At 46.9% G+C, this 273,503-nt stretch overlaps 87 protein-coding genes across 87 annotated transcripts in view; 40 read left to right on the forward strand and 47 right to left on the reverse strand.

Annotated features, from left to right (window-relative positions):
* Window positions 1-7,478: 7,478 nt before the first annotated feature.
* On the forward strand, window positions 7,479-7,628 carry CORC01_03852 (transposase; the record flags this gene model as incomplete). The annotated part of the gene is made up of 1 exon (XM_022615501.1): window positions 7,479-7,628. A coding segment is annotated over one exon (150 nt), but the record flags the coding sequence as incomplete, so codon positions are not given.
* Window positions 7,629-14,349: 6,721 nt separating this feature from the next.
* CORC01_03853 (uncharacterized protein) lies at window positions 14,350-14,508 on the reverse strand (the record flags this gene model as incomplete). The annotated part of the gene is made up of 1 exon (XM_022615502.1): window positions 14,350-14,508. A coding segment is annotated over one exon (159 nt), but the record flags the coding sequence as incomplete, so codon positions are not given.
* Window positions 14,509-14,892: 384 nt separating this feature from the next.
* Window positions 14,893-15,024, reverse strand: CORC01_03854 (uncharacterized protein; the record flags this gene model as incomplete). Its single annotated transcript, XM_022615503.1, has 1 exon — window positions 14,893-15,024. One exon carries the CDS (start codon window positions 15,022-15,024, stop codon window positions 14,893-14,895), a length of 132 nt encoding a protein of 43 aa, XP_022477922.1.
* A 12,903-nt stretch (window positions 15,025-27,927) lies between these two features.
* On the reverse strand, window positions 27,928-28,152 carry CORC01_03855 (uncharacterized protein; the record flags this gene model as incomplete). The annotated part of the gene is made up of 1 exon (XM_022615504.1): window positions 27,928-28,152. A coding segment is annotated over one exon (225 nt), but the record flags the coding sequence as incomplete, so codon positions are not given.
* A 10,654-nt stretch (window positions 28,153-38,806) lies between these two features.
* On the reverse strand, window positions 38,807-39,142 carry CORC01_03856 (uncharacterized protein; the record flags this gene model as incomplete). Its single annotated transcript, XM_022615505.1, has 1 exon — window positions 38,807-39,142. The coding sequence occupies one exon, from the start codon at window positions 39,140-39,142 to the stop codon at window positions 38,807-38,809; it is 336 nt and encodes a 111-aa protein (XP_022477924.1).
* An 831-nt stretch (window positions 39,143-39,973) lies between these two features.
* CORC01_03857 (uncharacterized protein) lies at window positions 39,974-42,597 on the reverse strand (the record flags this gene model as incomplete). The annotated part of the gene is made up of 3 exons (XM_022615506.1): window positions 39,974-40,026; window positions 40,084-41,750; window positions 42,491-42,597. 3 exons carry the CDS (start codon window positions 42,595-42,597, stop codon window positions 39,974-39,976), a joined length of 1,827 nt encoding a protein of 608 aa, XP_022477925.1.
* Window positions 42,598-44,040: 1,443 nt separating this feature from the next.
* CORC01_03858 (salicylate hydroxylase) lies at window positions 44,041-45,686 on the reverse strand (the record flags this gene model as incomplete). Its single annotated transcript, XM_022615507.1, has 6 exons — window positions 44,041-44,167; window positions 44,222-44,300; window positions 44,364-44,559; window positions 44,620-44,680; window positions 44,742-45,208; window positions 45,267-45,686. 6 exons carry the CDS (start codon window positions 45,684-45,686, stop codon window positions 44,041-44,043), a joined length of 1,350 nt encoding a protein of 449 aa, XP_022477926.1.
* Window positions 45,687-47,337: 1,651 nt separating this feature from the next.
* CORC01_03859 (phosphate transporter) lies at window positions 47,338-49,291 on the reverse strand (the record flags this gene model as incomplete). Its single annotated transcript, XM_022615508.1, has 2 exons — window positions 47,338-47,591; window positions 47,650-49,291. Coding segments are annotated over 2 exons (1,896 nt in total), but the record flags the coding sequence as incomplete, so codon positions are not given.
* Window positions 49,292-51,639: 2,348 nt separating this feature from the next.
* On the reverse strand, window positions 51,640-51,987 carry CORC01_03860 (uncharacterized protein; the record flags this gene model as incomplete). The annotated part of the gene is made up of 1 exon (XM_022615509.1): window positions 51,640-51,987. The coding sequence occupies one exon, from the start codon at window positions 51,985-51,987 to the stop codon at window positions 51,640-51,642; it is 348 nt and encodes a 115-aa protein (XP_022477928.1).
* An 835-nt stretch (window positions 51,988-52,822) lies between these two features.
* Window positions 52,823-55,107, reverse strand: CORC01_03861 (high-affinity methionine permease; the record flags this gene model as incomplete). The annotated part of the gene is made up of 9 exons (XM_022615510.1): window positions 52,823-53,126; window positions 53,184-53,436; window positions 53,489-53,800; window positions 53,862-53,955; window positions 54,013-54,275; window positions 54,327-54,422; window positions 54,489-54,660; window positions 54,731-54,798; window positions 54,855-55,107. 9 exons carry the CDS (start codon window positions 55,105-55,107, stop codon window positions 52,823-52,825), a joined length of 1,815 nt encoding a protein of 604 aa, XP_022477929.1.
* A 2,984-nt stretch (window positions 55,108-58,091) lies between these two features.
* On the reverse strand, window positions 58,092-59,513 carry CORC01_03862 (histidine acid phosphatase; the record flags this gene model as incomplete). The annotated part of the gene is made up of 1 exon (XM_022615511.1): window positions 58,092-59,513. The coding sequence occupies one exon, from the start codon at window positions 59,511-59,513 to the stop codon at window positions 58,092-58,094; it is 1,422 nt and encodes a 473-aa protein (XP_022477930.1).
* A 2,230-nt stretch (window positions 59,514-61,743) lies between these two features.
* On the forward strand, window positions 61,744-62,358 carry CORC01_03863 (capsule polysaccharide biosynthesis protein; the record flags this gene model as incomplete). Its single annotated transcript, XM_022615512.1, has 1 exon — window positions 61,744-62,358. One exon carries the CDS (start codon window positions 61,744-61,746, stop codon window positions 62,356-62,358), a length of 615 nt encoding a protein of 204 aa, XP_022477931.1.
* Window positions 62,359-62,784: 426 nt separating this feature from the next.
* CORC01_03864 (short-chain dehydrogenase/reductase family oxidoreductase) lies at window positions 62,785-63,555 on the forward strand (the record flags this gene model as incomplete). Its single annotated transcript, XM_022615513.1, has 1 exon — window positions 62,785-63,555. The coding sequence occupies one exon, from the start codon at window positions 62,785-62,787 to the stop codon at window positions 63,553-63,555; it is 771 nt and encodes a 256-aa protein (XP_022477932.1).
* A 779-nt stretch (window positions 63,556-64,334) lies between these two features.
* CORC01_03865 (glycosyl hydrolase family 43) lies at window positions 64,335-66,317 on the reverse strand (the record flags this gene model as incomplete). Its single annotated transcript, XM_022615514.1, has 6 exons — window positions 64,335-64,367; window positions 64,424-65,425; window positions 65,495-65,773; window positions 65,842-66,004; window positions 66,074-66,215; window positions 66,266-66,317. 6 exons carry the CDS (start codon window positions 66,315-66,317, stop codon window positions 64,335-64,337), a joined length of 1,671 nt encoding a protein of 556 aa, XP_022477933.1.
* Window positions 66,318-68,173: 1,856 nt separating this feature from the next.
* CORC01_03866 (uncharacterized protein) lies at window positions 68,174-68,530 on the reverse strand (the record flags this gene model as incomplete). The annotated part of the gene is made up of 1 exon (XM_022615515.1): window positions 68,174-68,530. The coding sequence occupies one exon, from the start codon at window positions 68,528-68,530 to the stop codon at window positions 68,174-68,176; it is 357 nt and encodes a 118-aa protein (XP_022477934.1).
* A 1,069-nt stretch (window positions 68,531-69,599) lies between these two features.
* Window positions 69,600-70,713, reverse strand: CORC01_03867 (alcohol dehydrogenase; the record flags this gene model as incomplete). The annotated part of the gene is made up of 2 exons (XM_022615516.1): window positions 69,600-70,327; window positions 70,392-70,713. 2 exons carry the CDS (start codon window positions 70,711-70,713, stop codon window positions 69,600-69,602), a joined length of 1,050 nt encoding a protein of 349 aa, XP_022477935.1.
* Window positions 70,714-71,873: 1,160 nt separating this feature from the next.
* CORC01_03868 (uncharacterized protein) lies at window positions 71,874-73,648 on the forward strand (the record flags this gene model as incomplete). Its single annotated transcript, XM_022615517.1, has 5 exons — window positions 71,874-72,025; window positions 72,075-72,138; window positions 72,235-72,502; window positions 72,556-72,726; window positions 72,783-73,648. The coding sequence occupies 5 exons, from the start codon at window positions 71,874-71,876 to the stop codon at window positions 73,646-73,648; spliced, it is 1,521 nt and encodes a 506-aa protein (XP_022477936.1).
* Window positions 73,649-74,386: 738 nt separating this feature from the next.
* On the forward strand, window positions 74,387-75,218 carry CORC01_03869 (uncharacterized protein; the record flags this gene model as incomplete). The annotated part of the gene is made up of 2 exons (XM_022615518.1): window positions 74,387-74,423; window positions 74,494-75,218. 2 exons carry the CDS (start codon window positions 74,387-74,389, stop codon window positions 75,216-75,218), a joined length of 762 nt encoding a protein of 253 aa, XP_022477937.1.
* Window positions 75,219-75,475: 257 nt separating this feature from the next.
* CORC01_03870 (uncharacterized protein) lies at window positions 75,476-76,896 on the reverse strand (the record flags this gene model as incomplete). The annotated part of the gene is made up of 5 exons (XM_022615519.1): window positions 75,476-75,696; window positions 75,749-75,871; window positions 75,941-76,243; window positions 76,323-76,386; window positions 76,453-76,896. 5 exons carry the CDS (start codon window positions 76,894-76,896, stop codon window positions 75,476-75,478), a joined length of 1,155 nt encoding a protein of 384 aa, XP_022477938.1.
* Window positions 76,897-77,537: 641 nt separating this feature from the next.
* On the forward strand, window positions 77,538-79,552 carry CORC01_03871 (amino acid transporter; the record flags this gene model as incomplete). The annotated part of the gene is made up of 8 exons (XM_022615520.1): window positions 77,538-77,565; window positions 77,628-77,778; window positions 77,832-78,055; window positions 78,129-78,487; window positions 78,548-78,649; window positions 78,711-78,870; window positions 78,950-79,260; window positions 79,325-79,552. The coding sequence occupies 8 exons, from the start codon at window positions 77,538-77,540 to the stop codon at window positions 79,550-79,552; spliced, it is 1,563 nt and encodes a 520-aa protein (XP_022477939.1).
* Window positions 79,553-81,655: 2,103 nt separating this feature from the next.
* On the forward strand, window positions 81,656-82,080 carry CORC01_03872 (uncharacterized protein; the record flags this gene model as incomplete). The annotated part of the gene is made up of 2 exons (XM_022615521.1): window positions 81,656-81,747; window positions 81,867-82,080. The coding sequence occupies 2 exons, from the start codon at window positions 81,656-81,658 to the stop codon at window positions 82,078-82,080; spliced, it is 306 nt and encodes a 101-aa protein (XP_022477940.1).
* A 984-nt stretch (window positions 82,081-83,064) lies between these two features.
* On the forward strand, window positions 83,065-83,388 carry CORC01_03873 (uncharacterized protein; the record flags this gene model as incomplete). The annotated part of the gene is made up of 1 exon (XM_022615522.1): window positions 83,065-83,388. One exon carries the CDS (start codon window positions 83,065-83,067, stop codon window positions 83,386-83,388), a length of 324 nt encoding a protein of 107 aa, XP_022477941.1.
* A 1,820-nt stretch (window positions 83,389-85,208) lies between these two features.
* CORC01_03874 (uncharacterized protein) lies at window positions 85,209-87,005 on the forward strand (the record flags this gene model as incomplete). The annotated part of the gene is made up of 1 exon (XM_022615523.1): window positions 85,209-87,005. One exon carries the CDS (start codon window positions 85,209-85,211, stop codon window positions 87,003-87,005), a length of 1,797 nt encoding a protein of 598 aa, XP_022477942.1.
* A 244-nt stretch (window positions 87,006-87,249) lies between these two features.
* CORC01_03875 (uncharacterized protein) lies at window positions 87,250-89,458 on the reverse strand (the record flags this gene model as incomplete). The annotated part of the gene is made up of 8 exons (XM_022615524.1): window positions 87,250-87,417; window positions 87,502-87,638; window positions 87,691-88,662; window positions 88,722-88,749; window positions 88,813-88,887; window positions 88,946-89,059; window positions 89,121-89,192; window positions 89,252-89,458. 8 exons carry the CDS (start codon window positions 89,456-89,458, stop codon window positions 87,250-87,252), a joined length of 1,773 nt encoding a protein of 590 aa, XP_022477943.1.
* Window positions 89,459-90,841: 1,383 nt separating this feature from the next.
* CORC01_03876 (ENB1 protein) lies at window positions 90,842-92,984 on the forward strand (the record flags this gene model as incomplete). The annotated part of the gene is made up of 5 exons (XM_022615525.1): window positions 90,842-91,182; window positions 91,251-91,274; window positions 91,339-92,719; window positions 92,795-92,889; window positions 92,957-92,984. 5 exons carry the CDS (start codon window positions 90,842-90,844, stop codon window positions 92,982-92,984), a joined length of 1,869 nt encoding a protein of 622 aa, XP_022477944.1.
* Window positions 92,985-94,905: 1,921 nt separating this feature from the next.
* CORC01_03877 (uncharacterized protein) lies at window positions 94,906-95,589 on the forward strand (the record flags this gene model as incomplete). The annotated part of the gene is made up of 4 exons (XM_022615526.1): window positions 94,906-95,013; window positions 95,068-95,085; window positions 95,183-95,203; window positions 95,260-95,589. 4 exons carry the CDS (start codon window positions 94,906-94,908, stop codon window positions 95,587-95,589), a joined length of 477 nt encoding a protein of 158 aa, XP_022477945.1.
* Window positions 95,590-96,016: 427 nt separating this feature from the next.
* CORC01_03878 (asparagine synthase) lies at window positions 96,017-98,364 on the reverse strand (the record flags this gene model as incomplete). The annotated part of the gene is made up of 4 exons (XM_022615527.1): window positions 96,017-97,158; window positions 97,230-97,488; window positions 97,544-98,106; window positions 98,160-98,364. The coding sequence occupies 4 exons, from the start codon at window positions 98,362-98,364 to the stop codon at window positions 96,017-96,019; spliced, it is 2,169 nt and encodes a 722-aa protein (XP_022477946.1).
* A 1,642-nt stretch (window positions 98,365-100,006) lies between these two features.
* On the reverse strand, window positions 100,007-101,651 carry CORC01_03879 (N-alkane-inducible cytochrome P450; the record flags this gene model as incomplete). The annotated part of the gene is made up of 3 exons (XM_022615528.1): window positions 100,007-100,428; window positions 100,489-101,026; window positions 101,091-101,651. The coding sequence occupies 3 exons, from the start codon at window positions 101,649-101,651 to the stop codon at window positions 100,007-100,009; spliced, it is 1,521 nt and encodes a 506-aa protein (XP_022477947.1).
* Window positions 101,652-102,605: 954 nt separating this feature from the next.
* Window positions 102,606-103,579, forward strand: CORC01_03880 (uncharacterized protein; the record flags this gene model as incomplete). Its single annotated transcript, XM_022615529.1, has 2 exons — window positions 102,606-102,641; window positions 102,710-103,579. The coding sequence occupies 2 exons, from the start codon at window positions 102,606-102,608 to the stop codon at window positions 103,577-103,579; spliced, it is 906 nt and encodes a 301-aa protein (XP_022477948.1).
* Window positions 103,580-104,339: 760 nt separating this feature from the next.
* On the reverse strand, window positions 104,340-106,489 carry CORC01_03881 (uncharacterized protein; the record flags this gene model as incomplete). Its single annotated transcript, XM_022615530.1, has 2 exons — window positions 104,340-106,029; window positions 106,083-106,489. The coding sequence occupies 2 exons, from the start codon at window positions 106,487-106,489 to the stop codon at window positions 104,340-104,342; spliced, it is 2,097 nt and encodes a 698-aa protein (XP_022477949.1).
* A 1,115-nt stretch (window positions 106,490-107,604) lies between these two features.
* Window positions 107,605-110,102, reverse strand: CORC01_03882 (uncharacterized protein; the record flags this gene model as incomplete). The annotated part of the gene is made up of 3 exons (XM_022615531.1): window positions 107,605-109,154; window positions 109,520-109,660; window positions 109,847-110,102. 3 exons carry the CDS (start codon window positions 110,100-110,102, stop codon window positions 107,605-107,607), a joined length of 1,947 nt encoding a protein of 648 aa, XP_022477950.1.
* A 2,243-nt stretch (window positions 110,103-112,345) lies between these two features.
* On the forward strand, window positions 112,346-113,810 carry CORC01_03883 (uncharacterized protein; the record flags this gene model as incomplete). Its single annotated transcript, XM_022615532.1, has 3 exons — window positions 112,346-112,735; window positions 112,967-113,245; window positions 113,331-113,810. The coding sequence occupies 3 exons, from the start codon at window positions 112,346-112,348 to the stop codon at window positions 113,808-113,810; spliced, it is 1,149 nt and encodes a 382-aa protein (XP_022477951.1).
* Window positions 113,811-114,289: 479 nt separating this feature from the next.
* Window positions 114,290-116,137, reverse strand: CORC01_03884 (uncharacterized protein; the record flags this gene model as incomplete). Its single annotated transcript, XM_022615533.1, has 1 exon — window positions 114,290-116,137. One exon carries the CDS (start codon window positions 116,135-116,137, stop codon window positions 114,290-114,292), a length of 1,848 nt encoding a protein of 615 aa, XP_022477952.1.
* Window positions 116,138-116,707: 570 nt separating this feature from the next.
* On the forward strand, window positions 116,708-118,048 carry CORC01_03885 (uncharacterized protein; the record flags this gene model as incomplete). Its single annotated transcript, XM_022615534.1, has 1 exon — window positions 116,708-118,048. The coding sequence occupies one exon, from the start codon at window positions 116,708-116,710 to the stop codon at window positions 118,046-118,048; it is 1,341 nt and encodes a 446-aa protein (XP_022477953.1).
* Window positions 118,049-118,238: 190 nt separating this feature from the next.
* On the reverse strand, window positions 118,239-120,770 carry CORC01_03886 (uncharacterized protein; the record flags this gene model as incomplete). The annotated part of the gene is made up of 1 exon (XM_022615535.1): window positions 118,239-120,770. One exon carries the CDS (start codon window positions 120,768-120,770, stop codon window positions 118,239-118,241), a length of 2,532 nt encoding a protein of 843 aa, XP_022477954.1.
* A 1,474-nt stretch (window positions 120,771-122,244) lies between these two features.
* On the forward strand, window positions 122,245-125,257 carry CORC01_03887 (glycosyl hydrolase family 7; the record flags this gene model as incomplete). The annotated part of the gene is made up of 6 exons (XM_022615536.1): window positions 122,245-122,892; window positions 122,954-123,093; window positions 123,159-123,656; window positions 123,933-124,173; window positions 124,237-124,726; window positions 124,785-125,257. The coding sequence occupies 6 exons, from the start codon at window positions 122,245-122,247 to the stop codon at window positions 125,255-125,257; spliced, it is 2,490 nt and encodes an 829-aa protein (XP_022477955.1).
* A 2,505-nt stretch (window positions 125,258-127,762) lies between these two features.
* On the forward strand, window positions 127,763-128,749 carry CORC01_03888 (ubiquitin domain-containing protein; the record flags this gene model as incomplete). The annotated part of the gene is made up of 2 exons (XM_022615537.1): window positions 127,763-128,554; window positions 128,627-128,749. Coding segments are annotated over 2 exons (915 nt in total), but the record flags the coding sequence as incomplete, so codon positions are not given.
* A 1,137-nt stretch (window positions 128,750-129,886) lies between these two features.
* On the reverse strand, window positions 129,887-133,097 carry CORC01_03889 (uncharacterized protein; the record flags this gene model as incomplete). The annotated part of the gene is made up of 4 exons (XM_022615538.1): window positions 129,887-130,035; window positions 130,096-132,091; window positions 132,147-132,567; window positions 132,625-133,097. Coding segments are annotated over 4 exons (3,039 nt in total), but the record flags the coding sequence as incomplete, so codon positions are not given.
* A 384-nt stretch (window positions 133,098-133,481) lies between these two features.
* Window positions 133,482-134,400, forward strand: CORC01_03890 (mago nashi; the record flags this gene model as incomplete). Its single annotated transcript, XM_022615539.1, has 6 exons — window positions 133,482-133,690; window positions 133,745-133,782; window positions 133,848-133,943; window positions 133,998-134,061; window positions 134,116-134,203; window positions 134,260-134,400. 6 exons carry the CDS (start codon window positions 133,482-133,484, stop codon window positions 134,398-134,400), a joined length of 636 nt encoding a protein of 211 aa, XP_022477958.1.
* A 3,815-nt stretch (window positions 134,401-138,215) lies between these two features.
* CORC01_03891 (vacuolar import and degradation protein) lies at window positions 138,216-139,532 on the forward strand (the record flags this gene model as incomplete). Its single annotated transcript, XM_022615540.1, has 4 exons — window positions 138,216-138,776; window positions 138,832-138,982; window positions 139,044-139,401; window positions 139,466-139,532. The coding sequence occupies 4 exons, from the start codon at window positions 138,216-138,218 to the stop codon at window positions 139,530-139,532; spliced, it is 1,137 nt and encodes a 378-aa protein (XP_022477959.1).
* A 370-nt stretch (window positions 139,533-139,902) lies between these two features.
* On the reverse strand, window positions 139,903-141,790 carry CORC01_03892 (uncharacterized protein; the record flags this gene model as incomplete). Its single annotated transcript, XM_022615541.1, has 4 exons — window positions 139,903-140,063; window positions 140,181-140,386; window positions 140,514-141,385; window positions 141,677-141,790. 4 exons carry the CDS (start codon window positions 141,788-141,790, stop codon window positions 139,903-139,905), a joined length of 1,353 nt encoding a protein of 450 aa, XP_022477960.1.
* Window positions 141,791-142,444: 654 nt separating this feature from the next.
* Window positions 142,445-143,794, forward strand: CORC01_03893 (ribonuclease P 40kDa subunit; the record flags this gene model as incomplete). Its single annotated transcript, XM_022615542.1, has 5 exons — window positions 142,445-142,588; window positions 142,672-142,816; window positions 142,882-143,046; window positions 143,108-143,236; window positions 143,298-143,794. The coding sequence occupies 5 exons, from the start codon at window positions 142,445-142,447 to the stop codon at window positions 143,792-143,794; spliced, it is 1,080 nt and encodes a 359-aa protein (XP_022477961.1).
* Window positions 143,795-143,818: 24 nt separating this feature from the next.
* Window positions 143,819-144,508, reverse strand: CORC01_03894 (ankyrin repeat protein; the record flags this gene model as incomplete). Its single annotated transcript, XM_022615543.1, has 1 exon — window positions 143,819-144,508. The coding sequence occupies one exon, from the start codon at window positions 144,506-144,508 to the stop codon at window positions 143,819-143,821; it is 690 nt and encodes a 229-aa protein (XP_022477962.1).
* A 901-nt stretch (window positions 144,509-145,409) lies between these two features.
* CORC01_03895 (fungal tRNA ligase adenylyltransferase) lies at window positions 145,410-147,953 on the forward strand (the record flags this gene model as incomplete). The annotated part of the gene is made up of 2 exons (XM_022615544.1): window positions 145,410-147,635; window positions 147,702-147,953. The coding sequence occupies 2 exons, from the start codon at window positions 145,410-145,412 to the stop codon at window positions 147,951-147,953; spliced, it is 2,478 nt and encodes an 825-aa protein (XP_022477963.1).
* A 692-nt stretch (window positions 147,954-148,645) lies between these two features.
* Window positions 148,646-150,556, reverse strand: CORC01_03896 (uncharacterized protein; the record flags this gene model as incomplete). The annotated part of the gene is made up of 6 exons (XM_022615545.1): window positions 148,646-149,472; window positions 149,526-149,706; window positions 149,759-149,817; window positions 149,870-149,992; window positions 150,051-150,413; window positions 150,481-150,556. 6 exons carry the CDS (start codon window positions 150,554-150,556, stop codon window positions 148,646-148,648), a joined length of 1,629 nt encoding a protein of 542 aa, XP_022477964.1.
* Window positions 150,557-153,512: 2,956 nt separating this feature from the next.
* Window positions 153,513-153,868, reverse strand: CORC01_03897 (fungal hydrophobin; the record flags this gene model as incomplete). The annotated part of the gene is made up of 2 exons (XM_022615546.1): window positions 153,513-153,560; window positions 153,620-153,868. The coding sequence occupies 2 exons, from the start codon at window positions 153,866-153,868 to the stop codon at window positions 153,513-153,515; spliced, it is 297 nt and encodes a 98-aa protein (XP_022477965.1).
* Window positions 153,869-158,957: 5,089 nt separating this feature from the next.
* Window positions 158,958-160,508, reverse strand: CORC01_03898 (26S proteasome subunit P45 family protein; the record flags this gene model as incomplete). Its single annotated transcript, XM_022615547.1, has 4 exons — window positions 158,958-158,978; window positions 159,032-159,666; window positions 159,717-160,132; window positions 160,198-160,508. 4 exons carry the CDS (start codon window positions 160,506-160,508, stop codon window positions 158,958-158,960), a joined length of 1,383 nt encoding a protein of 460 aa, XP_022477966.1.
* A 631-nt stretch (window positions 160,509-161,139) lies between these two features.
* CORC01_03899 (uncharacterized protein) lies at window positions 161,140-161,903 on the reverse strand (the record flags this gene model as incomplete). Its single annotated transcript, XM_022615548.1, has 3 exons — window positions 161,140-161,194; window positions 161,256-161,420; window positions 161,566-161,903. The coding sequence occupies 3 exons, from the start codon at window positions 161,901-161,903 to the stop codon at window positions 161,140-161,142; spliced, it is 558 nt and encodes a 185-aa protein (XP_022477967.1).
* Window positions 161,904-162,771: 868 nt separating this feature from the next.
* CORC01_03900 (uncharacterized protein) lies at window positions 162,772-163,767 on the reverse strand (the record flags this gene model as incomplete). Its single annotated transcript, XM_022615549.1, has 1 exon — window positions 162,772-163,767. The coding sequence occupies one exon, from the start codon at window positions 163,765-163,767 to the stop codon at window positions 162,772-162,774; it is 996 nt and encodes a 331-aa protein (XP_022477968.1).
* A 457-nt stretch (window positions 163,768-164,224) lies between these two features.
* On the reverse strand, window positions 164,225-167,189 carry CORC01_03901 (MYND finger; the record flags this gene model as incomplete). Its single annotated transcript, XM_022615550.1, has 4 exons — window positions 164,225-165,119; window positions 165,190-165,442; window positions 165,550-166,669; window positions 166,740-167,189. The coding sequence occupies 4 exons, from the start codon at window positions 167,187-167,189 to the stop codon at window positions 164,225-164,227; spliced, it is 2,718 nt and encodes a 905-aa protein (XP_022477969.1).
* Window positions 167,190-167,882: 693 nt separating this feature from the next.
* Window positions 167,883-169,407, reverse strand: CORC01_03902 (uncharacterized protein; the record flags this gene model as incomplete). Its single annotated transcript, XM_022615551.1, has 2 exons — window positions 167,883-168,046; window positions 168,105-169,407. 2 exons carry the CDS (start codon window positions 169,405-169,407, stop codon window positions 167,883-167,885), a joined length of 1,467 nt encoding a protein of 488 aa, XP_022477970.1.
* Window positions 169,408-170,200: 793 nt separating this feature from the next.
* On the reverse strand, window positions 170,201-170,683 carry CORC01_03903 (uncharacterized protein; the record flags this gene model as incomplete). The annotated part of the gene is made up of 1 exon (XM_022615552.1): window positions 170,201-170,683. The coding sequence occupies one exon, from the start codon at window positions 170,681-170,683 to the stop codon at window positions 170,201-170,203; it is 483 nt and encodes a 160-aa protein (XP_022477971.1).
* A 1,859-nt stretch (window positions 170,684-172,542) lies between these two features.
* On the forward strand, window positions 172,543-173,192 carry CORC01_03904 (uncharacterized protein; the record flags this gene model as incomplete). Its single annotated transcript, XM_022615553.1, has 2 exons — window positions 172,543-172,916; window positions 173,039-173,192. Coding segments are annotated over 2 exons (528 nt in total), but the record flags the coding sequence as incomplete, so codon positions are not given.
* Window positions 173,193-173,853: 661 nt separating this feature from the next.
* On the forward strand, window positions 173,854-175,594 carry CORC01_03905 (uncharacterized protein; the record flags this gene model as incomplete). The annotated part of the gene is made up of 3 exons (XM_022615554.1): window positions 173,854-174,285; window positions 174,346-175,201; window positions 175,278-175,594. 3 exons carry the CDS (start codon window positions 173,854-173,856, stop codon window positions 175,592-175,594), a joined length of 1,605 nt encoding a protein of 534 aa, XP_022477973.1.
* A 161-nt stretch (window positions 175,595-175,755) lies between these two features.
* Window positions 175,756-176,249, reverse strand: CORC01_03906 (uncharacterized protein; the record flags this gene model as incomplete). Its single annotated transcript, XM_022615555.1, has 2 exons — window positions 175,756-176,082; window positions 176,139-176,249. Coding segments are annotated over 2 exons (438 nt in total), but the record flags the coding sequence as incomplete, so codon positions are not given.
* Window positions 176,250-177,530: 1,281 nt separating this feature from the next.
* On the forward strand, window positions 177,531-177,746 carry CORC01_03907 (histidine permease; the record flags this gene model as incomplete). The annotated part of the gene is made up of 1 exon (XM_022615556.1): window positions 177,531-177,746. A coding segment is annotated over one exon (216 nt), but the record flags the coding sequence as incomplete, so codon positions are not given.
* Window positions 177,747-178,630: 884 nt separating this feature from the next.
* Window positions 178,631-179,764, forward strand: CORC01_03908 (CVNH domain-containing protein; the record flags this gene model as incomplete). The annotated part of the gene is made up of 1 exon (XM_022615557.1): window positions 178,631-179,764. The coding sequence occupies one exon, from the start codon at window positions 178,631-178,633 to the stop codon at window positions 179,762-179,764; it is 1,134 nt and encodes a 377-aa protein (XP_022477976.1).
* Window positions 179,765-180,747: 983 nt separating this feature from the next.
* On the forward strand, window positions 180,748-181,567 carry CORC01_03909 (uncharacterized protein; the record flags this gene model as incomplete). The annotated part of the gene is made up of 2 exons (XM_022615558.1): window positions 180,748-181,067; window positions 181,135-181,567. Coding segments are annotated over 2 exons (753 nt in total), but the record flags the coding sequence as incomplete, so codon positions are not given.
* A 481-nt stretch (window positions 181,568-182,048) lies between these two features.
* CORC01_03910 (uncharacterized protein) lies at window positions 182,049-183,118 on the forward strand (the record flags this gene model as incomplete). The annotated part of the gene is made up of 3 exons (XM_022615559.1): window positions 182,049-182,257; window positions 182,637-182,675; window positions 182,827-183,118. 3 exons carry the CDS (start codon window positions 182,049-182,051, stop codon window positions 183,116-183,118), a joined length of 540 nt encoding a protein of 179 aa, XP_022477978.1.
* Window positions 183,119-184,174: 1,056 nt separating this feature from the next.
* Window positions 184,175-186,239, forward strand: CORC01_03911 (L-ornithine-N5-monooxygenase; the record flags this gene model as incomplete). Its single annotated transcript, XM_022615560.1, has 6 exons — window positions 184,175-184,601; window positions 184,671-185,254; window positions 185,338-185,465; window positions 185,527-185,828; window positions 185,881-185,982; window positions 186,043-186,239. The coding sequence occupies 6 exons, from the start codon at window positions 184,175-184,177 to the stop codon at window positions 186,237-186,239; spliced, it is 1,740 nt and encodes a 579-aa protein (XP_022477979.1).
* A 737-nt stretch (window positions 186,240-186,976) lies between these two features.
* CORC01_03912 (F-box domain-containing protein) lies at window positions 186,977-188,188 on the reverse strand (the record flags this gene model as incomplete). Its single annotated transcript, XM_022615561.1, has 1 exon — window positions 186,977-188,188. One exon carries the CDS (start codon window positions 188,186-188,188, stop codon window positions 186,977-186,979), a length of 1,212 nt encoding a protein of 403 aa, XP_022477980.1.
* Window positions 188,189-189,048: 860 nt separating this feature from the next.
* CORC01_03913 (uncharacterized protein) lies at window positions 189,049-190,851 on the reverse strand (the record flags this gene model as incomplete). Its single annotated transcript, XM_022615562.1, has 1 exon — window positions 189,049-190,851. The coding sequence occupies one exon, from the start codon at window positions 190,849-190,851 to the stop codon at window positions 189,049-189,051; it is 1,803 nt and encodes a 600-aa protein (XP_022477981.1).
* Window positions 190,852-196,329: 5,478 nt separating this feature from the next.
* Window positions 196,330-198,127, forward strand: CORC01_03914 (major facilitator superfamily transporter; the record flags this gene model as incomplete). The annotated part of the gene is made up of 2 exons (XM_022615563.1): window positions 196,330-196,596; window positions 196,649-198,127. 2 exons carry the CDS (start codon window positions 196,330-196,332, stop codon window positions 198,125-198,127), a joined length of 1,746 nt encoding a protein of 581 aa, XP_022477982.1.
* A 2,881-nt stretch (window positions 198,128-201,008) lies between these two features.
* On the reverse strand, window positions 201,009-202,997 carry CORC01_03915 (uncharacterized protein; the record flags this gene model as incomplete). Its single annotated transcript, XM_022615564.1, has 5 exons — window positions 201,009-201,134; window positions 201,247-201,457; window positions 201,520-202,233; window positions 202,294-202,719; window positions 202,789-202,997. 5 exons carry the CDS (start codon window positions 202,995-202,997, stop codon window positions 201,009-201,011), a joined length of 1,686 nt encoding a protein of 561 aa, XP_022477983.1.
* Window positions 202,998-203,975: 978 nt separating this feature from the next.
* CORC01_03916 (phospholipid-translocating P-type ATPase) lies at window positions 203,976-208,238 on the reverse strand (the record flags this gene model as incomplete). The annotated part of the gene is made up of 2 exons (XM_022615565.1): window positions 203,976-204,438; window positions 204,490-208,238. 2 exons carry the CDS (start codon window positions 208,236-208,238, stop codon window positions 203,976-203,978), a joined length of 4,212 nt encoding a protein of 1,403 aa, XP_022477984.1.
* A 2,057-nt stretch (window positions 208,239-210,295) lies between these two features.
* On the reverse strand, window positions 210,296-211,012 carry CORC01_03917 (cutinase; the record flags this gene model as incomplete). The annotated part of the gene is made up of 1 exon (XM_022615566.1): window positions 210,296-211,012. One exon carries the CDS (start codon window positions 211,010-211,012, stop codon window positions 210,296-210,298), a length of 717 nt encoding a protein of 238 aa, XP_022477985.1.
* Window positions 211,013-213,688: 2,676 nt separating this feature from the next.
* On the forward strand, window positions 213,689-216,366 carry CORC01_03918 (uncharacterized protein; the record flags this gene model as incomplete). The annotated part of the gene is made up of 4 exons (XM_022615567.1): window positions 213,689-215,270; window positions 215,328-215,405; window positions 215,459-215,631; window positions 215,683-216,366. Coding segments are annotated over 4 exons (2,517 nt in total), but the record flags the coding sequence as incomplete, so codon positions are not given.
* A 1,388-nt stretch (window positions 216,367-217,754) lies between these two features.
* CORC01_03919 (uncharacterized protein) lies at window positions 217,755-218,177 on the reverse strand (the record flags this gene model as incomplete). The annotated part of the gene is made up of 1 exon (XM_022615568.1): window positions 217,755-218,177. The coding sequence occupies one exon, from the start codon at window positions 218,175-218,177 to the stop codon at window positions 217,755-217,757; it is 423 nt and encodes a 140-aa protein (XP_022477987.1).
* A 796-nt stretch (window positions 218,178-218,973) lies between these two features.
* On the reverse strand, window positions 218,974-219,270 carry CORC01_03920 (uncharacterized protein; the record flags this gene model as incomplete). The annotated part of the gene is made up of 1 exon (XM_022615569.1): window positions 218,974-219,270. The coding sequence occupies one exon, from the start codon at window positions 219,268-219,270 to the stop codon at window positions 218,974-218,976; it is 297 nt and encodes a 98-aa protein (XP_022477988.1).
* Window positions 219,271-222,463: 3,193 nt separating this feature from the next.
* CORC01_03921 (uncharacterized protein) lies at window positions 222,464-224,287 on the forward strand (the record flags this gene model as incomplete). Its single annotated transcript, XM_022615570.1, has 1 exon — window positions 222,464-224,287. One exon carries the CDS (start codon window positions 222,464-222,466, stop codon window positions 224,285-224,287), a length of 1,824 nt encoding a protein of 607 aa, XP_022477989.1.
* Window positions 224,288-224,970: 683 nt separating this feature from the next.
* CORC01_03922 (cutinase) lies at window positions 224,971-226,122 on the reverse strand (the record flags this gene model as incomplete). Its single annotated transcript, XM_022615571.1, has 4 exons — window positions 224,971-225,276; window positions 225,351-225,430; window positions 225,485-225,602; window positions 225,787-226,122. The coding sequence occupies 4 exons, from the start codon at window positions 226,120-226,122 to the stop codon at window positions 224,971-224,973; spliced, it is 840 nt and encodes a 279-aa protein (XP_022477990.1).
* Window positions 226,123-230,214: 4,092 nt separating this feature from the next.
* On the reverse strand, window positions 230,215-231,420 carry CORC01_03923 (uncharacterized protein; the record flags this gene model as incomplete). Its single annotated transcript, XM_022615572.1, has 3 exons — window positions 230,215-231,101; window positions 231,158-231,310; window positions 231,363-231,420. The coding sequence occupies 3 exons, from the start codon at window positions 231,418-231,420 to the stop codon at window positions 230,215-230,217; spliced, it is 1,098 nt and encodes a 365-aa protein (XP_022477991.1).
* A 534-nt stretch (window positions 231,421-231,954) lies between these two features.
* CORC01_03924 (uncharacterized protein) lies at window positions 231,955-233,823 on the reverse strand (the record flags this gene model as incomplete). Its single annotated transcript, XM_022615573.1, has 1 exon — window positions 231,955-233,823. One exon carries the CDS (start codon window positions 233,821-233,823, stop codon window positions 231,955-231,957), a length of 1,869 nt encoding a protein of 622 aa, XP_022477992.1.
* A 663-nt stretch (window positions 233,824-234,486) lies between these two features.
* CORC01_03925 (zinc-binding dehydrogenase) lies at window positions 234,487-235,680 on the reverse strand (the record flags this gene model as incomplete). Its single annotated transcript, XM_022615574.1, has 2 exons — window positions 234,487-235,400; window positions 235,437-235,680. 2 exons carry the CDS (start codon window positions 235,678-235,680, stop codon window positions 234,487-234,489), a joined length of 1,158 nt encoding a protein of 385 aa, XP_022477993.1.
* A 3,060-nt stretch (window positions 235,681-238,740) lies between these two features.
* On the forward strand, window positions 238,741-239,463 carry CORC01_03926 (uncharacterized protein; the record flags this gene model as incomplete). Its single annotated transcript, XM_022615575.1, has 2 exons — window positions 238,741-238,989; window positions 239,071-239,463. The coding sequence occupies 2 exons, from the start codon at window positions 238,741-238,743 to the stop codon at window positions 239,461-239,463; spliced, it is 642 nt and encodes a 213-aa protein (XP_022477994.1).
* A 526-nt stretch (window positions 239,464-239,989) lies between these two features.
* On the forward strand, window positions 239,990-240,250 carry CORC01_03927 (uncharacterized protein; the record flags this gene model as incomplete). The annotated part of the gene is made up of 1 exon (XM_022615576.1): window positions 239,990-240,250. The coding sequence occupies one exon, from the start codon at window positions 239,990-239,992 to the stop codon at window positions 240,248-240,250; it is 261 nt and encodes an 86-aa protein (XP_022477995.1).
* Window positions 240,251-240,597: 347 nt separating this feature from the next.
* On the forward strand, window positions 240,598-242,590 carry CORC01_03928 (cytochrome P450; the record flags this gene model as incomplete). Its single annotated transcript, XM_022615577.1, has 8 exons — window positions 240,598-240,864; window positions 240,927-240,963; window positions 241,016-241,107; window positions 241,161-241,245; window positions 241,304-241,811; window positions 241,872-242,038; window positions 242,095-242,492; window positions 242,546-242,590. 8 exons carry the CDS (start codon window positions 240,598-240,600, stop codon window positions 242,588-242,590), a joined length of 1,599 nt encoding a protein of 532 aa, XP_022477996.1.
* A 501-nt stretch (window positions 242,591-243,091) lies between these two features.
* CORC01_03929 (uncharacterized protein) lies at window positions 243,092-244,118 on the reverse strand (the record flags this gene model as incomplete). The annotated part of the gene is made up of 2 exons (XM_022615578.1): window positions 243,092-243,879; window positions 243,935-244,118. The coding sequence occupies 2 exons, from the start codon at window positions 244,116-244,118 to the stop codon at window positions 243,092-243,094; spliced, it is 972 nt and encodes a 323-aa protein (XP_022477997.1).
* A 1,566-nt stretch (window positions 244,119-245,684) lies between these two features.
* CORC01_03930 (uncharacterized protein) lies at window positions 245,685-246,091 on the forward strand (the record flags this gene model as incomplete). Its single annotated transcript, XM_022615579.1, has 2 exons — window positions 245,685-245,873; window positions 245,921-246,091. Coding segments are annotated over 2 exons (360 nt in total), but the record flags the coding sequence as incomplete, so codon positions are not given.
* Window positions 246,092-250,151: 4,060 nt separating this feature from the next.
* CORC01_03931 (uncharacterized protein) lies at window positions 250,152-250,565 on the forward strand (the record flags this gene model as incomplete). Its single annotated transcript, XM_022615580.1, has 1 exon — window positions 250,152-250,565. One exon carries the CDS (start codon window positions 250,152-250,154, stop codon window positions 250,563-250,565), a length of 414 nt encoding a protein of 137 aa, XP_022477999.1.
* A 1,340-nt stretch (window positions 250,566-251,905) lies between these two features.
* On the reverse strand, window positions 251,906-254,352 carry CORC01_03932 (alpha-L-fucosidase; the record flags this gene model as incomplete). The annotated part of the gene is made up of 2 exons (XM_022615581.1): window positions 251,906-254,200; window positions 254,263-254,352. 2 exons carry the CDS (start codon window positions 254,350-254,352, stop codon window positions 251,906-251,908), a joined length of 2,385 nt encoding a protein of 794 aa, XP_022478000.1.
* Window positions 254,353-256,250: 1,898 nt separating this feature from the next.
* Window positions 256,251-258,261, reverse strand: CORC01_03933 (uncharacterized protein; the record flags this gene model as incomplete). The annotated part of the gene is made up of 4 exons (XM_022615582.1): window positions 256,251-257,224; window positions 257,297-257,380; window positions 257,446-258,037; window positions 258,157-258,261. The coding sequence occupies 4 exons, from the start codon at window positions 258,259-258,261 to the stop codon at window positions 256,251-256,253; spliced, it is 1,755 nt and encodes a 584-aa protein (XP_022478001.1).
* A 2,665-nt stretch (window positions 258,262-260,926) lies between these two features.
* Window positions 260,927-262,336, forward strand: CORC01_03934 (uncharacterized protein; the record flags this gene model as incomplete). Its single annotated transcript, XM_022615583.1, has 1 exon — window positions 260,927-262,336. One exon carries the CDS (start codon window positions 260,927-260,929, stop codon window positions 262,334-262,336), a length of 1,410 nt encoding a protein of 469 aa, XP_022478002.1.
* Window positions 262,337-266,444: 4,108 nt separating this feature from the next.
* Window positions 266,445-266,855, forward strand: CORC01_03935 (C6 zinc finger protein; the record flags this gene model as incomplete). Its single annotated transcript, XM_022615584.1, has 1 exon — window positions 266,445-266,855. One exon carries the CDS (start codon window positions 266,445-266,447, stop codon window positions 266,853-266,855), a length of 411 nt encoding a protein of 136 aa, XP_022478003.1.
* Window positions 266,856-268,176: 1,321 nt separating this feature from the next.
* Window positions 268,177-270,028, forward strand: CORC01_03936 (uncharacterized protein; the record flags this gene model as incomplete). Its single annotated transcript, XM_022615585.1, has 3 exons — window positions 268,177-268,307; window positions 268,371-268,885; window positions 268,938-270,028. 3 exons carry the CDS (start codon window positions 268,177-268,179, stop codon window positions 270,026-270,028), a joined length of 1,737 nt encoding a protein of 578 aa, XP_022478004.1.
* An 854-nt stretch (window positions 270,029-270,882) lies between these two features.
* On the forward strand, window positions 270,883-271,761 carry CORC01_03937 (uncharacterized protein; the record flags this gene model as incomplete). The annotated part of the gene is made up of 3 exons (XM_022615586.1): window positions 270,883-270,999; window positions 271,110-271,421; window positions 271,462-271,761. The coding sequence occupies 3 exons, from the start codon at window positions 270,883-270,885 to the stop codon at window positions 271,759-271,761; spliced, it is 729 nt and encodes a 242-aa protein (XP_022478005.1).
* A 948-nt stretch (window positions 271,762-272,709) lies between these two features.
* CORC01_03938 (uncharacterized protein) overlaps window positions 272,710-273,503 on the forward strand; it is a gene marked incomplete at both ends in the record, with an annotated part of 2,384 nt that continues 1,590 nt past the window's right edge. The window contains 2 exons of the mRNA XM_022615587.1: window positions 272,710-272,945; window positions 273,014-273,503. The exon at window positions 273,014-273,503 is cut by the window's right edge and continues 1,590 nt beyond it. Coding sequence (XP_022478006.1) covers window positions 272,710-272,945; window positions 273,014-273,503 — 726 coding nt within the window. The remainder of the gene's footprint in view (window positions 272,946-273,013) is intronic.

Here is a 273,503-nt window from a genome sequence, read left to right on the forward strand (position 1 = left end):
AACCGGTCTAAATAAAAACTAAAAAATTCTTAAACGTATTATTATTACTAAAGTTATAATAATTATTAATATTTATATCTAAACTATTAATAATAAAAAGTCGCGAGGTAAAAAAATATTTTTTATATTGCCGTTTTAAATTAGGCTTATTATTTAAACTTAAGCTTTTAGCTCGACGTAATAGGTTACGTTTTAATAAAGGAGGGGCGGACTTAAATATAAAGGATTTTAATATAAATAATATAATAATAAAGCTTTAATTAAATAAACGATATATCGCGATTATATATTAAAAAGATTCTTAAATATTTTAAATAAGACCGGTAGAATTAAGATAGGGTAATAGCTTTTTTAAGTTAATAATAGTAAGTATTTATTATACCTATATAAGAGTTATGCCTATATATTAATTGTTTATGCCCGTGTATTAATTCCCTATATAAAAACTTATTACGAACTTTTAATACTTTTAATAACTTTTCTATAATTACTAAAAAAGTTAATTTTAATTAATAAACTTAACTTTTAAAACTCTTTATTAAACCTATAATCGCTTAAAAAAAATCGCTAAAAACATTAATAATTTAAAAATCGCTTATAACTTATCTTTTATAAATATTTAATATTAAAAAAATATCTTTTTTTTTTAATTTTTATATCTTTTCAATAAAAGTCTCGATATAACACTCTTTTATTTTTATATAAATAGTACGAATTTAAATAAAACGACTAGCTACCTCGGTAATTTTAAATTAGATCCGAATTAGTTTTTCGTAGAGATTTAGTAAAATATTATTAATTTATTCCTCTTTCTCTTTTTATTTTTAATATTAATCGCTTAATCTTTTTATTACGATTAATTAGCTTTATAAATAATAATAAATAATAAAACATATACTCACAATTTAATAATATAATTAAATTATCGTAAATACGTTTTAAATTTTTATAACCTTAATAAGTCTTCGCACTTTTAACTATTTAATAAATACGTTTTATATAAAAATAACGAATATAAAATATAATATTATTAAAATTAAAATAAATAAAAACGCCGTTATAAATAATTCGAAATATTATTAATTTAAATTTATTTAAAATACGTTTTTTAATACGATTTAATATTATATTAATATATTATAATAAATATAATTAACTACTTTATAAACTTAAATAACGAACGTATATTTATAAGGGAATTAATATACGGGCATAAATAAGTAATATACGGGTATAACTCTTATACGGCTATAATAACTATACACTATTATTAGCTTAAAAAAATATATAAACTATAAATATTTCGTTCTAAAAGCGGTAAAGGCTCCCTTATTAATATTTTCTTATTTTAACGTATTTATTTAAATTATATTATATTAAATTATATTATATTTATTTTTAGCTTTTATATTTTTTATATCCCTTTATTATAATATATAATAAATAGCGAATTAATATTAAATTTTACTAAAGCCTTATTTAGATAATCGCGTCCTTTAAAGGACGGCCTTGTTATTATTATTAATTAATATTTTTTATTTATACTTTTTCTTTTAAATACTTACTTATAATACCCGTTTACTAGCTCGTACTTTTATAAATTTCCTTATATTAAATTTACTAAACTAACTTTTAATTTAAAGTTATAATAAGGTTATAAATTAATTACTTTTTTATTACTTTTTTTTTTATATAAATTTTACGATAATCGTTTTATTACGGCTTTTTAATAAACGGCCTTATATTACGGCTAGTTAGTTATAATAAGGTTTATATTAATAAAAATCGGGGCTACGATATTCGTAAATAATACTCGTCGTTAAAATAGCTTTAAAAAAGTTATTATTTATAAATCGTTAAATAAAAAAGTTTTAGTAATTAATCGTAGTCTTATTAATAAAGTTCTTAATAAAAATAGTTAAAAATAATTATTAAATCTAATATAAAAGTTAATTATTAAAAAAGCTATAGAAGTTTATTTTTAAACCTAGCTCGGGCTATCCTATATATAAATCTTAATTATAAATATATTTTTTATAATATTTAATTATTATTATTTAACGGTTTATTAAACGGTCGTCCGTCTTATATTTTTATAATCGTTTGTCCTATTTATTCATAAGCGTCCGTTTTTTATTTTATTATAAAATCGTAGTTACGTAATTTATTTATAATTCTTTTATTTTAAAGGGAGCTATTTAAATTTTTATTATTATATATATAATATAGTAGCCGCCGTAGGTCCTGTAGGGTAGGGCCTTAGTTTAGTAATGCGTGTTAGGTCGTAACACTTTATTAAGTTATTTTAAAAGCTATTAGTAGCGTTTTCTTACGCTAAGCCCTTAAATTACTATTTTCTTATATAATTAATCAATTAAAAATAAGCTATATTAAATTCCTTAGCCTATTACGAAAAGATATAATAATTTTAAAATTTAAAATCTAATAATATAAATTTTTTAAAAACGTTTCCCTTAGTTTTTAATAAAAATAAACGTCTTATTTCGTAGAAAATATCTTAACTATAAGCCTTACGTAAATTATATAATAATAAAAAATACTTAGTTATGTTAAAATAAAATAGTTATTTATATAATTTTTAATAAAAAAGCGCCGTAAATAATTACTAATTAATAATACTATTTTTATTATTTAATACTATTTTATAATTAATTTTAAATATTTTAAAAAAAGTATACCTCGGAGTTTACTTAAGTATTTTAAATTGGCTTTAACGTATTAATAAGTAATTAATACCTTATCTTTTATATAAAATTATATAAACCGTAACTTTTAGTTTTAAATTATATTTTATATAATATTAACGAGTCGGTATAAATAACTTAAATTATTAAAGAGATAGTTTTTAATACTATTATTATTAAACTCGGTTTTTAAAATAATATAAATACTAAAATTCTAATATTTTTAAATATAATAACGAGTTTATTAAGTTTTAATAAAAAAGTATATCTTATAAAAATAATATAATATTAATTTTTAATTATCGAACTCTTTATAAAAACTATTCTATATTTTTTTAAAAATAACCTCGGTTTTAATAAAAATAACGAGCTTTTATATTATAAAAACTCCGTAATATATATAAGGAATTAAATTATTAATAAATATATAAATATACGCTTAGTCCTTATCATTTAATTCCGTTATTAATATTTTTAAAAGCTTAATATTGTTTTTATAATCCGAGCTATTATTAATATTTTTAGCCGTTTTCTTTTTATTTATTTTTATTTAGTTTTAAGTATAATATTAAAGTTAATATAATAAATATAAAGCTATTACTATACGTTAGTAAATTTATAAGCTAAGGCGGCCTTTATTTACTTATTATAATCGGTAATAATAATATTTAATAAGTGAATCGAATATTAATTAATTAATTAATAAATATTTTTTATAAAGAACCGGAACTTTTTTAATTTCTCGTTATCGACGAAGCCGAATACTATATTAAAAATAAATTTAATATATATTTAATTAATAACTTCAAATAACGGAAGTTTAAAACGATTCGTATTATATATATTATTAAAACTAATTACTTTTAAAAAGCGCCTCTATATTAAAAAATAAAATACAAATATTTATACTAAACTAATAAGCCGGTTAAGCTCGTTATTAACTTACTTTATAATATAAAATAGTTTTCGCTCGTTAAAAAGCTTTATTAAAGCGGCTATTAACAAATAGCCGTCTAATTTTTTTTTATTTATAAAAGCATTAATATTATAAATATCCCGTTAAGTAAATACGGAATCTAAAAGTTATTTTTAAATAATAATATAAATATCGCGGGCCTTAATATTAACCCGGCGGCTAATAGCTTTAATAACGCTTTTAATTAATAATATAAACCTTTAATATAAAGGATATATTAAAAAACTAAAGCTTAACCTATAATTATATTAAATATACTTAGTTTTAATATACCGTTATAAAAGCTAAGCGCCCTTTTTTTTTATCTTAATAATAATTATTTATTTATAATTATACCTTTATAATTTTCGTTAATATAACCTTATATTTTTAATAAGCCGCGGTTTATTAAAACGATCGTATTAAAATATATATTTTATTTTTTTACTTTTATATATATATCTATATTAATAAATAATATTAAACCCGTTCTTTTTAATAAATATATTAACTTAATCGAATAGGGCGTCGATTATAAATTTTATATTATTAAAAATTTATAAATTTAAAATTAAGTTAAGTAAAATCGAAAACGAGCGTTAATTTAAAAAATAAAAACCCTATAATAATAAAATTATTAAATTTATTTAAAAATCGGTAACATAATACCTCGAATAATAAAGAGAGGAATATAAAAATAAAGGTAATAAAGTAAACGTATTAAATAAATATAATAAATAACCTTATTTCTATTATTATTATCGAACTTATTTAAAAAAATCAAAAAGTTTTTTAATTAATTATTACCCTTTTTTTATTACTTTTTAAACTAAGCGTAATATAGATTTAAATTTTTTTATAAAAGCAGTTTATATAAGTTAATACTCCTCGTTTTATAAAATAAATTTGAAAATAAAATACGATAAAAATAAACCGTATTCTAAATTAAATATTAATATAATAACTCGATAAGTTTAAATAGTTATTATCGGAAATATTTTATAAAAAAAGATTTCGTAATTATTTTATATTTTTATAAATACCGGGTCGTTCTTATATGAATTATAAAATTAAATAACTTAATAAAACCGATTAAAATAAAAAATAAAAATATTTTTAAACGTTTTATTATCACTAAGGCTATAATAATTATTAATATTTATATTTAAATTATTAATAATAAAAGGTTATAAAATAAAAAAATATTTATTACGTTACCGTTTTAAATTAAGCTCGTTATTTAAGCTCGAGCTCTTAACTTAACATAGCGGGTTATACTTTAATAACGGAAGGGCGGATTTAAATATAAAAGATTTTAATATAAATAATATAGCGATAAAGCCTCGATTAATTAATATAAACGACGCGTTACGATTATATATTAAAATTTTTTTAAATATTTTAAGTAGGACCGGTAGAATTAAGATAGGGTAATAGCTTTTTTAAGTTAATAATAGTATATAGCTATTATACTTATGTAAAAGTCATGCCCGTGTATTAATTATTTATGCCCGTATATTAATTCCTATTTATAGGTTTATAAGACTAGATTTTAAAAAAGAAAAAACTTAATATTACGATTTAATATATATAATAAGATTAAAAACTCGCTTTATAGGCCTACGGTAATTATTATACTATATATAATATAAAATATAAAAATATATATATTATTTTAATAAAACGAAAAAATTCTAAATAAGTTATATAATAATAAAATAAAATATTTTATATATTTAATGTATAAAGTCCGCTTTTTAATTAAACGGATCCCGTATTTTAAAAATATAAAACTTATTAAATAAATATATAAATAAAGAATATATTTACGATTAAGATTTATATATAAAATAGTTACAAATTAAGCTCGAGGATAAACTCTTATAATTTCATTAATAATTAACTTTATATTAAATCTTACGATCGCTTTTAATTATTTTTATTAAAAGTTAATTTAATAAAACTACGATTAATTACCAAAGCCTTATTTACTTTATAATTTATAAATTATAGCTTTTTTAAAGCTATTTTAACGATAATTATTATTTATAAATATCGCAGCCCCGATTTTTATTAATATAAACCTCACTACGACTAGCTAGCCGTAATAGCCGGTAATTAAGCTAATAAAAATAAAAAAGATATAAAAGGTTAATAGAAATCTTATGGTTATAAAAAAAACTATTTTTAATTTTTATTTATTTAAGTTTATTTATAAAATAAATATTAAGGCCTATTTATTAATTATAATCGTGATTATTAACAATCTCGTAAAATAAGTATTATTTAATATATTTATTTTATAATATATATAAGCTTATAGTAAGTTTTAATAAATAAATAGTTATTTTTAACTTAGCATATACTATTATTTTAAACGTATTTATTAAAAAACAATTCTTTATTATATATAAAGTTATTATAATAAATAATTATACGATTTTATTAAATAAATACAAAATTATATTTATTTATTTTATTAATTTATTTAAATATAAAAGTAGTAATAATAAGAATACAGAATATATTTTATATTTTATATATCTTACGGGATTAAAAGTTATTTATAACTATACTAGCTTATACGCTATTTTAATATTCATTTAAGTAAATAAACTAATTTTTATTAAATAAAGATTAAAACTCGGTTATTTTATTTTATAATAATAATAAACAAATAACGTAAATAATTAATAATATTTCTTTTATTCGTATATACTAAAAAGAAAACCGTATAAATTAATAAAAAAAGTATTTTTTTAATTATAAACAATATTAATCATAATATATTTAAATATTAAAAAAATATATTAGTATACAAAAATGTAAAATCAAAATTAATATTAATAATTAAAAATAAATACGGTGTCGAGGTATATAATTAAAGTTAATTTTGTATTAATAAACTTATTAAAATACTTAATAAGGTCGACTTTTATTATAATTATGAAACTTTTTTTATTATAAATAAAGATAAAATATATATTAACTTTTTAGATAAATAATAGAATTAAAAATAACCAGTCTAGAAGGTTTTATTAAATATTATGAATAAAATATTTATTAATTTTAAGCTTAAAAAACGAAACGTTTTAAATAAAATAAAATAAATAATAAGGCCGTAGTTATTATTTTCTTTTTATTATTTAAAAGTGCAATACGAATAGAAATAAAATTAAAAAACGTATAATAATTAATATAAAATTAATTAATAAATAGATAATATTTGACATTTATCTTTTATTAAATTAAAATAATATTATAAAATTATTATAATATACTTTACTAATTAGCCGCGTATATTAAGTAGCCATATACTTTTTTCATAACACGCTTTATTCTTAATTATTTAAACTTTTAACGTATAATAATTTAATAATTATAATATTAATTTATATTTAAAAAGATAAGATTATTTTTATTATTAAAATAATCCGAGCTATATACGCTATAAATTAAAAATTTAATATACAACGCCCTATAAAAATATATAATATTTTTAAAAGTTTTTGTATAATTAAATAAATAATCGATTACGCCGCGACTAGATTTAATTTTAATAATATAAATTCGATTTAATTAAAAAGAAAATATTTGTTTAATATATTATTAAATAGGATTTTAAAAAATTTCCTTTACGATTTATTAATATAGAGAATATAATTAATTTTTTATTTTCAATATAAAATAAAACACTTATTAAAAAGTATTAAGCTAAAAAGTTTATCAATTCGTAGCTAATTTTAAAAACTAAATTTAATTGTTTATATAGTTATTAAAAAGCTTTTTAAAAAGATTTAAAAGTTATTTTAAAATAGTTTACGTTATTAAATAATATAATAATTAAATACGGTATTAATAATAAGGATTTATATAATTTTAATAAGACTAGTTTTATAATAAGCGTTATTATTAAGTTAATAATCGTTACGTATATTAATAGATATAAGAAAATAAAATTCGTTTAGTTTAATAATTATAAATAAACTATAATTATTAAAGATATTAATTCAAAAGGGTAATATATTTTATTTTTTATAATCGTTTAAGGGTCTTATTATTTTATTAATTAATTAACGAAATCCGGTTTTTAAAGTAATTAAGTAATTAAGCCGATTATTAATAAATAGACCAACAATAAAACTAACCTAGACTAGATTAAGTATTTTAATAAGTATACTCGGGCTTATATAAAAAGTATTTATTAAATATTTATAATTAATAAATACGAAAACTATTTATTAACCGAATTTAACAAATATTATTAATAGAATAATATTATAATTATTAATATACATTTATATTTAATTTTTTTACTTTAATTATTAAATATTACATTTTATTCGCTTTTAAAACGCGTATATAAACATAAAATTAATTTATTTATTAAACTTTTTATTAATTATATTATAAAGTCCTAGTTTTTTATTATTTTTTATAAAACTTATAATAAGATCTTTTTAAACGAAAATATTAAATTCGTTTTTTACAGAATTAGAATTTTATTATAAGACTTAAATTATATAATTAAGAAGCTTAATATATATATATATAAACGTTTATACTTTTTATAACTAACTTTTTAATATTATTAATTTAATAATTATAAACGCTTTTTAACCGCTACGAAGCGTTTTTATAATTTAATTTTATAAAGATTTAAATCTTAATTTATTAAAAAAGCTTTTTAATATTAATAATTAAAATAGTTAACCGGTTAATAAAAAATATATAAATAATAACGTATTTAATTACGATTTTAATAAATTAAATGTATATTTTTTAAAATATTAATATAACGTTTATTAAACACTAAAAAATAAATAAAATACGTATTTAGTTTAGAAGAATATTTAATATAAAAAAATCTTAAGTTATATTAAAAAAATAAAAATAAAAAAAAAACGTTTAGCGCTTAAAAAAAATAAGAAAAAAGGGTTTATTAAAAAAAAGTCGGTCGGCTTAAAAGTAATATAATATATATAATAAAATAAATTATAATACGTAAACTTATTTTAAAAATATAAAATTGTTTTATAATTTAAATATTAATAAGAGTTAATTAATATTTTATATTATAATTATATAAATTTATAAAATATTTAAAAGGTTAGAAAAAGTATATAGTTAATTAATATACGTAGTTAATTAGTAAAGTATATTATGAAAAAAAGTAATATTTATATTTAACGTATTGAGGCCTTTTTATGAATTAAACGTATATTTAAAATATAATAATTATATAATTATAATTAACCCTTGTAAATTAAAATATTTTAATATATATTTAATAATTTAAAAGTTAATTATTTTTTAAATACCGGTATTTTATATAAATATATAATAATAATATTATAATTTTTAATGTTAATAAAATAAAAGATTTTGAATATTTTAAAACTTTTATTATTATTTTTAATAAAAGCCGTATTTATATTAATATAGTTAAGTCTTTTATTAAATTTCTTAAAATAATACTTTTTTAAAATATTATTAATAGAACGGGATTTATAAAATAAATAATTATATTTAATTATTTAAAACATTAATTTTTATTACATTTTAAAAACTTCCAAATATATTTTATTATAATAAAATAGTTATATATTTGGATCTTTTAATATAATATAATATTATGTTTTTTAAATAGATAAAAAATATATTTAAATATTAACTTTTATATAAAAGATTAATTAAAAAAAGATTTACGTTTACTATATAAAAACTATTAAAAAAACACTTTTAAATTTATATTAAAAATAAATTAAAATATAGAACTTTTTATAATATTGTTTTTATATTTAAATAAAAACAACTTATTATAATATATAAAAACCGTTATTTTTTAAATTTAATACGTATTTTTAAAATTTAATTTAATAATATTTTAATTATATATTAATTATAAAAAGAATCTTTTTATAAAGAATATATTTTAAAGTACGTTAAGCCGGCATTTCTTTTTTAATTTATAATTATAATTAAGAAATAATATAATATTATAAAAACTAAAATAGCTGTAATTATATATATTATAAAGAAGAATAGGAAACTTTTATAATTTAATTATTATAAAATAAATATTTCAATTAATTATATTATTATAAAAAAGGTCTTTATTTATATTTTATTATAAATTATAAATTTTAATAAAAGTTAACTTAGATTTTTAGATATAATAAACTATTTCTTTAATTTAAATTATTAATTATGTATAATTTAAAAAAGTTAAATATTATTTTAAATATATCTTTAAAATTATTTAATAAAAAACCTAATTTTATAAAGCTTTTTTTTTATAAAAACGAGTTAAGAAATATTAATTTTAAAATGTTTAAAACCGTTTTTTAAACCATAGTTTAAAATATAATAAATAAAAGTTATTTATTAAAAATAATAGTAATTATAATTATAACGTTATTATAAAATTTAACATAAAAAACTATTAACGGTTATTAATATTATAAATAGTTACGTTTTATAAAGGATTTTATATATATTATAAAAGATTTAGGTAAAGAATATTAACGTATTTTACTAAGGGAATTAATATAAAAATATATAAAATTAATATAAAAATATATAAAATTAATATAAAAATATATAAAATTAATATAAAAATATATAAAATTAATATAAAAATATATATCTTATAGCGGTATATATATTTACTATCATAATTAACTTAAAATTATAATTTATTCCCGTAAAAGCAATAAAAATATTTATAATAATATTTTAATAACTTAATAATTTTAAAACTTTTATTAAATAGTATATATTTTAAATTATTCCTTATCAGGTATTTATAAAGTCTTTAACCTTAACGAAAAAATAAATAAATAGTTATTTTTATTTTAATTATAACGTTAACTTATAATAAATTATTTAAATAATAAATAAATAATATAATTATAAATTCTTTTATTCGCCGTTATTTAATATCTTTTCTTATTCGCTTTACCGTTTTCGAATATTAAATCATAACGGCCTTTTATTTATATAACCTTTTATTATTTTTCTTTTATTAAAAAGATTGAATTAACTTTTTATTTATTATTAAGATTAGTTTAGGGCCTAATTAAAGATTAAATAGCCGGCCCTTTATAAGTTTTTAATTAACGATAATTTATTATGGTTTTTTAGCGGGCGGTTTCGTTTACTGCCGGTCGAGCTTTAATTATTTTATATTATAATAGTTTAGTATTAAAATTATTAGCCTTATTAAAATAACGTAAGCTTTATAAAAACTTAATATAGTATAGTTTTTAATTTATTATAAAAAGATATTATAATTTTTAAATTTAAAATCCGACGGTAAAGATTAAAAAAAGACGTTATTTAAAACCGTTATTATAAATAAACTTTTTATTTATTAAAAATCAATAATTCTATTATTTTTCAAAAAATCTTATAATAATACGAGATACTTAGCTTAATTATTATAAAATAATTATTATTATATTTTTTAATAAAGAGTAAAAACGGCCTTTTTTTAAAAATTATTATTTCATATAAAAGCCGGTATTATTTAATAATTAATCTAAAATATTTTAATAAAATTATAATCCGAAGTTTGTTAAAGTATTTTAAATAAGGGTGGAGATAATCTTAGCCGATAAGTATTTCGTTTTTTATATAGGCTTAGCGAAAATATACTTTTTAATTATTAATTACATTTTATATAATATTAATAAGTTAATATAAATAATTAAGACCGGTAAGAAAGTAGCTTTTAATATTATTATTATTTAATTTTAATATTAAAAATAATACGAATATTAAAGTTTTAATATTAATAAATAAAATAGCGAGCTTATTATATTTTTATAAATAAGTATATTAAATATAAGTATTATAAAATTAAATATTAATTATCGAACTTATTATAAAGCCTTTTTTATTATTTTTTAAAAATTTATTTTATTTTAATAAAAATAATAAGTTTTTATATAATAAATACCCTGCAGTAAGTATATAAGATAGTTTAATTTACTATTATATTAATATAGGCGCGGTTTCTTCTATTAAACTCCGTTATTACTTAAATTATTATTTAAAAATCCTTTATATTGAATTTATTATTATTATTATTATTACCGCCGGTTTTAATTTATTTCTATTTAATTTTAAATATAACGTTAAAATTAATATAGTAAATATAGAGCTATTATTAAGTATTTAAAAACTTTTTATTAAATATAGCTTTTATTTACTTATTATAGTTTATAATGATAATTATAGGGCAACGAATTAAATATTATTTAACTAATTATTTTATATTTTTAAAAAGAAATCGGAAGCCTTTTAACTTTTTATTATTAATAAAATTGAATATTATATTATAAATAGATTTAAGGCACGTTTACTTAGTTACTTAGAATAATAAAAGCTTAAAGCGATTAGTATTATAAGTATTATTAAAATTAATTATTTTTAAAAATCGCTTTTATATTTAAAAATAGTAAAGAAAAGTTTAAATAAGTTTAATAAAACGGTCCGGCTCGTTATTAATTTATTTAATAATATAGGGAATCTATCGCTTATTAAACAACTTAATTAATACGGCCGTTAGTTAATAACTATTTAGCTTTTTTTAATTTAAGCGTATTTTAATATTATAAATATTATATTAAATAAATACGGAATTTAAATTGTTCTTATATAATAATACGGACGTTACGTATTTAAATATTAATATAACGGCTTATATTTTGGATAAAATTTTTAATAAATTAAGTAAGCTTTTAATATAAAGGGTAAATAAATATTTTAAAACTTAATTAATAATTATATTAATTATAACGAGGGTTTAATAAATAATATAAAAGCTATTTTTTTTCTTTTTACGTTTTTATAATTATTCATTATTAATAATTATATTTTTAAAACCTTCGTTATTAAATATTTATATTTTTTAAAAAACTAAATTTATTAAATCGATTATATTAAAATAAGTATTATATAAGCCGACTTATTCGAAAATTATATTTATACCATTTAATAATATTAAATCAATTAACTTTTATAAATATATTAAATTAATTCAAAAAGGTCTTTATAATAAGTTTTAAACTATTTAAAATTAATAAGTTTAAAATAGCGTTCAAAAAAAGAAAAAAAGATTTTTTAAATTAAATATAATAAAAAGCTATAATTTAAAAAAATAATAAACTCAAAGCAGGGTTTTATTATAAAAGTAAATATAAAAATAATAAGTTTATTTAAAAACTTTATGTTTTTTATTAATAACGGTTTAGTTTATATTATTAAAAAAAAGCCGTTATTAATCTTCCATTAATATTAATAATTTATTAAATAAACTTAAAAATATTATTAAAATATTTTAAAATAAGCTATTAAAAGTTTTAATAGTTATTATTAAAAAACGATAAATTCGGCTTTAGCGAAATATAAAAAAAAGTAGTATATTAAATATTTTATATTTTTTTAAAAAACGGCGTATAAAATAAAATATAAATTTAAAATATTTAATATTAAAAAAGGGGGCGCTATAAGTAAATAAAATTTAATATAATATAATAAATTAAAAAAAAGTCGGTTTTATTTAAAAAACGGCGTTTAAAATAAAATCTTAATTCGATTCTAAAATAATAAGGCTAATAGTAAAATAATAGTCGTATTTCTTATAATAATTTAGTTGAAAAATCGCTAATTAAGTTATTATATATTTAAAAATTGCTAACTTTATAAAATTAACTAATATTAAAATAACTACTAATTAAAAAAAATAATAATATATTTATATGTTAGCGTTTGAAAAGATATATTACGTTACTAAAGCTATATTATATAACTTAGCGGCGTAAATTACGCCGAGGTTTAGTTATTAAAAGTAATATATATTAATTTTAAATATAAAAATTATAATAATAAAGAAAATTTAAAATAAGGAGAATATATAAAAATAGACCGGTAGAATTTAAATATATTAATAATAAAACTTTAAGCTAATTAGGATAGTAGATATGTATGCCGTTATAAGGTGCATATTTTTATATTAATTTTATATACTTTTATATTAATTCCCTTTATCAATTAGCTACGTATATTAATTAACTACGTACTTTTTTTAACTTTTTAAATATTTTATAAATTTATATAATTATAATATATAATATTAATTAACTCTTATTAATATTTAAATTACTAAACAATTCTATATTTTTAAAATACGTTTATATATTATAACTTATCTTATTATATATATTATAACGCTATTAAACCGACCGATTTCTTTTTAATAAACCTTTTTTTTTATTTTTTTTAAGCGTTAAACGTTTTTTTTTACCTATTTTTTTTAAATAAACTTAAGATTTTTTTATATTAAATATTTTTTTAAATTAAATATATATATTTTTCGTTTTTTAATATTTAATAAATATTATATTAATATTTTAAAATATACGTATTTAATTTATTAAAATTATAATGAAATACGCTATTATTTATATATTTTTTATTAATTGATTAACTATTTTAATTATTAATATTAAAAAGCTTTTTTAATAAGTTAAAATCCGAATTTTAATAAATTTAATTATAAAAGCGCTTCGTAACGGTTAAAAAGCGTTTATAATTACTAAATTAATAATATTAAAAAATAGATTATAAAAAATATAAGCGTTTATATATATATATCGAGCTTTTAATTATATAATTTAAATCCTATAATAAAATTCTAACTTTATAAAAAATAGATTTAATATTTTTATTTAAAAAGATTTTATTATAAGCCTTACGGAAAATTATAAAAAACTTAAATTTTATAATATAATTAACGGAGGATTTAATAAATAAATTAATTTTATTCTTATATATACGTTTTCAAAAAAAATAAAACGTAATAGTTAATAATTAAAATAGATAAAATAAATATAGGGGTATATTAACGGTTATAATATTATTTTATTTATAATATTTATTAAATTTGGCCGATAAATAGCTTTTATATTTATCGATTATAAATATTTAATAAATATTTTTTATATAGGCCTAAGTATATTTATTAAAATATTTAATTTAATTTAAATTAGTTTTATTATCGGTTTATTTATTAATAATTAGTTTAATTACTTTGTCGCTTAGGAAACCGGATTCCGTTAATTAATTAATAAAATAATAAAACCTTTAAACGATTATAAAAAACGGGATATATTACCTTTTTAAATTAATATATTTAATAATTATAATCTATTTACGGTTATTAAACTAAACAGATTTCGCTTTTTTATATTTATTAATATACGTAACGATTATTAATTTAATAATAACGCTTATTATAAAGCTAATTTCGTTAAAGTTATATAGATCTTTATTATTAATACCGTATTTAATTATCATATTATGTAATAATATAAACTATTTCGAAATAATTTTTAAATCTTTTTGAAAAACTTTTTAATAATTCTATAAATAAATAAATTTGATTTTTAAAATCGATTATAAGTTAATAAACTTTTTAGCTTAATACTTTTTAAGAAACGTCCTATTTCGCGTCCAACAAAAATTAATTATATTTTTTATATTAATAAATCGTAAAAGAATCTTTTAAACTCTTATTTAATAATATATTAAAAAAGTATTTTTCTTTTAATTAGATCGAGTTTATATTACTAAAATTAAATTTAATCGCGGCTTAATTAATTATTTATTTTATTATATAAAATAATTTTAAAGATATTATATATTTTTATAACGCGTTATATATTAAATTTTGAATTTATAATACGTATAGCTCGGATCGTTTTAATAATAAAAATATTTTTATTTTTTTAAATATAGATTAGTATTATAGTTATTGAATTATTATATTTTCAAAGTTTAAATAGTTAAGAATAAAGCGCGTTATAAAAAAAGTATACGGCTAGTTAATATACGCGGCTAATTAATAAAATACGTTATATATTATTATAAATTATTATTGTTAATAAAGTGATATAAAAAAAACGTTAAAGAGTATAATAATTTTTTACGTTTTAATATTTAAATAAGAAAAAGTTATTATATTATATTACGATTAATAATAACCGCCGGTTTTATATTCTTAAATTAATAATTTAATACGTTCTATATTAAAACCGAGCGATTATTAATAAAGTTTAAAAACTTTTATTTTTTTTAAAAAAAAATGTTAGTTATGGAATATATTAAATATTATTTAATTTTTTACGAAAATTAAATATACCGTACGTTATTTATAAAGAGTTTTTAATTTATCATATTTATTAATATATTATATTATATAGAGAATTAATACATAGGTATAAATAATTAATATACGGGCATAACTCTTACACGAGCATAATAAATACTTACTATTATTAGCTTAAAAAATATATAAATTATAAATACTTCGTTTTAAAAGCGGTAAAAGCTCCTTTATTAATATTTTCTTATTTTAATATATTTATTCAAATTATATTATATTAAATTACATTATATTTATTTTTAGCTTTTACACTTTTATATTTCTTTATTATAATATATAATAAATATTAAATTAATATTAAATTTTATTAAAGCCTTATTTAAATAACCGTGTCCATTAAAAAACGGCCTCGTTATTATTATTAAATAATAGTTTTTATTTATACGTTTCTTTTAAAATACTCGTTTTTAATACCCGTTTATTAGCTTATATTTTTATAAACTTTTTTTATATTAAATTTATTAAATTAATTTTTAATTTGAAATTATAATAAAGTTATAAATCAATTATTTTTTTATTATTTAAGCTTTACGATAATCGTTTTATTAGAGCTTTTTAATAAATAGCTTTATTAAGTTATTTTAAAAGTTATTAATAATATTTTCTTTATATTAAGCTTTTAAATTACTATCTTTTTATATAATTAATCAATTAAAAATAAATTATATTAAGTTTTTTAGCTTATTATAAAAAAATATAATAAATTTAAAATTTAAAATTTAATAATATAAGTCTTTTAAAAACGTTTTTTTTAATTTTAATAAAAATAAATATTTTATTTTTTAAAAAATATCTTAATTATAAGCTTTATATAGATTATATAATAATAAAAAATACTTAACTATATTAAAATAAAATAATCGTTGATATAATCTTTATTAAAAAACGGCCGTAAATAGTTATTGGTCGATAATATTATTTTATAATTAATTTTAAATATTTTAAAAAAAAGTATATTTCGGAGTTTACTTAAATATTTTAAATTAGTTTTAATATATTAATAAGTAGTTAATATTTTATTTTTATATAAGATTACATAAACCGTAACTTTTAATTTTAAATTATATTTTATATAATATTAATAAATTAATATAAATAACTTAAGCTATTAAAGAAATAGTTTTTAATATTATTATTATTAAACTCGGTTTTTAAAATAATATAAATATTAAAATTTTAATATTTTTAAATATAATAATAAGCTTATTAAGTTTTAATAAAAAAGTATATTTTATAAAAATAGCTTAATATTAATTATTAATTATTAAACTCTTTATAAAAATAATTTTATACTTTTTTAAAACTAACCTTAGTTTTAATAAAAATTACGAATTTCTATATTATAAAAATTTTATAATATATATAAAAAATTAAATTATTAATAAGTATATAAATATATATTTAGTTTTTATTATTTAATTCTATTATTAACATTCTTAAAAACTTAATATCGTTTTTATAATCCGAGCTATTATTAATACTTTTCAACTGTTTTTTTTTATTTACTTTTATTTAACTTTAAATATAATATTAAAATTAATATAATAAATATAAAACTATTATTATATATTAACGAATTTATAAGTTAAAACGGCTTTTATTTATTTATTATAATCGGTAATAATAATATTTAATAAATAAATTAAATATTAGTTAATTAATTAACGGATATTTTTTATAAAAAACTAAAACTTTTTTAATTTTTTATTATTGATAAGGCCGAACATTACGTTAAAAATAGATTTAATATATATTTAATTAATAGTTTAAAACAGCGGAAGTTTGAAACGATTTGTATTACATATATTATTAAAATTAATTACTTTTAAAATTGGCTTCTATATTAAAAAATAAAATAAGAATATTTATATTAACTTAATAAGCCGGTTAAGCTCGTTATTAACTTATTTTATAATATAAAATACTTTTTGCTTATCAAAAAACTTTATTAAAATAACTTTTAGCGAATAGCCGTTTAATTTCTTTTTATTTATAAAAGTTTTAATATTATAAATATCTTATTAAATAAATATAAAATTTAAGAGTTATTTTTAAATAATAATATAAATATGGTAAGTTTTAATATTAACCCGGCGGCTAATAACTTTAATAGCTTTTTTAATTAATAATATTAGCTTTTAATATAAAAAATAAGAATTAATATACCGGCGTTATAAATTAATATACCGGTATTATTTTTATACCGGCGTCGTTATTCGGCTTTTTAATTAATTTAAAAAAACAATACTTTTTTATAAAAACGGTAAAAATAACTATAATAATATAGTTATTTTTACTTTTTTTTTTAACTTAAGCTTTAATTTAAAATTTTTAAAAATACGTATTATAATTTATTTATATTATAGTTTTATAAATTTTAAATAAATACTATATAACCTTTAAAAAGGCTTATTATTTAATTACTTTTTATTATATAGTTATAAAAATTTATTATTATTATAAATTATTTTTTTATTAACTCTGTTGTTTTTAAATATTAAGTTATATTAGCCGTTTATTTATATAATTCTTTATTATTTCTTTTTTATTAAGAACGTTAAACTAGCTTTTTATTTATCGTTAAGATAAGGTTAATATTTAGCTTGAACTTAATTAACATATTTTTTATATAAGCTTAGTTAACGTCGATTTATTTTTATTTTTAAGTAAGTAACTTTATTATTTAGTATTTACGCCTTAGTTACTATAAATAATACGGGTTTAATTAATTAATTAACTGTTTTTTAATAAAGCTAATTATAATAAAATAAGCTATATTATATTTTTCAGCTTATTATAAAGGGATATAATAACCTTAAGGTTAAAAATCTATTGGTATAAATTTAAAAAAACCGTTTTTTAAAAATACTACCGAGGGTATACTTTTTATTTATTTAAAATAATTAAATTTATTATTTTAAAATAGATTTTATAATAGTATAGGATATTTAATTTGATTCAAATAATATAGTTTAAACTATAGTTTTTAAAAAAAGTTAGGAATAACCTCTTATTAAACAGTATTATTTTTTTATTAATCGGTATTATTTCTTAATTAATATAAAATATTTTAAAAAAAGTATTATTAAAAGTTTACTTAAGTATTTAAAGCGAGCATTTATATACTCCCGGCCCGTAAGTACTTTATTTTTAATATAAGCTTATTTAAAACGTATCTTTTAATTATTAATTATATCTTATATAATATTAATAAATCGATATAAGTAATTAAGACCGTTTAAAAGATAACTTTTAATATTATTATTACTTAATTTAATATTAAAAGTAATATAAATACTAAAGTTTTAGTATTTTTAAATAGAATAATAAGCCTATTATACTTTTAAAAGTAAATATATTATATAAAAATATTAAAAAATTAGGCGATAGTTATTAAATTCTTTTTAAAGTTTAGTTTAGGTTTTTTTAAAAGCCTATTTAATTTTAATAAAAATAATATCTTTTTTTTTATAAAGACCTTATAATATATATAAAAGGGGGGCTTATTAATAAGTATATTAATATAAACTTTATTTTTATTACTTAGCGTAGTTATTATTTATATTAATGACTAATATCCTTTATTATTAAACTTATTATTATTACTATTATTATAACTACGTTTTTTAACTTATTTTTATTTAACTCTAAGTATAACGTTTAAATTAATATAATAAATATAAAGTTATTACTAAACGTTTAGGAACTATTTATTTAATATAACTTTTATTTATTTATCGTAATTTATAATAATAATAACAAAATAACGGATTAAATATTAGTTTATAAATTAGCGAATACTTATTAAAAGAAATTAAAAACTTTTTAATTTCTTGTTATTAAAAAAGCTAAATATAGTATTATAAATGGATTTAAAATAGGTCTATTTAATAATTTAAAAAAGAGGGAGCTTAAAACGATTAGTATTATAAGTATTATTAAAATTGATTACTTTAAAGAATCGCTTTTATATTTAAAAATAATAAAAAAAGGTTTAAATAAAACTAAAAAAACGGTTTAGCTCGTCGTTTATTTATTTATTATATATAAAATATTTTACTTATTAAATAGTTTAATTAATATTATAATTAGCGAATATTAAATTAGTTTTTTTTAATTTATATAAGCTTTAATATTATAATTATTTTATTAAGTAAATAAAGATTTTAAAAACTATTTTTAAATAATAATATATATATCGTAAACTTAAATTTTAATTCGTCGGTTTATAATTTTAATAATATTTTTGATTATTTAAGTAAGCTTACGATATAAAAAGTATATAAAAGTTTTAAAATTAAAACTATAATTACATTAATTATATTAAAAGTTTAAATAATAATATAAAAGCTATTTACCTTTTTTTTAAGCCTCGGTAATAATTTACTATTTATAATTATATTTATAAGACTTATATTATTAAATATTAATATTTTATATAAACCTAGGCTTATTAAACTAATTGTATTAAAAAGTATATTAAATAATTCGGCTTTAAATTTTATACCTATTCCGTTTTATAATATTATATTTATTAACTTTTATAAAAATATTAACTTAATCGAAAAAGGTATCATAAATTTATTTTAGATTATTAAAAATCGATAAGTTTGAGATTTTAATTATAAAAAAAAAAGATTGGTTATTTAAAATATAATAAAAAGTTATAATTTAGAAAGACGTTTCGTTTTTTAAAAAAAAAGTATAAAAGTGAATAAAATAATAAATTAATTTAAGGACTTTATATTTTTATTATTAATAAATATATTTTTATTATCAAAAAAGTACCGTTATTAACTATTAATTAGTTTAAATAATTTATAATATAAGCTAAAAAGTATTATTAAATTATTTGATTATAAAATAAAACGTTTATTAAGACTATTTATTAAAAAAAAAGAGGGCTATATTTTAAAAAAAGTCGTAAAAGAATAGTCCGTTAAGTTTTTATTATTTTTTTTAAAAAGTAATAAGTAAAATATAATATGACTTTAATATTAAAATAATTATTTATTAAAGGTCGCGTATTTTATAATATATTAATTAAGAGTTTAATAATAAAATTACGCTATTTTTAAAAATTATTAATTTTATAAACTTAATTAACGCTCGGGCGGCTATTTTTAAAAAAAGAAAATAATAATGGTTAATTAAATAATAATAAGAGGCCGTAATTAATTAATAGTCGCTTTTATAAAAAGGGAAGTTTATTAATATAAATATTATTTTAAAATTAGTTTTATAAAATACTTTTAATTTTAATTAAAGAAGTTATTAAAAGTAAATAGTATAAGTTAGATTTAAAAGCTTAATAAAATAACTTTAAAATAAAGGGATTAATAAAAAAAAAGGGTTAAATTGTTTTGTAGGTATTTAGTAGAATTTAATTATATTAATAATATTTTTTTAAGTTAATTAGAAAGTTCAATAGCGACGCCGGTATAAGAGCGACGCTAGTGTATTAATTTACGACGCCGGTATATTAATTCCTTAAGGAATATATTAAAAAACTAAGGCTTAGCCTTTATTTATATTAAATATATTTAACTTTAATATACTATTATAAAAACTAAACGCTTTTTTTTTTATTTTAATAATAATCATCTTTTTATAACTATATTTTTATAATTTTCGTTAATATAATTTTATATTTTTAATAAGCCGCGGTTTATTAAAGCGATTTTATTAAAATATATATTTTATTTTTTTATTTTTATATATATAGTTATAATAACGAATAATATTAAATTTATTTTTTTAATAAATACGTTAATTTAATTAAATAAGGCGTCGATTATAAATTTTAAATTATTAAAAATTTATATTTTTAAAATTAAATTAAACAAAAATAAAAACGAATATTAATTTAAAAAACAAGAATTTTATAATAATAAAATTATTAAATTTATTTAAAAATTAATAAAAAGATATTTTAAATAATAAAAAAAAGAATATAAAAGTAAGAGTAATAAAATAAACGTATTAAATAAATATAATAAATAACTTTATTTTTATTATTATTATCGAACTTATTTAAAAATATTAAAGAGTCTTTTAATTAATTATTACCTTTTTTTTATTATTTTTTTAATTAAACGTAATATAAATTTAAACTTTTTTATAAAAGTAGTTTATATAAATCGATATTTTTTATTTTATAAAATAAATTTAAAAATAAAATATAATTAAAATAGACCGTATTCTGGGCTAAGTATTAATTTATTAATTTAATAAATTTAAATAATTATCGTCGGAAATATCTTATAAAAAGAAATTTTATAATTATTTTATATTTTAATAAATATTACGTCGTTTTTATATAAACCGTAAATTAAATAATTTAATAAAACCGATCTAAATAAAAACTAATAATATTTTTAAATATATTATTATTGTTAAGGTTATAATAGTTATTAATATTTATATCTAAATTATTAATAATAAAAAATCGCGAAATAAAAAATAATTTATTACGTCGCCGTTTTAAATTAAACTTATTAATTAAATTTAAGTTTTTAGTTTAACGTAATAAATTATATTTAAATAGCAGAAAAGCGGACTTATATATAAAAGATTTTAATATAAATAATATAATAATAGAGCTTTAATTAAATAAACGACGCGTCGCGATTATATATTTAAAGATTTCCTAAATATTTTAGGTAAGACCGGTAGAATTAAAATAGGGTAATAGCTTTTTTAAATTAATAATAGTAAATATTTATTAAGAATTAATATACGGGCATAAACAATTAATACATAGGCATAACTCTTACATAGGTATAATAAATACTTACTATTATTAACCTAAAAAAGCTATTACCTTATTTTAATTCTATTAATCTTATTTAAAATATTTAAGAATTTCTTTAATATATAATTACGACGCGTTGTTTATTTAATTATAGTTTTATTATTATATTATTTATATTAAAATCCTTTATATTTAAGTCTGCCCTTTTTTTATTAAAGTATAACCCGCTACGTTAACCTAAAAGCTTAAACTTAAATAACGAACCTAATTTAAAATAATAATATAAAAAATATTCTTTTATTTTATAACTTTTTACCATTAATAATTTAAATATAAATAGTAATAATTATTATAACCTTAATAACAATAATATATTTAAAAATATTTTTATTTTTTATTTAAACCGGTTTTATTAAATTATTTAACTTTATAACTTACATAAGAACGACGCGGTATTTATTAAAATATAAAATAATTATAAAATCTTTTCTTATAAAACATTTTTAATAATAACTATTTGAACTTATTAAATTACTATATTAATATTTAGTTTAAAATATAATCTATTTTTATTATATTTTATTTTTAAATTTATTTTATAAAATAAGGAATATCGACCTATATAAACTATTTTTATAAAAAGATTTAAATTTATATTACGCTTAGTTAAAAAAATAAAAAAAAAAAATAAAAATTAACTAAAAAACTTTTTAATTTTTTTAAATAAGTTTAATAATAATAATAAAAATAAGGATATTTATTATATTTATTTAATACGTTTATTTTATTACTTTTACCTTTATATTCCTTTCTTTACTATTTAAAATATCCTTTTATTAATTTTTAAATAAATTTAATAATTTATTATTAAAAGGTTCTTATTTTTTAAATTAACGCTCGTTTTTATTTTTATTTAATTTAATCCTAAACTTATAAATTCTTAATAACTTAAAGCTTATAATCGACGCCTTATTTAACTAAATTAACGTATTTATTAAAAAAAACGGGTTTAATATTATTTATTAATATAAATATATATATAAAAATAAGAAAATAAAATATATATCTTAATATAATCGTTTTAATAAACCGCGGCTTATTAAGGATATAAAATTACGTTAATAAAAATTATAAAAATATAATTATAAATAAATAATTATTACTAAAATAAAAAAAAAGGGCGTTTAATTTTTATAATGGTATATTAAAACTAAGTATATTTAATATAATTATGAACTAAGCTTTAATTCCTTAATATATCCTTTGTATTAAAAGCTTATATTACTAATTAAAAACGTTATTAAAACTACTAGCCGCCGAGTTAATATTAAAAGTTACGATATTTGTACTATTATTTAAAAATAATTTTTAATTTTCGTATTTATTTAATAAGATATTTATAATACTAAAGCCTTTATAAATAAAAAGAAATTAAATAGTTATTCGCTAATAGCCGCTTTAATAAAGCTTTTTAATAAGCAAAAAATACTTTATATTATAAAATAGGCTAATAACGAGCCTAACCGGCTTATTAGTTTAATATAGATATTCCTATTTTATTTCTTAATATAAAAGCGCTTCCCAGAGGTAATTAGCTTTAATAATATATATAATACGAATCGTTTTAAACTTTTATTATTTTAAATTATTAATTAAATATATATTATATCTATTTTTAATATAATATTCGGCCTTATCGATAATAAAAAATTAAAAAGGTTCCGGTTCTTTATAAAAAGTATTTATTAACTAGTTAATTAATATTCGATTTACTTATTAAATATTATTATTATTAACTATAATAAATAAAAAAAAACCGCCTTAGTTTACGAGTTTGTTAACGTATAATAATAGCTTTATATTTATTATATTAACTTTAATATTATATTTCAAATTAAATAAAAATAAGTAAAAAAAAACGGCTAAAAAATACCGGTAGTGGCTCGGATTATAAAAACGATATTAAGCCTTTAAAAATATTAATAATAAAATTAAGTAATAAGGACTAAATATATATTTACATACTTATTAATAATTTAATTTTTTATATATATTACGGAATTTTTATAATATAAAAACTCGTTATTTTTATTAAAATTAAAGTTACTTTTAAAAAAATATAAAAATTTCGATAATTAATAGTTAATATTATATTATTTTTATAAAATATAATTTCTTATTAAAAGTTAATAAGCTTATTATTATATTTAAAAATATTAAAATTTTAATATTTATATTACCTTAAGGACCGAGTTTAGTAATAATAATATTAAAAGTTATCTTTTTAATAACCTAAGTTATTTATACTAATTCGTTAATATTATATAAAATATAATTTAAAATTAAGAGTTATAGTTTATATAATCGTATATAAAAAATAAGGTATTAATTACTTATTAATATATTAAAACTAATTTAAAATATTTAAATAAACTCCGAGGTATATTTTTTTTAAAATATTTAAAATTAATTATAAAATAATACCGGATAATAAAAATAATATTACCGATTGGTAATTATTTATAGCCCCTTTTTATTAAAAATTATATAAATAATTATTTTATTTTAATTTAACTAAGTATTTTTTATTATTTTATAATTTATATAAAGCTTATAATTAAAATATTCTTTATAAAGAAAAACATTTATTTTTATTAAAAATTAAAAGAAACGTTTTTAAAAGACTTATATTATTAAATTCTAAATTTTAAAATTATTATATCCTTTTATAATAAGCCGAGGAATTTAATATAGTTTATTCTTAGTTGATTAGCTATATAAAAAAATAATAATCTAAGGGCTTAATATAAAAAAACGTTATTAATAGCTTTTAAAATAATTTAACAAAGCCGTCTATTAAAAAGCCGTAATAAAACGATTATTATAAAACTTATATAAAAAAAAAATAATAAAAGAAGATTAATCTACGGCCTTATTATAACTTTAAATTAAAAGTTAATTTTATAAACTTAATATAAAAGAATTTATAAAAATACGAATTAATAAATAAATATTATAAACAAGTATTTAAAAAAGGAAATACGAATAAAAGATATTAATTAATAATAATAATAAGGCCGTTTTTTAACGAACGCGATTATCTAAATAAGGTTTTAATAAGATTTAATATTAATTCGCTATTTATTATATATTATAATAAAAAAATATAAAAAGCGTAAAAATTAAAATTAAATATAATATAATTTAATATAAAATAATTTAAATAAATACGTTAGGATAAGAAAATATTAATAAGGGAGCCTTCACCGCTTTTAAAACAAAATATTTATAGTTTATACATTTTTTTAAACTAATGATAGTAAGTATTTATTATGCTTATATAAGAGTCATGCCCGTATATTAATTATTTATGCCCGTGTATCAATTCCTATATTTGTTATGCTTATATAAGAGTTATGCCCCTATATTAATTATTTATGCCCGTGTATTAATTCCTATTATATAATTATATTTAATTTTATTATAAGAATTAATATAAAAGTATATAAAATTAATATAAAAATATATACTTTATAACGGTATATATATTTACTATCTTAATTAGCTTAAAACTATAATATATTCCTATAAAAGTAATAAAAGTATTTATAATAATTTTTTGATAATTTAATAATTTTAAAACTTTTATTAAATAGTATATATTTTAAATTATTCTTTGTAAGGTATTTATAAAATCTTTAAAAGTAAACAAAAAAATAAATAAATAATTACTTTTGTTTTAATTATAGCGTTAATTTATGATAAATTATTTAAATAATAAATAAAATAATATAATTATTAATTCTTTTATTCGCCGTTATTTTATATTATTTATTATTTATTTTATTATTTTTAAATATTAAATTATAATAGTTTTTTATTTATACGACCCTTTATTATCTTTTGTTTATTAAAAATATTATGTTACGGCTAGCTAATCGTAATAAAGTTTATATCAATAAAAATCGGGGCTACGATATTTATAAATAATAATCATTATTAAAGAAGCTTTAAAAAGGTTATTATTTATAAGTCGTTAAATAGAAAAGCTTTAGTAATTAATCGTAATTTTATTAATAAAGTTTTTAATAAAAATAGCTAAAAGCGATCGTTAAATTCAATATAAAAATTAATTACTAAAGAAGTTATAAAAATTTATCTTTTAGCCTAGCTTAGGTTATCCTATATATAAATCCTAATTATAAATATATTTTTTATAATATTTTATTTACTATTATCTAAATATTTATTAAACGGTTGTTTATTTTATATTTTTATAATCGTTTATTTTATTTATTTATAAGCGTTCGTTTTTTATTTTATTATATAATTATAATTATATAACTTATTTATAATTCTTTTATTTTAAAAAGAGCCGTTTAAGTTTTTATTATTATATATATAATATAATAGCCGTTGTAAATTTTATAAAGTAAAACTTTAGTTTAGTAATACGTATTAAATTATAATATTAACTCCTCTGTTTAAAAGTCTAGCCCTTACGCTTATAAATAAATTATTTATTTTTAAATTAAAAGATTATTAAATATTTTTATTAAAATATATTAACATTATAGTAAATTAAATTAAAAAATCGAAAACGTAAATAATTACGTCTCATCGCCGTTTATTACGTATTATTCGTTTTTTTAATAAAAATATAAAAATAATACTATATTTAAATTATCGTTTTTAAAATATTCGTTATTTACTTTTTTTTAATTTTAATATTTATAAAATATGTTATTATTTAAATATTTTATATAATATTTTTATTAATATTATTTATATTTATAAATTCTTTATAAATAGTTTTTTATAAGTCCCGGCTAATAAATATAATAAGTTATTTAGTAATAAAGTCTAATTGTTTTAATTATAAAAAATAAATAAAAAAGTTATAATTTTAAAAAAAAGTTATAAAGCTATGAAAAAAAGTTAAGGCTTATTAAAAGGCTTAAACTAAATTAAATAAATCGTTATTTAAATTAAAATATTTTTGTTTTTAAAAATAAATAATATTTAAAAAAAAATCGTATTATATTAAAGGAATTTCTTAAGGATATTAAAAATGTTTTTTTAGTAGCCTAGGAGGCATAAGCTAATAATATCTTTAGCATTATTAATTAAAACGTTATAATAGCTAAGAGTTTTAGGTTTAAATTTAATTTTAATATTTTTTAAAAAGCTATTAAAAGTTCTAAAGGTTCGTAATAGGTTCCTATATATTATCCTCGTATTTATAATCTTTTTATTTAATAAAATATTCTTATTATTTATTTTAAATTCGGTAGTTAATAATTTGTTCGATTACGTATTTTAATTTATTAAATTCAATAATAATACCGTTTTTTATATATAAGTTTTTAAATACCGGTTTTAAAAATAAAATATAAAAAACTAAGTAATATCGTATTATATTTAAAAATTTCAATTTAAAATTAACTAATAAAACTTTTTTAATAATTTCGAAAGGTCTAAGTTTTTTATAATTTAATTTATTATTTGATTATTTCGTTTTAATATTATGACGAAAGAGATATATACTATCTCTCTTTAATAAAATTAATTTACTAATCTTTAATTTATTAACGTATTTTTTTATATATTACTATATAAACTTAAGGTCTAAAAAGGCTTTTTTTTAAATTTTCCTAAGTTTATTTACGTTTACTACGGCTTTTATAGCCTATAATTCTTTATATATTTTTTTATAAATAATTAATTAAAATCCGTAGTTAAAATAAAAAAAGGATTTTTTTATACTTTTATTAACTACGCTATTATATATAAACTAAGCTATTAATAATAATAATACTTAATTATCTTAATCATAATTTATATAGTAACGGAAGTATATTTTTAAAATTTAATTAATTTTTTTTATTTATCTATCGGTTTATAAATAGAAAAAATCGATAGTTTATAATTTATACCGAGCTACGAGATTAAAAATCTTTAAAGTTTAACGGTAAATAACTTATTTTTATTAAAAACTATTTTTTTAAATAAACCGTAGTTAATAATAACTATTTTAAAAAAGTATATATTAATTCCTTAATATTACTTTTTTTTTATATAATATAAAATAGGTAAATTTAATAAGTCGGTCGACGATAATTAAAATATTATCGTATTATATATTTATTAATAGCTCTTTAGATTTTAATAGTTTAACGATAAAATCCTAAGAGATTAAGTATTATATTTTTAGTAATATTAATAATAACTATAGTTTTTTATAAGGCTTATAAAGGCTAAATTTACTTTTTTTATAAATATTATAATTTTTAATAGCCTTAGCGATTTTTATTTTTATAACGGTTTTATTATAATATTAATAAATCCGTTTCTATATCTTTATAACATTTTAATAGTTATATATTTAAATATTATAAACTTTTATAATAAATTTAAAAGTTATTTTTCTAAATAGGCTAATATTAACTTTTTTAGTTATTATAAAAAGTTTTATAATAGGTATAAGATTACCGTTATCGTTATATTTAAAGATTATTTATATTTCCTTAAGGATTATAATTTTATAATTAAATCGTTTATTAAAAGTATTTAATTTACTATTTTTTAAACCTTTTTAATAAATAATTTAGAAATTAAATTTAAATAAAAATTTATTTTATTTAATTTATTATTTATTTAGATTTTTATTTATTATAAAATTCATAAGGTTTTTATAATTTATATAAAAATAACTTTATATTTAATTTTTAAAAGTTATAGTTTTTATTTTTTAAAAGTTTTAATTATAATTATTAATTTTTTATTATAAATTTATTAATTTAGTTCTATTTTATAAAACGTTTTAAAATAAAATATATAAAAATAAAATATTTTTTATTAATCTCGTTATTTTAAAATAGTTTTTATAATAAAATCTAAAACGTCGGTTTTAATTTTAAATAGTTTTTTTAAATCCGGAATTATAATTATTAATTCTAAAATAACTAAATCTTTAATTTTATTAAAAGCTTTTTTATATTTTTTATTTTAAATAAAAGTTATATTTTTCTTTATTAAGTTATTAAAAAGTCTAATAATATTAACGTAGTCTTTAAAAAATCGTTAATAAAAATTAACGAATTTTAAAAATAACTATACGTTTTTAATATTAATAAATATAAATTAATCCTTAATTATTATTATTTTAAATATTTATATATAAATTTATTTTAATATAATTATATAACTAAAAAAGTCCACTTTTTATATATAAAATTCGTATTTATTAAGTTTAATAAAAAGCTTTATATTTTAAAATTTTTAAAATATTATATAAACGTATTTTTTATACGTTTTAAAATTAAAAAAAAAGATAAGGATATTATTAAAATAAATAATTATAAAAATATCGACGTACTCCTTAAATACGTATTTAATTATTATTTAAAATATAATAAGTATATTAATAAATTCAAAAAATATAATTAAATATATAAAAAAATTTTACGTATTTAAAATACTATCTTTTATTTGTTTTTTTTTTAATTTTAATCTAATTAAATACTTTTTTAAAGTTTATTATAATAAACTATTAAGCCCTGTATAGTATTTCCTTAAGTTTTATAATAAAAAGTAATAAATAATAATTCTTTTTAATAATTTTATTAAATTTTTTATAATCAATTATAAATCTAAACTTTTTTTTATTTTTCTTAAATATAAAAAAAATTAATATTCCTATTAAAAAAGATAATAATTTAATATAAGCCTTTTTAAATTAATTATTGATATATTTGTTAAATTCGTCGTATTTAAATTAATAAATAAAATATAATAAATAAAACTTAGGTTATATTTCTTTTTTTAATTCAATTTTTATATCTTAATTATTATATTTTAATAATCCTATTTTTTTTTTAAAATAAATAGTTTTATATAAATCCGGTATTTTTTAAGTATAATTTAAAATAGGTCCGATTTTCGATCGTCTATACTAAATATAAATATTTTAATAAGTTCTACGATATATTTAATTTATTTTCGTTCGTTAGGTATTATATAAGACTTATTTAAACTTTTTTTTTTCAATTATTTAATAATTAAATTTATTTAATAAAATTAGCCGGTTTTTTATTCTATTTATAAATTATATTTTCGTACTTACGAAATTCCTAAAATAACGTTAATATTTCCGATCTCTATAATATCGTATTTTAATTATTTTAATTAATTATTAATATATATCGTAAGGTATATAATCTTTTAATTAATATATCCGTCGTTATATTTAACTTTTTTTTTTTTACTATTTATAAAATATATAATTTTATTTTCTATATTTATAATAAATTATATTTATTTACCGTTTTCAATAAAATAAAAATTCTTTAAGCGCTGCTATTAATAATAATATTTATATCGTATCTATTTATTTAAAATTTAAATTATAAATATTCTTTATTAAAGAATATTATAAAATATAAAAACTTATTTATTTTAATCGCTTTTTATTATTTTTTTATAATTAGCATACTTAGTTTTTTAATATTTTAAAAGCTAATACTCGTCTTTTTTTTATAAGCCGTTCGTAATTAATTATTAAATTAAGGCGTTTTTATCCCTTAATAAATAAATATAATATATCGATAATATTATAAATATTATTTATTTTTTTATTAATAAATACTCTCCCCTTAAAAAATAATTCGTAATTTCTAAATATTTTAATATTAGATTATATATTTAAAATATATCGGTTATATAGGTAGTTTTTTAAATCCTTAATAAGTTAATTTAGCTCTTTTTAAAAGCTTATAAATTCTTATTATTTTAATTATTTATCTAAATCGGCTTTTTTTCTAATAATAAAATCGTTAATATTAGGTAATATTTTATAATCGATTTTTAATTAAGTACGTCGTTAAGCAACGTCGCGAAATTCGTTTAAATTATAAAACGATTATTAGCTTATAAGCTATTCGTAATTTAAAATTTATATATTATTTAAAAAAGGGTTATAATTTAGTCTTTTAATATTAAATTTTATAAATATATCGTCGATAGTTTCTTTATTTAAATTATTTAATTTAATATTTTCTTTAAATATAAAAAAGTTTTATTTTAACTAAAATATATTATTTTTCGTTATCGCTTTAAATTATTTATTTATTTATTATTATAAAATAATAAAAACTATTTTTATAATTAAATATTAAAAAATATAAGTATTTATTATATAATAAGCCTCGTTTAGTCCTTTAATACGTTATTAATAACGTTCTTTTAATATTTAAAGTTTATAAATTAAATTTATTTCTTTATTAATCTCGTTTTTTAAACGAAAAAAGTCTTTTTTTATTTTAATTTTTAATCGTTTTTAAAATCGTTATTAAAATAAACCGAATATTACTTTTATATTTAATTATTTTTTTTTTAATAATCGGTTAATTTTATAATAACTAATTAAAATATGGATATAATTTTCGTTATAATCTTTTATTATTAAAAAACGCTATTTGTAATATTAAATTATTTTATTAAATACTCGTCGTATTATATAAATAGCTTTATTTAAAATCTATATTTTATAAGTTAAGATCTCGTTTTTTAATTAAAATAAATCGTTTTTATTTTTAATTATTATTTTTTTTTAATTTATTTTTTATTATTTTAAAAGTTTATACTTAATTAAAAAAGCTAATAAATTATATTTTAATTACTTCGTATACTATTAATAATATTTAGATATACTTTTTATTATAGTCTTTAATAATCTTAAAATAGTAAACTATTTCTTATTTATTTATCATAATAAGGGTCTTATTAAAGGGTTTTTTAAGGTATTATCTTAATTATTTTTCACTATCTTAATAAGTAAGGTAATTATCGTTGTAATATATAGTTTAAAAAAGTAATTTATAAAGTATTTTTTTGAAAATAATATTAATTTATTTTTTAAGAATAGGTCGTTATTAAATTCGTTTAAGCTATTTATAATTTTTAGTTATATATTTTAATTTATCGTAGTTATAATATTTAAATTTTTTTTTTTAATAAAATTAGTTTTATTTCGCTATACTAAAGTTTATAAATCCGCTATATTATTTATAAATAATAATTTATTAAGGATTATTATTCTTATTATAATAATGTTTTTAATTAAAGTTATGTTAAAATTACTATTAATACTTACGTCCTAAATTAAATTCTTATCGTCGGTCCTTTTCTTTTTTTTTTATTTATAAAGACGGTTATCGATTTTAATTATAAACTTAATATATTAAAAGAAATTATTTAATTTATCGAGCTTAACGAGTTTATTTTTAACCTCGTTTTTTAATCTTTAATAAAATATAAAAGTTTTAATATTATCAGTATAGTTAAATTAAACGCTAAGGCGTTTAAACTCAACTAAATAATCCTTTATTAACTTGATTTATTAAAATTATAATATATTACGTTCGACTTATCGTTTCTTATTTAAATTTTAAAAAAATAATTTAAATACTTTTTTAAATCCTTCGAAATTATAATAAATATCTCGTATTTTAAAAAAGTATTTATTAAAAGTTTCTTTATTAAAATATTTTTTTTAAAAAAATTTAAACTATTTAAAAACTCGTTTTTTAAAAAAATTAGCGGCGTATATAACCTTTTCGATTTCGTTATTAAAATCTTTTTAATAAAAATTTTAAAAGTTTTTAATTTAAATTAAAAATCTTTTTAAAATTTTAAAAGTCTTGTTAAAAATAATAAGTACGTTAAGTTTAAATTTTTATTATCCTTTACTAAGGGGGGTAATAACGATATTAATAATATCTTAAAATATATTTACTTAGTTAACGAAATCTAAAACCTTTTAATATTCGTTCTTAAGTTTTTTAAACGTAATATTAAATATTTTTTATATTTTAATAATATCGTAATCGTTTTTAACTTAAGCTTTTATTAATTAAATAATAATAATATTAAAAAGGTCCTTTAATTTTTTATTATATTAAATATTTTAATTAACGACGTAGCGTATTTAAATATATATTATTATATTAAAAACCGCGTTTTTATTAAAATTATATTTAATATTAAATATTTTTATATCTCTTTCGGCTTAGGCTAGCTTAGCGTTTAAAACCTAAGGCTTTTTATTTTTATTAAAAACAATTTAGTAAATATTATTTATATTATTTAATAAGTTTTTATAAAATCGACTTATTAAATAAAAAAAATTAATATACCGGCGTCGTAAATTAATACACCGGCGTCGCTCTTATACCGGCGTCGCTATTCGACTTTTTAATTAACTTAAAAAAAAAATACCTCTTTATAAAAACGATAAAAATAATTATATTAATATAACTATTCCTACCTTCTTTTTTAATTTAAACTCTTATTTAAGATTTCTAAAAGTACGTATTATAACTTACTTTTACTATAGTTTTATAAATTTTAAATAAGGACTATATAACTTTTAAAAAAGCTTAATATTTAATTACTTTTTATAACGTATTTATAAAGATTTATCGTTATTATAAATTATTTCTTACTAACTCCGTTTCTTTTAAATATTAAGCTATATTAGCCGTTTATTTATATAATTCTTTATTATCCTCCCCTTATTAAAAACGTTAAATTAGCTTTTTATTTATTATTAAAATAAGTTTAATATTTAGCTTTAACTTAGCTAACTTATCTTTTATATAAACTTAATTAATATCGATTTATTCTTATTTTTAAATAAGCGACCTCGCTATTTATTATTTACGCCTTAACTATTATAAATAATACGGGCTTAATTAGCTAACTAGCCCTTTTTAAATAAAATTAATTATAATAAAATAAGCTACGCTATATTTTTTAACCTATTACGGAAAGATATAATAATTTTAAAGTTAAGGATCTACCGGTATAAATCTAAAAAAGACGTTTTTTAAAAACGCTACCGAGGGTATACTTCTTACTTATTAAAAATAATTAAATCTATTATTTTAAAATAAATCTTATAATAGTATAGGATACTTAACTTAATTAAAATAATATAGTTTAAACTATAATTTTTAAAGGGGGCTAAAAATAGCCTCTTATTAAACAATATTACTTTTTTTACTAACCGGTATTATTTCTTAATTAATATAAAATATTTTAAAAAAAGTATCGTTAGAAGTTCGCTTAAGTACTTAAAATAAATACTTATATACTCCCGGCCTATAAGTATTTTATCTTTAATATAAACTTATTTAAAATATATCTTTTAATTATTAATTATATTTTATATAATATCGATAAGTCGATATAAATAATTAAGACCGTTTAAAAGATAACTCTTAATATTATTATTATTTAACTTAATATTAAAAATAATACGAATACTAAAATTCTAGTATTTTTAAATAGAGCAGTAAGCCTATTATATTTTTAAAAATAAATATATTATATAGAAGTATTAAAGGATTAAGTATTAATTATTAAACTTTTTATAAAGCTTAGTCTAGGCTTTTTTTAAAGCGTACTTAGTCTTAATAAAAATAATAAGTTTTTATATTATAAAGACCTTACGATATATATAAAGGGGGGGCTTATTAATAGGTATATTAATATAGGCCTTATCTTTATTACTTAATGTAGTTATTATTTATATTAATAGTTAATATCCCTCGTTATTAGACCCACTACTATTATTATTATAGCTACGTTCTTTAACCTATTTCTGCTTAGTTTTAAATATAACATTAGAATTAATATAGTAAATATAAAGTTATTACTAAATATCTAAAAACTATTTATTTAATATAGCCTTTATTTACTTATCGTAATTTATAATAATAATAATAGGGTAACGGACTAAATATTAGTTTATAAATTAGCGGATATTTATTAAGAAAAACTAAAAACCTTTTAATCTTTCGTTATTAATAAAACTAAACGTAGCGTTATAAATAGATTTAAAGTAGGTTTACTTAATAACTTAAAAAAAAAGGAGCTTAAAACGATTAATATTATAAATATTATTAAAGTTAATTACTTTAAAGAATCGCTTCTATATTTAAAAATAATAAAGAAAGGTTTAAATAAGGCTAATAAAGCGGTTTAGCTCGTCGTTTACCTATTTTACTATATATAAAATATTTCGTTTATTAAATAGCTTAATTAACGCTATAATTAACAAATATTTAGTTAATTTCTCTCGGTTTATATAAGCCCTAGCGTTATAAATATCTCGCTAAATAAATAAAAACTTTAAAAATTATTTTTAAATAATAATATATATATCGCGAGTTTAAATCTTAATTCGTCGGCTTATAATTTTAATAATATCCTAAACTACTTAAATAAATTTATAATATAAAAGGTATACAAAGGTTTTAAAACTAAAACTATAATTATATTAACTATATTAAAAGTCTAGATAATAACATAAAAACTACTTACCCTCCTCTTAAGCCTTAATAATAATTTATTATTTATAACCGTATTTATAAAACTTACGCTATTAAATATTAGCACTTTATATAAACCTAAGCTCGCTAAACCGATTATATTAAAAAATATATTAAATAATTCGGCCTTAAACTTTATATTTATTCCGTTTTATAATATTAAATCTATTAACTTTTATAAAAGTATTAACTTAATTAAAAAAAGTATTATAAGCTTATTTTAAATTGCTAAGAATCGATAGGTTTAGGATTTTAATTATAAAAAAAAAAAAAGATCGGTTATTTAAAATATAATAAAAAGCTATAGTTCAGAAAAACGCTTCGTTTTAAAAAAAAGATTAGTATAAAAGTAAATAAGGTAGTAAATTAACTTAAGGACCCTATATTTTTTACTATTAACGGATATATTCTTATTATTAAAAGAGTACCGTTATTAATTATTAATTAATTTTAATAACTTATAAAATAAACTAAAAAGTATTATTAAATTATTTTATTATAAAATAAGAAAGTTATTAAGACTATTTATTAAAAAAAAAAAGGCTATATTTTAAAGAAAGTCATAAAAAAATAGTCCGCTAAGTTTTCGTTATTCTTTTTAAAAAATAATAAATAAAATATAATATAAATTTTATATTAAAATAATCGTTTATAAAAGGTCGCGTATTTTATAATATATTAGCTAAGAACTTAATAATAAAATTACGCTACTTTTAAAAATTATTAATTTTATAAAATTAATTAACGCTCGGGCGGTTGCTTTTTAAAAAAAAAGATAATAGCGGTTAATTAAATAATAATAAAAAGCCGTAATTAATTAATAATCGCTTTTATAAAGGGGGTCGCTTTTATAAAAAAAAAGGTTTATTAATATAGGTATTATTTTAAAATTAGCCTTATAGAATATTTTTAACTTTAATTAAAGAAGCTATTATAAATAAATAATATAAATTAAATTTAAAGGCTTAATAATATAATTTTAGAGTAAAGGGATTAATAGAATAAAAAGGTTAAGATATTTTGTAGGTATATAGTAAAATTTAATTATATTAATAATATTTTTTTAAGCTAATTAGAAGGTTAAATAGCGACGCCGGTGTAAAAGCGACGCCGGTGTATTAATTTACGACGCCGGTATATTAATTCCCTAAATAAAAGTAATTAAAATATTATAGCTAATTAATCGTAATAAAGTTTATATTAATAAAAGTCGGGGCTATAATATTTATAAATAATAATCGTTATTAAAATAGTTTTAAAAAAGCTATTATTTATAAATCGTTAAATAAAAAGGCTTCGGTAATTAATTATAGTTTTATTAATAAAATTCTTAATGAAAATAATTAAAAACAATTATTAAATTTAATATAAGAATTAATTATTAAAAAAGCTATAAAAATCTATCCTTAAGCCTAGCTCGGGTTATCTTATATATAAATTTTAATTATAAATATATTTTTTATAATATTTTATTTATTATTATCTTACCGTTTATTAAATAGTCGTCCGTTTTATATTTTTATAATCGCTCGTTTTATTTATTTACGAGCGTTCGTTTTTTATCTTATTATATAATTATAATTATATAATTTATTTATAGTTTTTTTATTTTAAAAGGAGCCGTTTAAGTTTTTATTATTATATATATAGTATAATAGCCGCCGTAGGTCCTATGGGGCAGAGCCTTAGTTTAGTAATGCGTGTTGGGTCGTAATATATTAAACTAACTTTTTATTTATTATTAAAATTAATTTAAAATTTAATTAGAAATTAAATAGCCGGCTTTTTATAAGTTTTTAATTAATAATAATTTATTATAGTTTTTTAATAAGCGGCTTTATTTATAACTAATTAAGTTTTAATTATTTTATATTATAATAGTTTAATATTAAATTTATTAACTTTATTAAAATAATATAAACTTGATAAAAATTTATTATATTATATTTTTTAATCTATTATAAAAAATATTATAATTTTTAAATTTAAAATCTAACGATGAAAATTAAAAAAAAATATTATTTAAAACTATTATTATAGATAAATTTTTTATTTATTAAAAATCGACGATTTAATTATTTCTAAAAACTTTTTATAATAATATAAGATATTTAATTTAACTAATATAAAATAATTTTTATTATATTTTTTAATAAAAAATAAAAATAACCTCTTTTTAAAAAATATTATTTTATAAATAAACCGGTATTATTTAATAATTAATTAAAAATATTTTAACGAAATCATAATATAAAATTTATTAAAATATTTTAAACGAGGGCCGAAATAATTTTAATTAATAAGTTTTTTATTTTTTATATAAGCTTAATAAAAACGTAGCTTTTAATTATTAATTATATTTTATATAATATCAATAAGCCGATATAAATAATTAAGACCGTTAAAAAATAATTTTTAATATTATTATTATTTAATTTAATATTAAAAGTAATATAAATATTAAAGTTTTAATATTAATAGATAAAATAACGACCTTACTATACTTTTATAAATAAATATATTAAATATAAATATTATAAAATTAGAAGTTAATTATTAAATTTATTATAAAACTTTTTTTATATGTTTTTAAAAAATTATTTTATTTTAATAAAAATAATAAGTTTTTATATAATAAATATTTTATGATAAGTATATAACATAATTTAATTTATTATTATATTAATATAAGCGCGGTCTTTTTTATTAAACTTTATTATTATTTATATTATTAAATAAGGATCTTTTTTATTAAACTCATTATTATTATATGTACTCGACATCCGGTCTCTCCGCCTCCTCCTTGGCCAGCTCAGCGCCAGATCGCTCGGCATCACGCTGCTGCTCCTCGTACACGTGCACCGCCAGTTGACCCACGCCGTCTTCCCCAAGCACGTCACGCAAACCAGCCTGCATCTTGAGTAGCTCGTCGACAGGAAGCGAGGCCACATCTTCCTGAGTAGCATGTCGAAAGCGACTGTAATTCCAACCTGGTGGCCAGTAGGAGCTTGATGCGTCAGAGTATAGTTGTTGGCTGGCGGGTACGGTAGCCTGCGATGTATCTGGCTCTGGTGCTTCTTCGGCAATGCTGGGACGCGGCATTTTGTTGACTGATGATTTTTCTCAACCCTACGACGACTGTTAAAGAAGCCTGATGTGGTTACAAAGGTCGGATGCTCTCGGGGTCCGGATTAGAGGCAGTCGAACGATTTTGAGTGCGCTGTTGTTGGGGGCAGGCGGGAGGAAGGAACCCCCCCGATCTGATGACCTCCGCATCTTGCCTTCAGGTACTTACACCATTACATAAGGGCGAGTACGTACCCCGAGACATCAGCCCCTGATTGACTGAGTCTCACTTCACCGTCAACATCACACGAGACTGTGTCAACAAAATGCAGTCTCACTTTGCAGGCCTCCAAGATGGATCTCACTGTCAGTCTCACTTGTTCTAGGCCCGCTGTCGATCAGGCTCCAAATTGCACCGTGAAACACGCCCAACAAAGGCTTTAGAGAACACGTCTTTCCACCTTCTTTCCTTACTCGGAGAAGTGACATCAGCCACCGGCGTGACCGAATACAGGCGAGAGGTGATACGCCGTCACGCGGTATAGATAGCGGTCGATGAGTCGAGTAAAGCAGCTCCTAGCTATGGACCATGATCACGGGGGACTGAGATTGTTGCAGGTTGGCAGAATCCAAGAGCAAAATGAGCGGATGGCGAGACGTGCGTTGGGATATAAGTCTGAAGACGATCATTGAGTAGTACTGATCTTGATTCGACAAAGGAAAGATTTTATAATTAGATCTAGACACATTCTAAGGGTATTGTTCGTAATGAATCATGCTTGGAGACATCATAGAAAGACAAAACCATAATACGTAAAACGTTGATCGCAGAATCCCACCGACAGGCTTCATCTTCATGCATAACAACTACTCCTCATCACTCTCGGAGCTGGAATCGTCGTCGTCCTCATCATCATCATCTGCAGCGTATTAGCAACTACACCACTACATCAAACCGCGTTCATCAAAGTGCTTACCATCAGCAGGGGTCTTGTTCTCGGCAACACCATTGGCCCGGACGCGGACCTGCTTGTAGTGAACGGAATCGTTCTTCAGATCCTCGCCCTCAACAGCAGCGCCGCCGTCCTGCACGTACTCCTTCAGGTCCGCAAAAAGCTCCTCGCCAAACGCACCAGACTTCTTCGCCCGCGTGATCAACTGGCCCACAACGCTGGACGCCATCTTGGCAGGCGTGTTGAGGATCTTCTCAATCACCTCGCGGTGCCCGAAGCCGCACTTGGCGTGCGGGTCGTCGACGGGCGCACCCTCGGCCGAGCTGTCCCTGAAGCGCAGACCCGGGGTCTGGTAGCGGCGGATGCGAACCTCGCCGTACGCCCTGGCGAGATCGACGGCGCTGACCTTGATCTTGGCGGGCTCGGGCGGGGGCCACAGCTTGGACTTTGTCAGGCCCATGATGGCGGATCCGAGGAGGAGCTGCTCGCAGTCCTCGGCGGTGCCGTCCTCGGTGCCCGCGTGGCAGTAGCGGACTTCCTCGCCAGGGTAGCAGGAGGGGTTCAGGAGGCGGTGGACGGGGTTGCTGACGGCCTTGATGATCCTGTCGATAGCCTCGGCGCGGGTGACCGTCAGCATGCGGATGACCTCGTCCGAGATGGGCTGGTCCTTCCAGGGGCGTCCCTTGGAATCCTGAAGGGCGCCGTCGGGGCCGACGCGGGATTTGTACGCCGCCTTGGCCAGCACGCGGCTGAACCAGCGGGCTTCGCCAAAGACCCAGCTGAGGACGAGAGTCTTGTCCTCGTCGTTGCGGGCGCCGGCCATGAGGACGTGGCGGTTCAGGGCAATGACCCAGTCGTTCATAAAGGGGACGAGCAGGTGGGTGGCGGCGTACTTGTCCGAAGCCAGGGCCAGATCGTAGAGGTCGCCGACGTTGGGCATGGTGGGCAGCTCATGGAACTTGAAGTGGGCGATGGAGAAGAGGACGTCGAGGCCGCTGGCCGTGTCGGCGGAAGACTGGAGCTCAATCACGCTGGAGGTGTTGTTGGCGAGCAACTCCTTCCAGACGCGGGACGCAGATGCGAGAGCCGCGGAGCGGACAGAGTACACGACGAGGGAGCCATTGGACTCGCGAACCTTGATGTGGATGTCGGCGTCCTCGTGGTAAGAGATCCTCTTGTCGGCTTCGGGGGTGGCAGGGCGGGGAGGGAGGATGGCAACGCGAGTTGCGAGCTGGGCTCCCTGGGGCTCCTTTGCCTCGGTCTCATTCTTCTCCTCGTCTTCTTCTTCATCTTCGGAAGAGGACTCGTCGGCGTCGTTCTCGGCCGTCTTGGCAGTCCCGGCCACAGACACGGCTTTGGGCTTTGCGGACTCGGCATCTTTAGTGGCAGGGGCCGAGGGAGCGTTCTCCTCCTTTTCTTCGGGGACAGTCGCGGGCTTGACCTTCTCGTCAGGAATGGAGGGGACAGCCGGGACGACAGGCTCCTTGGTGCCGAGGAATGACTTTTCCCGGCCGGGCATGGCGGTCATGGGTCTCCGCACCTCAGCGTCACCGTTGTTTGACTGGACCAGAGAGGGAATGCTCTGGGAGGAATCGGAACGCTTCATGAAGTAGCCATCCTTGACAGGTCCGAAAGTCGGAGTGGAAGGGCTAGAGGTGGCATTTTCGTTGGTGGTCTTTGAAGTAGGGGCCCTGTTCGATTGTTAGTGTGAGGTTCCCTTCGAAGCCGGTGTAAGTCAACAACTTGTGGAGGTACAGACTCCTCGAAAAGGAGCTGATACAATACTGTAGTGGCATGGGATACGAATTTATGGCAAAAACAAAAAAAAAGACAAAGGAACGCTACCGAAGAGAGGACACTCGCAAAGGCACAGACGGCGTCCGCGGCGGCATCACTCTTTTAGGATGTCGCAAGATTGGGCTGGCAGAGCGGCGCCCTCCTTGAGGGTCTTCCGTCATTGCATCTTGCCCCGGCAAGTGACGATGTTGGGCAAAGGAGTCAGGCGCGTCACCCTCGGTTGGTGTTGGCGGACTACGAACACCCGTGTAAGAGAGGGACGCTGATTGGAGGCGGGTTGGGTTCGGTTGGGTGTCGACGCTGTTGTTTGGAGCCGCGACAGACACGTCAAACATGCAAGCCGACGAACTCGCCGGGCTTGAGTCGGTCGACCGTTGAACAACTGGAGGGGCATGCATCTTTGGTGGATATCTTCAAAGCCGCGGCGCCCACTGTTGCAGCCGGTCCGGTCGAAGCGGGACCCTTTAGGGTCCAGCATAAAAACAGGGGTGAGGCGAGCGATGCTGGCAGGGGATAGAGAATGGAGGAGACGAAGAGCGGTGAAGCAGGATATCGTATCCAGGACAACTGGAAAGAGAGAGGGAGATGGACAGAGAGAGAGATAACAACTGGAAATAAACAAAACAAAACGTACCTCTTGAAGCGGTTGTTGAGGAAAAGGAAACCACTCCCAGACTTGCGACGTTCGGGGTCTTGGCCAGAGGGAGTCCTCCGGTTCGTGTCAAAAAGTGCGGGAGACATTGTGAGGGGGGGTATCAACGGCCGTAATTTCGGAAAACAGGAACAAAAAGAAGACGGAAAACAAAAGCGAAAATCGTGACGCCAAATGAAAAGCAACCGCTAGACGGAGAAGCAGTTATGCAGGGTCTCAGATGTCGTGACCAAACAGAGATGAGGGAACAAGAAAGAAGAAGAATAGATGTGAACGCTGGACTTGATGCTCATCTATATGTACTCGTCGATTCAGCCCGAGATACTTACGAACTACGGATCCAGAGCACGAACACAATACTGGATAGTATCCACCAGAGAGTCGGTATGTATGCATGGCAAATCGCACAGCAACCAGTGTTGCCCGTCCACGGTCCATGAAGCCTCGATGGCCAACCTTCTGGAGTCGCCGAGGGTGGTGCGGCCCACCAAAGTGGCTGGTCAACTAAACCTGAAGCAAGATTGAACGAAATGGAAGGTCGAGAAAACATTGGGCACCAAAAAGAGCTCGCGAGTCGCATAAACAATCACCGCCCTCTTCACCGCTGGCATCGCGTCGCCTCGCCGCCGACCGCGTCCAGGGCTCCTGGAAAAGATTGGAAGATTTTCTCGACGACCCTTGCTGGATATGGCATTCTTCCCCCCCGGGAGCTCGGGACACCTGCAGAATTCTTTTCAAGGCCCACCCCGAGTGACATTTTAGCGCAGTTCGCGTTGGATATCCTTGGACATTCATGGATATCTCATCCGTCAGCAGGGGGGACGTAGTCACATTTGGCGATCGCCTCCACCGCCCTTTGCATGAGGGCCCTTGGCTGCATGAAACATTGACGGCGACCATTGCTACCGCTCTTTGCTTGTGAGGATGTTGATCGGAACGTTGCTCAACGCCGGGCGACGCTGTTTTTAGGTAGGTTGCCGTGAGCTTGGTGACCATCAACAGAGAGATGGGCGAGGATAGCCTGATGATGTGATTACCTTTATGATGGTCTGCAATCTGCGTATAAATGACAGTTGTGCATCTGTGGTTAGTCATAGGAACAAAAACAACGGTTTCCAATATCTGTCGTTCCAAACTTGAGCATGGAGGCTCTGCAAGAGAGGGTCGAGAAAAAGATCCCAACCTCCTGCAGTCACTTTGCAGTCACTTGTTCAAGGGATGATTGGATAGATCGGAGCGTGCATCTAGATTCGGTGGCAGATGCAGGATGCGCGTCGAATCGTCAGACGGTTTCTCGGCTTCTTCTTGACCCTGCATTTTTTTAGTTCAAATTTTTTTAGTTCACACTTATTTAGTTCACTTGGAGCATAAATCCTTCATAACATAGGCACGGCCCATCATAGTTTATACAATTCAAAATTAGGAATAATTTGTTATGAACACATCGCAATCCTCCCGACCCAAAACTCCAATTAATGCCCAAATGGTCCGATCCAAAAAGCAGCCTCAAGCTTTTTACAAATCCATGCTATTTACTGCCCAACGATGACGCCAGGAGACAGCTCCAATCCTATGGGCAGTCCCTTGATGAACTTCTGGGTGAACGGAGTCCCCGACCGTTTGGCAATGACCTCCTCAATGTCCTTGTACATGTCATATCTGTCATGTTGTTAGTCATGTGCAGGAGAAATTTTTGGAAGCTGTCAAACTCACGCGTTCATCTCCTCAATCGTAAGCTTGGCCCTTTCGTCTGCAACCTTGTACGTGCTGGTGCTGGTGTTGTTTGAGAAACCTAAAGTAAGTTGCGGTTAACTTGACGCATTCTTTCCAATTCTTGATAGTTTATGGAGCTTACCAATACGCTCGTTGATGTTGTATGCGGCCTTGGCAGCCGCTGACTGCACACGCGTGGCACGGGGCAGACGGACGGCATTGTAGACTTCCAAGGTGTCGGCGACGTCTCCGTTGAAGTATTTGGGGTGGAAAAGAATTCCAAGAGCACCGGCATCTTCGATGGCCATGCATGCGCCCTGACTTTGGTGAGGCATCATCTATAAGGCTTCAGTTAGAGCTGCTAATACACCAGATAAATGGATATCTCGTTGACTTACAGGATGTCCTGCATCACCCAGCAAGCAAACCATGTTCTTGTTGACGTAAGGGTAAGGGTCACTGCATCAAAGTAAGCAAACCCAACTTGAGAGACGATGATTGGGTAGCCGTGACAACTTACTGCACCCACAAGCGCCAGGGCTGGATATCCTTGCCAATAGCGAGATGCGCAAGGACCTGCTTGTCCAGCTCGGGGTACGGCGCAAGCAACTCCTCGACGGGGCGGTCCTCAACACCCCAGGCCTGGTTCACATAGTCGCCCTTTTCCCTGGGGAAGAAGCAGTAATACGACAGCAGCTTTCCGCCGTTGCACGGCGAGAGGACAATCTTGTCCCACTTGCCCTCCTGGCCGCCCCAGTACTCGAGCGCGGCGTCTTGCGAGTAGTCGACGAGGCCGGCCTTGACGGCGTCTTCCGTGAGGATATTGGCGTGCAGACAGCTCGATTCAGACGGGCGCTTCTCCGGCTTGACGCCGATCAGGCCCCGCACCACGCTGCCGATGCCGTCGGCGCCGACAATGAGGTCGTGCGTTGCGGTCAGGCCGGTCTCGAACTCCACCTTTCCGGCGCTCAGGTCGATGTTCTTGCACTGCGGGGAGACTTGAGTAGCTGCTCGGGAGAGTAAAAGTTTGTATGAAGAGTCTTACCTTTTGGTTGACCAACAGCTTGACCGGAATCCCCTCGCCCTCCTCCTGCAGCGCCGTGTCCTTGAGCATCGCGTGCATGTACTGGCGGTGAAACATGTTGTAGACGAAACCCCAGCGCTTCTCGTAGTCGTCGAGGCTGTACACACTGACAGGTTCGCCCGTCTTCCAGTCCCTGTTGATGAGGCTCTTCAGGACGACCGGGTCGCCCTTCTCGACGTCCACCCCCCACTCGTGCAGCCAGCGGGTGCCGTTAGCGGCGCATGAGACGGAGGCGCCGACCTCACCGGCAAAGTCATTGCGCTCGTAGATGGTGACCTTGTGTCCCGCCCGGCGCAGCGCGATGGCGACGCTCATGCCGCCGATGCCTCCGCCGACAACACCGACATCGAGTTGCCTCCAACCAGCTGGAATAGATCCCATGTTGTCTATTTCGTGATGACTGAGCTTGTCAAAGGGGTATCGTCAAGTTGCTTAGATCAAGAAGTAAAAGAGTGCTCAGTTCAAGGGTGTGTGGGTGATGAAATACACGAGGGAGACAATGATGAGATTGCCGCAATATGTATACTCATGGCCCAGCGTCATGATTGGGATGGTACCTATCAGATGAAGCATCACCACACCCTCCGATGAGTCCGATCCCGCCTGCACCCCATCCTATCCCGTGCGTGCGGCTTTCCGCGGTGTCGTCGATAACATACCACCACTCCACTCCCTCATGAACGTCTCGTCCGCGCCGCGGCTATAGGAATAGGTGCAACAACCGCCTCCGACGTCTTCCCTCGATAACCTATGAAAGATCATCAAATCGGACACTTTCAATGGGTGTTCCATGCAAGTCAGCCAATAACAAATAGGCTGGTTATCACCTAGTCCCAGCTGGTCGGGTCTCGGCAAGCATCCGAGATCCTATCTGCAAAGTGCGCGGCCCGCCCACCACTTGGTGCAATTACCGCAATCTTTTTTTTCTTTTTCCTTGCTTTGAGTTTCCGTCCTTCCGCATCACAGTGCAACCGAACAGTGCCATTGTCAAAACTTAGTCGGAAGCCGGGCAGTTGACCATTTGTCGCACGGCTCTTGGATTGACCAACCGGTCATCCGACCACGCAAAGCCGCCAGAAAGCGAGTGATGTCGGGATTGTCTTACCCCCAGACTTTCTGGCCAACGACATCGCCGGGCCATGCTTGACAAGGCGACGTTCATCTTGGCCAACCAGAGTTCGTGTCGGACACTATTATGGGCGGCATTGAACGCAACGGCTGTCTTGGTTTGATTCAATGTTTAGGAAGTTCCGAAGACAGGTTCATATATACATTTACTAAGCTGTACTTGAAACTTGCTATCATTATTTGGTAGATCATCCGACACAACACACGTCAATGCCCACCCGTCATTTGATTCATGAGCGCTAGTCTTCAGAATTGGACAACAAGAAAGCTTCTACGTTTCTAGGAAGTTACTTCAACAGTCCTCAGCAACTGAAATCAGTTTTTTCCCGCCTCGTACTGAGAACTGTGTCCTAAAGAAGACATCTCTCATCGGTACCAAGGCAGTCGTTGTGCTCAATTCATACATAAGAATTCTGGGTGAACCTTGACTTGACCATTACTGACACAAAGCGCGGTTGCAAGAACATCCATTTGATAGATATAACACATGCTGTGAGGCTCTTCCATTTGCCTAAATGTCTGATATGTTCTACAGCGCGTAGATGGAGCAGTTCAAGAAATCAGTAGTAGCACAATAAGCCTCCGCCTCCACTCAATATCAAAGACGGGCATTGTGGACGTTCAAGCAACTTAGACGCAATCATTATCTAATTGAAGGTAAAACATTCTTCTTCCTCAATCCCACCTAGATTGCATGATTGCTTCACAGGCCTGAAGCATTGGGGAGAGAGCAACATGTAAAATGAAAACTTTTGTCATAACCCAATTGCTAACCCAATTGCTATCCTGGACATGGTTCTGTCCTGCCTCTTACATGAAATGTATAGCCCTAGGAGCATCCTAATTTCAAGCCATCAACGCCGTTACTATGCTTCATATTCATACCATGTTTCATCAAAAAGTCTTAGTCCTGACCAAACTGAGGGGTGTTGAGCGACATCGCCATCAGCAAGCCACCAATGAGACCTGCGCAGGGCAATGTGACGAGCCAGCCGGAGAAGATGAAGGCGACTTGGCGCCAGTTCACAGCGCCAACGTCAAAGTTCATCAAGGCAACGCCAATGACGGCTCCAGTCAAGCACTGGGTGGTACTGACGGGAAGACCGAGACGACTAGCCAAAAGCACGGTGATGGCAGCCCCAAGTTCCATCGCAAACCCTGAGAGTAATGGTTAGTAACAGGAAATGACCGATCAACGAGCAGCTAGTTGACTTACCTCTTGTGGGTGAAAGCTGAGTCAGCTTGTTGCCCATGGCCTTGATGATGTGGTGACCCATGAACCAGAAGCCCGCGCCAAGCAAGAAGCCGGCGACCACCAGGATCCAGATTGGCGTCGATCCCTCCTCGCTGACTTCCCCCGTCATGTAAACCTGGTAGGCGGCAACCCAGGGGCCGACAGCGTTCGCGACATCGTTGGAACCGTGGGCGATGGACATCATCATGGCGCTGGCGACCTGGGCGTAGGTCCACAGGTGCTCGACGCGGTTGTCGTACTTCTTGGCCTTGCCGTGGATGGCGGCGAGCTGGGACGAGGCGTGGGTGACGCAGTCGCGCGTGACGCCCTGCAGGAAGAAGTATTTGATGAAGCTCCAGATGCGTCTGGGGTTGTGGATGGGGAGGTGGGCGGTGGGGGCAAGGAAGCGCTCTTCGGGCTCGGGCATACGCTTGTAAGGCTGGACGACGCCTCCACTCTCTGGTGCTTTCTTGCCGCGTTCAACGTCCTCGAGGGACATGGGGACGGGCGAGGGAGAGTCGGAGGTGCTGTCATTTCCGGCCAGCTTCTCGCCCCTGTCGCTGCCACCCTCGGTCTTGACTGCCTGCTTCTCGATATCGCCGTCGTTGGTGGCATTGGAATCATCGTGAGCGCTTGCGTAGTAGTCAATAACTACCTCGTTTCCCTTAGCGGGCAGGTAGATCGGCGGGTTCTCCATGTACAACAGAGGGCCGAGGAAGATGTGGCGGAGACGAATGCGGGCATCCTCCTTGACGAGTCTTCGGTGGACGTAGGGTATGAAGAAGACGTAAGAGAGCAGGAGGATGCCAAAGAAGACACCGAGTATGATACCGCATACTGCACCGGCGCCAAGCTCCTCAAGCGATGGTGCACCCGGGGCTTCGACGGTAATGAAAAGAGCGAGGATGGCAGCCGTGAACGCCAAGTAGAAAGGAATGGCCCTCATAGCCTTCTCAAAAGAGTTTTCACGTTCGAGGACCGTGAACTTGAGACTGCCAAACAGGATCGCGGCAAATGCAGCGGCAATACATGGGGCGATACCCCATGATGCGGCGATCTGGGAGACACTGCCGTCGCTCCAGGACCAGGAAACCTGGGCTTGGGCAGCAATACCAACACCAACGAGCGCTCCAACAATAGTCTGTGTCGTTGAGACGGGGTATCCAACTTTTGTAGCAGCAAGCAGCCAGAAGGCGCTCGCGAATTCGGCGCAGCCCATGGCGAGGATCAGGGTGGATGGAGTCGTGCGGAAGCGGTCGAGCTCGATGATGTTGTTCTTGATCGTGCCAGTGACCTTGGAGCCGAGGACGACGGCACCAAAGAACTCTGTGCACATGGAGAGGAAGCCGACCTGGGGCATGGTCAAGGTCCTGGCTGCCACGGAGGTGGCATAGGAGTTGGCGACATCGTTTGCACCGTTGCCGATGGAGCTACCGCAAAAGGCGATGGTGATCACGGCAATGATCCATTCATACTGCGCAAGGACAGCCATGGTGACGGTTGACTTGATTCTTCTGGGAGATCGAGTTAGAAGAAGGTGAAAGGAGAGGGGAGGAGTTTCACCGGTAGAGGTGAGGAAGCTCGAGGGCAGGCGAACTCGAAGTGGAAAGGCTTGTCGACATTCCTCTCAAGGTTGTTGAAAGCCCCGGAACGCCACGATCTTTATACAGAGCAGCTTTTCATCATTGTCAAGACGAATCTCTGTCTATCCCGTGGTCCTTCCCCTCCATCCCCACAACCTCGATGGCGAGCCCTTCAGGGTTCACGTTCCCGGAGTTCTTGGCCCTATTCGCCCCAGCTGGGGTTTAGTTACAAGAAAACGGGAGGGGGAAAACAATTCTCGGGTCGGTTTCAATGTTCCATCAGCTACAAAATGGCATCTCGCCCCGGCGAGCCAATGTCTCGAGTCCTCGACCCATTGTGGATATTCTTGACGGATGCCCAGTCTGCGCCGAGCTCTGCGCTCATCCACACCGTGAACTGAGATTGGTGAAGCGAGTGCTACTGAAGGACTTGACCCTCTTGGCTTTCAAGGTCCCAAAGACAGATCCTTCAGGGAGGTCCAGCCAGTCGTAGCCGTTTTTGAGAGCACGTTGTCGTTTCTACACGCTCTCGATGATCCGTCGAGGCCTGTTTCCGAGTACCTCTGCTGGGTCTTGCTCCAACTTCGTTGTGATGTCGCCAAGCCTAGGATCGGACGCTAGGCACTGCGACCAGAGAAAATATCCGCTGTCGCGTGCCCTCTTGCTTCTCTGAGAGCACGGTGGCAATCGACTGGGCAGGAGAGCACGCGGGCTTTTCCCTCTTTCGCACATTTCACCTATTTTCCTGGTGGATTCTCCTAGGTGTCAAAGTAGGATAGTGTTCGATACACCTCTTTGGCGACCGAGGTAACGCGGCCAAGCTTGCTCCGACTGGTTTGTGGTTTCGCTCCGTTGGTGTTACTTTCTGGCACTGGGCGACAGCGCCGCACGAGTCACGCAATGATGCTTGCTCTGCTAAAAGTTGTGCGCTCAGCCAAGACTGTGCTACGAGGGTTAGCGAGTCTATACAACACTGACTTGAAGATGCTGATCTCCCTCTCTTGGCGACGGAAAAAGAAGCGAGAGAGGTTGACTTGTCCCGGGGGTCGAAGATGCCTCAAGTGCCAACGCTGACTTGCTCCGGCTACCTCAGGCGCCTCAGTATATCTTAGCCTCTGAGAGGTCATTGCACTATAAATATGGCGTACGTTTTTAATCATCAAGACTGGATTTACGAGGGACTTTAGCTACGAGCCTTCAGCGGGTGGCGCTGTACTCAACGCAACGCAATATCTTCTGCACTCCTTCGATGCAAGCCCTGCAAGGATTCCCATGCTCATGAGGTATTCACGAATCTGGAGTCTGCTACATCGCGCGATGAGAATGATCAGGCATCTTTGCCAACACTGCAAAATGATACCACTCAAAAGCTTGTAGGTGCCTCAGAACTGTTTTCTCGACCACGACATAACACTGATTGACGACGTGGAGCTCTAGGCAGAGGGGAACTACTGTGATCAAGTCATCAACATCGGACCATTTATTTACCTTGCAACCTTACTCCTTTCAAGCTTACTATAAGGTAGGGAGCATTGTCATCCGTTTCCACCTAGAATTGGATGTTCCTGCTCGAAAAACAGGGACCCCATAGACGATGTAAGAGTGTATGAGACAGTATGTGACCTCGGTAGGTTCACTGCATGTAATTCAGAACAAATCTTTTATGATGAGTATCCGGTTCCCGATGGAGATGGAGGCAGAAGGTGTTCGACACTGATTTGCCATCTCGTCAATGCTCTGCCCGGATCAAGCTTCTTTCTCCTTTCATTCTACAAGCTGTTTTGCGCTGTCGCACGTGATACCTATGTTCATGATGCGCAGCGCAGATGCTTAATTGTCCGCTCATCTTGAAGCTGAGGTTTCAGAGAAGCTCCGAGTTAATGAGTACTCGAGGCGCTGTTTGGGAAATGGACCTCGGCAATGTTACTCTAAATTACATTACAGCACCAGGACTCCCAAGTCACACTGGGACAATATTGATAAACATCAATTTTTTATGTAGACTTTTATTTTAAAGAAAAAAAAGTGATCATCCAAAGGGAATCGAACAAGAAGTTAAGCGATGGTTGAGTACAGCTGCTCAAGGGCTACTGGATTTGTCTAAAGAGCCCCCTCCAGTACCCCTCCGCCATGTTCCCCAAACGCTTGGTAAGGAGGGAAGGTGAAGGGATACAAGTATCCTTCGTGCCATCCTTCTAGGTATACGCACAGGAAAGAAGGTGAGAGTATTCAGGTGCACCTCGTGCCTTCTGCCAGAACACGTGCGAACAACTTGTGCCAAAATACATGTACCTATTCGATAGAAGAAATAACCACGATACTGCAATGGATTCGAGAGATTCATGTCTCTTAGAAGAAGGCTCCTCCCAACAGACTCAGTTCAACGCCGTTATTTGCTGCCATCTCTATTCGACCAGAACTTCTTGTCGACTTTATCGTCCTCGGCAGTTGGTGCTGTGTCATGCTTCTTCTCAAAGTCCCTGTTGTGTTCATCCACCTCGCGTTGTTGCTCTTCTGTGAGTTTCTCCCCGTTGACGCTGGCGTTGGATATCTTTGGTTGCGGTGGGTTGGTCTTCTTGGCATCCGCAATGTCCCTGATGTCTGTGGATTCCAAGCCGGGCTTGTCACTGAGGAATCGGGCCCCAGGAGCGGTCGTCGTACGGGCAATGAGGGGCACTGGACGCGAACACGCCGCCAGGGAGGGCAGGGCCCGTCTTCGGATTGCATTGCCCAACATTGTGAAGATCTGAGGTGTTGATATATGAGTGCTGAATCCTGCGAAATTTGTGGGTGATTCCCGTGAATGGTTGTAAACTCCAAGTCTAGCGTTCTCCCTGGGGAAGCCTTGAAATGACAGCTTGTTTGTCGTTCGAAGTTTTGATAAAGGGAGAAAGACTGCATGATGTCATTCAGCCACACTGGCCGAGGCCGGGCGCATGCAGCAGTGATCGCCGCTTGTGTGATTGGCCTGGGGGCCAACAGGATCATGATGACATAGCAGCCTAACGCGTCGGATATGATTACTTGTGTGCTTGTCTCAATCGATAGCGGGGGGAGAGTATGAGGAAATTGCACATCGCCCGAGGCTAACCTCAGAGCTGACGCCAAGATGGGTGAGGTGTGGTAAGGACACATGTAGACTAGGAAAACTTATCAAACGCACCACAGCCTGTATATAGCAAGCAAACGAAACCAAGACTTTGTTACAGAATATACACAAGCGATAGAAAGAGGTCGCGAGTTTTCAAGCATGGGGAGAAACTAAGAAGGGATGCCGATTGCTGGCCTCGATTACGGATGGTCTATCCCTTGATGCAACAAAATGGAATCAATTGCTGTTCCTGCTCTTCATCTTAAATCGAAATGATCGACCATTGCAGTTCGAAAGGACCATGGAGTTAGCTACTTTGTTTTTCAATAGAACAAGAACGCGGTCTTATCAAGATGTTGAGTTGCTATATGTAATTACCCACTCAGGTAAAGCAAAGGGCTGTAGCTTGACTAAAGTACCTAGCTTATGCATGTGCGCTAACTATTCAATTTCTTTTTCCAATCAAGTCCTTGAAATGTACTCAGACATGTTGACTCTCTCTCACAGTAGACGGCACCTGTTTGCCAGCATCGGAATTGCTGCCCTCGGAAGAGATCCGCACTCCCTTCTCCTGCACAAGAACCTCATCGGCAGATGGGTCAATGACACGACCAGTTGCATCGTGAATGCGATCCCACTCATCAACCTCGGCGATGGGGACCTTTCGAAGTTGATTGCTTTGAACCCCATCCTCAAAGCTAACAAGCTCTTGTCTCAGTTCATAGCCTCTCCACTTGGGAAGGAGATAAGCCCAAAGCCAGTAGTAGGCCGCGCAGACAAGGAGACTACTCTAGGGTCAGCAATCGCTAATGAGAAGATCTTGGGACAAGGGTTGCACCCACATTCCGATGCCAACAACGGCGTACGTCGCGTACCAGAAGCTGACATCACCAGCGTACTGTCCACCTGCCGGGGGGTACCATGGCATGATGAGAAGGTAGAGTTGGATGCAGATGTTAAAAATGATAACCACATGCCAAGCTTTGAACTCCGGCTCAGGGAGATTTGCCTTTCGACGGCGCCAGCGAACGACGTAGATACCCACGGCCATGGCCAAGTTGAAGGCGGCCTGAGGGAGGGTGCCGAGATCATTCACTGTTCCGGGTCAGTGATTCACGTCATGAGCCACCCGAGGGATCAAACGTACCAAAAGTGAACGCATCTCCGGCAGGGATTGCCAGAATCATTAAAGCTGTGAGGAACCAGACGACGAAATAAGGGCCTAACGGGGTGCCGAAGGGCTTCGTGGAAACCCAGAATCTCGTGAAAGGCAGGACACCCTGTCGGCCGCACTCTCTGATACGTCGAGACAAGCCGATGACGACTGCAATCATGTTGCCGAAGGAAGCTAGTGCAATCAGAAAGTTAAGTCCGCGGACAGTGCCGCTGTTGCCAAAGACTTGGGTGAAGAACAAGCTGGCTACAGTGAGGCCAGACTTTTCCAGCAATTCTCTGGGCACTGCGATGATCAAAATCATTAGACATAAGTCCAGTATCTTTCAAGACAGGGGGAAACTTACCAGCAGCAAAAAATGCAACATTGGCAAACATGTACAATATGTACACGGTCGTCAAGGCCACTGTCGCATAAATCTTGAGTGATCGCACAGGGTTCTAGCAAAGTTTGGAATCAGTCAAACATCATCGCCTATCTTGAGTCGCGACACGTACCTTGACTTCATTGGCAACATTGAAGGCATTATTGTAGCCGCCGTAGGAAAAGATGATGCGGTACAGAGCAGTGGTCATGCCATAAGCGCTCGCGGTTTTGCTACCGGACCAAGCATCCTGGAAATTGGCTCTCGGGTTCTCAACCTTGGTGCCACCACCCAGTACGACGAAACCGGTGATGATTACGAAGAGCAAGGTGCAGATCTTCACGACTCCCACGCCGTTGGAGAACCAGTATGCATACTTTGTGTTGAATACCAGCGCTGCACATCGTTAATGAGTAACTCGGACCAGTTCAACGTATAGAAACTTACTTAACGTGGCCAGAGAGTAGCAAGCCAGGGCTGTGCCCTTGATCTGCCAATTGGTGCCTTCGTATCCCGAGATGGCAATTAGGTAATTGGCCATGACTGTTGTCTTGGGGTCAGTATTTTGACACTTCTTCCTAGTCGCAGCCATGGCAGAAGCCAACTCACCTGTGGCGTTGGCACTGCCGAAAGAGAGAATGACGCTCTGAGCGGCGAATGTAGTGGGAAACAACCACATTGGGCGAGGATACGCTTGTTCGAGGAAGACAACCTCAGATCCTGATCGACTGGGGTAATAGGCCGTGAATTCGAGATAGACCGCCCCAGATGCAAGGCACAACTAGTGGTGGAGTTACTCAGCATATCCTGTCCTGCCAGTGGTCATGATTTCACTGTGTTGATCAACCTACCAAGTAACCAAGGGTCCAATAGACGAAGCTGACACCAACGGAGCCGGTACCGTTCAGGATGGAAGCAGCTAGTCCAAGTCAGTAACCTTTGAATGAAACGTCAAATTGAATCATTGAATCCTACGCGTAGAATAGATACCCGCGCCAATCATCATCGTGATGTTCAACAGGGTGATCGTGACAGGGCCGACAGAGTATCCCAAAGGTGAGTTGTTCTCGACAGGCGCCCCAGAAGCATCTTGATAGGTAGGCGGCGCATCGTTGCCTCCCTTCTCGCCGATGTACTGGGTGCTGCCAGTTGAGATCTGCTCCCGTTGGCCTTCAACAACCGACCCTTGCGCGCTAGCGCGGTCGCCAAACGGGCGTCGCCAAGCCATTGAAACGACTACCAAGACGCAAAGACACGGGTAGGGCTGACTGTAGTGCCTCGAAGAAACAAAAAAAAAAAGTAATCTTCCAGTCACGTTGAGCCGACGGTGTCAGACGGGCATGCCTCGATCAAGGATGCTGGATGGTGTGCTTTCGAGAGGCATCGTGTTGGCTTACAACTACGTATTTAAACAAAGCCCTCTTCATCGACCTTGCAAGCTTTTCTCCCGACATATTTCCCCTGTTCCTATCCGAAGAGGCTTAGGCTGTTCGCGATTTTCAATCCATGCTGGATGCCGACGAGCTTGGGTGGCGATCTGGGAGGTGTTCGCTAACGGGCCGTTCCCGATTTCAACATCCGAGGGGGGGATGACACAACCAGGCCCCGATGTGGGGGACCAAGGGGATAAACAGGGTCCAGCGATGACAACAACTGTCACCAGCATGGCGAATCTTCCTGGTCAGCCAGCATCAAAAAAGGAGGAAACTGAAAAGAAGTACTTGAACAATGACTTGTGAATGGCTACTCAGTAGGTACCAGAAGTATTGTTTCGAAAAACTTCTTTATCAAAATGAAGCCGCTTCGACCATGCCGAAAGACATGTGAAATCCGGATCCTGCAATTGAAGATTCAGAAACGTGCTGCCGTCAACTGATACATGGATTTAAAGAAGTTTCTAACAAAGTTGCATTTCATCGTCGATCAATAGGCCGAGAATCGGCGGCTGGAACCAACGCCGTTTCCTTCTTTTCTTGCAAAAAAGGAAACATGGTACGTAACAACACATTAGTGGTGATGGCGCAATTCAACGTCGGACTCCAACACGGGCGTTCCGAGTAGGGGTCCAGGTTGCGTGCTGCAGCGCTTCACTTCTCTCCCGTCGCCAAGAAGGGGATAAACTCCGGCACAGCGGGAATCGCCATGCAGGTGAAGGGTAGATTATCCACTATCAAACCGAATTCCTCCATGAACGTAGCCGCATTGGTAAAGGATGAGATGGCGTGGGGTTGCAACGGGCCAACAGCCAACGCCGATTGCCCATGTAGCATCCAGCAAAGCTCGGATTGGACCGCCGAACTGCAAAAAGTTGATGTAGAATTTTTCAAGTTTTTTTTTTTGATATTAACTCCATTCTCATTACGTACTGCAAAGGAAAGAAGAGGCCTAGATCGTATCAATCGGGCTGTGGCTCACAGCACACCAGCTATGAGGTGCTTCCTGAACCCACTGAATAGAACTGCGCAAAAGTAAAAGGTGGGCAAAGCTGGGGACCTGGGAACTGGAACTCATCAAGGGTAGGAAGTGAGAGACCATGCCCGTGCCATTACACGTGGGTATGGTGAAGATTGGATTGGAGAGTTTGGTTGTGTTCCTTATCAAAGCAAGTCAATCTGGCCGCCTCGCATGTTGAATGGGGCTTAGAATTCTGCTAATACTAGTAGTTTCTAGCCATGTAACTTGGTCACACAAAATGGCAGTGCGTAACGTTCTCTTTTACAGCTTCCCATTTAATCAAAACTTCTTTTCATTCTGGCTTTCTACGAATGGAAACCAAGGACCTCTGAAAACTAGCAGATGAGTGCTCGAACGCAAAGACCCGTCATTCTGGCGAAGTTGCTGAGCCGCTTGGCGAAATGGGCAAGATTCATTATTGATAGAAATTTGTGGACTACCAAATCCGCCAATAAATTGGGCGCGATCTTGTTATTATGAAGTTCGATGATGGTGCCTTTGATATTTGCGACATCTTGACTGGCGCAAACAGCAACTAGTCGCGTACAAGTACAAACGGCTCTTCACCCTTCCAGCAAGCTAAGTTGCACGTGCCTACTACCACGAGATCAAATGTCTCCTAGGATGGGATCAAGTTGAGGAATTACCTTCCTTTAGGTCATTCTTGACTAGAGAGACATCCCCTTGTCGGTCTGCTGCCGGCTGCCACCCGGTCTCAGTTCACTCATATCTAGATTGCATGATGGCAGGACCTTGTATTTCCAACGTAATGGAGCAAAATTTTCTCACCCCTTTTGTTTGAGACACTAGACTGACGATTTATTTTGAGTTTATATGCTCGGTGACGTACCCGCTCGTCTTGAAAACCCAGACACGGGGAACGATGAAGACGTAGTATCATATCATGTATGCTCGGTGTTGGGTTCTATGTCAGCCGCATGACAGCCATACGCAGCTTCGAAGCTTTCTTGCTATGGCTTTGATTTCAATTACTTAATTATCTGATCTACGGCCGGGATGTCATTGAGATCTTTCGGGGTCAAGAGATGTACTCTGAGGCTCCACGAGTGTCGTCCTGTCCGTCGCTGAACTGGCGCAAATCAGTGGCTTCAGCTGGAAACAAACGGCTTGGAAACTCTCACGTATGAATTATAGGAGATTCCATGCATTCTATGTTTCCTCCGAGGTAGGTACTTCGAAAATCGGTGGTAATTCTTTGACGAACTCGGGGTGTGGAAAAGGCGGCCACCAAGCCATACTAGTCACAGCGGATGCTTTGCCATTACTATTCCGGCTGGCAAAGACGACATAAACGACGGAAGAATTGAAAAGAAACGGAAATCTCCAGGTTTGCGAGATTCACGAACGATCTGTCATTCCTCGAGCTTTTGAGAGGGTGTAGAGGAGTCAAGGCAATAGTCCATTGGTAATCGCTTTGCGAGGATGGAATGCGAGGAAGTGGTACATTGCTAACGTAAGAGCGTCTCAAGAAAGTTATCACATCTAAAATTACAGACAGAACCTTACTTTACATCCTGTCATACGCAGTGATAGCGCGGAGGTTTTAGCATTGGTTGCGTTCGTGGATGGGTCGCCTGGGATGCTCGTGTTGGTGGGCGGTAGCCAGACTTTGTGTGCAAGAAATTATTTAATTCACCGAAAGAAGAGCTTCAGATTATCCATGCTTTCATATAATGAGTTTGGAATGAAGTTTGAAACATTATTTACTACTAGGATTACAGGTTATGCTACAGAAGTTTACGCAAAAGGGGCATAACGCTTGCCCACGACGGTTCCGTTCCCAACCGAGGCATCTGTGTAAATCGACAGGGCATCAGTACTGTTTTTGTACTTGACGCCGCACTTCGTAGAGAAGCCGGAGAACTGGTCCACTCTATCTTTCAAATACTCGTTGAATCCCTTCCTGGAGCAAGCAGTGCCAGGGCCATCAGCACAGTCAGGCAACGGTTGGGGTGCGCTGTTCACCAGCACACGGTAGTAGTCACCGTCCTCGTATCCAAAGGCCCCTGTGCAGTTCAGACGCTCAACAGCAATGTTGCCAAGGAATGGCAAGATGCTGGAGGCCTTCCATGCACGACGGTAGTTGATGCGGTCAAGTGGCATAGTGTTATTGATTGAGGCGCCGCTACCGCCGAATTCGGAGTTGTTGAATAGGCCCATCGCCACGATAACCATGGGAGGCAACTCGCGATGGGTGAAGCTAACGTAGATGTCCTCCTCGCTCGAGTCACTGAGAAGCAGGTTTGCGGTGGCGTTGAACCAGGGCAGGCCGACATATCCAGAGGCCTCGGCTCCGTAGCCGACGTTGTAGTGGTAGCGAACATCTTCCGTGTACTCCCAGGCCAGCCAATCATCAGGAGTGAAAAGCTCGAGGTTGCAGAAGGGAGACTTTCCGCGGATGACGGTCTCGTAGCCGCAAAGCTGCTGCATGCCGAAGATGTCGTTGGTGGTGAAGTTGAACTCGGGGGCCAGGTTGTTAAAGCGGGCGATGATGGGTTTCGTAAACTTCTTCTGGTAGACGGCAGACTGGTCGCTACCCGCAGAAGAAGAGTAGGCCGGGCAGGCCTTGTACGGCGTCAAGCTGTCGGCGCCGGACTCGCCTGATTCGTAGATGCTGACGACATTCATGGTATTGTCGTCTCTCTCCAGCCCGCGCACGAGAGACTGAGCAGACTTTTCTGTCCTCTCTGCTGAAGAGGTCCAGACTCTCTTGGGGAGTCTGAGGTTGGGATATCTGAACTCGAGGTCGACGCCGAGTTGAGTTGCTTCAAGTCTCCCGACCCGAGTCAATATCTCGGCCTCGGCCTCAGAGATGGGCGCATTCCAGCCGGCCAAAAAATTTAGGTACGGGATTTTGCTCCATTCGATTCCCGTCTTGTTGCCCAGCTTTTCGAGAAAGGGCCCGATGTACTCTTCAAAGTCAAAATCGTTTGCGTAAATGGCTGCATGGCGCACAAGGTAGGCTGCACGCGCTGCTTTGCAGCCCTGAGGCGCGTCGGGCGATGACGGAGGATCTTGTGGCTCGAAGTAGGGTGCGATGCCTCCAAGGTGCGTCAATGGGTTGAAGCTGTAGGTAGAATACAGAGCCGATGCCGAAGTGTAGGCAACAAAAGGTAGGAATTGGACGAGCTTGGAGCTCAGGCTCTGTTGGCGAGCCATCTTGTCGCGCAAACGATTGTGATGTGATTAATTCCGCAAGTTAAGGTTGAAAATCAGCGTGGAACAAAACTAGAAATTGTCCAAATATTCTGAGTAGCCGCGCGGAGCTGATATAGCTTCCGCTGTATTGACGTTTTGGTCCAATTGGGGTGGCTTCTTGCTGCGTCCAGCCTGAGTGAGATCATTGAGGAGCCGGAAAAAGTGGTAAACTTCTGTTCCCACAAACTTCCCTGTTCTGTTGACGTCAAGAACAAATGTCTCGAACTAGTTGACTGGCTGGACAAAATGGGCAATGGAGATGGGACGGGGGATGGGGCTCTGGAGTTCTCCACGGACAACCGGGAAGCCGGCTCGAAGCCAAGACGGAGACCTTGCTTGGCCTGTGCCTGACCATTTCTACGTCATGGCGGGAGGGAATATCGCCTCCGTCGAGGCGCTGCGGCTCTACTGTTAGGTACCACACCGAATTTTACCCAGATAAGCTTGTTTGTTCCGCGGCCCGATGCGTTGTGCCGCTACATGATAGCGCTTGTCAGGGGCGTCCGTAGGCCGCATAGAGCGTCAGCAGAGCGTCAGCAGACGGGAAGTATTGACCTGGAGAAGACGTGTTGCAGACGGCTGGTCGCGATGTGCTCTGTACCTTGTGTTTTAACAAAATGCTCGTGGTACGAACACGCATCAAAATCACTGACGCGTGTATCGTGCTGTCATCCCAGCTAGCCGTCCGTGTGTTTTGGGAGCTGAACAGCTGGCCAAGTCCAGACCCCGCAAAAGGTACCTTGGAGTAAATAGTGTAAAGCTAACCCAGTCTGTGATGCGTCACAGCTGGATCTGCAGCATGGGTTCATGTTGTCTCCTCGGCTTATTAGTGCATATTGTTATGTATTTTGCAGGAAGCCACAAATGCGGCGAAAGGTGAACACGACGGAAACTCACACTCAACTCACGGCGTGTCGCTCCTCGAATGAGAACCGTTAGCTAGGGTTACATCTCGAAGCTAAAACTACTCCTCAAAGCTTCGTGAATGCGAATTGATCAGGCGAGAAAAGACCACATGTAGCAACATCGAAGACGGCTAAAACCAAGAGTAATATTCGTTCCAGTGGTACCCCGTTTCGGTGTCATCATGTTTTTGAAAACAGAAGAGTGTGTCGCATCACCGAAAGACACCAATTTGTTATTTCTCAGCGATTTCCGAAGTCAAATACATAATTGCAATCAGGCTTGATGGCTGTGGTGTCGATTTTTTTCTCTGATTCGCAGGGCAAGAAGCATTTCAGCATGCCTGACGGGTTCCTGAAAGTTTCGGCCGAGAAATTCCCACTCCGCCACCGGACCCGGAATGAAATTACGGCGCTGATCGGCCCCACAGCCCGCTGGCTGCTCGGATAGGTTTCGGCTGGAAGTATCCATATCTCCCTCCAAGTTAAGTTACTAAGAGGGACATATAGTCACGAAGTCTTCCCTCTACGATGCTACAGTCTCCTCACGAGGGTCTAGATCAACAAAAACCAGGTCGGTCTCTCTACACAAGGTCGTAAAAACGTCGGACGCACAATCTCAATTGCCCCGGTGAACCTCAATCTGTACGTTCAGCAATATTCGTCGTGGGGATAACTTACAAATAGGCTTTTTGAGCCCGCTACGAGACGGCTTGCTGCGAAATACGGCTATAATCTATGGGACTTTGTTTCCTGTCTAATGTTCAGCCTCCAAGTGCATTAATGGAGGCTGTAACTGACTCGTTACAACGTCGCTGCTAAGCGACTGACTCGTGTGGCCACGTCGAGGCTTGGAAGGCTGCGCTGTGGCCATCTAGCGCAGTCTCAACTTCGGTCTCTGCATGTCTCATCAACTACTCCACGATCTTCTGCAGATTACGTCAAAATGATAAACTCGACGCTACGCGGGACGATGACAGACGTATTGGGCGCTGCTAGGCCATGCTTTCGTCGGGTCCTAGCGCAGGTCTTGCAATCTATCACTTCGAACAAAATCCAGACTGTATGGGGAGTCGCGACAGCCGCACTGCTGTACCTGAACCTGAAAAGGATCCCATTTATGTGGCATGTCAGTAGCCGGTCTGGTCTCAATTACACTATTCTGAAGAAATCCTAACGCTTAGTGCTAGCTTCGTGTATTCAGCCACATTTGGTGGCCAAAGACTGGTCTTTTCGAACACAAACCTGGAGCAATTTTCCACCCGGTGGTTACACCCTCTCATGTTGCTATGTTGGAGACAGACTATAATCTACACAAGTCGAACAGCACCTACTTCTCCGACCTTGACGTCGCAAGGACCGACCTCCTTGCGGCCTTGAGAGCTCAGGCAATTCAAGGTGGATTGTATAAGGAATACAAGAAAGGCGTCATGGTTTTGCTTGCAGGCACCTCTTGCACCTTCAAGAAGGAAATGAAGCCAGGAGCCGCTTTCGACATGCAAAGCAGAATTCTCAGCTGGGATAAAAAGTGGCTCTATATTGTCACGCATTTCGTAGAGAAGCGGAATGGAGCTGAGCTACAAACCTACCAGCCGTGGAAGGAGGCAGACGACAGAAAAGATGCTTCGACACCTCCTCTTATCTATGCGACAGCAATCTCAAAATGTGTTGTCAAAGCCGGCCGTCTCACGGTGCCCCCAGAGAAGTTCTTCCGGGCGGCAGGTGTTCTTCCATCTGAGGATGATTCGGAGAGCCTTGTTGCGGAAGTCGCACTGGGGCCAGATGAGGCCGAGGGGTGGACTTGGGCAAAGGTAGAGGAGGAGCGGGTGCAAGCATTGCAAACTGCTGATGGGTTTGCCGGCGGTCTGGATGCGGCGCACGAGAAAGCCCATCTGTTGATGTGACCGGTGAATACTGATGACATTTCATGAGACGCCAAGCCGATAGAGAGACATGTTAGAGTACTAGAAGCTTGAGAAGGAGGCAAGGTGCTGCATAAGGTATGTAGCCATAACTAGAACATTACATTGAGCAGCAAATGCCTTTTGCTGACGTGAGATGCTTGTATGGTCGAAGGATTGGCCCTAAATTACCCACGTGTTTTTCTGACCCCCTTGCCCCCATCCTTCAACATTGTCACGCAGAGTGGAGGCCTCCATCAAGCTTGCTTCTTCTCTCTCGCCATTACTTTTACCACCACACATCATCACGTCACACTGACTATTTGTCAAATAAGGTACTGGGTTATTAAAGCCGTGGTCTATCATTAATCTCTGAGTTAGCCGCTAACTCTCTAGCCGTTACTTCCGAAGTAAACCTTCACCGTCAGCATGCAGAACACGATCTATGTTGTTACTGGAACCAACAAAGGCATTGGTCTTGGTCTGGTCAAGAACCTGTTGACGAGATCATTTACAACAGTTGTCGCGTCCGTCAGAAACGATGAAGCTGCTGCTTCACTAAAATCAAGCATTCAAGATGTCAACACGGGCGATGGTAGCAAACTTTTTGTCATGTTGCTCGACTTCAACAGCGCTCCTGATCCTACTGCGGTTCGAAAAGCCTTTGATGCAGCGACCGGTGGCGCCCTTGACCGGGTTGATGTTCTCATCAGCAACGCTGCCGCAGCCTTTGCAGCGTCGCCTTCGATTGTGACCAGCGCTGAGGATCTCAGGAGCGCGTTTGAGACCAACACCGTCGCACCTTTGATGGTATTCCAGGGTCTGTGGCCTTTGATGAATAGACCGCAAGGAGCAGACGGATCCTCTGCTAAATTCATCGGAATCACGTCATCGCTTGGATCCATTGAAGAATTGGAGCCCGTTCCTGCAGGTGCTTATGGTCCCAGCAAGGCTGCGCTTAACTGGTTGATCAAATCGTTGCATGTGCAGCATGAGAATTTGATCAGTGTGGCTGTTCACCCTGGATTTGTGCGGACATCCATGGGTGAAAATGCTGCGAGGCAGTGGAACTATGATCTGAATCGACTAGACACGATTGAGAGCTCCGTCACTGGAGTTCTCCAAGTCGTCGATGGAGCGAGTCGTGAGTCCACGTCCGGAAACTTTGTCACGCAGACAGGTCAGAAGATTGCGTGGTAGTAAGAGCACTTCACTTTTTGTATCTGAACAAATGGATATTCTTTCTTCCACCATGCATCAGGCCTTGCACTAGTATATTCATACCGGTGCTGCCGGTGTAATTTTCAAAACAATAGAACAGAGGACGGTTAATGATAGCATCTCAAACGATGACTTTGAACGATGACCTTGTTGGAGGCTTTGAGATGATACCCTGCACGAGCTTTCGACTACCAGTCCGTGTTGCAGAGGATAGAATGCTTCACTTTATTTCAGTGCACGGCTTATAGTTGGCACGTGAGTCTTGGAGACACTCAGTCACTCACTTCGGGGCAATCCATTTGCCCTACCAGTGACATGGGGCGCCGTTGGGAGACCCAGTAAGACCACATTATCCTCCAGGCCTCCACTCCACCAGGCATGGCATTGATTGCAGAGGCTCGTCAGCGAATTCGGGGCTTTGGTAGAATTTGTACAGTGAACTCGATAGCAAGCAGACAGGGTCCAACCAGACGGGCTTTTTAATTCGCAGTCATCAATCACCACCTTCACGAGGGCTCTGCTAAGGTTTGGCCAGCGCTTCCCTCGGAGCAACGTCAACAACCAACTCTTCAACCAAATCAGTCAACTTTCAAAATAACGCCAACCAATCAACCAACTATAATGTAAGGATGGTGCTTTCCTTATTTGATTTTCGCAGCCGAAAGAGACGTCTGATTTCCTGTACATTTATGCTGGGTTGACTACATGTACTAGTAGCAGCCTGTTCCAGTAGACCCTCTTCTGACTAAACATCTGCACTAGTTTAACTCCGTCTGGATGTACTCAAAGTCCTATAAAGATTGTCAGGAGCAGTGCACTGTGGGAGCAGTTGTGCATGAAGACGTACCGCGGAATTCAAAGTCGGAAGCCTGGTTCCAGTACTGTAGATCGCGAAATGGGTCCCGACAAAGTTCTGCCAGCCCTCGACGTATGACTGCAGCCAACGGTTCTCAACAGTGGCAAGCCACCTTGGTTCTTTGTTACCTGTTGCGTATCCCAGACGATATCCCACGTCCTTGGCCTCGATGAAGAGCTTGACTGGATCACCTTTGGCGACGTCTTCATCCTCGATGTAGGTGGTGTTGAGAGTTGCATCTGGGCCTGTTCTGGTATGCGTGACTATGCATCGCTTGCCAGTGTCGTTCGAGTTAGTAATAGCGACCTCGTTGTGATAGTGGATGCTGAGATAAACACTGGCACCAGCCTCTTGTCTCCACGAGGCCGGGCTGAATGAGCTAACTTCGGTGCTGAAGGTGGTATTGATGTCGACCTGCTTGCGGAGTAGTGCTGCCGGGGTTTCGCGATCGTTGAGGGTATAAACATTGCCTCTGATCTGAAGCTTCCCAGGACTGGACTCAAAATCTGTGAAGGTTTTGTATGGTGTCCGGAGGTAGTAGTAGGCTTCGTCCACGAGCCTTCCATCGAAATCGTCGCGCCAAACCTGTGGCCGCTCCAAGTCGTACAGAACGCCCGGCATATACTCTGTAATTGGCTTGTCATTGTTGAAAATGGGCCAGCCATCAGCATCCCATGTTACGGGGCACAGGAACGTCTCGCGACCAAGCTGAGGAAGTCCGGTGCTGTTTCTGGGGTTCTGGGGTCGAATCGCGAGGAACACCGCCCACCAGTTACCATCGGCATCATCAACGATATCGGCATGGCCGGTAGCTAGCACCGGCAAAGACATGTCTTTGCCATTCCACAGTACAGGGTTATGCGGGTTACCTTCCCATGGTCCATCCAAGGTCTGGGAGCGATAAACATTTGCTTTATGATTAGCCTCGGTTCCAGAATCCGCAGTAACCATGTAGTAAGTTCCATTGAGTTTGTACAAGTGGCTTCCCTCGGTCTTCAAATGTCGATTGATCATTGGTCAGAACGGTATTCAATGAGAAAAGCTGGGACATGGGAAACTTACAAGTGGGTAGCCAAGCTCTGGCGGCACCGTCGTGGTGTGAAGAACTCGAGATTCGCTCAAAGAGTCGCCAGTCTTGATATCAATCTCCGTAATCCAGTTGGCAAAGTTGCCATTCTCAACAAACTCCGAGAACGTGGAGGTCAAGTAGACTTTCCCGTCATCGTCGAAAAACAGATCCGGATCAAATCCCCACTGGTCGACGTACGTAGGTTCACTCCAGCTGGCCTGGTCGAAGATATTCGAGGTCGTAACGTAGAACGAGCGGGGAACGCGTGTGACCTGGGGTGAGAGCCATCGAGTAAGTACATTATGCAGCAGAAACCTCAAACCATTCGAAATGTGCTTACATTGTCCGGGGGGTTGATCAAATCAAAATCAGTATCGATCAGGTAAAAGGTGCCATCATGGTGTCTTAGCGTCGGCGCAAAAATGCCTCCACTCGGAGCGGTGCCGCGCATGTTCAACTGCGACGGCCGAGAGAGTGCATGGCCAATGTTTTCCCACTTGACGCTGTGCCAGTTGAGTTAAAACATCGTCGAACTACATGTACATATCAGCATCTTTTGGTTGAGTGCTCACAGATCGGTTGAGTGATATATAGGCACACCCGGGAAGAACTCGAAAGTGCTAGTTGCGAGGAAGAAGTCTTGGCCGACTCTGATGATTGTGGGGTCTGGATTGAAGCCTGGAATAATTGGATTAAGGAGTCCTCGAGCAAATGCTGTGCGAACAGTAAGCATCTAGTTGATCTCTTTGGACAGGTGCACTGACTAGGAAGCAGAGCCACGACTGATACCAGCCGCATGAAGATAGTGGACTTCATTGCAGGTACTTGATTTCGATGCGATGCAACTATGGCTAAAAACGTTGTGCAACCTGATCTTTCATATCGAGAATTAATTACTACTTTATAAGCATTTCATATTCATATACCATTGCACTAGATGACGTTTAGCCTGCATCCCCTCACGGATAAATGCCAGGCTGAATTTACCCCAGGCGAAATGCCGGACGGAGTGCAGGTTGCATTGCATCTAAGCTTAAAGTGGACACACTTGGCTCTTCAGTTAGATGGTCCCATTCGATCATCGCGATGATGCTTGCCGAGGTAATGGCAAAGTCACTATAGCCCTTCGAGGGCTTCCTACCCCCGCCAACTTCTCATGGCATACCTAGGCAAATTCAAGGCTGGAGGAGTTCATGGCTCAAGTACAACCAGATCTCGCCAATTGCCCAGGAAACTTTCATTAGCCTTGCATGGCGCCCATTAGTTTGGTTCCACTAACAAGCTTAGCCTATTTGCCCTGGATGAATACCAAGAAATCAAAGCTAAATTCAAGATGATGCGATCTGCTGATGATTTTTATGTAAGAGTATGAGTTCTCTACAGAATTTCAAGGTCTTGCTGGTAGATGAAGAACATCTCAATGGCACTTTAGGCTATTAATAACTAGGGAGCTTGTATCTCGTACAGATTTTAACCGCATTGAACTGAATCAAAATAATGCCCTTATTCCTGTTGGATGTTTCGATTTTTTTCAAAGACATACTCAATGCATAAGCCGTACTTGCGACTTGATCCTGAAATAGTGAGCTAGCTACTGATCCACAAATGTAGTTATATTTTAAAGCAATGAGCTATTGCCACTGTAATTACTCGTCTCCAAGTGTCTTGAGATGAGTTTAGTTCGTTGTTCAAAATTAGAGGGATTTTGGTAACGAGATTTTATTTCCTACAGAGTAAAAATGTACTGAATAAAAAGCCTGCAAACACAAGACAGTGCACAACCGAGCTCGTGCAGGTTCGCTGTATCGGCAGTTGAACAAAGGCCTTAGACGGTGGTGTTTTGCATGTTGCCATTGTTCATGGACCTCGGTTTTTACTTGATGGTTTCAGAGATCTCATTCAACTCTTTTAAATGATAAAAATTCCCCCAAAATCAAGGCTGCACTGGCACATTTGGTCCTTTACTTCACTTCTACAACGACAGCGTCAGGACTACCACTCAGAGTTTAGACACATCACTCTAGGCATCGCCAGCACATTTCAGACAGACCGTTGAGGGTTCTTCGCAGCCATCTTAACCCAAATAACCATCGAAAGAAACTTTGCTGAAAGTGTTGCGCCAACCTTTCACCATGTGCGACCAACCGTCTATCGCCTTTTGTTGCACCGATTGCGGCAAACCATATACCTCAGTTTTTATCCCTGGTAAGTTTGAACGCTGCCAGAACTCAAAGCCTTGTAAGAAGATCATCGAGCTTGATGGTGGAAGCGTTGCTCAGAGTGTTTGTGAAGATTGCCGCCGGTATCATCTTTTTTTTCGAGCTCTTGCTCTTGTAGAGTATGAGCGTCGGCAAATTGAACGTAAGTAAGAGAAGGGGAAATGGCATGACGATTTGAGATGTACATTTTCCAGAACATAAATCTTTCAATTTGTCAGATAAGTTACTTTGAGCATAGCTCTCCGATCTACGCATTTAGCTTCCCAAAAGTAATGTAGCTTATCTGAATCATTAGTTACAGTCTTGATTCGAGTTCGCTTGTGCTGTGGCTCTCAAGTGTCCAAGAGACTTCGGTCCGACGTTTAGTCACAAAAATGTAGTTAATTGATGAAACTACTCTGACTCTGTCCAAGTTTCCTTTGTTCTCATTCATCCGAAACCTGATTAGCGAGTCTAAACAGCACCTTCTCGTTTCTCAAGTGTATCCCAGACTCTATTCAGAATCCACCGTTGTCCTCCTCTAGGCCCGCCAAATATCTTCAAACTTTCCTCCCTGGTCATCGGCGTTCCGCGTGTGACCTGCGCTGCCCACAATCCTAACATCCGGTCCAATTCCTTGAAAGCGGCCTCTTCTGAGCCGCAAGGTCCAGTCATAGTCAGTGGTGGACCGAATGAAGTCCCAAAATCTCGTTTGACGACGTATGAGAAGTGGATATAGTCATCGGTTTCGCAGTCCAAGTCGTATTCGAAGTGGTCTCCCCAGATGATCTTGCAGTTCGCTTCGACACGCTGGAGTCTTGCGTTGGCCATTGCTGCTACCACTGACACACACTATTTCAGTCTAGATATCTTGACCTAAAAGTTAGCTAAGAAAGATTCAGTATCGAGACTCTGACAAGCCTCCTGAGGCACCGAGTGCAGGAGTAGTTGCTGAAAAGTTATCTTGACTAACCTTGGCTATGGGTTTGACACAGAGTTCAAGTGGAGTCAATAATTCTGCGGCTCTCAATGCTCGGTCCCGCAGATTGACACATGAAGCTGGGGAGAGAATGTTCCTATCCTGTGGTCAGATGGACCCCATTGGGGTCAGCATGTAGTTATAAGACAAGAGGCACTGAATGTAGCTCTCGCTTTGGCTTATCATTTTGGCTGAGACAGCTGCAGGAGGCCGGAAACTCACCTATGCAGTGACACGTGGTCAACCGAGCTTGACGAACTCCGCGAATCAAGGACCGTACCTGACGTCACAACGGCATGTGAACCCCTCGACTCGATGTTAGTGCTCAATATCAGCAAACTCTCCGAGGGGCAGACGTATAAATGACGTAAGTAGGGACAGGTATGCACGACAAATTGTTCATATGGTCAGGAAACCCGCCCTAAATATAGGCATGCTGATAGCAATCGGGCAAAAGCTTCAATAGGCAATTGTGATAAGGTACAACTGAGATTAGTATAACACGCGTTAAGGGTGTCGAAATTCATGATAGTTAGCTGTGGCTATCGCAGAAATTTGAGCAATCATATAGCTTGGCCACTCAATTTAATCAATCACTCAGTAGCATGATGGTGAGGAAGTACAAGGCTTCTCTTAAGCCATCAAATGTGTTGCCAAGGTAGCGGACCATTCTCCGTTGATACTGGGGGTTTTTAGAACTGCGAAATAATCCTGCATCTTCTTTTATCTACTGCCCGTGCACTCATAGCATCAGATAAAGCAACAACAATACTCAATCATCCTTGCTGCAGACTCTTTTTCAGGCTGCATTCTATTGGGCGCAGATTATGTGATTGAGCATTTACAACTGTGTCATAAAGCGGCATATGAATAAAGTCAAATGTCTCGTACTTGATTATCTCTATAGTCATAGACTCCGATCTACCCGAGGAGATGTTTGTTAACCGGTGTCAAGGGTTCTTTTCCGAGAAGTACCTCAATGACGTTTCGGATGGCCAAGTCCTCAAACCCACTTCTTGTCTCAACGGCCCCGCCAGCGGTATGACATGTAAGACTCACATTCCGCATAGAAATCAGACGGGTGTTGACGTGTGGCTCATTAGAGTGCACATCGAGACCAGCAGCGAATAGATGCCCTGAGTTCAGCGCATCAGCCAAAGCCTCCTCGTCCACCAAATTTCCACGCCCAACGTTGACGAGTCGAGATCCCGCCTTCATCTTCACTAGGCGCGGGGCGTCCATGAGTGCCTTGCCGCCTTCTGCACCTCCTGGGGCGGAGATGACCACGCAATCTGCTACGGCGAGCATCGAGTCCAGGTCTGGGTATCTCACAGCTTTGACCGTTGCTTCCTGCTCAGCTGACTTGGGAATAGGATCGACGTAGGCTATCTTCATGTCGAAAGCAGCATGAGCCTTTTGTGCTATTCGGTAGCCAATGTTACCGAGACCAATGATGCCGAGTGTATGGCCTGCAGGGTTGTGTGCTGTCTCGCTGTTGTGCCGATGTGCATCGAGAAATTGTTCTGCGTCACCACTGCGTGCTGCTGTGTTGGTCCATTGCATGTTACGGAAGACTGATATGATGTGGTAGAGCGCCATGTCTGCCACAGCCTCTGTCGATGCCGATGCACCATTGCAGTAGAAGATTCCTAATGTTCAAGTCATCAGAAAGTGTAGATATAGAATACGGTGATGCCAAAGGGGGCGATGTACCTTTTTGAGCCAGGATATCAACGTCTGCCCAATCATATCCGGCACCCGCTGAAGCAAAGACTTTGACGGACGGAGGTAGGAGCGAAACTAGGTCTTTGTCCCAACGACCCATCTCACCTCCAGAGTTCCAGAAGGGTCGCATGATTGCTGAGAAGTTGCCCCATCGCTGCTCCTTCAGGGCCTCCAAGAATGCTTTCCTCTGTCTTTCTTCGACGGGTGGCCTCACGACTGTGGCAATCTTTTCCAATTCTTTGTATCGTCCTGGATTGTACCTGATTTGATCTCCTAAATGGAGAACTATGGGTTTGATGGCGCTGGGCATTTTGTGAATGTTATTATTGATGCACAGAATGGTGGGCTGGTAGAGACTGGGGTTTATATCTTGTAAAGCACTGCAGAAAATAATACGATAGAACTACACCAGACCACAGTGAGATGGGAATTCATGGTTGTTATATTCATTCAAAAAACAGGATAATCGGGTCAAGTTCCCGCAGTACTCTGCGATATCGGGGACTTTTCCGAGCACATCATCCTAACCTCGTATCGAGTCTCTTGCCCCTCCATTACATTTCCATGCAGCCCAACTTCCATGTATCAAGTCCCAATGATGGAGTGGGGTGTTTTAGGAGATCTGATGTATTGTGACAATAGCCGACCGTCATGGAGTGCGACGCGAGTTCAAAATCCCAGAATATCCGATTCCCGAGCCGCTGTGCCACCCGAGGAAGTTGGGGGTTCGAAGTGACCAGCAGATCGTCATGTAAGATGACCCCACGATCCAGGTTCGACCCTAGCGGCTATACGTATCCGGAGTTGCGGGGGAAATGCCCGAATCTGGACGGGCACCCAGCTATTATGCCAAATGCAAAATATTACATGTATCTTCTGAGGCAGGTGGACTGAAGTAAGAAGCACATTCCTGAACATCTCTGGAAATAATTGAAGCTCCATAAACCATTATGTGCTTCTCTTGCAAGATCACAACGTGAAGCCCGATACGCAGGACTTGCAAGCCGTGCGAATCGTCTAGTTGCTTTCTTGTTACATATGTAGAAACAAGCTTCTTCTCTCTCCGCACTGATACCCTTGTCTCGAAACAGCCAACAAGATTGCTTTCCGATGATGCCCTGTCGATCGATCCGTTCACGGTAAGCCGGAAGAAATCATGCGAGAACCGATCGGCTCGTAAGACTGTACCGACCAACGATTGTCCGCGGCTGGCCTGGTCTCAGTACACATCTGGCTACTGACACCTTTCTCCACACTCGAGATCCACTGCTGTGAAAACAAGCCTCTGCCGACTTGCGGGGAAAGAACATAGATTTGCATAATGGGGATGTTGTATCCGTCGTGTGCGGATATCGACCAGTAGTCCGGTGGTCTTTCATCGGCTGGCTTTTACTATATAATCATGATCGAGACTCATTCATTAATGTGTAGGAGAGTCGAACTTACTCGCACCTTACAACATCTACGAAAATGGACTCTGATGAAGTTCGTAAAGATACCACTGAGGACATTCATATCGAAACGCTGGACCATGCAGTCAAACCTGACACGGCCCACGATGTACCTATTGAAGACCGGGACTTGAAAGAGCGACGACTGGTGCGGAGAATCGACATTCGAATGTGAGTAACTCAATGGAATAGGATACAAGTTTTCTGACGCATGTCCTAGGATGCCTCTAATGATGCTGCTCTATAAGTTTGTCCCAGATTTCTTCGATAAACCTGTTACTGACGTGAGCGTCGAGGAATACATGTGCTCAATTACCTGGACCGCAATAATGTAAAGAAACGAAACGTACAGTGAAGAAGAACATGCTAAATGCTATCAGATTGCGGCTGCTCGATTGGGAAACTTTGAGAAGGATATCGGTCTGGTTGGAACCCAGTACAATACCATCATCAGTGTCTTCTTTGTTGGATACATCCTCACTCAGGTTCCCACGAACATGATTCTCAACAAGATGAGGCCCAGCATTTTCCTTCCAGTTGTCATGTGCTGCTGGGCCGTTGTCAGTGCCTCCACTGGCGCAGTTCAGAACTACAAGGGTGCTATTATTCTTCGATTCTTACTGGGATTTGTCGAGGCGCCCTTTTTCCGTGAGTTGTCACTCCTCTACGTCGCGTGAATTTGGTTACTCAACAGGCTTCAGCTGGCGCCTTGTACCTTTTTAGCTCATGGTACACGAAGAAGGAACTGGCGGTTCGCATCTCAGTGTTGTATGCCGCGGGACAGATGGCAGGAGCCTTTGGTGGCCTTCTCGGCAGCGCAATCATGGGAGGAATGGATGGAAAGCTAAACCTCGCCAATTGGCGATGGCTTTGTGAGTCTGCGCCCTTTTCACAAATTTCTCGAAACGTGCCAACGGCGTCTCAACAGTCATCATTGAGGGAACGATTCCCATCCCAGTCGCTTTTGCTACCTACCTCGTACTTCCAGATTACCCAGCGACAACCAGATGGCTCACCGACGAGGAGAGAAAGCTGGCCATCCTCCGAATCACCGAAGAAGCAGTGGAAGAAGATAATCGAGAAGAGGCGTCCGCGTTGCAAAGCCTGAAAATGGCTTCCACGGACCCAGCGCTCTATATGATCTGGCTCATGCAGCTTGGACTCAACACTGCCGCGGCCTTTACCAACTTCTTTCCTACAATTGTGGCGACCCTCGGATATAGCCAACGAAACACCCTCCTTCTCTCCGCTCCGCCGTACGTCTTCGCAGCAATACTTGGCATCACAAATTCTTGGCATAGCGACAAGCACCGTGAGCGATGGCTCCATATCGTATGGCCCCAAATCTTCTGCAGTATCGGCTTCATCATCTCTGCGACTACTCTCAACGTAGCAGCCCGCTACACCGCGACATTCATGATGATGAGCGTATACGGCTCGTTTGGTTGCATCCTATCATGGATTTCGACAACACTCCCTCGGCCAGCAACGAAACGAGCGGTCTCGTACGCTGTCGTCAACGCTGGATCTAATTTGGCTTCCATCTATGCCAGCTACTTCTACCCGAAGTCGCATGGCCCACAGTACTGGCAGGCAAACATTATCAATGTGGCATTTTCTGGATTATGCATTCTTTTGGCTACCTTGTTGCACTTCTACCTTCGCTGGCGTAACCGTAGGCTTCGCGTAGCCGGAGACGAGGATCTCCAGAATGAAGGCACACGCTCGGGATCACGATCAACAATGTTAGGTGCGAGGTGGCAGTGTCATCCTGCCTATCAGTATACCCTGTAGGGGATAATCAGCACCCCGGCCTATGCCATACATTACATGTGTTGAACGGATGTTCTTGTAGGAAGCTGTACGTCGATTCAGACAGGGACATGGAACCAAGACTGTCTTGTTTTTATCACATTCACTTGAACCCAAGGTACGGCAAAGCACCTAGGATCACCTCCACCTTCAGACATATCCCAATAAGGCTTTTCTAAAAGTTCCTGCAAACCGATTCAACATGAGATTGTGACAAAGTGTATGGTAGCTCACCCAGGCTAGCTCGAGCTCGCCCTTAACTTAGCCGAAAATCTCAGATTATCGTTATTGAAAGGTCGATATAGGCCTGTGGTCCGGACCAGGCCCTGAATGTCGTACAATAGGACAGCAAAGATCTCATGAGATATTTTTGCTTTTGATAAGGACGGCTTCAGATAGCGAAATCCAGCCAGCGGTCTCTTGCTAGTCGACTATTCAACAGGCTTTCATGAGAATAGGTGTCCGCAGATATGGCAGGGTTTCACAAACGAACCGGAGGAAAGCCGGACATAACAGTGCGTCGTATTATCTCCGAGCCGCGCCGCACACCCGCATGAGTGCGTGTCGGTTGTTTCCAGGCCGGTGCCTGTCATTTATATGTCTCCTTCACGCCTATCGCATTGGTCTATTGCTTTGCATTCCTGAGAATTCGACTGATGCTACACATGAATGAACAACATCTTGGCATAAATCACCGTTTGGACTTTGACTTACCTCAACATGGCCTCGTCCCCTAAGAAGGTTGTTTTGATAACAGGTAAGCAACATGATTTCACGTCCCATTCGTGGAAACGTTTCGTTCTAGGTTTCGGTATTCACTGTGATAGGCGCCAATCAAGGTGTTGGATACGAGACAGCCAAGAACCTTCTCCGATCTTCCAGCGACTATCATATCATAATTGGAAGTCGCGATACCGCAAAAGGGGAAATTGCCGTCAACAAACTACAATCAACTACCATTGAAAATGGTTCAGTCACATTCACTCAGCTAGATGTAACCGACACCGAGTCGATCGATGCTGCAGCCCAGTATGTTGAGCGCGAGTGGGGAAGACTAGACATCCTCGTCAACAACGCAGGCATCGTCTCCATGAAAAGCCCGCCCTCAACGGCTGAGTTCCGACGCACCCTAGACACCAACGTAATCGGTGCTCTCAGTGTGACCGAGGCCTTTCTCCCACTTTTGAAGAAAGCCGCTCATACGCCACCGCGTCTGGTCTTTGTTAGCTCCAGCATGGGATCCATCGCTCACGCCGCCGATCCAAGTTCGCCTTACTACAGTCCCCATGTTACCGAGTACAGAGTCAGTAAGGCAGCGCTGAATATGCTGCTCACGGTTTATGCGGCGCGCTTGAAGCCTGATGGGTTCATGGTCCATGGGGCCGACCCGGGGCTATGCGCTACCAACTTTACCGGCGACCCAGGTTCTCTCAAGGATAGGGGTGCGGCGGAGCCGTCTGATGGTGGCGAGCGTGTTGCTACTGTTATCAGAGGGGAGCATGATGGAAATGCTGGTCGTGTGATTGGCGTTTATGGGGTTTGTCCCTGGTAGAAGTTGAGGCTTCATCATCATCACGTAGGCGGGCACTCGACACGAGAACCAATCCGACGCCACAACGGCGTTGGGAAGGTCATGAAATTGTGAAGCATCGTACCTAGCAATATCTCAATCCTGTCTCCAAATCAACAGAAGCAGGAAGTTAGTTTAGCCTATGGCGTAGTATGAACTAAGTGGTTGTCCCCCTGTCTAAAACGGGATGATCCGTCCGGCGACTGTTAGATCTTGCTCTGAAAAGAACGGAAAGTCTATTAATACGCTCCGATTGGGATTGAAGTGTCCCACATCGAGACCAATATCTGCCTGTCGCCCTCCCACGGCTCTCTCCCGTGAGATACTTGAAAATTGTCAACCAGCAAGAGATCTCCTTCCTCAAGATTTAAGCTGATCTCCTCCTTATCAATCACATCAATAAGCTTGTCGAGGAGTCTGCGCGGGATCTCGGTGTCGTCTCCATAGACACAAGGGAGATCTAGTAATAGGTTAATGAGATTATATAATATTATCCTTTTCCGAATACTTACAAGTCATTCCGTCGCGGCCAATGTGTGGAGGCTCGAGAGCACCAATATCGCGAGTGATACCATGGCGGCCAACAAGGCCATTGAACCACACAGGTCGACCGCTTGATGGCAACCTGCGGATTCCTGCGGTTGCGATTCATGTCAGGATTGAGTGGTAGTAAGTAGAGAAGGCTACGATGAGACAAGGCTTACCAGGGATATGCTGCGTCAGCTCGAGACTCCCGTCATCGTTCCACTTGAAGTCTGATGTCAACTTGCGCACTTGTTTTTCCACCTTTTGCTTTGTCGTCGCTTCGTCGTCTTCCGGCGTAAGTTCCTGTCCGAAGCTGTGCTCGCCGGCCCAATTGAACTGGTTGACCTTGGCTTCGTTTCCGGGGGCACGGAAGAGCATTTTCATGCCCAAGCCACGCTTTCCAATTTCCTCTACAAGCTCTGGGATTTCGGCATGGACCTTTTCAAACACGTTGGCGCTGTTTGCGATTGGTGTTGCGCCACCTGCATCCCCAGGTTAATCAATATCATCACGCATGTCTACAGCAGCCTAGGCTACCTCGCTGGCTTGAACTAGACTCACCTTTGGGGGCTTTCTTCGCACAGTAAAAGTGAATATTTGAAGGGAAGCGAGTGTATCTGGAATACTAACCACGGTTCATGAGTTTAATTATTCCCGTTGTTACCTAGAATCTGAGCCAGATTGCCCTCACCTCATTGTGTTGGTAGAATCGAGTGCTCGGAGACCCTTCGTTTGCCGTCCACACATTGTCCGCAAGCGGAGTTCTCTTGCCGGCCAGCCCAATTTGCACATGAGGGTACGAGCCGCGGCCTTTCTCGGCAGCGCCCACGAGTTTCGAGAAAGTCTCGGCGGAGGCGTTCCCAGCACCACGGATCAAGACGGCCCCATGCTTGTCCAACAATTCTTGGAGTTTTCCGGACTCTCCCAAAGCTCGCAGTGCTGCCGCAGACTCGGCGACGGGAGGCGCAACAGTGGATCCGTCCCTCGACTTGACCTGCAGTCCATAAGGCAGGGCGTTGCCAAAATAGCTCCTGGCACCGGGGACTTCAAAGGTCTCGATTTCGACAGTCATTTTTTCTAGTATTTGGCGCGGTCCGTCTGTAAAGATAGATATGTATTCACTTGAATTTACCATATGACTGAGATGCTCAACCAGCTTCCAACACATTTATGCTACTTCATAATCACATCAGATACCGGGTGCATTACGAGCTTCTCGGTCCGTTGTCGGATGCGGTCCGGGTCTACGTTCAGCCCAGACAACGTTGCATGTTGTTAGTGTCCAATGGTTTGTGTGAATTTGATGGCGAATCCCAGGAGCAAAGCACGACATGATCGGAAGATCCCCGACTCCAACAGCGCGCCCTTGTGCTTCGTGACAATATGCAGCTAAAAGTAGACAAGCGTTCCGTATTTCACCCCAAGCAATTAGTTAGGTACGCAAATGCAAAAATCCGCTGAAAGGTCAGTATCAGTAACTGGGCGAAGACTCCGGTTGTTGCTTTCTTTTTGCTGTATCTTCACGGTCCGGTATCTTCACACGACATCTTGGCTCCATAATGGCGTGCTTCGCTTCCTACAGACGCCGACGCGCCCCGTTAGCTTACCTTACATTTTCCAGAATAACGGATACCACCACAAAGGCTTGATTGAGCCTCAAAGTCCATAAGAGTGAAAGTTTTGCATTCTTCTGCTGAATCAAATATGGCTGTTGCGTGGGCCGAATAATCTTCTGGTTGATTCAACTCCAAACCTTCAATTGGCGTAACTGAGATCATGGCATCCAGACAAGACAGCATTCAAGGTCAGCAAAAAGTGAAAAACTGAGAGAGTTTTACAGAGGAGAGCTCTAACATGGTGTATCAGCTGTGCCTGCCACTCGCTCTCTTAGCGATGGCGGCGACGATTCTGACAAGGATGTCAAGCTCGGCGTTGTCGAGGTCAACGTCCTGCAAGAGCGGACTATTGGTCTCTTTGGCGCCGTCTCCTTGATCGTCAATAAGATTATTGGCGCAGGGTGCGTCTGAGAACGCCTTGCCGTCGCCTGCGTGCCTTCACTGACAAACGCAGCATCTTCTCGACTCCCAGTACTATTTTCAAGCTCTCAGGTAGTGTGGGTATGGCAATGATGTGTTGGGTCATTGGAGCAATCATCTCAACGTGCGGCATCTTCGTCATGCTCGAGTTTGGAAGTGCGATCCCCAGGTCAGGTGGTATCAAGAACTACCTAGAGCGTTCTTTCAGTCCCCGGATCATGCAGACTTGCATCTACGTCTTTTACTGCGTGTTCTTGCGTGAGTCTTTCTGGTCCTTCATTACCTGCATATCACTGCCAGGCCAAGGGCTCTATTGACACGCACACCGTAGAGGTTTCCGCTAGTAACGCTATCACATTCTCGTCTTATATCCTCGTTGCGTCGGATGCTGTCTCGACAACGTGGAAACTACGCGGAGTTGCCATTGCCGGCGCCGTGTTCTCTGTTGGAATCCACACGGTTGCGCCTCGAGCAGGAAGAGCAATCCAGGACCTTCTTTCCGCGGTGAAGCTGTTTACACTGCTATTTATTGTGTGTTGCGGCTTTGCTGCATTGTCGGGCCACCTGAGGGTCGAAAACCCGCATAATTTCCATAACGCATTCGAGGGCACTTCCAACAGCGGATACAACATCGGCACTGCCATTCTCAACGTCATTTTCTCCTTTCAGGGCTATGACAATGTCAATGCTGTAAGTGCCGTGTCAACAAGTTTTTGGTAGTTGTGTTTCGCTGACCTTTTGACTACCTAGGTCTTATCTGAAGTCCGCAACCCGCAAAAGACGTTGCGAATCGCCCTACCGCTCTCAATGAGCGTCATTGCAGTGCTGTATCTGCTAGCAAACGTTGCATACGTAAGTGCACTGGTGCTCATCGCCATGGTAACCTTTCTTTCCGCTAACACGAAGGGAAAAGTTTGCCGCCGTACCGAAAGAAGCTTTCATTGCGGCAAAGGTCACCGTAGCCGCAACTCTGTTCGAGAACGTCTTTGGACCTTCAGCAGGAGCCAAAGCTCTTCCAGCTCTAGTGGCTCTGTCAGCACTGGGACACCTTCTGGGTGTTGCGTTTACGATTCGTGAGTTGAATTCTTGATGGAATTTTGAATTCCCTTGACAATCGGCACCTGAAGCTGAATGTGCTGACTTCCTGATCAGCTCGTCTGCTACAAGAACTAGCAAAGGATGGTGTGCTGCCCTTTTCCAACCTCTTCATGGAGAACAGGCCTTTCCGCACTCCTATTTACGCCTTGATCCTTCATCTTGGAGTAACGATCCTCTTCATCTGCGCACCGCCGGCTGGAGATGCCTTCAACTTCGTCGTCAGCTTGTCTAGCTACCCGACGACCGTCTTATTGACAGCCATTACCATTGGCCTGGTCAAGTTACGCTTCACCGACCGAGAGAATTTCCAGTCGCCGTTCCGGGCCCCGTGGGTTTTGATTGTGACCTATCTTGCGGCAAACATTGTAAGTCCTCTTCATGTGTTGGGAGATCTGGTTGCAAGAAACGGTCGCTGACGCTTCGCAATAGTTCTTGATCGTGATGCCGTTTGTACGACTGCCGAATGGGAAAGGCAGTACTTCGCTGCCCTACTGGCTTTCCTCGGTCGTCGCACTGGGTATTCTTTCACTTGGCATCATCTACTATGCATTGCGATTTGTGCTCGTTCCAAGACTCTTTGGTTATAGACACCAAGAAATTCAGCAAGAGCTGAGTGACGGGTCAAAGATTACCAGGTTCCAAAGGATTAAAAGATGAGCAGAGAGGAAGGGAAGTTGTCAATTGTAGACAGTATTGATATCTGATCCACATTGAGCCTCATAACCTAATTCAAAATTTAGCTGTCATACAGATTGTGCTGTGTTGAGATGCGCTGCGCCAAAACAGAGCGGAAAGGCTGAAAAGTGGCATGGAGAGCCCCGGTCAGTTACGGATGGGGGTGCCAATCCACCATGTACACATGCATGCGCTCGTCATCACGGCAATGCAGTCAAGGGCGATGGCAAAGAGAATGCTTAACAAGTTTAAATCAAGCGATCTTGACCAACAAGGGGCTTAATTTGGAGTCATCGTCATGTTGTAGAATCGGCGACAATGGCCGTCAACGACGACCCGCCACTTTCCGCTGCAACATCATTTGATCGTGTGTTGTGACGACGTGAAACATAACCGCCGGGGTTCTCTTGGTGCGCAAGCCGCGTTGGCGGTGGTTTGTGGTGTGGAGACTCAGCTCGGAAAATGCGTTGAGTTTATTGATGGAATTTTGGTTGGATGACATGGTCGTACAAGGGTCTCGCTCTCCCTTACCTTGGCAACGGGGCATCCAGATTCTCACCGGAAGAAGGCGTCGGACTCGAGCTCCCCCCCAAAGGCGGTAGTGCGGATGGAGACGCAGTCGAGATCAGGCTAAGCGTCAGGTTGGTTGGTGCCAGGGTTGTTTGGCAGAGTACACTAGGGAATAGGAAAATTGAGATTAGAGGTGCAAATCCAGGGACCAGAGATGACATCAACGAGGGTTTTCGGCTATGTGACGAACTTTCGGGACAAAATTGGGTGGAGTCTGATGTTTTTTCGCGGGTGGAATCGGCATTTCCGTAGTCCACGATGGAGAACTAGCAGAGATACGGACTATGGATGGGCTTTGCGAATGGGGTCACGATAATAGGTTCGGGTTCCCATGTTGAGTAGAGACACAGAATGAAAAGTTGGGGACTGAAAATATCGACATGCTTGAGCACCGACAGTTTGATTTCGGTGCGAAGACACACCCCCGTAACATGTCATAATCTCACGGTTCTCAACAGCTGCCAGCACCGCCATGGTGTAGAGGACGGCCACGGAGGACTCCGCTGGCCGTTCTCCGTCTGGTCAATGCTGCGTCAATCGGTCGCGTGTGTGGCGAGAAGCCGACTCCAAGTGCCGCTGGGAAGAAAGCAAACCACACAGCACGGGGAACCCAGAAACTGCACAGGCTCTAGAAACGTCGAGCACGTGAGGAGGAGCTACCTACCACACCAGCCAAAAGCCAAAACAAGTCTGCGGGGGCTGTGTTTGGACGGCCAAGGATCATTAGATGGACGGAGGTGCACCAGAGATGCACAAACAAGGGGCTTCCTCAACATCCTCCAGCCTTTTCCAAAGCTCCAGCAAACCAGCGGTGATCCTCTGCTTCAAGTCTCCAAGTCTCATACAGGAACTCTCTTGGCCCTCAAGAAGGACAAGACTCTTTTCACCGAGAGGGCACAGACAGCACTGCAATAGTGACTACCCACTGCGCAGAGAGAGCAAAGGTCCAGTTTGTCTGTCCCGACTCCCCAGCGACATCACGTTACTGCACCCGGGCTGTGCCGATTGCACCCCGCATATAGGTCGACATCACCCCACAATCGACACTCTGGGACGATGGCGGCGCCATGCCCAATTGGGGCCGCTGCTGAGCGTGGTGCCATGTTGGTGTCACACTGATTCTGATTCTGGCCGCGAATCCCGTTTTGCCTCCCTCCCCTGCGGAGACGCCATGTACCGCTCAATGCTCATCTCAACCTGGCTGGGCGGTGCCATGCTTGGGACCCCCCCTAGGGCCCTAGGCCATGGGGAGGCGTGGGAGGGAACGGCTGGGGGCCCTGGGGGTGACGGGGTTCTCAGACACAAGATTGGCGCGGCGCGAGGCGGCGCGAGGGTCGAGACGGGGTGTTATATGAATACATTGCTTGCCGCTGCCACCTTTTCATGAAAGCTTGCCTTAAGCCCGAAAGACCTATCTAATCATCCCTTGCGATTTTAACCCACACGGAACCAAGATACAAATACCGATTACACCCCATCCCACACCACCACCCACTGAGATATCCCATCCATACGATGGTCAGACAAGCTTCAAGAAACTTCACCACCAACGCTCGCATGCCGCCGAGCTACTTTCTGCAAACTCCTCGTCGACTCGCCATGAGATGGTACGTCTTACTCTCCGATCCGATTGTGATTTCCCCTCTCCGTTCCGCCCCCTCCGAATCCTGGGGTAAACCAACGTGCGCTTCTCGAGAGTTTGGAACTGACGAATCCGGCTCAACAGGATCCCGCCCACAGTAGCAGTCGTCGCCGTTGGCTACGGCCTCAACGCCTACCGAGAAGGCATGGTCGAACGTCGTCTAGCCAAAAACGCCGCGGCGGAGAAACAGGCAATTGAAGACCGCAAGCGAGCGGCGCAACTCATGGATGCCTATGGCGATCGATCGAGTCTAGAGGAGCTCGAGAAGGCCATGGCAGTCTACGAATCCCAGAACTAGGTCTCCCTACCACGGGTCGACTTGGGCATTCCAGCAAAACCACGTCAACTCTCTTTTTGTTACCATCACATCACCATCGGAGAATGGATCAACCCCAGCATTGGCAATGGCGTTTTTTTACAGCGATTACGGATATCATTAGGCGGGATTACAAGGGAACGTTTTGAACACGTCAACGGGCGCTGAAGCTGCACAAGGTGACAGCTTGCATTTTCGAGGACAAGGACACGGCGTTAAAGGAGGCGAAAATCCATGGAATGCACCACCATGGACTGGTTCGTCGTGAACTGGTGTAAATACTAGCAGCCCGAGTACATAGTGAATACTCATAACAACATCTCTAAATGTTCCCAGAATCACTCATCTACTTACTACCACCAGTGCTCCAAGCTTGGTGCTATTCCCAGATGCACCTGACGACATAGCAGAGGGTCATACCCCAGTACCCCGCACGCGTCTCGTGATGGACGGGATCCTCGGTGGCGCTCACAACCTGGAGAACGGCCCCAGTCCGGGGATTTGATCCGCCACACCATCTGTTCATCTTGATTCGTTGGCGCAAGCCACGTCTGATGTTACGCCGCCCTGGCTTTCAGCTTGGCTGGTTGTTGCAGACGCGAAATACGATTCGAGGCACGCAATGTGGGACCGTCAGCTTCTGGACGATGAGCACAGTTGGAGACTGTCATTCTCCAATTTCTTACAGGAAGCCATGCTGCTTGGGGTACGATATCAACCTGGAAGCGATTATATTCGCATCCTTGGGGGCGCCCAACTCTCCTTCTGTGACAAACTCTGTCCCACGGCAGCTTCGCAAATCGGTGATTACGCCTACCTTTTGATGACCAATAGGACTGACGAGAGGTAGTCCGTCGCCGCCTCCGCGTGTCCCGAAGACGCTGCCGTCGGCCACAGTCTGGATCCAGCATATCCCTCGAATCATCTCTGAGACGACTCGTCAAGCGATGCTTGCCACCACAGCAGATGCGAAGTCGATGTTTGACTGGGAATGTTTCCAGCATTGGTCCCGACGAATTGGTATCGCTCATTGAGATACTCGACGTCTTGATTGAGAGAGCTCGAGATGCCGCCAACAGTCGCGATTATATCACTCTGTGTATCCGGGATGCTGTTCTGCACTTGCTGACCGACACTGGAACATCCCCGCAGAGACTGCTTGAACTTTGTCGTGCCATAACCCTTTCCTTAGCCACCGAGCCAACGACACAGGGAGAACAGAGGCAGGCTCTGCCTTTGGAGCAGACGGCGATGTGCCCGTTACGATTGGGCCGTCTGGAACGTGTCTGATCCACGAGTTACCTGAATGACAGATAACCATTCAGTGGGTTCTGTTTACTTGGAGAATAAAATCTCGCCAGCGATAGCCGCCAGATGAGTTTCATCCGAGTCTGGAACCAAGCTTGACTTTGAGAGGTGCATTCGAATGAGCCCTTGCTGACAATTCGCGAGATGTTGCTCTGTGAGGAAGAATCGGTCAAATTTCCTCTTTGCTGATATTCCTTCGATGGTGCATCGCAAGCCAGGGCAAGCCGTAGTGGTAGTCGAGGACGAGACTTTTGCTCAAAAGCCTGAAGAAGACGACGGTAAGTAAGCAGAAGTGGCGCGAACAGTGCGCGGATAAGCATTTGCTGTGCCTCAAATGCCCTGACAACAGCGGCGGTAAACAGTGAAACCGGCGTGGCTCTCATGTTGTTCGGGCGGAGACAATTCTGATGGTCAAGATGAAAGGGGCTCGACTTTTTTGAGGGAGGTCCTGTGCGAGAGTAATGAATGAGAATCGAATGTGCAATTTGGGAGCTCTTGGGTCATTCTTCTTCATCGGATCCGTTTCTCAACGCTCGGATCAACTGCAGATATGCGGTACTGTCAATATTTACCGAGTGCCGGATTGGCTCGGACCGGAGCGAACGGGGAGAAGTGGGGACAAAACCCGGTGGTGGGGCCGGGCGAAGCAGCGAATGCGTTGCAAAGGAGCGGACCGGTGGAAACCAAAAGCACCGGTCAGGTTCGGGGTGTATTATTCCTGATTTTTCCTCTTCCTACCTCTCCCTCTTGGATTGCAGATATTACCAAGCTAGATCATTGAGTCTCGTATTTGAGAACTTCAATATCGGTGCTGCATCCACCCTCATCCACACTCCACTTTCACAAGCATGGTGAGCAATGGTCGGTGGACCTGCACCATCTTGCATCCTGAAGGATGGCCATCCCTGACGCCGCCACATAGCCTCACGTCAACCTTCGATACCGTATCCGTAGCACCTGCGTAGCTAGCAAATTGTAGGGAGGTAGATTTTTCGAGTGGGACCTTCAACCGGACTACTTTGCGTTTACTATGCAAGATTTACGAAAACGAAAAGGTGTCGAAAGTGACAAACCGTACTTTGGTGGACGCCTGTTCAATCTTCACGTATTTATACTATGGCGTTAAATGGCCAAAGGAGGAGAGTCCCTAAGCCCTTGATGAGCACCTCGAATTCACACTCAAGCTTAAATCTTACTTGTCTTTTGACAGGCAGAAAATTCAGCCCCATTATGGATTATGGATCTGGATCTCAACCCCGGTAGCCCTGGCATGCACGGGTCAGAAAATTCCGCCGGTCCTCTGACGCTCTCTCTACTCTCAACAATCTACTATCTATTTAGAGGAAAAAAAAAGATAATCATCAATTTAAATACTTTATAACTAAACTTATAAAACAGAATTTTAATAAACCTTTTATATTCTAAAATTCATTTACTTAGCCGATATAGAAAGGACAGCTCCGTTGACGGTGCGCAGAGACCGGCGGAATCTTTTGCCTGCTGCCTGCGATGGAGTCAATTCCATGGCGATCAACGGGCTGATTTAATTGCTGACACGCCTGTAAGACTCGCATGCGGCACACTATTGACCGACCCGTTGTATTGGCCGGGACCCTCACACGTGTATCCTTTTCGCCCGGCACTTGAACCTACTCTCTGGTTCTTTGGGGTTACCTGTTTTTTTTCTTCCCCTTCTCGCAGTCTGGCATCTCTCACCTTGTACGCGCGGGCCCAAAGTCAAAGACAAATGACCACCTGAGTAATCACGCAGCCCAAGTACTCAAGTGAGCGAAACATTGGCAATGCTGCTGCGTCGCATCTCGCTCGCCTCGGCCGCCGTCGCCGTTGCGAACGCACAGATACAACTCCTCTGGTCAACCGAACTTGGAATCACCGACAACAAAACTTTTGGGCCCGATGGACCATGGCAGGCGCCGCTCCTGGAGCTGAACGGTACTCGGATGCCTCTTTGGCCAACCGGATCTGACGTTTCTGAGCTATTGACAACCAAAGTCGGCGGTGATTACACGCCGTCGACCGGCGCCGTCGAGACTGGGAGCATGAGGTCCTTCTCTGAGACCTGGTTCAGCAGCGTCTTCATGGGGGCGAGTTGGTCGGGGATGGAGTACTGGGACGGCATGGTGATCGACTCGAGGATGGACACCAGTCACGAGATCAAAGTCAACGCGACCATCGTCGCTGCTGCGGAATGGGTCGGCGCTACCGAGTCCAAACCGACCGCCTACATGCCGTCGGTCGGCACCCTGGGCCTCGGACCAACCGACAGAAGCGATGACAAGACCCCCCCGGGGATTCTCGAACAGCTCAAAGGCTCGGGCGATATCGACAGAACCGCTTTCAGCGTGCATATGGGGAGTGCCGTTCTCGACATTCCCGGATCGCTGGTCCTCGGTGGGTACGAGCAGAACAGGGCGCTCGGTCAGGTCGGCACGTTTGCCCTTCAGGATTCGGTGCCCATGATGTTTCTCCGGGACATCATCTTCGACTTCCAGGTACGGAACACGTCTTCCTATCCAAGCCAAACCAACGTGAGCTTTTGGAAGGATCCAACAGCCCTCGGCAAACAGTTCACTCAACATCTCGGCGGCGCTGCTGGGTCGGTGGTCGTGGTGCCGGATCCGGCCTCGCCGTATATGTATCTACCGCCGGGCATCTGTGAAGCCATAGCAGAGAATCTTCACATGACGTACCATAACGAGACGGGATTCTACCTATGGGCAACTGATTTATCTGCTCAACTATTCGTCAACCAGACCGCATACCTCGCCTTTGTCTTTTCCGACCAGAGCGCGACAAACCTGACCATCAAAGTTCCGTTCCAACTCCTCAACCTCACATTGGAGCCGCCCTTGGTTGCGCAGAACACCAGCTACTTCCCCTGTAAATCCATCAACCCGGCCTACGGCTTCTGGCAGCTGGGGCGCGCCTTTCTACAAGCCGCGTTCCTCGCCGTCGACTACGAATTGAACGTCACGTACATGGCACAAGCCCCGGGCCCACGCATAGAACAGAGCATCGTGAAGAAGTTTGACGGCTCCGTCATCAGCACGAACCCGGCCACGTCTTTCGTCACGACGTGGGGCGACGCCTGGGAAAACCAGCCAGTTTTGCAGGGTGTTGACATGGACGGCAAGGGGTTGTCGACGGGTGGCAAGGTGGGCATCGCGGTCGCGGCGGTGGTCGTGGTGGTCCTCGCGGCTCTGTGGTTCTTGCGCCGCCGCAGGAAGCAAAAACGGGGTCCCGACTCGCCGCCTGATGCGGTGGATAAGGCTGTCTTGTGGTTCAACGAGAAGAGAGGCAAAGGTGGGAGGACGCAGGTGGCGAGCCAGACGAGCTCGATGGCCGAGAACGGGGCAAACGGGGGGATCCATCTGGATTATCAGGCGGAGCCAAAGGTTCAGGGGGAAGGGAGCCTCGTCAACGAGTTGGATTCGCGGTCGCCTCCCAATGAGTTGGGAACGCCGTTGCCGCATGAGATTAGCTCTACGGATCATCATCCAGTCAGACATGAGGCGCCGGGCGATCATATGGTGTTTGAGTTGCCCGCTGACTCCGAACGACCAAACAAGACACAATGAGTGGCCGAGTTCGAATGAAAATCTCATGTAATATATAGTTCCCTAGATTGATTGTCTCGTCAAATACCCAAAGTCGAATTTCTCTTCTTGAATGGAAAACCTATGGAAGGAGTCTAGTGTGAGAACTTGACAAGACAGCAACAAGACAAAGAAAATGCAACACTAGAAACGAAAACGACATTCTACCTCTACGTCGACTACATACATCTAGTATATGGGTCAAATGCCCATGGCATGTTTGGAGTCACATAAACAGTGGAGGTTGGTAAAACTGGACTCCAGGTTTAGCTACGGGGCCAAACGGATGTGAGTCGCCCTCGCACTTTGCATCGGGCTCCGGCAGCGTTCCGTTTTGGAAATATGCCCTAATGTACCCCCTAGTACATTCCGAGGGGGCTGCGAGAGTTGTATGCTGCGAGAAGGAGATGTTAGTTCTCGAACCCCTGTGGAAATGGTCGTCCGTATAAAGCACGACTCTTGATGAAGGAGTACTCACGCCGTACGAGTTTTGGACCAGGACTGTTGATCCAGGAAACCCGGCAGAATTATTCCGAGCGCTGACTAGCGGAGTGATGTTGTCGGCTTGGTTGGCAATGAACAAGATAGGGTGGCTGGTCTTGCCTTCGAACGGTCCTGAACCGGGTTAGCAGGGACATGTCCACGGAGCTTCTTTGCCGATATTTACCACTGAAACGCCACCGAGGACGTGTAGTTCGCTGATTGCATGTCATTTGATACGGCACACTTGTAGCTCCAGTCGCCGGGCTAAGTTCGAGAATGCCATCTGTCTCCCGCTGAATCTCCTCGAGAGTCATGTCATTGACCGCGGGATGATCGGCACACATGATGACCGGGAACGCATCCCCGGTGGCTTCAATAATGCCTGGAAGCGGCTCAAACGGTGAGACTGGCTGTGATGCGCAGACCGGAGCCGGTGCCGGTTTGCTCGGGTTATATCGCTTGTAGTAAGGGCGCCCATCCTTCTTCTCGAGCGCGGCAATGATGTTGGCGAAATTCTCGAATTGCTCTAGCGGCTGATACAGTGTTGACGAAAGAAGACGCATCACCTTGGAGTAGGTGACCAGCATGGGCACTTCGGGACCATTCTCTGGGTCGGCCGGAACGATGACTGGATGCGTCTTGAGGGTGGAAAGCAGTTCAACAAAGCGTCCCATGATGGCTTCCGAAGTGGGACCGTGAAAGGCGCATTTTTCAGGCCCGGCCTGGAAGCAAAACTCATAAAAGGCGAACAGGACCTTGTCCGTGTCACGGATGAAGTTGACGTGTTCCGAGTTGAACCATTCCCGGTAGTCGACGTTGCCGTCGCTGACGAGGCGCTCGACCTTGTCCGGGTACATGGCTGCGAAGACGCCGCCGAGGATGGTGCCGTAGCTGAAGCCCCAGTACTTGATCTTGCTGTACCCGGTCTGGTACACGATCTCGAGCATGTCCCTGGCGGCCGGGGTTGTGCCAGAGTGTTGCAGGATGCCGGACGCTTTCATGGCGCTTTCGCATGCTTGCGAGTATGCCGTCGCTCTGACGAACAGCTCGCCGAGGATACCTTCGTGGGAGTCGAGAATCCCCGGGTCTTGTAGGCCCCAGTTCTGGCTCTGTTGTGGTGTTGACCAACACTGAATTCTGGGAACCGACGCGCCAACTGTCCAAGTTGCCTGTCAACAATTATCCGACTTCTGTGTGGTTAAAAGTCCGACTTACCACCTCTAGGATCAAAGCTGATGATATCCTGTATAATATCAGTCTTTTCCGATCTATAATCTTGATGATATAGGCTCGTAGTTAGACTTACGTGGTTTACACCCACAATCTCCTGCAACATCTTGCCATGGTCTTTCAGTGACCAGACGCCGGAACCACCGGGACCCTAGACATGGGTTTTAGCACCTCGACGCCCTTAGTGGGGACACCTCATTATTACTTACACCGGGGTTAAAGATGACCGGCCCTCTATAGTCAGACTTGTCTACGGCACGGATTCTGCTGATTGCGAGAACAACTCGACGGTCGTCCGATGGTTCTTGCCAGTCCATAGGGACCTGCGAGGTGTTCTGTTAAACGTGCTGCTGGTTTTGTGGAGATAGGCTTTCGGGCACTAACGTCTAGTCTGGCGCAGTCATACTCTCCGTTCTCGAAGCAGCTGTGCCACTCAAGGGTCCGACTGGGCTTGATCTGTGAAGCCTATCAGTTTCTCATTTCAGACATGTGGTGCCGCAGATGTCTCGACATACGCTTGACCAGGTCCATTCTGGAGCATAGATTTGTTCGAAAGTGTTTCCACGACCGGGCAGAGACCACGGAGCCGGCAAGAAGTTGCCTTTGATGAGCGCCGTCACCGCGAGGACTGATAGAGCAGCAGTGACCACCGTTCTGCACTGATACCTTGGCTTGATAGCCTCTTTGGGCCCCGGCAATCCTGACGAATTCTTGCAGTCCATGTCAATATAGCACGATGGTATGCTTGGTGATACATGTAGCTTCAGAAGGTCTTTTATCAGACAGCGAGGGAACGGTGGGCAGGAAATGTTGAGCAACTCGGACGGGCTGTATTTCACAGCAGCTGATCTTTGTGTGGGGGTCCCCCAAGCCCCGGATCACCGACTCAGCGGCCAAACACGACTCTTCGAAGCCGGCATGTTGCTGGCTTGTTTGGGATTAGCGCCAGTCTATGTGTGTGCCCTCCTGAGTCTTGGCTCCTACGAATCAAGGGTAGATAAGGGGAAAGTAGGGGCGCAGTGCTGTGCTGATCCCCGACGTTTGTGCATTATCTTTTTCATCTGATTATCAGGGCTGTCGGGCGAAGAGAGTTTGCAGGGCGCTGGCACGCTTGTGTCAGTTTCTGGGCATCTCATTTGGCCACGTTGACGCTAATCCCAAGCCCCCCTCAGAGTCTCGCGCCGTTCGAGATCAAGTGACACGGGGTTCCAGAACCAATCCCGCGAGATCTCTCGGTGACATTCTCCTGCTGTGGTAGTTTACCTTAACCATGAAAGGTTGACCGGCCGGGCGGGTCCAAAATGACGAACGGAGCGGGCGTCCCCATCAGGGGTCGGTCAAAACTCCGGGTCGCCGATGAGGTGTCGAGGGAATTCCCACTTGATCGCGGGCGGCTTCGGGGTTCAAGTGGAGCGTTTGTGGGAATGGCTTCAGGGTCCAACCCGACCGGTCGGCTCCTCTGTGCCGGCGCCTTATCTCGACTGCAACTATCAACATGAAGAATCCTGCCGTTCCGTTCGTGGCTACCTGTATGTATCAATGAGCCGACTTCCTTCAAACGTCTAGAAGCACCCGTGTCACAGCGCACATCGTTGCTGGAAGGGAACAGACATCAAGGCAGGGTGCCTGATCCTATCGATACATCGGACGACGTACAGATAGCTTCGGATGCCGAATCATTCCAACGCTATCACCGAACGCTATCACACGACACCTCGGAGGATGCACGAGGGATGACAATGTCCTCGACGTGATAGGCCCCTCCCCTCTCCACGCCAACCCCGCGCGAGCAGTTGGTCGGTGGGCAGAAGATAACGAGCGCGAGACTGAGGCAGCCTTTACGCGAAAGGTAAGCAAGCGAAGAATCCTCATTGTCAGGATGTTCATCGGTTCAAACCAAGCCGATGCCCCAATTGGCGGCCTGTTTGTTATCCATGCTTTTTACTCTCTACTCAATTCCTCCAGGCAAGGTTCGCGGGGGGCCGTCTCGACTGATACTATTGAATTTGGGCCAAGAAGTTTGCGTGGTTTCTGCAGTGCGAGCATGACTCAAAAATAGTTAAAAGCTCCTCGCATCTGCTTCTCAGTCTCGCGCCCGGCTCACCATGTGCCGACGAGCCGGCCGTACGTCTTCGTACGACAGTGACGAACGCACGTGTCTGCTCCCGAAGACTGAAGAACAGAGACAGACTATGGGCTTTGTCACGTCGCTGAGGGGGCACCTTCATGCGGAGGGGTCGTCGTCAGTAGACCCTGCCAATGCGGATATTGCCGCGTCTGAAGCACCCAGGGATGTTGAAATGGCCGGTAAGAAGGATGACACTCTCGAAGATCACGAACATGTCAAAAAGCTCGACACTTCCAAGCCGCTTGAGTCTGGCGTTGGCACCATCGAAGCTGCTCAGACGTTATGGGGGAAGAAGGGAAGATGGCTCGTTATTGTCGGGTAAGTCCATGTTGCCACCTCCCGTATAGCATTATTGATGGAGCCTTTTATGCTCACCTTTACACTAGCTTGGCCTTGGTGATGATTGTGTAGTAAGTGCACGCTCCTTACGCGTAATTATGTTCCTGCTCCTGAACTTAGCTGATTAATGAAAAGCGAAATTGACAACACAACTGTCTACATCTACAACAACTATGCGACATCCGCCTTTTCAGCTCTGTCCAAGCTAGCAACTCTCAGCACCGCCAGCGGCATCGTATTCGCCGTCATCAAGCCCCCAGTTGCCAAGCTATCCAACGTTATTGGACGAGGGGAAACCTACATCATGAGCATATCGTTCTACGTCTTGGGTTACATCCTCATGGCAACGTCGACGACATTCAACGCGTACGCTGCAGGAGCGGTCTTTTACGTCGTCGGCCAATCCGGCACCAACATCATGAACGACATCGTCATTGCCGACATCACCACGGCTCGCTGGCGTGGCTTCGCCCTCAGTTTCTCCTTCTTTCCTTTTCTCATCACGCCATGGGCCGCCGCGTTCATCGTCGACGACGTCGTCAAACCTGGGGGTATCGGTTGGCGATGGGGCATTGGCATGTTCGCCATCCTCATGCCCATCGGCGCGGCGTTCATCATTTCCACTCTCCTACACTACCAGAAGAAGGCAAAGGATATGGGTCTCACTCCAAGGCAGAAGACGACGCTCTACAGCTTCTGCTCCCAGATCGACCTCGGTGGTTCAGCCCTTCTCTGCGCAGGCTTCTCGATGGTCTTGATCCCGCTGACACTAGCGGCGTCAACCCCAAGCAGGTGGGGCACGCCATACATCATCGTCCTCACCGTGGTGGGTGTCATTCTCCTGGCCGCACTGCCACTCTACGAGAAGTTTCTGGCACGCAACCCAATCATGCCCACGCGGTACTTTCGCAACAAGACCATCGTGCTCTGTCTCTTTCTCATCACAAGTGACTCGGTCGGCTTCTCGTGCACACACACATATCTTTACTCCTGGTCCACCGTGGCTCGCGGCTTCGTCGCCCGTGACGCCACGTTTTTCCAATACACCAACGGTGTGATGCAGTGCGTGATGGGAATCATCGCAGGTCTGGCAATGGCATACACACGTCGATACAAGTGGCTGCTCATCGGCGGCGCAATCATCCGTCTCATCGGATACGGCGTCATGCTCCGCCTACGCGGCGCCGACAACTCCGTGGCTGAGCTCTTCATTGTGCAAATGATCCAGGGTCTGGGTTCCGGAATCATGCAGCTATCGATTCTTGTGCCTGCGCAAGTCGTCGTGCCGCATCGCGAGATGCCGCAAATTACTGCTCTGGTTATCTGCTGCTCGGTCATTGGTGGAAGTATCGGAGGCTGCATAGCAGGCGGTATCTACACCAACACGTTCAAGCCGATGCTGTACAAATACTTGGGCGCCAGCGCTTCGTCAGAGCTTGTTGACTCTTTATTCGACTCTATTGTTGGCACCGCGCCTGCATGGGGTACTCCGGAGAGAACCGCGATCAATCACGCTGTAAGTCGTTCTGTCTTGAGACCAGCAAATGTTCTCCTGCTGTAACAAGCTAATCCCGAATTTCAACGAATATAGTTCACGGATGTAATGAAATTCATGGTCTACACCGCTGTCGGAGCATCGGCCCCTGGGGTTATTTTGGCCTGGTTCCTGCCAGATTTTGTGTTGCCGTAAGTCCATCCACGCTGTCCTATTAAGCCTGGAATGTGCTGCGTACTATTACTTACTATCCTTCAGTGACCGAAACAACATGGTTGAGGAATAAGAGAAGGTCGGCTTCGCAGTCGAGGTGAACTCCAAAGCCAACCAGTGGCAAACCCGACGACTCGTCTTGTTAAACGCATACACCATATAGAATAAGCGGCAGGTGGGAGAGTAGAATAGCTCCCCAGTCACTCAATAGACACAGCAACAGATGAGCCAGCACTAAGTAGCATTCATGGCTTGCTTTCCTTGGCAGTCCGTCCTACGACCCATTTGGCTTACGAATCGGTCAAAGCTGTGGTGATCTCGGTGCACTGATCGGTCGCCTAGACCTTCTCGGATCTCACGATCTTCGAGTTGACTAGGCATGAATCACAGATTTGCATGTAAACATCGCCATCTAGTGAAGCGATAACATAGCAAGTTATGATAGGTGTTTCCATCGAAATACCTCGGAGATGCGATTATTTACGTCATGGATTGTACTCCCGAGGGCGTTCTGTAACCACAATCGACATTGATAGCTCGGGAGGTATGAAGCTGGGTAGACCAGCAACATGATATTGCGAAATAATCCACCTTCGAGTCACAAAAATGAGTTCAAGAGAGCATATTGTTGGAATTGTACTAAGAAAATGCCAAGTCACCGTCGATACCCGCCTGACCCAATATTTGCACACCTGACGCGAACCTCTAGTAAGAAGTCATTGACGTATGCCAAGTCTGGTTACCAGGAACACCACAGGCCCATCAACTTTAAGGTTAAAGGCGATGTTTATCTTAAGCTTGATTTCATTTCCCGTGCTCGACGATCTGGACCCCCATCGACAAACCCGCGTCTGGCTTGTGAAACCAGTCGGACGGAAATCCCGCCAGCGGCGCCACGCCGCGCCAGACTTGGCCCACGACTTGGATCTCAAAATGTACGCCACCCCGCAACGCTCGTGCGTTCCCCTTTATCCAATTCCACATTTATTCTTGAGCTTCATCGTAGACTTTCACGCGATGCGGCCCTCAGATGTAGGTCTGCGGTCTGTGAGCCTCTAGTCAACGCTCACGCGGGTCCAGCAATTCCATTGTCTAGTCATTCTTCGAGACCCCGTCTAAGCTATCGCTACCATGCGTTTAATACTGATTTCGAGGTCTTTGCAGAAGACAGATTTACTGATTGCACTTGACTCCATCGGTCGTTTCAAACTTTCTCACCCAAGAAAGGCTTCCAGATTTCCAAATGCGATTGACAATGTTGCTTTTGTCATGAGACAATGTCTTGATCCACATTGCATGGCTATTAATCGCATCAGCAACTGAGATTCTCCAAATACTTCCGCCAGCTTAGAACAAATTGAAAAATTACCAATCCCAGTTTGCTTCAGTCAGGTTATTCGTGAATCGCCATAAACAGAGCACCTCGGCCCCTCGTTTTAGCCTACATATGTGCCTACCTCGAGAACAAGAATTCGCCTTTGGGAAACCCTAGACGAAAACGGGTCGAGCGAGCATTGCGGTAGCGTTGAAGCCGTCAAGCTTGGCATCGCATGCCCTCGTACCAAGATCTCGGAATCTGACTGGCCTCCTTGGCGCATCCAAATGGGCTATATTTGGGCAGACGCAGCTCATCGCCAAGAAGACACCAATCATCTTGGCTTGACTACGACGAACGTGCTTGACCGTGAACCGAGAACCAGGATGGATATTCAAGCCACTCAAGCAAATTCCATCCTCGCTTCACCAAATTCCGGTCGCAAGTGTAGCCCTGGCTCACAACATGAAGCATTCGATTTTGATACTGTACACAAGTGACAAATTCTCAACGAGGACGACGAAAGGTTATAAATAATCCCCATTTTCGCACAGAAAAATCATATTCCTCTTCATCATCACACTCACTCTCAAGATCACAGTCGCTTCTACTCAGCTCACTTTCATCACTTATTCCAACTTTCTAACCTTTCCATCATCTCCTCACTCTCAACCTCAAGATGCATATCCCTACTTTCGGTCAGGTTGCCACCATTGGCATGGCTTTCTTCGCCGTTGCTGCTCTGGCTGCCCCCATTGCCGAGCCTCTTGATGCGGAGCTCGTCGAGGTAAGAATGCCCTTTCACCAATAATAATATTTCAAAATGACTAATATTTCTCAGCGATCCACCGATGTTGCTGTAAGTTTCGGCGCATAAGCAAAACCAATCCCTGGTTCTTGAAACATGGCAATTGTATCGTCAACGGAAGTCCTTTACTAACTTATTAACCAAACAGGCTCGTGGCGAGGGAATTGCAGTAAGCATCTAGCAACATATCTTCTTTTAATGATCCAAACTGATCACTCACTTCAGGCCTTCACCGGCGCCATCAACGGCCTTGAGCAGCGCAACAGCAAGAAGAAATGCAAGCGTAACAACAACAAGGGCTACTGCACCGACTCCGATGACGACAAGAAGGACAAGAAGAAGAACAAGCAGTGCAAGCGCAACAAGAAGGGCGACTGCTCTGATTCCGAGGATGAGAAGAAGAAGAAGAAGCAGTGCAAGCGCAACAAGAAGGGCGACTGCTCTGATTCTGAGGATGAGAAGAAGAAGGGCGACAAGAAGAACGACGACAAGAAGAACGATGACAAGAAGAACGATGACAAGAACGGCAAGGACAACAAGGGCGGTTACTACTAAGCTTCCCACCGGGTTCAAGATGAGAAGAGCCAAGCGTACAGATTGCTCATTACTCAGCTACATACCAGACAAGAAACTGTCTTCTGGTCTGTGATCCTTGGCCGAGCTAGCCTGCAATTCTCTCTATTTGTCACCTTTTCCGAACCTCGTCATCTGGTCTCGGTGAGAGACAGGTTCCGTCAATTTGTAATATCAGAACACTACATGTAGATACGCTTCGTACATATATTTACACATGCTCTTTGTCTCATCACTAGAAGATGCCGCGTCACGTGTTCTTACTTCAATCTCTTTTGCCATGCTCGTGACTTTCTACCAGGTGGCGTTCACCAGGGCTTTTCTATATATCAAAGGTGAAGAAACAGAGATATTCGATAAGATACTCTCTGCCATTTGCATGTTCCTAATCTTAGTCGACAGCGAGCGTTCATGTAAAGCCGGTCTTCTCCGCTGGGACCGCTTTTTTGATGCCGAATCGCCGGCTTAGGACAACCCACGATCCGGTAATGACCAACTTTCTGAAAGCGTTGGGATCAGAATCATCCCCAAACCCGCGCTCCAGCCAGCTCTTCACGTCCTCCCACTCCAAGAAGCCCAGGTTATCCACCGAATCCTTCGTAATTAGCTTCTTGAAGAGCTGGTGTATGGGCCCTTCCCGAGGCCACTTAACGGGTGCTGAATACGGGTGCTTCCGACGATCATGCAGTTCCTGAGTGATGAAGGGCTTGCCAGCCTCCTTGAGAATCCACTTCTCGCTCAAGGATTGGCGGGCAGCACTAAGATTCTTCCACCACAAACTCGATCCCGTTCCATCCGTATCGCCCTCTGGCTGATTGTATGCAATCTTCAGACTCGGTGGAAGACCATTGACATACTCAGCCAAGTGATGGTCCAAGAAAGGGGGCCTTGCTTCGATGCTGTGCGCCATTTCGGTACGATCACCCAAGCAGGTGAGGATCATGTTGGGAAGCGCACCGCGAGTGTAGTAGTAAAGGGAAGAGTGCAGTGTGTGCCACTTTTCGTCCATGTTTTTGCGTACTTCGGCTGACATGGTCTTGGCCACACTTTCTCTCATATCGGTTCTCCCGTGAGAATCTTGGACCCAAGGTGCGAACATGTCCGAGTGAGGCTGCCATTTCAAAGCATTATTCCCTATGCCATGATGGTGGGAGGCCGGAGGCGTCTTGTCCCACTTGTGATCAAACATGCCGACTCTTGTGAACATTTTTCTGAGGTCGTCCGCCATTTCCTTCTGCATGACCTCTCGTATCTGGTCATTCTTTGCCAAATCAGAGTCTCGCCATGCGTAATCCGGCTCCATGAGAAAGTCTGGCATCAGGAATGGGTACCCGGCGAAGTGTTCGTCAGCCCCTTCACCCGTGAGAACAACTGGCACGCCATACTGTCGTGGAAGCGCGGAAAGACAAAATTTCCCGACGGAGTTGAGATCGAAGTGGTGGTGCTCGGTGTGATAGACACAATCAACAAAGTTTTTCGCAAGCTCTTCTTCGTTCATGTCTTTCTTGAGGATTTGCACACCGAGCCAGTCTGCCGTCCGCTGCGCAATATCTGTAGGTCCAGTTAGTCACTCAATTCTCAACTGGGCGGCGTGTCCATCATAGGCTCGATGGAAACCATACCAGCTTCGTTGAATCCCGAGTCCTCAGGGAACTGGATGCTGAAGCAGGAAATCCGTTTCGTGGCATCTTGATTACCCAGCATAACGCCTTCCTCTCGGACAAGCTTTGTCACAATTCCGGCGATGATTGAGGAGTCAATGCCTCCTGACAAATAGATGCCCACTGGCACGTCAGCACGGAGCCGAAGCCTCACAGCTTCGATAATTCGCTCTCTGACTCCCAGAACAATTTCATCCAAGCTACGCGTCTCTACTTCATGCTTTCGTTCATTAGCTTGAGGTTCTGAGGAGATGGCGATTCCTGGTGCTTCTTACCTTATCCTTGTACTCAGGATCCCAGTATTGATGGTGTTTAATCACACCACTTTGCGTCATCTCCATCCAAGAACCTGGGTTCAATTTCCAGACATCCTTGTAAACCGTATTCTCAGCTTGTAGGGCCAGTCCACTGACGAGACCAGGCACATTCCACTCAGGCGCCCAACCAAGGGGTAAAAAGCCTTTGACTTCAGATGTCAATAGTAAGCGTTGCTCTGCGCCTTCACCCACAATCGTCCAGTACATAGGCTTGATGCCGAAGCGATCACGAGCTATGATCACCCGTCCGTCTCTCTCGTCAAAAATCACAAAGGAGAATTCTCCCCTCAAATGTTTGAAGAATCCAGGAGCTCCATAGATCTTGTACAGGGCAATTAAAACCTCGCTATCACAGTGGCCCTTAAACTGATATTCATGATCTTGAATGCACCGTTCTCGGATAGCGTCATGGTCATAGATCTCTCCATTGACGACGGCATGTATCATTCCGTCGTCGCTGTGCAGAGGTTGCACACCGTCAGACGTCAAGTCGTTGATGGCAAGGCGACGGTGGCCCAGACCTGCGGCCCGCAGAGTCAGTCGAAGGGAGCTAGCTATAAAAACGCAAACATACCGATGGCTCCATCGTGACTGATCCAGATGCCCTCAGCGTCTGGGCCTCGATGAGCAATTGTTGCAAGACTTTGCGCCAACTGTTGGTGTAAAGCCTGGTTGTTTGGCAATCCATTTGGGCCATTTTCATTGAGACCGACGTGTCCGTTTGTGGCGAAAACAGCGGCACCTCGTCGAAGTCTGATGGTTGCTGTGATCCCGCACATGATGCTACTACGTAGGTGAATCGGCGTAGAAAGAGATAAGAAACCGTCAAAAACGACCAAAAGCGATCAGCAACTATTCCAACAAAGGCTGCCTCTTGGAATCATTAGTTGTGGCCGTCAGAAGGAACGGCAATCTTAGTACGGGCAGATGTCTTAGACTGCACTTTACTGGGCTGTGTACAACCACAGAACACATCAGATCTTCAGCAAAGAATACCACACGGTGTCCGCTTAGATAATCGGCCAAAAGCCGTTGTATGACCAAGTCGTTCGTCTCGGTCCGTCTCAGTTCCACTATCACTCGAGTCAAATACGACCCTCTGTATTGCGCAGTCGCGGCCGCGATGCTACACTTTCTTGGCCAAGGCCTAAATGATGCGGTAGGAGCGGTGGAAGAATTTAGTTGAGACCGTATAAACGTTGCGCTTACGTACGAATAAGTCTTTGAGTTCGATCGAAACGACCTGCGGAGCATTCAAAGCACTGGGGAGCCAAAGCTCAGAAGAAAAACAGTAAACTCTATTCCATATGAAGGTTCAGTCTTGAGATGACCAGACCATCTCCACGTGTCGGGGACTCGATGATTCCTGTTGCAGCCTTCGCTTATTTGACCTGACTCAAACCCGGTGGAGGTGGGCAGAAGTCTGATCTGAAGCGGGGGAGAGTTTAAATTTCCCATGGGTTGTCTTCAAAGACGTTCGTTGGCCCATCATCTCTCGATAAGTCTAGGCCCAAAAACCCAAGGGTAGCCAACAGCGTTATAGATTACTCGTTCGAATACAGGTTTCCCGAATGACAAGACAGGGAGTATATTCATGCTGATTGGAGGGCTTCGACTTAGGGATCATGTGAACGGGGAAGTCGAGGCGAGAAAGCGGGAGCCACCTAGTGCGTGGTCGTTCGAGAAGATAAAGCCCTGTCGTGTCATCTTTGGCATGAGACGTTCTAAACCAGGTGGCATGTTAACTAGACCATGGCGGTGAAGAGTTGAAGCGCTCAGAGATACGTGGTCAAAGCTCACTCGGACGAGTTTCTTGCTGCATCCGTAACTCTATCATATTGGGGCCCCGCCTTTGGCGGTTTTCTTATTCGCCTCCTTCGGCTATTTGAATGTGTCCGAATGTGTCTTGGTATCCTAGTTCAATCATTTGAATCATCGAGCTTGAGAAATGTCCCTAACTCTGGTCAGAGGGAGTGTTGCCAATACATGTGTACTCAATCCCATCGTTTGCAAGGGTCTGTGGCGAAGTTCGCGCCCAGGGTCTGTTACCACCTTGTTCCACTTACACCAAGGTACTCACAAGACTCAGCTTTCCGCTCTTCTGCAGGAGCTGAGACTTGCATTGAATGGCATGCTAAGAAATGCACCGTCAGCGAGGTCACTTTGCTCTCATTCAGAACTCATTAAAGGTCTGAGAATATCAGATCATACGATGTACACATGCACACATGCACATAATTCTCGTCACTGATTCAGTGAGGTCAAAGGCTGGGAGAAATTCCCATCATAGCAGGATTAGCTGACAGGGTTTCATTCTTGAGGAGTCTTTTTAATATTTAATTCTTAGCGAAGACAGGTTCCATGCAAACAGCCCGATGTTGTTCGTGGCTATGGTCCATGGTAGAGATAACTCCAGGGGCTCTAAGCTTCCGGGTGGAGTCGCACCTTTACCCCATTGTTCAACGTCAGGGATAAGGTGAGTTGCTCGCGCCAGTCAGTCGGATCCAGATTTTCAATCCCGGAGAAGGCATGCAGCAACCTTGCAATGGTGTATGACGACTCGGTGAGTGCGAATTTCTGCCCAGGGCAAACACGGGGGCCACCGTTGAAGGGCAGATACTCCCAGCCTGGCCGGAGGGCCTCCCAACGCTCCGGGATGAATTCCTCAGCATCAGGGCCAAAGAGCTCTGGGCGACGATGCATGACGAACGTACTGTAAGTGACGACGTTGTTCTTGGCAACGAATATTGGCGAGCGTCCGTCGGGACCACCGCCCACCGGAATTACGCAGTCTTTGTTGGCCATGCGACTATTAGTGGCAATGGGAGGGAAAAGACGAAGAGCTGAGGTTGGGATTAGTCGGAGGAAGCCAGGGAGGGTTAGACAGCGGCCCGCAAACTTACTTTCTTGAAGCACGTAGCGCAGATATGTCATCTGCATAACAGCATCATAGGTCAAGGGCTCGGTGTAATGGTCAAGTATATCGGCTCTGAGCTTGTCCCAAACTCTGGGGTCTCGTGCCAGCAAGAAGAAGGCAAATGCCAGCAGTCCTGCTGTCGTGTCTCTGGCGGCGAGCAGCATGTTGACAATCTGGTCGCGCAACATGATGGGGTTGTCGGTGTCTTTGGCCAGCTCGTTGAGGAAAACGTACTTCGTGCGAGTGTACTCGTCTTTCTTTTCCATAGGGTATAGCGTCTCACGCTCACGGAATTCAAGGGCTTGCTTGACGAACTTGTCGGCATACGCGTGGACAATATTACATGAATCCCTGAACTTGGCATCTCTGTGGGCGAACATCAAGTTGCCGAGACGAAGTCGGAGAATAGTGCCTTGTTGAGCGTAATCCAGAGCGTGATGGAAAGTGTGAGCAGAGTCGGAAGCGTGATCTGACATGAGACCAACCGATTCTCCAAAAAGATACTCGCTGTTTGAATCAAGAACCTATGAGGGAAAGTTAGTGTACTTAAAATCGAAGAGAAAAAGTCCGTCGCGGTTCAAAGCTTACCATGCGAAAAAACAACTGTTGCAAATCGACAATGTAATTTTCCCGGGTGATCAGTTGTATGAGCTGATCGACGTGCGTTTCAAAGATGCTGAAGTCTGTCACCTGGGCTCGGATGAAGCTGGATCTGATCAGTGCTCTCTGATGGGCCCAGATCTCGTTGTCGGTGGTGAAGATGCCTCGGCCAAGAAGAGGGGATGCACTCTTTCTTCTTAAAGGGCCCATCCCAAAGTCTTCGAACTGATTTGACAGCACAGTCTGGATCAACTTAGGGTCGCAAGTGTTGATGGTGGTCCGTAGGTATGTGTTCGTAGTGAAGGTCTGACCTTGCTCGGCATGGCGCTTCTTTAGAAGAGCAAGAAAGCCAAATCTTTTCGCAGCAGCCAGATTCTGAAGGACAATGTCAGTTCCAAAGATTGGATCCTTTTGGGGTAGCCTCTTGGGTGGAAGAGTGCCGTATTCTCTCTTCATGCGGTGGCGGAGAATGTGTGTAGAAACGATGATGTACAGAGAATAGAGAACTGTTGCAAGAGACGCAACAAGCGTCAAAGCAGGGATCAACATGATGATGAGAGTCAACTCTGATATGTTATGACACCTCAGTATGTGCCTGTCCCTGTCACAATTTTAATATGGATTTGGTCCACCGAGCACCTCTGTAGCAAAAATGCTCGATGAAGGGTAAGAGGACTTTTATACCCAAGATTCACTCATTGTATTGTCCCCGTCTATAAGCCTAGGCACCTCAAATCCGCCATGTGAAGAGATACAATATCGAGGTCGCATGCCCTCCCCTCCTACGGTGGGCACTTCCGTCCTCTCTATCGCTTGATTGTTGTCCGAGCCTCCCTGTGTTCGGTCTCGGTGCTCACCTGATGTGTCAAGAACCTAGTTCTAACAAGACAGCCCTTGAACCTTGGGGACTATTATTCATTCATTTTTCATTCGACCTCTTCCTAGCTGCGTGGCAGTCAAGCTGGATCAGCTGGATCAAGCTTGGATGGTAGCAGGGTCACTAGGCGTCACTTTTTTGGTACAATGCTTCGCTCCACAGCACAATCATACGATAGGCTCTAGTCCGCCTCCTCAGCGCGCGTCTTGCACCAGGGCAATACTTTGCCTGATACTTGACATCGTCGTTTCCTTGGCCTTCTTTTCTAGAGCTCCGCTACATGCGGTATTTCTGAACGGGCAGGGGAAGGTAGCCGCGTGGCTGGCCATTCGACAGGCGGTCCCGGTAAACTCTAAGGTGTGGGTTTACACGGGCTGTGAGATGCATGCCGTGAAATCGGGTCTTCATAATTAAATCAACCAAAAATAACGTCTAGAAAGCGAAACAGTCACAGTCGTGTGCTTTTAAATATGGCTTCCAAGTTTGATTGATTCATTCTCCAACTCATCACAGCCCCATTTGTCTCCAGCATTCAGAGGTTCATCCTACAACCATTTTCACGCAGCTTTTCAGACATTGGTTCTGGCCACTTCACTAGAATCTGTCAAGAAAAATTCCCTTTCATCATGTCGGCTCCAATCAAAACCGTCGCACTTGCAGGTGTAAGTCATTCAAACCCCATCACGGTGACTGCATGATTATGAAAGATCGGAGCTGACGAACATTGCAGGCAAATGGTTTCTTGGGACGTGTTCTCCTTGATGTTCTCCTAAAGTCGAAACTATTTGAGCTCACCGTTCTCACTCGTGAGGGGTCCCGCCACGAATTCCCTGCAGGCGTTACAGTGAAGAAGGTCGACTACGAGTCAGTCCTCAGTCTTGAAGCTGCCCTTGGAGGACAAGATGCTCTCGTTTCAGCCTTGGCATTCGACGCAATCCATATCCAGAGGAACGTTGTCGATGCGGCCTTCAATGCTGGCATACGGCGGATGATTCCCTCCGAATACGGCAATGACACCATGAACCCCAAGCTCGCTCTCATACCCATCTATCAGCCCAAGATTGCTATCCGCAAGTACCTTGATGAAAAGGTAGCTGCAAGGCCCTCGTTCTCATATACCATCATCATGAATGTCTCTTTCTTGGCGCCTGGGTACGCACTCGACTTCCTTGTAGATGTCAAAGGCAAGAAAGCCCACATCAAGGACGGCGGCGACGTGAGATTCTGCGCAACGACCATGCCACACATTGGTCAAGCTATCATTGGCATTCTCACTCATCTTGAGGAAACTGCAAACCGCCCGGTGAAGATCAGCAGTGTTGAGACCACGCAAAACGAGATTGTCGAGATTTCAAAAAGCATCGACCCGACAGGAGAATGGGAAATCAAGCATTCTAAGACTGAAGACTTGGAGAAGATAGCACACGAGAGATGGAACTCGGGCGATCACAGCGAGGAGGTGGTGGAGATGTTTATCAACCGTGCTTTTATCGGCACAGAGGCTGGTTATTTCCCCATAACTGACAACAAGCTGCTTGGTATCGATCCTATAGGCAGGGAGGGGCTGGAACAGATCATCAAGACAGCCATCAAAGGATGAGGCTGTACACAACGATTATGTACACTTGTAATATTGGAGAATTAAGCCCAAAATGTTACTCAAAGGTGATGTTCTCCAGCAAAGTCGAGCTGACAAGTAATATATACACGCTACGCACATAGACTCTATCGTTTCCCTTCCTCTGTGCCAGACTAGTAGTCTCTACTCAAACCTCGCTCTCTGTCCTCAAATTTACACCATGCCACATAACAGAGACGTGCTTCAAGATTGTCTCTGATATGGATCCAAGTCCGAATATACGACTCAAAATGATTTATCCACATCAGCCTGATAAGCAGCGCTGGAAGTTTGATTTCGATAGAGGTTAACTGTGAAATAGGTCCAGCACTGCTGCTGTAGATGCAAAGTTGTGTCTGAAATGCGCGAGAGAAAATAGATTGGATGTCTGATGATGAATAACAGATAACGTAGTCGTCACCCGTCATCGTACCAACATCTAATCTGGAACTAGAAATTAGGACGCCACTACTTGGCAACATGAAGGCTTCATCATAATTATAGACTCTCCATAGACAAAGATGACACTTATTGATCATCACCATGCGATCTCTGAGTTCTGATATTATTACACTATAAGGAATATTTACCCATCCATCATTCATTGACCCATTAGCCCCCAATTGAACATTGTCATTAGCGCCTTTGGCGTCTCGTCCCAAAATTTAAACTATCTAGTTTCTTCACGTTCGAATCAAGGGCCTGGCCTTTACTTTGACTCTTGCAGGCTTGAAGAGCCAACCTATACCAGCCTCCTTGCGCTGCTCGGTGGGCTCGCTGCCCCTGCTTCCTCCACACCACCTACCTCCACATAAGGCGGTGGCATATCCGCCGCACTCTCACCCGGTCGACTCTGCGTAGATGACGCATTTGGCCGCCTCGGACTGACAGGCGTTGACGGCGTTCTCATTGCCGCCGGACGCTCTGGGGCCTGGGCGCCTCGGTCCGACAGCGACTTGATAGTTTCTTGGTTCTGCAGCAGCCGCGCCAACGCCAACGGTTTGATCTGCCCCATCTTGTTGACATCTGCGCCGTGGGCGAGAACCGCCTTCACCAAAGCATAATTATCCGCCTGAAGTGCTTCGACCAAGGGAGTTCTGCCCTTGCTGTCTGCTTCATTCGGGTCGGCTCCGTGTAGGAGGAGCACCTTGGCATCTTCCTGTCTGTTTTGGTCGATAGCATAGAGCAAGAACGTCGTGTCTTTGATCTTCTTGTTTGGATTGCCGCCGTGAGCAAGGAACATGCGCAGAAGGTCGGTGTTTCCCAAGGTGATGACCAAGCTCATGATGGATTCCCCCCAGTTATCGACTTGGTTCGGGTTGGCCCCTCGTGCCAGGAGCGATTTGATGAGTTCGACTTTGATCCCCTCTTCCATATCTTTGTTTTGCAACAAAGTCCACAGTATGCCCTTGCCCATTAATCCCGTGGCATTGGGGTCGGCGCCTCGGGTTAGCAGCGTCTTGACAAGCTCGTACTTCTTCTTGTGTAGGGCAGAAATGATCATCGTACTGCCAGTAAGGTCCATGGCATTTGGGTCCGCACCGTGTTCCAGCAGAAACGTGACGATGTCCAGACGGTTCTGGCCCAGAGCCATATGCAGCGCAGGCTGTCCGCTGATATCACGAGCATTAACGTCGGCACCATATTCCTGCAGGGTCTTGATATGCGGAAGACTGCCGCTCAGTATGGCGTGGATGAAAATGGTACGGCCACTGATAGCAGCTGTGTTGGCATCGCAGCCTCGTCGCAAGAAAAGCTTGATGATATCGAGCTGGTCGCTGTTTGCTACCTCGATGAAGTACGGCTGCCCAGACCACGATCGCTCTTTCATCTCGAAGCCATGATTAATAAGAAACTCTGCGACTGCCACAAAGCCACATTCGGCGGCGTGGAATAGGGGCGGCTTCTTCTTGCCGCTGTGAGAGTCCTTAGTCGACCGATCAGCTCCGGACTTGACGAGGAATTTGACGGCTTCCATTTGATTAGCTCTGATGGCACAGATGAGCGGCGTGTACCCCTCATCGTTCTGGCCGTTGGTGTTGACCCCTTGCGAGACAAAGCCTTTGAGGTGCCCCACGTCGCCGCTCTTGGCCGCCTGGCACATGGCGATGACCATGGGCTCTGGCTTGGCTCGTAAACCAGCAGTCATCGCTTTGAAAGAGCTTGAGATTGAGGTGAAGAATTGGCCTGACGCCTTGCTTTTCCCCTTGTTGGCTGTACCCGAGGTATAATCCGGCGGTGGCTCGTCTGTTTGGGCGTCTCCAAGTTCACCGGCAAAAGCAGCAATATCTGGGGCCGATTGTCCAGCTTCATCGGAGGGTTGCAGTATGTCGCTGCGTGTTAGAACGATTTGAGACGCTTCTACTGCCGATTCCAACATTCCATGCCCATCAGAAGAGGAGAGTCGTGCGTCTTGTTGGGCGATCGTGGGCCTAAGGAGTCAGATCAGCAGCAGGGAGGAGAAAGGGCCATCTTGGCGACGTACATGTGAGCTACGGAGACGAACTGTGTGAATAAGCGAGTATTCGTCAAATGGTAGGCCTCGTATTGCAGTATCACATCAGAATTGAGGCCCGTCACATTTCCAGGGTCGAGCCTGCGTATCTGCTTGTCTACGACTGCCGCAGCATCTGCGCAAGGCTGGATGGCGATGGCCAAAGCATTTCGCAGGCCTGGCGAAATGGCTGACGAATCGTTGAGGGACCTTCGAAGCTGCTCCGTGGTATCTCTAAACTGGTCGAGCTTTGCTGAAACCGAAATCAAGTGCTGCGCTGCGGTGCTCCCGGGGTCGATGGCCTTCAACAGACTGTCGAGCTCGGCTGACGTGGAGACGATTCGGTGAGTGATGTCATCACAACTAGATGTCACCGCTGCGGAAGAGAAGCCTGCCATTATCGAGCCCGAAATCTCATCTTCAATCGAAGATGAAAGTTCGATAGTGTGTTAATCACGTCTACGCTTCGTGACTCTTCTTGGCGCCGGTCCTGGTCGTTGGGGGGTGATTTATGGTTAAATCATGAGGCAGGGGTCTGCCTGACCCCGCTGATAATCAGTTGTCCGGTGGAATGATGCTACGAACAGTCAGATGCCAAGTCTTGATTGGGTACACAGCCATCATGCCAGGCAGGAATCCTGCGCCGCATTCTCGCAGGTGAATAGCTCAGCCGCAGCAGTCGGCCCACCCAATCAAGTCGAGAAAACGGGCTAGCGGTGTTGAGACGCGCGTTCGGCACACGACACCCGCATGTTGTGGCTTGGTAAGGTTGACAAGAGGCCTCTTCGCTAACAGAAGCAGTCAGGTTAACCTGGTCTTCGACCCATCGTAACTTTAGTTTTTTGGGGATTTCATTGGATCAAGAGGAAGAGAGAGACACGGGAGACACGTGAGTGACAAAGCTAACGACTCTGTAGGGCTGGCTACCATGGTTTTATCAGGTTTGGCCTCTAGACTAGGCGGTTTGGTCAGACACAACCAGATTCTCAAAGTGGTAGCTGCTTACGTGTGATCTCGGCGTGCTCGGCCAACTGACAAAGTCTCAATTCAATCGACAGACTTCCGGTTGGCAGGTCTGTCTTGAGGTCCTGTTGACTGCACGGGAGCCAATCATCGTCTCTGTGGCTCAGTTGGAAGAGCGTTGGTCTCATATTACCCAATAGATATGACTTGGCTTGAAGCCAGGGACATCCAAAGGTCGCAAGTTCGAGCCTTGCCAGGGACATTGGCTTTTGCTTGACCAATGAGTCCTCCCTTTGTCTTGCTTTTTACATTCAGTTGGAACAGAAATAAAGAACTGGGTCATCCTCAACATCTCTATATATGCACAGTGGCCATAACATCACACAGGCTACAGGGCTGTGTGGGTTGATTCCTGATCTTATGCGAAATTTGAAGGCTTATGCATCATATCGGCAGTGATGCCCCGAAGTCTACATGTGGGTAATATTACAAGATTTATAAAATATCATTATGCTGAAGAGCTCAGTGCTATCTCGCCCCAGTCCCCCATCTAACCAAACTTTTTATCCTCGCTGACCCATTCTGATGATGACGGGCCCGAGTACCGAGGCGGCGGTAGTTCTATTCGCGATATTTGAAGTGCATCGTCGATCTGTCTCGGCATTCCGTAATGTGCTGGTGCTGGCTGCACTGGTTGCGCTCGCATCTGAGCGGGAGTCGATTGTATTGATTGCGAAGGTGGTAGCACCACCGGCGGCTGAACATGGCCGACTGGTGTCGAGTCTGCCTCTACGGCTTGTATTTGGTCTCCTGGCAGTTCAAAGACGGGAGAGTATGTGTTATTCGAGGAATGTGAAGGGTGAGGAGCGGGAACCGGAGCGGCTGCCACCTCAACGGCATGCGCGTTCCAGGTGCCGGTCTGTGATGACGGGTCGTGGCCTCTTGATGAGTTCGCATAGTACTGCGATACGGGCGAAAACCCCCATGTTCCTGTAGTCCCGTCGCCGTTGGCGACTGGTGATGGCCAGGTTGCTGTGGGCTGGCCGTAGTGCCCGGGAGAGTTGTTCTGCCAATGTTGAGGACTTTGTGGTCCTTGTTGCTGGCGGTCCCATCCTGGAGTGCCCACCGCCATGTTTATCGTGTTTGCCGTATCGGGTCGTTGGTCGTTCACGCCGTGGTATGCCGTCGTCGCCTGCCCCCGAGGTGGTGAGGCCGACATCGTGGTGAGGCTAGTCGCGCTGGATAAGGCTGCGAATTTTCCACCGGTACCGACCTGCCCCTTTCGCTCCTTGCGTTGCTTCTTGCGAATGAAGCAAACTAACGCCAGTGCACCCAATAGGAATGCCAGTCCTCCTACTAGTCCTGCCGCAAGAGCCGTATGGCTTGGCCCTGGATGCGCGTTGGTGGTGGCTTGGTTTCCACTTGCCGCTCCAGTCGGCACTGTCTCAACTCCTCTCGTTACTGTCACTGTGACTCCGCCTGCTATAACGCTCTTGTACGTCGTGAGAGATAGCGAAGTCGAGGTTGTTGAAGATGATGGTGTTTCGGTTGGTGGTGCGCTTGTGGATATGAAAAGCATTGTGGTACTTTGAGAAGTAGTAGTAGTAGTAGTAATAGTAGAAGAAGTAGAGGAAGAAGAAGTTGTTGACTTTGCATCGTCGTTGTCGTCGGCATCTAGGAATTGTGCCTGTGAAATGCCCAATGGCGTTCTCGAATCCGTGCAGGAGGTCAGAAGCATCTCATAAACATCGCCAAGCTTGTCTTTTGCCTGGTTTTCCACACATTTCGACGTCCCCAGCACAAAGTTCCCGCCATTCCCGCACAAACATGTATTCATCTCCGTCACCGTGTTACCGGTACACCCGGACGCGGCGGCCGCTGAGTCGAGACATGGTCTTGCTGCTGCTGGGTACGCTGAGAAATCATTGATAAATGTGGCATGAGTTATCGACGCGAGGTATGAGATGAGGATCGATGAAGTCGGGATGATTCGATTCCGATGTCTCGAAGACATCTTCGCCCCGGCTTGGGTCGACGCACGATCGCGTCGGAAATCGTGTTTGGATTTTTTTTTGTCTGTTTTCTCTAACAGGGCAGCGCCTTGGCCAAGTCCGTTTTCAACATTGGTCTCCTTTCGATACGTCCAACACGTTCAATGCGTTCACCGGGGCGGGATATCGGGGTTCAGAGGAGGTCGGTTTTGGGATGAGGAAGAGTTTTAGGTAACTGTGGAGGAGGGGGATGGTGGACGGACAACACTACTTGAAAAGGAACAACTTCGTGCGACAGCGCGCCGCTGGAGATGGCACGGTTCACTGGGGACCTTGGTATTGATAAACATCCTTGAACTCCAGTTCCTCCCAAAGAGGACAGGACCCGAAGGCTCGGCCACTGCGGGATTAGGGGCACACTTTGACCCAGTGGTCCAAAGGACTAAAACCTGGCTCTTCCGCAGCACCGTTGACGTCTGTCGTGATCACTCGTTCGCTTGTCTTTCAGTTTTAGCCAGGGGAACTCGACATCGTGTGGGGGCAGCATGAGACCCGAGTCCCGGTTGAAACCTTCACCCTGGTCGAGAAATGAGTCAGGCACCAAGGGGAGATTGGCTGCTGGCCAGGGGCAGCAGCAGCGAGTGGTTCCACTTGCCGGTCATTAGAGTTTGATTTTACTTTATGCGTTGGTTGCTAATTGTCTTGCGTAGATTGTAGTGCGCCGTTGTGCCTTTCTTCACCAGGCAATTGTGAACGGCTCGCCGATGTTGGCTTTGCCCTACCGTGTATCAAGTATCAGACCTGGACTGATTAGACTTGTCGATGCCCCTTTAGCGTCATCCGGGAACGTCAAGCCCGCCCCAGGGAGGAGAACATCCGGGAGAACGGCAAGCCCTGAAGAGGTGAAGTTGGCAGTCAAGAGCCCTCCCACAAGCTCAGAGTGCCGACCAGGGTCCCACGGCGTTGCCGGCGCCCACGGGTCGCCGACGGAGCGGTGGTGCCGATGGGATACGAGCATTCCCTGACTCTGAGCCGTCATTCCCCAGATCTTAATCATGATGGAATCCGCTCGTTCTCGCTCTCAATTACTGATACCTATTGTCAATTAACAGGCACTCAATGCCCACTTCGACCATTATACATGTACCATCCGAGATGTCGAACGCTCAAGACCGATGCTGAACCGTGTCAAGCTGCTCGCGCGTCCGATCTTTGTTACTACCTCATCCACGTAAGCGGCACCTCCCACAAGTTAGCCGGTGACGATGCGGCGAGTGCAAGCTTTTCGCCGAGAAAACAACCAACGAACCGTGCTTCGGCCCACTCCGTTCATAACGATCATGTGGGGTGTCCCCTGGAGTCTTCAAAGATATTGAATACCCTACATAGGTGGCACAACGGATTTAAGCACACTTCAGGGCCATTTTCTTCCACGGCAAAAAATGAAATTGACCAGCCTGGGGGTCGAACCCAGAATCTCCTGATTACACATTGAATCGTAGTCAGACGCCTTGCCATTGGGCCAACCGGCCGCTGTCCGAATGGACTCGTGGTTGTATTGTGCTCTCCGGCCCAGGATGGGGCTCAAGTTGCGCGCAAGTTGTGGCAGATTCATTTTCTTCCTGGCCGTCATCTCAGCGATTCTAGAGTTGATCCGTGAGTTGAATACAACACAGACCAACTAAAGTTCATAGCCTCGTCCGGTCTTTCTCCCCCAACTCAACTGGGGTAGTCTATCTCTAGTCTCGGACGGATACACATCTCTCAGAAACTTACATTCGCTTACTCACCCAGAGTTTCATACCGAACCCAGTGGCCGATGATGACTGAGAGATCGCAATTTAAATATCTGATATTACGGTAATCATGCTCTCGCGGCTCGATAGCCAATATCCGCCGACAACATAACCATTCCAATAGAGCAAACATCATACTTACATAGATCTGATTCTGAATACGGCAGATCCGCAAGCACGAACTAACTCCCGTTCAACGCAAATGGCTCTTGACAGACGCAACCTAATGATCTTAGTTCAGAGTTGACTCCGTTGTGCCAACAACGTTCCATTTTGGATGGCGGTCATTAGTCCTCATCAACACGACATGGAAGGCTCGTCTAGAGTCCGGAAAACGATTGGCTAGGCAACGATGAATCTATACAGATCGTCCGACTCTTACCGTCAAAGAGCAAGGTCTATCGCGAGAGAATATCTGGACTTTCTTGGCATCTATGGTCTGAGTGAGTCTGGTACCCGTAAATCATCGCTGCATCAACCTGCATACTTCTGTCTTTCGCGATAGCATTACGATGCGCTAGAAAATTTTCATAGTGATGATTCATACGAGACACCTATAATCTGTAACTTGTTTCACATTGCAAGATAAAGCATTGCCGCGTTGAGAGGTATTTCTTACAAACGTAGTCGCAACGAGTGCTACATCGACAGGCGCAATACAATCTTTCAAATTTCTGCTTCAGATTGGAAACCTCCAGCGAACCCGCGGTTGTTCGCAGTTGCTCAATTCTTACTCTAATACCTAGAACTTGTGTGTGTGTCATATACGTGGAACAAGACACATTCTCCAATCTGTCCAACATCTCTAGATCTAACACTACTGTGCTCACTTCAACAATTCTAGGGGAACTCTTTATTACCACTTATACTCCCTGATGCAAATATTGCATGTATACATCCAGATGACGTTGAAGAACGAGAGAAATAGCATTATTGCGGCATTGGAGAATATATAAAAGCAGAGTGTGCTCAATAAAATTGCACTTCATAGACTGAGTTCATGTTGTACATAAAATTAATCCCCAGAGGCGCCGTCAAACTTATGGCCTAAGACTACGGACGGCATTTGCATGAGCAGAACTAATCTTTGAATTTGGTTTAGAGGTAAAGAGTAGAATGGCAGAGTCGCATATCCAGCCCGAAACTCTTAAGGGAAAATTACGCAATTGAAGGATGAGATCTTTGATCGACCCCGGCGACTCGTGGTACTTGCAACCCTCAACTCTGAACAACATTGCTGGGAGTGAGGAACAATTGTCGATACGCGGAATGGAATCCCAGCCACTGTGGCTGTCAGCCACAGCGCATAGCAGAAAGGCAAAATCGCCAATCCGTCGAAAGCGCGCCCGGGAACCTGGGATCAATACCCGCCATCCCCTCGCGGACATCTCGTCGGGTGCACCCATGGAATCGCGCCTCCAATCATTCATGTGTCCATGACTGACAAAGCCGTGTTGTGGGAGAGGTATATGTACTCGCTGCGAAAGCACATCGGACAATGACAATGCCTCCTGGGCGGCCCCGTCTCGACCTGGAGCCCTTCAAGGATGAAATCATTGAGGCGTTTAACCGGCGCGAGACGGTCGAGAGCATGTTAAAGGGCCTCGCCGCAAAGGGATACGAAATCAACGGCAAGACGTTCCAACGCCGGCTCCGAGAATGGGGGCTATATCGGTATTCCAAGACGCCCAACAAGAAGAATGGGCGGAATAGCACAGCAGCAACATCAGCTGCAGCTGGTCAATCAAGCTTCAGCGCACGAGCGAGCACATCGGCAGCGGAAGAGAGCACAGCGCAGAGCGCAACGCAAGCCCGGGCACCGAGCGTGACGACACCCGTCACCATACCCCCCTTCTTGCAGCCTATCACGCAACATGGAGATATTCCCGGCTCCGTAAGTTCTTGGACTCTCCTTTCCCAATTAGGTAACTGTAACAGTTGAGAGCACCAAGTGGGCTGCCTGACGGTTGGGACCCAGCGGGTGTGGGATAGGATGGGATTGGGGGGGATTCATTCTTGCAAGGGGTTTTTAAGAGCAAATGCGCGCTGCTTTCGCTCACTCGGAACGCGGAATGAGAAGAATCACCACCGTATCTAACAAACTTGACTCATTCTTCAGTTGCAGGAAGACGAAGACGACGACGACGACGGCGGCGACTCATCAGCAAGTATCCTGTCAGCCGATTCGTCACCAAAGGCGCCGCGAAACAACTCTTCAATCTTCAACACATATCTTGAAAGATTAAAACCGCTCTCGCGGAGTTCAGCGCCACGGCCACACCTACACATGTCTCAAAGAGTCTGGACCCGCCAACACCCCGCAGGCTTCGGCCTGGAGATGTCCCTCGCCGCCATCCGCGACCCTGCCGCCGCTCCGATCCCCATCCCATCGCCGCCCCGCGACGTGAGTGTTGCCCGAGGCTAACATGAGCCACCATGAGCCAACAACACGACAAACGAAACAGCAACAAACTCTAATGATTTCGCAGGTCGAGGTTATTCAGCAAGAATGTGACTCCTTCACATTTCAGTCCTTTACATACGAGGATGCGTTTGAGCTAGGCCACCTCCTGCACGCCCGCCTCCTCCCCTTTGCCCTCGTCAACAAGAAGCCCACAGTCATCTCAATCGCGCTGGCAAACAGCCAACAGGTCCTCTTCCAGACGGCCGTCGGATCCGGCTCGCTCCCCGATAACGAGACGTGGGTGCAGCGCAAACGCAACGCCGTGCTCCGATGGGGCTGTAGCACCTGGCTCCTCCACAACAAGCTAGGCGGCGATGAGCAGCTCTTTGCGTCAAAGTTTGGCATGAGCACGGAGCAGGCTGGAAAGTATGCCATTCACGGCGGCGGTGTGCCTATTCGTGTGCAGGGCGTCGAGGGCGTACTTGCTGTTGTCGTTGTCAGTGGTTTGAAGCAGGATGAGGATCACGGTGTGATTGTTGATGTTATCAAGGCTCATTACCAATGACTGCAAAAGAGAAGCAGCGGGTGTGAGAATTGATTTGGAAGAAATTGAACAGTAGACGCGACAGTAACTTGAGACACTATTGAGACTTGTCGAGCAGGTTAACATTCAAGGGCAGTAGCCTAGAGTCGTAAGATACAGGAATCGAAAAGTTGATCGCTAGATAGAATGGCAGAATAGACACAACACAGCCCTCTCATTGCCACTGACAGTTCAACCCTTAATCTATGTAAGTGCAACCTGAATAAGCCTTAGAATACTAGGACATGTGTTGAACTACCTTACTTTTATTGCCGCGGTCCCCTTGAATTCTTTTACTTGATAACCAATAAACGTTCTACCGGCATATGTAAAAGCCTGCAAGCCAACAAGAAACATCTAGAATCAAGTATCAACCCCACATATCCTTTTTCGAACTATTTGTGATGCAAAAAGCCTACTTAATCAGCGATGAGACACTCCCCAGGAGAGGAAGGTGTGTCCTAAAAAAACTCGAAATCCACAGACTTCCATTTGACATCTTTATCCATCATCCGCCGGCCCTCATCCTCCCATGGACTCCATGTACAAAGTCCGACTCGCGTGTGAGGAACATTAGCCCAGTCAGCCCCGTCTCTAGCTGATTCTGTTGGCTCATATGCAGGACGAAGCAGTACACCAACGCTCCTCGGAACATGCTTTCTGATCCGTGAGTCAAAATCGCCGTCGACATCTCCAAGATGGAATATCCACAAGTCGCGGAGAACAATCGGCAAGTTGGCGCTGAGAGGAAACAGCCAACGAAACCCGGGTATACCGAGCTGCCACAAGTAGCCATTGAGGTTGAGATGCTCTTTCGTGAAGCCCTCGTCCGTCATGATCCTTATGCGACCATTGCTGTAGACCCTGTCTATGAACATTACATTGCCGGATTTATCTGTTCGGTGGAGGAATTGAACCAGGTCGTCTTGCACCCTGAGTGCATCAGTCAAACGGCAGACACGGCCGGATGCCCTCATGATCTCGTGGCTATGTGGATAGAACTTGGACCGGAAAATGTAGTTTGTCGGTGTCCTAAAGTTGGCCGGCACAAACGAATTTTCTGTGATGCGCCAGCTCGAAAGCTTGTCTGCCTTTTTCGTGTGAACAAAAAGCTGGCAGAGAATGGGGTTCTTTGTGGCAATTGCCACGGCAAATTCCTGAACAAGATCTGCTAGTGACGGGTTGTCTTGCGGCCGAATGACCTTGCCCACACGCAGGTTATACGTCTGCATGATTCCGTAGATGCGGTCCACCGGTCTGGAGGTCTGTCTGTACCGCGCCATGCTGTATGGGATGTTCGGGTTTGATGTAGGCAAGTTGTACGTGCCCGAACGGATGAGCAGCGCCAGCATGCTGTCAATCTTGCTTTTCAGATCGAATTCCCAGTCCATTAGGGCGTTACCCGTAACCTCATGGTACTCGATGCCTCTCTGCATGTTGATGAGATCCAAGTAAATGTTGTTGCAGACATTGACAAACATGGAGAGATGAGCTTGGTATTCTTTGCCGTCACCGGTCGTGGTCCAAACGCAGGGAAGTCCTTCTGAGCTCAGGATCAGAGCATCGTTGCGCAGTACGGCCTCCTGCAGGGTCCAGAGAGATGAAAACCAAGGGTCCTGCAGCACAATTAGGAGCCCGGAACTGATACGATCGATTGCTTTGCATGTGGTGGCCATCCTAATCTCTTCCAGGTGAATGTCCGCCCAAGTCGTGATCAAGGCCGACAAGTAGTTCTCTGTTGTACGGAACGAGCTGAATGTAAGGTATCCTATTTCTTCATTTATGGTATAAAAAGCCTTGGTGAGACTCTCGTGATTAGCCCCAGATAGCCAAACATGCGCCTTGACTGCTTTATCGAAAATGGCGACCTGGTGGCCGACTTCTTCAGCATTCATGATCTCGTCTTCTTGGTGTATGCAAGCGATATCGACCCAAGCCCATTGGACGTCTTGAGACGCCATAGCTTCGATGACGGCTCGGAACGAGGCCACCGTGAAATGAGCCTCCTGTATCGAGGGGATCTTCCACGGAGCGCCCTTCACCGGCAACGCAGCGGTGTCGTCGTTGCCATTCCTGACTTTCCAGCGGCCCCAGGTGTAAGTGAGGATGCTGTACTTTGGCTTCTCGGTGGCGCCGTAGACATTGTTCTCGTCTCTCTCGACTGAGGTCAGTGTCGGGATGTGTAGCAGCCGCCGTGGCCAGTAGTCTTCGATGTCTTCTAAAGCAGTCAACCTTTCCTGTGCGCCGCGCGATTCGATGAGTACTTGCATCCAATAGCTCTCGATTCCATCATCGGCTGCACATACCATGACGTCGTATTGATTCGCAATTCTGAATCTCCAGTCCGTAACTATTTCAACCCCCAGTTGGGCGCGTCGTGCAGCAATTCTACCAGGCTCTCGGCAAGGCAGATTTATTCGTAGCAGAATTTCATTAGGCTCAAACCGAAGTCCCAAATGAGGCAAATCCACATCCCTAAAGTGGGATGAGGACCAGGGGGATGTAAGCAGCAGGGCCCTGCTACAACTTCTTGTGTCTGGGTACAAAGGACTTGTTACATTTCAATGTGCGTCAAGCCCTACGGCAGAGTCGCTCTGGGACGAATAGATAGACGTAGATGTCATGCGGGCTAGGGTCTAGTGCAGGCCCCGACGTGACATCAGCTCTCTCACAGTCAGCAAGACAACATGAACCCACTTCGGTGAGCTTCGTCCTGTTGGCTTCAGACAAGGAAGGATTCAAGTTGAGCACGCTTCAGAAACTCGCCGTCTTCAAAGATGGGCTGAAACCCTCTCGATAGCACCTTCAAGTCTCCCAAGTCTCCTACCCCACCAAACGGGATCCATTTATCGTGGCCACAGACAAACGGCATCGAAGAAATGTCAGCAACATCTTCAGCCCTCGGCGCAGTCTTGGGTTACCTAGGCGCCGAAGTCGCGGGCATCAGCCTCTTCGAGCGCCTCCTATGGCCCGAACGCTTCTACAACGCTGTCGACGCCATCGCGCTCATCCGTCTGGCCCTCTTCATGCCCATGGGCGGGCCCCTCCACCGCGCAGCCCTCAAGACGCTGGACAAGTTCCGCGATCACGGCCTGTACAAGGGTCGTCGTCGGGGTGACATGCTCGGCACCACCTTCTTTGCCGACAAAACGAGCCTTCACTACCTCCATAAGACGGCGACTACCCCCGAAGGCCGGGAACTGCCCCGGGCCGTGCGGAACGGCTTCTGGATCGAGGTCCTGAAGCACGTTGACGACCGCATCGGCCTGGGCGGGTCTAGGGTCCGCGCCGATGCTGAAGGCATCGCGCGTTCGAAAGGGGAAAGTGACGAGAGAGGAGACGCCGTCAGGACGACCAGACGGATATACCGACTTTCTCTGGAATTCCTGTCGCCTCAAGAAGTTGAAATAGACACTCAGTCAACATCCATCGACGAAAGCTTCGGGTTCAGAACGTTGTTGGGAATAATCGTCTCCGAACTATCCTCGATTTTGCTTGCGATGGCTTCGGGAATCTGGTTGAATTTCAGCAAGAACGGACAGGATACTCCAGCGAGGTGGTTTGTTGGCTTTCTGTGCATCCCTCTTGGTCTCAAGTTGTTCGCCGCCGCGGCACGCGTTCGACGGGAGGGCTTGATGGACACTGAGGCCTCCCCGGCGTCGTCGACCCTTGACACGACAACTCCCTCATCCCCAGCAAGTGATTCTTCAATCACCAAGAATGACACATATGTTGCCTCTCCAACCCCCTGCCAAGAGGCAGAAATATTCGAAATCCAGGTCCCCTCCATCGGCTTCTTCCTCGTCTCCACGCCATCGCCAGCCTCTCCGGCGAGCTTCCAGTTCTTCCGCCACTACGGCCACCCGATCCGCTACAGCGCCTTCGACCGTGCTAGGGAGGTGGCCAGCATGGCGACGGTATACGCCTTTGTCCTCTACTTCCCGGCGGGGCTGCTGCTGCTCTCTTGGATGAACCAGCCCATGCAGTACCTGTGGTTGGGCCAGCAGCTGTGGAGCGTCTTGGTCATGCATCTCGTGCGTCTTTTCGGTTGGGAGGGCACCGCGCGGACGGAAGAGGCGGTGGCGGCCGCCCTGGTTCGAGACTTTAAGGTCGTGCTGGCTGGGGGCAATGCGGGTGTCAAGGCTACGCTACTGATGGAGGAGGTCACGTCGGTCAAGGAGGGGAGGAAGAGGGTACATGAAATTTTGGAAGGATTTTAGAATTGTACATGTTGACATCGTTGATAAACCTTTATCATGCGAAATGTTGGCAATTCTTTCTTCGGCTTGAGGAATTACTCCTAGGTACCAACAACAAATGTTCAGAACTTTACTACTTCGAAATGCGAATCTCTACCATGGATCTGCAGAAATTGTTGAGCTGTACATGATGCAAAGACTCAAGCAGCCTCTACAACACCTTCCAGTCGACCTTGGAAGTCGGAGGAAGAGACATGTCTGTCAAAACAAAACTCCCAATCTTATTGAGATAGTGCTTGCCAAAGATAGACAGCGGCACCTTCTCCAGCAGTACGCCGTGCAAAAAGCTCATGTCTTGATAGAGTGCGACCGCATAAATACGCCGAGAGCTATAGCTCAAGTCCTTGAGCGTCGACAGCATATCCTTGACGACTGACGTGTACATCTCCAGCTTCCCCTCGGCATCAGTCTGTGCGAGGACACAGTTAATGGTCCCTGAAAGTTTGCGCGTTCCCGGCTCGTCATCCGACGTCATGGCGATGCCCGCCGAGGGCATCGACACGCTGCCGTCCTCGTTGACCATCCAGTCCGCCACGGCCTCGTGGTCGCGGCGGTCAATGTAGGTGTGCTCGTATGATCCCGAAATGTTGGAGAACCAGCCCTTGGACCTGGAGATGGGAAGCATAGTCCCGCCGCGCTCGTTGCGGAGCAGGACCCGCCGTAGCTCTTGGGTGGTGCTCTTCCGAGACAGGTTGTTGGCGATGCTCTCGTAGAACATTGCGCCAAACTTGCGCGAGGCTTCGCGTAGGAAGGCCAGGGGATAGGTCTCAAAGACCAAGGGCTGCGGCGACGTGGCCTTGCCAGACTTTGACGCCTGCATGCCTTCCAGGTACCAGTCCGTCACGCCGACGGCAGACATGATGGCGGGAGCGCGGCTTGACGTACATTGCCGGAGGTTGGCGTTCGTCAGGATCGTTGTCGGCGAGCCGCTCGTGAGGGCATTGTCGAGTCGAGTCATCATGCAAAGATAGTAGAGGTCCCTTACCGCCCTAGGAAATTTCCAGTTGCTGACATTGAGATAGAGCTTCCTTCCAGGATCATTCGCAACTTCCGAGTCGTGTTTGACAGGATCGCTGAAGGGGGCTGCGATGGGTTCTTCTAGCCGGTTGTGAAGTAGGGTATCTCTGAGAAACACCATGAGCGTTCTCAGCGAGATTGCTGAACCACCTCTGTCTTCCAGTCTCGCCCAGGTGCGTGAGTAAAGCTGGATCTCGGGACAGAGAATACACTCTTGCAAAGTCCATAATGAGGACATCCAAAAGGTCGGCTCGCCTGCTGTCACATCATCAGCAAGGTCGGCTAGGTTTTCTGTTTCATCTCGGGGCTTTCTCTTTAATAGTTCCATCGGCACCTTGGCAGCTTGGGTCACTTCTGCCATCCTTTCTTTGATTGCATTGGTATCTCGAGTCGACGTGAGCGACTGTGACCTGAGGCTCATCCAGTCTAACGCGGCTAATACGCCATGCCAGGAGTCAACGTCGTTGATCCAGGCGATACAATTGCTCGAGCCCTTGAATATGGATGCTTGGCTTGCAATCTCTAGGGCAGCCCTCTCGCTCCTATCCTGAGGAATGCAGAAGAGATCAAACCAGATGAATCGGTACCCTAGTTCCTTGAGCTGCCCCGGAAGATCGCGTACATCGTACCGCGTGTTTTCTGGGACCAGCCACGGCACTCCAGGAACGGTTGTGTCGGTACGTGTTCGCCAGCGACCCCATGTGTGGCTGATGCACACGTATGGGGGGCATTCGGGTAGGTCTTTGACGGCCACTGTTTTTTGGCCCTTGTTGTCCCATAGGTAGTATGGATTGATGCTGGCCTGTGCCGAAGTTATGGTCTGATGCTCCGCGTCATTCTGAACCACGATGGGATATGTAACTTGCCCATCCGCTAGGGAGCGGCTCGGATGGAGTACTGGGTACGAAAGCTTTTGGATTGTCGCAATACAAGAAGACCGATATCGCGCAGACTGCAGCATGAATAATTTGACTTGGCAGAGAAAAGGCTCCCAAGACTGCGGATGGAATTCCAGGAGAAAGAGTCTGAAAAGGTGTGAATGGTAGAGGGAGGTGTCAGTCTTGACTCTACTGGCGACAAGACAAAGATTTTCATCCGCGGAAGGGTTGTTTATCGTCCAGAAAGGCCGGCGGCTTTGCAGGTGTGCAATCGTAGCGTTCAAGAGGTCGTCATCGCAGTAGGCCGCCTTCCACCATGACTGGAGAAGATCAAATGACCGTCTCTGGGCGGGCGACAGTGTGTTGCAGAACTCAGATTCATCCCTTACAAGCCGCTGTATTTCCTCCCAGTCGTCGAGCAGAGAGGCCCAACCATGTAGCCTCTGGTGAGCATCGAAATCTGGCCGTCCCTTGTATCTGGCGAGATGAACCCACAGCGGACATATCGGCCAGAGCCTAGGCTCGATGGGCTTGAAGTACATGTTTTGATGGTGTGAGAACGACCGTCGGTCCTGGTCGACCGCGTCCTGCCATTCCTGTCGAGGAGCTCCTTCGGCCTGGCGCCTCTTTTCCAAGTCATCGTAGGCGGCTAAGCGAGGGTATACCAGTGCTTCCCACTCGGGCGAGAGTAGGTAGGCAAGGCGAATATCGTTATCGGTCTTTTCGCTGTATCTTTCCTCGTACCACTGGGTGAGTTCGGTGATGATGTCGACATCAGCTGACCCCATTGTTTCTGCTCCTTGGCGGTCAGAAAGACTCTGGACGCACCCATTCAACTTACCGAAAGGTGGTGGCTCGGCTGAGACGAATCAGATGGCATCCAATTGTTGTTATTTGAGCAAGGCGTTGGGACTATGTGATGTTTGGGGAAGTTTGGATTTCACAGGGTCTCGACTGCGCTTCACCCATCCAACGCTTGAGTATTTATGTCTTGAAGCAAGAGTTTCGGTGTCGTTGTTTCAGGGGCCAGAATCCTTTTTCAAACCCTGGCGTCAAGATGTTGGATTGGCGTATGCAGGTAAGACGCGCCTCACGAATCAACTTTTGATGGTATCTTGCTGCCTGGCGCTGATCTTAGCGATGCTTGATATCTCCACAATGAGGCCGTAGATGGTGTCTAACACTCCCGATCCGAGGTTGGGCTTATTACCACCTTCAAGAGACACCAAAAACCCAAGACCCGCGATGGGAAAGAGACTGTACGGGAACGACAAGGGGGGAGGATATCTAAGTTGCTTTTAACAGTCGAATGCTTCTCTGCTATGGGCGCAGAACAGCTTGGTATCCAACCCAGAATCCGAACCGGAAGAGCTGCCCCTCTCGCCAAAATGGAACGAATCATCGACCCTGGTCATGCACCCCTGCAATGGCTTCACGCGGAGAACTAGGGCATGTCCATGGCAGGGCAGGCAGGCTGGCCTGGATTCTGGCTCTCCCCGCTTTCTGCCCGTCTCCTAGACTCCAATAAACGCCACGAGCAGACTGATCGGAAGACTCATCGTACATGTAGTGTGAAGATCGCCCCTGTCAGCAACAATGGTCGGCTAATTGACGGATATACAGAGGACTACTTTGCTGCATAGTTCAAGGATTTGGGCAATCTATCACTGCAGGTTCAGCTGCACCAAGATGAAAGGTGAGGGTAGAGTTGTATCCAAGCGAGCAGCAAGATCCCACCTATGCACTGTTCCTGGCCCGTTCTGCCGTGAGATCAAGAGGGATTAGAGTATGGAGGACGACTGTTTGGCACCTTGGCATGACACAAGGCCCATTTTCAACTTAACCTCGTGGCGGACACAGTCTTGGGGCTGAGCTGCTAATCCCTGTTGGCAATCAATGGCACAGCGCCTAGACTGTCCGACGAGGCCTTCGGAGGGTGACCTTCCTTCGCCTCAAGAGGAGTACTCCGGGATGAAGAGAAGAAACAGAGGTTCACGGGAAAACATAACTCTCTGGAGAACGCCTTCCGTGCCAATGCACCCCTGAGCAAGTTCGTAATGGGTATACGGGAAGAGACCCGACAGCTGAGGGTGAAGCTGGAGGTAGATGTCTGTTCCTGAGTATATATCATGATCCCGGTTCTCTCGAGTCTTTGGTCAAGGACCACACTCCTCTGTCTCCTGGTGCTATCGTCGCATTCTCCTCTTTCTTCTTGACGCTTCTGGTCCAGTTCCCAAGGATCGTCACCGCCGCTGGACAATCATGATGGCCCTTTCAATCTCCTGCTTTGGTCTTGTCACCCTCTTCATGAGCCTGGCAACAGCCCAGCGCCAGATCGGACCTGCCGAGAACCACCCGCCTCTCACAACATGGCGCTGCACCAAGGCCGGGGGATGCACCGAAGTTAACAACTTCATCGTCCTCGACTCTCTCGCGCATAACGTGTACCAGGCCAACGGCGGAGGAAGTTGCGGCTCCTGGGGCAGCCCGCCCAACGAGACAGCATGCCCAACCAAGGAGGCCTGCGCCGAGAACTGTGTTCAGGAGGGCCTCGACGACTACAGCCGCGTCGGCGTCACGACGGACGGCAGCGCCATAACCATGTATCAGCTCAAGGACGGCGTGCAGGTGTCTCCACGCGTCTATCTTCTTGACCCGTCCAAGGAGCAGTACGAGATGATGCACCTGACAGGCAAGGAATTCGCCTTTGACGTCGACGTCTCGAAGCTGCCCTGTGGCATGAACAGCGCCCTGTACACCTCGGAGATGGAAGCCAACGGCGGGAAGAGCGCACTCAATACCGGTGGCGCCCGTCATGGCACGGGTTACTGCGATGCCCAGTGCTACACTACGCCGTTCATCAACGGCGAAGCCAACATCGAAGGCTACGGCGCATGCTGCAATGAGATGGTGAGTTGTCTGCCTTTGGACCACGTACGCGCTCCCAGAACCGACTGACACGCTGGCATAGGACATCTGGGAGGCAAACTCGCGTTCTGCTCACCTGGCGCCGCACCCGTGCAACCAGACAGGTGTCTATCTCTGCGAGGGTGAAGACTGCGCCTTCGAAGGCGTCTGCGACAAGAACGGTTGCGCGTGGAATCCGTATCGGTGAGTGTTCAGTGTGGCAACCCGGGAAGTAGAGCTCAAGACCTAATTCCGGTGGAAAAAAAAAGCGTCAACCAAGACGACTACTACGGCCGCGGCCCGGAATTCGACGTCGACACAACGCGCCCCTTCACCGTCATCACGCAGTTTCCCGCCAACAAGGCCGGCGTCCTCACCGAGATCCACCGCCTGTACATCCAGGACGGACACCTGATCCGCAGCGAAGTCGTCAACAACCCGGATCTGCCGCAGGTCAACTACCTCAACGACGAGTTCTGCGCGGCGACCGGCTCGCGGCGGTTCGTGGATCTGGGCGCACACCGGGAGATGGGCGAGTCGTTCGACCGCGGCGTGGTCCTCGCGTTTAGCATATGGTGGGATGCCGGCGGTGGAATGAGTTGGCTAGACGGCGCTCCGGACGCCGGGCCTTGCGACGAGACGGAAGGGTTCCCGGAGAATGTCGTCAAGGTCGAGCCGAACCCGGTTGTGACGTTCAGCAACATCAAATGGGGCGAACTTGGGTCTACGTTCAAGCCTCAGTGTAAGAACAAGCCTCGGAATGTGTAGTTTGCTTGCGAAATACCAGTCCTCATTCAAATGCCGATTTTCATGGGTCTTTCGTGGTTGATTATTCCGTCATGATCACTGTAAAGCTTCAAGTTTGAATTCGCAACCGTCCCAAGGTACCTTGCTACCTACTTAACATTACCTACTTACCTAACTAGGTACCTTAGGCAAAGGCAACATGCAAAGAAGGACGGAAGGAGGAAAGTTCCCGGCCGGCGAGACCCCCGAAACCGGCCCCACCATCATTCGCTGAGTCAGCAGAATCAAGGACCTAGCTGGACGCGTCGCGTAAAGTGGTCGGTGGTTTCTGCCACCGATGGTTCGGTTGCCCCGCGGTCCCAGCTCCGTACATGGACTGGCTGCGAACACCTTCTCGCACCTACACCGTCACCCTCGGGATGCCTTCAAGCATTTGCGGGTCATTCCACAGAAGCTGACAAAATGGAGGCGGTCACTGTGCGTCACTTTTTTCACCATGGCGCTCCTAAGCCTGATGCCAACAAGACACCGCTAAGGGTATGGATTCCCGCAAAGGACATTGCAATTGTCCCATCAACACTGCTAGATGGCGAGAGTTAGTCTGACCGGATTGCATTGCAGGCCATCGAAAAAGAAAAGGCGGATTGTCAATGGTGCCAGATACGAGCGTTCCCGAACCACAAACAGTACCCAATCACAATCGTGAACGAAGTAGATGACGAAGTCATCCCGCCCACCTTTCGATTCCTCCAGCACTCGAAGCTCGGTCACGGCGTCCAGGCCGCAGAGGATAGTTTCCGAAGTGGATGTGAATGTGAAGACGAGGATGAATGCCAGTACAAGGGCTGCCTCTGCCTGCAGGAGCAGGAGGATGGCTCCGAAGACGAGGGCGAAGCGAGGAAGAAGGCGTACATGTACCATATGCACGGCGCCAAGGCCGGTTTGCTGCGGTCAAAGTTCCTGAGCTCGACGCGACCCATCTACGAATGTCACCAAGGCTGCGCGTGCGACGTCAGTTGTCCCAACCGGGTGGTGGAGAGAGGTCGACAGATCCCTCTCCAGATCTTTCGGACGGAGAGAACGGGCTGGGGTGAGTTTCACTAGAAATCTGCTGTTTCGCTGGAGAGAAGCTGACTTGCTGACAATAGGTGTCCGATCGTTGGTTGACATCAGAAGGGGGCAGTTCGTCGATAACTACATTGGCGAAATCATCACACCGGAGGAAGCCCAGCGCCGCCGCAATACATCCAACATTGCGCAGCAAAAGGACGTCTACCTTTTCGCACTCGACAAGTTCACCGATGAAAACTCCCCCGATATGCGCCTGCAAGGTCCCCCACTCGAAATTGACGGCGAATTCATGTCCGGTCCGACACGGTTTATTAACCACTCCTGCAACCCGAATCTGCGGATCTTTGCGCGGGTAGGAGATCATGCCGACAAGCATATCCATGATCTCGCCTTCTTTGCGCTGCGTGACATTCCCCGCGGAGAGCAGCTCACGTTCGACTACGTCGATGGTGTGAGTGAGGACGCTGCGGATGCGAAGGACAAGAGCAAGCAAGGCGAAATGGTTCCGTGTCTCTGCGGCAGCAAGAATTGCCGCGAGTTTCTGTGGTAGTCATCGAGGGATGGCTGGATCTGTCCGGACGAGACGAGACCACACCTCCGAATCGTGGAGAGGCCGGCTGCAATTCGATGCTAGCTGATAGGTACCACGCGCAGTCCGCGGTGGAGGGCTCTACGGAAGTCAAGGAGCATCATCCAATGACGAAATATGCCAACGTCATCGGCATCGGGCATTTACCTCCCCGTCAACCTTGTACATGGATACGGAGGGAAGTTTGGTATCAAAGACAGGGCCCTGATGGATACACGCCGGGAGAGGGCGGGCGAGGAAGACTGGGCCAGGTGCCGAAACGGCATTACCCGGAAGCTCCGTGGAGCCTCGAAGCCCACAATTTGGATCTTCAGAGATGGGCGGTGCGCCCGGTTCGTCTGAAGAGACGGACAACTCGGGATGCCAAAAGGGGATGCCCTGGGTTGGGGAGTATGAGACACGTCCCTATCGACGTCCAATTGGCGCACGACGTACACGCCAAGTGTTATGTTGTAAGGATAAGTAGCAGCATGACGCGATAAAAGGCATTTGAGCCTAGAGACGTAAATTGAGGTGTCAGATCTGGTGTCTTTACGGAAACGCAGATCGTCGTACGTTACTAAGGCAAGCTCCCAAATTGGTATGAATGAGCTAACGGGATCTCGGCAACGGCGTCCCAATTGGTGTAGTGTAATGTAATACGAGACGGGCCCTGGCCGATATCCATATCACCTTGGGAGTCATACACTAGAAAGACGAAGTCAATTGCCCTTATTAGTGTCTTTGATGTGTGTGCGTAATCGAGGCATCACGGCAGAGGCGCCTGTCATCATCCATCGATCGATCTTTGGCCGCTATCCGTGTCATTGATCAGGCGACTTGAATTTTGAAATCCATGGTGGCTCAGCAGAACCTTGGGATGGTCCCTCACAACCAACACGGCCAGATTGACGGCCAATTAAAGACCAATCGAGGCCCAGTGGGGGCGCTGTGGTCCTCCACCATGAAGCAAGCGAGTGGGCTGCGGTGGGGGATGCTGGGGAGGACCCTGTGTTGGGCCGACTCTTCGGATGGATCTCGCCAAGGCCACTTCCATTGTGACCAAGAGCTTACAGAAAGAAGAGGAAAACCAGTTTGCTATGAGAGAGAATTCGAAAGGAGAAACAACCGTCGTCGGGTTGGGCCGATCCAATGTCTCGAACCATTGTCTCTTAGCGCAGCTGGAATTTTGAAAGGGGAGAGACAGTCCACGTGCAAACGGAGAATCGCAGGATCGAGCCATGTCTTGAATTGGGAATGCTGCACCCGGGACAACAGATAAAACACGGGTGCATACCGCAACGCAGGAAACAGAAAATAGAAAAAAAAGGCAAAAAAGGGACGAAAAGTCGAGGTCCACTGGCCCCAGACCTCTTACCTTATCTCTCTCCCAGGCGAGACGGACGGGAAACGAAAACAAGCAAATTTTAGGCGTCTCACAGCAGCAACCCACTGGACGGTTTCTTGGTACTACGGAAGGTAGACTAAGTTAGCACCACCCCTGCTGCAGCGATCCTCACTGATCATCTGCTGCATCCTTTCCATTTTTGCTCGAGGAACGGTACCGATACGGATTGCTGACGATAAGAGAAGGACCGGGACTCACTCTCGCCTTGCCTCACGCTCACCACCTCACCTACCTCACGTCCTTCCTTCCATCACCTCCAAAGCATCCAAGGCACCTTACCCACCCTCCCGAACGCCTTCCTGGTCCCTCTCCTTCTCTCGTCACTCTTAACTTGGCTCTTCTGCCTTCTTCCTGCCTCCTACGGCGCTTTGCGTGTTTGTCAATCACTCACCTTGGAGGAAGAGCTCCGTCTGAGCCTCTCATCCACACCACGCATCACCGACCACTCACCACTCACCTTTTCTTCTCTCTTTCCATCCGTGACGCCTATCTTCCAATACGTACCTTACCTACACCACTTCCCGTCGCCCTCCTCACGCTCCGTCCGGGACCAACACACCTTGACAAGGAAGCCGCAGCCCGTCGACCAACCAGCGTCGAAGCGTCACGTCAACGGCCCAAGGGTCTAGACCTTTCAACAGCCCTCGCCCGATTCCGCCTATCCTCCTCTTTTCGACATCGTTCCCATTCTCACCTCACCACTCGATTCCTCTACACAAAGCCACTAGTACTCGCCAACCTTTGACATCTTTGTCCAGTACAGCTAGCCAGCTGCCTTTACTTATCTTTCATCTTGAGGTCAACCACAACTTGACCATCAGCAACACGCCACCAACACACCCAGGGCGATGGCACGCGACATTGCAACTTGCTAGAACCAAATCCCTGCGCAGACACAAAGAACCCCTCTTCCACCTGGAGGCTCAAACAACATGGTAAACATTGACTCTGTTCCCCCTCGCCTTTGTTTGATCTCGCCACCGGACACTACTCCGAGCGCCCAAGCACCCTGTCAAACCTGCATATATCGTCCGACCACCTCTCGCATACCCTCCAAACTGACGACTCTACTCGCATAGGGCTGCTGTCTCTCCCATCCCCAGGGCTCCAACGTCCCCTACCCGGGTCCGACCAACACGGGCTCCACGAGAGCTATCAATCCCGCGCCCGCCTCCCTCTCCCGCGATGGCTCCCCTGCCGAGACGACGCAGACCTCCTCGGGTCGCCGTCGCCGCCACCACTCCAGCATGCCCCTCGACAAGCACATCAACAAGGCTCTTCGCCGCCACGTCTGGACTTCAAAGGGTCGCGCCTGGACCCGCGTCGCCTTGGACCGCGAACGAATAGATTTCTTCGACACCCGCGTCACCGGACGCCCAGAGGTCTGGCAGTCGCTGCGCGCCGCCCTCGAGGTCGTTTGGGACCCCGTTGGCCAGGGTGCCGCAGACGACGGCACTGGTGGTCTTGCAACAGCGCAAGGCATCCTCGATGCGGCAGAGATCACTCTCCCCACGGGCGATCTTGCTCAGGGCGCCTACGATCAGCTGGGCAACTATTATCCCCTGTCTGAGTGGCTTGTCGCCGATCCGACTAATTTGGTTGAGGACGATGCCACCATAGACGGTGCCGACGAGGCGCTCTCGACGGGAGATTTCAAGGACGACCTTGCGGGAGGAGAAGAGACCACGGAGGAGCTGGATGAGGACGACAACATCCGCCGGAGGGAGGAGAAGGGTAAGGCCGTTGTCGACGCCCGGGACCAGCTCTCCCTCCTAGCTCGTCTGAGCGAGACTGCGCGCGATGTCACTGTCAGCATCGCCAAGAGCGATAGCGTCAGGACCGTTGCTCGCAAGATCCAGGAGCAGTCAGGAGTGAGTAGAGCACATTCAATTCCGCGTTATTCCACTTGCCCCAGAGGATGTCTCAGCTAATCGGTTACCCAGCTTGCCACCACCAAAAAGGTCCGCGTCGCCTATATGGGCAAGATCCTTAAGGACAATCTTCCACTCACCGAGCAGGGCTGGAAGGAGGGCCATGTGGTCAACGCCCTCGTCTTCGACAGATAGCATCATCGAGGGCAATCGCCAATGGACCGATATGCGCCTGTTGTGCTTAAGAAGGCGTGGACTCTCAGGAGAAGAATGCCGTCCCAGGACCTGCGGCGCAACTCATACCCTTCCCTGTGAAGAACAACGACCAGCTCCAGGCGCATCACCGGGCTCCAGAGACAACGGCTACAGAGAGTTCACTTTTGACCTTCATCCCCCCTTCATACTTCTCGACTTTACACGCTCGGCATACCTCAGCACAAATTTCCTTGGTCTGGCATTTCTCAGTCCGGTTCTCAGTCTGGATAAATACCCCCTTTCATCGCGGTGCGGGATTATTTCCCCCCCTTCTTATGATCGATTTGGCGTCCCGGAGGGTGGAAACCCACTGCCACACAAAAGACAATGGCCACCCATTGCAGGCGTTCGTTTTATTATGAGGACTTCACTGCAAACGTGTTGCCTCTTCTCTTTTTTTTAGTTGTTAATAGCGGTCATTACGGTCATCCAACGAGCGAGGTTCTCCTTTTGGCATGGCGGCGATCAGTGGGTGTCACTTAGAGAGTTACAAGACCAATAATTATTACGATGATATCCTGAGATGTGCGTCAATGTCTCCGTCCGATGCCATCATACCACGTTCGTTTGAAAGAAGAGTAAGGCAGAGGAATTGCAAAGTCTAAAGCTTTCCACAAGACCGTCATCCATAAGATATGCTTCAAGACGACAATCACCCAAAGTCCCCCTCAAAAAGTCCATCAGTTGAACATCAAGAACATCTCATTTCTACCTACTCATGACGCCTGACCGGGCTGCACTTTTAACTCTTAACCACAAAGAGAAAAAGGAGAGACGAGAGAGGGAGAGGCCAAGGGAAGGCACACACAGACAAGACTTCTCTCCCCTCTCCCCATCTTTTTACACCCCCCTAATTCATGCCGATTTCAACGGTACCAGCTGCTGCTCCCTTATCTGCCAGCCAGCCATACATACGTTTCTCCCTCAGAGCACAGCATGTCTGCGTTTCTCGGCCTACACCGTCGAAAACTTTCACCTCTCCTTTTTCGAATTTCATTACACCTGTAGGCGTGTATCCTCAGGCAGCCGGGGCGATACTGCAATCTCGACATATAGCACCTACATCTCTCGACAGGTCTATGCCGCTGACCCAATCTTGTTGAGTCCCTTGAGGGACCCCAAGCTCAGTGCCAGACCCTGCGATCTGCTTCTTATTCTGACGAAACCCGTGATAGGCCCGTCCTCGCCTTCCTTCTCGATGCTCAAGTTGGCCAGAGCATCCTCGCCTGCGATTCTGTTAGCTTACAATCGTCCGCATGTCAAGGGCTGGGGAAGAGGGAACTCACCGAATACACTGCGAGCGTACAGGTTGGCGCTCAGGAACTGGCAGTCGCCCTTCATGCTGGCCTCGGGGGTCAGGCAGTTCATATTGGTCGCTGCCATCAGCTGCTCGAGGAAATCGCGCAGGGACTTGGCCTTGGAGTTGATGTTGACCTTGTTCTCCCATTCGAACTCGGTCCACATAGTGCGGAACTGTGTCTCGGTGCACGTCGCGGGTTGGATGTAGTCCATAATGTCCACGTGGAGGTCATTGAGGATGACGACATTGGTGTCCGTCGAGTGGGCGCCATCATAGACAACGTTGCCGAATATGACGCCAGTGTCCGTGGAGGACACCTTGATTGTGCACTGTACGTTGTGGAAGTCGTGGGGGCCCAAGTTCTGTGTCGTTGGTCGCTCGACGACCTTCAAGTCACCGAGAGTGGCAAACTCGACGGAAAGGTTCTGCAGCGTCTCCATCGTCTGATTGACTAAAAGTACGTCCAAGACAATATCGAACTGGTGCACCTTGACGTAGGCCTCGGCGTAGACGGGGTCGGAGAAGCCGGTGAGCTGCACCACACGGCTGAGCTTAGATGAGAGGTCCTCGGCTGTAGCCTCTCCGCCTGTTGCCCGCTCCAGATCAACCTGGATCTCGTCCAGGCCATCACTAGCGTTCTTCTTGGAAAGCTGGCGGATCTGAACGACGTCATCAACCTGGATGGCTGTCTTCGCCTTCTCCACAGCCTCCTTGGCGGCCTTCTTCTTTTCCTCGGCCTGGACCATCGCTCTGAATGCCTTGCGGGTGTCATCGAGGTAGACAGTCTCGAGCTCCTTGTTCTGGGCGAACTCGGCGAGCGAGCGCACGCAAGACATGATGCGGTCCACCGAGTCCTCGTCGATGGGAGCCTTGACGAATTGTGACTGACCGACGCGAATGATGGAGATCATGATAAGCATGGCCTCACCGCGAAGAGCGTTGGTACGCGCTGACTCGGCAGAGATCTCGGCGTGGCGCATGACCAGCTTGACGAGGGTGGCAGAGAGGACGGTGGCGAGGTAGTAGTCACCATCGAGAATGAGCTGGCGCAGAGGAGGCTTCTGAGCAGCCTTGACAGCCTCCAACTTGGCAGCAACAGCAGACTGGCTGGTAAGGGCGGTTTCGGTAGCGTAGGTTCCGTCGGCAAGGACCTTGCGCGAGCCTGTTGGCGCCGCAGGCTTCGAGTGACCGTTAACCTGCTCCTTGTTTTCCTCCTCGCCATCGCCATCCAGAAGCCGTTGTTCCGAGGCGAGGATCGGGATCTCGCCGAGGCTGGCACGAATGCTCTTCCATGCATCCCGGATGTCGCGCTCCTCCAGGGAGTATTCTCCTATGATCCACATGATACCTCTGTACACCTTTCCGGCACGCACCTCGCTGAGGGTAGCGACCAGCCTCTGGACGATCGGCTTGCGCAGCTTGGGAAACTTCTCCACGACCTCTTTGACGAAGTTGATAACATCGACGGCTGAAGTGTTATTAAAGTCGGCGATGAAGTCCATGAGCAGGTCAACAACGCTAGCGGCAACCTCTGAAAATTTGATGGCGCACTGGTGGATGGTGTGAATAAGGAGTTGGCGGTACTCGGTATTCTTCTCGTACTCCTGGTCGACCGTCTTGGAGAGCTCCTTCTTGAGCAGCAAGACGACCTCTTCGACGTTTTTGCTCGATACCATCTCGAGGGCAATATCCAGGGCCTTGCGTCTGACGTCGATATCGGGGCTGGAAAGAACGCGGAGGATTTCCATCACTAGGTCGTCCAAGATACCCTCGTTCTTTTTCCGTAGCTGGTTAACCCGGTCCAGCACGATGAGCTTGACATTATTATCGGCCTCCTTGATGCTAAGCTCGATGAACTTGGCGGCCGCGGCCTTAACTGCGACAGGGTTGTTTGTGAGGGCGGTTAATGAGGAGGCGGCTTCGTACACGACGGTCGAGGTGTTGGCTTCGAGCAGGTCGAAAATGAGTCTGAGATACCGTGCCTGATACAAGTATGTCAGATGTGCGCTAAGTTGAACATCCTCTTTAGGTCTTTACCTTGTTCTGAGAGTTCTGAACGGCATCCTTGCGGATGAATTCGAGCTCAACGAGCTGCAACAGCTCTTCTGCGTTCGGGATACCCTCGAATACCGTGCTCAGGTAGAGCAGGGCCTTCTCGTGGTCGATGGAGGCGAGCGCGGCGAAAGCGTTGCGCTTGCATGTGGGATCGGTCTCGGCTTCGAGGAATACGGCAATGAGATCTGGGGCATCGGGAATTAGGCTGGCAGAGTGTGTGTAGATGGAGGAAACCGCGAAGACGGCGTTCTTGCGCACGTAGGCGTGGCGGTGCTCGAGACATTGTCTGGCGGAGGAGAGGAGAGGCTCAATGAGCTCTGCTTCTCTAAGCTTGCACAAGAAGCGAAGAGTGTTTCCCCGGATGTACTCGTTGGGATGCTGCAGGTCGTTCCTGATGCCGTTACTAAGGCCAGAGTGTCAGCAGGGGTGCAGCTGCGAAGGGAACGAGCCAGCCACGAACCAGACCAAGATCATTTCCTGCTTCAGCTTGCCATTGGAGTCGAGCTTGGGGCAAATCTCGTAGTAAAAGTACAACAGCTTTTTCAGAGCCTTGTGCTTCGAGGGCATGACGAATCGAATGATGTGCATGAGCAGGTTGGGCATGGGGTCGCCGTTGAGCATGATTGTGAGAATGCGCTTCATGGTCTCGACCTTGCTCTCGTCGGTGCCCTTCTCGAGCTGCGTGCGCAGGTCCGAGAGGGAAGGGACGTCGGCGGCATTGTCCTGGTGCACCAAGCTGTATGCATTTTCCAGAAAGGAGGCCATCGTGGCAGGTCGGTGTGGTGTTGCTGGCGATGTGCCGGCGCTGGAGGTTGAGGACGTGTTCAAGGGGGGATTCGGGGGTTCGAGTGGGATGTATCGAAGCTGGGCGGTGGGGATTGGACGGTCTAAGGACGGGGGCGGAATACGTGTTAGCTTAGGGAAGCTGTCTGTCGCTACGAGTTTACTGCATGTGTGGCCCAAAAGTGGCCAGAATTTGTAGGAGAGGGAAAATGACGAACTCTAAGCCATCCAGCGAGATTGTCCTATTCCTCACGAGTTCTAGGTAGGCATGCGTCGCCTCGTTGTGCTGTGTTGGAAACAATTCTCTCCGACCTACGGCTCGGCAGCGATTCCTCTTTCTCTCACTCTCTGGCCTTCGCGAATATCTGTCCCTGGGCACGACCTGCGCCGGCCAGGTGTCACCACTTAGGTAAGCACACGTGATTCAGGTTTCGGTGGGACCAGACCCTTAGAGACGGAACGGATTAACTGGCTAGAACCTACCTCCCTCCCTTGAAGGGCGAGAGCTCTCAATTGGCGGCTCAAGCTTGGACCATGTCTGATCGGACCCCGCTACTCTACCGGCGAGGCGAGGCAGTGTGGGCTAGGCTGGGCTGGATGGGGACCATCCCGCTTTTTCTCGCATTTCCATCTCCAGCCTTGCAGCTCGAGGACATTAGCCGTGGCATTTCACCGATATCGTCATTTGTCGCCAACGCTGTCACGATGGCGGCCCCTAACGACCAATTCTATCTCCGCTACTAGTACGCAACCATGCCTATATGCTATCTCGGGTATGAATGCTAAAAGAGACGCAGCTCAGGTCACTCTGGACGGTTCGGACACGAGTTCTTGGGTAACGCCGAACCCCAACCCCACTATCCGGTTCTTCGAAAGGCCCTCTGACGTTGATGCCCTCAGAATTCGATTTCCGCGTCGTTGGCGATGGACGGAGCGCAGTAGCGCGTTATGCGAACAACTCCAACTACCGAAATGACAGTTTGATTCGCAAAGAGAGTGCGGCGCCTTTCCCATCAAGTCAGATTGAGCAATGCTAATGAGAACACCTAGTGTGCGTCAGCGCTCTTATCATCGACGAGATCAAGCGCATCATCAAGACGAGCGAGATTATGAAGTACGAAACCCGACTGCAACCATGCCCGGCGACATGCTGACACACACGGTGAAGGGAAGATGACTCCAAGTGGCCGCAGAAGAACAAGGATGGACGTCAAGAGCTGGAGATTCGGTTGGGCAACGACCACATCTCCTTTGAGGTAGGCGATGACGGCTGTGTTGGACTCGGAGCTTCGGGCTGATGTGTTTCGAACAGACGGCCAAGATCGGCTCATTGGTTGACGTGACGGAGTCGGCCGACCCTGAAGGCCTGCGCGTCTTCTACTACCTGGTGCAGGACCTGAAAGCGCTCGTGTTCAGCTTGATTGCTCTGCACTTCAAGATCAAGCCCATCTAAAAGCGACGAGCGAAATTTTGGCTATTTGGGCGGCAACGACAAAATAATTGGGAGATACCCCGGAGATTGGCCAGCATCTGTTCCCTCAGAGGGCTACACTAGAGGCCTACGAGCCGGCTACGTGACGGCCATGACGAATGAACCGCATGTGACCTGCGGAACGACCATTTTTCTAGAAAAAAAAGCATGATGCTGCATGTCGGCTGCATGGAGTAGGGTCTTGGGCCCTTCAGCTCAGACGACGAGCTGGCGAACGGACAGACGGGCAGGCGGGAGATTAAATAGCCCTGCTGGTCGTCCCTTATACGAGGTAGACTAAGGCAGACCAAAATGCATGGCTCTTGGTCATGTGTCTTTAGGCAAGATATAACGAGATACGGTTTTCGCTTTTTGATGCACGCACGCGCCATATCGCCCCCTACTTCGCTACAGTGAAGACTCAGAGGTTGATGGTTGACGTTGAGGTTCATGAGATTGAGAGATAGTAAAGAGCTTGATTTTGAGGTAGCATGGAGCCCGCTGTCAAGGAATGGCACACTTGTTGATCGGTCAGTTTTGTCCTCATGGGACGCAGCACTTGGTTCGAGGATGGTGGTGGTGCAGTTCGCAGATGATGCCATCAGTTCGAGTCAGTCTTCGCAACGGTGCATTCACGCCAGGCAAGGCGTGTGACAGAACACGGAGCTGGGGTAGACTTCGGGGACGTGGCGTTGAAGGGCGATGCCGATCGCAGATCGTCTCTTATGCGATGAATGTGTATGATGACTTCTCTTACGAGTGGACACGCATGCCATTGAGCATACCAAACAAATGAATGTGACCAAGCTTTTTGCCTGGAAAAGGGATCAAGTAAGGGGGCACGGGAGGAAGGTGATTCGACTTATTCGCAGAGAGATGAGTTGGACAAGCCGTAGCCCACAGACTGTAACACTAGTGCAATGAAGAATGCGAGCCCAAAAGGAGGATTGCAGACGGCGATGACAGGGGATTGCTTGGTCGGAATCTGTGACCTGTTGGAGTCTCACGCCATTTGAGAGGGCGAGCAGGGACTGAGTGCAAGGGATGGATGAATAGAGTAAGTGTCAATTTGCACAGCCCTTTTCAACATGAGGCTGAGGCTTAAACCTCGAAGATGGGGCGGGTAAGGTGAGCTCCTCTGAGTGTCAACTCTTGAGGCAAATGAAAAGAAAAAAGGGCCAGTGGGTGTGAGGGGCAAAAAGCTACATAGTAATGTAGTGAGGACCAAGGCTGAGGTTGTAGCTCCATCGGTTGTAACTGAATTAGTGAGCACACCTCGTACACTGTAGGAGATGTACCTGTGAGGGGTAGGCGTAGGTGAGGTGCGTACCCGTAGAGTGAGAGCGAAATGAGTGGCAGTAGGCGTGAGTGCTTGGACGGTGTCTGAGGGCTTGGGTGCAGGAAAGACGCTGCAGGAGCACAGAGTTTGGCTCCAGTCTGTGCCCATTTTCTCCAACTCGCGAGTGTTAGATTGGATTCAGCGCCCTGCCGAAGCCTCCGTTCCCCCGCCGCCCGAGGCTCTGGGCTTTTCTTTTTTTCAAGGACTGTAGGGCGGGCGCAGAGAAAAGCCCGCAAGCCCGCAAGCCCGATGAGTGAAGAGAGTCCGCAAGCCCGATGAGTAAAGAGCGTTGACCCCAAAGGAGTCAACTCGAGTGCCTTGTGTTAGAAGTGAGGAAGACCCAGCAGGCGTCCACAGGTACATGGGACTCTTCTTCAGCACATGCAGGGCAAAGCTATAGGGCGGTCTCGTGTCAATGAGTGTGCTGCTATCGTGTTCGGGACTTGACGGTTCGCGCGTGTGGGCGCAGAAGCAGGTGTGAGATGGGGGTTGTGCTGAGACGCCGGCAGCCCGCGGGTGGATGAGTTCCCAATTGAACGAGAAGAGGGTTCGTGAGTTAGAAAAGGGTAAAAACGGACGCTGGACCGCAAACTGCGCCTATGGTGGCTGTCAACGTGAGTTGAGGTGGTCAAGTGTCTCTCTTCCGCGACGCTTGCAGCCCAGCAGTTCGTCTAACACAAGCCACGACATGGAAAGGAAGAAGGCAAAATGGCGAAGCGCAGCTCAGTTGCTCGCTAAAAGTATAAGATCAAATTAGCGCAGCCATCAGCCAACGCGCGGGGCGCCAGAAGCGACAAGAAGTCGGTTCGTAGGAGTCACAGTTGGAGGTAGGTACCTACCCACGATATCTTAGCTCAGGCGCGTGGCAGTGACAACTCGTTAGTGCAAGAGGGATAAACGGACAAGCTCTGTCCATGGCGGATGGAAGGAAAATGAAGGCGGCGCAGGGCTTGACAGCGCAGAAATGGCACAGGCCGGGGAGACCCTTCCAACGTGGCTAGCGATAAACGATGCGGATGCGTGAGGTGTCCCCGTGTCTCACATCCCTTTCCTTTTTTTTTTTCCCCTTCCTTAGCTAAGGCAGTCTCCCTCAGCTGGACGACTGAGCTTCCAGGCCGCGAACACAGGGCGGGGACACAGGCGTCATCGGCTGCAATGCATGGACTGCACCTGCCCGACCTCACTCTCCCGCATTTCATCTCACCCCCCTCTGCGATCATTCACTCCTCAATTTCACTTGTCTAAGTGAGGTAGAGATACAAAATAGACATACGTATAACTGACTAACTGGGAGGTGAGATGAATTTTGGCCAGTCAAGACATCTCACTCATTTCACAGCTCTAGACTCATACAGTCTTGCTGCACAGAATTCTTTGATGAACTCCGCGGAAGAGTCATCTGGTATAGCACCCAGCCAGCAGCATCGCAGGCCCATCCCGTCCCAGGGCCTCCCCCCGTCAACCCCAACTCTCTCATCCCACCCGACACCCACAACGGCTCGAAAAACCACGGCCGGGAGGACGTAAAGGTACATGCCCGTTGTACCCGCGGTAACCTTACCAAGCTTTCCCCTCCAATCCCGCATCCTAATCGTCACCCCCCCATCCCATTTCCCGTACCTTGGACACCGCCCTCCCGTCTGCATCCAGTCACCACCTTGGTTCTAGTGTCCCGTCGCTGTCGCTGTTGCTTGTTGCTAGCTGTTCCGATTGGCAGTGAGGATACTTCATACCTATTATTCCCTCTGCCGCTCCCGCTGCCACTGCATTACTGCATCGCTGCCACCGTCGCTACAAACAACCCTTCCATATTTTTCTCGCCCACCTCAGTCTCCTTCAAGCAGCCACGGTCCGCTTTCGTCACATCATCAGTCATCTGTCCGCTGCTCCTAATGTGCATTTGATATTCCACTCAAAGCCAGGAAAGCTTCGTCATCCGCGACGAGCTTCGCGACCACTCGGCTTATCCTCTGCGAACCCTACTCCCAATCAACCTCACCCACTCAACCCTATCGCCGTCCCGCGACAACCTACAGAGTACCTCGTTGATTTCTGGGGTGGTGTTCTCTCTCGACCAATACCGTCCTCGCTCCCCCCGACCGCTTCCTTTCCCTTGCCAGGCCTGTGATTAATTCGGCCCCAAGGTCACCGATTCCTCCAAGTCGCCTGCCCAAACTCTACTCCTTATCGTATCCCGTCGACCGAGTTGAGTTCGTCTCGATCCCGCGACTGCATTTTTTTCGCGGCGAGTCACCGACGACCACCGACATCGCTCCATCACCGACATCGCCAAACCTCGAACAGCGCCGTTGCTCCCCTGCTACATCATTGCGGAGCCCTCTCCCCCTGCCGGCGGTAAACCCGCAGCCGTTCCCCGTCGAGGCGACCGACCCCATCGCCCGACATCGACATCCACCGCCACACTTGACGAGACGCGACCTCGACTCTTACGCCCAACATGCCTACGCCATCCTCCAATCCTCCTCCCGATCCTCACTCGCCCCGATCACATAGTTTCTCGACATGCCCAGAAGATAGCAGCTCAAGATCTCCACAGCGCAGCTGGCGGCCGCCGACCGATGTAAGCCAGGCCCCTCCCGAGATGGATCCCCATCACGACGACCGCATGGACGACGACTCGTCGCCCGCCCCCGTCAGCGCACCAATGTCACAAGCCGAGGGCATGAGCACAGAGGTCATCCTGGATGACGAGCCCACATCCGCCGTGTCGTCTTCAAGGTCTACCACAATGTCGCCGAGGCCACAATCGGGTGACACCGCCCACTCGTCACCAGCAGCCGATATCGAGTCTTTCAAGCACGCCGAGTCTGATGAAGAGGCGCAGTCGGCCGGTGACAGGCTGAGAACGTCCCGGTCAGATGGCGCGCGGCGGCATGACTCCAGGCTATCGCCGACTTCGGTGCAAGGAGACAGCAAGGGCATGGAAATTGATGTTAACGATGTGTGGGAAGAGGAGCTCATGGCTCCGTCCATGGGTTCTGACTTTTCCAACATGCGGGTACGTGCCCAATCATGCATACTAGCGCGCCAGTGACTGACGAACGCCCCGATAGATTATTCCATCAACGGCATCTTCATATTTACGCCCTGGGAGCAAGTTCCACGGCACGCAACAATCCGAGCGACAGGTATATGACGTGCAGGTCGAAATCAAGCACGTCGATCTCCGGGAGTCGTTTCTGTGCGGCTACCTGCGAATTCAAGGTGCGAAACGTCTAGCTTCCCCGCCCGTCGTGTAACCCGTTGCTAAACTCTGTGTCTGCAGGCCTTACTGAGGACCACCCCACATTGACGACGTACTTTGAAGGCGAAATTATTGGCCCCAAGTACAGCTTCATCACCGGCCACGAGAGCTGGGGCGCCACCGATAAGATCGACCTCAGCCACTGGGGCAAGTTCAACGCCTTCCGCCCTCTCCAAAAGCAGGCACGCAAGGGCCCGGTGGTGATCCGTGACGTTGCGCAGCGAGAAAATATCTTCATGCGTTGGAAGGAACATTTCCTTGTCCCTGACCACCGCGTGCGCACCATCTCCGGAGCTAGTTTCGAGGGCTTCTACTACATCTGCTTCAACCAAGTCAAGGGTGAAGTGAGTGGAATCTACTTCCACTCCAAGAGCGAAAAGTATGTGCCGACGATACCCTTCCAACACCTTTTGGTTTCGTTGTTGGCTAACAGTCATTGCCAGGTTTCAGCAGCTTGAGCTCAAGCACGTGGAGGATAGGGGCTGCTTCGGCGCCATGGAATTCAGATGAGATCAGACAACAGACCAGGGAAAGAAGGGAAAGGAGACAGGAAAGGGTGCAGGAGGCACAAGCGCGACGCCCAACTCAATCCGGTGTGTGCGTGCGCGCCCGCGGACCGCGAGAGTTTGTCTGGCTGGACGCACGCGTGTTTTATTCTTCTTCTTTTTTTTTTTCTTTTGCAAATGATATCAAATGACGATGCCATGGTACGCCTTGGGTATATGGAGGGACATTCCGAGGCCAGCGATTTGAGTGGGTCATGACACGTACAGAAGAGAAACACAGTGTTATTATTTTTTTTTATCAGGCAAACGGTCATGGCATCATCAAAGAAAGGGGCGGGGTACTTGCTGTACATGTCTTTTTTTCTCTTCATCTATCAGGCTTCCTCTTTTTCAAACTTTGTGAAGTAGCCCCGTCGAAAGGGGTTCAACTCATCTGCTGTTGTTCCTGCTACAAATGTGCGTTTGTAGGCCGCCAGCCTTTCCGGGTCGACCTGGCTGTCGGGAATGCGTCGGTATGTAATAAGTCTACGGGACCCTGGTTTGGGAGTGAGCATCACTGCTGCAATCGATGTAGGACGGAATTCATGGCTGAGAAATGTCTGTAGGATGGGCAAGGGGGGGTTAGGCCGGTAAATAACATGGAAACACTCACATTTGTTAAACGGTTGTACGCATGTGACGACGATGTCGAGCCGGGGATGCTGGGGTGTCGGAATCTCCTGGTCCTCATCGTTGGCCGTTGGCATCCAGAAGGAGAGGCGGCCGCCGTCGACGAGTGTTTCAGAGGCGAACTCGAGGATGTCGTCGAGCATGGCGAGGAAGCTGTACGGCTTCTTGGGGGCGATGAAGTCTCCCGACCTGGTGTCGTCAGCATTGCGATCCCTCATTCATCACGAGAAGAAAGTGAAAAGGACAAAAAGAAGGGAGCAAAGAGAGAGGTGTGGAAAGGGGGGCAAGGGGATGGTGCCTGGAAGAATTTGCTCACTTATACCGCTGCTTTCCAGCTTCGACAACCCACGGCGTCTTCTCCGGATCTCTGCACCCCAGCACCCGCAACCCCTCCCTGACGCCGTACGGCGGATCGCACACGATGCCGTCGAGCCACCGGACCCTCCGCACCGGCGAGTTGGTCAAATCCGCCGTCCAGAACTCGCCCACGCGCTCCAAGAGGCCGTACTGCGCGAAATTCCCCTTTACGCTCTTCTCCCCTCCGCTGCCGCGGATCGCACGCCCGTCGATATCGCTCCCGAACCCCAGCGCCCCGAAATGCGCACACGCAACGGGGAAGGAACCCGTCCCGACAAAGGGGTCGTAAAAGAGTTTGCCGGGGGCGGCGTGAGCCAGGTTCGCGGTGACGAGGGCGAGTTCCGAGTCCATTGATGTCGTGCTAATGTACCCCCGTTTCTTGAGGTCGTATTTGAGCGACAGGGAGCGGGCTCCGGTGGCGAGGAAGCGGCCTAGGTGGACGCGTTTGGGGGACTCGGCGCCGCGGAGGTCCCAGTCTTCAAAGATTGTGAGCTCGAGGTCGGGGGTTTTGAGGTCGATGGCGCCCTTTAGGGGGAGGTATTTGTAGGCGTTTATGAGGGATACGAAGGAGGCGTGGGGCCGGGAGGATTGGTATGTGTCGAGGGAGAATTTGAAGGTGGATTTTGTGACGGTGGACCAGTCAAAGGTGTTTGTGGTGGATGACGGCGAGTCGGAAGAGGAGGAGGAGAGTTGGGACTTGAGGATAGGGTGGATTTTCTCGTGGGTTGGGGCGGAGGCGAGGAGTTGGTGGATGGATTGGGTTAAGAGGGAACGGGCTACGAGACGAGGAGCCAGAGAGGGTGAAGGAAGGGTGATGATACAGAAGGGAGACTGGTGGTTTATTAGCTTTGTTCAAACGGGTGGACAGAGTGAGTGAGAGGAGATGTGCGAGATGGGTGCCAGGTTTGGGAGGTCAGGTGTTGGTTAGGGGTGAGAAGAGGAGCGCATGAGTGAGTTGATATTGAGAATGAACCAACAAGACTGCAAGAATGAGAAAGAAAAGAACTAAAACCAAAGTCGGCGTTTATGAGGCAGATTTTGGTGAAACCAAAAAAGGAGAGACTTGTCGTTGTTGTTGTTGCTCATGTACAGTAAAGACACGAACATTGAGAACTCACTCACATCTAGGCTATACTCGACGACTTTCATGTCGATGCCCTCCAAGTCGGCGAGAGCCTGGAGCTCGGGGAGCCGAAAAGACTCATGGGCCTGAGAGAAACGGACGAGAAACTCCATCGTGAACGAGGATATACTCGGTCGTCCCTGGCCTTTGATCTTTTCAAGATGGCTTGCCGGTCGTCTCTCGTGAGACTTGACTCGGATGAGTGACGAGGGGCAGCCGTTTGAAAAATCCTGGCGCAAGCGCGGGGTGGGAAATGTGCCCCTCGTTTTTTTTTTTTTTCCCGTCTCCCAAGTCGTTTGCGCTCAGGCGGCTGGCTTGGGTCTGTCCTTCGTATTAGCACTTGTCCAGCTTCGAGCGAAAAGAGGAAAGAAGAATCATTACTCGAATTTTTACTGCAAAGTCACGGCAAGTTGAGTAATGGTGTTGAAAAGTTCCTTTTCTGGTGCTGCTAAAAAGAAGCGTCTTTCTTGCCGCTGACTCGAAATACGGTATTTTCTGGGCTGAGAGTCACTTGGATGCGCACACGCCCCATAGAACCAATCAGTGGCTCCGAAATGCACCCTAGTGGAACCTGGCGCTTCTCGACCAACGCCTACCGTAAGCATAAGGCCTCGAGCTCCAATATGCAATTCTCGATTCCACGGTTGAGCTCTCTGTCACTCACTCACTATCACGGCAACTAACACGCCCGAAAAGGGTCATTGGGCCGCCCAAAGTCAACGAAACCCCAGCCAAGCCGAAACATCTCAGATCAGGATTCGATCAGAATGCTCTCATTCCCGACGCCCAGCGTCTATCAGTCGCCAAAATGCTTCGTCACATACGGCACCATGCCTCACGTCGAGCCCAAGCAGCTGCCCACAAAGGGGAAGCCGTGGGCGCCTATCCTGAGCCAGGGATTCAACTACAAAGTTCGTTTTTCCGGAGATAAATTTCATGTTTTAGCATTTGTTATCATGTTTTGTTTCCAAGACTTTTGACTGACGTTGCAAAGGTCGACCTTGTCCTACCGCAAGAGTGCTTAGAGCTGGTCCGCCAGAAGCTCGTCGAGGAGCCTCCGGCACCGACCTTCCAGCGCGTCATCATGACCCTCGGACAGGTTCTCGACGGTGCATTCTTCAACGAGTACATCAAGAAAGGTATCTTACCCTCCACAGAGTCCCATGAGGGTGTGCAACTAGATTAGAGACTGACTTTGCATCAGGCAACATTCTCATGCTCTCCGAGGGCAGGACAACCGTCGAAAACGTCTTTTCACTTCGAGAGGGCCTCCTGACCATGTATCTCGACAAGGAGGCGTACGAGCGCGCGGGTCTGGTCGGCAAACCCCACGGCGTCAAGGGAAAGAGAGGATTGAAGCCGAGATGGAGTAAGCAAGACCAACTTCCCATTCTCTGACACGCCACGTCGCGAGACTAACTTCCTCAAAGTTGTGAGCTATCAGTTGCGAGACCCGTCAATGTTTTCTGGTAAAAAGGGGTTCGATAGATTGGTGTACGCATGCAGGAATGTTCTCAACACGCCCGTGACGTGGTTATTTTGCAACGCGGCGACTACTGGTAAGTCCTTTGGCCGTGCCTATCTCGTCTCGTATTCCCCTCTGATATGGAATTTACCCAGCACCCTCACCAGATCCCCTGGACCAGTATTCCCCAACAAGATACACGTGCGAGCCATCCCTCGCGTCCGACTTCCAGGTACAGACACCACCACTGTCGATCCCCTTGGACATTATCCAAAACGGCGACAGACCCGGCCTTGAAGACTTTGCAACAGAGACGTACGAGTGGCTGTCCCTGATCCGTCTGCAGAGCCCCCGCGTCGTGGCGGGAGACAACATCGACCCGTACCTTTCGCGCTACCAAGTCCCCGGGGACTCGGACACGCCCTTATCCGCAGAGGTGTGCAAGATCTCATGGCAAGGCTTCTTCACCTCGCACTGGGTGCGCAGCGTCCTCATCAACGCCCTCGTCGCCCTACCGTCGCGGACATGGTTCTCACTGAGCGCGACGTCCTTCGCAAAGGGCATGACAGGCGACAGCGCCGAAGTAGCCTTCTTCCGGCCGCCCGAGTCGCCAGGCCATTATCTCTTTTGGGAAATCAAAGGTGATGAATAAAAAACAAAAGTGCTTTTTCTTTCTTTAGCCCTGCTTCTGACGCACACTGCGCTCGTCGCCAAGCTCCTGGCCAAGGACGGCGTCCTCGATGAGGCGGCGCAACTCAGCCTGACCCACGGCAGTGTGAAAGTCCTCCCTCTCGGCCAGCTGCTCTATCCGGCGCTTAAACTCGGGGTCGACTTCGGCAGGGACCTCTTCGGCTTGGTCCATGGTGCCGAGCGTCACGGCGAGACCTTCGGGGACGGGCGGCATATCAATGGGTGGGGCGGCGGTATCGGCAGTATCGGTGTTGGAAGCAGGAGCGGCAGCTTCTGCAGCGGCGGCGGCAGAGGCAATTCTCTGTGTCTCAATACCCTGCAGATACTCGGCAACCTCGGGGTAGTCTCCCTCGCCCTCGATCTTCTGGCTAGCAGTGATGCCGTCGGCGCCCTTGGCATTAATGTCGGCGCCAAGCTCCTCGACCAGGCACTTGGCGGCGGCGACGGTCTCGACGACGAAGAGCGCAGTCTCCTCGTCTTCGTCCTTGATGTCGACGTTGACGTTGAACTCGCGGATCAGTGCGCGGAGGAGTTCGAGGTGGTTGTAGCTCGCGGCGGCGTGGACGAGGGAGTAGCCGTGCTCATCTTGGCCGGAGGCGATGGCGGGGTTCTCGCGGAGGAGGGTGAGCAGGGCATCTGGGTTGTCGGCAGCCAAGAGGTAGGGATTGGGGGCCATGGTTGGTTTGGTCAAGATGTGAACTTGTGAAAGATTTCAGGGACGACTCTTGATCGAGAATTTGAGGCCAAACTCAATGGTGGACTTTTTTTTTCTTTCGTCCAACAATGTTGCCGTGTTGCTGTTGGAAATTTTCTGCCATACGAGGGGAGCTCCCGGCGTGACGCATAACCCCTCCAAGATTGCCTTACCGCTTTCCTAATTCAGATGAGGTAAGCTGCAGAGCCGGGGGTTGGAGGCCCTGGGACTTTGGGACTGTGCCCCTCCAAGCCCCCGAATCCAACGCTGGTGGCGCTCCTCCCAGCCCAAGTAACCGCCCAATGTGGAAAGCGCAAGGCACACCAACACCAGGCAGGCACAAACCACCACACCATTTCTCTCCAACAAGTCGATTGGCCTCCGGTGTGACTACCGACGTCCAAGGGTTCAACTTGCACAGCTTGAGGGCTCTGCTTCTCTCTCGCGCGCACTCTCTTACTCTTTCATGCCCCACCCCTCAAGGTGTAGCTACACGCCCATACCTTGAGCTGAGGCCGCTTGATCGAGACACCAAGTTGGAACTTTCCCTCATCCACTCCCCAAAGGAGCCAGTAATAGTGACTCACCTCTGTTTGCTGCGGTCTGTACCTGATCGTTCACCTTGCTCCAGTCCCAAGGCTGACAGGGATTAGTCTTACTTCTCTGTTCTCTCTTACTACAAAACGAACGGATATCTCACCCTCCTACGACGGACGGTCAAGTGAGATTATCTCCATACAACTTTGTCTTCTCTCAGACCAGAAAAGGACAATTCAAGTGGCTTATCCTGTCTTTACTCATGTTCATAGCCCGACGGGCACTTTTCTTTGCTTCTAGACCATCTCCCCTCAACTTTAACAAATCTCTCATCTTCAACACAGCAATGGCGACGACAAGCGCTGCCACGGCCGAGGCACTCATGCCCAAGGTCCCCTACGTCCCGCAGGACGCCGGAAAGGTCTCGGAGATGGTGCACGCACTCAACGACGCAAAGGCCTACAACAAGTTTGCAAAGTCAAAAGGCGGCGGCTTCTCCTGCAAGAAGACGTCCTTTGACGTCAAGAACTCCCAGGATGGCGTCGCTGTCGACTCCTGGAAGATGCAGGAATGGGACTACAAGAAGCGAGGCCTGCCTACATACGCCAGAGGTCTCTTCACCGCAAGGAACCGCCAGAACGAGCATGAGATTGTGACGCGCGGCTACGACAAGTTCTTCAACGTCGGCGAGGTTCACGAGACAAAGTGGGAAAACATCATTCCGAGGACAAAGGGCCCCTACGAACTCACCCTCAAGGAGAACGGCTGCATCATCTTCATTTCCGGCTTGGAAGATGGGACGCTGCTGGTGTGCAGCAAGCACTCGACGGGTGAGAGGGCCGATGCCGAGCTTAGCCATGCTACTGCCGGAGAGCGCATGATTGAGCAGCAGCTCGCTGCCCTGGGAAAGACAAAGGAAGACTTGGCCAGGGAACTGCGGCGCCGGAATGCCACCGCCGTGGCCGAGCTCTGCGACGACTCCTTTGAGGAGCACATCCTCGAGTACGGCCCAGATAAGGCGGGCCTCTACATCCACGGCATCAACCTGAACCTCCCCGAGTTCGCGACCTACCCCAGCGCCCTTGTTCAGAGCTTCGGCAACGACTGGGGTTTCAAGCAGGTGGGCTTGATCGTCATGAACGACGTCAACGAGGTCAAGTCCTTCCTCGAGGAGGTGGCAGAGACGGGCGCCTACGGCGACCGCGACGTCGAGGGCTTCGTCATCCGCTGCAAGGAGAGTCACAACCCGGAATCGGTCCCCTACCGCGACTGGTTCTTCAAGTACAAGTTCGAGGAACCCTATCTGATGTACCGCCAGTGGCGAGAGTGCACGAAATCCATGATCTCCGGGAAAGCGCCCCGCTACAAGAAGCACGTCAAGATCACCGAAGAGTACCTCCTCTACGCCCGCCGACGCCTCCAGGCCGACCCCAACCTCGCCAAGCTCTACCAGCAGAACCACGGCATCATCGCCCTACGCAACGACTTCCTCGCCTACAAGAACATGAAGGGCTCCGACGCCGCCAACCTGGAGCTCGAGGACGAGCCCGGCAACGTCAACGCCGATGTCTCTAGGGACGTGATCCTGTGCCCCATCGCGACTATCGGCTGCGGCAAGACCACCATCGCCGTCGCCCTCCAGCGCCTCTTCAACTGGGGCCATGTCCAGAACGACAACATTGCAGGCAAGGGCCGGCCGCCTCGTTTCACAAAGGCCATCCTCGACCTCCTAAAGGACCACCCCGTCGTCATCGCCGACCGCAACAACGCCCAGAAGCACGAGCGCAAACAGATCCTCACAGACGTAAAAGTCCAGCACCGGACGGCCCGCCTCGTCGCCCTCTACTTTGACCACGACGATTCCAACCTGGACGAGGTCCGGCGCATCACCCAGGAGCGCGTCATCGCCCGCGGTGACAACCACCAGACCATCCACGCCGCCACCGACGCGTCAAAGTTCCTCGGCGTCATGGAGGGCTTCATCAGCCGCTTCGAGCCCCTCTCCGCCTTCTCCCCGCCAGACGACGGCTTCGACAATGTCATCCACCTCGACCCCACCGCCGGCAGCCGCGAGAACCTCGAAAAGGTCATCACCGAGCTGCACCGAATGTACCCGAACCTCGTCACCGAGGTCCCCTCCGCCGACCGCCTCGACAAGGCCATCGAGTCCGCCTTTATCGAGTACAAACCCGACTTCAAGCACAACATCCCCGACCGCGGTCCCCGCAAGGACAAGCAGGGCCAGGGCCAGCAGCAGGCGCCCAAGACGAAGAAGAAGAAGCCCCTCGAATACATGTCCGTCGAGGTGCAGTCCCAGGAGGTCCGCGGCGTCCTCGACGGCGCCTTCAACAAGGTCGACGCCTCCACCTCCCGCTTCTACAAGCAGCTCTACCAGACCCGCCGCGTGCAGCCAAAGTTCCACGTGACGCTCATGCACCGCGCCAGCTCAAAGGACAACCCGGCGCTATGGGAAAAGTACCTGGCCCTCCACGCCGAGGCGGAAAAGGCGAACGGCACACAGGACCAGGCCAGCATCCGCCCCCTGGGCGAGTGCTCCGTCGAGCTCGAGCGGGTAAGCAAAGCACTTTTCGTCCTTGATCTGGTTTTCCTTTTTCATCCATTAACATTTTTGTTATAGGTGGTCTTTGACGACCGCGTCATGGCGATAGTCGTCCGGCTGGTCGATCCCACCGGCCAGTGGAAGTGCACAAACAACGTCGCCCACATCACAGTCGGCACCCGCGACGACGCCGTGAAACCAAAGGAGAGCAACGACCTCCTCGCACGCTGGTTGGAGAAGGGCACCGGCGGCGACACGGGTATCGAAGAAGTGGTCTTTGATAACAAGCCCAGCCTGGAGGGGACCGTCCAGGGCGTTCTCTCAAGATAGGGAGGGGGTGGACCGCGGCAAACGCTGCCTTTGTTGAGCTCATGGCTGCGTGGTGGTATGGGATACGAATTGCATTTTCGGTAGAAGGGAATCTCGGAAAAGGGGGGTTTGGGGGTTGGGGGTTGTTGTTGTTCCTTTCAAATACCAAAAGTGTTAGTTTTGGGCACTAGCCAAGGTCTATATCGTGGATAATCATTATTGAGACCAGTGGCCCTTGGTAGTCACTTTGGCAGAGTTATCTTAGCAAGGTGGGATGCATCGTGTGATGGTTCATCAATCAATATGCGCTATTCATCACGTTCAGAGAGAGAGAGAGAGAGAGCGAGGGACGCAAAAACGAAAGGACGAATGAAGTTAACAAGGGCATTGGCATGGTGAGTAGTTCAGGTAGCCAAAATCACAATCTTGCCAGTTCCAGTGCTCTGAATGATTAATCTCATGGCTCATCCCTAATTGAATAGTGTACAGTCCTGGCCCATGCTCATAGAGGCTTGATCGAGGCATTCGAAATCGATTGCCATTCTACCCCAGGAACCTGAAGGTATCCCCTCCGAACCAAGCCATTTCCCAAAGCAAAATCATTGATAAAGCAAGCCGAAAACCAAATTTTGTCATCCGTCATCAACGTGACTAAGAGTCACCAATGCCATCCTCATACGAGATGGGTATCAATTAAAACATGTCAAGTGCATTTACAGCTCTTGCTTGATCTTGTCCTTGGACTCGGCGGCCTTCTTCTGAGCAGCATCGGCTCCCAGACCAATCTGGTTGGAAACCCAGTTCCAGGTGTCCTTGGCATTCTCTGCAATCTTAGCGAAGAGAGTCTCGGAAGGAGTCGAGGTACCGTACTTGAAGTACGTGTACTGCTTGCGAGCGTAGGCGCGGAGCTCATTGACGGTGGAGCCCTGGGGAATCTTGACACCGTAGCTGTCGAGGTAGCTCTTGAGCTCGCTCTCGCTCCACGTGTCAAAGAAGTTGGACTTGACCGTGTCGGTGGCCTGAGACAGGTAGCTGGTGACGGAGGCGTACGAGGTACCGCCGGCAGAGGAGGCAGAGCTGTAAGCAGACTGAGCAGCGTTCACAAGCTCGTCTCGGGTAGCGTCCTTCTTGTCGGCAACATTCTTGATAGCAGCGTCAGTGCTGGAAGAAAGGTACTTGCGAAGATTCTCGGTGGAAAGGTCATCATAAGTCCAGGCGCTCCAGCCGGTGGCGGCCTTGTGCTGGTTCTTGCGAACAAGAGCACGGAGCTCATCTGTCTTGGATCCTTGGGGGACGGGAACACCGCGAGAGTCGAGGTAACCCTTAAGACGGCTCTCAGACCAAGTACCAACAGCCTCGTTGAAGGCCTCGGTAGCGGCATTGGAGATGGCATCGGTAGCCTTTGCGGCTGCCTGGTTGACGTTGGAGGTAGCAGCACCGAAAGCGTTGGAGGCCTTGCCGGCAATGTTGGGGTTGAGGAAGTCAGCACGGTGCTTGCGTACAAGAGCCCTCAGCTCGTTGGCCTTGGTACCCTGGGGAACTACAGATTATTAGTGGTGGGGCACCGAGTATTGGGTAGCATGAGTTTCCTACCAGGAATGCCGTTCTTGTCAGCAAACTCCTTGAGCTGGGACTCGCTCCAGGCGTCAATGACCAGGTCAGTGAGAGTGGCGTAGGCCTTCTGGGCGGAAGCGGAAGCGCTGGCAGCCTGCTCCTGAGCCTTGAGAGAGGCAAGACGGGAGTTGCGGCGAACAGAGGCAATCAACTTGTCACGCTGTGTAGGAGTTAGCGCATGCGCATTGCACAGGGCTCTTCACTGCACTTACGTTGGTAATCTGAGGGGCAGGGAATCCATGAGTATCGAGCCACTCCTTGAAGTCAGACTCTGAAAGGATGGTTAGCTCTGCATCGACAAGAAAGATGATGTTGAAACATACCGGACCAGGTTTCGTACAGCCAGTTTCCAGGGTAAGAGGCAGTCTCGCCAGCCTTTTGGGCAATGGTCTCATAGTTGGCGCGGGCCTTCTGGAGGATGCTGTCACGGTTGCGGGGTTGGGGGACTAGAATGATGTCAGTCTCATTTACTTGTGGTACCAAGATTGCGGCGCGTGGACATACCGGGAATACCGTGCTTGTCGGCAAAGGCCTTGAGCTGGCTGTCGGTCCAGCTGTCCAAGATCCAGTCCTTGACGTTGAGGTAGGCGTTCTGAGCCTGGTCGCCCGTCTCATACCAAGAGCTCTGAACCTGAGAGACGAGAGACTCCTTGTTGGCTTTGGCGGCGCCCTCTGTCTCGAGACCCTTGGCTTTCAAGTAGGTCTGAAGACGGTCGGTGTCCCACAAGTTGTAAGGGGAGACGACGTAGTCGTTCCAGTTGTTCTCAATCAGCTTCTCGAGATCCTTGCGGTCGGCGGGGGTAGGATAGGGAATATCGTGGTCGGAGAGCCAGCGCTCAAGCTCCGTCTCGTGCCACTTGTTGTAGGCTGCGGGTAACGTTGTAAGTTTTGTGACACTCAACTCAAGAGCGTATAAAAGTCAAATATGACGTACCGGCCTTGGAGAACCAAGAGCTCGCGATGACGCCCTGGGCAGCCAGAGCCGTCAGGACGGCGGGGAGGAAACGCATGATGGTGGTTTGCGATCAGTCTTGCAATGAAGAGCCAGAGATGGGGGTATCACGGAAAATAAAGAGGTCTGGAAAGAGCTGAGAAGATGGAGAAATCACAGAGCTTTGATGTAGAGAGGAAGAAACAAACGAGTAAACTTCGGGGAAGAGGTTGCCAAGGGTGTAGGTGGTTTTTGTTGTGTCGATGGGAGGCGGGATGGCAAGCTGCGTGTGTGTGTGCAGGGAAGATTGGGAGGCAAAGTGTACGCCCTGGGGAAGATGGATGTGGCGTGGAGGTGCAGGCAATACCTAGGCGGGCAAGTTGACGACAGGGAGGAGAGGCGGACAGAGAAGGGGCCTTGGGTCAACCCAAGGTAGGCAAGCGTCAAGCGTTAAGCGCAATCGTCACCCAATGGTCCACGGATTGGATGATCCAATTCACGGCAGGAATCCATCACGTCACTGCAGTGCACTTGGGGGGAAATTGTGGCTGCATTTAGGTGCATCCCATCTGGTTGCTGAGGTGGCCGTGACATTCGAGGCCGTGGAGGAAGGAGCGGACGCTTGTACGTACATACATACGTACTTTGCCTCTTGCCTGAGGTGCTTTCCTGGGTAAGGTGCATTGCTGTACATTACCTTATAAGATAGTCGCACCTGCCTGGCTTGCAGTCGAAGGAGTGACGAGGAGCTCCGCCCCTGCTTCGATTTGATTTGATTGCACCTGCCTCATCTTTCTCTCATTTCCTGGCTCTCTGTTCATAGTGTTTGTAGTACCTAGGTAGGTAGCCGGGTCAGAAGTTGAGACATTCTTATAAAACAAAGAGAAGGACGCACACACTCGTTGGCGCGCCCAAGCTCCCTCAGGTAACTGTCAGGCAACTGAGAATCAATTTGAGAGAGGGAGAGGGATGCCCAGCTACCACTTGGTAGGAAGCAATCGGGGCAGCAACAATAGCCATGAAGCTGGTCACGTCAATTCAATGCAATGGCACCGGCCGGGACAGGCCACATGCCACGATGATGTGCTTCAGAGACGATGCGGGAAAGGGCAACAACAAAAGCTCTCTGCCCTCGTCAGCCATTCAGAGAGCTCCGTGAAGCTCATCTCTGTTCAGCATGACGTAGCTACCACCCCTGTCTAGTGGATTTCCGACTAGGTACCTACGCGGTGCGGGTTTGCTGCGGTGTCCGGGTGGTTGAGCCTTCGTGCGGCACGGTACGTACCCTCTGCAACGTGCATAGCGCTGAACATTAAGGTTGCAGGTCAGTTTGGAGCCAGGACGGTGAAACCATTTTTTTGATGGGAAAAACGGGGGAGACCTTAATTCCATTCATGCCGTCAGACTGAGATATTTGAATTGTCGTCTTGGATTAAAGACTCGAGATGGCTTTATATTTCTACATGTATTGGTAACCGAGTCCACGGGTTGAAGCTCAACATTTTGACCGAACCCTAACGCACCCGAGGCAGGTGGAAAGTTGAGGTGCACTTCCCATGTCATTCTCACCTCCAGCGGGAAGCTGCGAGCTCTGTCTTACTCCCTGCCCGCCCACTGGCTCTGCTCTAGGACCAATTGCTCCGGTGATGTCATTCTGAGCTAACCCCGCAGTCAACAATGGAGATTGAAGAGGGAAAAATAAGCCACTTCTCCGCACCGCCACCACCCGTCACCACCGAGCTCGTCCTCATCGTGATCCTTGGCAGTCACCAGAGAACAAGGTGGTTGTGCCTGCTTCCATTTGAGTGATGGGACGGACGGGGCCGATGTGTGGGGAACAGGCCGCCAGCTGGCGGTCAATGCTCCCCCGACCGCAAACTCACATGCCTCACCGAGACTGCTAGACCGAACGAGGGCCTGGACCGGTCCATCATCGTCATTGCTCTTCCCTGCTGGTGCTGCGATGCAACTGCTGACTGACTGTGGTTGGTTCTTTTTTTTTCTTTTTCTTTTATTACCCCCCAAAAACAGCTGCTCTTTCTCCGCTCGATCTTAGCCAAAGAGACATAAATTGTGGTGTTCTTCGCTGTGACTTGACCATCTCGAGCCCTGCGCTTTGAATCATGCGTCTGATCGAAATGTTAGCTAAGTGTTCTGTTTGCCGTAAGGAAGCGTGTTTTTGCAAAACCTTGACCCTCAATATGAGGCATTGAGAGAAACCTCCAGCAGTCTACTAATACAGCTGAGAGTGCGCACTTAAATCCTGTGATATTATTGCCTTGTACTTGTTAGACCCCTCATGACACGGTACGAACTCTTGCTATTCGCGTTGCTCTATGTTAAAAGCGGTAGCATTTTGACTTAGCATCAGAGCAGGATACATCGCTGAATCATAACTTCCCGAAAAGATCAGACTCACTCTAATACATCCCTCATCTAAGTGTGTAAGTCGTCCATCGCGAGGTTGTACTCTGCTGTGAAGCTCTGATGTTGTAATGTTGATGCCTTCAACGCACCTGCACAAACCATGCACTCAAAGACCGTCTCAACCCGTTCACCATAGGCAAGGTTGACAGACTTAGTCAAAACAGTCGTTTCTCTAGACATAGCTGTTGTACAAGTTGCGAGAACAGCCTACATAGCCCTCATAGACTCCAAGCCTTTTCCGCCCCTGAACCAACCCCCCCCCCCCCCCCCCCCCCCCCCCTTCCCCCCCTCCTCTCACCCTTCAATCATTATCTATCTCTACATTATTGTTTCCTAATATCCAAAAACCTCTTCCCCTCCAACCCATCTCTTCCAACCACAAAAACAACAACACACCCCCCCCCCCCCCGCCCCTTCTTCCTCCCACCTTCCATCCCAGTATGTATAACAATTGTTGCCCGTATATGTCGAATCAAGAGTACCGTTACATCCTCCCCAACTCGTACAAAGCTCCCAAGGCACAAGGTGCTTCATCCCACACAAGAAGCTCGCACACCAACCCTTGAAGCATCGCTGGCTTCAAGAATGAACCCCCAACACGAGACGTTTTAGTCGGTGACACCAGTGGGGGTGTTGCAGAGAATTCCCTGGTCAAGCTGTGGTCGTCTGTTAGCATCATGTGCAATATGTCCGATTCCGAGGCAAGGGGACTCACAAGGGGCAGGACGCAGCAGCGGGCGCGCTGTCCGATGGCGGAGCAGATGGAGCTGAACTCATCGGCCGAGGTGGGGGCCTCGGGCGGGTTGCCGCAGTCGAGGTCGGCGACGCCCAGGACGTCCGTCGCGCAGCACTGCGAGGTGCCGTAGAGGCCGGAGCAGGGGACGTAGACGGCCTGGCGCTCCTCGACGGGGGCCGAGAGGGCGACGCCGGCGAAGAGGGCGGTGAGGGCGATGGTGACTCTCATTGTGGCGGTGTTGGTTGAGACGGGTGTCTTATTTTTTTAGGGCAAAGTGTGTGATGGTTTAATAGGTAAGAAACTAGTGAAGCTGTAGAAGAGGCTTGTTGGAAGTGATGGGCTGAAGAGTAGAAAGGAGAATGGTGTCAACGGGGGACTGACGTGCTTTCTTATATAGATATTTCAGCCGCGAGAAGACAGCCTCGAAAGACAAGTCAAGAAGTTCGTCTTGACCTTCGTCACAGGCCTCCCGTCTCTATGATGATGTCCCTCTGACCAAGTTTACCAAGCAGACGAAGCGCTCGCGCCGCGCTCGAAGACCACCAATGTTCCAATCCCTGAATAGGGTGACATCGTGATGGCTCCAACCGTCTTAGACGGGGAACACCTATATCCCCCCCCCCTGCCCCTCTTCAGTTGTGGAGTGACGAAGACGGCTTTTGTCGATCTCATATTCGACCAGGACTCGACAATGTGAAGAGACAGATCATGGGAGGTAGCCGAGTGTAGGGCCTGCAAGGTAGCTGGGTGGTTCTAGTCGCAGTCTGCCCCCTATTGTTGAGAGTGATGGAGGTGTTAAGGAGACTACTCGGATCGGTACCTGAAATCGCCAGTGGGACTCCTCAAGGTTGCCACATGTACTCCGAGTACACACACCTCTCAGCCGGCTGCGGCCGTTCAGCCGTGACCTTGGCGAGCAAATGACCATCTTCTTCACATGATAGGCTGTCGTTGCCCACACCATTCATCAGCAAAAGAAGAATGGAAGTGGGCTTCATCGTATAAGTGGACGAAAAGACAACAGAGCGGACTCAGTAGAGCCTCTGACTAAAAGACTACCCAACCGCCGTTCAGCAAACGTAAGGACAATAGTGGTAGTTCCCGGAGCATGGGAGTAGGGGAAAAATCGACGTGGTCGTCAATCGGTCCTTAGTCTTGGGATGACGGGGGTTCGTAGTTGGAGGTGTCGGGGTCACCGGGGGACGCAGGCACAAATCATCATCGGGGGACATCCCATCCCAAGCCCGCGACAATGGAGACTGCGTCGTCTGCGGGACAGGCATGTATAATGCCACCCGCATCTGCATAGCGCCGTGAATTGTCCGCAACCCCCGGTTGCTCTGACGCCGGGTTCGGATGCAAGAACCTAACGGTGGTGGTCCATTCGACCTGAACTCTACATGAACAATGGTCCTCGAACAGGAAACAAGATGATGCCCTTTTCTTTTCACTTACCCCGGAATAATCTGTGTAAACGTCCGCAGAGAGTGAGATAGAGAGAGAGAGAGTGGAAAAAGAATGTGGATAATAGTAATAGACCGACAACATGGGCCGAACCGCTGTCTGACACATGAGTCCTCTGATGCTCTCAGCGTGACATGGCGTTCAAACATCAAACCGACAATGACGACGCGACGAGATATCGCTACCAAGCCCCATGACTTCTTGGGCGGACTACCAGAGCATAGGCGTAAGCAGATTAACACTGACGACAGTGGCAGAACCAACCCCGGGCCCAAACCTCAACGACAGCGCCTCGTTCCAGAACATGGCAGAGACAAACACGAAAAAAAGGTGGGGCGGGGCGTGTGGGCGTGATCTTGAACAATAGAGACATGGGGGCTTACAAGCCATACACACAGACATTCGCAGTGAGGTACTCTTCCAGAATCAAAACTAGCAAACACCAACGCATGAGCCCCAATCTCGCATGGCAGAAAACGGCCGCGGACCCCAGCCAGTAGGTACCGCTAGCTAGCTGCTCCCTCCCCCAGAAACGGACACTTTATTCCTTGCTTGCCTCGTCTGTCTGCAGTTTGACAGCCCAGATGGGCGTTGCGGCGGCGCGCTTACGTCAAGTACTACGCTCTTCTTTTCCCAGATCGGACCAAGCCGGTGAATTCTTTCCGAGTCGCGGTCCGGGGGAGGCTGGCCTGCTTGTGGTCCCTGAACCGCATTTATTCATTTGGGAGGTTCTGCCAGAACAGGATTTCAAGATTGGCTGAGAGCTGAGGTACCTCGTAGGGATCAAGATGGTGATGGTGGAGGATGAAGGCAGGATTGAGAGCTGGGGTTGCGGCGATCGGGGCGAGGATGGTAGTATAGATGGGATAATATCCGGGCTTACCTCGTCTCACCTCCCCTCGCCTCGCCTCAGCTCACCTTATACTACATTGCACCGCACTGCACTGCATTGCATTGCCCATTCCCAAACCCGAGGACAATAGGGATCGTCGCCGCAGCAGCAGTCTATCGTGGGTCGCGGTGGCGAGAGGACCAAGAGGCTCCGATAAGGTAGCATAAGTTCCCCAATGCGCTAGATCCCAACCGGGTCTGACCTCATCGCAATACAGCCGCATGGAATATTCGGCACGGCACCGGCAGGCAAATAAGGACTTGATCAAATCATGGCCAAGGAAGGGGACGCGGGCACGACTGGGGTTCCCCCCAGCAAATGAACTAACAAACAGCCAAACGAAAAACCACAAACGTCCCGACATGTCGTTGGTCCGCGCCTACGGGAGCCCATGACTAGGAGGAAAGCGGGGAGGAGGAGGAGGAGGGAGGGAGGGTAGGAGAGGAGCTATATGTGCCGCTCCCCTGCATCTTAACTGCCGGTATTCATACCACGCACACTTGGCACACGCGCACAATACACACCACTCAAGTACACGCCCTGCCACCCTCCCTGGAAGAAGTCTTCCATCCTTGATTGGTCCTCTGGAAGGGGGAAAAGGAGCGTCATTTCGGCGTATGCTAGCTGCCAAACGGTGACTAGTGAGTGACTGGCCAAGGTACCTTTGTATGCTGTCGGCCTTGACCGTTGGGAGTTGGGCAACCAAGACTGTCTTTGCCTCAATTCTCCTTTTTTTTTTTTTTTTTTTTTTTGCCCTCTCTCCAACAGTCGACGATCCCCTCGTGTCCAACGGCAGGACAATCAGTGGCTGAGCGGGTCTCCCATTCAAGCCAGAAAGATCAGCATCGACGCCACGACTACTTGCTGCATCTTGCATCTGGTAGACTGGTCCTCCCCTGGACAGCTGGACCATGGCCAATCTTGACCGCTTAGAGGACTCTCAAAAACGTGTCAAGCGTTCTAACAATAGACCGACCTGAGCCTCTTGCAGATCAAATGAGGAAATTGGAAATGAACAAAAGCTGTGAAAGACAAAGTACTGATCAACACAGCGTATTTCAGCTCGTACCGGGGAAGGAGTGCATGATTATGACGATCAACCACGGAACTTTAGCCGCCAGACCTCTTCTCTTAGTACCTGACGTAGCACGGGTAGGTACTTGACATGGTACGTAGCCGTGAAGTCGGACGTGGAGCCCGGGCGGCAGATGGGGCCGGCCGCAATAGCTACCTACCTAAACTCGCTCCAGATCGGGGGGCCGAAATGTTGTCTCACCCCATAGGGCTAACCGCAGACTTTTGCCATCACGCAATGCATCGAAGAAGGTAGTGAAAATAGGCGCAAGGGGAAAGGGGAATAAGCTTTACTCCCTCTGTCTTTCTTCCTCTCTTCCGCCTGGTTTCCGCCCCTCAGCCGCGGTGGCGTCATCGGCCTCGCCTCCCCTCCACACCCCCGGCCACGGTCCGAACTCTCGGTAACACCTCCTCCCATCTCCACGCCGCAACGGTACGGTGTCATTAACATGAGACCATGACACCCAGAGGCTGGAGCACAACAGCAGTCACCAGCGAAGGAGGGCAGAAAAAAAAAAAAAAAGTCCCGAAGCTGCATGCTAGAACTCTGAACCTGCATCGACAGCGCCGGACTGCATGACACCAGTACTACTCAACATGAGCAGGGCAGCGTGCCGGTAGCCCAACCGTCATGCGTTGTGAATTTCCACTTCCACTTGGACACATCAAGGAAAAAACACTGGGCAGGACAAACTCGCCTCCCACGATGTCACCCCGTCTTCTCACCATCAACTTCTCAAGGCTCTGAGCTGTCACCCTTCACAGCGAATCTGCAGTCGTGACAAATGCCGTGTAATGCTTGATGGAGAAGAAGAAAAAAAAAAGCCACAAAAAAGGGAGCGCGCTAGGACTTGATTTCCATCTTGAGCTCCCCTGTCCACCACCCGAATCTCGAAGCGACCCCAAACCAGGCAAGGATCAGCCTTCTTTTCGGAGAGAACCAAGGCCTGGCAACCACCCAAGGCTGTTCAAATCCTTCTCACCTACGTCCCTATCTGCCTGTCAATGGCAGAAACTAAAGAGTAATCAAAAGTCGCAGCTTCCATGCCGCCAATGATGCTCTGAGAACGGCACACGGAAGAGACTTGGGATTTAGGCAAGGTAGGTATACAACGCCACGCGATATAGGAACTTACTACGCAATGCTAGGGATGCTCGGCTCCTTGGCCGTGCTTGTAACCCCCTTCAAATCCCCTCCGTGAATTGCCATTGGCCCTCGTCATTGGCCGTTCATCCCAAGTGGGGAGATAGGCACGGATGAACGGATGGCGACGACGTAACGGATCGATGGCCTTGCTAGGAGCTGTAACTCAGGACGCGCGCATTCGTACAGCCATCCCGAATGCCTGCTCGACTCAACCCTGTGCTGGCCTCGCAGAAGAGATCGTCCTCAGCTAGACATGGTCTTTCCAACCTGCAGTAGCCCCAGATTCGGTGTCTCGCGAGTGTTCCTGACAACTTGTCAATCTTTTGGAGGTCACATAGCTGAACGCGTGTTTGATTCTCACTTCGCTTCTTACGCGCCGATCTTCGATAACCATCGTCAGCTTCAGGTCAGGATATCTCGCCGCCTCCTTCACCGTATCCAAATACGGATGACTGCTGGCCCTCGGTGAATTTGCCACTTGGCAAGAGGCCTCACTTCCCCATGTTCAGACATCGGATTCACAGATGGCATTATCCGACCCGGTAAATATCAGCAGGACACTGTTGGACCGCTTGCTGGGATCACGCCAACCCTGCTTTCCATTCCTATAGAGCCGCTTGAGTGTCCGTGGTAATCGTACAAAGTTGTTGTCTATCGCATTCGACTCCTCTATGCATTCCCGTTCCCGCCAGAAGCAATAACCCCAGATACCCAGCGGCACCACCCAACATGTGAATGGATTAAGCGTAGAAGTTAACCGTCTGGAAAGAGTCAGTATGCATGCAGTCCCGGAGCAGCAGATAATAGCACGTACGTCCTTCTTCTTGGCCTGCACCTCGGCAATGGCGTCCACGTAGTGCTCGTGGCTGATCTTGTTCTTGCCCATTCGCAGAGCAATCATGCCGGCCTCCACGCAAACGGCCTTGAGCATGGCACCACCAAACTCATCCGTGCTGCGGGCCAGTTCACCCCAGTTGACGGCGGGGTCGACCCTCATCTTGCGAGAGTGAATCTTAAGAATCTGCGCACGCGCCTCCTCGTTCGGCAGGGGGAACTCAATCTTTCGGTCGAGACGGCCTGAACGAAGCAGCGCGGGATCCAGGACGTCCACACGGTTGGTAGCAGCCAGCACCTTGATACGGTCGTCTGATGCGAACCCGTCAAGCTGGTTAAGGAGCTCCAGCATAGTTCGCTGCACTTCTCTGTCACCGCTCTTCTCGCTGTCGAAACGCTTTGTACCGACGGCATCCAACTCGTCAATGAAGATAATCGCGGGGGCCTTCTCCTTGGCCAGGGCGAAGCAGTCGCGCACAAGCTTAGCACCGTCACCAATGAACATCTGAACCAGTTGGGGGCCTGCAAGCTTGAGGAATGTAGCGTCGGTTTGTGCTGCACAGGCTCGAGCCAGCAGCGTCTTTCCGGTACCGGGGGGTCCGTACATCAGGGCACCTGTTCATCATCAGTATCCCACCGTGAGAATCTCTGGGTTCGGAACATACCCTTTGGCGCCTTGATGCCAATCTTCTTGAACCGCTCCGCCTCCTTCATAGGCCAGACAATGGCCTCGACCAGCTCCTCGATCTGCTTGTCGAGACCACCAACGTCCGTGTACTTCTCTGTCGGCTTCTCATCCACCTCCATGGCCTTGACTCTGCTGTCATACTCGGCCGGGAGCGTATCGAGAATGAGATAAGAGTCCTTGTTGACACCAATAAGGTCGCCAGGCTTCAAGGTCGTAGGGTCGACAAGGCCGATCAACGGGAGGAAGATGGTTTGTCTTGTGGATGTCTTGATCACTGCGGACTTGCCCACACGGGTGGCATCCAGGTCGATGTTGGCACCCTCCTCCAATGACTCGGCAGTAGGGTCGAGGTCGAGAAGTTCGACGACATTGCCCACAAGGTAAGGTAATTGCCTAAGGGTGAAGTATGTCAGTTGTCCGTGTCGTCATTGTTGGGCGGATGGAAGGGAGGTGCATACCGGTTGTTTGCAATCTTGTCGAGGTTCTCCTTGATCTTCTCCCCCATAGTCGCCTTCTCATGCGTCAGCCGTTGCAGCTCGCTGCGCATGATTCTGGAGTCGTTCTCGAGCAGCCGTTTGCGGGTCTGGATGTCCTGAGTGCTGAGGTTCAGGATCTCGTCGTCCAGGATGTCTTCCTCCTTTTCGGCATCCTCCATTTCAGCATCACCGTCGGCAGAAGGCTTCTTGTCCTTCTTATCCTTGTCGCCATCCTCTCTCTTGTCGTTCTTGTCCTGACGATCGAGGTCGTCGAGCTCTTCAAGGGTCGACATGGTGGCGGGGTGTGTGGGACGGGGAGGGTATTAAATGTAAGCGTTCGTCAAAGTTACAATTCGCCGTTTCTATCGTCAAAGCGTGAAGGGGATTGGTGATGAGGTTGGTTCGGTTCGATGCCGGTGTGTCGTCGTGGGTTGTGATGGAGCAGAAAGGGACAGCTTCGGAGCTGCGTGGGTGAGGTACTGGCAGTGAGGCTCGAGCTGGACCTCAAGGCAAGCAACAGTCGCGTAATCAGCCTGGTGTTGCCCTGTGCGTCCAGTGGCCAGGCCGGAAAGCGCTAGGAGGAAAGTCCGACCGGATCCGGTCACAGTGTTCCATCCTGTTTAAACACAGCCCTGAACACTGTACTGTGTTACTGAATGCTCACGGAACATTGTAGGTTGATGGTCTCAATTCTCAACCTTGGACCTTGGTAAGATTTGATTGCACTTTTGGTTTCAAAACTCTCTCATCTTTTCAAACAGAAAACGCGGTACATCTACCAAGACAGAAAAGCCAGCCCAGACAAGTTCAAGATGCCTCTTCTCCGACAGATTAAAAAGGGTATATGATATGCACAATAGTCATCAAGGCACGCCCTTCGCCGTCTTACAAGATAGTCATTTCCCAGGCTTCTTTGTCGTAACATTATTCATCATCAAGAATTCGGCTTGCCAGCGCGCCAAGCACGGGGACCTCGAACCTAGTATTAGTCGTCAGTGCATGGCCCCTAGCAACGGACGCATTCTCTGCCCCCAACGTACCTATCTAGCGTATCCGCGTCTTGGTAGGCCCTCAACGCCAGCCACACCATGACGAACAGGTCGCCAATGAAGAAGAACCAGCTTAGGAATTTGGACCAGGAGAGGAACACCAAGTGGAAGACCATGACGGCCGTGAACAGCAGTGCGGACTGCCATGCGTGAAACCTGCTTGCTGTCAGCGATCCGTAGTAAAACTAGAGTCGAGTATCAAATGCCCGGCAAAGTGCCTCGCTCGTAGCAAAAACCCGTCTTGTTCTTGCAAAAGCTCAGACGCTCCCAATGCCCTCCAACACAACAAGATCCCACGTACCTCACATAATCACTGTTCCGCTCCCCAATCAACAATAATATCGCACCCAGCGGCGGGAACGCCAAGTACGCCAGCGCAGCCTCGTAGTCCAGCCTGATCCCCAAGCTCGTGTCAAACTCACTCACGCCCTCCCGGTGCGCGTCCGCCGTGGGGTAGGATCCTGGCAGATTCGGCTGCCAGCCGCGCTGCGGTTGCGGGTGTTGCAGAGGTGGGGGCGACGGCTGGCCATACGGCGAGAACGGTCTTCGAATGTCAGCCGAGGCGCGAGGCGACGCCAGAGGCGGGGAGAGGGCTCGTTCGCGCTCCGGCGGGGAGGACTGGTAGGGAGCAAAGTCCATGGTGTGTATTTCTGTTGTGCTGTCGAGGTTTGGGGCGTGAAGGGAACGCGGGGTTTCGCACGACAAGGGAGGAAGGCTTCGTTGTTGCCTTTAGCGATTGTGGGGTTCTCGAGATAGTTGTATGCTGGTGAGCGCCGTGTTGTCGTGGGGATGTTCGCTGGATGATGAGCTGTCGAGGCCGAAGTACGTCAGCTTGGGAACTTTGGGAGCTCAGAAACGCGCAATGCCATGGCGTCAGGTACTACGCGGAGGTAGCAGTAGCACAACTGGAACCCACGCTCCAGGCTTAATTAGGGGTCTTTTCCCGGTCCGGCGGCGTGTTCATGCAGGTCGCCTGCAGCGGTCATTGTTGGTGGCTCCCGCCCCGCATTTGGAGGTGCCGGCCCGCTAAAATCGAACTCACCTCAACCTCCCATTTCTCATCCAACTCACTCTTAGATTGAGGCGGCTGAAACGAAGCTTGAGAGGCTGTTAGCCCCGAAGGCTAGATTCCCAGAGAAGTTGCCAATTTAACGAAGCGCAGTTGTTTGATCAATTCTATGACTTAATTAAACCTGCTTTACCTGTTTGCTGACGGAGGAGGCTTGCTGAAGCCGTTCGACGTACCTAAATCCCCTTCCTTTACACAGCCTCGACCTGTTCAGTATTATTTCAGAAATATTAACTGAAACTTGAAAAACAATCCAGCATAACTTGCTTGAAGGAGAGGCGTTGAATCTTCACGACTAGTCACTGACCAAATCCATCGACCCACGAACTGCTCAACTTCAAATGCCATGAACAAATAGTTTAGCTCTATAGTAGAGATCCGTATCCCGTGATAATACAGACTTTTACAGCACTATCATACACATCCCCACACAATCTTTTACTCGCTCTTCGTCTCCTCCACGCTCTCCTTAGGCTTTCCCTCATCCTCCAACTGCGTCCTCCGCCCCTCCAGCGCCAACCAAAGGCTCTTGCTACCGCCCTCGAGAGCCGCAGTAAGACCGAGCCCGGCGCTCTGGAGCATGTGCACAAGCTGCGCCCGGAGCCCATCGAGACCGCCCTCGATACCGCCAACCCACCTGACGCCATCCACGTCAAAGACATCGCCCTCGACCCGCCCGCCGACGAGCAGCAGCTTTTGCAGCGCGCTCTGGCACAGCGGCTCGTAGTACCCCGGGTTCTTTTTCCTCGCGGGTGCCGCGAACCCCGGCGGGCTCGGCGCCAGCACCTTCAGCGCGGCGGCCAGGTGCGCGGGCGAGACGGCAGGGAAGACCAGCGCCGCCGTGGGACCGCAGAGGAGGGGGGAGATTTGCGCGTAGGCCGAGTCCTCGGGGACCTCAAAGTCCTTCATCGCCTCGTAGGCCGCCATACTCAGATCGTGCACCAGGGGACCCCTGGGACCCGTCCGCGTGCCGGCCTTGGCCTTGGCGACCTCGGGGTCGTAGAACTCGGCGAGCTTGAGCGCGACGTTGAACATGCGCGTGCGCAGGGCCTGGAGGTGGACCTCGCGGCCGTCGAGGGGGCTCGCGCTACCCGCGGGGGTGGCGGCGACGAGGGCGTTGTTGAGCTCGCGGCGGACGGCGGACCACTCGTCGGCCGTCAGGTTGCTGTGCTGGAAGAAGAGGATCAGGGGCGTGGTGCGGAGGAGCGAGGTGTAGGTTCTGATGAGCTGGGACTTGCGGGTTTCGGGGGGACGGGCGGAGGGGGGCTTCGTGGGCGGAACGTAGTCGGCGGGGAGGCGGAGCGACGGGTGGCTCGAGGCGGCTGGGGCGGCGAGGAAAGCGGTCGACGTGGTGAAGGATCGTGTGACGGGGGTTGAGGGCATCGCCAGCCTGCGCAGGGCGCGCGCGGCCTGCTGTGGTAACCTCGGTGGCATCCTAGCGATCTCGTTAGTATTGAGAACAACGGAGAGTCTTTGATATTGTCTGCGGGGTAGCCGTACGTGTCTGGATGGCAGCAGATGTCTGTCCTGCGTGCGTGATGGGGTGCACCTGGTGATGGGAAAAAGTTGATGGAGCTCCCGAGCTTCAATCGCCAGTCGGACAAATTTCATGTGGTCCGTGCACGACACCAACGGCAAGAATAGATTGGCCAATCACAGACAGGTATTCGACGATGCTTCAGCATTCAACTCTCAGAGCAGGGAGCTGTAAGGCAGAGTAAACATTTCCTCTTTCAGTCACTGAGCTCAATGGTTATTATTATTTTCAAGTCTCCTCTGCTTCTCAGGAACCATTCCATGTCACTCTTCTCCCTAATGGAGATTGAATCTCAAGGCACAACAATTAAACCAGCTTGATCACAGTCCAATAACTCCAACTCAACGACCTCCCTTAACCCCTGTCATTGACTCGCTTCAAAATCTCCGTCTTCATCTGTGACATGGCCTTCATGGCGTTGTGCGAGTTGAGGAATGCTCCGATCGACGCAAAGTCCCGGGCATCCTCCATCGACATGTTTTTGGTGTACTCGGAGAAACCGCCGGGCATAGCCATCTGAGCCAGCATCAGCTCGGGCGTGGTTGCACCCGAGTTTATGCATTCGCTGACTATGGCCTTGCACTGCTCAAAGAACTTGTCGGCAGCACTTTTGGAGATGCCGTGGTGCATGAGCCATGCCGTCGAAACCTCACGGTCCTCCTCCGACGAGTGCGCGGCGCGAATGTTGTAATGCTTGGCAATGCAGGGGCCGAGGAGCTTGACCGAGTCGAACCTGTTCTTCTCACCGTACTTTCTCAGACGATCGACCCAGAGCGCCGTGAGGCGGAGGGTCTCGGAACCGGGGGGTAGCAGCTGGTTCTGCTCGCTCAGCTTGTTCTTGATGATAATGTCGTAGGCGCGCCGGTCCATCCAGATCTCCTTGTAGAGGTCGCACTCTTCCTGAGAGTCGGTAACGCCAATTCTGAACTCGTGAGAGTACGGGTTTGGGTCGTGGACCAGGAATTGTCGGTAAATGCCCTCGTCGCGGATGCGGTCGGTGGCCTCCTTGAAGATGACATCTGAGTAAAGCATGACGCTGTGAGTTCTTTCGCGAAACAGTTGTTCTTTGAGGTGCGACAAGGCAAAGGGTCCCTGAATGTTCGGCCACTTGCTGCTGATGTAGGTTTTGATGCACTCCTTCCAAAGGTAGGCAACCTCATCACGGCAAGATATAAGACCCTCCTGCTCACGGGGATACCAGTGAGGTTTCATGTTCTTCAGAACCGTCGAGGAGACGCAGTAAGCGAGTCTATAAGATCTTCTAGTCAGCTTCATCCTCGCTATGGGGATTGTGTCTAGTATATATTTTGGGTGAGTACCTAGCCTTGACCCATGGCTCGCCCGGAAGAATGACGTCGGCAAAGCCGAACTTAGCTCCGAGCAGATCGATAATGAACAAATCATCACTTCCCTTCAGCCGGCAGTTGAGGACAGGATGAGGCCAGAACATAGGGTCCTTGCCCTTGGAGGTGTGAATGATGGGGCCTTCGCGGCAGCGATCACTGGCAAAGGAGGTGACGGTGTTTGCGTTGCGCACAAACATTTGCATCTCGACCACATTATCGCAGAGCGCTGTCATATTTGGTTAGCTTCTGATATCGTATATCTCGTGGGATGGATACAATATCGGGACAAATTGAGGACAGATTGGGGACAGAAGGACTAATAGCGAAACTTACGGCTGATGATTTGGCGAATGACAAGCTGTAGGTGGTAGTAAATGTTGTCGCCAGCATCCCAAGCCAACGCCCTCTCACGGTCCTCCTGGCTCTTTTCCGCCAAAAACGACTGGCCGAGAGGGAACACCTGCTCACCGATCCAGGGTCCAACAGCGTACGCAGCTGGGGTAATAGTGGTGCGCGGAACGCCGGCGCGGTCAACGTCGATGCTCTTATTGCCACACGGCTCGGTGGGGGCGATATCAACGGCCTGGCCGGAAAAGGTCGTGGCCATGAACTTTTCCGCGATGCCTTTCAGAATGAAGACGGCTCGGATAAAGTGTTTGCGACGCTGGCATTCGGCAAAGTGCTTCTTCCAGTCCTTCTTCTGGCACTGTGGGCCGCAGTAGTTACGGCGAAGATGAGGGAACCACTCGACGTAGCAGCCGCTGCAGTAGAGCATGGGCTTCTTCTTTGTACTGCTGCGAGGCTCCTGGCGCCGGTGACCGCAGACGACACACTCGTCCTTGCCCAGAAGCTCCCCTAAGTCGCACTTGGAGTTCTGGCGGAGCTTGATGTCCGCGTCCTCGTCCTTTCTTCCACGATAAACCCAGCGCGTATACTTCAACCACCTATGCTTCTGGACATATGCCGTGCCGGGACAAGGGGAAACATCGGCTGCGCTGTGATTGTGGTTCGGCTTGATAGCGGGCGGCTTCTCATCCATCTCGACGTAGCGGGACGCTGCAATCTCGCCAAGGAGCTGGGTGAAGGCGCACCGAATGGACAGGTCGGATCGATTCCAGAGGGAGAAGGCGAAACGAGCGGCCCACCAGTAGTCGGAGGCGCACTTGTCCTTGGACTTGGCGATGATCTCCTCGACATCGGAGTTGGCATACGGCCAGACAGCGAGAGCGAAGCGGCGATCGTAATCTGCGGACTTTTCGTGTCCTTTGAAGCCTGCATCGTCTTCCTCGATCAGGGGGAGAGCTGCGAACAGGTAATCAACCGGGTCGCCGGGCAAGATGTCGTAACGCTCGGTACGTTCGAAGTAGGAGGGGAGACCTTCCTGGAAGAGGATGTAGTCGAGCTCGGGGAGGCCTCTGCGACCCGCATCCGGCGTGTTCTTGTTCCTCTTGCACTGAGATGAAAGTTGTTAGGTTGACAGATAATGAGAAGTTGAGATGGAGGAATATCAAGAGATGGCTTACCGAGGAACCGGACACGTTGAGGAGGCGAAGAAGATGGTTCCGGCCGGTCGAGGGGTAGAAGCCGTGCTTCAAGCCTTGGAAGAGACCCTGCGCTGACGTCTCGGCCTCCATCAGGATGGCTTTGACGCTTTTCTCGAGACAAGAATCGCTCTGAAGGAAAGAGATGATGGGACGAGGGATGAATGAGGTGAAGAAATGAACAAGGCAGGCCAGAGGGAAAAGACAGCCACTCGATGAGGTGTTGAGGATCGTGACGACGACGATACCACCGGCGGGTTCCTTCTTCTTGGATTTGGTGACGACGGGATCGAGAAGATCGGCCATTTCTTCAGGGCCGTTGGCGGGGGTAGCGAGTTGGTAGCAGAGAGATTCAGGTTGCTTCCTTCCTGCACCAGAGCCGGCACCTGAGCTTGAGGCGAGAGGTGTCGCCTGGAGACGGGCCGTACTCATCTTGAGACTCTTCTCTTGGGCTTCTGCCTCACCTCGAATGAAGGTTCTCGCTGGGTGGTAGTGGTGATGAATGGACTGCGACGTCTCGGTAATCTCTTTTCCAGCAACCTCAAAAAAATAAAAGAGGCTAGTCTCAGGTCAAGGTTGGTTTGGAGTGTTCAGCAAAAAGATGTATCTACTTTGTTTCTAGGCCCTTCTGGCCCACCTCTTGAAGAAATCCCATGCCCTGAGACCCGCGGCTGAGGGAAGGTACGGCTTGATCCTGTAATGCAGGTAACTGCACCTCAGGCCCATATCCATAAAGGCAGGTGCTTACAGAAGCATCCAGATCAATGTAGGAAGGAGGGAGACCTTCCTCTCGCCGTCACATCCTTCCTTGAAGTGTTCTTGGTTCTTGCCATGTATGGATCTCTGTCGTATTCAAAGGTAGGAGTTGAATTTTTGGATGAAGGACAACCCACAAAGAGACAAATAGTGATATTGACACTCCACAATGCAAAGCAATCAAATGAAGGGGTATGTGTACAAAGGCAAAAACAAGTAACATCACAAACTTTATGTAGCCCGTTGATAGTCAGGTTGGAAGCTGGGTGTATCAGCAGACTCGTTTGTCTCTTGACATAATTCGTCTATGTTGCAGCTCGATCTATGAAAACTGCACAACGACACTCAATGTATCGGCCAAAAAGCAAATCATACTAAGCAATGTCTAATATCCCAAACTGATTCAATGCTGTAGAGATGCGTCCACTCCAGGTGCTCTTGGCCTATTGGGCCACCAATGCGGCTTGTACTGTCCCACACCCTCATAACTCCAAGCATCAAAAACAGAATTCCCTCCAAAATCCCCTTCCATGCTATTAATTCTGGCCGACGTGTCAGTATTTTCAAGAACGGAAAGAAAGGCAACCTTACAGCTGGTCCAGGGGCGGTGGCGATCCCACCAGAGCAACCAAGCTTTATCCTGGGCTTTCTTGTCCACATCCTTTAGAAGCGAATAGCCCCGGCCGTCTGTTTGTCGATAGGTCTCAAGTATGATCTTGTACATCTTGAGAGCGTCCGATAAAGGCCAGTCCCAGGGGTATCCTTCCTTGATCTGCCTCTGCCTCCACGCCTCGAGTCGCATAATGAACTGAAGGATAACTCTCGGTGTGGGAATGGAATCTTGATCGTCGACATCAGAGTCCATCTCCTTGATGTGGATTCTCTCTAATTGTCGCTCGTCCATTCCAGTGAACCCATTGCTCATTACAACGAACCGTGCCGTTGCTTGACTATAGTGCACAGCGAACAACATCTCCATCGTATCGTCCTGCTGATTAGCCAAGTGAGTTAGGTAGTGGGCAACGGCACGCATGACTGGAGGGGAAGTGGCAAAAGACACCCGACAATGGACCTCAGTGTAGTAACTCCAGGTCTGAGACCGAAAGGTATCGAGAAAATCTTTCAGAATGTCGCAGTCTCTGCCTAGATCTCGAGCAGCCACGATAGCCTGGGTGTCCTGCTTTTGATTGCCATACCGGCAGGCGTCATTCTGGCACTCGGGGAAGCCGCACCAGCGCCAATCGGCATCCGGGGCCTTGCCGGCACGGTCTTCGAGGTCGCGGGCACGGTAATTGGACTGGACTGCCCGGGATCGTAGCAGCTGTCGATAGTACTGCTCATGAGCTTTGTCCTGCTGGGAAAGGCGTTCGGAGCGAAGAACCTCTCCACGAAGACTACCAGTCGGATTCAAGCCATCCTTCTTCAGGTTTCCTTGCGAGGGGCCGGCTCCCAGAGACTCCGTTGTGCCACCGTTAAAGTCCTGCTCTGAGAATTGCTCTAGGGGCCTCAGCCTGGAGATCGGCGGAAGCTGGGATGGAGCAAAAACAAGGGGAGATTGTTTGGGTTTGTTGTTGTAGGTAGGTTGCGATGTTGTGGCTGGTCCTGGTATGGTGACCTTGGTGGAAGGTGTGGGCAACGGCAACTTTCCCTTCGGCTCGGGTGTGGTGTTGTTCGAAGCGCATAGAGACTGGGCGGAAGATTCTTCATCATCTTTGGGTTCTGATATAGCATCGAATGAGCCGTCGGGGTCCTCAAGAACCGTCCAACCCGAGGACACTGGAGAAGTCGGACTTTTGGTGACCGTGAGGGAATGATTGTATCCTTCGTTGGGGGGTTTGGGAACATCAGGAAAGATATAATCGTCATCGTCATTGTCGTCATTGGGTTGCGTCATGATGGGTGGCATGGTATCAAAGTCAAGCGTCTTGCAAAACCGACTGGTCGATTGGCCGCTTTCGAAAAAGCTGCGGATGGTCGACTGCTTTTTCTATGTGAGCGGGATCAGCAAAGGAGTCCCCCAGAAGCCATTGGAAGCTCCAGTACGGCGACATGAGAGTGTGAGACAGGCGGCTGTTCTGGAGAAACAGCGTAATAAAGATAATGGTGCCTACACTGTGCTACAAAGTGCTTTGAGCAGCCATGGTGGCTGGTAACATCACCTGTAAAAGCTTTGTATGTGGTCGTCTCAAACCAGATGGCAGCCTCAGGATCAGAACAGAGACACAATATAGATGGGCAAGCTAAAGTTGAGCTATCAAATATCTTGCTGTGACCCGATGGAACAAATTCTTCCTGTCTGAGAATGCCAGGTCCATGCCTTTCGCCGCCTTAGTGACCTTGAAGATATCTTCTTCAATCGTGTAAGTCAAAAATCAAGATTCATGCCTAAACTATCACTCACCAGTGTACTAGATATCCACAAACACCATCCACAGTTTATAGCTGGACATTGATTAGAAACGCCGCTGAGATAAGTCTCAGTTTGCAGTGTGAAACACCCTGTCGGAAGTAAGTACCAGACCGAATGGCTTTCAGGCAAGTCTTCTTGGGACAAGTTTGTCCTAATTGTGACGAAGGAGGTAAGAAGGGATTCACTCATTCTGAAAAAACAGACAACAATCAAATAACTGGAATTCCAGAAGTCTCAGTCTATTGCACTTTCTGGGTGAAGGTGTTAGATCAGCTCTCTAGTCCAAGTCTGCATCGAAAACCTTGACCCATTCCTTCCCATCCTCTTCAATATCACTGAAAGCGGTAGTTTCAGTCCCTTCAGAATCTTCCGTGGAGGTCTCTTCGGGAGTCCCATGGATGAAAGCAGCGAGCTCACGCTTACGCCGCGTAGCTTCCTTGGCTAGCTCCTCGGTATGGTGAGAACGAGCTTCGTAGGCAGCCACGAGCTCCTTCACACGGCCGTTTCCAAAAGATCCAGTGCGTTTGAGAGGAAACTTACCACTTGCGGAGTGCGTGTAGATATCAGCAAAGGCAAACGTGTTGCTTCCATTGAGTTGGGACTTGAGGTTTTGGGTCTTTGACTTGACGGTCTTGGGATTCTCTGGGTGGGCGCCTGAGAAGTCGGTAGGTGTATTGGACGGACGATTGTCTTCTAGGTGTTGGAAGACGCGCTCAGCGTATTCAACAGTGGCTGCGCAATGGTCGGCATGGGGAGGCATTTTCAACATGTCCCAAATGTTGTGAGTGCCTGAATTCCAGGCGAGGATCACGGCGGCGTCAGTACATGTAACCTCTGTAGAAAAGACTTTTTGGGATCAAAGAGGTAGAGAGGTCTGACGCAGAAAACGGCCGCAATTATGAAAATCCTGGACAGTTGTATCAGGAATCTTAATACAGGTGGTTGAGTGTAATCAGTGCCCCTAGTAAGAACCAAACTGTGCAGATACGGCTGCTTTGTGTCATCTTGCTGCAGGACAAAGCTTTATGAAAGCTTTATGATCTTCTTGAAGCAAGAGATGCCTAAAAGCAGCCAGAATTCAGTGACAAGAGAAATCAGATGTCCACATACTTTGTTCGCCATTGCTGTAGCTTGATGTAATTGTTTGACATTGGAATAACCCAATTTTTCCATCTTGGCTTTCATTAAGACTTCCCATCGCAGTTGAGAGTTGGCCAAAGGGAGTATCTTTAAGACACGTGAAATTCTCCGCTGCTTCTTTCAGATAACTCTGTCATCTTGCCTGAAAGCTGTCATTTCTTGTAGGGGAAGAGCAGCCCACGATTGCATGTGTCTTTGTTGAGAGCTTCCATATCTTCATGCGTCCTTTTGGATTGCGCGCAAAATTGTCTGATCTAGCCATCAAACTATTGATATCTGTTGCCCAACTGCAATGCATGGACCATGCATCTCAATTAGAGCCCTGACCTTAATTGCAGCACATGTCAAATGCAGAATAAAGTACTTATGTTGTGACGACAAGATTGAGCCCGTGATGGAGGATAGTTTAGCGTCTTGCAAGTGAGACAAGTGTCTAAATGGACCGGCACGCCACATCGCCTGACATTTAGCCCCTTGGAGCTAAGGGATGGCCGCATGTAAGCCTCAGTTAAATTGAACAAATTGATAACATTCTCCAGTCTGCCTCGAGAGTCTGCCCACACAACCATGGGCAGATATTGGCTGCATGGCGTCGCTTGTGAGGCTTTGACTCGTTGCTAGTCGGTGGCTACTTGCGTTGCCGCTCGTGATGGCGTCGATTCTCATGATACCGGGTGCAAGTCGTATATCTTATCGGCATAGCCTCACGACTCTCAGTTTGGCGATGACGGCCTGGCAATGTTTCGGGCAAGCTACCATTGTCTCCTATTGAGCCTTTGCTTTTTGGCTGACAGCGGCTCATGGCATCGTAGTTTTGCCTTTCGGAGTCTCTGGGGCCCATCAAGACAGCAATGGCCATGCCTTTCATACTTGAGGGTTGGTGAAATTGAGATGATTGTTACTTTAGTAAGGTACTTTGTATACAAGGCTTCTCCCTGGGGGCTGGACAATTCTAATGCATGATTAGAGGGAAGCACAAGTCAAGTTTGCTGTATGATTGAACCATATTTACTGTGGCTTCAAAAACTATCATAAGCTAGGGTGCTAACATGGCCTGATTTCTGGTGGCTCAGTGCTGATGATCAGATGAAGCTACGACCGCGTATACCTTCGGGATACAGAATACTGAGGTATGGTGCCTAAATTTAAGTTGAGGCCTACAAGCTCGTGTGGCCAATCACTTGGATCGCGTGGTATTACTTAATCGCCATCGGCTTGAACTTTCCGGGCGGGCAGTTGACCATAAAAAGAGCGTACTCCCTTGAGAAATTCAAGGATTCAACTTCCTCTTTTCACGGCCGGCACGGTGGTGCTAAGCCACTCGTTCCTTACAGCAAGCAAGGTGCTCTTTGTCGACCGTTTCTTCCTCCTTTTCTGATTCTCTCGTCTTGGCCATACGACCTCTGCTCTTGCCATCGGATTTTCTCAACAGGCTCAACACTCCTCCTCTAAGTTTGGCAGTCCGTTTACATATCTAGTTCGACCTCACGTGGCTCGACCGGTCAACAAAAAGAACATCATCGAAATCGCTTTGAGACCGTTGATCCGTCGTGGGTAAAGACCGGAAGTGGCGGGCCGCTGGGTGACTATGACTGGGGTAATTCGTCAAGTCTTCCCCAGCCTGTTGAGCAGGATGGGGAGCAGAGCAACAATGAGCCAAGTTCAATTCAACAGTATGGGGCACTTGCCCCTAGCCCGTCCTTACTGCAACAAGAAGACCACGAGCATGGCAGCCAGACAAGCTCGGGAGAACAGATTCCCGCGCGCTCTGTTCCGAGAATTGGCGGCATACAGCCAAGCATGCTGCGATGTGCCGACTGTGGAAGTGTCTACGCCAGGCGATGCGATCTGAAGTGAGTCGTTTCCAAATGATGAAGGGTACGGTATTTAACTGTCTGTGCAGCCGGTGTAAGGTTAAGCACAGAAAGCCGTTCAAGTGCCCAGTGGAAGACTGCTCTTGGGCTTTCCGATACAGCAAAGACCTTGATCGTCATCGCAACGAGAGGCATTCAGACGTTGGGCCCTATTTTTGCCCTATCGCGGGATGCAAATACTCCCAGGAGAAAGGTATTGGCATCAAGAGGAAATACAACTGGCAAAGACACGTACGAACACAGCATCGCGATTAACGAAGAAGTTGAAAGTCATACCCATCGATAGATAGATGTATGCGCGCTCAATACAACTGTCATAACGTGCAATGCAGACCCACCTTTGACCAGGGCGACTCCAAAGAGCGGCCCCGATTAGAAACCGAAATCAAGTTGAAGGCAACAATGAAATCCCCCCCGGCCCCCAACGTCTAGTTTCTGCCCAACCCCCGTTAGCGGATATTTCGGAAGCGAGATGGCGGTCTGAAAATGCTGTGAATGGTCAGCCTTATTAGAAACAGGCTACGAGCGGCAGCTCGTAAATCACTTTTGGGATGGTGGCTGACGCTAGTCAATGACCGCAGGATTTTGATTGCGATGATTCGCTCTTTATCTGTCTTAGCCGTCAGCCCTGGCGCTCAGCTGCGTCTAGCCGATCCATTTTGAGAGCAATTCCCAGACGCCCACGATAAAGACAGAGTGCGGCTGTTAAACGGGGATTATTGCCGCGGGATGGGGAGAGCAATGCTGGACCTAGATCCTGAGCAAGCTGGCATGCCAGCCTTAAGAATGTCTCTGTGCCCCGCGCCATCAACAGATGCTTGTCCACCATTTGAACGCACATCGTCTTGTAAAATAAGTTCGGCTCCTGTGAAGAGATATCTTGAGCAGGTGGAAGATACGCCACACCTACTCCGCCATGAGTTCCTACGATACCGAGTCCATGGACCTTTGGGTTCCAGGCACTGAGGTCAAAGGCTCGGGGAACCTGACATGGGAGCAACTGGATTTCAATCGCAATTGCACAAACTGGGGCCAATGGCTAGCTGCGATGCTCCAACCGGACACCTGGGATCCAAAATCGACTCGAGGAATGAGTGTCCAGTTGTCAATGAGATTGTACTCTACAGCCATGCCGAAGGGATACGAAACGACATACTCTGATGTATCATACTGGTTCGCTTACAATATGTACCATACACCATACCCAGCAAACTCGAGCGATCCAGATTACTACCTTTTCAGCACTCGATTCAACGAAACTGTTTTGTGGGGTCCGAAGGCGCATTGCGAGGCCGAATTCTGCAAGGCCGTCGGATACACAGGAAGCCAAGATCTTTGCGGTATTGGGGTAAGAAATCTTCAAGTTGCCGACCAGGTCACGGCACTGATGATAACTGACAAATCTCAGGTCGTGGTGTCTTACTACCTCGAAGGCATCCTAGCAACAATGTACCTCCTTGCATTTACTATCCACCAACTGCGTCGTCACTTCAACAAGAATATTTACGAAAAGACACGGCCAAAGCAGAAACAAGGGTTTAGTGGCCGCATTCTCGACTCGTTCCGTGGATCCCTTGACATGTTCCTTAGCGGCTCAATGCTGATTTCCATGGCCATGCTCGGAGCCTCCGTCTACTCAGCCGCAGCAGACGTCAAGGAGAGATCAGAGATCAATCCTGACCTGCCATCGGCGGATGCGATTTACGAGCAAGCATTGGCACTTATCGCATCCAACTTCTCTGTGTTTCCAGTCATGTTGCTCTACGCCCTGGCCAAGCATGATGGCCATCGCAAATGGCTTCATCGCTCTGTCCTTGCTCTTCTCTGGGGATTGAGTGCAACAGTCGTTTATTTAGCGCCAAGGGCCGAGATAGACTACAACCAACGAAAGAGTGGACACAGGAATTTTGACTGCGATCAGCGCGGCTCGCAGTACTGGCCCGTCGTCAAGGCCACTCAGTTCTTGGTCATTGCCCTGCCAATGATATGGCTTCTCCTTACGCTCTTTGTCACTACTGGGTTCAAGATTCCCGGCATGGTCGACAAGCCGTGGGTCAAGAGATGGAGATCTTCCTGGCGAATGCTAGTTGCTTGGATCAACTTGTTGGTCATGTGGGGGATCTTGGGCTACTTCACTCACTTCCGCCAGAAAATTATTAATGCTGCTGATGGCATCGACAAGAATGACAAGTGGACCTTTGGGCAAGTTCTTGCGCTGGCAACGTGGGTACCAATCGTCGCTGAGCTGCTCTACATCTTGATCTGTAAGTCAATTTCGCCCACAAAAAAAAAAAAAACAGAATAGCGATTTTGCACGTACAATACTGATGGATGTCTCAGTCGGCCTAGAAGAGGGCTTGTCAGGCCATATGCCTGCCGATTACCATGCGACACATGTTACGCAGCCAGACCAGACCATGGGAGTTCCTCTTCTCGACAGAGGCTCCATGTACGACATGAAGCATACCTCAACCATGTCAACAATGTCTATATCTACGTCATTATCGTCGCCGGCGACTCCTGGACAGGTTCAAACTCCGATGTGGCAGCAGAACTCTGGATACCAGCACAGCCCTGTGTACCAGCCAGTTAACATGCAACAGCCCCACGTCCAGCATCATCAAAGCTGGGATGGATACTATCACACGGGATGGTAGCTGACTATGTAGATGAGCATGTGTTTGTGGCTCAAACCTGTAACGAGTAATGGTCTTTGTACTTTAATGTAAGAAATGGCATTGAGTGATAATGTGGAACAAAACAATATTAAAAATCTAATCTAATAAGGCTCTTACGAGGCATTGTTTATGAGCAAAGCTCAAAGTTGAAGGCTTGAATAATAGTTTCTGAGGTCTTCATCGGATGAGTCAGTAGCCAGTCTCAATGCCCTTATTTCTAAAAACTGCCCTGAATCTAATATTGAGAACGGTAGATCATCTTCGTCCCCTATCTGTTCCACGATTTGAATAAAACCATTAAAAGAGATGCCGATACCTTTTTCAAGCCTCAGTTCTTCACTTAATCCAGTTGCGCCTATTCTGATGGGTATTCTTGATGGTCGTAAAAGGTAAACTGAAAGGGCTTGTGGACACACACTTAGACGAGTCATGCGTGTGAGGCGACCTATATCAAAGGCACTGACAATCTGAAGTTCTTGGATTGGTTAATTAAAGCAATAGAGAGGACGGTTGGTATGCTCATTGCTATCCTCATTGTCGGATCCAAATGCAGCAACGTGCGACCGCTTGCTCTCTGGCGTCGATTAATGCTCCGAACCACGCCTTGGCCGTCCCAGACTGCCTCTAGAGACTGATTCACAGTTTAAATGCATACCTATCTGATGAGATCATGTGGGTTTGTTCCCTCCGAGTATTCATAATTGATGAGATGCCGTTAGCAATTTGCGCACGGCTCTTCGCCGTAGCATTTTTATTTTATTTCAGTGACAACTCATGCTACTGACACATGGTCAGGGATCACCCGCTGTTGAAGGATATTGGTCAAAGGATGTTCACTTACGCATTTGTCGAACGTCTTAATAGCTTTCTTCTATCGGAACCCCGATTTGATCCGCCTGCGGGTGACATTTTTGGGGACACGAAGACTGCGTGCGTGAGCATGGATGCAAGACTGGTAGGATAGGTTGCGGGCCCTAAGCCAGTAGGACGCCTCAGATTCTCTCGTTCGTGTCTTTCATCCTTGAGCTGCACCTGACTTATTCATAATTCAGAACCTATTCGTCGAACATATTGATCCTGGCATCCCAGGCCGTATCTATGGGTTCCGTGCTGCGCTACGGCAAGCTGCCTTCACCTTCGTCGGCCCCGAATACTTGGCCACTGTCGCTGGTGAAGTGCAGCGGCCCCGAGCTATCATGAAACCAGCTTTCAAATCTGTGTTTTGGATTTTCGGGATCTTCTTCATTGGTGATGTTCCAGCCAACGTCCCGACTCTTTCGGATAAGCTGAGCTCAGGCGAGACGGGCACCGAAGCAGCCTCATCTTCGTCATTGCTATGAAGAACATGAATGTCGGTGTCCCGCCGCACCTGTTTAACGCTTCACACTTGAGAATCTGCTCGGCTGGAAATGCCTAGATATACTGCTCCTCTCACACTCTTTACGAATTGGCGTTGAACGGTGTCGCTCCCAGGTTCCTCACAAAACACTAAGCAGGGTGTTCCATTTCGCTACCTGCTCGTTGCACTCGCCTTTGACAGTCTTTCGTTTCTCAAACTGATCAGTAGCTCTGTAAAAGTCTTGACTTGGCAAGCTGAGTGCTTGACTTCCACCTCATTATGCTCGTGTGCATTGTCATGAGCTCACTTGAAAGGCTCACTTGCCTCATCACTGGCGTAACTCTGGTAACTTATATCATGATTTGCACCAACTTTCTATTCTTCTACCGTCATGGAGCTTTGAAAGCCCAGAACTTGAGCAGATCCGACCTTACATACTGTGTGTATCTCCAGACCCAAGGTACCTGGATTGCTTTGAAATGGCTCTTGGTGGTGGAGATATTCTATGGCTATGCCATCCTCTTACGAGGTCTATGAAATATTAGAATATCACCCAGCAACTAAACCATGTGATGCCTCGCAATCTGTTTGTTCTGCGGCTGGAAGATCCTCAAGTGCACTCGATTCATTACACCGGAGCACGCCGATCTGGTTCGGATCCACCCGGTAGTCGAAGCACACGAAGCGGCGATGGCGGGTGACGGGAATGAGGTGGGACTCCGCAGACGGTTAGCGCAGATAGTGAGGGTCGGCTTGAAACTCGGTCGGGCATCCCGGAGCTCCCGGGTTTAGTTCACAACTTTTTGTGTACGATTACTGTACATGAAGCATGTTGTACGATAAGCGGATAACGCAGTTCCTGGCTCTTGAGGTCCGAAAGTCGGACTCGCACTCGGACGATTGATGCATACTTACATAGCTACACTGGCCCTCCTGGATACTGCTGGATACGAATGCAGACATATGCATACCGAACATTGCATGCCGATGACTGCGGTGGCTTCCCATTGCCACGTTGCTTCGGCTGGCCCGCCACGAACAACTTCGGATCTTACCTTTCAAGGCCTCTGACGCCATTTCTCTCCAGCCACTGTGCGGGGAGGGGTCCTCGGGGGGGCAATAGGGTCCCATCATTTCGGGCTGAAGGGTTCATCGTGGCGCTGTTGAGGGGGCTAGGGGCCTGACGGACCGCCAGGGGCTCTGTGGCGGGTCTCGTCTGGCTTCTGATGGTCCCGCCGTGTTTCTGTTTGGCTCTGTTTGGCCCGGGTCAGAAGCTTTCAGAAACATCAGAACAAGCTACGTGGCAGGGGCCCGAGAGTGCCCAGACTTTAACGTGTCCGTTTACATACCAAAAGCCGTGCCGACTCCCGGGGCTGTGTCTGCGCGGTGGGCCGTGAACCTTGACGCGGTGTTCCCGATTGGACCGAAAGAGAGAATACGCGCGGACATTCTGAGTCGATACTTTCATAAGCCTCACCCCACCATGGCGGCGGTGTAAATATTCTTAGGTATCACAGGCTTCGTTGACCCCATTGTTGGAGGCTCAAGGAAGCTTATATAACCTCCGTTTCCCCGCATCTTGAGTCTAGATCTTGCAGTAGCTTGCTCTAAGACATCTCTCTCCATTGACCTAGCATCCAAGTTCGAACTGTACTTTTGTACCAAAACCCATCATCATGAGTTACTACGACAACAACGGTGGCCACCAGCAGGGTGGATACCAACAAGGTGGCTACCAGCAAGGTGGTTACCAGCAAGGAGGCTTCCAGCAGCAAGGAGGCCATCAGCAGGGCGGCTACCAACAAGACCGCCCTCCTTCTGGCGAGGCCGGCTCATACTATTCTCAAGGCCAGCCACAGTTCGGCCAGCAGCAAGGACACGGCCAGCAGGGTTACGGGCAACAACAGGGCTACGGCCAATCTCAGTACCAATCTGGACCCCCTCCCTACCAGAACCAAGACAACTACGGCAACCAGGGCTACCGTAATGACGGCCCGCCCGGATCCGGCGGTCCAGAGGGCGAGGATGGTGAGCGTGGCCTGACGGGTGCTCTCGCCGGCGGTGCTGCCGGCGCTTTCGGCGGTCACAAGGTTGGCGGTAATTTCGGTCACAGCAAGACTAGCACTTTCATCGGTGCCGTCGCGGGAGCCTTTGCCGGACACAAGCTGCAAGATGGCGTGTCTGACTGGAAGGACAAGCGGGACGAGGAGAAGAAGCACGAACACGACCGCCCGCACTCCCCTCCCAAGGAGCACCATCATGGCGGCCACCACGGCGATCACCACGGCGATGACAAGCCTCGCAGTGGAAACTATGGCGGTGGGTTCACCGGCTCATCTAGAGACATCCGTCTCGACGCGCACGGAGAGTATAACCTCCACGCGTCATGCAAGCGTCGCGATGGCGAGTGGCAGAGCAGCACCATCAGCCTGAATAGAATTCTCGAGAACGACCAAGGCAGCTTCCGCTGGTCTTCTGGAGGTGGCGGCGGCGGAGACTCTTCCGTGACTGTCCAGCAGGGCGACACCCTCCGCAACATCGCCGCGAGATTCAACGTCGGATTCGAGGAGATTGCGAGACACAACAACATCCCCAACCCGGACCAGATTTGGCCTGGCCAGGTCCTCCAGATCCCCGGCCGCGGCGGAAGCTCCGGCGGCAACTTTGGCGCCTCGGCGCGGGATGCGCGCCTGGTCCAGGGTGGCCAGGTTCTCGAAGCCGAGCTGTCCCGCAACGGACAGTGGGTGCGCAGCTCTGTGAACTTGGATGAGAGAATAGGAAACAACAACGGAACCCTGTTCCTTGTCTGAACGGTTACGATGAGATGAGCATAAAAAGCGGATTGAAGTTTTACTCTAGCGATACTCAAAATTGAGAATGTGACTCTACGGCCTTGAAATGACATTGCCGTTGCGTCACCTGTGCTCTTTCTTTGACTTTGTATGAGGGTGAGTGTGATGCGTGAGAACTTTTGACGGTCTGCTGCTTCAAATTGTTGCGATATTTGACTTGACTTACTACTCCGTTGAGGTTTTACTGACCTGTGCTAATGTCGCCAGCTAAAATCATCTTTTTGGTCAAATATCCTCGAGCCCATATTTGCTGTCTTCAACACAAAATCCAGAATGCTTCACGCCTCCAAATCTAGTGCTTGTTACTCTTCGCCTATATGAGGGTATGAACCACGGATAGTTTGCGGCATAGCATCAAGATTGCTGCGAATCTGATGCTCCTGATTCCTTGATGTCATGCCGGCATCCGATTCTGTATCCTCTCGACTCGTCCAAGCCCCTGCGTTAGAGCTCTCGCTGTCCCAAAAAGAGCCTTCAGATTGGTTCACCGAGAATGATCTTTGCAAAACAAAGGTATATATTATGGAGTATTACTACCTAAAATTAGCGGTGCCATTTTTGCGACGCAAGGAGATTTAAGGAAACTTTTAAAAATTGCAATAATAGTGGTTGCATGCGTTGTCTGAGATATCGAGACCTTGCTGCATTTCTATGCAGTCTGCCGAAACCTGATAATTCCGTTCGCTCTAGAAGGTTGCCAGCTTGCGCACCTTGTAGTCAATCCGCCCACCTTGGATACTGCTATCGCCAATGGGGCGTGATTGCTGGATACAACGATGATCTTTACATGGCCTTTACATGGCATTCAAGGACTCGGAGCAACTCAAGACATTCATTCTCTACTGGTCGACTACAGATTCAGTCACAAAAGGCGACATTTCTGTCTATTTCGAGAGAAAATATGTAGAACGACCAAATTGAAAAGCGCAAGAGACAATTGAACGATCAACCTAGTCTTACGTGACGTGCTTATAATTAAGTTTGGGCCAGTGCAAGGTGAGGCTTTGCCACATCATCATTTCGTTTGGGTCTGCGGGGGCTTGAGAGATTGCAGTTCGAAATACTCGGATGAAGGTCCCCGCCTGGATGTAAAAGCAGTTCGTCTGCCCAAGACATTTCACGCTTGGAGTTTGGTTGCAATCGGCGGCGTCCAAGTTGAGTTTACAGATAATTTAGCAAATCATCTTCTCCTTATTGAAGAAGAGAATGGAATGAAGTTGTTGTTATTTCATCACGTTTCATTCCTCCGATGTCACAGAAGGTAAGTAGATTCGCTAGCGTTTCAACGCTTTTTAGAAGGACTAGATGCTGATGCGATTTTCACTCAGCTCAATGTTTCCAGTCGGATTCCTTGAGGAGACTCGGGAGACACTGCAAATCCTCTTCCCTGAATCAGATTTTGGTGGTTTGGGTATAACTCAACGTCGCCGCTGGTCTTGGTTTCAGAAGCTTCTGTCCAAACAGCCGTGCCCGCCCATTGACTGGAGGCTTGGCGCCGACGGAACACTATCTGCAGAAGCCCGGAGGATTGAGAGGTTTAGCTTCTGGAGGAATCGTCTGATCGTCCTCAAGCAGGCATACGATGATGCAACTCCTCGTACACTGTCTCAATGGTGGCATGATCGCCGAAACAGGGTTTTTTTGGTGCACTTTCTGGTTGGCAATCTTGCTTTTGGTACTCGGCGCGTTGGTGGGCATTGTTCAGTGTGTGCAAAGCGGATTGCAAGTTTCGAAACCGTGAATCTCTCAAACTTGCGATAAAATAGAAGTTGAGAAAAGAAGAATGTACTGAAACTGGTTCTGCGACCTTTTCTTTCCGATGGCAGTTGATCAAGGACAACCCAGCTACCATGCCTCTTGTTCCGACTTGATGCTATGTTACTTGCCTTCCGCGCAGTTTCTTCCCTCAAGCTTGAGAAGAGTAGCCGCCTTTTCGCCACATCCTAGGCCGCACAGAGAATTCAATCGCCTTTACCGCATCCTGACTCATCTGAGGGCCGGTTCATGAATATTAGCTGCAGCTGTCAACGAGACGTCCCTGAAAGACCTTGAACATGCAGCTGAGCTTTGCATACGCCTCACCTACCCCGCTGAGTCTTGGACACTCGCTCCAAAACTGCTCCAGCCATCAGAATGACGTTGGAAAGAAAACCGAGTCAACGAACGAGTCAACGAACGACATTACTCAACTGACTTCTAAGCGAACCTCACTCAGCAAAACTCAAAACCTCGCCTGCTCAACATGGAGCAGCTGAAGAAAACCCAAGAACAGACGATGGCCAAGACACCAAGCCCATTCGGTGCACTTGGCACACCAAATGCGGCACCACACATGCCGGCCTTCCTGCGCCGGAGACCAACGGCCCCAATTGGTCACTCCACCAAGGCGCTCGGGTCCGCACAATGTCTCGGAATGTGGCGGCACCTTGAGACTCTTCAACGGGGGCTTCGGTGTGGCTTGGCATTGACCGAGGTCCAGCCAAATGCATTGTGGCTCAGCACCCAACAGCCACAAAATCACGTTGTCTGGGATGGACCTTGAGCCTTATTGGAGGCTTCGCCTCGGATGCTCGTGCCGTCTAGCGACTTGGGAGCGCTGGTTGCGGCGTTCGCGGTGACGTGGGACTAGGCGTTTCGCTGTCTTCCGTGCGGAGACCGCTTGCGCGGCCCCTCATGACATGGCGACATGAGCCAAGTTGGCTCGTTTATACTCTTGTTGACTCGGGGCATTGGCATCTTAGCGCCTCTCCGGACGGGACGAAATGACGCACGAAGGTTCTGGCAGCACCACGCCGAGCTGCTGAATGTATCAAGCAGATAACCTATAAAGTGACACCTTTCTCTCCCTCTACCCCTATGCCCCGAACAGGTGCGTTTGTCTGCCACAACCAGAACAATAAGTTAGCTTACTTCAAATTTACGAACACTACTCCAATACTACAATCAAACAACCACTACACGTCGCAAAACCAAGCCTTTGCGACAAAATCTTCAAACCAGACTTCAACGTGGACTAAAAGCTACTACAAGTCGACCTTCACGACCAACACAATATGTGCTTCGGCCTATCAAGACGCAGAGGGTACGGTGGATGCTATGGTGGGCCCGGCTACGGCCCCCGCCCGGTCATGGTGCAGAACCATCACCACGGCCACCACGGCGGCGGAATGCTGGGCGGACCTCGGCCATGCGGCCCTCGCCCCGGCTTCGGCGGCGGCTACGGCGGCTACGGCAGACATGGGTACGGCGGCGGCATGGGAGGAGGTTGGGGAGGACGCAGAGGTCGCTGGTAGACCCGGGTGCGAACGATGATGATTGCAATGTAATGATTTGGATACAATAGAATTGTTTGATACCACGGCGGAGATTTGATTTGGAGGGCTTAGGCGTTTCACGGATTTACAGTTCATGATGAATAATCGACATTTACCAAACACAATACGTCATTGTTGCCCAAGCTCCGTTGTACGCCCGCACTCGCATGTGATGACTGAGGGCTTTTCTTACGAGTGCCATTATTTTCCTCCATGATCTTTCCGAAGGGCCGTTGGCAAGTTACTTAGTTATTTCACCTAGTCCAAGCGCGTCTTCAAATGTTACTCAAATAGCCAAGGTCTTTGGCATAGAAGCTCACAAATTGTTCACAACTAACGATGTCAATCATGTGTGAGAATGATGTTCTATGGTATGAGCCTTGGTCATGTGCGACCGCTGAAGATGTACCAGAAGAATCGGGGCGGTCAACACATAAATCTGGCCAAATATCTGCCCAGCATCCGTTTATGGGGGAAACAGTGGATGTAGTACTAGTCTGGAGAGCAGGTGTAAACGGAAGAGCATTGAAAATACTATCAAGAATCTATTCGCCACGTGTCCGATGACTTCTCGCTGCTTGGGATGCTAGACCGTGCTCTCTTTTGTTCTTTCGGGGTCCAGATTCTATGCCGTCGCCTGTACTTCTGCAGCATCTGCGTAGGGGTTCACTAGATGCGGGGAAGCCGGATTTAAAACGACCAGGAACAATGGATTGACTTGGCTAGCAACATTCATAGTCTGAACAAGATACATTACATATTGCAGGCGTCCGACGGACCGCCGGTCGAATCCTTCGATTAATAACAGGGTTCCCCCATGAGAAATGTTCAGGAGATTCCCCAAAGTCTCCAAAGACGGAAATGCTTCTGGTGTATCAGATGGTCTGGACATTGCGCGACCAAAGTAACCTGGCCTCGGCAGCCGAGGGGGAAGCTCAGACGGATAGTATAAGCCCCAAAGTCCTTAAGGTCTTAGTCCTGTCTCCAACACAACAAATGTGGACGTTGATGGCTACTATCCGCCAAACCTAGCGACTCATCAACAAAAGATACGATGCAAGACTTTTCCTCGACACTAAACGCCAACTTGGGCACTGGGATAATGTTATCCTGTGCCCTGGCCGCGGGAGCAGGTCTCCTGTCTCACTGGGGCTACTTCATCCGCGGGCATAGGAGCATGGAGGTCTTCAATATCTTGGTCGTTCACGGCGTGGCACTGGCGCTTTTGTTTGTCAAATCGGTCTCGACTTTGGGATTGACAAAGGGTATTACGGCACATGTCGCGACATCCAGCTCCTACCTCGCTGCGCTGTTCACCAGCATCTGGGTTTACCGTCTTCTCTTCCACCCCCTGCGTCGATTCCCCGGTCCCTTCCCGGTCAAAGTCGCCAAACCCTACGTTATGTGGTTGAACAGAGATTTAAAGTTGCACGATAAATATCTCGAGATGCACGAGAAGCACGGAGAATTTGTGCGCGTGGGTAGGAGTCTCTTTTCCTCTCACACTATTGATAGGGGGTTACCGCGAAGGCTGATGATTACACCTTTAGGCCCGAATGACATCTCAGTTGTGAATTTAGACGCTATCAACAAAATCCACGGACCACAGACAAAATGTACCAAACACAACACTGGATTTTACGACGCTTTGGTGACAAGGGGTGAACTAAACTTGGATTCCCTCTGGCACAATGAAGTACACCGCGACAGACGCAAAATATGGGACCAAGCGCTGGGAAGTAAAGGTATCATCCTGCCCTTCTCAGCCTCGATCTTCCTGCAACGAGACCTGCCAACCATCGAGTTGACCTCTGCTAACCATTCTCCAGCACTGGAGAAATACGAAGAAGAAACCCGCATCGTCCTTCGAACTTGGCTGAACCGCCTGGAAGAAGTCCAAGGAAAGCCAATCAACGCCTCGCATTACGCAAAACTCATCCCATTTGACAACATGGGCCGCGTGGGTTACGGACGCGACTTCGGCACCGTCAGAGATGGCAGGGAAGACAGGATGCTGGATCTCATCGAGACGACGTTCAAGCTGGGCTCTCGACTGGGGCAGACGCCTTGGCCGCTCGTCTTCCTGGCAAAGTTACCGCGGATAGGTATGCAAAAAGAGTTTGAGGATTTGGGAGTCCGGCTTGTTGATGAAAGAATTGCTGCAAGTTTAGACTACCTTGATGGATCCCCGTGAACCGTAGCTGATGATTTGAGTAGGTCGACTCTGATGAGTCGCATGATATGTTGAAGTACTTCCTCGACGACTACAAGTCTGAGAAACCCAAGTCCTTCTTCAACGTCAACATCATGTACACCGACTCACAAGCCATCCTCATCGGCGCAACGTACGTATCTCCCTGTCATTTTGTCATTTGAAGATCCCCAACCCTTATCAACTGAATACAGAGACACAATCTCCTGCACCCTGGGTTACGCGTTTTATTACATCGCCCGCGACGCCAAACTCCGTCAGCATCTTTACGAAGAGATTGCGCCGATACACTCCAGGACCCTGGAGGGAGAGTTCGCAGTGGCCGACCTCAATAAGCTCGAGCTGCTCGAGGCCGTCATCACCGAGACGCTTCGCATGCATGCGCCCGCGCCGATCAACGGCCCAAGAACGGCTCCGCCAGAGGGAGTGACCATTGACGGGACGTACATCCCTGGAAATGTGACTTTATTCACTCCTATACACTGCTATCATAGGAGTAAGTTACGAAATAGGCCTTGAACATGTCCCATAACTAATGGGCTCGAAAGGCCACAAGTATTGGAGATCTCCCAACGAATTTATCCCCGAGCGCTGGACGACGCGTCCAGAGTTGATAATCGACCGCAGGGCCTTCTTGCCCTTCAGCTACGGTAAGTGACTGTTCATTCCATCCATGAAAATGATGGCATAGCTGAAGATTGTGTTTCCAGGTCGATATGACTGCGTGGGAAGGCGTCTGGCTTGGAACGTTCTCCGTCTCACGATCGCTTACACGCTCTGGAACTACGACTTCCAATTCGCTCCTGGTGAATACGGCAAGACGTTCGAGGAAGAGGCCAAGTTCCAGCTGATTGTCAAGCCGGCAAAGCTGGATTGCGTCTTTACGAAGAGGCCCGAGCGAACCTAGGGATTGCCAGGCCTGAAAGAAATCCGTGTTATACTAGCGCGAGTGTCGCAGGGTCAAGACGAGTTTTTGCGAGCAAGACTTTGTAACTTGGTTGGCTGGACAAGCTGCCGGGCTTTTCATTGCGATGACTTGTCCTACCTGGTGCCGTCGCTGTGGTTGTCGGCGTAAGCGCCTACAGCAGCAATCGAATAGGGTAATATCAGAATAGAAGCATTGAACAGAGCTTCTAGGCTGTTGCTTGTATATTAATTACAAGATTCCTGAGGTAGGAAGCCGCGCATTCGGGGAGGATCACGATGAAAGGGGTGTAAGGGACAAGAGGAGGAACTTGGGAGAGGCAAGGACAACAAAATGTATATTGATCCGATTTTCCTTTTCAGCAAGAACCACCATTTTCATTTCCATTAGCTTCGTGTGTAGTCATGTGACACCCGAGGCCTCCTTGGAGATTCCAATCCCTGCCGGCTACCCCTGGCTCACGTTTGTCAAAAGCTCAACGCTTTCCCCTGCAAATCTCTCATCTCGCAGTGAAGTGCCACGCATCATCTCCTGCTAGGAAGCCTTCACAAAAGTTTCGGAACAGGCAGGAGAGATGTCCTCCACTGATGCGTCTCTGATTCGTAGACGTATTTGAATTGCCAGGGAATAGAGTCCATAGGGCCGTCTATCTCCTTGACGTGACGTCGATCATAGCTCGGCTCGAGTATGTAATAAGCCATAGGGTTCTCCAGAGCCTGCTAAGCTGGTCCCTTGGCGAACTTCGCACTGAAGGTCCCCCACTCACCGCTTGGGATACCCCATTCCGGGCCCCATCGCTTCGCCACCCAGTCGAGGTCTCGGTCGTGAAAGTCCGGCGGGATGTACACCCATTTCTCATCGTCTTTGAGCCAGGTTCTTCCGGGCATGTACGCCTCAAGCATGTAGTAGTTGTCCCGCGAGTAGGGGAGGTCGATAGTGGGCTGTCCGTATCCTTCCAGGAAGGCGTCGGTCTGTGACTCCACATCGGCCCTAGACATTTTGAAGTGGCGGCGCTTGTTGCCCTTGTTCTCGCTCTGTCTCTTGACCGCGGCACAGGTGTTGTTGAGATGGATTTCGAGCATATGAGCGTGGGCGAGCGGGGAGCGGACTGCTTGGAGGACGATGTCGGTGATTCTATCCTTCCATACCATGTTCCATCCTGCATCTTGTCCCCGGCGCATGTTTGTGATGGGGACTCCCGAGTCGAGATTGGGCCGCCACTTGTCAAAGTCGACGATGACGCAGCAGGCCTGCCAGCGCAGAACACAGGTGAGGCAGGTGCACAAGATGTAGGGCTCGGGTTGAGGAACGTGTACGTATCGCCGGTGGACGCCGAGCATCTCGATTCTGGCGCTATTCTGGAGGACCGGGTGAAGCTCGGGGTCGATCTCATCGAGTATGACTGGGAGCCGGAAGCATTTCGCAAGAATGGGGTACCGCTGAGAAATTATTCTGCGCGAGAGTAATTTCTCATTGTGTTGGATGAGCTCGTGGAGCGTCTTGCAGGTCTGGGCAGTCTTATAGACCTCGCTGGGGAGCATGTGGCTGATGATGTCTGTAAGAGTCTCGTTTGGAAGGTCGAGGAGCTGGGTCACCCGGCGAGCGGAAGACTTTGCATTCTTCTTCTCAAGCTTTCGCTTCATTCTCTCGGTCTTCTTGGAGCGTAGATTGAGTGTGCCCTTTGCTGTGACGCGGTCGCTGTCGGTGACTTCCTTTGTGGCCTCGGTGGGTCTTGAGATCTCACCGTCGATCAAATCACCGTTGCTTGTATAGTAGGAAGTCGTGCCGTCACTGTTTATGACTGTGAAGATTGCATGATCAGCGGCTGGTTCTGGTTCTGCTGCTGCTGCTGCTGCTGCGGCTGTCGCTGCCGTCGTTGGTTGTGGTGAGCCTTCAGTGGCTGCAGCGGCTTTGTCAGGATTGGCTTTCATAGTGGACGCTTCCTTCCGCTTCTGAGAACTTTTGAGACCCTTCGATGGGACTTGAGAGATTTTTTCGGCTCCCTGCATCTTCTATGAGGCCCTCATGAGCCTCAATCTCTGATGCCTTTGCCTTCTCTCGAGTGATGGGGAAAAGTTGAGGGTGAGAAGATGAGAGGTTGACGCCGCCACCGAGTGGCTGCTAAAGACCTCGAACAGGTAGGTGTGGAGGCTGCGTCACGCCGAGCCTGCCCAATCGGTGAGGGGCCCAGCGCACAGACCATGACGGTATACCGGTAGCTGTCAGCGCGGAAAGAGCAGGGCATCTCGCTTATTCTAGCTTCGTTCCTTCCCCAGACCACCTACCTGCAGTTCGATTATGTCATCATCAGACATACCTCCCCCTTATAGGTACCTTAAGCTTCACGACACCTTAAGGAACTCACCTGTCAGACACAATCACTAGGAATCATTGGAACGACCACTGGTTGCAAAATCATGACAGAAGACTGGATTATAGGGGAGCTTTCTGGATCCCGGGACTCTGTCTCCATCTATCTGGGCCTTTCTGCCCGAGACTGTGCCCATCTCGAAAGCCCTTCCCCTTACAGCGAAAACTCAAAGCAAGCATTATGTGCTAGTCCATGCCTCCAAACACCACTATTGACCGAAACCGATGACAGTCCCATGTGCCCAGCTCCAAAAGCAAAATCAACGCAGTGGTATCTCGAAACAACCCAGTTGCAATATCCCCTTCTTCCAAGACCAGTGTAAACCCTCCACCTCTACACCATCCTTCATATGCCTCTCCCCTCCATGCCGCTACCCATAATTCTTCGTCGACGCTTCCGGAGAACAAGTGTTTCGAGCTCTCAGACAGAGCATGGGTCGGTGCCGTACCTGAGCTCCCAGATCGGAGATATTCTGCCTCCAGGAAGGGTGGCGCCAGGAGGGTACTCCGTGCTGAGTGCCTTACGAGCGGACTCGGCCTGGTTGCGGTAGCAGGCGAATCGGATTTCTAGCTCGCCCATTCGAGTCTGAGGGTCTTGAACAAGACAAATGACTTCCTCAAGATCGAACTCGAGCTTGGAGCGGAAATAACGCAGCAGTCTGTCCTTGTTGACAAATCCCAGGTCACCCATGACGATTAGAACCCGAGAGTGGTAGCCGCCGACGTCTTCCTCACTCTTCTTGATTCGATTGCGAACAATTTTGACCGCATAGCCGCCGATGATGAGGCGCTGGGCCGGGTTTCTACAGTAGGCGTAGAAGCGCTGAGCCGCAGCGAGTTCGAAAAACACCAGCTTGGCTGCCGAGGTGTGGTGATTGGAATTGTCGGGAGGATTGATGACCGTCGCCCAAACACGTCCCATGCCGCGGATCTGGCTTAAGAGCTGGCTATATGTAACATCAGGAGGGAGATTGGTGAGGAAGAAGGAAACGTTCTTCCATTCTGCAATATCTTCCGACAGATTGCGCTGGTTCGTAGCGTCGCCCTTGTAGTTGACCGACACTCCCTGGGCCACTTTGAGATCCTGCTGGGGGTCATCCTCGGGTCGAAAGAATGTCCGATTGACGGCATTCATAGGTCGAAACTCGCCAAGCGGGGCGTAATCTTCGAACTTTGGATTGGCGACCACAGAACCAGTAACCTCCCGATCCAAGCTAGAGCTGGCTTGAACAGGCTGCCAATTGTTGAGGCCTTGCCGATTCAACCGACCTGTGCCGATTGGAGCTTGGTTGCTGCGATAGATGGATGGCTTCACAACACCCGGCTGCGTGTTGAAGACTTGATTGTAGCTTTGCGACGAGCCAGGCTCCTGCGTCTGCTGCAGCTGCGGCAGCTGCTGAGGTCGAGCAGCCAAATCGGAATGAGGACCGCCCCGGAAGTTGTTTGCAGGGATACCGCGACCAGAGAAGCCAGGAGTAGCAGGCTCTCTGTTGGGTAAAACCTGATCGCGGAGAGGAGGAATGGCCCAGTGATTGAAACCAGGTCCGCTCACCTCGCAAGTTTCAACTTCGGTATTGAACTTCTGGCCGTGGGCCTCAATGTTGAAGCTGGTGTTGTTGGCAGAAGAACAATCAGGAGAGATAGAGCTAGGAGGAGAATATGTAGTCGTCTCCTTGCCCTTGCCCTCATTCTTTCCAGCAGCTTCAGCTTTGTGGGCGGTCATACCATGAACGACACTGGTTGGAAGGGCTGTGGATCCAACAGAGAAGGGATCAGTGCTTGAAGAGCCGAAGCTAGAAGAAGATGAGCTAGCTCGAGGTTGAAAGTTGGTGTTGCTGGTAATGGCGCGAAAGCCCTCCGTGTGAGCGGCGTTGCTGTGAGTGACACCAATTTGACCCATGCCTCGAGGCAAGTCTGCATCGTCATTGTAATTCATTTCCAAGATTTCGTTGATGCTGTTGCTTCTATCCTGATAGCGGTTGATGTACTGAGAATTTCGACCCATCACAGCTCCATGAACAAGGCTGGCGGCAGGATATCCATTAGTCTGATTGGAAGTGATGGGAGATCCGATCAAGCGGGTTCCATTGGCCTGACGTCCTTGGCCGTTGCGAATATGAGAATTCTGAGCTTGACCACCGAGGGAGTCTGCAGTGGCACGAAGAGGCGCTTGAAGAAGACCTCCACGAGGAGGTGATCCTGAAAGAAGATCAAAACCAGCCATTGTTATGTAGGGAAGTTTGACAGTGGCTTGTCTTGATGAACGATTGCTGTGACTGACGACTGCGATCAGCAAGGAAGTCGTCAAAGGAGATATGTGGTCTGTGGCTGTGGATACTAACCAGAAAAGAATGCAGCGAAAGTGTTCGGCTTTGGGAGCAAGTAAAGAAACACTTGCAAGTGCTTTGTGCAGGTTTTTGCGGTTGATGATAGCTTGCGCTGTAAGATGACAGTCAATCCTTTGATTGTTTGTATTGGTGTTCAAAGTCTGGATGAGCAAAGAAGAGAGCAATTGGTTGTAGTCTGGAAGTTTTCCTTGGGTTGGATGAAGGGAAGAGGAGATTTGGTCCGGTGGTCGGATGGAGGGGATTTTTATACTGTTGGATGGGTGGATGGGCGGTTTGAGGGCGGTTTGAGGTGGTCGGCGGGTTCAGGAGGCAGGCGGGAAGAAAGGAAGGAAGGTGAAGGTCGTTGGGCGGCCGGGAGGTCGTTAGGCACGTGATGATGTGCTGGAAGGTACTCGGGGTGCCTGGGGAGGAACGAAGGGTGGCTTCGGGTTTGGGAGGTAGAGCAAAAAGACTGAGACCACTGGATCTGGGGATGCAAAGCAAAGGGCTGCCTACCTAGGTACCTTGGAGGGGACTCTCTCGACAGTCTCTTGGGCGCCAAGAGGTGAAGTTCGTAAACTTGATGTCGGTATGAGTTGTTCGTCTGTAACTCAGAGCTGGTGCCTGTGCTTAATGCATGTGACTGTTAGAAAAATGACTGCTTGGGAATTCCGAGTTGAAAGGGCTAGCTTTGTTTGAGGAACTGTGAGTTCAGGTAGGTGAAGGTGTCAGTGAGAGATTCAGAAGGTTCATGTCATAGATGAAGAGAACAGAAGAGAAGCAGAATAGGTATAGTGAAAGGCTAGGGCCGGACATCGATCCTGTCTTAGCAATGGGATGAGAAGGCGGACTGCCTGTGAGATAGAAGGCGCAAGAAATAGCCCGAAGTGTGCTTATCTGACTATGGTAGATGGATAGCTTTGCTGTGCCTAGTCCAGGAGAATTGGAAGCAGCGATCGTGAGGTTGTTGAGGATGACGACAATGAAGTTCTCGAAGATTCGGTAAAAAACTACCGTCGGGCTGTCTAGTCGTTGGATCTAGGCAAGCCACTGAAGTCAGTACCATATATTCTCAAGGCCGTACCTTGGGTGGGTGGGTGAGGAAAGAAAACTTTGAAATTCACCTTTGAGGGAATTTCGAAACCTCAAGGCGCTGACTGCGGAGATTGCTAAATCTCAAGAATATGCAGGAAGGGTGACGCGAAGCAGGATAAGGTGAAATTTGTGAGGATAGGGGAGAAATCGACTGGTTAATCGCCTGCGTCTAGATCATGGCCACATTTTTGCCTCAGAATAAAAGGAAGCAGGATAGATTCAACGGCATAATAGAATGAAATCGCCTCGTTTTCTGCTGTTCGCTCAATACTGCCTGCCATGTGAAACGGATTGAAAGTTGATGATGCTTCTGAGACGGAAGCAGCTGGCAGCATCAGGTGAACCGTCATGTGAACCGTCAGAATTAGATGGAAATTCTCGAAAGACAAAGAACCATCAAATCAAGATCAAGTTTGATAAAAAGAAAATCCAAAGGTTAGCAAGATGATGAGACTTCGGATGCTTAGCCAAATTTCAGAGGGGTCTGGATGGATTGACGACGACAGAATAAGCTGGCTGAGCAGAGAATTGGTGAAGGAAGACGTCACTTTTTACTGGCGAGCCTTTAACCAGGAGCTTCATCGACGCATCCCAGGCGAATAGCTCGTTGATCTCGTCAAACAAGGCTTCGAGGCATCAGATTTACTGACGATGATATCACGGTAGATGCTCGAGGTTAAGTTAAGCCTGCTGAGCCGAGATAGGTAGACTTGAAGCATCGAGACACAGATATAAGTAAGATTGCCATAACTTTGAGAACACTGCATGTGTACAGGATTTTGTTGAGTTGACCATCTTTCAGAATTTTGAATTTTGGGAATTGTTTAGCGTGAAACGAAGAACGAATGAAAGCTTCTTCAAGTTTGAGCAACCCAGGGCTGTCATATAGACAATATGTTGTCTTTTCAAGAGAAGAAGACAGACGCAGGAACTAACAGGACCTTGATCTAGACTGGTACCTTTCTCGTTGATTCCAAACGTCTTTGAGTACACTTCGACAAGCCCATCGGGCTCCTCGAATCTTCCAGATCCTCCAAGGCGTAGGCACGACTTGGTCTCGTAGCGCATTCTATATAATCATAACGTTGGGCAGGCTTGGAAATGCTCGCGACAAAAACAAGGTAGTAGGCTTTGTTGTTTCGTAGTGGTCATTGTGGAATCATCAAAGGCTTTTAGGCAACGAAAGTCGAAAACCCTCGAAAACACTCGAAGAAAACTTGAGGGACATCAGCAAGAATCTTAACTCTCAACGGCGGGATTGTGTTTTAGGAGACAGAAAAATGACTCCTAGAATGAAATTTCATATTCTTGGCAATCTCTTCTCCTGGCGTCTTTTGTAGGGAGTCGAATTTGTTTGGATCTTGATCTCAAGAATTTCGTCCGGCACTGTTGATAGCTACTAGGTAGTAGGCATGATCATGATTCGGGCGAGCCCTATTTAGGCGGACGCCACCCGAGTATCCAAACTTCTTGCACTCAATGGGTGACGAAGAGGGTGGACTGGTTTCTATCCACCATTCTCCAAGATCATGATGAAATTTGGTGCGCTTCTTAGGGTTTGGAGCCTTGTAATGTCTCACATTTGTGTGATTTGTGACGATGGTTACTGACAGTTGAAAGAAGCGCAATTCTGACAGCCTGCAAAAACAAGAGATCCATGATGTTATTTTGGTCCAGAGTATCGATCTACCCGGGTGCTGCCGTCCCGCGACCGAGTCTCTACCGGACGACGGGAGGGCGGCTGCGGCTCCCCGTCACCCTCCGGCCCCTTGCATCAAACATACAAAATGTGCTTCCGGGAACTTCAAATCGAGTAATCTGCAGCCGCCTGTCAGTGAGTTAAAGAAAAAAAGCCGTGGAATCGGAACCTTGGCAGTATGTCATCGAATAAGACAGACGTTCATCCCTTTCCTAAAAATTTGGAAGCTGTGTCAAAATACGAGATCAACAAAGGGCTACCGAGATCGGGCATCATTTTTGTGGACGATTTTCTCGTGCCTGATTCGAGCTATTGGAGACGAGTTGGGAAGCAAAGTCTCAGACGGAATGCTGTTCCCCGTCGCCTAGCACTACCGGGACCCTTGACGCCGCCTCCCTTGGGCTCAAGTTATCTCATCGGAGGATGGGAAAAATCCTGATGAGCGATCACTCATGTGTCTCACAGAGGAACCACTACCACGGAATGGGGAATCGATTGCGCAAAGTCGAAGCGAGAGATTCCCGATCTCTGTGCCAGGGATGGCGAGCATTTCCAGGGTCCCACAAGATCATGCGGGGGGCAGCTTTCAAAAAGAAAGCACCATTTGATTGGATCACATCTGATAGAAATTATTCACGGTCGCTGATGACCACTCAGTCACACTCATCATAGATGCCGGTGGTGGTCTGAGCGGTAATGTACCAACAACAGTTGGTCCGTCTCTTCGCGCTCGCAAAGGACTTGCGGGCACTTACAGGACCTCAAACTTCGGCAGGGCGCATCAAGTCTGCGATTCCTTTCTTTTGATACATTCCAATCGGCCGATGTCTTTTAGTCCAGCGTCTATTCCGTTACACACATCAAACCCGAATGCATGGCAAGGGGCGAAGAGTTTATCCCTCGGTGAGGTACCTGACCGTAGATCGAGAAAGGGATCCTGCCGGATCTTGGAAGCTTCATCCAGAGAGTAGGGCTTACAGGGGCTGAGGGGCAGCAGATCTGAGAGAGCAAAAAGAAATGGAAAATGGCGACTGATGCAAAATGCAAGGCGCGCGCGCCATACCACGAGCTCAGCTCTCACGAGTCTCCCATCGCACGCGTCCATGAACGCCTCATTGTGTGCGAATCCTGGCATCATTGTCTGAGCTCGCAAGTTTTCTTTGCTTGTTGGGGGGGACACTCGGATCTCCTGGATAATTGCTTTTTCTTCTGCATGTTATGTGAGGATTCCTCCTTTGGGGGTCAGCCAAACCTCTGGGAATGCACCGGTTATTGTAATGTAACCCTTCTGGGATTGGACTGCTGCATCGACTTTCGCTGGAGTAGGTTCTTTTCTCAACAAGGGGGGGTGACATTTCCGAGGCCCTATCCTATCGGCGCCAAAATGACGACCAACTGCATGAGGCCGTCTCCCTTCCCTTCTTCATCAGCACGAGGAGTGGTGGAGGACTCGACTCACGCCGTTCTTCGAGTTACTTTCAGGAAGCCCCGATGCGCCAATGTCTCGATTTAGTGTGCAAAATGTGCAAATGTGAAGCTGATGCTCCCCTCCCGAGTCCCAAGAAAAACTTTGTCAGTTCTGTTTACTCACCTTCTCCCTACGTTCGATCTACCGAGTGGGAACATCTCAGACACCGCAGCGCCTCAGCTGTGGTTATTGTTTTTGTTTTTTTCTCCGGCGCAAAACCTTTTCCACCCACAAAGAAATCTGAACAGACGCTCTCAGTCTGCTATGTTCCCTCTCCAACCAAACTGGCGGCGATAAGACTCGAGAGATCAACAAGTGCCTTGTTCCGTAGTCGGACGAGCGTTGCAGTTCTCCTCCTGAGCAAGTCGCGGCAAGCAAAATCTACCGACATGAGCTCCGTACATCCTCCCGTGAGCGAAGCACTTTGACTTGCGAAAGAAAGCAACGGCGAGGCTAGGCCATGGCCGCGGGTCAGCGCCAAACTTCTTTTTCTGCCGACTGGAAGGGTGATGCTCATTCCTCACGGGCCCCTTTCGCCGCGCAAGGATGTGGTCTCCCAGGTCTCACCCGCCGCGCCGGAACATTACCCGGAAGCCTCTCCCGGAAGACGGACATGGGGGCGCCAGGGGGGGGGGACGGCCACAAGGGCGGTGCTCGCAATCATCTACCACCTGTGTCTAGTCCGCCTCCGGGGTTGAGATTCCGCATGTCTCGAGATGTGCGCGAATCCCATCCCACTGGCTCGCGGGGCTCCATCCGTCTAGGCCAGGGCGAGCCTAGTCGAGCACATCACAGAAAAAAAAGGATCCAACATCTTCTTGGTGATCTCCACTGCCAGCTTCATCTGCAACCCACAGCAACTCAGTCCTGACTGGGGTTGTTCGGCGGTAGAGGAGGGGCGCTCTCTCCGTTGGGAGGGAAGTGAGCAAACATTGCCGGGGCCGGGGTATGCATCCACATCATGATCTTGTATACAAAAGGTGAAGTCCCTCGCGCGATATTCAACAGATAGCTTCACCCAGCAGAACAACATTCTTTGAGCTTTCAAAACACCTAGCCCTCTCGCATCCTTCTTCGTCTTCTCACCCCCATTCAAGAGAGACTAGTGGCAAGATGAGCGGCTTACAAGACGACAAGTACGCGCCTCACGCGACGATTCCAATCTGCGAGGAGAAGGACGTCGAGATCATTATCACCCACAACATTGGGGACTTGACAGACTCTGAGAAAGATGTCCCAACATCAGGAGTCATGTCTAGTCAAGGTTTCCAAACCGACGATGAGTCCAGCAGCATTAGCAGCGGGCCAGAGAAGCAGGGCATGTCCAAGGCCCGTAGCATCGCTCTTGTCACCACCGTCAGCGGCGCAAGCTTCATGAACGTATGTAATCAAGGACATAAGATCTTCCGGCCTCTCTAACAACCACATGCAGACTCTATCAGTACAGGCCGTGGTCATCATTCTCCCCACGATCGGTCGAGACATTGGCATCCCAGAGTCACGTCTCCAATGGATTGTCTCAGCCTACTCTCTCACCTTCGGGTGCTTTCTCCTCCTCTGGGGCCGTATCGCCGACATCTACGACAAGCGTATCATCTTCATTGCGGGAACTGCCTGGCTCGCCGTCATGACCATTGCCAACCCATTCATCCCTAACGAGATCGCCTTCAACGTCTTCCGCGGCTTACAAGGTCTGGGCGCCGCCGCCAACGTACCAACAGCTATCGGAATCCTTGGAACAACATTCCCTCCCGGAAGGGCAAAGACGTATGCTTTCGTCGCCTACGGAGCTGGTGTGCCCCTAGGAAGCACCTTTGGCACCATTCTCTCTGGCTTCATCGCCGAGTATGCCAACTGGAAGTGGGTGTTTGGCGTCATGGCTATCCTCGCAGGCCTAGTTGCAGTCGCGGGCGTCTTCTTCATCCCTCCAGTCGTACCCATGTTGCCAGAGAAGGGTGCCAGCGTAAGAAAATCCGTCGACTGGATCGGTGGTGGTTTGATTACCGTCGGCCTTCTCGCTCTCATGTTGGCTCTGACCGAGGGCAACGTGGTTGGCTGGAGAACGCCTTGGATCTCGGTCCTGATTGTCGTCTCTTTCATCATTATGGGCGTCTTCTGGTTCTGGCAGCGTTACCTCGAGTTCAAGACAGATCGCCTACCCCTCATGAAGACTTCCATCTTCCACAGCGGCAAGTTCTGCGCCGCGCTCGCCATCATGGCCATGTTCTTCGCCTCATTCAACAACTTTCTCATCTTTGCAACCTATTTTTACCAGGACTACCAGGCTAGGTCCATCCTCACGACAACGCTCTACTTTCTTCCTACCGGTATCGGTGGGATCATGGTGGCCTGGGCTGCTGCGCTCCTCATCTCACGTGTGCCTACTTACATCCTCCTCGTATGCGGCAACGTCTCAGTCTCCATCGCGTGTTTGCTCTTCGCAGCACCAATCCCTACGAGCACATCATACTTCGCCTATGGACTACCTGCTATGATCCTGTCAGTCATCGGCGCGGATATGGCATGGCCTACCCTGATCTTGTTTGTCTCAAAGGCCCTGCCCCAAGAGGATCAAGCTCTTGGCGGCGCGCTGGTCAACTCTGTGGGTCAAGTTGGCCGGTCTATCGGCCTGGCCATCTCCACAGCCGTCCAGACAGCCATCATGGCAAAGGCCAGGGGTGTATCGGTTGAGGAAGCGGGCCCGATGTTGGAGTGGGACCAGCCGTCGTTGGACGGGCTACGGGCCGCCAACTGGATGAACTTTGCGCTCGGCATCACTTCTCTTACGATTGTGATAGTATTCTTCCGCAGCTCAGAGATCGTCGGCAGGGCCGAGCCCTCTACGGCTGGAAAGTCAGAGGCTGAGGCTGCCGTCGCGAATGGGAATGATGCGAACATCGAGAAGAGATAGGTTTCGTATGTCTAAGTTTAGATTTCACAGGTCTCACCACCAAATGTAAAAGTTCTCTTTTTGTTATTTTTTTTTTAAGAAAAAGCTTTCTAGGTCCTTGATTTTGTCTCAATTTTACGTGTTAGTCCAAGACGTGACGAATCGAGACTGTGGCCGCGAGTTCAGGTGCGCCACAACGGCGGTGGACACGCAGCTGAACGCATTAGAGAGACGATCAAATTCCTTCGAGAAGCACTTGCTGCATTCCAGAGGAGGGAGAGACATAACCAAGAACGCAAGCTCTCTCGCTAGCGGACTGATCATTCCGCTCCACCTCAAATCTCGGTTATATATGGCCAGGAGACTGAACCTGCTTCCAAATTACCTTTTTTTGCATTCGGTGGCCCCTCTCCGATACCCTTTGGGGGAAGCTCCGATGCTTCATCCTGGCCGCATGGCTCTGCGCCGCAAGTTGATTGTTTGCCTTTGACCTGCAGTCGCTGAGGCACCCCGGTCCCAACGGCAACTATGCGACCTCTCTTCACCGCATGTTTTAATTGCGTTCTAGAAGATGTGGTGTCAACCTCGACAAAGATGGCGGACTAGGACTTGCGTCCAACGTAAACTTCACAGCAGCATCTATAAACAGACGCGGGGGTCAAGATTCTCCTCTCTTGGAATCTCAGTCCGCATCCGCATGCATGACCGATCCCATTCTTGGCCTTGGAATTGTCTCGCACAATAACTGTTTCTGCTCATTGATATAGTACCGTGATAGACTATTGTGATGCTGAAGTCATGTGCAGCCGTTGGCATCAATGGCAGGGTGCAGCCAATGGAACTTTGCAGTGTGGTGGCTTCAAAATACCGTAAATGCTCCAACCGGAATTGGAAAAGATTCCATTGACCCTGTTATGGGGTTACACGAATATCTGATTCAAGTCTATCGGGAGAAGAAAAGCCTCTCTCTTCAGTACCCTCCGACAGATCTATTTCTCTGTTGCTGCTACCAAGGATCGCGCTGAATGAGAAGCAATCAGGAACGACAGCACGACGCATAAGCTCAGTGTAAATTTGGTGGCGGTTTCGGGACCATGTTGGCCTGAGAGTGACAGTATGGGTAATGAGACAATAAGTCTACCTTTCCCCAGGAGCTATGCTATTTGTTCATGTGAGCCAGCGACCTCTCCATGATCCAATCATTTGCAGATCGGCTTCAGTTGTCAAATTGAATTTACCTCCCTAAGACTCAGTAATGACCCATTCTTGACGTCTAACCACCAAGATGACTTTCGCCAACCCCGGGCTCATCACACTCTATCGCTCAGCCAAAGACAGTGTTGGAAACCGCAATAAAAAGAAGAAGCCTGCTGACCGTTTAGCCAAAGACTCCAGTTCTCATCCTGAATCACCAGATATGGCATGTTCAGGTCAAATCGCTGTGAATGAGGCTCATGCACCGCCCGAAGCTTCCAATGACGACATCAATCCCATAGCTATAAGGGACATAACGCAAAACACTTTCATACTCATCAACCATTGAGCTAAGAGGTCCCATTCGATCTCAATCTACGCCGTAGTCATATCATAAGAGTCTGATGATACGAACACCAGATGAGTTGCTGCTTCGCATCATGCGATTAATGGACACTGTTGAAATCTACATGCCACGCCCAGTGTCATTTATCTTCCGGAGAATTTACCAGGATAAGACATTCAGTGAAACTTGGGAATGAATCTGCTCCGAAGCGGTTGCCCGACTTTGTCCACAATCACGATATCGTCATTTTCTATCCGCCAAGCATTCAAAAATGCAAATGAGGACGATATCACAGAATTGGGGGATCTCTGGAGGACTTCAGCTTGCAAGCTGTAGCCAGTGCAAAGAGGTGGCTTCTTCGGCTCTAGCCAAAGAGCCAAGCCGTGACTTCCCTTTCCTTTCACGACCGCCCTCCGAATAATCTTGGCACACGAGGAACACCAATTTTGGGAACGAGGAACGCTTTGAAACGCTGCGTGTTACTGGTATTTGAATGGACCCTGCTGGTCTTGCGGGTGAATGAGAATGAGCAAGTCACGAACGCTCGTCTTTCTCAGGAGTTGAGGGCACTTGGTCAAAGATATGGCGATACGCTTTGCTCATACGTCACCTATGATGATGGCCGGTCATTGAGGCATTTCGACACACAAACTTGCTCTTGCCTAACGTAGGTGGATATAGTTGAGTAAGGGGCCACGCTTTCTTCGAGACCAGTTCTCCCTTTAGATTACCGACCTACTTCGCGTTGCAGAGGACAACTTCGTCACGAGGAAAGGTATATGCCCAGATTTCTATCACCTGTTACCAATGGTGTTCATACATTTGAAAGCAAAGGTTGTCGAACCAGATATCGGTGTCACCGTTTCCTCTTTCTGTTTTTACCTCAGCAAGCCAATCCCCATGGACCGGTTCATGCAACGTGATCTCTTCGGGAGACATGTAGACATTGGGCTCAAAATAATTGATCGATGAATACTTTGCATAGTCTTTAGCGCTAACGACTGTATAGAGTTCAAGAAGCAACTCACCACCACCAAGTGAGGCATCTGTTGACGCTTTGGTGATAGCATGACCAAGTAAAAATCATAAAAAATGCGGGACAGAATTTAAAATCCCACACCTTTGGTCATTGTTGCACGGGTATGTGCCCAACCACATTCAGTATGTCAAGCAAGGCTTGGCCTCTTCCTCGCCTACACCATCCGCTTCGCAATGCAGCATCACTTTGAGCGTAGTATTGAAGAAAGCATCCGTTCTAGAGAAGGAGGAAGGCGCACTCTTACATCAAATGATTCAAATGGGCCTTATGTGCTTCCAAATATTTGCGCGAATCTTGCGCGATATATGCAAGGCAGTAATTTTTTACTTGATGTCGCTCTTAAGCTCATCGAGCCGAGCTGCGTTGGCCTTGTTGTTGCTGTCTACACTGGATTCGATGGCGTAGATGGTTTTCTTCAGTTTCTCGAGACGACCTCTCAGTCTTCCGATCTGTGTTGATGATATTGATAAAGGTAACGCCCTCCTAGTCTCTACTCTTACCTGAGCAGAGACCTAGCATGTGTTTCGTTCATAATAGGCAGCCGTCAAATCATGCAATCACTTTCCATTGGACATCTTCCCACCCCGTCCTCCTGCGCATCCGCCCACCGAGGTCGCTGCCAGGCACCGGCTTGCCAAGTGATCCAGTCACAGGCACAGACGTGACCTCGGGAACAGTGAGCGCATCGCCATCCAAATTGGTGACGTCAAAGCCGGCGACCAGGAGTGCGAGGGATCCCAGTAGCTCACCGCTCGCGAGATACCGGCCGGCACTTTACGCCATTGTCAGCCATTGACACCCTCGTCGAACCAAATGATTGTGGGAGTAACTTACCAAATGTGCTTTCCTCCGCCAAAGGCAAGGAAACCTCTCACGGCGACATTGACAACTGCCTCCCCCCTCTCTTCAGCGACCTTCAAGAACCTATCCCCTATGAAATCCAACGCATCATCCCCCCAAATCTCGAAGCTAGTCTGCAGAATCCTTTGCGGCGCGGAAATCTGCCAATCCTTCTTCACGACGTAGCTCATCTTCCCGTCAGAGATCGTCGTATCAGCCATGACCTTCCTCGCCAAGACGCCCATAGCGTACAGCCGATGCGTCTCCCGGAAACACGACATGAGCAGCGGGCACTTCTCCTCGAGCTTTTCAATGTGCAGAACAAAGACTCTCTTCTCCTTCGCATCCACAGTGACAGTCGCCTTCTCCTCAATAACGCACTGCACCTCTTCGCGAAGTCGCAAAAGAAGCTTGGGTTGGCTAAAGACGCGCGTGAAGAACCAGTAAAAGGCGGGAAACGTGTTGGAGATGGCGCCGTGGAGGAACATCAACTCGATCTTGGCGGCTTCCGACGGAGGCATGTCGAAGCTCGCGCTCAGCCTGCGGCGGTATTTGACGAGGGAGGGCACGTCGGCGCCCTCGTGGAGCTGCGAGTCGAAGAAGGACGTAAAGGCCTGTTGTATGAGGGCTTGTCCGCGGTAGCCGCGGGGTGCGACGAGAGATGGGAAGATGCCGAGCATGAGCTTGTTGACGTCCGTTTCATAGTCCCTACTGCAGTCAGACCACTTCTCTCGCGTCAGGTAGGATCATCTTGGAAGGTGCTCTCACCAGTACGCCGCGATGAGTTTCTTATCCGCACGCAGCGGGTTCTTGCTCCCGTACAGCGAATCCGTGCTGGCCAGGGTGAACACCTCTCGGGTCCACTTGTACAAGTCTGCGATTTCCATGTCGTCGCCAATCTCATTCAATACAGCTGCTATTCCTCCCACGGCCGAGACGTTGAGTCCGAGTAGCGATTGCCCTGCCATCCCCCCGTAGATGATCTTGACCCAAGGACCATAAAAGGCGGGGTCATCCCACGCCTTCATAGTTTGCGCGCTGGCGCCAGCCATTCCTTTGATAAGGTCCCTCAGGAACGGGTCAAAGCTGAGGGAGCGATTGCGGAGTGCTGCTTGTACAAGTTCTGGTTCAGTTATGACGTACATCTTGCCTCCTAGCATGGGAAGAGTGAACATCGGAGCTTTCGACTTTGCACTGGCGGTGGTGGTTTAGTGACGGGAGGTACGCGCATCGTGATGCAAGGGAGATTGGCGGGACACTCACTAGACCATGTCGAGATACTCCCACGAGTGTTGAAAGAGGCCAATAATGTGTCCGACGAAGGGTACTGCCGGTCGCACCAGCGGCGGCTCTTTCGGGTCCATTGTCACGGGAGATCTGATGAGATAGGCGAGGTACAGGATCACAAGGATAGCAGCGAGCAGTGCCGCTGAGGGCACGAAGCCATTATCGAGCCCCAGGATGCTGAGCATGGCGTCTGGAATCCCAGGACAATGGAATGAACACCGGTAGAAGGTGCTTCTTAGAAGTATGAAGCAAGCTTGTAACTTCGCGTCTTCAATTCGAACACAGGAGAAACACGACAAGGTTTAATGCTAATGGCGGCGCCCGACCAACCAGACACTTCACCTGTCAGATGCGAATCGGACTAGTTCAGTCCCGGTTTGTCGCAATTGGTCGTAAATGATTGGCTGTGGCCGTGGCATCCACCAAAGCGGTGCACTGTCCTCCGCCAACTTCTGAAGCTGAGCCGGTGCTGCTCCGTGTGGGGCACTCGGATCCGGTGTGAGCAATCGGTTTCGGCGGCAGCACCGGCATCAGCATGGCTGTACAAATGGACCATCCTCCACATCACCTTCAAGGCCGTGCGTGCTCCTTCTGTACCTCGTTTGATAATAGAATTCGGCGTACCTCCAACCTAGCGGGAAAAAAGTGCCATGGAGCCCCATGGGCGTTTACTCGCAGTATCATGCATCTCCAGGTCGACGAGCGGGTAAATGCCCCTATTGAATCTAATCCACTGCCGTTGGCTGACCGTCGCGTTCACACCCACCGGCCAAGGCCCACCTCGAGATAGTAGAAAGAGTCGGTATCAGCACGTTGATCTCGATTCCAAAGGGCCATTCCGCGGCAAGGGACGCTGGCTATGGAGCAGAAGCGTGGTCATGATTCCCACAAGGCAACACGCGGTGGTAAACAGAGCTGGAATCTCAAATGCTCAATTATCGGAGTTCCACTGGAGGAGATTGCCGGGATGGGGGGCTCCAGGGCGGCCAGTCGCTGGCCAGAAATAGCACATAGTAGGGATATATGTCTCTTCTTCGGTTTCATGATTTCTTTTTCTTGCGCTGGACAAAAATTGGCATGTGGTATATTGCGGAATGACCAAGGTATTTGAGCAATTCAAGTTGCGGATAGAACAGAATGGGTATCTCTCGCAAAGCAATGACTCAAGCCGCCCTCTCAGACTCGCCATCAACTTCAACCCCGCCTTCGCAAGCATCCACGTCCACCTCTTCTTCTTCATCCTCATCACGCGCTAACCTCCTCAGCCTCTCCCTAACAGCAGGGTCCTTCTCAAGCTCCTGCCACAGCTCCAAACGCCATTCGTCCGCACAAACGTCATCCTCTTTGCGAACCCAAGGCCATCTCCACATCCCCGCGAGGATGAGGGATCGTTGCAAGGTGCGGAAGATGGTCTCCATGAGGATGAAGAGGGTAATCATCACAATTAACGTCAGCCACCAAGTCCAATCCCGACCAAACGTCTTTGAGAAGCCGTCTCGCACCGCGTAAATCGACGGGGTGCGGGTGTAGATTGATGACAAGATCCCTTGCCAGGCCCACCATCCGGAAAAGGTGAGGAGAAAGCATCCCAATACTATGCCTGACTTGTGGTGCGTCTCGAGAATGCTAGGATACAGTTAGTCTCAATCTTCATCAAGGTATGATCCGTCAACTTACAAGCACTTATAGTTGATCCAGATAACGCCAAGGGTAAATGCAAGATTACCGACGGCGTATAGGCCTTGATCGCTCGAGCTTGCGAACCAGACATAGCCCGCCCAGACGCCCCAGTAAGCCAATACACCTTGGATGGCCGCTGATAACATCCAACCAGCATACTTTGCCAGGTTCAGGCCCATGTTTCGCTGGCCGTACACATACAGCTCGGGAACGGCAAGCAGAGTGTCGGCGCTGAGGTCCTGATCCCAGATTCCTGGACAGATGACGCACAGGCTGGTAAAGAGCGTGTTGAAGACAGTCAAACTGGCCGATTCGTACAATGATGTTCCTGTATACCCATTGTACCGCTGGTACAGGGCAGTGGGTAGGTAGAAGAACATCTCCTTCCAGAAAGTACACAAGATAAACTTGGCTGTGCGAACATAATTCCATCGCCCGTGGACGAGTAGTAGCCGTTGGAGGTATCTGAATTGCGCGATGGCGTAGTCAGCCACTCGGGCAGCTTGCAGACCCTCCTTCCCGGAGATGCCAACGCCGACGTGACTCGCAGAGATCATTGCCAAGTCGTTAGCGCCGTCGCCGATGGCGAGTGTTAGGCCATGGCCCATGCGGCCTCTCTGCTTGCGGAGCTGAGAGCGGACTGTCGTGACCATGAGCGCCTTTTGCGCTGGTGAAGCTCGACAGCAAATGACAGAGTCTACAAAGGGGACCACTGAGTAGAACTGAGCTGTCAAGTCATCAGACTTTTCAATCGTGGCGAGGGTTTGGCCATCGATAACAACAACACTATGGACACAGCCAGAGTGCAAGTCTTCAGAGAGTGCAACGAGTTGACCCTCGAGGTCTCCCTTAGTAACATCCAGGGTGTATAGGTCGGACACTGGCTGGCAGATGCGAGTCGAGTGGGCAATGTTGATGGCCGTTTCGCGTTTGTCGCCTGTTAACATCCAGATCTTGATGTTCGCCCTCCGCAGCTTGTCGATGGTTTCCGGAACGCCTTGCTGAAGCTTGTCTTCAATTGCCGAAGCACCAACGAGGTTAAGGGACTGCTCGATCGTTTCTGCTGCAGCTTCGATCTTGTCCTGGCGATCGGTCAAGCTGGTGGACGCGGCGTCGAACGTCTGCTTCCAGGCGAGGTAGTCCTGCTCAGAGATGAACTTTTGGGCAAAAAGTAGCGTACGCAAGCCTTCGGTAGCAAAGTCATCCAGATGCTTGAAACATCTTGTGAAGATGGTCGAGTCGTCCGCAATGGCGGGGTCGTCGAGGAAGGCGAATTTCTCGGGGGTGTGATATGGAAGGGTGGGAGACCCTGACGACGACTCGAATGATGTCGTACGGATGCTGATTGAAGGTCGCAATAGATCGCCCGACTTACGCAATTTACTTGTCTCGAGAGATTGGCTGCGATCCATAGGAGGCCGGACACTTGGGCCAGGGTTACTACGTGCGATGCCTATGCTTCTTCGCAAAGACATGCTAGCCCGACCCCCAATGCTGATTCTCGGCTCATTTTGTTCACTTTTTCGCAATAGCTCGTGTCCAAGTTCTGCGCTTTTCCTCACATCCTGGGCTTTTTGCAAAGCCACGCTGGCCATCTTGAGTCTTGGAATAATAACCGAGTCTGCACCTTTGCAAATGATACAAATACGACCATCGGGATATCGCACGACAATGGACATTCTCTTCCGATGGCTGCTGAACTCAATGACATCCAAGATTTGGAACGTTATATCTTTCTCCGCATCGCCGGCGTCGGAACTCTGCCGTAAGGTGATGTTTGATGATGTCCGAGAAATGACACTGTAGCCGAGTTCCTGTGCCGCCCGAACCATGGCCAGCTCATCTGGAGACGAAGACTGGTATTCCACCTCGCCATGGCGGATTTCTGGGAGACAAGTATGGCAAAGGGCCATGGCAAGGATGTAGTCTCTGGCTCTTCTAGCGAAGAGAGAGTGAGGCCTCAGAGCGATGAACTCTAGAAGGTCGGTGGTCGTGACGTCGGGTTGCACATGGTCCGGACGGCCTGTGGATCTCCACTGGGAAGAGGATCTTCGGATAGACGGTGCCCGTGAACGAGCCATCGATGGCCTACCGAGAGTTGTTGGAGATTGGACGTAGTCGTCGACGATGGCGTCGGTTCGAATATGCTGGGTTGATATCCGTGGAATTCCCTTGGCTTCTGACAGGGTATCTACAGAGCTATTATTTTCGCTGTCTCCATCTGCAATTTCGACATCCGGCTGATGGAGCCAAGCCGTGCCAGCAATACTTAGTTTGCGGAACTTCATCTCATTCTCCGTCAGCGTTCCCGTTTTGTCGGTGAAGATGTAGCCGACCTGGCCCAAGTTCTCGAGGATGGTGTTTGTGTTACATCGAGCTGGAGTGTCTGTCTCGGCATGGTACATCTCGACATCGGAATTGAGCATGAGTAGCTGTCCAACTTTGATGATCTCTAGAGTGACGTACAATGCCAGCGGAATGACATTGTTGAACTGGATGATGAAACCAATGATGATTTCGTAGAACTTGACTTCGGCATCCTTAAGGTACCATGTTCTTCGCTCCTGCGACCGCTGCCACATTACGTATCCCATAGAGCAGCCGACGGAAAGGATAACGACATAGAGCGCGAGTGTAACAACAATCTTGTTGGCCACTGTCTCTAACGCGGGCTTCTTTGCCTTGGGGTGCTGATTAGCATTCATGCGGATCTTGCACTCCTCCCCAGTGTTGACGACGATACCAATCGCAGAACTCGTATTTCTCAATATGCTCCCTCGGTAGATGACCTCGGCGGACGTCAGCGGCAGCGACTTTCCGTTGACAGTCACTCTACCATCGAATTTGTAAAGATCAGGGTTCGGGTCCTCGACCACAAACTCGGCATCGCAGGCCAGGATCTTCTCGACAGTATCACAACCCTCCAAAGCAGCCGAGACTTGCTTACTCTTGAGGTTCGTCTCACCATCGAGAGCCATTGTCTCGATGTAAGCAAGGCCATTCTCGCCGTCGGCATGGAGAAGCACAATATCCGCAGGGACCGGATTGTCTCTCCGTAAGTTGATGAGGTCGCCAATCTCGATATCACACCACCTCGTTGTTATCCAGGGTCCATCATCTGCTGCTTCTTGGCCAGTGTCCGGTCCTTGGTGGTTCCGCGAGAGGGCGCTTCGAAGCTTGGACTGCCAGGTCTGCGGGCTAGTCTTGCGATGTTTCGAGTGCTTGAGCACGCGCGCTGTTTCCGCATTCTCCACCTTGTCGAGCCGGTGGCGCTTGAAGTCGTCGTATCCCTCTTTTGCGACAGTGACTAGAACGAAAAAGAGCAGCGGCAAAATTGTGGTAAAATTTCCCGTAGTCGAGAGTCCGGGCACGGTTTGGGGTATGCCGACACAGAGAAAGTAGAAATTGCCGATTCGGGAAAACTGGAAGAGCAGTTGTTTTGGGATGAAGTCATAAATGGTATATCGGGAAGTTCGGATGGTGTTGGAAACGAAGGGATGGCCGCCCCGTCGTTCGTCGGCCAGGGGCGCATCTTGGTCCAGCTGCAGTGGGATAATGCGGCCATTCTTCGAAGGCTGCAGTGTTTTTCGGCCCAGGACGACCGCGTGGAATACACCCTTGCACCACATTAGAGCATCGCGCCTCGAATTGGCGTCCAGCCACCGCGCTTTGCCGGCGGCTTCATCGGGGCCAGGCGACGGCGAATCGCCCGCAGATAGCGATTCGGTGGTCGGTTTCTCGTTCATCGTAGCGGCGGCATGAATTGAGCAAGTGACTATTGCAAGAGTCGCGTCTTGCGTGATGCATCATTTACGTGCGAAAATCGAGCAGTCGCATCGGTTCGGATCCAGCAGAAGTCGTAAGGCTGCAGCAGACTCGAGCCCAGCACTGGGGGTCATTCAATTCTTCAATGAGGCCGGGCGTGCAGAGAAGAGGGTTCGACTATGCGCAATGCCATTCTCCAGTTTCCCCAGCCAGTTTCGATGACAGGAGAGAAAAAGCCATGGGGAGTGGCGATGGAGAAGAAACAGCGGACACCGAGTTCGTCATCAATGGCCTGCATCCCACGCGAAGGTGGGCTGCCAAGGAAAATTGGCGAAATTAGAGGCAGCAGGCGTAATCTGTTGCTAAAGATATCAATCAGTGATGATTCCCCAGGGCAGAAACTAGCGGACGGATTCCACGTTGGTACCATTATCCCGCGTTGATCTCCCCACGTGGTGGGCACAGTGGCCGGGGGTTCTCGCTGGTCATTGATGGACATTTGTGGCGGGCATCGGTGTTAGTGCATGTGTATCTTCGCGGACTTGATCGATGGGCTCGAGGGGGAGCCAGACCGTTCACGGTTGATCGAAATCGACTCAGGGTTTTCCCAAAGTTGAAAAGAAGCTCGACGCCATCGTCTCCCAGCTGCCGGTGAAGTCTTGTCCCACGTGCAATTCATGTGGTGCTGAGCGAAAGCTCAACGTTGGCTGCCGACCGCGCGACAGCGCCAAGAAAGGAACGTGCTGACGCCAGGGATGAACTGCGTCCAACATTTTGCTTGGCTTCGGACACACTGCTAGAAGCGTCGCTAGCCGCGATCCGGCCAACCGGACCCGAAGCGTTTGGCCTTGTTCCATCTCGACGTCTTGTTTAGGTAGATCTGCGCATCGGCACATGGAATAAATCTGCCAGGCGGCTCCGCGTATTGGCGACAATCATGTTTCCCCGTCCTTCTTGACCCACGGATCCGACACCATCGAGCTCTGCGCGGCCGGAGAAAACAAGGCGTCCGAGGTACAAAGGCAGCACGGATGCCATCTGGTGTCTTCAGCCGCCCAGCCTTGAAAGTACCAGACGCTTTAGCTTTTTCCCGACGGCGGCGAGCGTCATACGAGAGCAGAAATTCGGGCGAAAGCTGAACAGGCAAGATCCCATGTCGAGACGTCGCACATTGGTGGAGTATCGCGCACCCTCATGGCCGCCTTGAAAAGGAACGGCGGCCTCGGGGGGGTCCAATCGCCGCCGCCATCGGCATGTGTTTATCATTTCCAGGTGAGAGTTTCTTGCATTGCCGATGGAATGATACCATCGTCCCATCTGACTTGCCCTGGTATGCGATCCGGTGGTGAGGAAACAAACGAGACATCGGGGAGATGGGACAATTGAAGTTTGTACATCGTGGAGGAAGAAGTAACGGGGAATGCAAGGAGCTATCGCTTACAGTGGGCAAGGCTATTTTTGTGCCCAATGCGACTGGTTGTGGGCAGCCAGTCAGCGCCTCTGATACGGTGCTAATCGAGAGAGGACTTATGTAAGCGAAACATACCTTCGGCCCCAGCCGCCTCTGGTACCTTGCCAGCATATCCCCGTCTTCATAAAGTCCCGAAAAGCTGGGACCGTCAATCCTCAACTGTCACAGGCATCACATGGTTTTTCATAATGGAGCACAAGGTTTGGAGAATCTTCTGCTTGTCGCATACCGATCAACGAGTGTTTGGGGCGTGTCTTAGCTGCCCATCTCCCATAACTTTCTAGGATCTACCATAACTTTCTAGAAAAATGTCAAGCTCTCACCGCGTGTTCCGTCGCCAGATTAGCAACCCAGGAGCCATAGTAACAATATACTGTTTCAGACACAGAGAGTTCCTTTCCCTAAGCACTTGTTGAAGTGTAGACAAGGATATCTCTAATGCCTGTTGAGAGAAGTACAAACAAGAAGAAAAAAGGTCGCCGCTCAATGCATGCAAACTCAAGCGTACATGGATGCTCATGAAATGCCCCTCGTTCCGCCTCATCAACATGCAATCGTGATATTCGTCTACTTGCGCCTCTGAGCGCCAGCAGCGGTGAGCTTCTGCGTAATGAAGTCAGCCATTTTGCCCGCTTGGCTGCCGTAGGAAAGATGGGCCGGCAGGATGGTGAGGGTTCCTTTGCAGACGGCATCTCCCGGGGCGCAGATGATCTTGGTCTTGGACTTGGGGAAGTCGGGAATCTGGGCCTTGTCCTGAGTGTTCTGGGTGTCGCCGAACATGAAGGCTGCGACAATCTGGTCCTTTTGTTCCTGGGGCAAGTCCTCAACTGCGCGATGAGTGACGGCGGCGCCTTGACTGTAACCGCCCACGACCATCATGGAGTTGGGGCATTGGCTGTTGACTTGGCCAATAATATTCTTCATCTCCGCGACACCGGCGGGGTCGGCGCCGCCCGGCAGAAAGTTGGTAGCGAGACCAGCCGCGTAGTCGACTCCCTCAACAGCCACACTCTGAAAGTTGCCCTTGACATTGTTGGCGGTCTGCGGACCGCAGATGGTTCCCATGTTGCCGATCTCGGTAGATCCACGAGCGAACACCATGATGACGTCCTTGCAACCACCTTGAGAGAATTCTTTGGCAACGGAACCGACGCGGCCGAGCTGGCGAGCTTCTAGATCGCGAGCCTCGATATTACGAATGTCGGCCTCGTCAAGGACAGGCTCGGAGAGCGTAGGGAACGCAGCCGCGGCGGACACAAGGGCGAGAACGTTGGAGAACTTCATCGTGGTGATGTGGAGAGGTTTGAAGGTCGAAGACAAAAAGCTCACAGAGCAGACTGAAATACAGCGTCGCGAGAGAGAATGACTGCCTCCGGGGCTTGGAAAATGGCGAGCTGATTGCTGCGTTTAAAATGAGAAGTGCTGATAATGATGATGGGATGAATAACGTCAGAGGGTGTGGCTGCAACCTTTATACAGAGAGTTCCTGCACGTCAAGCCGTACCGTTGGGTTGGTGTTGAGATGAGGATTGGTGCAAAGTTTCCCCTGCCGTTGTTGAAGTTTCCGCATCAAGTCACCTTCGTCCCATAGCTCCAAACCTCCCGGCCAGTCGCATCTCTCGAATCACCTCGAGTAAGCAAGAGACACTCCCAAAAGGTGTCCCTTGGTGTGTAAGATGCATCTGGGGTCGATGGAATCTCCTGAGGCGCAGGTGCATGTGGACTGTCCAGATCGCAAGTCTGTCCGCTTTGGGAAACACTACTCCCTTCCCGGAGGAGCACGGTCGCAGGTCTCCAGGATGGCGGCAGCCAAGCTATCGGAAAGACCACTCCAGAACACCATACCGCCGGATTCTCCTGGCACTGGCACATCTAGCATGTAGCCTGGTTGATGTCGTTTATCGGAAATCCATGGGCGGGAGGAGGATCGAGTGGACCGAGGCATGGCTGCTTGATTTCTCTTCGGTAGCCTAAATCCGATAAGGTCGAGAGCCCCTCATGCCTTGTTCATTTTGGGAAGAGGACCGCCGTTTCGAAGATATTGTTGAAAGAACGACACGGGATCGACAAGGCTAGGGGATCAGGGGATTTTGCCGTAGAACACTATCCTTCGGGCCTCGTGCAGGCGATGGCCTTGGGTGGCCTCGTATTCAGCCCACCGAACAGCCAAAGGTCCATGTTCATCGGCTCCAACGGAAGGAAAGCGTCAATGAGATGTGATGTATCTTTGTGGTTGCTGCCGCCCAAAGGTACACACAGGCAAGCGCACAGCTTCTCCACCCCGGATGCCCAGAGGAAGCTAGAAAAGTAAAAGAAACTGCCCTTCACTGACGCTTAACGCTAGACTCAGACTACATCCAGGTTTCAGATCAGCTAGCTGTCAGTGACCCTCCCGCACAGCGAGTCTGCCACATACCAATATCCAGAGATGGAAGGGTGGCCCATCAAGGACGAGGTTCCCTGCAACAGGAATGGCGCTTGTCGATAAAAGTGTAGCTTGCGAACTTGACGGCGTCCGTGGTGGACCGCCAAGTTGGGAGGAACGGGATACGTTCTAGAAGTTCCAACCTGAAACTTGAGATGACCGGATCGAAACTGAAAACTGAACACAAAGGAGACTCCTGAACAAGGATGGGCACGAGGGTTGTGGCCAGTCCGAGTTCATGGCGCCGACTACCAGCCCTGCGTCCTGACAGGTAAGACTTCAAGCTCCCCGTCCCGTCTGACGTCTGGTGTGGTGGGCAGCGGCCGACTTGGTGAGGACATCTCACGACCTCTTTTGGAGACTTTCGCCGCCAGACACTTGTCTAAGGACCGAGCGTAATGTCAGACATCGGGATCCGAACGCGGGAAGCGCAATGTTCTAGACCCCGAGGTGGCAGAAGAAGTAAAAAAAAAATGGAGAGGCTACGTTCATTGAAGGGATTCCGACCGGACGGTGAGCAGAAGCAACCAGATGTCAAAAGTCCTACTCCACCGTGGGTCAACGGCTCAGTCGCAGCGGAATGTAGATTAAACAAATGAAAAAAAAAAAAAGTGAAATCCAACCGTCAAAGCACCCCGAATAAGAAAGACCTGCGAGAGGTTTCGAGACATACTCCCTTGCGCCGATCCGATAGTCCGGTTGATTGATTGATTCTTGTCATAAATGGGCGCGGAGAGCAGAAATTCTCCTGGGACCATAGGTGCTTCAGCTCTTTTGATGCATCAATGGGTCATCAATGGGTCGACAACGGCGATGTGTCTCCATGAGCCGAGGTCGAGGCCAGGGTCAAATGTTGATACCCTGTCAATGTCAGGGGAAGATGAGACAGAAACTAACGGTGCTAAGAGAGGCTCCGTGCGCCGGGACGGAAGAACCACCCAGGAACGGGGAGTGTAGTCGACCGGACCCGGTTTTCACCGGAAGGCCAGACTTTCGGCTCCGGCGTCAGGAAGGAGCCCATGATTAGCTTATCACGTGAGTCTGTCGGAGCGGTTTATCTTTTCCGCCGCGATCCTTACCAAACAAGAGACGGGAACAGAAGGACCCGAGTGCCGAGTGAGGAGTGACGTCGGTCTCTCCTTCTGCACCTGAGGACCCTGGATCCTGCCTCCGGCAAAACTCTGGTTAAATTTCCCTCCCGTCAGTCAATCATTGCAACGGGCAGTTCCAGGCCCGCCACACCCCACGAATTGTGGGGATCTCTGCCGTTGCACACCAACATTCTCAGCCTTCTGTCCGCCGTAACACGGCCAACCCGCTGCTACACTACACTGAATTGCTGATCCCATTCCCGTGATAGCTCACCACCACAACTCCCACCGATAACCTCCGCACGTCTCCCAACTGCAACCAGGGCCTTTGATCTGCGGATCCTCGATCTCACCTCCCGTTCCACACCGAACCCCGGCCTTCGCAGCTCGCCCTATCCGACCACAGCATCTGCATGTTAGCGACTGTTTCTCCTCCGCTTTTAGCTGAGCTCGAGCCTCGCCTCTCACAACCCAAAGCCAATACCCGCTGCTCGGCTTGACTTGAGCTCACGAACAACGACCCAAGACATTCTTGAAGATCTGTGGTGTATGTCTTCTACAGATCCCACAGATCACTTTTCCGGCCTATCTGGTGCCCCCCAGAATGACACCGCCGCCGCCACGGTGACGAGCGCCGAGACCGCGGGGTCGAAGGCTGAAACGAAGCTGCCCAAGCTTGACAACCATGTCGAAGACAGCCAGCCCGTGCTCTCAGCGAAAGCGGCAGGCAAACAACAAGCGACGGAAGATTTGATCGACTTTGGCGACGACGCCCCGGTCACATCAACCAGTGCGAAAGAGGGCACCAAAGAGAATGATGAACCTTTTCAAAATTCACCCAAGACTGCATCCAAACCCTCTCCAGTGAGCATCCCGGAACCGATGACTTCATCGACAGCTACCTTGAAGCCCACGAGCCCTCTTCCTGCCGAGACTGCCACGCAGTATCTCACCATCGAGTCCACGACATACGTCGACCCTACACCTCCAACTCCGAGGACATCTCAGCCTCCCTCTCGAACCCCCTCAAACGCCAAACGCCGCCCCTCCTCCGGTTCCCCTACAAGATCTGATGCTGGCTATGACGAGCGCAGATATGCAAGCGAAGATGAGCAAGAGAATGGGTCGCGCTCCGAAATTCAGAGCATTATGGAGCAGTTCACCGGCGACGGTGGGGGCCCCGGAGCCGAAGAAGTCATGAGCCCAAGGCTGGAAATTGCTTCGCCCATGCTAGGTAGCCCTGGCATACAGCATCCACCCCGGAAGTCCAGCCTCGAGCCACTGGTCCCTTCACTATCCCACCAAGTGCAGGAACTTCAAGGTCTCAGAATACACTCGGCTTCTCCAGCCAGTATGCTCTCCAGAGAAAGAGCACCTGACGATCAAGGGCCGCCAGTGCCCCCAAAAGACGGACCACCCGCGACACCTGCGCGGTCTCAAGATGATCGGCAAATGAGCATCGACTCCCAGCTGTCTCCTGGCATACCCATACATCGGCCGCCACCCCCTGAACCCGAACCAGAGCCAGCGCTTCCATTCGACTTCCATCGATTTTTAGAGCAACTACGAAACAAGAAAGCGGACCCAGTCGCTAGATACCTCAAGTCGTTTTTGTCAGAGTTTGGCAAGCGGCAGTGGATGGTGCACGAGCAAGTCAAAATCATTAGCGACTTCCTCGCCTTCATCGCCAACAAGATGGCGCAGTGCGAGGTGTGGCGAGATGTCTCCGACGCAGAGTTCGACAACGCTCGCGAGGGCATGGAGAAGCTTGTCATGAACAGGCTCTATACGCAAACATTTTCGCCAGCGATCCCTCCCCCACAACCTATCCCCGGAGCAAAGCCAAAAAGACGTGGCGGAGAGCGACCGATGGGGCCTGGCAGGCGTGGCCAGCATCAAGAGGACGTGGAACGAGACGATATCTTGACACAGAAGATCAACATTTATGCTTGGCTTCGAGAGGAGCATCTTGACATACCACCGACTGGTGATAGTGGCAAACGATTCCTGAAGCTCGCCCAGCAAGGTATGTTATTTTCTAGCCGAATCCTAGCCGGTACAGCTCGTCGCTGACTATACGTAGAAATTCTTAAGATCAAGTCCTACCGAGCGCCGCGGGACAAGATCATTTGCGTACTAAACTGCTGCAAAGTAATCTTCGGTAAGCCATAGTTCTTCCTCCACGTCGAGACTTTGATGACTCACCAATGGCAGGCCTGCTCAAGCACTCAAAGTCGGACTCCTCAGCCGACTCTTTTATGCCCCTCCTAATTTACGTGGTCCTCCAAGCCAACCCAGAACACTTGGTGTCAAACGTACAGTACATATTGCGGTTCCGAAACCAGGAGAAGCTGGGCGGCGAGGCCGGATACTACCTTTCCTCGTTGGTAAGTACCATTGACGCCGTAATAACGCTGCAGAAAGCTGACATGCCATAGATGGGCGCCATTCAGTTTATCGAGAACATGGATCGGACGACCCTGACTATTACGGATGAAGAGTTCGAGAAAAACGTCGAAGCAGCCGTGTCTGCGATTGCCGAAAAACACCGCCTTGACTCCCCCGCAGTTGCGCAAGAACCGGTCTTTTCGGAAAAGTCATCCACTGGGTACCAGACCGGGGAATCTTCGACAAGGCCTTCCCTAGACATCATGGGAGAGTCATCCACACCACGTCGGTCGACTTCATCGAATGAGGGCGGAAAAGATCCAGACGATCAAGCTCCCATCACCGGACTTCTCCGCTCCATTCAGAAGCCTCTGAGCTCAATCGGCCGCATGTTCTCAGACGAGCCCTCTCCTGCACCACTTGTGCCCAGCAACACATCGAGGCCACGAGACTCCTCCGAGCGACTCTCGCCTAGACCAAGCACCGAAATATCACCCGATGGACAGCAGCCATCGTCTCGTCACCATCTATCGGCGGAAGAAGCTGCAGCAAGGCAGGCAAGCGCTGAAGTTGCTGAAGCTCAACGTCTGAGCAGGGTAGAGCACAACAACGTTGTCGAGACCCTTGCAGGGATGTTCCCCGATCTAGACAGGGAGATCATTTCGGACGTGGTACACCAGAAACAGGGAAGAGTTGGACAGGCCGTTGATGCCTGCTTGGCCCTGTCTAGTTGAGGATATGGAATAGTTGCACTAATAAAGTTACCGGATCCTCCTGGCAATCGAATGACTGTTTCTCCTCGGGGCAGTTGTATCGAATCTTCGCGGCTCTGCCTCTCGCATCGATTAGCCACTCACCGTTGCATAAGGGGTTAGCTAACTGGACCTGAGAACTCTATGGTTTGGATTGCCACCCAAGGGCGTCCCTAACGTGACAGGTCCGGACTGCACGGCACTTAGGGAGAGAATCAAAGGGAATGGTGGCGTGGAGGGTTGCTTGGCATGGCTCACGTGGAATTAAGCGCGGGAATGCGCGCATGCTACACGGTTCACGTCACACCGTCCCTGCTACCTAGTTTGATGCATCCAGTCTTGCCAAGCATCAACATGGGAGCAGAGGCTACCCAGGAGCATGTGATGCAGTTCATTGATATTTAGCTCACAGTATCAAGCAGGAGAGTAAAGTGTCCCAGGGACCTGCTATAATTGCGAGTCTTGATCAATGTTACGGCAGGCATCGCAGAGAATGAGGGAATCATCTGGGGCTGAACTTTGTAGAATGCAGGTTCCCTGCTTCCTTGCCAGATCGGTCCAAAGAGGTGCTTATCCTTGACCAGACTGCCCAGGGTCTAGGGTCCGGGGTGATCGAGACACGAACTGGGACATGGATTAGAATTCAGATCTCAAGTGTTCACTATCAGCCCTTTCCCACACACTTATCTATCTGAAGAGTGATCATTCACTCGTGCCTTCACTCCGTGCCTCTTCTTTTGCCTCGATCGCCAGATTGTAGTGCGGCGCGAGAGGCGTCGACCTCGGGTGATGTCCTGGATGCGTATGTTATGTAGTGCCATCCCAAGAACAGAACCGAACCCGAGGACTGAGTTCAATTAGATGATGATCCGAAGGGGTTGAGCCGACCTCAATTCCATGCGATGCCGTCTAGGATGCCACGGCCCAAACAAACACCTTGTCAGATCGTCCACAAGCTCCTCAATCTCGTCTCCTGCGACCATTTCATTCTCTTCCATGCCTTCTCCATCAACTGCGACAAGTACAAGATCATCTTCCTCGACATGTGCAAGCACGCCGTCTTCCTCTACTTCGGAATCGAGTACCCAGTCAAGCTCGACGACTTCTACACCTTCATTGAGTTCAATCTCGAGTAGCTCTTAGATATCTCCCAGCACTTCAAGCTCGTCAACTTCATCCAGCAGCTCATCTCAGACCTCTTCGGGAACGAGCAGCAGCAGTTCGAGCAGTCCAACATCAACTTCTTCCTCCTTGTACTCTTCGTCGTCGTCAAGCATGACAACGAGTTCACGCACTACAAGCAGCTCCAGCAGCCCCAGCAGCTCTAGCTCTACGGTCTTACCAACCTTGTCTTCTTCATTCACAAGCTCTCAGTCATCTAGCAGCAGCACGAGTGGCCCGATTTCTACAATCTCACCCAGTAGTTCAACAAGTTCACCCATCTCCTCAACAACCTCCAGCACTCTTTCAAACATCTCCAGGACTGCTTCGACCACCTTCACCCCAGAACCTAGTCCGAGCACCAGCACCACCAGCATACCAGTAAGCCTAGCCTCATTGCTACCATTCAGCCCCACAACGATAATCACCCTGCCATCAACGACGTTGACAGGCATCCTACCTCTATTACCATCATCGGTGACCTCCAGCTTGGTTAGTTCGAGTCCTTCAAGATCTCTATTCGTCTGCCCGTCTGCCTCACCACTAAGCTCCTCTACGACCTCTCTGTCAAGCTCCCATTCCACGACGACATCTAGCTTCTCTTCCACTTCCTCGCCTACTTCACTATCCATTTTTGTATTGTTTTGCCAGGCTCCTCGCTAACTGAAGTCTCTTCGCCGACTTCCCCGTCCTTCACATCTCTTTTCATACTCGGTTGGCACCTCCTCAGTACTTCGACCGCAACACCAATCATAACGAGTTCACCCTTTTCTCTATTGCCACGACTGAGATTCTTCCAAATAACCTCCATCGTTTTCTCCATTATACTTGAACGAGGTGGTGGAGCTTCGCCTGCTTCGCCCCCTTAATTCAACCCTACAACCACAGCTTAGTGACCAGACTGCAGGCTTTCTTTGGAAAGGAAGAGAGGTTATTTACTAATGATAATGTGTACATGTATGAAAGCTTTGGTTATTGAGTAGATATAGATATTGCATTAACAAAAGGATAAATAGTTTCCCGTACTTAGAATGACAGGGGTGAAACTCAGTTTTGAAGGAGTACTTGTGACTGACTTGCGATTCTTTCCAGGCCACCGCCGCACATGAATGACTCGAAGTTTTTGAAATCGTTCTGTACTAATATCTCATTTCCCTTATTCATCATTTTAATATCCAGAGAATTGCGAGGCCCAACCCGCAATTGGTCATGCTTCAAACATGTTAGGCCAAGTAATTGGAAATGAGGGACGTGGCTGCTACATGTTCTCTAAATATTACTTCTTGGACTGCATACTTCAGGCACAGAAAAGATACATAGTCAATTGCTAGTAACGTGAATCATAAGGTAGTCTAGAAATCGTTGAACCTCCCAGAAGTTTTCCTCGCCTATGATTCGATTCATCTCAGCCCACTTCTTCTCGATTTCCTATCCAGTCTCGGTGGTTACAAGCCTGTTGACCCTCCACAACTCTCGTCTCGCCTCATATATCCCAGACTCCCACTTGATCCCCCTGGGGTTCAATATGGGCCTCAGTTTATCATCTAGAGCCTTCAAGAAGAAGACCTCGACCTGTGGGGCATCGAAGTCTCGCGCGATATGGTAAATGGAGACGGTCATCAGAACTTTGGGCGTCTTGCCACCGGTGTAAATGTTTTCTGGCGAAAGCTCGACGAAATGCGTGCGGCAGTAAGTTGCCGGTAGACCAAAATTTGCCAATTTCATGGATTTCAATTGAAATATGTCTTTTAGCTATCCTAGACCTCAGGCACTAGAGCAGGAGAGGCGGATTTAGACATCTCGAAGATTCACGTACTTGTCCGTAACACAAGTCTGGGCTATGTCAGAGCCGTAAGTACTAGAATAGTACATTTGTAATACTCATGATGTTTTCGCAAGTCATATCAGTAAACCCTTTGAAGCTGTTTTCAACCACAATTTGCGATGCAGCAAAATCACATTCGCGAAGTTCAGCGTGCGTGGCTGCGGTTCGGCTTTATGGACGACAGGCGGCACATTGACACTTGAATGCGAGGTATGTTTTACGGAAGCCGATTTGCGAAAGTATGTACGTTTTTTTTTTAATATCGTTATAAATTATAAAATCATTGGCGCGACGTTCCAAAAACCCTTTCCCTGATCAAACCTGGCTCGGAAGCGGTGGTTGCTGCTATATCTCGGCTTAGTTATTATGGCATCGCACAGATCCCGCGCCGGTCGGCGCGCCTGGAGTCTACACTGCAAGCAGACTATATCCATAACTCAAAGACTTGAGAACAATAGCAACTTCGAGTCTATTGTATACAACGCCTCAAAGAATCTACATCATTAAAAATCCAACAATACGAGTTCAAAATGCCCAAGTGGGTTTTCAACTGCAACGCCGGCGTCTTCGACGCTGCCGAGAAGAAACAAATCGCCAAAGGCATGACCAACCTCTACACCAGCTGAAGGCTTGTGCAGCCTCTGAAGAAGCGTATGTTCGATCTCTATACCCGGAGAACGCCAAAACATTGCCAAACTCATGGCTACAAGTAGCTACAGGGTTGAGAATTTCTTAGAGTCTATTCTATGTTGCAGAAATGTATTACGCAAATCTTTTGTTGGGGACTTGTTTTGGCGGACGCATCAAGATCACCAAATTCCTCAATTGCAAATTAAATTCACTGATACATTCATCATAGTGAAGGCCGTTGGTGATGAAAAACACTTTGCGACGTCATCGGATGTAGTACACGAAGGGCAGTATCTAATAAAAATCTCGAGCCGCTGCTCAAGTCAAACGTAAAAAGCTGACACACAACCAGAATAGGCTCATCACGTAGATTCGTGCCAATGAGCTCCGCAAACATGCTCGGTTGCCGCCTCGCTGAAATAAGCGGTCCATTGTCTCGATCGAACTAAGCGTCTCGACAGCTTTCTCCACGTTTCGGTGCGTCCGACTCGTGCATCTGAGGCGCAGGAGTGGCCCAGTTTCGAAAGACGGCAAAGGGGCTCGTCAGGTTTTTATGATAGAATGGCAGCTGTATGAGGGGAACGCCAACGCCGTCGTATTCACTGATTTCCACATGTCAATGATACCGTGAGGCCGCGCCAGAACCGTATTTCGTGGACTCGACCCCTGCTTGGTCCTGGCAAGGGGCCCGGGTCACCTCGAAGCCGACCGGCGGCTGGGATTCCGTCCAGGGGCGGGCGGGCCTCAGATAAGGTCACCAACAAAATAACCTTAATGCTTAATTCAAACTCTGCCTTTGTCACCTCCAAAGTCTTTAACCTGACCTCTAGTCACTACTTATTAACGCGACGACATCCCCTGGCTTGCCTTTGAAACTTCGGAAGCATCCTAAAGCATTCTCCTGTTGCTCTGCTTTGCCCTACTGACCAGGCCTGCAAGCGGAATCTGACCTGATTTTGTTTCGGACAGCCCAATTTTTACGTCTACCCGCGATCTTCAATTGTGGCTCTGACAAGGGCTTAATCTTGGCGGGGGTTTCGGATGACCCAACCCTGGAAAAACGACATGCTTCCCACACGCACTAGGAGATCGGGGCTTGGTGAGCTCCTCCAACGTTACAATGTAGTGACCCATGCTCGAACCCCCCCTTGGACGTCATTACATTCGTCTCGTCCTCGGAAAGCCTGAGGGTAGTAGAAGTGGCCGCTGACAGGTGTCAGACGCCGTTCGTGGGGGCGGATGTATGTGGAGAATAAAACAATCGTGTATGGCTTCATGCGATGCTGGGCTTTCCTCTTCAAGGCATTAAGAAAAGAAATATGGCTCGTTGAACAGGAATATCAATCATCATGGCATAAAAACCGAAAGACTCGGCCAACGCATTCTCATCCCCTTGTGGAAGGAAAGATTATCTTGATCGTCTTACAATCACAACTGCCGCTACCTTGGAAGACATTTGCAGAGCCAACCCGACGATGCTGGGTTTCATCTTCTCAGCTCAGTCATGTCATCCATGAGGAGAAGCAGGAGAGGTGGTTTCCTCCGACGGCAGGATATGATTCCGGTCAAGAAATTCTGATCCTGAAGGTTCAGCGATAGCGAGGACAGCCACCCCCGGTAGTCCCAAGCATACCAAGCCTCCCGTACATCCGGGCCCAGCCTCGAGACCGCCTATGCTCGAACAACTTTCAATCTCACTTGTCCGTGCATATTCAGCCCTGGCTAAACTCCCCTGCGAGAGCCGCAAACCTAAAACAGAGCGTCCCTAGTTTTTATCCCTTTCTGCGGATTCGTCCCATCACTCTTCAGATGGCAGCGCGACATCTGATCCCATCCCAGTTGGTAAGACATAGATAGCTGGGATGATAGGTTGACTTGTACACTAGGTACTTTGACTTACACGCTCACAAAAACGAGCCCAGCTTCAGCATCACCAGGGACAACACCGGACATAGCGTCGTCTCGAACATTTTCGCCCAGCGCCCTCGCCAAAGCACTCCACAAATAACGATACCTGGCAAGTCTCCTTCACACCAGGCTCCAACACCCCCATGCCCACACCAGACCTAGATTCGGAATAACCATGAGCAGCAATTTCTGCATCCGAGATTCCGTGCACAAGTTGCTGCGGGACATGTTCATCAGCCAAGGCGGCGATGAACCAGACCCCTCCTGATATAATGACTTTTCCCCTTCCTTTCTTGGTCTGCAGTAATCAGCAGGACTGTCACCACCTCTTCAATTCCTCCGCGCGCCCGTCTTCATTCGTTTCCTGGTAGTCTCCCGCGATTTCATCAGTGGGCTACCGTTTGTTTACTTCGCTTCGATCATCCAGAGACCGGTATCTCGACTCCATTCAGACTTCATACGTTCCTTTATTCCTTCTAGTGCCTTTTTTCTCCGCCCCATTACGACAAACATACCAAAGTCCTATCCAAGCAGTCCTTGCCCGACGAACACACGATGCTCACACGACACGGAGTCATCTCGTGGCTCGCCTTGTCGACTCTGGCAGCCGCCAACCCTCCAGCAGCACCACCAGCACAGCAGCAATGTGAGCCACCCAAGACCGAGACGATTGTCCACACCGTCCATGAGATCGTTCATGTTCCCAAAACAATCCACGAGACGGTCCACGTCACGTTACCGGGAGAAGTGATGACAGTCCACGTGCCCGTCCCGACAACGATACATCAAATCGAGACTGTCCACGTCACGGTGCCACCGCAAGTGGTGACGGAAACGATACACATCACGACCACAGTTACAAGCGAGCACATCCGGACGGAACGGGTGGTCGAAACGAAAAAGGAGGTCCAGACTCTTCCTCCTCCTCCGCCGCTGCCGCCAGTCACACACGTCCAGACTCTAGTCCATACAGTCATTCACACGGTTCCTCCTCCGCCTCCCCAGATTGTCAAGGAAACAGTCTATATCACACAGCCTCCTCAAGTCGTGAAGGAAACTATACATGTCACCCAACCGCCCCAGATTATTAAAGAAACGGTTCACGTCACCTTGCCTCCGCAAACGATCCACGTCACACAGCCGCCTCAGATCGTTCAGGAAACGGTCCATGTCACACAGCCTCCTCAAGTCGTGAAGGAGACGATCCACGTCACCCTACCTCCGCAGACAGTCCATGTCACTGAGCCGCCTCAAATCGTCAAGGAGACTATACATATCACCCAACCGCCCCAGATTATCAAAGAAACGGTTCATGTCACCTTGCCTCTCTTGCCTCCTCAAACAATTCATGTCACTCAACCTCCGCAGGTCGTAAAGGAGACCGTCCAAGTTACCCTTCCTCCCCAGACAATCCACGTCACTCAGCCACCGCAAGTAATCAAGGAGACTATCCACATTACTCAACCTCCTCAGATTATCAAGGAGACTCTGCCGCCCCAGATCGTCAAGGAAACCGTTCATGTCACTCTGCCTCCAGTCAAGGAGACAATCCACGTGACCTTACCTCCGGTAAAGGAGATCATCCACGTCACTCAACCTCCGCAAGTTGTCAAGGAGACGATTCACATCACGCAGCCTCCCCAGATCATCAAGGAAACTCGTCCGCCTCAAGTCGTCAAGGAGACGGTGCACGTCACCCTCCCTCCCCAGGTGGTAAAGGAGACAATTCATGTCACTCTACCTCCCCATATCATCAAGGAGACAGTTCACGTGACGCAGCCACCTCACATTATCAAAGAAACAATCCACGTCCCTCAGCCTCCGCAGACTGTACACATAACTCAACCTCCCCAACTCATCCACGAAACGGTTCACATCACCCAAACGGTCAGCCACTGCGTGGCAACAATTGCGGTGCCGGTCATAGGCCACCAACCCTCCCCAACTCCGGAAGCGCACCCATCAGTAGCACCCGTGATGCCACCGGCTCATGAAGCCCCACCACCGATCCACTCTATGGCACCGGCGAACCCACACCAGCCCGCTCCTCCGGTCCAAACTCCACCGGCTGAGCACCCTGCGCCGGTTTCTCCCCCAGCTCACCAGGCGCCGCCTGCAGAAGCCATGCCCGTTCATACGCCTCCGGCTGAGGCTATGCCGGTACACACACCTGTTGTGGCATCTCCCGTTCATGAAGCTCCGGCAGTTGCACCTCCGGCTCTCTTGGCGCCTCCCGCTGAGCCGGCGCCTCCTGCTCATCAGATACCTACGATCGGGTTCACGCCGATCAACCCTCCAGCTGAGGCGCCAGCAGCACCAGCTGAGGCGCCGGCACCGCCTGCTCACCCTATGAAAATGAGGTTCATGGCCCGGAAGTAACCAAGGCCATCAAAGAAGAATGAAACCTTATGGAGATTGACTTGGAATTGTGGATATAGATCCCGTACAAAGGGGGGACTGGAAAAATGTGCGCGTATAAATTTCTTACATGTAATCCGAATAATAGATGGTAGCTACGATGCTGGTTAAGTTTGACAATCGGTCAGCCGGCCTTGAATAGATCACTTAATGCATCCTAAAAAAGGGCTGTGTTCAGGGCGTGCGTGGAGGTTTCACTTTCAGAGTCATCCTTTGGCGCTTAATGTTCACGAACTATACGGTGTCAAATTGTACGATTTCAATTCGCTATGAAAGGCATATATACATTTGAATAGGTCATATTACGTGGCCGGTGGGATGGCCAACAGATTTTTCTCGGTCTGTTTCCCTCGGACCGACGTTTCGTTTCCCTCGGACCGAGTGCTGTATTCATGCTTAAAGTACGCGTTCAAAGCAGCAGCTTATCAGCACTGGAGCCACATCTAATAAGATTGAGTTCTGCTGATCTATCGTAGGGATGCCTGTGCGGGTACCTGAAACTCAGTAGGATGAAATAGGAGGCCCATAGACGAGGGGTTTGTGAAAGCTTATTACGGCCTACACAGATCGTAGTCTTCGTTATTGAATGTGTATACAGCCGTGTGTCGTATTATGCCGAGCCTCCAGTACGCAAGATTCACGTCTTACAAGATGAAAGCGGCAAGCATAGACAAACCAGCCAAGGACATCAGCAAGCCCGGAGCAGATGCGGCAGATCCGGAGCCTGGAATCGTGGTAGGGGTGGCCGTCGGGGAAGAACCTTTTGTTTCCTGGGACGCATTATACTGCGCCGCGATAAACTCGACTGCATCGTCCGTGTAGTTGGCAAAGTATGACCCGTGAACGCTGGTGTTGTTACCGAGATCGCAGTAGATGTCTCCCGTGTCGCAGTATGACTCGATCTTGGACGCGTACGCCTCGCACTTGGTGACATTCTCACGGGGGAAGAGCTAGAGAGGACGACGAGTCAGCAAAATCCGACGTTACACTACCTTGAACCACGTCTCCCCATGGTGAAACTTACTCCATTACGCTTACTCGTGCCCTTGTTCCAGCTTGCACTGACATTGTGTGTTGGGTCTCCAAAGAGGACCACAGCAATGACTAAAATAAAGTAAGCTTTAATGATGAGTAGATGATGGGTGGGTGGCAACGAACCACTTTGGTCCACGACGGATGCGGCAACGGGAGCTGTCTGGTTGAACTCAATGTTCAGAGCCTCACCCTCGTCTTCGTCGACGCTGCCGCACAAAATGTCGCCTGTCACCTGTGCACCCTAAAGTTTCATGCAAGTCAGCGGGAGAAAGCAAAAGAGAGTTTTTTGAGGCCATCCAATGTTACCGCCCACTTATTACCCTCGATCGGATGCCCTGGTGGATGGATGTTCATATCATCCCAAGGAGTTGGTTTGGCGTTCATGCAGATGGATGCGTAGTGGAACCTTCCTGATGATTGCTTACCTGCGAGTATCCCAACAGCGCAACCTTGGAGTTTGGGCATCGCGAGTTGTACAATGTCAACGCGGCCTTCAGGGCCTCCGCGCCCACGGCGACGGAGCTGGAGTAGTTGTCAAACGACGCCGGATAGTCGAGCGGCGCGATCTGGGACCCGGGGATGGCTGCCACGGTGCCATTGGCGACGCTACCGATTCTGCCGGATCCGGGGGCTTCGTTGCTGCCGCGGGCCACGATGATGTACACGCCAGTCGCGCAGGTGCTCGTCGCGTTTTGAGCCGTGGCGCTGGTGGCGGCGGCGAGGAGGCCGGCGAAGGCGGCCGTGCTAGTATTGATTCTCATCTTTGGGGCGTAGCTGCCGGTCTCTGTGGGTTCCAATGCGAGGGATCGAGAGATGATGGATCAATGAAATTCAGTGTCGCTAAGAGAGGCATAAAAAGGGCAGGGCAAATGAGCAGACACAAGCGGAACGACCGGCGGGAGCAAAGGCTCGTTTTCCAACGTCAGCGCGAAGGGAAAGCTCGGGGGAGAGAAGAGGTATTTATCAAGACCTGCATGACGTCGTACACCTCACCGAAACCCCTTCGGCCAAGCAAACTAGAACCGATACCAAGACTCTCTCTTCCGCTGCTGCGGCAGCTCTCGATGGGAAACCCCACTTGGACAAAACAGTTTCCCATTGCCGTGCTTTCCTGGTCGCAGTAAGCCCGGAGACTCATCGGTGAGCTGGGGTAAATAGAAGACTAATGCATATCGAGGTGTTTAGATCTCCAGGGGTCATCCCGGACCGCCCCCCGATGAAGAATCAGCTGAGCCCTGCCGCCAACGAACACCATCGATAGCCCTCTCTACTCCACATACATGTTCGAGAAGTCGTGGAATAATACACAGTAGAACGGGACACTGGCCTAGAATAGCTGCCGCGCCGGTCTAGAACGTTACCGTTGCGGCGTCACACGAGAAGGTGACCATAAGTGGCATATCTGAGCATATCTGGGGGGGAGCTAAGCACGATGACTCGATGAGGGGTTGAGGTCAGGACCCAATAAACCTCGGCATTGGATCCAAAGGAAGCATCGCGTTCAAATACCCCAGGTCCCCCTCCAGGCCTCTGGTCCCTCTGGCGCATACCAACCTTGCTTCGACATCCACTATTGGTTCCGCTTAGCTCCGGGTTATCCTGCGAGGTTGGGGTTGGCATTGGAGCCTGCGGACTTTTGAGTGCGGGGGAGGGGATGCGGTTTGCCCAGTTTGTTGGCTTTTCGATCCCGTGCATTATGACTTTGAAATGTGGATGAAACGAGGTACACTCTTCTAGAGGACTTCTCAATCTTCGTTGGATGGATTTGACGCAGGAATAAGAGCCAGGAAATAAAATATCACCAACCCCTTGGCATTGATGAATGACAAAGCCTAGGCAGAGCTACGTAATGCTTTTGTCGCATGGTTGAAACTGCCATACTGATAATCAATGAAGAACTCCGACCATTTTTACAAGGGGAAAGACGCGTCCACAGACTAGACACTCTGCCCATCAACGCTGTAGCTGAAATCAACATTGCTGGGTCCGCCAGGGCATCAGTAACAATTCTGAGATAGACCTCTCTCCAATCACTCAACGGCATCCGCTCGACTGCCGCTCCCGTCGAGTTGATGTTCCAGTCGCTGTTCACCACTAAGCCCTCGAAAGTGGCGATATAATACACGTCTCCCTCACGTTTGATGCCGTTCCAGGAGCACTTATCGCTCGGGGCTGTCAACTCGAATCCAACTGAAGAAGGGAAGCTGCAGGGCAGTCAGGGCACCTCCGACGAGCACCACGTTCCCAACCAAGGGGACAGATAGCTTAAATCTTAATCTGAGACTAGCAGATATCATATAATGAGGATAATGGAGGGTGGGGAGGGTGATTGGCTGATACAGCTGTTGCTCTGAGTAGTAATCAAATCACTAAGTTGAGCTCCTCCTGGCATCGGCAATCACCAACAACGAGAGCATGGGAGTCGTCGGACCTATCTACATTTAACAGTGAATGATAAGGTCTGTCTTAAGTACTTAGTCAGCTACATCTCAAAGTTCAATGAAAACCAGCGCTTTGGATTTCTTCAGATCGCAAAATGATACATGTTTTCCACTCATTGCGAAAGGGAACAAGCATGGCCAGCAAAATGTCTTTCGGGAAGCTCTACATGTATCTCAAGCCACCTCACTCTACAATGGTGCTATTATTAGCCAAGTACCACAAAATTGGTGCCGAAATTCGCAACGCTTTCCCCATCAAAGAGTATCCGGAAAAAGGGAGGCGTGGGTGAAGAATATCTCTCCAAGTTTCTCACTAAAAAGGTCCCTGCGCTAGAGACCGCTGGCGGTTTCGCCGGCTACGAAAGTAATGCGGTGGCATGGTTCCGTGATCTCAAATTCAACTATCGAATGCTGCAATTTCGGCCAAACTGGATGTGAAATAGTTGCAAAACAGGACCCAGACACGAAGCTCAGTGGATGCGGCTTGAATGAGGAGACCACTAGCTGCGAGTCGACGATCGGCGCCACTGAGAAGGAGATCATTGGAAAAGAGCACCTCTTTCGACAATCATAGACCCTTGCTGATCATTTCGTCGTTCCTGGCCTTGCGGGAGGTTATTAATATATCAATATGCGAGGCTCCCTTAACTCACGATCCCGACATAGCCTTGCCTCTCTCATTATTGCTGGCTTTTGCCGAGGTCTTTACCAAGAGCTGGGCCGAGAAGCATGCTATTGTTCATGAGTACTATATGTGCATCCGAAATTATAAGGATGGCATCTTTGATAGCATTCTTGATCCCAATGCCATTCGTGACTCGCGACCAGCCTGGAGGCACCTGCCCTGACTATGATGGATTCCAATTGAGACCCTGAGAAGTTATGTTCGCAGGTGCTGCGGACTACTCCAGATTAAGCTTGAAATAACGGGCCAAGTATGGGGTTGTAAAACTCAACGATAGAGCTCGTAGGCTTGCTTGGGCCAATGGATTCGACCCCCATGTGGAAGTTGTAGGACCTTCAGATCAGTGTACTCAACGTATAGAAGATTTAGATATGAACCTCATACAGATATATGTGAACCTGGATAATAACTCGCGCATCTCCATCGCCAGTGAGATCGACACGAGCAGACAACGCGAAGATGCTTGGCGCTTGGTTATCGCAAAGGGCAGAGTTGGTCTGCTCCAGGCTTACAGACATCAATCGTACTATCCGCCAATCTAGTAGACATGCCTTGGATCCGATCATGGTGATGAATTGGTCTTCGATGCTTCTATGGGCGATCGTAGAGGTCAATTCGAAGCCGAAACCGAAGCTTTTGGTAATCGCGAGAAGGAAGCATTAGGACACTCTCCATAATGCTCGCGACAAGCATCACTGAAGCAAACTTAGCTTAGTTTTTTTCTCTGTGGCGTTGATTCTTTTGCTCAAAGTTGAATAAAGAGTGAACGAAAAGGCCTGGGAGTGAAGATTAAGGGTAAAAGAGATCAAGGTTCATCATCTCTGTCCTCTTACACATCTCGATGTTGCTTCATTCGGGGTTTTCAAACTCCCAGTATGTTGAAACAGCAGGGGGTACGATATACTCGAAATTTCCATTGGTGAGTAAAGACTCTTGGTGCATGAGATTCATGGTCTCTGCAGAGTCAGATTTATCTAGAGGGTTGCCGACGCGGCACGGTCCAGAGAGAGATATCTTGCGCATAATGTCTGACAAGGGATTCGGAGCTTGCATGATGGAAGTTTGACTAGCTTCTGAAATAATCGACAGGTTGATTTTGGACCCGCCCATCACACGTTGTTGTACAGGAATGAGCTAGCCAGAGTGAGGTCATGAATCATCGTCAGGATTTGGGCGATGGGCATGAGACACACAAAAAACGAAGGCTGTAGTGTTTGTAAATGTCAGTCTGGTGGGTTGAGGGTCATCAGGTACATGGGGCTTGCGTAAAGGCCGCCATGTGCAGGGCGTGAATCACTATTCGCCTCGTCGTCCTCTTCGTTGAAAGAACCCTCCCGAGAGAGAACGTACATAGTTTGATGGACAAGCGGCGCTCCAAGACAGAGCTTCGAGGAGTTGGAGCCGTCATGGAGGAGTGAGATATGGAGTGAAAGGGACCTAGTTAGCACGACACTGCTATGAATAGCCAGGTCTCTGACAACAAGCCGCCATCATACTGAGAGCATGGCTGTCATCATGTACCTTCAGAAACCACTAGCTAGCAAGGAATGCTAAGACTGATAGCAGACCCGTGCCCTAGATGAAGTTGCAACGCCCTCACATAAGGTAGTACAAGGAATCATCGCCCATAGCCTGAGTGCACACTCACGTGATGCTCATAGTCAAGATGTTACATTCATATTTTTCTTCATTATTCGCAAAGTCTACTCTTCGCGTGTTTGTAGCATTCAAGCCTCAACAGTGTTCTTGCTTACAACTCCTCTGGCAAATTCGCCAAATGTGATATGCTGCTCCGAGTCAACCTCCTCACCAAGATTCGGCTGCGTAAATACTGCCAGAGTATTCCTCGCCACCCGGCCATTACTCATGGCAGGTCTGACTCCTCTCACAAAATGCGGCACAGCCTTGAATTTCCCCTTTGTGATCCGTTCGAGGGCCTCGCCCGTCTGGAAAGCGATACAATCCCTCGGAATCTTCACCTGAACAGTGTCTCCCGTCCGAGACTTGATGTAAAGCCCAGCCAGAGGATCGGGACTCCCCGCCATCTCCTCTAGCGGGGCAAGTGACGTGGCCTCTTTTGTGTGTGAGGCCGACGTCGATGACGTGTTGTGCTCGTCAACGAACATGGCAGACGTCAAGGCCGTCAGGACCGAATGATCCAGGTGGACACCACACCAATCATCCTCGTTCTCGCCTGAGCCCTCCTGGGACTGGGGGTAGTAGTGCAGCAACCTGGCCTTGGTGGTGTTGCTCGTGCTGACGACGTGCTCGACGTAGCCTTTGGTGTACCCCTCGATTTCCCGCTCTGCGTATCGGTCACACGCCCGCGCAACCATGACAGCGGTATCGATCAAAAGCCGGCAGAGGTCTTCCAGGCTGCGTTTGAAGCCCGGGAGGACCTTTTCTTCGGGCCAGATGTTTGGTGAGAGGTACTCTGGGAAGTTTTCTGCTGAAAATTCGGGCGTCGGCTTTGCGCAATCTAGTTCGGGGTCGGTGTAGAAGGCGCAGTTGGCGTAGAATGAGCCTTTGAATGTGTCTACTTGCCCGTCTTTGAGTTGCTCTTTGCCCAGTGACCAGCCTGTTAGATATTTGGCAGCGGGGTTTTCGACCTTGTCTGTGTGCCTGATGTTAGTTGGGGGTCCAACTCAGATCAGAGGAGTGTTACCGTACCAAGCTCGGCTTTAGGCAGGTTCCCAAGATATGAGGCATACGATAATGCTTGGCGTCGCAACTCGGGGAATTCGGGGGGAACATTCTTGACGACCAAAATTCCTAATGAATCCGGCCCGAACGCCTCAACAAGTTTCTCAAAAGGCACATTTCCTGCAAAGATTATAAGCAACCAGAAATGAAAAGCAAAAACTTTATGACATACCAGATTTCAAATCAGCTAGCGACACCACGACCGGCTGGGCTATAATAGGTGCACTCATGGTTGAGGAGAATGTGATAGGAGTTTGTGATGTTCTGCAGCCTAGGGTTTCAGGAAAGGAAGAGAGGGGAGTGTCTCCACGGCCTATATCCTGTCTTAAATGTGTGGCTTCCTGGCCCCTATTCTATACGGTAATGAGACGACTCTGATCAAACCTCCGTGGTGTATCTCGGGTCTAGGTCGTTTCATTGGGTAATTCTTACGAACTTCAGAGGGTTGGACGGGCCGAGTGGAGTGGAGGTGTCGGGACATGTGAAGAACCACTTGCCACATTTGGCCTCCTAGCCACCAGAGGCTACGCCCGATTGGCTAATATTTACGAGGCTAACCTATCAAATGAGAGCGGCCGATGTTACTTCAAGAGGAATCGAGCCTATTGGTTGTGACTGGCTGCTTTTTACGAAATTCAACTCTGTTTTCTATGCGGATCGAGGCTCTACTGTTCCGTGTATCACATTTGCGCCAGGCCAGCACGACATGGTATATATGGTTAGACTTTCCCGTGGCGTGATCATAAAAAGGTAACTTTCTTATTTCAAAATTCTTCTACCACCACCGAGCCTAGTATGTGGTCTTTGTCACATCCGCTCGCCTTACAAATCTTTGATCGTACATTCGATGTCGGACGCAACTTGGTCAGAACAGGCTTGCCATCTTGCCCTGGCGACAGTCTCTGATAGACCTTATGAACCCTTCCGGTTTCTGGCACAGTCACATCCCGCAACCAAAACCACCTCGAGTCCGGGGGAACAAATCCAGCCGCATTGCGACCAGTCTCCTCGAGGAGCAAGGCCCCCAGGATCCCGTCCATGTTTGACACCACATCCCAGGCCACCATGGACGGGGGTATTTCATGCAGGGCTTGCAATGCCGTCATGCGGATGTCGTGATTCCTGCAGGCGCGCACAACAGTGCACAGCGGTAAAATGAGCCCCTGCCCGAGCAAGACCGACGTTGGGCGTGGTTGGGATACACAATCGCGGTATAGTTCTACGCAGAGCATCGTCAGATCCCGAAACTCAATCTCGAATGCGTCGTAGGCCACTTCGGTTGGGTCTAGGCAGCAAGTGAGGGTGATGTGGAGAAGGAGCCAGTGGATTTGGGCAATCCGGAGGCCTTTCTTGGTTCCAATGTCCACTCTTGGATTTTCGGCATAGTATTGGATGACGGATCTCCATTGCTGTAGTTGCGAGAGGAAATTCTGCTGGTGGATGGTGAGGTGACGGAGCGTATCCATGGAGACGCCTTCTGCTGTCACGTCGGTGGAGTTGCCGATGAAGCTGACGGCAAACGTGAAGAACCGGCCCCACGAGATGAAGAACTTTGAGATGGGTTCATGCAGAGGGTTATGGACTTGGGAACCAGGGTCAATCTTGAAAGGGTGAGTGTGCGGGCGGCGAGGTTGAAGTGATTGTGAGAGATGGCTCATGGCTGCTATACAGGGGAGCACATGCTCCATGTCGTCGAACTCGGAGTCACGATACCTTTGCTCACTCTTATCGGGATCGCTCTCGAACATTGTGATGGAGTCTCTGAGTGCCCCTAGGCATGAATTCAGGAGCATTTCGGCCGTCCTTGGCTCACCCTGGAGTAGTTCGTACACGACGAGCAGTAGAGTCGTGATGACTACGGTGGTTGGTGATGAGGCTGTGATCAACTCCATACGTTCCCTGAGAGACTTGACGGCTTTTAGATGATGTCGCAACGCAACCTCACGATGCTCGGTCGCAGCGTATCCGTCCGAAGCAGGTGGTAACGCCTTCCTTCGAAGCGAGTTTGGTCTCGCGTCCTGCGGGGTGGAGCGAATAAGCGCCCCGACAGCTAGGATTGAGTGGTGAATACAGTCATCTTGCAGACCTTCCCCAACGACTAGATATGACCAGTTGGGACTAGTGTAGTAGCCTGCCAGGTTGGTGGAAACCTGATGTCGAAAGTAGTCGTAGTACACGCCGTCCTTGTGATAGATCTTGGGCAGGCTCGAAAGCGACCGGGGAATCTGCGACGACACGATGATCTCGGACGTGGTGCAGACGTCGGCCTCGGCCTCGGCTGAGGCTGAGGCTGACCGAGGGGCGATGAGCTGGGGCGTATGCCGACGGACCACGTTCTGGTTTGTCCTTTTCCTCCGGCGGTCGACGCGGTCCACGTAGCCCTCGCAGACGACACCGACCTTCTCACAACGGTAACATGTGGGCTTGCGCTCGTCGCATTTTACATGGCGCGTCTTGCAGGTGGCACAACCGGTACGCGCCTTCGGTCCACCCGCCCTTCGCCGCTTGGTCTCCTCCGTCGGCGAGGCCCGGTCGTTGTTGAAGACGGACTCGGGCGACGGCGGCGCCTCCAACGGCTTGGGCAGGATCCAGGGACCGATTTTGGAGGCCAGGTCTGGACCGAGAGTCTCCATTTTTCCCCTTCTTCTTTTCTCTCTTTGGAGCGGCTTTTGGTTGGGATTGGCTGATCGGACGACAAAGTGGTGCGACTCTCGCGCGCCCATGTAGGTAAAGAAAAGGAGTTCAAGCCTTCAAGGAGATCAGAGATGGGCTCAAGGCATTTCAGCCTCTCGGAAAGATTTGGCCCTGGCCTGGGGGATAAATGCAACGGTGAGTTCAAGTTCGAAAAATCAACGTCCCCACCACTGCGCCCCGGATTGCGGGGTTCGTGCATTACAACGCATGCAACATTATTCGCGCGTTTTCTTATCAGAGTCTCGTGTGAATGGCCAGTTGTCTGCTCGTAACTTGTTGACCAATCACAAAGTGCCGGTCCGGTCGGGGTCCTCTAGCCTAGACGCCCACTGATAAGTTGGGAAATGAGCCGAGAGAACCCCGCCTATTGTTTCTTTGTTGGTTGGTGACTTGGTGGTGATGGTTGCACGTGTTGATGCTCAGGTCAGAACTTTATAGTCGGCATTGCGATGAGGCTCTGGGAAAGGAAAGGAAAATCACTTTCAATATCTTTGGGAATATGCCTAAACATAGCAGTGTTTAAAATCCCTACATTGCCTTTCTCGTGAGCCACTGAAGTGTTGGCAGTAAGGGCCTCCTAATCCACCTCAGATGCCTATAGTTTATGACCAGGCAATGATGGGCTTAACAACATCGCCGCTCTTCATCGCTTCTACGGCTGATGCGAAATCGCCGTATTCAAAGACTTTGATCAGTTTTTCAACCGGAAACTTTCCCTCTCTCCACCACTGAACCATTTGAGGGATGTACTCGGCGGTGTTGACGTGCCCCTGTACCGCTCCGAAATACTGCTTTCCACTAACCATGAAACTCTGCATATGAAGCGACAGATGTGCGTCCGGCATACCGGTGCCAACCTGGATGATCTTGCCCATGTATCTTGTGCCTTGAACCAGGGCATCGAGCAGTGGCGGGAACGCGCTGGTGTCGATGCTGACGGTCGCTCCCAACCCTTCGGCTGCTTCTTTGATCTTCTCCGTCACCTGAGCCATTTCAAGCCCGGTGGTGTTGATGATATGCGTAGCGCCGAGCGATTTCGCCAGTGCAAGGCGGGACTCGACGCGGTCGATGCCAATGATGGCCTTGCACCCTTGATTCTTTGCAGCAATGACCGCGGCCAAGCCTACGCCTCCCATACCCGCGATGGCGATGCAGTCGTCCGGACCGGCCTTGGCGACATTGTTGACGGTTCCGCTGCCCGTTTGGAGACCGCAGCCAAGGGGTGCTAGTATTCTCAGGTCATCCCGCGTCAGGTTGAGTCCGGCAGCGTTGACGACTGATTTGTCGCTGACTACCGTGTGGTGGGCTAAGCTGGATTGGCCAAAGAAGCGTCCGCCTATACCGTCCGAGAAGACCGGCTCTCCCAAAAAGTTTAATTCGAAAAAGTTGGTGCAATGGGACGGTGGTCCTGTCTTGCAGACGTGGCACTTTCCGCAGTACGAGAAGGATAGGAAGACGGCATCGCCGGGTTTGACCTTTGTCACGCCGTTTCCAATCTGAACCACATATCCAGATCCTTGACATCAAAGTTAGCAATTCCAAGTCGTTCCACTTTCAATAACTTGGATCAAAAACGGCTCGCCTTCGTGTCCCAGGACTCTAGGGTAATACACTCCCGGAACGCCCTTGTCTTCGGGCGTGTTGCCGCAGTGTATATCTGTGTGACAAATGCCAGAAGCAACGATTTCAACAAGAACCTCGTCTGAGCGAAGATCCCGGAGAGTAACTGGTTCAATGGCCCATTTCCCTTCAGAGAAAGGGCCTCTGGCAACAATGGCTTCCGATTTGAACGACATTAGCGGCAGACAAAATCAGATCGCTGCTGGGATGGTGGGACAAAATTCTGGATGGCTCTCAGCAGTGAGTTGAAAGTGTGTATCGCAGAACAAGTGGTTGCATGAATTTATATTGATCTCGGAGGTTTGGATGGTAGAAAGACTGGAAGGACCGGGGAAGATGGAGGTGCGGGGTTGCGTCGCGATGATAAGCGCCTTGCATCAACATCTGTACCCCAACTGCTTGATCAGGTAATCCCCGCCGCCACCAAATTAGATCCGAAAATTAGTCAAGAATTCTACTGTGTACTTGAAGGGGACACCCATTCAAGATCGAAAGCAGAAAACAATATCTGGCTTTCACGTTGAGAGAGACAGGCCGGGCAGGACAGCGGAAGAGTCCGCGCATCATACCAGCCAAGGACGGGTGTAACATTCTCAGATCAACGGAATCCACACTTTGACTGAGCCAACTCCTTAGTTTCTTGATGATTGTGCCTGACGATGGTTCGCCGTTTCAAGTAATCGATTCCACTGAGCTCTATCCAGTGAATTGAATCCATCCTACCAGCTCTAGACTCTGCGCCTTCCACAAATGCACCACTAACGTCGGGCTCCTTCAAACGACAATTGACACCACTATACTCCAGAGGTTTGACCGAGACTCCTTTCAAAGTGTTGAATTCATTGAGTAGTTAGGACTTGGACTTTTTCAGCCACCAGAAACCAGATGAGATTCTGCTTTCAGCGGCTTTATCTGTCCTGTTTCATATATTTTGAGACCTGCATTCATCTAAATCCCGTGAATAGCGATCTATTGCACCACGAGAGTAACAAGCCCAAAAAGTTGAGACTTTGAAACTCATCGAGCCGATTCAGCCGAAAGCTCAATTCGGTACATGTAAGGTAGTCTTAGATCAGCTGCACTTAGAGTCGTTCCTTTGCTTCAAGTTGCTCAGACTATGCCTGATATAGCCTTGGTTTATCTAAAGATCCTGGCCTCATATTGTAACCCAATCTGCAAATGGTTCTCGTCTTAAAGGTTTACTAGAGCTCCGTGGATAGGGCGATAATCCGGCACCTATCCGTTACTGCAAAGAGTTTACTGCTACCTCAGAAAGAGACTCAATCGATTGAATCGAGTCATTGCTCATTGAAAGTTCATTGAGCGCCTATGATCGGTAGATCTGCAAAATCTACGTAGACTGTAATTACTAATAAGCCACTGTGGCCGCCTTTTATCATTACAGACGGAATTAGACTTATATACCGGAAGAAAATGACTAAGGCTGATTCTTGCCTAGTTCCAAGATGAGTATTTGTAATCGAGGGCAATTGAACCTTTTTCCAGTTTCCCTACTTAGTTGCGTAAAGTACATGAGACTGGAACTCGAAACTCTTTGTAGGTACATTCAGTCAACACCTTTATTAATCCCGAAAATAGTCCATTGTTGGCTCATGCTTCAGTGGGTGTTACAAGCATTTCCGGCTGTCATATATGTTGGTGGTTGGCATCGACATTGCTCGCATTCATAGGACCGTTTTTGCGATTTCGATACTACCGATCCGTTGACATGAATATATGAATCAATGGATATTTAGTACTCTCCACAATGACAGATCGATAGTTGGTGTGTTCTCTACTGAAGCCCACATCATTGATACTTCGGGTTTTAGTCACCGGGCACCTAGTTCCTGCGAACTTTGTGGCAAGTAATCCTGACGCAGAAAAGCAACCCATTTTCGAATTCGTTGTCGCCCATGCTCACATGCGGTGATCACGACTTGCATTTTCGCTGACTAATCCACCATGTGCCCGTTGAATCATGTGAGAATGCCGACAGACGCGCACGCACGCTGGTAAACTTTGGCTGCCTTGGTAAAGATGCATATTCGCCGCCTATAGAGTCTTGTTTAGATACACGTGGGCGGATAAAGAACCAATGGAGCTCATGGTCATGCTGAGCTGCATTGCCTCGCACCTGGTCAAGTCCCTGTCCGTATGGATTGCCTTGTTAAATCAAGTCAACAGCGCATGGGGATCATCCGGCAGGGCCAGACACGCTCTTTGACACACCTTCGGCGTAACTTGAGTTCATCGAAGAACCCCCAAAAATGGCAGTCTGTTCGCCGTCTGAAAGTTTCTAGGTGAACCTCGTACTGTATGTACATGCATGTAATTATGGTTCCCAATGTCCTGAAGGATGTACAAAACCGACTCAGCCCAGTAAGCTCGTACAAGAGTTCTGCTTCAGATGCACCGAAGCAATCCTTTTGCGCAATCATCAATATAGGGGTCTGAGTGTGCTTCCCGGCATGTTCAGGCCCCAGCAGGATTCTGAAGTCCCTGATCGACGCCATGCAGAATGACGATCTACAGGGGTGACGTGGCTTTGTGTGCCTGTGGCTTATGCCAGAAGAGAAAGGTGGCTGACGAGGTCAACAACGCTAATGAAGGGGCTGAGATCATTGCTTTTCACTCACTGTTTGAACTCAAACGGTCCGAAAAGAGCCAAGCACACCAAATTATCCTGGCATAGCTGCTATACGTAGTAAGCTACACGTCGTCTTCCAAGCATGGCCAGGCAGCGTAGTGGCATAGTCAGTATTCGTATTCAGCAGGCTTCCGTCATTGTCTTGTCTCGATGCTAGTTTGTCTTGCCCGCCACAATTCGTATCAAGATAGCATTGGCGGGTCACGGCAGTTAGCGGCATCCGCTCGCGGGGGCTCAAAGCTTCAATCTTGCTCTAGCGGCCTCACCCCGGCCCTCATCAGCCTAGATCTTTGTCCCTTCCCGAAGGTCCCGTTACTTAATAGGCTGTTTCGCTAGGCAAAAACGCGCCGTTGCATGTCTAGCTCCGGCTCGTGACGCCAAAGTTCCTTCGCTTGCGGGAATGGATCACCTCACGAGAATGGCGTCCGGAATGGGGCTGTTTGATGCCTAGAATCCTTCCAGGGGTAATTGTTATAAAATCTTGGCAACCTTTCGGAGTAGAGTTGAGCAACGAAGCATAACCAGTCGTTTCTCAAAAGCCTCGCATAAAGACATTGTATTTAATTTCTCTCAAGGTTCAATTAAGATGTCGTCACTCGCTAAGTTTATTGCGGCCGCGGTCGTTGGCGTCGCAATATGTCCTTTCGTCGCAGCCGCTGGCAATGTTACGGTTAAGGAGCTTACCGGTGGCTGCTCCGTGTATCCGGACTACGATGCCTCCGCCGGCCAAGCGGGGCCTTGGTCGATTCAAGTCAAGAATACCGGCGGCATCATCGATGACCACGGCCTGACCGCAATCTACTCTCGCGGCTCGACTGGCATCCGATGGGGATACGTAAGTTCATATCCACGCGGCACCACCCGATTGGCCCGGCCATAACGTACAAATTACTAACCATACAAACCTTCTATTCAGATGGCTGCACTTGACAAGGCCGCCGTGGCGCAGATCCCGCTGCAATGTGTCGATGGCCAAGGCATTCAAGCCCGGGTACCCACCGGCGTGTCGGACTACAACTGGGAGAACCTCGTGGCCGCAGAGATTCCGTACGACGCTCTCCTAATGTACTTTGTCAACGGTACCGAAATCAAGCCGTACTCGCATTACACAACCAATGGCACGCAGATCGACGGAGTCTTTCTAGGCTCCGAGGGCTATACGACGTGGGCTTTTCAGAAGGACACTACTTCTGACCAGGGAACTTTCTGGGCGGCCAGATTGTTGGGCGCCAACAGCGAGGACCCTTCAACTGGAAAACCGCTATTCGACGGGGAGATTACTGGCTTCCTCAGAGTTTATGGTTCTTAAACTTTCGGCTTAGCTCGCCGGTAGGAGATGTCAGCGTCATTCCAGCGATGTTGGTCGTCCAGCATGTTCCTATCCTGACTGAAAGGGGCCGAATACACCTGCTATCCACTCTTGATAGCGCTCAGCTTCCCCAGTCGTTGTTTCTTTTTCTTGTGTGTTGTCGCGTTCATTCTTTCATCCAATAATGTGCCGCTTGGGCCGCGGGTGAGAGTCAAGATGCCACAAATAGAAGGTTTCGAAACATTACGGATGGTCCGCACTTGGGCCGCATGACAACATGAATTATGGGTAACCATTGCCAGCGAAAGAGAAAGCGAGAAATAAGTAGGAAAAATAATGATGAGCGAACTCTTACTTCCTGGCGTATCTACCCGAGATGGATCAATCTTGTCCTTCCCGAGAGAATGAGTCGATGAATAGGAAATCAACCACATCCACCCCTGACCCTCTGTAGACGCATCGGTGCGACCAATCTGGACAGCGACACTGCGTCCTACTACACTGCACGGATCGTTTGGTGTCCTCCATGACAATGAGACTTGCGAATACGAAACCGGTAACGTCCTTTCGCTCGTTTACCTGCAAACCTCACTCGATGAACCTTGGTTCGGACTCTTTCGTCAGTCCGCTTGGCCAAAGCCCTCACACTCTTCGCTCCTCACCCCGCGTTTTCATTTTCTCCAGGCCATTGTCCCGCGGCAGCGCTAATATACGCCCTTCGGATCGAATCCTTTTCGTCCCGTTTATCGGCGCAGGGGTGATGGGGGGGGGGGAAGACAAGACGTGAGCCAAACATGCCCAGAGCCCACCAATTTTCTACCTCCCCCGGCGGCCGGTAGTTGGGCGGTTCCATCCGGTTTCGCAATTCCGCGAGTGAGTTTCGCAACACGTCGGTTGCTTGCTAGTTTATGCTCCCAGTCGTTCGTCTCCCGTCGGCTATGTAGGTGGTCATTCGACACGGTGGTGGCGGGGCACACTAGAGCATACTCTGTGTTTGCTGTCAAGCTTGCAGCTAAGGGGACGTAGTGGAGGGTGGGCAGCGAAGTTATATTACACCTTTATGTCCCATCTCTATCCCCGATTTTCACCTTTCTGCCCGAGCACATTATTATTGCGATCCGTCAACCACCCAAGATGTCGACGTCGATGCTTCCCAATATGAACGGCACAGCCGGTGCTGCGATGGACGGCACACTCTTCGTAGAGATGGCCCAGCGATGGCCTGTTGCGGCCACTGTACTCTTTACATGTGCTGTCGCACTCTTGCTGCAGACTGTCATGAAGAGCGATCCATGGGCGGATATTCCTATGGTCGGAACTGAGTTTGGAGGGTCAGAGGCCCGACGAAAGCGATTCATGAATGGTGAGGCCCGAAACCTTTACCTCGATGGATACAGGAAGGTATGTCATAGATCGTTGTGCCTTCACGGGCGAGACTAGATATTGAGCAAACATGCGCGTAGTTCAAAGAAAGGGCATTCCGGATTACTACGGCAAGGAGTAAGACCCAGTTCTATGAGGAAGCAGAGCGCCGGGACTGATCGACCTACAGAATCGCCAAACATCGTCGTCGCCCCGAAGTTTATGAACGAGCTGAAGAAGCTTCCCGAAGACGTCCTGAACTTCAACCGTGCCGTTGCGGAGGTGAGTCGAAACGAACAGTGCGCGGCGGATAGGCAGAACTGATGGGCCACTAGTCGCTGCACGCAAACTACACTGGTATGGAAACCGATGTCCCGTTGCTCCCCCACACGGTCAAGACTGCTTTGACGCCGGCACTGGGTACGTTGTATTTCTCTCAATTGTGATGTTCTGAACCCTCCTCTTAACAGCCACCTAGTCCGACTCAACCCGATCATCGCCGACGAGGTCATCGAAGCTCTCCGAACAGAACTCCCCCAATCGTGCGACTGGACCGAAGTCAAGATCATGGACAAGATGATGCGCGTCATCGCCAAGGCGTCCGGCCGCATCTTCATCGGACCAGAGCTTTGCCGAAACGAAGAATACTTGGACGCCGCGATCTATTACACCGTCGATCTCATGAAGGCCGTTAGACGAGTCGCAAATATCACCCCCTGGCTACGACCTTTCACAGCGGCGAGAACACCGGAGGTGAAGAAGGTCCACTACCGAGTTGAAGAGGCGGATAAGTTCCTGAGACCGGTAGTGACCGCAAGGAAGGAAGCCGAGAAGAGCCCCGACTATCAGAAGCCGGATGATATGCTGCAGTGGATTATGGAGTCGCAGAAGAAGTTTGGCCAGAAGAACGACAGAGAACTAGCCAGATACCAACTAGGTATCAGCTTCGCTGCTATCCACACTACCACGGTCACCACAGCCAACGCGTAAGTCTCTAAGCAAACCACTTGGACAGAGCGATACTGAATTTGACACCCTGAATTCAGTCTATACACCCTAGCTGCCATGCCCGAGTTGGTACCCATGCTCCGGGATGATATACAGCAAGCCCTGTCTGAGAGCAATGGCGTCTTCACAAGTGGCGCTATGCAAAACATGAAAAAGCTGGACAGCTTCCTCAAAGAGACTATGAGATTTTACTCACTGGGCTCCAGTAAGTCTTCTGCTCTTCACTCGCCAACCGATCCCACATTCTGACAATTTGTGCAGCAACATTCCAACGCAAGGTCTTAAAGACATTCACCCTGTCCAACGGCCAAGTCATTCCCGCAGGATCCGTAATTGAACTGCCCATGATCGGTATCAACAATGACGATGGTATCTTTCCCGACTCTGACAAATTCGACCCCTTGAGGTTCTACAAACTCCGACAGGCCAAGACGGAGCAGGAGAGCGGCTCGAAGCAGGCCGAGGTGGTGGCAAACGCCCAATTCGTCAGCGTCGGACAGACCAGCTTGACCTTTGGATATGGTCGCCACGCGTGCCCGGGTCGCTTCTTTGCCGTGAATGAGATCAAGATGATCATGGCGACGACTCTGGCCAGCTACGACATCAAGAATCCGGGTGATAGCACGGAACGATTCAAGAACTTGGAGTACGGCCCAGTCGTAAGTGGACGAAGCTACTCACGGAGAGGTTGAGAATGCTGACAATTCCCTAGACTCAACCTGATCCCAACAAGAAGGTACTGTTGAGGAAGATTTAGTGGTCATAAAGGGAGTCTCTGGGGGTGTATTCTTTGTTTTAGAGTTGTAAGACAGCATACGTGCAATGTGGCCAGTCAGTACGACGTATCCAAAAGTCGAGCTGCGGGTATACGGACTCGTCGTTTGATTGACTAGGAAACGGAACCTCGGGGTTTAATAGATCACATTGAAGTGTTCCTTTGAAACGACGTGGAATATTGAACGGTCTTGACTTATTCCGGGGCATCGACGCCCCTCCTTTTCAATTCCAAACCTGGGTAATAGTGTAATCCTTATATTTCATGGCTCTAATAAAGCTTCAGTGCCTAGATGCATGCACAAAGGAAAAGGTAACCCGCCAAGGGTAAGTTGCAAATAAAAGAAAGATGTCCGCTTAATCGACTGGATCATAATGCCAGTCCCTCCAATTTTCTTCGCTCGGCTTCCTTGCTCCCGCGGGTGCCTCCGGAAGCTCTATTCGCGTCTCTCCAGTCTCTTTAAAACCACCCTGTTGACTCCCTTCACCTGTGAAACACTTGCTGGCCTGCAGCTCCGTAGTAAGACTCGTAGCGCGAGTCTTGTTGTTGCTGCTGTTGCGGCTTCGGGTATTGCGCGCTCTCCATCAGGTACCCCTCGTTGAGCACCTCCGAGCTCGAAACTTGCTTCAAGCCAGTAGCCTGGTTGTTGAGAACACGGCTCGGGCGAAACCAGTTGAATGCCATGGACGTGATACCCATCAATGTCGCATCAAAGATGTAAATGTACTTCTCCTTTGCCTGCAATTTGCCATTCGTGCCTTGGACATATTCGGCAACTCGAAAAAGCGATCGGATCATGATGAAGAAACTGGTTGCGTAAAGAACATAGAGAAGATCTTTCCAAGGGGTTTGGACTGTGAGGGACTGGGATGTCGGGCGGCGAGAGTGGCGAAGGTGGAAGACGAGGGTAACGGCGATGAAGAAACCGAAGAACAAGATCTGGATCCCGAGGCCAACGACAATGATGTTTTCTCCCAGCTTCACAGTATCGCTGCTCTTGGCAGAAGCCAACATGCCACCGCCTCCACCCTGCGCGAAGAAAGACAGCACATCTCCGAGCACAAAGACCTTGGTCAACCACTTGGGCTTGATCAAAGAGTATTCTCCGGCATCGAGAAGGTCAATCAGGCGACCAAGAACCATATAAATTGATGCGGCGAATAGTGCGGGGCCGAGGAGGAGGAGAATCGATTGGATAATGTAAGGGCTCAGGGTGTAATCCGGTGCTTCTGATGCAGACAAGCTGCGGCCAAGGTAGCCAACTAATTCATCTGGTAAAGAGTTATTCGAGTCAGGCTCGAGAAGGGAGATGGTTGGATAACTTACATATGCACCCGATCGCGAAGGGAATGAAATACCACGTTCGGTGTCGACATATTTGCCAGATGTGCAGCATACCAGAAACTCCAAACACGATAATAAAGACAGTTGCCGCTACCATAGACGGCTCATAGTGGTAGAAAACGAAACCGGTAGAAGCACCTTCGGTCGAGGTGCTGCCATCCGCCATTGTGAATGAACCTTTGCTTGGTGTACTTACGTTTAGGTAGCGACTTTGCCTTTTGAGTTGAGTTTGGGTGGGCTGCAGTTTGAGCTCTAGTCGGTGAATAACTTCCCTCCCAAGGCGATTAATACTGTGAGTTCGTTCGTGTAAGGATTGCGGTTGGGCGATGTAGTAGCTTACTGATCAAGTTCTACTACCATCCCCAATCGGTCCAAAGACGTCAATATAAGTAAGCACTCACGTTCATCTTCGAATTCCCTCCCTTTACCCCTTTGTGTTTGCCTACGTGTGTTGCTGCCGCGCAAAACAAACTTAACACGAAGAGCCCCCGTTACGCTAGGCAGACTGAGGGATGGCATTTGCAAATTTTTAGATTATACGCGGATTAGCACTAGGGCTGAGCCACGTTAATCAAGCAGTTTTCGGTACTCTCCATACGCGTAATATCAAGATATGGCCATTGATAAGGGGGCTATGCAAAGTCCGGGACGGTATGACCAATCCGGCGAGATGCACGAATACATGTACAATATACGTAGGTAGTGGGGGAACCCCAAGTTTAGATCGTTAGACCAACGGCCAAGCTCGCGCACGAGTTGGTCGTATACGCGTATTCGTCACCAAAGAAGCGAGTCAACCCGACAACCCGCGGGTTGACAAAATGTCAATGAGCTGCTTGAAACCGTGTCCACCTTTTATATTTATGTAAGCATTGAGGGGCAACGAACGCTCTTTGTGGGACAAAATCATCCTGGCAGCGGTGGCCGCATCCCCATCGTGGATCGAGACAACATGCCCACACCCCTGAGTTTACATGGCCCTGATGCAACGGGAACAGGCCGAATCCGCGGCTTCTTGCACTAAATATGCCCAAAGGAGACTAAAAAGATCTTCTTGCACGTGGATTCGCTCTTCGGTGCGTCTTGGTGCGGCCCGAAACTACCGGGGCCCAAACAGTTTGGCCTCCCTAAGCGCCCCGTTCGAGGCTTATCCCGCCCCAGTCAGGTACGAATCGGAACGAAAATACGACCATCACTGAGGCTACGGAGGAATGATAATGATGTAAGTGTTGAATAGTTGAATATTTGATTAAATGTTTTGATTGCCTAGTCACAATTTCTCTTAGGACCCTCTCTGATTGAGGAATTGATTTTTCTTGTGAACCTCCTGGGATACTATTGTACTCTTCACTTTTCTTTTCTTCATCGCTACAGCCATTCATCAATACTTTTCACGACATTCACAGCACGGCCCCAACTTCGACCTCAACCCTGGCAATCCCAAATGCTGTCTCATATTGACAGTACAAAATGTCGAAGCGGAACACGATCAGAATGATACGATAGAATCCTGTCCCTCAAGACTACCTCCCATCCTATGAGACAGCGATCAGCCAAGGGCATCAGCATCACACCAAAAGTGTTGGAAGTAGGAACCCCAAGCTATCCAGTTGGATTTACTTTTCAGTATATCCCAACCGACTAAAACTCCAACAGCCGATGGAAGAGTTGACATGAAACTTGACTCGCGCTTAGCAATGATACTCGCCCGCTTCATCCCCAACTACAAAGACGCGGCCGATCTCGAGAAGTGGTAGCCGCCCAAGGCCCTCCTCTAGAATACTTCGAAGCAGCAGAGCGTTTCGCGGAGGTGAAGACGTTCCCCGTCAAGCTCAATATCGTGATCCAGGTCGTCAGGAGCCGCGGAGATATTCAGCCATTCATAGCGCTCGGAAAGGAGCTCCAGACGTGCTGCCACAGAGTACGCCCCCAGCAACGCATGACGTCTTTGACGACTTCACACGCAAGTCCGACCTCGAGTTTTACCCCCACGGAGGAGATCCTTCCGAATTGATGGCCTACATGGTCAAGAACCCCGGCTTGATCCCGAGCTTGAAGAGCTTGAAGGGCGGAGATATCCAGATGAAGCGCAAGATGGTCAAGGAAATGCTCGATGGATGCTGGAGTTCTTGCATCTAGCCCGATACGCAGACCTGAAACCCTTTCGTGGCAAGCACAATCATTGCGAACTCGCCGAGTTTGGCGTTTGTTCACTGCGCTCAGGCCCTTGGTGTACCGCTGCATTTCATGTTCACTAGGCCTAGGAGCAGCTCAAGGGTATTTCTGCATCCTATTGCGAACCCCAATTTGAGGACAAAGGAGTCGTTGACCAAATGATGGCGAATATTATGTCCTACAGTGTTGTTGAGTGGCTGACATGGCATGAGTATGCTGTCATTCTAGCCGCCATTCGTCTCTGGTGTTAATGATTTCAATACTGTCACAGACTCGGAGATGTCATCAATGACTGGAGGAGAACGACTGATCTCGAAGAAGTTCCATTTTCTGAAGACCCTGTGATTCTTGGCGAGCATTCCCTATTTACCAGTCTTGGTAGTTCCATTTTCATAGTTGTAACGGCAGTGTAAACGGATCAACGGCAATGTTCTATGAGTCGACAAATTGTCCCGCTTCAAGGGCTAACAGGGCGGGTTTCGAACTCTGGTCCAATTTCGTATCATACTAAAGCCGTCGATGGCTGGGTTTCAAAATTTTACCGCTGGCTGAATCTGTACGGCCGGGGAGCATTCGGAAGTGCCAAACTCGTAAGACTGTAGCTGTTGGAACAATCGTTGAGTCTGACCGGGTTGCTCCGGGTTGCGCGCTGTTTTTCACCGTGGTCGCTGCGTCTGGTGGGTGAATCATACGCTACGTTGGGTAGTCCATTCGATTCTAAGTGTTAACACGCCTTCGAATGCTGGAGTACAGACTGCTGGTCTCGCGAGGCTTGTCGTCATCTAAACATATGTTGGGTCTCTATCCCGGAACCCTGTCAACATTCGGCCAGGCCTATAGTTTTGCCCTGTCGAAGTCAAAACACTGCTCCGGCCCCACACCAAAAGCCCTCCGGCTGAGGATCGCCACCAGTATTTCGACGTACCACTGCCTTTCTGCTGTTCAAGGTGCTCTGTGTACTAGGAGCGATCATGCATAAGCAGGATGGCTCACTATCAGTCAGACAAACAGACTCGTATAGTAATGAGTTGCTTTTTCAACGTCTTCGAACAGTGCCTCTTTCGTCTACTCTATGAACTGAAAAGCGTTTGGTGGTCCTCCTCGCAGCCAGTTACGAATCTCAAGCAGCGCATTGAGGTCGTTCTCTAGGCGAGAAATTTAGGTTGCTTTATCGTACTATTCCTACGCCCGGCCCACGTCAATAAGACTCTCTCCCACTTTCCGACATAATCCATAGTCGATTATAACCTAGTCATCACTATCGATCATAATATCACTTGGATCAATATCGTTATGCACAATCCCGAGGGAATTAAGATGCGCGATGCCGGCCTGAACCCCTCCTAAGGTTGTTAATGGTGGTAGTCACCACTAAGATCTCGGCGAATCGTGCTGAAGTTCCTCTTCATCAAGCTACCTTATAGGGATAACCGCCTAAATTAACGTCTTTCCGTAAGTATATGACAAAACAGATACCGCCAATTCTACCATTATAGCTGGACTGAACAGCCAATATATTTCGCGAGGTTGGGATACGGGCTTTCTTTCAAGAGCTCACAAACCCGAACTTCGTTAAGAACGTCGTCGGAGATCTAGTTAGGCAAAGGACTATTACGAGCTTGGCCATACGAATAAAGGCTCAGTATTTTAATATACGTATTACATAGCAACGGGTCGGGCGCTCTCATAAAGGCATGCGAGAAAGGAGGCCTATACGCCACGGCGGGTACCAATACTATATTCATCAGTTAACCTTCGCTAAGTTCCGGTAATACAGATTCAAACGAAGGAACATATACATAATAGACATCTTCACAGCTGTTATAAACAACTAGGGTCTCGGTGAACCTAAAGTCGCCTTCAACTTCTTCAAAAGCCTCAACCGTATCCAAGATCTCGATGCGCAAACCCGGCGATTCTGTAGCTATCGGAGAGTAAGAGAAGTGCTGCGCGGAACAAAATTATCTTTCATGAGACCAGAACGATTTTACTCACAGTGGCCAAAGTTTCGCTCCGCAGCCAAATTGTCTCATTCTCAGCCTTAGCCGAAGTAGACGATCACAAGGTCGGATTGTGGGTGGATTAGGTAGTGGGGAATTTGATGTAGCGTCGAAGGGAGTTGAGAAGAGGGCTCATGACTTTTGTTTTGCCAGCACATCCTTTGGATGACCAAACACCGCACGCCGAAGATTTCCCGGAGGACATAGCCATTCAATCCCCCATAAATCGCGAGGTCACCCAAAAGACGGTGCGAGTCCGGTCACCACGTCGGCAAGTTGCGACCTAAAGTGTAGGAAGGGAAAATTAAGTGTGCGCAAAAGCTGTAAATATGAATTAAGTCTACACAACAACGATGAGCGGCCCTTGTACTGTAGCACTACGTAGGTATCGTACACCCTCAGGCAACTATTAAACGTAGGTGTGAGTAGTGTGGTTAAAGTGTGAATTCTTTAGACAGCTAGAAGGTGTATTATCTGATTGGAAGTCCAATTCGACCTCGAGTCAGGCAAGGGCAAGGCCCATTTGCGGACCTCTATATCAGCTTCTAATTAACGGGCTGACCTAAGGTTAGAACTTTTATGATAATATAATATGAATATATATAGTTCTTTGGTTCTGAGGCTGTTTATTATGTTTCTATGTCTTTGGTGTATATAATACGCTGTAGTTGCTAGGTGCTCATGAGGCGGCCTCCTGGTTCTAGTTGGGTCGTAATAAAGAGGTTCAGTGTTGATAAGAAATTTGGCTTTCAGATTTAGAAGTATTACCTCTAGACTACCTATAGAAATTAGGCGAAGAAGATAAAATTGGTACTTGTAGCGGAGCCTCCCTGTCAATTCACTGAGCTAACGTATGAAACCCCGCAGGTGTACTTGAGTTGTTCTGACGTAAGACCAGCCCTTGCTTGGGTAACCTTGCCGCGCCCGAGGCTGTTAGTTGAGAATGGCTTCATTGCGATGACAAAGCCGGCTCACTCGATTTAAGCTCGGCGATAAGCGCCTTCAGCTACGCGATTTAACCCGCCGCCGAAGCAGGGAGTTGGCTTCGGGTATCAACCCCATATTGCTGTCCGGATGGAACCCACATTACCACCGCCTTACGCAGCAGCCCGATATCGCGACATCTTCGTTTCCTTCTTGTTTTCCGGCGTTGTTTCCAAATTCGGATGTGAACTAATTCTATCGCACGAAGTCGTGCTTCCTTCCCACCCAGTCTCAACAAGTTGGTCAATGTACGCCGACCTCCCGAATATGGTTCAGGCAAGCCGTAGCAAATCACGGCGACTGCATTCCGAAAGACAGAGTCTGATCATGTGTGACTTGGAGCGTTCAATTCAAACTCGACGTTTGAGCCAGCGTGTTAAAATCGGCCCATCGATAATGGTGGATCGCATACAGTTATCTGCGAGATGAGAATATGTTGCCCGATAAACACCTGACTCCGATACCTAATTATTAAGCAAATATATCTGAATTAGGCTAAGCGAAATTGGACCCGAATTATCTAATATTCCGGTATATATTCGATACGTATGAACTTCAGGCCGAATTCCGATTCATAGTACGGATATTGCACGGATACGGCAGATGCAGTATTTGCCGACCCCAACCAGTACCGCGCGCTTGATGACCTACCGCTTAAGGTATTGTCCGTCCAGCCCCGTCGTACTGCTCCGGGCAACAAGCTCTTTCGGTACTTCAGACTCCACCAAGTGCAGATCTCGTCATGAGAAAGGATCAAGAACCATAATATCATGTAATGCAGTGCAACTTTAACACGATCAGGGCGGGCCGTCGTCTGCTCCTTTCTGTGACTCGGATTTGCATACTCTTCTTGGTTTTTTGCGTGATCAGACCCTTGGAGCAAATCATGGCAAAGTCGTGTATAAAGAGCTAAGTGAGCGTTCCCGTCAAGCCAAAGTCGATTCTTCATCCCTCCCGAACAAACCATACGACGAACGGATTCTCCCTCTGTAAATAAACACATCAATCAATTCAAACTCTTTTCTAGAAAAGCCGCGAACATGCGTTTCTTTGCCCTCGCCAGCCTCGTCGCCGTTGCTGCCGCACTCCCTGCGGCTCTCGCTCCCGCCGAGCAGAGCACCGACCTGACTAGCCGCAGCGAGTCTTTCACCGCTCCGGCCATCGTACTCGAACGCGCTGCCGGCGGCAACCCCGTCGACCTTACCTACTCCTGGCCGGCCGATACCATTTCCTGGATCGGCCTTGACGTCCAGTTCCAGGCCACCAACCTCGGCAATGGCAAGTACAGCTTCGAATTCTGGAACAGCGGCCCCGCCAATGGCGGCTCCTGGAACTTCCGTGTCTCCAACGCTGGCAATACCCTGGGACAGAAGGATGTCGCCCCCGCCTCCCACGCGACCATCGAGGTCCAGCAGACGGGTTCCAACTTCAACATCTACATTCAGAGCGTTTAAGAAGTGACTTGGGTTGAAGAGGGAGCTGGAGGTTGGAGACAGGAGGCTCGAGGATGACTCAACAGGGAATAGGCTGCGGGCGATGATGGAATCTTGGGTTGTCGCTCTGGATCTTCATAGAAACAACTGGACGCTTTACTGATAACTCACCGAGGTGTCGCAGTCAGCTTAATCGACATTTGTCCTTTGGAAGCTTCAAAGTTGTCGTATGTGAGGTTAATATGTCTTATGTGATACGTAGAACCACGAACTGGGGAATCTTCCAAATCCCAGAGAACCTAAACCTATATTCATCCATCGTTACAACCATACGCACCAGCATGCCAAACTCATCCAATTTCTCGCTCGAGAAGGCCTCAGACTCTTCAACATCACGTGCATGCGCCGACTCCGACGCAAGTGTATGCCGCGTTTGTTATAGATCATGTATGACCAAGGATCGCTTGTGTAATTCATCCTCCATCTTCCTGTACCGCGCGGCCTACTCGATACTCGTGACCGGCTCCATAAGTATCTCTCAGCCGGGAGCGCTACTCGGCCGTAGCCTCCTTCACCCTTTGCTTTATTGTAGCCGCCGCACCTGGGGTTTCCCGCGTTGAAGTCCACGTCAGCAAGAAGCTCGAAGCCGAAGATGCGGCATGTCGTTCTTTTGTGAAACGGTGTTTAGCGAGGGGTTCTTGGGAATGTTCTGAGTTGAGCCCGTCTTACAGCCTGATACTCTCTCGACAGAACCATTCGCGTCGGTCCAGAGCAGCGCAGTTGATTAGGTAAGACGCGAAGTCACTAAAACAAATATAGAGCTGTCTTGCTACTGGCTATTGCGGCGTTGGTCAGTTCTTTCAAGCATTTTCGAGTACCAGATACAACCTCATTTCTTCCGATAAGGGATGACAGCAGCAGATAAATGTATGTATCATTCTCGGGGATTGACCCCAAATCGCCCGCCTAGAGCAAGACCTACGCGGTCAAGGCCTAGAGAGTCGCTAAGAGTCCTTCACGACTAAATTTCACGTAATGTCCGTCACTCACTTTTCGCTACCCCCTACATTTCGCCATCCCAACAATGCCTTGCCGCTATAATAACCACCAATGTTGAACTTTCACAATTCTATTAATTTTACTTTAAAAAGTTTTGTTTTTAACAATAATATTCTTTAGATTAAGACATCTCAGACTAAAAGTCTAATTCGAAGCCAGGGGCTCGATTCTCCCTCGACGCATTTACTTTTGCTGGATTCGTCTCGCTGGAGTTTTGTGACATGTGCGCACAAGTCACATTTGCCTCCTCCGAATCGACTTTACTAGAGAGCAGGGACAACGGCCAACGCGTCATCGCTAAATCACGCCCCGTAGCTAATCTTGAACACCCAACCAAACTGATCTTCCTCAACAAGAGCCTCGTCAACTTGGATCTTCAACTCAGTCTCGGCTCCCGAGCCCTCAACCTCCCACTTAAGGTCCTCGGCTCCTCCGATGCTCAGCAGACTGATGATGTCTCCTTCAACAACGGGTACCGGTGCCTTGATACTGGTCCAACCGTCGACGACGGTCGGCTTCTCCAAGAAGACCGTGTAGAAAGCCTCATTCGTCTGCGTGAATCTGACATCCGGTCCCCCGACAATCTCGCTCTGCACGAACCAGTACGTCGTGTTGAAGATGGCCTCATCGTGGGCCTTGATCCACTTACCCGCCTCACGCAAATTGTCCATCTCAGCTTGGACAATGGTGCCGTCTGCCCTGGGACCAATGTCCAGCAGGAAGTTGCCGTTCTTGGAGACCATGTCGACGAGGGAGTACACAATCTTGGTGGCGCTCATGTACTCCTCGGGCTTCGTCGCGCGATTGTAGCCATAGCTGTACGGGTCCATGCCCTGGTTGCTCTCCCACTTGTGCCGCTGCGCCGACGCAAAGGTCTGGTACTCGGGCGTGTCAAAGTCGGCCGCCTCCGGGATGCCGCAGCGAGAGTTGATGGCGACCTGCCGACCCTCGGCGCGGGCCTTGTTCCACCACGTCGCTGCGAAGTCTCGCGTGCCGTTGGCGGCACCGCAATCACACCACATTATATCCGTGTTGTACACGTAGGCAAGGGCCTCCATCTGCGGGACCATGAGGTCGGCGATATAGTCGTTGATGGGCACATGGCCGGTGTATGGTTCGATCTCGCCAGTGTACGGGTTAGTCGCCGGGACGCCGGGCCAAGAGACGGTTGATGGAGTGGCGAACTGGTCGAAACCGTAGATGCCAAAGTCCTTGTTGAACCACTCAGGCATTGAGTAGTACGTGCCTCTCTTCATGAGCGGATAGAAAGTCTTCGCGGCATCAAACAGTTCCTTCAAGAGATCGCGCTTGGGGCCGTAATGGATCGCAGAACGGTTCGATGTCTCTCCTGCATCGAAGAGAGCGAACCCGTCGTGGTGTTTGGTCGTGAGGACAAAGTATTTGGCGCCAGCATCCGCAAAGAGGTCAACCCACTCTTTGGCATCAAACTTTGAGGCATTGAATTCAGGGAAGGTGTCGTCGTAAGCCCAGTCTGGGCCGTACGTGTCGAGACGGTATTGATAGAAGTCTGACCGATCGGCTTGCGGGTGATGCGTCGAGTACCACCAGAACCACTCAGCGTAGCTCTCGTAGGGTGAAGAGTTGCCCCAGCCAGTGACGGAGTATGGGCCCCAATGAATGAAGATGCCGAATTTAGCATTATCAAACCATTCCGGGCTCTCGTGCTTCGAGAGGCTGTCGCTATCCGTAGTCCATTCGGTCAAGCCGATTTCAACATCAGCAAAATTAGTTGTCTTCCGGTTACTACATGTACCGTCGTCAATATGAACAACGACGTTGACGGGGCCGTGCGATGCACCATTGACACCGACGACGACCACCTTCTGGTCTCCTGGGCACAATCGCTTCAAGTGCCCCGGGCTCGCAGTACTGAACCCGTCTCCGGAAATCGTGATCTTGAGGCCGTCGCCAGAGACGCACTTCGACCCGGCATTATTGACAGTGACCTCCACGACCTGCGTCCCGTTCCCGATCCACTTCTGCGTCGGTCTCACCGACTGGATCGCCACATCCGGGGCTTGCTGCCACAATGTGATGGCGAAGATGTGAAGCCTGCCCTCCGTCGCGTTACTCTTGTCCGGCAGAGTGATGGAGCTGAGCCTCTTGCCAGGCTGCAGCGCAGTCGTCCGTTCAAAAATGTGCGAGGAGTTGAAGTTAGAGCCGTTTGCTGTGTACCGGCTTTGGAAGAAGATCTCTCCGCGGTTGATGGTCAGGAAGCTGAACCAGTTGAGCGTGCGCAGCTCGAACTCGGACGTGGTGTTGTCGGCGTAGTTGAAGGACACGTTCCCGCTGACGGTTGCGCCCTCGAGATCTCCCGCGACGAGGAATGAAGCCGAGAAGTAGGAGCCGTTTTGAGGGACCGAGATCTTTTGACCGGTGCTAATGAGGTTGTCGAGTTTGCCGGGCCCGGTATAGCCGGGGAAGCTGTACTGGATGCCCGTGTCGGTCGAGACAAAGTCTGGACCAACAGTCGGCTCGGGGAAAGATTGGTTGAGCGCATCGAAGGAAGCCTCTCCCGGCCGACTTCCGAATCCTTTGTTGTTGAAGAGGGACGTCAGGTCGAGGGACACGGATTTCTGTCAAACATTCAGCGACCTGCGTCAGTTGCGCATCCACGGGGAGCTATGAAGCTACTCACACCTGAGGAAGTCGAATTGCTCACCGCTCCGAGCGCAATGCCGCTCAAAGACAGCGCCGACAAAGCTTTGAAGCCGCCGAATCCCTTCATCTTGACAAGCGCAACTTCGTTCAGGTCAATTGGTCTGCCTAGGCTGGGTCGCAGCATCACAGCGCATTCCGCAGCCGAGGAAGCTCATCCATTCTTAACAGCTGCCTTCAGTTCGGTAGCGGGGAACTCTGGCGATCCATCCCCCCCCCCACAGTCGGACGATTCCCCCTCAGTCCAGTTCATCCAGCAGGTCGTTGATGTTCGACGCCGAATGGAACGGTTACATTCCCCAAAATGAATGCCCACTATTCATGTCACCATCAACATTTTGGGAGAGGTTAGCAAGTTGGGGTAGTGAGGGGCGCCGCTGATAAGGATAACAAACATTGGAGAATGGAGATAGCACCACTTCCCCGGACGTCATCGAGACAGGGGTTTCCACGTCGAGCTTCATAATCAATGGGTCTTTCTCCAACAGCCGCTATCGCGGTTGATTAGCCATGATGCCGATGCCGGCACCCGCTCGTTCTGTCTTGCCGGATCCCAAAAAACTAGACCACAATCATACATTTACTATCGACGTCTCCAAATCTATGGAATTGTTTGTGACTGGGAAGGTTCATGACTATCTATCTGCTTATCGTCCAACTTCAGCAACTTGCGTTTGTCCTAACCAAACATGAATCGACATTGAGGAATAAATCCAGTGTTGAACCTACATATAAGGTAGTATTCTTCTAGGAGATGATCTTTCCCAATCCTCGTATAGAATCATCATATCTGCTTCTCTGAAGATAAATTGCAGTGAAATCGCGTGGTCACTTTTACGCCAGTGCACGCCAAGAGATGGTGGCTGCTTAGTAACTTCAGACTAGCAAGGGTCAAAGTCGTTGGAGGCCGTGGCGCTCCGCCCGGACATATCCCACCCCTTCATGAATATGTCATTTCCTTTGAAGTTAAATCTTGGTGCTCACAGACAATCATGGCCTTGAGAGCAAGGTTCTGGTTTGCTGGATTTGACACTAGGGCAAGATGACATCTCACGGGGCAGGCGAGTTCACGCCCTCACGCTCGAACACTCTTACTACTACCACTCCTAATCACAACTTGCCACTATCTGAGATTCATCCTTTGGACGTTCAGCTTATCAATGCTGGAGAAGTCGATGTATACCTTTGGAACCAATCTGCGGATAGCACTCGGCTTTGCATGGCCAAGACAGCAGTTGGCACTTGACAGCCGACGTCCACAGATGCTACGAGTTTCGGTCTCGCACTCTGTTTAGCATTGACCCTATTGGCTGATGTTCGGCCTATCGTGCGCTCTGCGGCAGAAACTGAAAGGAGGGACGAGGCATGGCGGTGGATGGGTATTTGGAAAACACAATTTCCAACATTTGACAGACCGGCCGAGGCTGGGTGTTTGCTCTTTTGCGAATGGCACACGTGGTAATGGCGACGGTCGATTGCCACAGAACCCTTCCCTTGGGTCGGAAATTGGAGCCGGAGATCATGTTTGACAGAAGCCACTTTTTGTTTCTCTTCAGTAGCCGACAACCGACAACTTTAATTGAAGTGCTTCTAAAGCGGGGGTACGCTTAGTGGGCTAAGTTGGGTTCGATTCCTATCGGTGTCAATTGGCGTTTTGGTCGAACGGCATACTTTCACTGAATACCAATAAATCTCAGCAATATAACTTAACTTCCCTGGCTTGGCAAGAACATCATTTGTCGTTTATTGGAACATTCGAGCTTGAACCTTTTCCCGGTTTTTGATAGTGTAGAAACTAGAAAATGTTTCGCCAACAATGTTTCTTCTATTGAGTGTTTGGAACCCCCTCAAAGCCGTCTGAGCTTGCCCTGCAGTCGCCCGACCGAGGGTACTATGATGAAAAGAATACACATCGAATATTATTCGCCATGCTACCTAGAAGCCCACCCTAGAAAGAAAGAAAAAGGCCTAGAAATGCTGTCCTAGACGGCGTCTCACCGGGAACGCCCGCCGTCTCATGATCTCAGACCTCTTCTGCTCTACCGGCTTCTGTTGCGCAGCATAGTTGGTCATCATCTCCCATGTGGCCATGACACCACCGTTCTTCTTCGCCTCGGCCATGGCCATGAGGTCAGCCATTTTCATCTCGAAACCTGTTCCCATAGGGAAAGGCGCAGCAGCCGGAGGCATCGCCGGTTCTTGTCTGCGGGCCGGGCGGCCGGGCGAGGCCGGCTTGGGAGCACTTGCCGGTGCGATTCCGGGCTGTGCTTGTCCAGGCAGGCCTCCGGTGATGCCACCACCTCCTTGTTGGGGAGCAGGCGCAACCAGGCCTCCACCCTGCTGAGGCCGGGGCTGGCCGGGCTGAGCGCCGGGCTGAGCGCCGGGCTGAGGACCTTGCTGTGGTGCGGGCTGGGGTTGGGTGCCGACGGGGGTGCCGGCAACCATCATGGTAAGAATAAACTCGCCGTCAATTTGGTTCACGGGAACGGCGATACGAGCATTCTCTCTGTCGAGTAGGACCTGGGCGTTGATCGGGCTGAAGGTTTGAGCAAGGAGAAGCTGGGTTGCCGCCGGGATCGCGGGACCGACGGGGTTCGGCTGCTGGCCATTTTGAGGCTGGTTCTGCGAGTTTCCACCGTTGTTGTTACCGTTGTTACCGTTATTTCCATTGTTGCCATTGTTTCCGTTGTTTGGCTGTCCAACGGCGGGAGCGGCGCCGGCTGCAGCTCCAGCACCATTGCCAGCAGTGTTGCCGTTACCATTGCCGTTGCCGTTGGCAGTGCCATTGTTGGCTTCCTGACGCTTGAAACGAGGAGCCTGCAGACCACCAGTCGCACCGCCAGGATTCTGGAGAACCGGGCGCTGAGCAATACCGAGCGTGATGGAGGACTGGGGCGCGGCTCCCGCACGCATGGCCATCGACATGAGTCGATCGACATTGACTATTGTTTCATATTCCGGTCAGTGCCGCGCTCGACATGGAGACAAAAGCTTATTTCAGAAGAGAGACTTACGCGGCATCTGCACGACGGCAGTCATGCTGTTGAGGCTGGGAACGACGCCGGCCAAGTTGCTGGTGACGAGATACCGGTAGTTGTCTATCATCATGTTAGCGTCGTGCCATCTAGACAAGCGTAGGTCCCAAGGTGATGAGGCCACTTACTAATGGACATGATGCCGTTGGTGACCATGTCAGTGCTGATACCGTTGACGACATCCGTGCGGATGCTCATCGGTTGGCTAGCCCTGATGGACATGCGGAAACCGTCGTTGAATTCGGCCTCTTGGATGCCAGATCCAGCAATGTTGACAGCTTGGCCAAAGGGAGTCAAAGAGACACCGAGCTCGCTTGTTTGGCGGCCAACCGTGACGTACTCTCCATCAATCTGGTTCAGCTTGACCATGCGGACGGTAGCGTCGGTAATGTTGACACTCTTGGCCCCCTCCATGATAATCCACGCCTGACGGTCCCTCGACAGCATCGCCACGAAGGCGTTGTCGGCTGTGACGCCTGCCTGCGACAGCATGTTCTGGTCGATGGGCAACTCGATCTGGGCGCCCACTAGGTCGGTGGCTCCATTGGTCTGAATAGTAAAGGAGTTGCGCGAGAGTTGAACAAAAGGCTGTCCCGTTGAACCGACGACATGGCTTGCTGGGAGGGGGTTGGGGTTCTGGTTGACGATGATTTGGCGTTGCGTCTGCGAGAATGTCTCAATCTTGGAGTTGTCGGGGAACACTAGGCTGTTCAGTTGCATCTAGGATGCCATGTTAGTACATGATGGTGAAGCAAGAGGGCCTTGACCATCTTCCTCTGGTGAGGAGATGCCACGATGGAAGACCCCAAGACTGGTATGCCAAGGAAGCAAAGACTTACATCCCCATTCAGGTTGATGACCTGATTGAATTGAGCAGATTGACTCTGAGCAGCGACCAAGCTAGCAAACAGAAAAGAAAGATTTGAAAACTTCATGAGCGTCATTATGATTAACGAGGGTCAACCACCGGGGTTGTTAAGCGCACAAAAAGGAAAAAGGAAGATGGCAAGGGAAGGAGAGACACCGTTACTAAACCCACGGGTCCTAGGGGGAAGATGTTTGTATAGCAGCACGACCAACTCGAGGGATCACCAGCATTCAGACGAGGGTCAAGTAAGCTTAATCTCCTCGGGAGAAAAATGCGGCTGGGTCTTGGATATATGGCAAGGTAGAGACCGTGGGCAATAATGGCCTGCCATGCCACATGGCGGACGGCCGGCATGGAATTTGATCTGGTGGTCGGACGCCTAGAAGCAGCGCCCAGCCGAAGAGGAGCCCCATCCTCCAATCGCATGAGTTGTCTGGCGTCGGCTGTGCAAGAGAGATCGCTACAGACGCCGCTCTCATCCTCTTCCGGCCGCACAAATTGTTGATGCCGATGCGCCCTCGGGGGAAAGTAGGTGTAAGGGGGCATCGGGCTTAATGATCGGACCAGCACGCTTCCGACCATGATGGCCTGTCTAGGTGCCTGGCCTGATTTTCAGACTGTACCAGTTTTCTTTGGAGGAGAGACATTAGGTGGACACAAATCCGCGCCGAGGAAGGGGAATGGGGCATGCTTCGTCCGGTCACGGGTGGGAGGAGAGAGGGGCAAAGAGACATAAGGCAGGGCTCGTCGGTTTCGGTTGGTGTGAGACGAGTTTCGTCGTTTCGAGCCCGGCCGTGTTGGGTTTCATCAGATGAGGCCAGGCGGACAGAGAGGCAAACAACACAGAGAGGCAAATAAGACAGAGAGGCGAGTTACTATGCAGGATTTTTGCTTACCTCACCCGTCATGTGCTGTGTAAGTGCTCCCAGTCTCCCATCCTCTCAGTCTCTTTCAAGAAACAAGGTGGCATTACCAGCGGGGGTGAAGATCATAATAACGACGGATCCCTGGGTCCCGCCTCTCCCGTTTGGATCTTCTTTGCCAAGTCCAAGTGGGGATGATTTTCGTTTCGTCGCGGCTGAAGTGCAACTTGGGAAAATGCTTGTCCTCGCGCGGCTCTACAACTGTAATTTCTGGCCTTTTTTTGCCGCTTACTACGACCCAGCCTCATCTCTGGCTCTGTCCTCCTCTCCCACATCCCGTCCCCTTCCCAACCTTCCTGACCACTTGACCTACCTTTCAGTCTGCCCACACACAAAATATGCCGTTCGGCCAAAACACCAGTTGACGCCGATAGGAATCGAACCCAACTTAACCAACTAAGCGTACCCCCGCTTCACACGCACACCTCCTGTTACTCCAAAGCCCATGCGATCTGCTCTGTCGCTTCTGGAAGACTACCTGTAGTCATCAGAATCATGTTCATAGCATGGGACTATTTTGGCGGTTGGCCTCCTCGTGCAAGTTTGACTGGGCGCATGATGCAGCAGTTACACACACTAGCGGGCCGTCTGTACTCTTCGACATGGTCACATCAGAGGCGATCATATTTTCGACGGACGGTTCACCTGAGTGATGGTTCTGGAATAGACGACCTCTGTTCTTGGATTTCCACAGAAAAACTATCCACCGCCTCAGAATGATACGCAAGGGTTCCAATAATGACCCGAGTCGCCATCAAATGTGCTCCTTTGGGCCCCAGGGAGGGATATTGCCGGTTGACGCCATAACCATCTGGACTCTACGAGACAGATGACAGAAGATTTGTTCTCCTGTCTCTCTCTCTGTCACGAGTGACGCAAGAGCCAGATGGTGTTGACTCGGTTGCTCTAACCTGATTTCTCGCCCAATAAGCCGAGAATTGTCTTCCCACTCGACTGGACAGCACGCACCACCTCCACCAAGGCGGACTAAATTCCTGACTTGGCGTTTGTATGCAGGCACAAGCAAAATTACCACGAAGTCCCCTGCTGCGTCGAGCAGAGTCTCAAGACGATGTATCCCTGCTCACTCGCCAAGTACCAGACTTCATTCAAACCCCAGGTCGCCCCAGGTCGCCCCAGCTCACCCCAACTTCCTCAAACCTCTTTGACCCATTTCGTCTGCTCGATATCGTCCGTTTCCATATCTTCCCATTGGCCCTCTTTCTTTTCTTAGAACTTTCGTTAGCTAATGAATGTTCGTTGCTTTTACAGCCTTCCCTGCCATTCACGTCTTGGCGTTGCAACACATTGTTCCTGGCCGCGACATCTGGAGTGCTCAACTTCGAACGCAACCATCACGACTCCCCAAGCGCTGATGCGCCTGATCTCTCTTCTACCCCCCCACCCTTAACATATTCCTGACCAATATTTTTTTTCGTCCAAGAAGCACTCATTTTGCTTTCTCTTCAGCCACCTACCTACCTCTTGCGGACACTTGATATAAGCCTTTCCACCGTCCTGTTCATCTGCACACTTTTCCGAGCCGGTGAACTGTTTCCGATCTCAGTCGTGTTTTTTTTATTCCTCTATCTCACCTAATCAACCTTCCTTTTTCGTCATCGAATGGTCGGACGCCTTTGGAAGGCCCGCCACCACTCGATCACTCTCCTTTTAGGGTCATCCCGCCTAATCATACACACTCAACGACCTCTTTTTTTCGCATCGCCGTCTCTTTTCTATTTCCGTTTGTGTAGTTCCTCTTTCGTTCCATTCGAGTTAGTCTTTTAGTTTTTTCGACATCCACACAACACCGCGATAATGCTGTTCTTCTTCGTTCAAGTCTTTGTCTTCTCCTACCTGACTGCTCTCGGTCTTGCCTTGCCAGCTGCTAGCCCAGCGCAAGGCAACTCGCTGGGCAGTCACCGATTCCTCACACGAGCTGTCAGACGTCTGGATACTCGGGCTCCTCAGCAGGATCAAGAAACCGGTGCCAGCCAAGGCGCAAACAATACCGCCAACGCTGGCGGCGCCGGGCGGAATAATGGCGTCAGCGACGCCCAGGTTATGAATGCTGTTATGTCATGGATGCAGGATACCGCAAAGGTCACCAAGTTCCTCAACACCGCCACGTCGTTTACCGGTGCCGAGTTCACCAAGCAAGCCACCATTGCGCTCAACGCCGAGATCGACGAGCTCAACCACAAGAAGGTTCTCGACGCCGCTTTCAAGGGAACCGACATGGTCACGCAAGCCAACAACGTGCTCGACACGCAGGGTAATTTTCAGCAGGTCGTCGATACCCTGCAGGGCATGGTCACCAACGGTCCCGACACGGCGCAAAAGGACGTCGACTCCATCAACCAGAACCGTTGTGTCAATGTGCTTCCCAACATTGACATGTACTTTGCTGCTGCCGGCGCTGCCAACATTCTGTCAGTTCGTCCCACGGGATGTTTGGAGGTTGAGGGTGCCAATGTCACTCCCGCCGTTCCCCCGCCCGCAAATGGCGGCGGTAACGCTCCTCAAGCTCCTCAGCCCACCGCTCCGCCGAAAGCGAGCAACGGAAACGGGAATGGAAATGCCAACGGCAACGGTCAAAACAATAACCAGAACCAGGGCAACAACGGCCAGAACCAAAACCAAGGGAATGGCAACCAGAATAGCGGCAACGACAACCAGAACAATGGCAACGGCAACCAGAATCAGAACCAAGGGAATGGCAATCAGAACCAAGGGAACGGCAACGGCAACCAGAACCAGAGCCAAGGCAACAATGGCGGCCGGAATGGTGGCCAGGATATCGCAAAGGGCGTTGGCAGCAATGGCAATGGAAACCAAAACCAAGGCAACGATGGAAATGGTAACGGCAACACGAACACCAACCAGAACCAGAACCAGGGCAACAACAACGGCCGGCCCCAGAATCAGAATCAGGGCAATGGCAACGGCAACCGCAATGGTAATGGCAACGCCAACACCAACACGAACAACAATCAGCAGGGCAACAACCAGGGCAATGGACAGGCTCCGAACAGCAACCAGAACAATGCTAGCAATGGTCTCCAGCTTGCTACTCTTGGTTCTTCCAACGCCAATGCGAACAAAGGCAACAACAACAACAACCAAGGCCAGAGGCAGCCTCAGCAACAATCACAGCAGGCCCAAAGCCCAGGCGGTTCGCCCCTACGGCCGGCACAGTTGGGTTCACAAAAGCCCGCGGGCAATTAAACGCCGTCATCTTGCCACCAGGGGTCGCCTACATCCCCCTTCTCCAAAGGCGGCCGCGCGCAAAGTTGGAGACCCAATGCGATAAGCGCCCAATTCTCGCGGCGGACTTGATCGAGGAAGAGACACTAGTACGAATTCCGCCTCCTGCGACCAAAGTCTGATGTTATGGCGGAAACCTTGAGGCGACACGTGTGGTGGACCCTACAGGGCTAGGTGTGTGTAAGTGGTTGTGTCCTCTTGTCTGCTTCTTCTCTCTGTGTTAGTCTTGTGTTTATTACGGGGGGTCTACATTTTGCGGGTGTGTGGGAGCAGAGAAAAGGGTTGGACCCTTGGTGCTTGGTGCTTTTTTCTGCTTTGGGGTGCTTTTTGGTATTAGTTTGCAGGCTTGCTTAAAACGTTGGTCAAAAAATCTGTTCTCTGTAACATATCATCCCGTCCTCCTTACAAAACACTAGAGCATGGAATTCTTCTTCATTGTTGTACAAACCCTGTCATTGTAGTTTGGAGCGATTCGTATCCTTGTAAAATAATTTGATAATCTTACAGGCTCTGTGCTCGAAACTGATCTAAAGGCACCCGCATCCTTGGAATGTGTAGAACATCGTGAAACGAAACGTCAGGTTGTGCCCCTTGGGATCCAGGGGTCCTCCATGTAGGATGTTGTGCAGTTGGGCCGCTTGGATCGCTCGCGCCGAATCCGCGAGTCTCTATTCGTAGATCATCCCCCACATCGTTCTCCGAGAGTTGCGATTGGTTCCCTCGTCCAGACGAGGTTCGCCTTCCACAGTGTCGGTACGACGGTATGGGAACCAAGTTCTTTCCAAGCATCAACAATACGCGACGTTCGACTGAGCCTCAGAGGGCTGAAGCCTAGCGTCTGTGCTGCGCGACATCACAAAGAGAGGATGTCCCAAGGGACTCAGGTTGAGACCAGGTAGAATCTAATTACGAAAGCAAATGCTCGGACTGCTCTTGCCTCGCTTTCACTTGCGTGACTGATCCGAGCTTTGGCTTTTATCTCCTGACAGTCGTTCGAGCCCGTTTATCCTCAATGTAACAACCTAGTGCCACGATGCCATGATCGCAGCAGGCAGCAGACGCTCTATCAAACATCGATCACCGAGAGGCTAGTTCGGTAAAGTCGGATCCATCCCATCGAACTCCAACCTTGGACATTCCTGAATCCTCCGCTGCCAATCGCTAACGTCGATTCTTCCCCTGTAGAGACAACGGAAGGGTGTAAAGCGATTCGCCATCTCGCGCGCCTGAGACAGGGAGCAAGCGAGCGCGTGGCGCTGTTTTGACAGTTGACGACGATTATCATCGTCAGTTGATGAGACGGATCGACGATTCTTCTTCAGGGCTCCATTGAGCGAATGCCAGTCTTTCTTGGCGCGTCTCTCATTGTGTGAAGCCATCATCTTATCTGAATGCTCTCGGTCAGGCGAGACGTCGGAGTCACGAATCCGCCATGTCATCTTATCGAATATGATGTTACATTCATAGAGTCGCGAGCCCCTCGGCTCCCGGATAAAGCCCCCAAATGGCGATCGCATCCTTTTTCGTTTCGATCATCGTCCAGGATTCATGAAGCCCATCTTGGAGATTCTACGGTGCCTATGAGCTTAAGAGATGGAGCTCAAAGCGGGTCCCGTGATTATGGTGGTCTAACAAATCTCCCTTTCAACATGGTACATGTAGTCTAATCCCTCGGGTCAGCATTGACCTGTGCTTGCTAGAACATCGGCATGCAGTCTCTACAAGGCTTGCAACTCATGATGGCTTGGAGAAGTCTGCAACCCTATACGCTGAATTCGAATTTCGGGATCTCAGAGAGCCGCATACCCTTCCGCCCGCCGAGGACATCATGATATCTAGGAGATGAGGCATCATACCCCGAGACTCGGTTGCCACAATGCCCCCTAGGGGAATGTGTTTTGTCTAATATGTGGGTTTCATCCTAATAGCACGCATACTAATATTTGGTTTCTGTAATATCTTTGCTCAAGCAAGATAGGTTATGTTTTAATTTACGAATTCATTCACCGACCTATGGTTTGATCCATGCACTTATGAACTTGATTACGAGGAACTCGGACTTCAGCAATCTTCAAGCAATCAAACGATGGATTTCGGAGACAAGTAGTCATCTTAGTTTTATAACTCTCATCATCTTCTCGTCTCAGCTAAAGAACTACCAATAGAATCAAGCGCATCTGTGGAGGATCGCTATCAGCAATTAGTGTTTGAGCTGCATCTGTACATTATCTCTCGAAAGGGCGTTTGAACTGAACGTTTTACTTCCATGTCATTGGTTCACAAGAATTCAGGTGGCGTTGGTTTAATAAAACTTTGCTTAAATCTCGAGATAGTGAGAAAGGCGAACTCTTTTCGGCACCAGTAAAGAGTGCAATGTGTTGTGAATAGAACCGTTTTACCGCGACAAAACTTCCGCAACCCGACCTGAGCTTTTCGTAATCGTAAAGAGCTGAATACATCAGTCAATCTCGGCAATGGGCTTCCCTTTATGTTTTGATTTCATTTGAGATATATCGCAACCTTTAACAGCCCAAAGTCTGTTTGGAAACCTTATACTAGCTTAGAACAGAACGTTCCATACGATTAATCAGGCTTGTCTGCGATACCTGCATTTTCTTAATGAGAAAACAACCCCTGTTTGACTACCCGCAACGTCTAAGTGCTACTATCAGCGACAAGTTGAACAACTCTTGTTGCCATTGGCACGCCCTTCCTGTTACTCATTCAGATTGAAAATCGCCGGTAATTGTGCATACTCCCGCTGTAGACAATTACTAGTTTGACTTTTAGTAATCAATTGAACCTTCTCATACCAAAACCCCGTTGCTGATCGTATGGTGTTCGCCGAAGAACTTCTGTGAGCATAGTGCCACTGGGATCAAAAGTTCGAGATACAAGATCAGTATTGCGATAACTTCAACCCAAAATCAGACTGTACTTCACTTCCAATTGAGGCTTAGCTTGATAAGCCGGCAATTGGTTGTGCAGGGATGCCGAGAGTTGCACCAAACAGGAAATTTCATGACTCTGAAACACGCCTTCAACTCTCAGCTGCTGCCTCGTCTCACCAAAGGTTGGCCTTGACACCTGTCACTCGACCGAGACTGAGTTTCCAAAAGCCCCTGGAGACCACCGAGGCGAAGTCGCGTCGTCCAAATTTACGAGGATCTGAAAATGGCAGATACTAGCAGTTCCTACTGTTTCACCAGACATTCGAACAGTCCCGCGCCGGTTGCGTCAACGGTACCTGAGCTGCTGCCAGACACGAGGCGGGGTAGCACGTGGTGCCACATGAGTAACATCGTCCTTATTCGGAAAAAATGAGCTAACTTTCTTTGGCAAGTAGGCGTTGCCGGCCCAGCTCGACTTTTTGGGTTTCACTTACAATCGTAGAGACTGGGCGAAGCACCTAGTAGCGCGCCGGGCCTGCCGAACGCGCCAGAAACATAGGACGAGTGGAAGTCACAAAGTGGTTGATCAACAACACCTAGATCAGCCTGCGCAAAGCCTCGGCAGACTGCCACCGTCGCCAGGTTGAGATATTCACGAAACTCCCATCGAGAGATGTATGTTCCATCGTGTCCGCCAGATTATTATTCTGGGGTTTCAAAACTTGGCAATGAGAACCATTATGTGGAACAATTACACCATTCCGCTGGGCTGCTGTTCGAAATTTGTCAAACATGTGCTGGTAGCCCTCGGTCTGTCGCATAGAGCTTTCCTTGAGGGCTATGCAAATGAGAGCGAAGCAACAGAGGCTCAGCATCACGCCAGTCTGGCCCGGTCGCAGTATGGCAAAGTTCTGAAGTCAGCGGAGAACGAAAACCTCTCTACTACGTCCACACAGACATCCCTCGTCCCCTGCCTCATCGTCGTTTGTTTTGAGGCACTAGAGGGGCGCTACGACAAAGCCACACAGCACTTGCGGGGTTGCTGTGGGATGCTCGGGTGACTTCGAGAAGCAGCGGGGAGCCTTAATTCGAACGAGGCTGAAGGTATATCCCCTTCCCAACTGTGCCTCGCAGAGACAACAAGCAAGTACTTTGATCAAGTCTCTGATATCGCCGTCATGTTCTCTTGCATTGGGATTGATACAGCCTATTTGCTTGAGACCGAGGTTATCCCCGATCTAGACTTCTTCCTACGACCTCCAAATGTACCAGAGACAATCGAACATGAGCCTTTCCAAACCTTGAATGAGGCCCGACTCGGGCTCCATCGTGTTGAAAAGCTCCTTGGCTCTACCATGGGCTTCAACCTTCGCCAGAGTTCACCACTTTCGTGGAACTCTGTTCTGACTCTGTCCGGCGACATTTCCCCGTTCGAAGACGAGACGTACGAGGCTTGGACAAAAGCACGGCGTCGTTTGGATAAGCGGAGCGCCAGGCTTGATCTGAGCGTCAAGATATGGCAGTCTGATCTCTCGTCTTCAACAGAGGCTTTGAAAGAGGCGCAGATATTGGCATTTATCCAAAAATGACTGGAAGATGATCATCAAGCAATTCAAAAACTCCGCTGTCGAAACAGCAGATTCAGCTGTCTAGAGAAATATGCCTGACACGGTTGAATCCTTTTGTCCCTTTGGGAAAGTAAAATCAAATCAGCTGCCGCACTTTGCCATTGCTGCATACGACCCCGCCATAGTTTGTCGTTGCTATATTTGCACAAGAGCCTGAATTGCAATCGAGGGCTATTTCATTGGTTTACCTTATGAAGAGGAGAGAAGGGATGTGGGATAGCCGCGAAATGTTGATAGAGCATTTCCCGTATTCACAATACCATTGAGGCACTGTACCTCAGTACCTTGGAACGGAGTGCTTACAAACAGGGTGTCTCGATCCCATGGCCATGGATCTCTCAAAAAGCTTCTGTAAGTCATTAAGTCCGGATTCTGTTGCGCTTTCCTTGATTCGACGACCTCGGTGCCAGGACAAGTGGAGGGTAACACATCACGTTACAGTATCTTGGGCTGCAAAGTTGCAAAGTTCAGTGATAAAGGATCCGAACGTTGCGAACAGAATTGCAACTAACGAGCTAGCGCAAACCATATTGAAAGAGCCCCGAACATCGGAGTAAGGTGACGGAAGATCATGATATGGTCGTCTATCGCAACCCTTGCTTATCTCTACATCCCCACAACGACCACCGCGATACTACCTTGCCAACCGCCCCTGAACTTGCGAATGTTGGAGCAACTGGTACCTGCAGACTACAGTTCGACTTGCCAATTGATGGATCAAGGCTGAGGAAGAAACAGGGGGGCCATGCGGTTGACAATGGCCCAGAGATAACCAAAGTAAACAAATATTGTGCAGTGCAATGCCTGCGGCTGTAGCCCGCACATGATGCCATCAATTCAACATGGTACGGAAGCCCGGCCAATCCCTAATGATTCCCGACCGTTTCTTTCATTATTTCGGCACTAGGAGTGCCGAAGTCTTCCCCGTTCTACGGGCCGGCTAAAGTTGTTCGATTGGAGATTTGGAGAGATGTAACGTCGCTGTTCACACATACCCACGTCGGAACCCTCACCCCGCGCGTTCCCCTCACGGCCGTCCATGATAGCTTCCTGATCAGGGTCATGATGACGCTAATCACTCAGCGACGATGGCACGCCAGCCAGACCATGGATAGCCCATCTGGCGGTGATCCACTTGATTGCATCGAAAGCAACAATCCAGTCGCGTACATTGGGGGGCCGAAGGCTGGCTCCCCCGCTCATATAAGTCCAATGGCTTCTAATTATGAGCCCAACAAGAGAAATGCTACTCGTAACGCATCTGTGAGAGCGTTCCAGTAGGATGATGCTCGTCAAACCTACTCCGGCTCTTGCGGCCTTGATCGCGGCGCTCACGCCGGTCAACGGTCAGGCCGTCCTCTTTAATAACCCCCCAGGTGTAGATATTTGGTGCGGAAAATCCTATCGCGCAACGTAGGTCACCTCGCCCCGATTCGATCGACTTCAGCTGGACAAGAGCTCACAATTGAAACATAGAAACTCTTCCTTTGACCCAGGTGGATGGTTCCCAGAGCCGGCTATCTCCAGTGTACCGCTCCTGCGACTGAAGGTGCAGCCACGACTGAGCTTCTATCTCGAGACCGACGCGACAGCCAACCTGCTCATCGACGCTGCTGTATCGAACCAGGTTGGCTCCCCGCTACCTGTCGGCTATGGATCAAACTACACCAACTCGACATCCAAGCCGCTGACAATCGAGATTCTAATCGGGAACGATGTCCTCGCAACCGAAGAAGTTGCGCTTGGATCTCGCAACAACGAGGTGCCTCTCCCGCTAGCCTCGCTCACCCCGCGCATGGAGGCATACAACATCACTATTCGCACAAAGTTGGATTCTTCGCATGTATATGAAGGGTCGACCGATTTTCCTTATCTTCCGTACCCAGAGGACTATGGTAGCGTGTCGCGCATCGACAACCTCTACGGCGGACTTCTCGCGCAACGAGGCAAGGATGCGCCTTGGGACCTCATCTACCCCTACACCTACTACAGTGAGAACTTTCTCTCACAGTCACATCCGTCTCTCTCACTGACTTCAACCAGCACAATGGACCCGATTCTGGGACGAGGGCGTCGACACCCTCAACAAGTTCGCCGGCTTGGGCTACAACTTAATCCACATCGTGCCCACGGGAGACCTCGGCGACATCCCCTTTCCCCGGGCCGAGTTCGAGCCCTACCTCCAGCGCGCCGACGAATTAGGTCTCTACCTGCACTACGACGTCCTCTGGACCTGGACGAACCTCACAAACATGATCGAACAAGTCACCTGGCTGCGCACCCACCCGTCGATCCTGCTGTGGTACCAGAGCGACGAAGCTGACGGCAAAGCGAACCCCGCCAACTCCACCGGCATCGCATACGAGCAGATCAAGGCCATCGACCCGTACCACCCGGTCTCCCTCGCCCTCAACTGCTATGACTTCCACTACGCTGAATACGGCGCCGGCGCCGACATCCTCATGAGCGACGTCTACCCTGTCGGCATCAACGCGACCTTTTCAACGGTCTACGGCACGGACTGCAACAAAACGCGCGGGTGCTGCGGCTGTGACGATTGCGAGGGCAAATTTGAGGACATTTCGGTGCGGCTGGACGAGTTCCACCGCCGAGACGAGATCTTGGGCTGGCAAAAGACGCAGTGGTTCGCGCCGCAGGCCTTTGGCAAGGAGACCTTTTGGGCGAGGTACCCGACCGCCGATGAGGAGGTCGTCATGACGGTGCTGGCGGTCAATCGCGGCTCAAAGGGCATCGTGATGTGGAATTACCCCGCCACGGCGGAGCTGGAGGCCCTCACGAGCAAGTTGGCCGGCGTCTTTACGAATAAGGCTGCGGTAGGATTCTTACTTGGGACAGAGAGGACGCAGGATCTTGCTGTGGAGGGCGCGAAGCGGGTTGATGCGGCGGTGTGGGTGGACGAGGAGAAGAAGCAGGCGCTGATTAGTGTGGTCAACCTGAACTACGAAGAGATTCAAGGCGAGATCAGAGTTGCGCTGCCGCACGGTATTGAGGTTGGCAAGGTTGTCGAGGTGCTTTGGGGCGATGTTGCTTGGCAGATGGGAGAGGAAGGCTTGGTTGCCACGGAAGGGTTGCTTGGCCTGCAGACCTCGCTCTTTATTGCCGAACTATCTTGAAGTAATAAAGTACGATATTCACCTCCAGAACCATGTTCTCAAGAAATGCGAGGTCCTGATCTATGCTCTGATGTGACGATATTTGCTTTTACGGCAATCAGGCCTGCACAAGACAGCCAGTCCCTTGATCTAATGTTCCATCACGCCGAGTTTATTGAGCTGTGCTAATAGCCAAAGACTAAATCCAGGTTGACATTAACTTGTCGTTGCTGCCACGGTTGACGTGACCAGTGCCGGTGCGCGCGCATGGTTCTTTGCCTAAATTTAGCCACGTCGAGCCTATCAATACGTCTCCCCTGGCCATCGCCTCTTATGAGAGCGCGCCTATGGATAAATTGTGTAATGATAACACTGCCGTGATTTCGCGGGGGATTACTATACGGCTTAGATTACCAAACGGACGTGGTGATAATCCATCATTGCGTTCGACGTGTACGTAACTAGGCACACGCTTATTGACTCCCGCCTACGCTGTAACCAAGACTGCCGTTCCGCGTATTTCGGAGACGCGCCTGGAACCGACTTTTCTAAAGGCATACGAATATTCAAGCCTTGGAATTAGCACTGAACATCACGGGAGGCGTGGTTTACCTTCAAACTATGTCTTCGTCAAGCCCGAAATACCGGCGTCCGTGCAGCCTCGTCCGTACTCGGTGAGATCTTCCTGTGGCTCCCGTGGGATGAGTCTCTCGACGGGACATTAGAAACCATCAGATTGCAGGATAATCTCGGCGAGAGGAGAGCTCTGGGGTTCGCAGATGCTCATAAAAGACCAGTTTCGTCTTGGATTCTTGACTAGCTCAGCTCTTGGTCGTCTATCTCTCACAGGCGTCGACCCGTATTAAGGATCCAGAATGCGCCTCTCATCTACCTTCAACAGCATTCTCTCCGCCGTGAGCGTTGCGCATGCCGCGCCAGAGCCAGTCATCATCACAGAGCTTCCACATCCCCCTATCAGTACGCACAAGGTTGTCGGATGATGTACTCTAGATATCAACCCCACTGTACCGGTTGTATCGGGTGGTCTCCCGCTCTTGACCTTGCGAGTATATATAGCGGGTCACAGCTGATCCTTTTCAAGATCAACAACAGCACGTTTCCAAATGGGGATGCGTGGAGTCGTATCACTTACGGTGTATCTGAGGAAAACCAGGCTGGACGTGTTGCAGCGCTCGACTATCCGCAAAACTTCAACGACGGCAAGCGCTTGCTGGCCGGCCCGCGAATGTTTGAGTGCTCAGCTAAACTTGCCAGCGGAGCTTGTAGCCCAGACCAGGTCCATGTCTACCCCATCAGATGGAAAACAGCCATGAACGTGTCAGGGATCGGCGGGGCCATTCGCGAGTTACGCATTCGTCCCAACAACGAGCACCTGGGCTTCAACTCATTCACCGTCACGTCCGGCAAAGCTAGCCAATTCATTCATTGTCGAGTATCACGACTTTCCTGATGACGGCGCCAACGTGCCGGTGGAAACTGAGCAAGTCAATTTGGTCGTCACTTCGGTGAACCCGAGCCCGACGGGGAAGGACATTGACTGGGTATCAGACTTTGTTCAGACGGGGCCAAACGATGGTACCAAGAAGACCAGCCCTGACGGCTTACGGTTGACCACTGATCTCCTGATGACCATCTTCCAGGCCAATGGCATATTGACGACCACGATCAACGGCGAGGAGTGGCTCCAGCCTGCGAATGGGATTGAGACCAGCCGATGGCTCCGAGTATCTTGAGACTTGGAGTGCTCGGCGCAGCAGACGGGATGACAAATCCCTGGTTACTAAGTAGTTTCACAGTTGAACAAGAAACAACTTGGATCATCTGCAAATGTGGCAGTAACAGCAGGATTCCCAGCAAGACGCTCCAAACTTTGGCAATGCAGTTGCGAAGCACATGTGTGTTGTACAAGCGGTTTCCTGCGCCAGGCACAAAGTGCAACTAGAATTTACTGAGAGATGTCATCGGAGCTCGGGTGGGCTCTGCGCACGAACATCAAGGCTTTGTCCCTACTTACTCAGCTTCGAGTCTTGGACAGCTGCCAGACCAGAATCCCGGGTTGAGATGAAACGTCTTCAGACCGAAGGCGCCTTGAGTTAGACGGGCGCATGCCACGGGGTATGTTTGAAGATGGGCAGCAGCAGCAGGGGACATTCAGGTTTGTACATTTACGGTGTCGAACGACGGATACGACGGATAGATCGGGTCTTTTCGTGACGGGTGAGGTGGAAGGAATGGATGGAATGCATCTAAAGCGCTTATCTTATCTGTCGCCGATGCTGAGGTAAGAATGCGCTCCGTTTGCCACATGACTCCTCACGTGAGTCGAGCTCCCCCGGTGCCCCTCGATGCGTCGAGGGAAGGAAACAACCATCTTATTCAGGAACAAATTATGGAAGGCAAGCGGCGCCCAAGGAGTCGCGCACCTCGCGCTGGAACGGTAGCTACACAATTTATTGTCGACGAAACTCACACACGAGAATACTCATGTTGCTTCGGAATAAACAAATTGCTACCATGAGCTCAATATCAATTGGACGATAATTCCCCACCTTCATCGTCGCTCGAGTCCAGCCTGTGTCCCAAGGGAAACTGGCCGACCATCCTTCGTGCCCTCCGGTCTGACCTTGTCGCATATATCTGTTCACCAAGTTCGTTTTTGTTTTTGGTTTGCGCGGGCGACAATGGCAAAGAAGAAGAGCACTCAGACTACGGTGGAAGATATTGGTGACGGCGTGTCCAGTGAGAGCGCATCGCAATCCTCTTCCAATGGCTCAAACAAGAACTCAGTCTCCAGGCGGTCGGCGAACGCAACGATCGACACTGCTCCTGCGCTCATAATATGTCGCAACAAGTCCGTCTTCCCTCCTGCGTTCCTCCCTGCTATCCCTTTGCCACAGAGGACATGCATCGCCAACAGGTGTTGCGCTGCCATCAATGGTCTTCCTTTCCTCCCAGAGTACAGTTCGCTGACACACCGCGCGACAGGCATTGGCGCTTCATCTCTTCGTTTCATGGCCCATGGCTCCAAATGCCCATTGAGATCCTCGAAACCATTGCGAATATCAACTACAACACCCCGGCACCTCGTCCGATCGACCCCGCCGTCTTCTTCGATCTCCTCAAGATTCGCCGACTTGTGGACGAAGCTACCAACCTGGCCGTCCGCGCTGCTAGCGACATGGCCACACCGACATTGACAAACGTACATGGCGGACTGAACGGGCACATGTCATCGTTGGGCTTTGGTGTGGGGAATGGCCATGGCACAAAACTGAGCAAGGAGCGGAAATTTCGCATGAGAGAGCAGGCGAGCCAGAAGCTCGCCCGCGCATATCGTCTGGATGAGATCGCTTGTAGTGTTGCTACCATGCAAGGTGCTTCAACTCTCGAGGAGATTGGTGCTCTAGTGTTGCAGCGCAGCAGGGACGACCCCGATGCGAGATACGTCCACTTCTTCCACGAGAAAATACCCTCG

Source organism: Colletotrichum orchidophilum (genome assembly GCF_001831195.1).
Source record: "Colletotrichum orchidophilum strain IMI 309357 chromosome Unknown Scaffold_24.1, whole genome shotgun sequence".
Taxonomy (NCBI): Eukaryota; Fungi; Ascomycota; class Sordariomycetes; order Glomerellales; family Glomerellaceae; genus Colletotrichum; species Colletotrichum orchidophilum.